We start from the raw sequence: 288,358 nt of genomic DNA, 5'->3' as shown, positions 1-288,358 counted from the left end.
AATAATTCAAAAAGAGTTATAAATAACAATAAAACAAAGGCAATAAAATTGGACCATTAAATAATTTTTATTAATGCAAAAGCAGAGGAGAAGAACAAAGGGAAAAAATAACAGAGAAAAAAAATCAACATAGCAGAATCAACCCTATTGTAAATAACCCAGAACCTAAATATTGCAAAAGCAAAGATTAGCAGATTGGATAGAAAAAGATCTAACTACATACTTCCCATAAGAACTACCTTTTATATATCAAGATATACTAGATTAAAAAGATGAGAAAACATGTACCAGGATAACACCAGAGGCATGCTGAAGTGGTTGTATTAATATCAAAGCAAATTTCAGAGCAAACAATATCACCAGAGACATAAACGATCATTCTACAATGATGAGAAAGTCAATGCACTCAAAGGACAAACCAATCCTAAACATTTATTAACCTTATAACAGTTTCAAACACAAAAACTAATAGAACTGCTAGGAAAAATAGGTAAATGTAAAATTACAGGACATTTCGACTATCCTCTCTCAATAATTGATAGGACAAAATTAAGGATATAGAAGACAAGCAACACTATTAACAAGATTGATATACTTGGCATTAATAGAGTGCTCCACCCAACAACAGCAGAATATGCATCCTTTCAAGTGCCCATGAATCGTTTACCAAGACAGAACTATATTCTGGGTCATAAAAAATGTCTAATAAATTTAGAAGATTTCAAATTATATCAGATATACTTACTGTCTAACCACAAACAGAATAATTAGAAATTATAAAAGTATCTGAAAAACTCGCAAATAACAAACTTCATGGGTCAAAGAGGAAACTAAAAGAGAAATTAGAAATTATTTTGAATTGAGTGAGAATGAAAAATACAGTATCAAAATCTGTGGGATGTTTCTAAGGCAATACTTGGAGGGAAATACATAGTACTAAACGTCAATTAAAACAGAAGATCTCAAATCAATGATCTCAAGTTCCTCAGAAGAGGAAGCACAAGTTAAAACCAAAGTAATTTAAAATTTAAAATAAATAAAATAATAAAAATCAGAGGAGATATCAGTTGAAAATAGAAAAACAATAGAAAAAATCATTACTTTTCAAGTGCTTCTTTAGGAAAACCAATAAAATTAATAAACTTCTAACAAGACTAATGGGAAACAAAAAAGATACCACAGATTGCTAATATCAGGAATGACAGAGCCAATTTTGCTATAGATTCTGTACATATTAAAAGGATAATAGGAGGAAAACAAAACAAAAAAGGATAACAGGGAATATGATAATAACTTTATTCTAGTGGATTTGACATCTTAAATGGATAAATTCCTTGAAAGGCACAACCTACTAAAATTCCCTCAAGGAAAAACAGATAATCCTAGTATTATAATATCAGCCAAGAATTAAATTTTTAGTTAAAATCCTTGACACTAAAATATTCCCCATTCAGATAGCTTCACTGAGGAATTTTAACAAATATTTAAAGGGAAATAATACCAGTTCTATACAAACTCTTCCAGAAAAGAGAATATATATTTCTCAGCATACTGTATAAGGCTAGCATTTCTTTAATACCAAAACCAAAATGAATGTACTTCAAGTAAAGAATAATACAGACAAATATTCTTCATAAAGATTGTGTTGCCCAGGACATGTGGCAGATATACTCTTTGGTTAATATCTATCACAGACATGGCACCAGAATCAGTCAGTATTTTGTCAGACGTGTGTATAGTTGACTAACCTGTATTGAGAAAGTATCCATAATCATTCATTGAAAAAAATCTTTAAGAAATTAATTAATCCAAGTAGATTTCCAAGGTTTTCAGTTTTCATACAAGCATTAAAACATCAACCTCATTCTTGCTGTAACTTGCTTTAAACAGTAAATCTGAACAACATCAGTTCAGTTCAGTTCAGTCGCTCAATCGTGTCCGACTCTCCACGATCCCATGAATCACAGCATGCCAGGCCTCCCTGTCCATCACCAACTCCCTGAGTTCACTCAAACTCATGTCCACAGAGTCGATCCAGCCATCTCATTCTCTGTTGTCCCCTTCTCCTCCCACCCCCAACCTTTCCCAGCATCAGAGTCTTTTCCAGTGAGTCAACTCGTCGCATGAGGTGGCCAAAGTATTGCAGTTTCAGCTTTAGCATCAGTCCTTCCAATGAACACCCAGGATTGATCTCCTTTAGAATGGACTGGTTGGATCTCCTTGCAGTCCAAGGGACTCTTCAAGAGTCTTCTCCAGCACCACAGTTCAAAAGCATCAATTCTTCAGCGATCAGCTTTCTTCACAGTCCAACTCTCACATCCATACATGACCACGGGAAAAACCATAGTCTTGACTAGACGGACCTTTGTTGGCAAAGTAATGTCTCTGCTTTTCAATATGCTATCTAGGTTGGTTATAACCTTCCTTCCAAGGAGTAAGCATCTTTTAATTTCATGGCTGCAATCAGCATCTGCAGTGATTTTGGAGCCCAAAAATGGCACTGTTTCCACTGCTTTTCCATCTATTTCCCATGAAGTGATGGGACCAGATGCCATGATCTTTGTTTTCTGAATGTTAGAAAACTATAAAAGAGATGTTATTCCAATGAAAAACTTTTACAGTTAACATCTAATCATTCCTCATCAAGGTACAACTTCCTCAAATTAGAACTTCTCTGTTCTTTTGAGTTTCATAGTTCCAACAGATGATAGTTTTAGACTGTAGACACAAACAGTTAAGGGCTTTTTTCTAGTTCCTTTCTTCTATCATATATTTACAAACTTAATTTAAAATTAATTCAACTACAAAAATCAAGGAAAGGTAACAGATTTTCATGTCTGATGCTTGCACTTGCTCTGGGTGTGTGTGTGTGTGTGTGTGACAGAGAGAGAGACCATTGGCTCCTGTATGTCAACAGAGAAATAATGCTTAGAGGAAAATTTGATGTGGAAACTGGGTCAGAGGCACAAAATGACATGTTTATAATAAGGCACAAACTGTGAACTATAGTAGAACTTACCTCATCTGCAAGATTTTGTCTTTTTCAGTCTCAGTGTAGTCTACACAGTAAGTCCCCTACGTGTGAACCTTCAAGTTGTAAAATTTCAAAGATGCAAACATGCATTTGTATGTTCAGTCACATAAGTAGTTCATGTGTCTGACGTACATGGCCACGTACATGCATCCTCTACAAGTGGTTGTGCTTTGGTGTACTTTACTGTATTATTGTTGTGCAACATGAGGAGCTTACTAATGAAGACCTGATGGAATTGGAGGCCCAGAGAAAGGATGAAGAGAGACAAGAGGAAGAAGAAACTGAAGAACCAAAGAGCTTCACGATGCAGGAAGTGGAAAAGGGATTTTATTTATTTGAGGAGGCACTGTTAGTTTCTGAGACATGCATGCGTGCGTGCTGTCACTTCAATAGTGTCCAACTCTTTATGACCCTATAGACTATAGCCCACCAGGCTCTTCTGTCCATGGGGATTCTCCAGGCAAGAATACTGGAGTGGGTTGCCATGCCCTCCTCCAGGGCATCATCCCAACCCAGGGATCAAACCTGAGTCTCATGTCTACCTGCAATGGCAGGCAGGCTCTTCACCACTGGTGCCAAGAGGACCCCAATGCAGAACAGTACATGATGGTTGCAGCAGTCATTCAGAATGTAATCCAGTCATCTATGAAGAGAAAGAGTTACTACCCAGATATCACTGAATCACTTTTTCAAGAAGGTAGATGGAATTGAATCCAGCAAGAAACTAAAACCTATGTCATCAACGGTGGGCTTAAGTGAGACTGCAGCTTGCCCTCTATTTCCTACTGTTAATGGTTCAGTGGCAAAGAATCTGCCTGCAGTGCAGGAGAACCGGATTCAATCCCTGGTTTGGGAAGATCCCCTGGAGAAGGAAATGGCAACCCACTCCAGTATTCTTGCCTGGAGAATCCCATGGACAGAGGAGCCTGGCAGGCTACAGTCACGGGGTTGCAAAGAGTTAGATACGACTGACTGGCTAACACACAATGATCCTTCAGTTCTACTATCTCCCACCCACTCCCTCTTCCAGTCAGTAACTCTTACTGCCTTTTCACTCAATGCCAGCCCCTGTATGCCAGGGATTGTACTGCATTACTCTACTGTTCAAGGTACTGCACTGGAAGATTTAAAATGTTTTGTTTATTTTTGTGCTTGTTCGTTTTTTATGTATTATTTGTATGAAAAGTATGATAAACCTATTACAGTACACCACTATATAGCCAGTTGTGTTAGTTGGGTACCTAAGCTATGTTAGACTTACAGGCAAATTGGACATATGAATCTACTTCTGGAATGAAACTGGTTCATATGTAAGGGACTTCCTGTATTCAATATTAAATGTCAAACAAGCCCCCTATGACATTGTGGAAAACTCATCCTACCTTAATAATGGCAGCATCAGTGGCTCAGATAAGTCCAAATGAGCCGAGGGAATGCATGACAGTTGCAGCTGTGAAAGACAGAGAAAAAGAGAATACAAAGATCATTCCTCGAAGTGCAAAGAGCCAATGATGGCTCCCAAACACAACCAGCCCTTTTGGCAGCACTTCTCTATGTCAGATGTGCAAAAAAGTTGCCTGCAGTCTGTTTAAAAGACAACTGAAAGAAAAAATAAGTGAGCCTCTGAGTGAAAGGGGAAAAAAGACATTTAATTAAGTCATGGACGTGTTAGTTACCAGTCATGTCTGACTCTGTGAGCCCATAGACTGTAGCCCACCAGGCTCCTCTATCCATGAGATTCTCCAGGCAAGAATACTGGATTGGGTAGCCGTTCCCTTTTCCAGGGGATCTTCCCAACCTAGGAATCGAACTGGGGTCTCCTGCATTGCAGGCAGATTCTTTACTGTCTGAGCCACAAGACTCAAAGCTCAGTTAAGTCATAGAGCCAAGGAAGAAGAGGTTTCCAATTCCACCTCTAACAGTGATTTCTCTGAAATTTCCTAGTTACAATTGAGACCATCTTATTGTGTTGTGTGTATTAGTCTCTCAGTTGTGTCCAACTCTTTGCAACCCCATGGACTGTAGCCCACCAGACTCCTCAGTCCATGGAGTCCTCCAGGCAAGAATACTGGAATGGGTTGCCATTTCCTTCTCCAGACCATGTTACTAAAAGAGTGTTAAATAACTCCAATATTTTTGTAATCTCTGAAAAGAAATCAAGTCAACATAATTGATACAAGTATTCATATCCACCTGTGCCTATTCTTTGCTTTTTTAAGACATGGTGAGTTTAGGTAGAAACTCCCTGAAATTACCCATGCCACTTTCAGGCACATTTGGTCTCCTAGAAAGGAATCTATATTTTACCTCCATGAGGTATGTCTGTGGGGGTGGAAGAGAGGGCAAGAGGGTGACTTGAAATAATCATTACTAAAATGTTTTATTTGCACATGATAATTTCTCCTTTCATAAATATCAGCAAATATGCTTCTCTCCCCTCTCCCTCTCCCTCTCTCTCAGGATATCAGGCAGATAAGAGTTATCAGTAAAGGTCATCCTCAATTTCTGTACAGAAATGATCTGTCTCCGGTATGTAATAAACATTTATCCATGCCTTTATTAGCTATATTGAAGCTGACAGTTCTGTTAAACCATTTTCTTTCATTTTGCTAGGTCATGACGGTTAATGCTGCTAAAAAATCTCATCACTGCTTTTGATCACTGTATTGTCTTCCCTGTATTATCAGAATTTTGTGAAGGTAAGCACTGGCTGGAATGACCTATTAAAGTTACAGCCCGTTGAGTCTCTGGTTTTTTTTTTTTTTTTCTTCTTCTTCTTTTCATCACAATAAAAAAAGCAAAGGAGTACAAAGAATAAATTTCCCTCAGGAGGTTGTATTTAGTTGGGTAGTTAGCATATTCAGTCAACTCTCAATTATCCATAGCAAAAGGGAACTAAAGTATCAAATATAAATGAAAATCACATATAATCCAAAATCTTCCTTTTAGCTGAATCTTCCCCCAGGGTATTCCTCGGATCTAAAAGGATAACATCACATTTTACTCAGATCTCTTTCTCATCTCCAGGTGTCAGTTCTCAGGAAGTAAACAGATGAAGAAAAAGCAAAAGCTGGAAGAACACACCCATTGAAAAAAACATCTCCAGACAGTTGAGATGCGCAATGGAAAAAACATGATGGAGGGGGCAGTTTGCATCTGTGCCTTTCCATCTTCTATCCCACATAACCTCTTCTCTTATTCAAAGCGATTTTAAATAGCCATAAATACCTGCCTTTGTTAATGGATCAAAGACCTTATAGAACTCCCCAAAGGTCTGTTGTCAGTTTCAAGGAATATAGTTCAGACAAAAATGTAGCTCAAACAAGTTAAAAATTCAAATATGTTTCCTTTCAGTTAAATAAATATTTACTGAATTCTTATTGAATGCTAAGCAGTATGGAAAACTCTAGAAATACAAAAATATGAATGACTCATTTGAGCTCTTATGTAGCTAGAAAGGAAGAAGTCACAAAAATAGATATATGAAATTGAAAGAGTGATATCAGAGCACAGAGAAGAAGCATCTTCCCCAGCTCAGGAGATCATGGAGGAAGATGAATTCCATACTGGATCCTGAAGGGCCAGCACAGTTATCCAGGTGAAGAAGAAAGAGATAGGGGAAGGGCACTGTGGGCAAAGGGAATATTGTGAGCAAAGGCACAGATGTCTGACACAGTTCTGTATATTCATGGAATAGCTGGGATCGCCAAGTTGTCACAGCACAGCAATCATAATCATAGGGGATGAGAAAGCAAAGGAAAAGGCAACTGATAAAACTGGAAAGTGGAGGAAAAGTCCAAATCTTTGGCGGCTATGTAAGAAACTTTAATAGTCCTTCCAAGATAAACCAACAGCCAACATGACCCTAAGTTCCATTATCTATTTGTTCTTTCTTTTAGTCAACAACTAACACCGTTTAGTGTTTACTACGTGCCAGGCACTGTCCTAGGTGCTGGTGATACAGTGGGGAACAAAACCAAGAACTGAACTCATGCTGTGCTCATTCTGATGGGGAAAGAAAGACAAAAGATGACCAAAAACAACAAATTATGTCAGGCAGTGGTAACACGTCAAAGCCTATTTAATCTCTCGTCTCTAAAAAGAAAGGACAGGAATTTGAGCTGAGGAGCGTGGTGAGCTGTTCATAAAGAATGGTCGAGGCAAGGACTCCCTGAGAAGGGGTAGCTGATCAAATACATAAAGGAAATGTATTTGAGGGAACTACTTTTAAAGTAGAGCTGATCACACAAGCAAAGATCCTGCAAGGAGAGCACGTTTGGCAAGCTGAAAGGAAAGTGAAGGGGACAGTTTGGAGAAGAGGAGGTCGGGGGATGGGTACAATGCAGAAAGGTTCAGACTGTGACCACATGTGAAGCTGTTCAAACTTTTATTTTTAAAAAATATTTATTTATTTGGCTGCACTAGGTTTTAGTTGCAGCATGTGAACTCTTAGTTACAGCGTGTGGGATCTAATTCCCTGACCAGGGATCGAACCCCAGGCCCACACCATTGGAAGCGTGAAATCTTAGCCACCTGACCACCAGGGAAGTCCCTGTTCAAACTTTTTGAATCATGATCTAAAATACTACACTTTAAATGGTCACAAATCTATGTGTTTTAAAGACAGATTGAAAGCGAGATTTTTTTTTTAAGTTTCAGGAAACAATATTATATGCAGTACGCTCTGTTCTTGTCAATTTGACTTCATCTTTTAAGAAATTCTGGTTACAATCCATTAAATTTATTTTACAACCTATTAATAGATCATAACCCACGGCAGGGAAAACACTGAAACAAGGTCATATAGACTTTATTTTTTTTTTAATTTTTATTTAATAAATGGTACAAAGCACAATGCCAAAAACATTAACAGTTAAAATTTCACCAAATGAAAAAAATACTATAGAATACACAGTTGCAAAAAGCTACATTAAGTTATTTTACAACTGCCTCAAGCTGCAAAAAGAAAAAAAACCTAATGCCATACCTAAGTTATCTCTCTCTCAAAATAATGCCATTTATATTATAAACCACGAGCTCCCCATCAAAAGACGGGAACTGCTTTTGTTAATTCATATATATATATATATGGCTGTATTACTTTGCTATACACCTGAAACAAACACAACACTGTAAACAAAATATAGTACAATATAAAATAAAAATAAGTTACAGATCTTTGGGGCTTTACACTGAGTTAGAGTTCCTATCAGAGGGATAACAGCACCACTGCTGCTAAGTCACTTCAGTCGTGTCCCCATAGACGGCAGCCCACCGGGTTCTCCCGTCCCTGGGATTCTCCAGGCATAAACACTGGAGTGGGTTGCCATTTCCTTCTCCAATGTGTGAAAGTGAAAAATGAAAGTGAAGTCGCTCAGTCATGTCTGACTCGTAGCGACCCCATGGACTGCAGCCTACCAGGCTCCTCTGTCCATGGGATTTTCTAGGCAAGAGTACTGGAGTGGCTTGCCATTTCCTCATGAAGGAGGCACACGAATGACTGGGTTTCAAGAGTTACAGGAATGAGAGCGGCTCATTTCCCAGAAACTACAGCTCACAGAAAACCAAAAAAGGCATGAGATACAGACCATTCACTTATGAATGTGTAAAACTCAAGAAAGTCCACATGGCTCCTACAACATGTCAAAAGTGCCTCAGAATTCACACAATACCAACTTTCTCATGGTTCTGGTTAAATTATATATACCAGTTTATAACAAATGGCAAAATCTGTAACTCTGTTCAAAGTTTTAAAAGATTACTTAAGAATCATTTCTTATATTTCTATGCCACCTTTATAGTTCTGGTTTCTCATTTCTTAATTAGTAAATTCAGCGTGCAGATTCTATCCCAGGCTAATTTATACACTTCCGGAAGGAACGGCCTCCTCTTACTATGGAGAACAGTGTGGAGATTCCTTAAAAAACTGGAAATAGAACTGCCATACGACCCAGCAATCCCACTCCTGGGCATACACACCGAGGAAACCAGAATTGAAAGAGATACATGTAGCCCAATGTTCATCGCAGCACTGTTTATAATAGCCAGGACATGGAAGCAACCTAGATGTCCATCCACAGACGAATGGATAAGAAGGCTGTGGTACATTTACACAATGGAGTACTACTCAGCGGTTAAAAAGAATACATTTGAATTAGTTCTAATGAGGTGGACGAAACTGGAGCCTATTATACAAAGTGAAGTAAGCCAGAAACAAAAACACCAATACAGTATATTAACACATATGTATGGAATATAGCAAGAGGATAACGATAACCCTGTATACGAGACAACAGCAGAAACTTGGATATGTGGAGCAGTCTTTTGGACTCTGTGGGAGAGGGCGAGGGTGGGATAATTCGGAAGAATGGATTGAAACATGTATATTATCATATGTGAAACGAATCTGATGTGGTTGGGGGCTCCCCACCTCAACACTCTGTGGATCATATAGACTTTAAAAATGTATTCTTTATAAGGTAACCAACTCCTAGCCCAGAAGGCGCTGGTGGCTCAAACAGTAGAGAATCTGCTTGCAATTCAGGAGACCCAGGTTTGATCCTTGGGTTCAGAAGATCCCCTGGAGAAGGGAATAGCAACCCACTCCAGTATTCTTGCCTGAAGAATTCAAGGGACAGAGGAGGCTGGAGGATTACAGTTCATGGGATGGCAAAGAGAAGTGACTTAGCAGAGCACAGCACAGCACAGCACAGTGTGTATTGTTTGTAAAAGAACTGAATTGGAGTTCAGAAAATCTAATCTTTATTCTGTAGAATAATGATAATTGCTAAAATTAACACAGTTCCAGGCTCTGTTCTAAGCATTTTGCATACACAACATTAATTCATTAAATCCTAACAACAGCCCTTTGGGAGAAGTACAATTACTACCCCTAAAACCGGAAACTGAGGCACTTCACTGCAAAACCCTGCATATATTAACTACTTAATCTTTACAACAGCCTTATTTTAAAAATAAGGTAACAGAGGCACAGGGAGGAATAAGTTACTTTCTGTCACAACCAATAATTGGTGGGGCTGGGAATGAGCCCAGAGCAGTCAGCATCAAAGTCCACAGTCCTGGAGACTATGCCATTCTGCCTCCTCTAGCTGCAATACCTGAGCCACTATGAAATACTAAGATGCCAAGTGAGGCTTTAAGGAAAACGTGATCTCAGGACAAAACAGCGGCCCCACTATACATGTTCAGCATCAATCATTAGATGACAATTTTAATATCCTTACCACCAAGGACTTAGCAAAGATAACTTATGGAAATTTTCTCTTATACTTTCCCCAATCAAACTCTCTGCTAGTATTTTTAAATTATCTTGAGCCTGAATTATTTCAGTTATTAATGTCCCTTTGAATCTGCTTTTCTACTTCCCTGAGACCCAAGTTTGGAACACTGTGCCTTTAAAAATTAAAAATGCAAATATCACACGGATAATCTATGTGTCTATTTCACATCTCATTTTTAAAACTGATAATGAAATCTTTTGGTGCCCATAGAGAAAGACACACATCTAGACACATGTATATCTCAGCATTTATACCTCATATTAAACAGGCAGAATTTCCCTTCCGCTCTCCTTCAGCTGTTGTTTGCTTGTCCAGCACTTTACACAAATATGCATATACACATACAAGGAAAGAGTAGGGTTTTACCTTTGATGGTCTGCTCCTTACCCTAAACTATTCTTTGTCATCATGATTACAGATCGTTGGTCAGGACCCATTTCCTAAAGAGTCTGTGTTCTCCATGGGGACTCAGCATAAACATACCAATAATAATAATTCATATTCAAATGCTCTATCAAATCGACTTGGAAATGAAAGTTGGTCGTGATAACTCTTCACCATCCTGAATACAAATGCAAACAACCCAAGTGCACAGATACCACAATGCCCTCTGACCTTCATGTGTGAAGTCACAGGACTCCAAAACAAGAGATGAGGCCTTTGTGGTCGTGGGAATCTTAAACAGACATTTCAGACCACAACCTGGCATTTCTTAATGAGCTCACATTGGTTAAAATTTACTCTGGAGTATGACTAACAGAAAACCACCCCTTTATCAATAGGTAAAGCCTTCAAACCAATCCTAAAGGAAATCAACCCTAAATATTCATTGGGAGGACTGATGCTGAAGCTGAAGCTCCAACATTTTGGCCACCTGATACGGACAGTCAACTCATTGAAAAAGACCCTGATGCTGGGAAGGATTGAAGGCAGGAGAAGGGGGCATCAGAGGATGAGATGGTTAGATAGCATCACTGACTCAATGGACACGAATTTGAGCAAACTCCGGAAGACTGTGGAGAACAGAGGAGCCTGGCATGCTACAGTCCGTGGGGTCTCTGAGAGTCGGACATAACTTAGTGACTGAACAACAACAACAAAGCCTTTAAGTTTCTAAAATAAATTCAGCAGTTGAAAAAAAAAAGTAACCAAAGTATCCACTTTCCCATGGTGATGTGGTATTTTAAGCCAGGCATTTTTCTGTGAGAGCTTCCCACTGTTTGGATCTTAATGAATAAAAACAAAGGACCAAATGCTTAACAGCTCTACTAATATTTCTTGTTCTTTTCAAAAGTAGGTCTTGGAGACAACCCATGATAATCAAAAACCACATGATGGTCAGGTCGTCCTAGTTTAACACTACACTGTTACATCCATAACCTTGGATAAGCCCCATTTCACAGTCTAAATCAGTTCCACAAAGAAGAAAGCATATTAATCTTTTTTTTTTTTCCTTTTCTCTCTCAGAAACACCCTGGAGCTCACCATAACAACTATCCTCCAAATGTTTGTTATAGTACAGTGTTAAAGTATAAAAATATAACAAACCCTTTCATGTGATACAGACTGAGACAAATCCTCCTTATTGTATATTCTGTCCCACACTATGGCAAGATACAGCTGAGTCTATTTTCAAATGATAATGTCTTAAAGACCTCAAGAAGGTTATCCCCAGCACTGATATCAAAACAAAAACAAGAGTAGAAATCACCTGAGTGGTAATCAGTCTCTTCTACTTAGAATCTTTAACATGACAGCTTCAAATCCTACCTGATATTGAGCAGAAATGTGGGGAAAAGTTAAATCCACTGCAAAAAAAAAAAAGTATCCAGTCACAAAGCACAAGACAAACAGAATTGGGTATCAGCATGTGGCAACTCCAATATATCTCGTCATTATCATTTAGTGGATGTGTCTTCCCTATTTTTCAGCGAGAGACACCTAGTCAATAAGAAGAAAAACTATTGATCTACGAACAAGTTTAGTGCAATCTTGAAATAAATTCTGTTCAAACCCAGAAGCCTCCCTCCGTGTAATAGTTAAAATTACTCACTCCCATGCAAAACATAAATCCTACCCTTAGGCTATGATCAGCATGATCTTTTATTTGAAGTCTTACAGGCTGTTCAAGGGACAACCCTGATGGTTTGGCCAAAGAGAAACAACACATCCAGTAGCTCAATGTGGGCCAAGCAAAATGGAGCCTCCCAGTGTGAGGATATTAAATTATGATGGCTGCCACAGGGGGCACAATTGTTAGCGGCCCCCTCCCACTTATGGCCTTGCTCCTCTCTTCCCTGCAGAGAGTGTTCATTGTCATACCTAATATTCAAATGCTTTGATAATGATAAGATTGTCAAGATAATAGCAGGAAACTTTCAGTAGAAACTCAATTTTCCAAAGCCAGCTGTGTTCTCTGGATGGTTCTTCCTTAAGAAGATGCCTTCAAAGAGCAAATCTTTTCCCATGCAAAAATCAGAACAAAGCTTCTATTATATGGAAATACATATTCACAGGGTCTAAGTTTAGGAGTACAAACGTACATCAGCAAGTCAATACTACAAATGATCAAGAGACAGAATGCTACAGCAGAGAGAGAGCCCAAGAAAACAGGCAGGATAAGAAATAGGGCAGCGGAATGGGATGAATCTTTCTTAATCTAACACTCTGTTTGGGGCAGGAGGGTGCTTTCCCCCTATCCGGAAAGTTTTAAGTGGGTGAACGAAGGCGACAAGCTCTTAAATCAAGTAAGGATCCCCCATGTGGACATTATTGATGGCACCTTGTTATAAGAAGCACTTTGGGTTTCTTTAGTTCCTTTCAATTGCACGACATTCCAATCAATAGACCCAGTGAGGTGGGGTGTAATGTGGTTTTTTTGGAAGAACACTGGTATTGTTAACATGTTCAATATCTGTATTTCTTAAGGTTGATTCAGGAGACCTTGCCCTTTTGTCCCAATCAAATAATGGTTTTAAGGAAGCGCTACCCTTTGGCTTTCTTTTCTCAGTCAATGCTATTTGGTCTACAGCCATTTTAAATAAAAAGTTTCAATGGATTGGAAAAAAAAAGCAGCAGCTGGAGACTAAAGCCCTGCAGGTGGCTGCTGATAAATACAGTATTGTAACTTGCTGGCTTGAGCCCTCTCAAAGTGTTTTGAATACAGGTCAAAAGGCTTGACAAATTCAGGAGTCAATTTTAAATTATAATCTACGTGCAAGTAAATCATTACCCATGCCACCCAAAAGGATTTCTCTTTTCTTTGCTGATTACATAGAAACAGACAGAATTTCATTCACCTTGTACACATAGACTTATATCAGTGTATTCATTTATGTCCCAGAAATGCATGGTTATTCCAGTCACTTTATATCTTAAAACAATAGTGGCCAATTCTTTAAGGAGGGATAACCTATATTTTGGAGAAGGCAATGGCAACCCACTCCAGTACTCTTGCCTGGAAAATCCCATGGATGGAGGAGCCTGGTAGTCAGACGTCCATGGGGTCGCTAAGAGTCGGACACGACTGAGCGACTTCACTTTCACTTTTCACTTTCATGCACTGGAGAAGGAAATGGCAACCCACTCCAGTGTTCTTGCCTGGAGAATCCCAGGGATGGCGGAGCCTGGTGGGCTGCCATCTATGGGGTTGCACAGAATCGGACACGACTGAAGCAACTTAGGAGCAGCAGCAACAGCAACCTATATTTTAACTATATATATATGAGAAGCCGACGAATCGATGCTTTTGAACTGTGGTGTTGGAGAAGACTCTTGAGAGTCCCTTATACTGCAAGGAGATCCAACCAGTCCATTCTAAAGGAGATCAATCCTGGATGTTCATTGGAGGGACTGATGCTAAAGCTGAAACTCCAATACTTTGGCCACCTCATGCGACGAGTTGACTCATTGGAAAAGACTCTGATGCTGGGAAAGGTTGGGGGCGGGAGGAGAAGGGGACGACGGAGAATGAGATGGCTGGATGGCATCACCGACTCTGTGGACATGAGTTTGAGTGTACTCCGGGAGTTGGTGATGGACAGGGAGGCCTGGCGTGCTGTGATTCATGGGGTCGCGGAGAGTCGGACACGACTGAGCGACTGAACTGAACTGAACTGAACTGATCCTTTAAGTGCATTTTTTCTCTTTGGGGTATTTTTTAAACCATGAGAAGAAAAGCACTATAGAAAGATACAGAAGTGTTTATTTCCATTTTGACATCATTTGGGACCAACAGGTACTCTACCTGGATTCATCTCATTTGGCCACCTTTACCCTAGGGTTCTTTGTCCTCTAGCACTTATGTTTCTCTTTTTCACAGAATTAGTTAGCATATGTCTTCAGAAGTATTGTCTTTTTATATTTGCCCTCTCTCCATATTTTAGGTTTAGATTTCCCGACACCAAGGATCAGGTCTTTTATTGACTTTTGGCATATCCCAAAGCAAGCCTTTCTCTGTTTAATGTGAATGTCTAATAAAAAATAATAAACAATAAAGAAGAAATAAGATCTAAGAAGGCTATAGAACAACTTTCTAACAGTGGTCTTGTTTTTCAGATATGTTGTCAGAGAAGGAGAGCTATGTTATATAATTTTGAAGTGTTTGATTTTTCCAGTGATGATTATGTGGGTGATCAGTCACTTCAGTCATGTCCAACTACAGTGTGACTCTTTGTGACCCTGCCAGGCTCCTCTGTCCAAGGGATTCTCCAGACAAGAATACTGGAGTGGGTTGCCATTTTCTTCTCTAAGGGATCTTCCCAACCCATGGATCGAACCCGGGTCTCCTGCGTTACAGGCAGATTCTTTACCATCTGAGCCACCAGGGAAGCGATGATTATGTATTCTTTTATAGTAAAATCACAATAAAATAAATAAATAAATAAAATAATCCTTAAAAGAAGGAAGATCTGAAGAGGCACATTAGTCCTCACCTTGACTGACCCAATTCAAATATACTATTAATCAATAGCACAATTGAGGGGCAGAGGTGGAGATGAAAAATTGTTAAAGATCTTGCTGCATGTGGGAAGTTAGGAGTGTGTGTCTTCTAATCTGGACCTTGACTGAACCTATGCAAATGGAGAAAAGAAATGCTATTTTCTAAAAAGGAAGTGGAATACCATCTCACCATCCTCCATCTACTAATAATAGCATTCTTCACTCAACAGCATTTTTTTAAACATCTACTCTATGCCAGGCATTTCTCTGGGCACTGAATACCACAGGTGAATACCACTGTCATCACTGAATCACATTCTAGTTGGGATAAACAGATGCTAAACGAGAAAATTTTAAATAGGTCATAGGGTGATAAGCATCTTTGGAAAAAATAGAGAAGGGTACGTCGGTGGGTGGTTAGGATGGTTGCAGCTTCATAGACAAGGCAGACGGTGACAGAGATGACAGGAGGGAGGTAGGAAGGACTGGAACACATAGGGACCAGTGTGCCCTATGTGTCAATAAGCCTGGACTCTTTTTTAAATAATAAAAGAATTCATTAGGGCCTTTAGGCAGCAAATGATGTGATCTTATATCCACTTTAGGAATCATTCTTCTGCATGAGAGAAATGGTACAAGACTAAACAGGAAGAAATACACATTTGAGAGACAAAACACTTAAAAATGTATTTAAAGTCATGGGACTGCCTGTGACTACTTCAAGAAAAAAGATACACTGAGTGGAAAGGAGGTCTGAGGACAAAATCTGTGAATGTTTAGTCTGGAAGAGGAAGCAGGTGGGATCTGTCTGACGCTCTGGTTCTCAAGTCATTGATCCTAATGCCTCAGGAAGCAGAAGTTTCCATACCTGGACACTGTTTGTGAAGTAGACAATCCCCCACCCTCCTGCCTGAAGCTGAAGAAAGGATGAAATGGGTAATGATTTTCCGATGCTAATATTTGCACTGAAGAGACATCATGGACAGGGAATACATGCTTGAGTTTCTTGACCTAAGAGAGTCTGGTGATTCTTAGGTGAAAGGCTCGATTCGATATTCCATTTGAAGAAGATAGATTTAAAGACCTCTCAAAGAATCTATTAGGAGGCAGGAGTCAGAGTGAGTGAGTGAATGATTGTTGCTAGCTAAATTGTGTCTGACTCTGTTGTGACCCCATGGACTGTAGCCCACCAGCTTTCCTCTGTCCACTGGAATTTCCCAGGCAAGAATACTGGAGTGGGTTGCCATTTCCTTCCCCAAGGGATCTTCATGACTCAGGGATCGAACCCGAATCTCCGGCATTGCAGGTAGATTCTTTATTGATGAGTCACTTGGACACCCAAGAGTAGGAAGAGAAGTATAATTAAGAAGGGAAGAAAAGAGGCCAGATAGAAGAGAAGGAAGAACAGAAAAGAAAACCAGCATTAATTTAAGAAAAGAGTATGGCTTATGGGCAATGTTATTGTCACAAGATGTACAGTAGGTGATTGGGTAGTATGTAGATTCTGAAAAATATTTATGTATTGTGTAATTATCATACAGTTATCTTTTGGCAATTAAACTGCTTACATTTGCACTTTCAGGAGTGAGAGAACATTTCCTAATTTTAAATCTTTCCTATTTTATTCCATAAAAAATAGAAAGTCAGTTTAAAGGAAAAAAATATACTAAACTCTTAATCTCCAGAATCCTCAGATTTCCTATCAATACAATGGTATACAATCTGTATTTCGGGGTTGCTATGATAACTAGCAATAAGGGTACATCTAGTACAATGCCTAGCAGGCTCTCAATAATAATGAAAAAATATTGCTACTATTAATATTTTTAAGTACCTAGCATGTGCTAAGTGTAATAAAGATTATGACATTAGTGGAAACATGGGTTAAAATCTAAAGGCAAAACAAATATGGAGAAACAATTCTATTACAAGATCAGCAGAAAGAAAAGAGTGAGGTGGTCACGAATGACAGTAAATTAAAGCAAAAACTGAAGTTAGAAAATAAAGTTTTTGACCTCCCTGATGTTCCAATGGTGAAGAATCCACCTGGGTTCGATCCTTAATCTGGGAAGATCCCACTTGCTGCAGAGCAAGTCCACGTTCCACAACTACTGAGCCCATGTGCCCTAGAGCCCATGCTCTGCAACAGGAAAAGCCATCGCAATGAGAAGTCCATGCTCCACAACTCGAAAGTAGCCCCTGCTTGCTGCATCTAGAGAAAGCTTGCACAGCAACAAAGACCCAGCACAGCCTCAAATAAATAATTTTTTTAATTAGTGAGAAAGGAATAAAACTGGGAGTCGGGGGCGGTGGCATGATTTTGAGATGGAGCTAAAGAATCCAGGATGAGGCTTGACTCATCAAGTTGCTAAGCAAAGAAGAGAAGCGGAGGCTCTTGATCTGGAGACCATGGTGGGTTCTGGGAGATGTCTGAATCCACTAAAACTGGGTGGTAAAATGTTACATATGCAAATATCAGAGCAAGCACTTTTCTAAATAGATGGTCCATGTCTCCCATCAGAGTTTCAGAGACTGGTGGCCTCAAATTTTTCAGTATTTCTGACTGAGACAGATAATTAGTCAACTGAAACATCTGGAAGATATTTCTCTACATTAATATATGTCCTATTCCAAGTTTGCCAAGCATTGGAATGGTGTTTTACTTAAAAAGCCTTGGGAAAAGGGGTCACAGTGCCATCAGCATTATTTTTCAGGGTGGGTTTGTGTTAAGCTGTGGCCAGACCTGCTATAGGCCCAATGTACAGAGACAAAATTAGTATGTGAAAGCATGTAACTGAAGCATGATAAGATTGTCCTTAGATGACAATGACATTGATCCTCGAATGATGGCATTCTAAGCATAAGAGATGGCAGTGAGCATGCCGTTTTCTGTGTTCCCACCTCCACCAGGTGACCTTGACCACCAAACTCTGGGCATATCTGGGAAGACCATGGGGAGCCATATTCAGACACTCTTCCATCTAATCTCATGGTTTCCTTTGCACTGCTTCTTCCTGGTTCAATAATTAGTGAATTTACCAACAACCTTGGGCCTTCCAGGAGGCACTAGTGATAAAGAATTCACCTGCCAATGCAGGAGACATAAGAGACGCAGGTTCAATCCCTGGGTCAGGAAGATTCCATGATGGAGGGCAAGGCAATCCACTCCAGTATTCTTGCCTGGAGAATCTCATGGAGTCTGGTGAACTACTGTCCATAAGGTCGAAAAGAGTTGACTATTCCTAAACATTTGTAAGTCCGCCTACTGTAGTCCACCAGGCTCCTTTTTCCACGGGATTTTCCAGGCAAGAATACTGGAGTGGGTAGCCATTCCCTTCTCCAGGGGATCTTCCCAACCCAGGGATCGAACCCAAGTCTCCCCCATTGCAGGCAGTTTTTTTTTTTTTTTACCATCTGAGTCATCAGGGAAGCCCCACTATATCTACTACATGTTTTAAAGATGAACAAAAATGGTAAGAATGTGTTTCCCATGGTTGAAAGGATGCCACAATGCAAGTTCTAATAGGAACTTACCAGAGACTGCTCAGTAACAAAGATTTTGAACACCAAAAGAAATGAGAAAATAAAACAAGTAAAAAGTAGCCATAAAATAAATTGATAAATAATTAAACCAAGAATGACTTCAAATGTTAATTTCTTTCAAACACAGGCTCAGTTTCAATATCTAGTGAAAAATAAAGCTTTCTTGGTTAAGGCAAACAACTGTCACCAACACCCCTAAAATCCATATTTGATTAAGGTCAGGATGACTAGCTCTTGAAATTCTGATCTCTTGAAGATGAAGATCTTTATCTCAAGAACTAAGAGAAAGAATCCCAACAGACATTATTAGCATATTTTTAAAGAACAACTTTAGCTTTCTCATCTTGGAACATCAATTTTTCTCTCAATTTGTTCAGTTTACAGCTAAGAACAAAACAGGAGGTCACGTACAGTAATGGGTAAGAAAAGCATAAAGCAATATATTTTGCAGTGACAATTCCAACAGACATTTAGAGTCACACACGGATCAAGTCTTCTTAGAAAGAAAAAAGAAAAAGTGTTAGTCGCTCTGTCATGTCCGACTCTTTGTGACCCCCTGGACTGTAGCCCACCAGGCTCCTCTGTCCATGGAATTCTTCAGGCAAGAATACTGGAGTGGGTTGCCATTCCCTTCCCCACAAGATCTTCCCAACCTAGAGATCAAACTCGGATCTCCTATATTGCAGGCAGATTCTTCACTGTCCAAGCCACCAGAGAGTCTTGGGGGAATACAGAACAGTGACATTTTCTGTGAGCATTTCTTTCCTCCCAGGTGGCGCCTTTAGGAGCCACCAGCACTTGGTAACCGACAGTGCAATCCACATTGGAGGTGCGTCCTGCCCTGAAATGCGTGTCCTTTCTTTCTCTCAAGTTCCTTTTGCACAGAGCTGAAGGGAGGTTCAGAGAGGTGCAGTGCAGGACAGGGAAAGGGAAAAAACCCTTTCTTCACACTCGTGCTGCTATGAATGCAGACCATCTGTGCCCCAGCTGGAGTGCCGGCAATGGTCTGGCACTTGAACCACACCATATTTACAGATCTAAACACAAATGGCTACTGCCTGATTGTTTCATGATTCATTAGTCAGACAAGCTCTCCTCTCCCGCCAGCACAGCTGTTACAGAGTAAACCTTTGTCACTTAATAGGCCTGATTATTACTTTCCATCAAAGGTATTGATCTGTGTCACCTCTACTTAAGGGAATGGGGGAGAAGAAAATGGGGGAATAAAATGTACCAGGAAAACAGCAACACGAAGAAGAAGAAAATGGGGACAAGAGAGGGACGTTAGGTGGGGTCGGGGACAATGGCTTCCTCCCTTGCTCTCACTTGCATGACCTGAATATCTGGACACCGTGTCTTTGGGTGCAATGACGGACTTTCTCAGAAAGAGGAGCCATGCCTCACACGGTGGGCAGCACTGAGCCCCCAGACCACGGCGGTCACAGACCCTGACCATACGGATCTCCTTGCTCCACAAGAGGCACACAGTGAACTGAACCAGAAATCTGTATCAATTAATAAACCAAGCCAGTGTGCAGATCAAATACAGGCTCTGGAGGGAATTTTTATAGCTCCTTTAATTATCTCCTTTTGTTTAACAAATAAAGTGCAGCTATAACCCTGAGCTGTTTGTTCCCTGTGAGGCACAGCATTCGCCCAGGTCAGGGGTGGGGGTGGGCAAATGCCCTGTCTGGCTGCCAGGCAGGCACCTGAGGCAGAGCACTGGCTGGGAAAGCAACGCACCAGCTCAGAACGCTGACCAGGGCTCTGCTTCACTCTTACCTCTTCTGACCACTTTCCTCACTTCTTCCTTTTTTCCAAGAACGCAGAGGAACAAAAAGTGAGAGGACTCCCTGGGAGGGGATAGACAAAGGCTATCAGAAATTACACCAAGTCAGTAAAAAATAAAGGTAGAGTCCCACCAACACTACCACCAAAACTATTATTTGGGAAGCAAGACTTTTAGAAAAGGAGATCAGAGGTCATCTATTTAATCTGATTTGCCTATAAGCAGAGGAAGTCCAGAGAGGTTTAGAAGCTTCCTCCTACTACACAGGGTTTTGTGTGGGACAACTGAGTCTAAAAGAAAAGTCCTCTGCTAACCCGTCCGTTTTAACAGCCAGCCCTCCAAATACCAAAATCTCAACTCAGACGGGGACTGTTTTAACTAATATTGTTCCTCCTAGAGCCTGATAGAAAGTGAAAAGTGAAAGTGTTAGTTGCTAAGTCGCATCCGACTCTGTGACCCCATGGACTGTAGCCCATTGGGCTTCTCTGTCCATGGTATTCTCCAGTCAAGAATACTGGAGTGAGTTGCCATTCTCTTCTCCAGGGGATCTTCACAACCCAGGGATCGAACCCTGGTCTCCAGCATTGCAGGCAGATTCTTTACCATCTGAGCCATCAAGGAAGCCCCTGTTTTAATTGATATTGTACCTCCTGCAGCCTGAAAGAAGATAAGATCATAAAAGAATGAGACCTTTGATCAGAGCTGGTGGAATCACCTTTAGTATAGTCACATTTGTAACTATAGAAGAATAGCATTTTATTTTATACAGTATACATACACGTATGCACTGGGAAGCCTCTAAAACATATAGTATACATACATGTATGCAGAACTATCACACACAAGTAACCCCGTACATGCAACCACTTAACAGCTCAGTCTTCTGAGACTCCAACACTGGCTGATTCCCATCTCCTTATCTCCATAACACTCACTGCAATTGTTACTCAAATCTAGCATATCAAAGAGACATTTATTACTCCTTTTCCCCAGACCTTGCTCTTCAATTGCATGCATTGTCATTCCAGTTCACAAGAGGTCAACAGCCTTGCTAAGCCCCTACTGTTTGTTTTATGGTGCTCACCACAGTTGATGGATTGACAAGACATTGGGACTCTCTACTGAGTGACCATCAATAGAATCAAGAGACAACTCAGTCTGATCAGAATTAAAGGAGATGGTCAGAACCTGATTTGATTAAGTTCCTATCTCCAAAGACATTGCTGATGAGTCTAACATTGAGAACTATCTGAAGGGGTTGTGGCCCTGGGGAGCTGAACAAGCCCATTTCATACTTATTTTATTCTCAGTAGGCCCTTGGCCAAGGGTAGGATGCTAATGGCTTGAGATCACTTCTGACTCAGCCCAGATTTTAATCAGCAAACTGGCAATGAAAGACCCCCTGTCCCATTCCCATGTGTATAGATCTCCAGGTTGTTCAATTGTTCCACTTGACATCCATATCCAGGGCCATCTAGTCATCTCCCTTTCCATTCCCAGTTACCAAATGTCACTGGAAATTTCACTCTTTGAAAGCATGCAGTGTATGTTTTGGTACCCATAAAACATTTTTTAACTGAAATCATAACCCTAATTCTTCCATATAAAACAGAAATCAAGACTTGAACGCAAATGAAATCTTAATGATAACCAACTTTCAGCTTTCCAAACCAGAGTTTCTTTTTGTAATTTACATCCATCAATTGACAGAACCAATATGATTTTATGTGGGCACAGTTTGGCAACTGGGAACTCCAGATAATATACTATACTTGAAATTCATATAAAAAGAAAGCTATCAGAAAGTAGAATCTGATTAAAGAGCATTTGTTCTTAACAGGGTGGTGGGGGAGCTGCTGGGAGTGGGGGAGGGAAGGTACCAGTTTATAGTCATAAAAAAAGAAACTGATTGGCAAGAACTCATGTGAAAATGCCAAAGTATTAAAAATATACTTCAATGTTTTCTCTGTGTATATTCCACTTGATAATTTGATTTTGAATCTCAACATGCATTTCTCCCAACAAATTAACAAAAATGGACCTTACCTAGAAATCTAGGCATGATGACAAATAGCATTTGAAAGTATCTTCTAAAAAACAATCCTGAAGTTTGTTTCCAACATATGACAGATGGTTTGATATGCCTTAACAAATTTCAGTGAGGCAGGAAGAATAGGTATATTACTTTAATTTTATAGGCAGGACAACGATGGGTTAAGAGTCAAGAACAGAGAAATATCACCAAACATTGTTTATAAAGTTCCTACTTGTCTGAAATGCAAAAGAGCTGCTGGTTATTTCCCGAGAAAGACCTATGTAAAAGGTTTCCCCCGTGGCTCAGCAGTAAAGAACCTGCCTGAGATGCAGGAGCTGCAGGAAACATGGGTTCATTCCCTGGGTTGGGAAGATCTCCTGGAGTAGGGCATGGCAACCCACACCAGTATTTTTGCCTGGAGAATCCCATGGACAGAGGAGCCTGGTGGGCTACAGTCCATGGGGTCACAAAGAGACATGACTGAAGCATTAGAAAAGCTTTCCTGTTGGCTCGGATGGTAAAGAATCTGCCTGCAATGCAGGAGACCAGCATTCAATCCCTGGGTGGGGAAGATCCCCTGGAGAAGGAAACAACTACCTACTCCAGTATTCTTGCCTGGAGAATTCCATGGAAGCATTAGAAAAATGACCTGAGTTCAATGTCTTATCAACAGCTTTGTTTTGGGGAAAAGCATACGAGAAAATCCACTCTCCGGCATCCAGTGGTGCTCACACGTTCTGGAGGCAGCCATGCACAGAAAGCCCTGAGTCTGAGTACTTTCTACCAGAATAGAGCAAAACATATATGTGCAGCTAATTAAAAACAATGTGCCTTTAAAAATAGCACAACACTTGTTCTTATAGAGCTACATTATTTAACTAAATATTCATGGAACAGCTGGGACTAAAACCCCTAAAATACATATAGCAGATTGCAATGAAAACTTACGCTTGTATTTAGTTACCTACATATTTTAATATGGTATACGCAACCAAAGCTAACAGTACCCAAGGTTGGATAATTGTGCTTCTCCCTCCTAAAAATGGCAACACCAAAGTATGTTCTAGAAAATGCTTTTTTTGTTAAATATGTTTTCTTTTTTTTTTCTTTATTTTTTCTTTAAGGGTGAATGCTCACAGAAATTTTAAAACTGCATTGTATTTATATCTGTCTTTTCAAAGTTTAAAACTCATCATAGCACATCCTAAAATGTCTCTAGTTAATGTGCTACAAATCTGGGTTGCAAAATAATAGATACATAAATGAATAATAGCCAACACTTACGACTCACTATGTGATGGTCATGTATATATAAACTCCATCATCAGCATACCCTATAAATTAAGTTCTGTTCAGTTCAGTTCAGTTCAGTTCAGTTCAGTCGCTCAGTCGTGTCCGACTCTCCGCGACCCCATGAATCACAGCACGCCAGGCCTCCCTGTCCATCACCAACTCCCGGAGTACACTCAAACTCATGTCCACAGAGTCGGTGATGCCATCCAGCCATCTCATTCTCCGTCGTCCCCTTCTCCTCCCGCCCCCAACCTTTCCCAGCATCAGAGTCTTTTCCAGTGAGTCAACTCGTCGCATGAGGTGGCCAAAGTATTGCAGTTTCAGCTTTAGCATCAGTCCCTCCAATGAACATCCAGGATTGATCTCCTTTAGAATGGACTGGTTGGATCTCCTTGCAGTATAAGGGACTCTCAAGAGTCTTCTCCAACACCACAGTTCAAAAGCATCGATTCTTCGGCGATCAGCTTTCTTCACAGTCCAACTCTCACATCCATACATGACCACGGGAAAAACCATTGCCTTGACTAGACGGACCTTGGTCGGCAAAGTAATGTCTCTGCTTTTTAATATACTATCAAGGTTGGTCATAACTTTCCTTCCAAGGAGCAAGCGTCTTTTAATTTCATGGCTGCAATCAGCATCTGCAGTGATTTTGGAGCCCAAAAAAACAAAGTCTGACACTGTTTCCACTGTTTTTCCATCTATTTCCCATGAAGTGATGGGACCAGATGCCATGATCTTTGTTTTCTGAATGTTGAGCTTCAAGCCAACCTTTTCACTCTCCTCTTTCACTTTCATCAAGAGGCTTTTGAGTTCCTCTTCACTTTCTGCCATAAGGGTAGTGTCATCTGCATATCTGAGGTTATTGATATTTCTCCCGGCAATCTTGATTCCAGCTTGTGCTTCTTCCAGCCCAGCGTTCCTCATGATGTACTCTGCATATAAGTTAAATAAGCAAGGTGACAATATACAACCTTGACGCACTCCTTTTCCTATTTGGAACCAGTCTGTTGTTCCATGACCGGTTCTAACTGTTGCTTCCTGACCTGCATACAGGTTTCTCAAGAGGCAGGTCAGGTGGTCTGGGATTCCCATCTCTTTCAGAATGTTCCACAGTTTATTGTGATCCACACAGTCAAAGGCTTTGGCATAGTCAATGAAGCAGAAATAGATGTTTTTCTGAAACTCTCTTGCTTTCTCCATGATCCAGCGGATGTTGGCAATTTGATCTCTGGTGCCTCTGCCTTTTCTAAAACCTGCTTGAACATCTGGGAGTTCACGGTTTACATACTGCTGAAGCCTGGCTTGGAGAATTTTGAGCATGACTTTACTAGCGTGTGAGATGAGTGCAATTGTGCGGTAGTTTGAGCATTCTTTGGCATTGCCTTTCTTTGGGATTGGAATGAAGACTGACCTCTTCCAGTCCTGTGGCCACTGCTGAGTTTTCCAAATCTGCTGGCATATTGAGTGCAGCACTTTCACAGCATCATCTTTCAAGACTTGAAATAGCTCAACTGGAATTCCATCACCTCCACTAGCTTTGTTCGTAGTGATGCTTTCTAAGGCCCACTTGACTTCACATTCCAAGATGTCTGGCTCTAGGTCAGTGATCACATTATCGTGACTATCTTGGTCGTGAAGATCTTTTTTGTACAGTTCTTCTGTGTATTCCTGCCACCTCTTCTTAATATCTTCTGCTTCTGTTAGGTCCATACCATTTCTGTCCTTTATCGAGCCCATCTTTGCATGAAAAGTTCCCTTGGAATCTCTAATTTTCTTGAAGAGGTCTCTTGTTTTTCCTATTCTGTTGTTTTCCTCTATTTCTTTGCATTGATCGCTGAGGAAGGCTTTCTTATCTCTCCTTGCTATTCTTTGGAACTCTGCATTCAGATGCTTATATCTTTCCTTTTCTCCTTTGCTTTTCGCCTCTCTTCTTTTTACAGCTATTTGTAAGGCCTCCTCAGACAGCCATTTCGCTCTTTTGCATTTCTTTTCCATGGGGATGGTCTGTTAGTAGCCAGATTTTACAGATGAGTAAACTGACTCACAGAGAGGTTAAAAACCCTGCCCCCTCAGACAGCTGAAGTCAGAGCTGGAATTCAAAACCAGGCTGTCTAGCTCCAGAGTTCTTGATCTTAAAATTTACAAACAAAGATAAGTCTACAGAGGAGGGGGAGAAAGTAAGAAAGAAGAAGGGAAGGGGAAGGTAGGAAGGAAAAGAAAGAGAAGGGAAGCAAGCAGCGCAGGAAAAGATGAAAAAGAATAAGAAATCTTTTTTAAAAATTGAGTCAAAAAAGTGGGGAAGGATTAATTTGCCTTTATAATGCAATGGGAAAATCTGAAAAATTCTCTTGAGGAATTACAGGAAGTCTCTTTGACAACTGGAACAGGTTTTTTGGAAGGAAGGAGGGAAGGGGGTGGCTGATGCCAACTGAACCCCGCTATGACCTTGGTGGAGGAGAAATGACTGCAGATTCAGTCCTCCTGCGCCAGCTCTCAGGGCCTCCCTTCCAGGAATGCGTCCATCTGCCCCAGCCTCCCGAACATTGCAAACACTGCTCTTCCCCGCCTGGACTTAAGAAGATGTCAAGGGATAAGACACCCGGAAACTTAAAATACAAGCGTAGTGATGCATGGTCACTTGGCAACAGTGGGGTGTGCTTTGCTTCATGCCAATGAATGGAGCCTGCCTTCTTGCCAGCAGCCCAGACTTTCAGCAAACAGACGACATGGCAGAAGCAGGGGCACAGAAGCAGAAGGGATCTGTCCGGCAGAGGAGAAATCTTCCACACATTCATGGGGAAAAAAATGCAGGAGAAAAGAATAGATTATCACTGACAGTAACAGCAGGATGTTTGCGATAAAAGAACATACTTGTAACTCAGTGATACTGTGGACCATATTAACTGGGAACAGAAATATTATGTAATGATATGTCACTGAGCGAATGCTTGGAGGACTAGTCCACAAAAATAAGCAAGATGCCAGTCTGTATTTTGGACTTAGAGCTGGAAATGAAGGTCACCAAGAACCTTAGCAGAAATACCTTAGAGTTTTGTGATTTGAACAAGATGAGAGTTTGTTCTATTTTATTTTTTTTTTTCCTTTGGTACATTAGCCCTCTTTGGGTGCCTCCCCTGGTGTTTCAAGAATAGAAACAAAGATTTGACAGGCCATGTCAGGAAGGTCCCCTGGAGGAGGGCATGGCAACCCACTCCAGTATTCTTCCCTGGAGAATCCCATGGACAGAGGAGCCAGGAATGCTATGGTCCATAGGGTTGCAGAGTTAGACACAACTGAAGTGACTCAGCATGCATGCATATGGCCCTATTTGGAAATTTGGAACGTTTTACATATATCTTGGGGCTTCCCTGGTGGTTCAGATGGTAAAAAATCTGCCTGCAATGCAGGAAACGTGGGTTCAATCCCTGGATCAGGAAGATTCTCTGGACAAGGGATTGGCTACCCACTTCAATATTCTTGCTTGTAGATTTCATTTGCAAATAGAGCTTGTCAAATAATTTATGACCTTGAGCTTCTAGACAGCCATTATTTTCTAGTAAGTGAATTAGAATGTTGAGCATATTATTAATAATTAACATAGTTACTGTTTAATGAGTGTTTACTGTGTGCCTTTTGCGCATGGACTACATGCTTTATGTAGTTAATCTTCATAACAATCTTGAGGGAACTGCTGCTGCCCCTATTTCACAGAAGACAAAACTGAGACTGACAGTGGTTACAGAACCAGTAAAAAAAAGCAGAGCCAGAATTCGACCCAGGTTTGTGTTTCTCTCAAGCCCTTGCTCATAAAACGTGTTGCCTTAAGAAATGTCACCCGAAATATCAAAATAACTAAACTCCAACCAGCAGACCTGAGGTTTACCTTCAGCATACCGTTGGCTCACTAGAACATGTGACTGCTTGAACCCTCAGCCCTTGAAACACGCAGGAAATGATGACAACGTGACAATAGGAGTAGTGAGAAGTTCAGTTGCTCAGTCGTGTCTGACTCTTTGCTACCCCATGGACTGCAGCACACCAGGCTTCCCTGTCCACCACCAACTCCAGGAGCTTGCTCAAACTCATGTTCATCAAGTCAGTGATGCCATCCAACCATCCCATCCTCTGTCATCTCCTTCTCCTTCTACCTTCAAAATTTTCCAGCATCAGGGTCTTTTCCAATGAGTCAGTTCTTCACATTAGGGGGCCAAAGTATTGGAGTTTCACCTTCAGCATCAGTCCTTTCTTTTTTTTTTTGTAATTAATTTATTTTTTATTGGAGGCAAATTATTTTACAATATTATATTGGTTGGTTTTGCCATACATTGACATGAATTCGCCCCGGGTTTACATAAGTTCCCCCTCCTGAACCCCCCTCCCTCCTCCCTCCTCCCTTTATCCTCCCTCTGGGTCATCCCCGCATGCCAGCCCCGAGCATCCTATAACATGCGTCGACCCTGAACTAGTGATTCATTTCACATATGACAACATACGTGTTTCAATGCCATTCTCCCAAATCATCCCACCCTCACCCTCTCCCACAGAGTCCCAAAGACTGCATCAGTCCTTTCCATGCATATTCAGGACTGATTTTCTTTAGGATTGACTGGTTGTATCCCCTTGCAGTCCAAGGGACTCTCAAGAGTCTTCTCCAACAGTTCAAAAGCATCAACTCTTTAGCCCAGTAGTGAGAAGAGCATTAGACAAATTTGAGAAGAGTTGGGTTTTGCACCTGACTCTTCTTCATGTTCTCAGCTTCCTTGGGCATGTTCTTCAGCTGTCTGAATCCCTACAAAATAACGGGAGAGAGAACTGCCCTGTCAGCCTCACCATTGGCTAAATTAAATTAAAATATGAAGCAGGAATGCACTTTTAAAACCTCTATATATGTAAACCTCAGGTTTATGTAGCCTCAACCACGGGAATGGAGATCAGTGTTTTCCCTTTATCATTACTTGCCCTCGAACAGCAGCCTCAGAGATTAGATGCTGCCATGAGAAACATTCTCCAAATGCTAGAAATGGTGCAGGACGAGCCTAAGCAATATGACCATAAATTGGGTGTAAGCCCAGGCCCGGGGCAAAGACAGAAAAGAATTCAGTGATTCTTCAAGTGTTCTGTGCCACTAACAAAGGACAGAAAGGGATGAATATTTCCCTATTTTCTAAATGACTGTTATTGACATTGGTATGGGACGAATGCAGGAAAATCAAATCCTATCGCCTTCTGACTGCATCATTATACACAATGTGAATATTTCACAAATCTATGAGGTATTTAAAAATAGATAGACCTATCAAAATTCTATTTTTGTTCTAGTTGCAAAATTATTCGGTCTTTCTTCCTGCATGCCTGCAAGCTATGTCACTTCAGTCATGTCTGACCCTTTGCAACCCTATGGACTGTAGCCCACCAGGCTCATCTGTCCAAGGGATTTTCCAGGCAAGATTACTGGAGTGGGTTGCCATTTCCTTCTCCATCTTTCTTCCTAGAAAGATGCAAAGTCAGGACTCTTACTAGATCTTGTGGCTCCATATCCTTTGAAATTGCATTTAAAAGTAGTTCCAAAATCCTCAGATTTCTACCAATGTAGTTAGAATTTTGAAGGATCTAACTTTTTGAATTAGGAACTCATAAAAATCTGATAAAAGCCATGAGTTTGCCCCTTAGATAAAGTATATACATACACACACACATGTGATTACACGGTAAGAAGCTATCCGTAGGCCTCTCAAGATTTATGGAGCCCCAAGGTGAGAACTCCCAGAGCTCACACCTGGTTGTGCAGATTAACACACTGCATAGACTGCACTGCTATGCTCAGCCAAGGGGTAAACTGGGGACCTAACTCCAATCCCCATTCCACTGACTAAGCCATGCCGTACCTGCCTGGAGTGGATGCTGTGGTCTAATTTGTGCAAAGATACCAAGTAGTCACAGCACTGTCCTGGGACCAGCTCACCCCAGCTATTAAGCTGAGTCCTTTGTGTGTTCAGTTGAGTTCAGTCACTCAGTCATGTCCGACTCTTTGAGACCCCATGAATACAGCACGCCAGGCCTCCCTGTCCGTCACCAACTCCCAGAGTTCACTCAAACTCATATCCATCGAGTCGGTGATACCATCCAGCCATCCCATTCTCTGTCGTCCCCTTCTCCTCCTGTCCCCAATCCCTCCCAGCATCAGAGTCTTTTCCAGTGAGTCAACTCGTCGCATGAGGTGGCCAAAGTATTAGAGTTTCAGCTTTAGCATCAGTCCTTCCAATGAACACTCAGGACTGATCTCCTTTAGAATGGACTGGTTGGATCTCCTTGCAGTCCAAGGGACTCTCAAGAGTCTTCTCCAACACCACAGTTCAAAAGCATCAATTCTTCGGCGATCAGCTTTCTTCACAGTCCAACTCTCACATCCATACATGACCATGGGAAAAACCATAGCCTTGACTAGACGGACCTTGTTTGGCATCTCATCCCAACTCCGTGTTCAATGACAGACATGTTGATAGCGTGAAATCAGCCGTAATGTGAATATTTACACCAAGGAAATTAGCAAACTCTACAAGGAAGGGCTGTCCTTAACAAGAGAGCCAGTTGTTAAAGAGTTACTGGCATGTCTCTGAATATGGTCTAATAGAGACCCCAAGAATGTCTATTCTGTATTATGATATATTTGAAGTGAAAAGCAGAAAACACTATTTAGTTGGAATGTAAATAGGTACAGAATTTTGGAGAACAGTATGGAGGTTCCTTAAAAAACTAAAAATAGAGCTACCATATAATCCTGCAGTCTCACTCCTGGACATATACCAGGAGAAAAATGTACAAAAGGATACATGCACCAGTGTTCATTCATTGCAGCACTGTTTACAAAAGCCAAGACACAGAAGCAACCTAAATATACATCAGCAGATGAATGGACAGAGAAGAGGTGGTACACATATACAATGGAATATTACTCAGCCATTAAAAAGAATGAAATAATGCCATTTGCAGCTACATGGATGGACCTAGAGATTGTCATACCGAGTGAAGTCGGACAGAAACAGAAAATAGTATACCACTTACATGCAAAATATTAAAAAATGATGCAAATTAACTTATTTACAGAACAGAAAGAGACTCACAGACTTAGAGAAAGAACTTATGGTTACCACAGGGGAAGGGTGGGGGAGAGGGCTAAATTGAGAGTTTGGGACTGACACGTACACACGACTATACTTAAAATGCATAACCAACAAAGACCTACTGTATAGCACAGGGATCTCTGCTCAATATTATATAACAACCTAAATGGAAAATTTTGAAAAAGAATAGATATATGTACTGGAATGGGTTGCCATGCCCTCCTCCAGGGTATCTTCCCAACCTGGGGATCGAACCCAGGTCTCTTGCATTGTAGGTAGATTCTTTACTGTCTGGGCCACAAAGGAAGCCCCATTAATCAACTATATTCCAACATAAAATGAAAAGTTTTTTAAAAAGCAGAAAACACAATTTAAAACCTATATCCTAATTTCCTTTCAGCCTGTACTGATTGCTTTTAGGATGAGGGCATGTGGGCTCTGCCTTGTTTAGAGCACAGACATAACAGTTCACAGATGCTGGAGAAGCTATTCATCCTGGAAAAATTGATTCCTTTTGGATCCCAGGTGGGTCTAAAGACAGCACCCTGAGCTATAAACCTGTGTTTTAAATGTAGGCAGCACTGAAAGCAGTAACTGCCATAGAACCATTAAGAAAACAAAACTAATGATGGCTGCATATAATTTTTAAGATAGGGATTAAAGGGAAGAACTGATGGGAAAAGTAAATCTAAAGTCTCAATCCTCTTCGCGATGCCAAAGAAGAAAAGCCTTGCCCATAACAGGCATAAATTGCTTTGGACTGCTCTCAGGCTTCTTCTGTAGGCTTTTTGAAGAACTGCTCCTTACAACTGAACTCTGTCTTGAGCTGATTCTCCTAGGAGGGAAAAAAAAGTCAGGTCAAACGATTGATTCCAGTTTTGAATTACAGAGGGCTATTGATTTTTCATTAAGGTTCCTGTACTGCTCTCAAGAGGAGGGAGAGAGAGAGGAAAGTAATTCATTGATCAGAGCGGAGGGCCATGTTCATTTATTGGCTTCCTGCCACGTCCCATTATTCCCGATTCTAAATGTATATTGAAGTCCGTTTATTTTCATCATTGCCTCCTGTCACCAGAAATGTCTCCCAGTAACTATTAGTTTAATCATCCTTCTCTCACAATGGTAATGAGTGATAATATCCAACATGATCCTGTATTCGTGGATGTTACTCTTTGGATAACAGCGTTGTTCCTCCCAAGGCTCTAGTTAAGAGTCTGTCAACACTTTAATAGTCTAAAAAAAAGAACACGAACAGTTTGAAGAGTTTTTTAAATGTTTTGGAATTTTTGAAAAATCCTGCAGCATTTTTACAGTTGTTATTTACATTAAAGAAAAAACAAAAAGGTTTCCTTCTTTCCTGGAAGATTCATAGATTCATGGATTTTAATCTATCAGTAATGATGATAATTTTAGACAGTGCATGAAACCCACTCAAATCAGCTATCATATATCTGCCTAAGTCACTGGAACCCAATCTAGAGAACCATCAGGCACATGCAGAATAAACCAGGCATTCCACTTAGTACCTTCATTCCATTTGCAGAAAGAATCTTCAATCCATCTGTACTGTCTTGACTCACACCTGATCCTCTGCTTTACATATTAGCAAACTGAGGTCCTGCAAGACTGAACCACTCAGATCACCCAACAAAGTGGCACAGTGGGGAATAGGACCCACATTCCCTGGCTTCCGCATCACTATTAGTCTCACGACACCATGCTGCCATTTTAATAATCTATCCCCTCAACTCATGAGATGTTTATAATGCATAAAAATCAGAAGCTAACTTTAATATCAAGTCCTATAAATGTTGTTAATGATATTTTTCTTTTCCTCATCTTGAGATAGGCTATTTCTCATTAAGCGATGCCTCACATCTAGGTAGCACTTAACACACATCTGGTGACCACAGTATATAATTTGAATGCCGATTTGCCCTCTAAGGGTTCCCAATCTCAATCCCTTCAGATCATCTACCAAGGGGCTTATGGACCTTAATGTTTCTCAGTGAGTTTTCCCAACACCCTGTGAGAGGTGGGAGGGATTTTCCCATTTCATAGATGATTTGGTCAAGGCTACAGGGGAAGTAATTTACAGAGCCAAGACTCAGGTCTTATCACTGACAAGGTCTCTTTCCACTACACCATAGCTCCCTCTGGTGCCAAAATTGATGGCGTAAACTACTAAAAGCAACTATGAAAAAACTATTTAAAAGATGTACGCCAGTAAATCGAGCTGGAAAATATCATAACATTCAGAGTAGCAATCAAGAATACAAAATGATGACAAATAACTATGACAAAAAAGTGTGTGAAACTTGTATGACTAAAACTAGACAACTATTGAAAATGTAAAATAAGATCTAACTGAATGAAGAGACACAAAATAGTTTAAATGCATGAGTTATTTTCAGTGGGAAAAACATGATAAAATTATTCTAAAACTCCTCTGGATGAGCAGTCTATTCAAACACAAAGGTTTTTTGAAAAATAAAAACAGTGGAGGGGCATTCCCTCCATTAAATATCAAGATGTAATTTAAAACTTATTTCAAACAAATTGAAAGTGAAAGTCACTCAGTCATGTCCGACACTTTGCATGGACTATACAGTCCATGGAATTCTCCAGGCTAGAATACTGGCATGGGTAGCTTTTCCCTTCTCCAGGGGATCTTCCCAACCCAGGGATCGAACCCAGGTCTGTAGGTGGATTGTTTACCAGCTAAGCCACAAGGGAAGCCCAAGAAAACTGAAGTAAGTAGCCTATTCCTTCTCTAGGGGATCTTCCCAACCCAGAAATCAAACTGGGATCTCCTGCATTGCAGGCGGACTCTTTACCAACTGAGCTATTAGGAAAGCCCAAACAAATTGAGAAACTGTGCAAAAATCAACAGACAGATCAATGGAACTGTTAGTAATTAACTGGCCATGAAACAGATTATAACATATACAGTAAATAAAACATTAAATAATCAGGAAAAATTATTATATATTTGAAAAAATTGAATTTTATATTCATTATACAAAGTACACCAAAATATATTTCAGATTAATTAAACAGTTAAGTGATTTTTAAAATTCTGTAAAGCAGGAATATCCCCAGTGGCTCAGCAGGTAAAACGAATCTACTTGAAATGCAGCAGACACAGGAGACATGGGTTCAATCTCTGGGTCAGGAAGATCCCCTAGAGGAGGAAATGGCAACCCACTCCTGTATTCTTGCTTGAAAAATCCCATGGACAGAGGAGCCTGGCAGGCTACAGTCCAAAGGGTCGCAGGAGTTGGACATGACTGAGTGATCAAGCATGCACAAAGCAGGAATAAAATAAATATTTAACTTATAAAAGTATTTTATCAGTATAAAACCAACAAAAATTACGATGGAAAAATAGATTTCACTACATTAAAATGTAAAATGTCTATTCAAACATCACAAACCACAAAAATTAGAGTTTCAAATCACACACACAAAATAAAAATATTCTACCTCACTAGTACAAAATCACCAGTTATATCATGATAACATTTTTATCTATTAAATTGACAAAACTGTTGTAGATAAGAATAATCAAGATTCTAGTGAGACAGATCCTATCATAGTACTGATAGGAGAGAAAATTGGTAACCTTTCTGAAGAGAAGTATACTGCTATGTTTCTAGAGTCTTTAAAATATTTTGAGAACTTGTAGCCTAGAAACTGTATTTCTAGAAATCTTACCCAAGGAAATGACCAGATAGGTTTCTAAATAAGAATATGTATAAAAAAATCATTGATAATACCCAAAAATAGGAAATAATCTAAACAAAGATAAAAGAAAGTTTTATTTGGGTAGAATCATATAATAAAGTAGCACAGAGACACAAACATCATGTTTTGAAAGATATTTAATACTATAAATAAATGTTCATTCACAAAAAGAGAAAAACCACATGGTTCCAAATGTGTAAAAATTCAAATAGCAATGGGAGTGAGGAAAAAGGAATTAACAGGAGAATGATTTATGACTTAGAGCAAAAGGATAGGAAAGTGAAAGTGTTAGTCAGTCAATCGTGTTCGACTCTTTGTGACCCCATGGACTGTAGCCCACCAGGCTCCTCTGTCCATGGAATTCTCCAAGGAAGAATAGTGGAGTGGGTTGCCACTTCCTTCTCCAGGGGATCTTCCTAAAAGGGTGTGTGGAAATACAGATGATCATGGATCATCTCAGGACACCAGTTCAGATGTTGGGGTGAGTGAGAGACTGTGGCCAAACTAAGCAATACACATAAGGTCAAAAGTTGACCTGGCTCTCTTAGACATAAACACAAGCATCTGCCGTATATGAAATTCTTTTCATCTTATTGAGTTTTCGTCCCTATTACCACTACAGGGGTACAGTAGGTAAAAAAATAATAATTTTAGAAAAACATTCAGAAAATAACTAACCCCCTACAACACACATTGCAGTGTGGCAGGAGGGTTACAAATCTATGAGGAATGGTGTTTACATGTCATTGGCTTTTCCCACCAAGGATCTTCAGAGTATGACGAATAGCTTGCAGAAGAGAGAAACTGAGTGAAATAAGTCAGACAGAGAAAGACAAACACCTTATGTTATCACTTATATGTACAATCCAAAAAATAAAATAAAATAGTGAATGTAGCAACAACAACAAAAGTCCAGGTTCACAGATATAGGGAACAAACCGGTGGTTACCAATGGTGGGAGGGCAAAGGAAAGGGGCAAGATATAGGTGGAGGATTACAAGGTACAAACTACTAAGTACAAAATAAATAAACTACAGGGATATATTGTACAGTACAGGGAATATAGCCAATATTTTGTAGTAACTTTAAATGGAATACAATCTACAAAAATTTTTGAATCACTAATATTGTATACTTGAAACTAGTATAATATTGTAAATCAACTATATCTCAATTTAAAAAAAGACAATGGAGCAGCTTAGAAAATGTTTTTCATACGTCATAAAAAAATAGGAGACAAAATTGTGTCCATTACAATTTTAACTGCATTAAAGTAGATCTGCATAAGAAAAATGATAAAAATATGGAAAAGACAATTGTATTTAATACAATTGTATTTAATATCTGTTATGGTCACTGGCATGTCTCTTCCTCTGTCTTCCAAATATTCTATAATATTACTGTAGGGTAAATTTTTATAATAATATTTTTAACAATAGTTAAAACAACAGTTTTAAAAAGAAAAAAACTTTTTTCATACTCTCCATAAATTTGTTATTTAATTTTTAAAAATTGAAGTGTAGTTGATTTACAATATTGTGTCAATTTCTGCTCTACAGCAAAGTGATTCAGTGAAACATATGTATGTGTGTCTATGTGCATGCTTAGTCATGTTCAACTCTTTGCGACCCTACGGACTGCGACCCACCAGCCTCCTCTGTCCATGGGATTTCCCAGGCAAGAATACTGGAGTGGGTTGCCACTTCGTCCTCCAGGGGATCTTCCTGACTGAGGGATAGCACCCGCATCTCCTGCATTGTAGGCAGATTCTTTAATACTTGAGCCATTGGAGAAAGGCCCATGGGTGTGTGTGTGTGTGTGTCTGTATGAAGTTTGAAGTGAAATTCGCTCAGTTGTGTCTGACTCCTTGCAATCCCATGGACTATAGAATACAGAATGTTTTCTAATATATTAATTGATGTGTTAATAATGCCTGTTTCTTATATTTTACTTATTCATCTGACATTTTACCGCATTTTATGCAGTTTTGAAGTGAAGTGAAAGCTGCTCAGTCGTGTTGGACCCTTTGTGACCCCATGGATAGTCCATGGAATTCTCCAGGCCAGAATACTGGAGTGGGAACCCTTTCCCTCCTCCAGTGGATCTTCCCAACCCACTGATTGAACCCAGGCCTCCTGCAATGCAGGTGGATTCTTTCCCAGATGAGCCACCACGGAAGCCCGTGTGTGTGTGTGTGTGTGTGTGTGTGTGTGTGTGTATGTGTGTGTGTGTGTACACTCCTTTATATTAAAAAGCAGAGACATTACTTTGCCAACAAGGTCTGTCTAGTCAAGGCTATGGTTTTCCAGTAGTCATATATGGATGTGAGATTTGGACTATAAAGAAAGCTGAGCACAGAAAAATTGATGCTTTTGAACTGTGGTGTTGGAGAAGACTTTTGGTAGTCCCTTGGACTGCAAGGAGAGCCAACCAGTCCATTCTAAAGGAAATCAGTCCTGGGTGTTCATTGGAAGGACTGATGTTGAAGCAGAAGCTCCAATACTTTGGCCACCTGATGCAAAGAACTGACTCACTGGAAAAGACCCTGATGATGGGAAAGATTGAAGGCAGGAGGAGAAGGGGACGACAGAGGATGAAATAGTTGGATGGCATCACCGACTCAATGGACATGAGTTTGGGTAAACTCCAGGACTTGGTGATGGACAGGGAGGCCTGGCGTGCTGCAGTCCATGGGGTCACAAAGAGTTGGACACGGCTGAGTGGCTGAACTGAACTGATATTCTTTACCATCATGGTTTATCTCAGGATAATGAATATATTGAATATATTTCCCTGTGTTATACAAAAGAACCTTGTTGTTTATCCATCCATAAATTATTTCATTAACCAAACTTAGTATTTACATTTATAAATACCAAGGACTTAAAAAGTAAGATTTACCAAGGTAATACATTGGATAATCAATGTGCATGAAATTAAAATTGGCTGTAGAGAGTGTGTGTGTGCAGCATCCATGCTCAAATAATTCCTCCAAATTTCTCTAAATTATAAATTCCAACTTACCCCTCTGCATAAATTGTATACTTATGGTGCAGTAATATTATTAATCCTTCCTCCCCTGAAACTCTTATTTGTAGCCTGGATAATGGGATCTTTCTGCATACTATATGATATTTGGTTCCATTAGAATTAAAAAATATTCTATGACAAATTAGGACTTAGATATTTCTATAGTGTTCCCTTTTTAAACTTTCTGCTTAAAAAAGGAATAATAATAGCTTGAATCCTGAGGCAACAAAATTTTGAAATTAATTAGAGAATGAAAATCATACACTTAATGTTTCAATTCCCAATCTGTGCTCATGGCAAATCATTTAACTTCTCTGAGTCTCAGTTCTGCATCTATAATTTTGAGTAATTTGGAGGAGAAATTAACTTGTCAGAGTTGTTGTAAGAACTAGAGATTTTGTAAATCATCATCATTGAAGTAATAGTTTACTATTCAATGTATTTCTGCATATTATCTCATGTAATCCTTAAAAGTTCTGCTGCTGATGCAGTAAATATGTCAGAAAGTCAGTATATCTATGATAAACCTAGACAGTGTATTTAAAAAGTTGAGACATCCCTTTGCCAACAAAGGTCCATATAGTCAAAGCTATACTTTTTCCAGTAGTCATGTATGGATGTGAGAGTTGGACAATAAAGAAGGCTGGGTGCCAAAGAATTGATGCTTTTGAACTGTGGTGTTGGAGAAGACTCTTGACAGTCCCTTGGACAGCAAGGAGATCCAACCAGTCAATCCTAAAGGAAATCAGTCCTGAATATGCATTGGAAGAACTGATGCTGAAGCTGAAACTCCAATACTTTGGCCACATGATGCAAAGAACTGACTCATTTGAAAAGACCCTGATGCTGGGAATGATTGATGGAGGGAGGAGAAGGGGACGACAGAGGATGAGATGGTTGGATGGCATCACTGACTCAATGGACTTGAGTCTGAGCAAGCTCTGGGAGTTGGTGATGGATAGGGAAGCCTGGCGTGCTGCAGTCCATGGGGCCGCAAAGAGTCAAACACGACTTAGTGACTGAACAATAACAAAAACCCTATTCTTTTTTCCATTAAAAAATAAAATAGAAAACCAAGGTAGAAAGATTAAACAACTTAGCCAAGGTCATATGCCAAGCAGAGGATCTGAGATCCAAACCTGACTCCAGAGGCTCAGTGCTAAATTATTATACCAACTTATTTCAAAAGGGCACCCTACATGAAGAAGCTAAAAATAATAATTGTTTTTGTTACATCTTGCATCAACAATGCTGCTTGTCAAAAAGGTCTTTACCCATTCACTGTTCTCACAAGCAATGCCATATTATATTTATTTTCTACTCAGAACTAGAATAACTTACATATGTGTGAATTGGTTAAAAAATAACTCCTGAAATGGTTAAAAGTCTAACAAATATAAATCCAGAAGTGATTGCACCTTACAGTTCAAGGTAAGAAAGAATGGCTGATGTAAATTGTGCCAGTACACCATCAACATAAACCATCAGGGCACTATATATTACTGAGCAACCTCCAGTCTGTACATATATCTTGATACAAGCAATGCTTTTGACACCAATCACTTCCCGAGATAAAATACAGTTTGTAGGGGAGTAATTTCCACACCACATAAAACAGCACCCTCCCACAAAGGAAATATTTATTTTCATACCAAAAAATACACTCACAGTATTGAGTAATATAGTCACCCAACACAAAATAAATGCAGTTCTGTACTTCCCCCCAAGTTGCTATATTTAGTCTCATTTTCCAACCTAAATACTAATTTCTTACCCACAACAGAAAGTGAATATTAAGAATCGATTCTCAAAACTTGAAATAACTGTATATTTTCTCTACGCTCTTTTTCTCCTTGAGATTCATCGGAATTTCTTGGCCAAAATAGACTATGATTCTAAACAATAGATATGAGGCTGCTTGCTGGCAACAAACACATTATTTCAATATGTGGTATCTCTTTCCCACCTCCCTAACAAGCCCTAGATGGATAATAGGTACCTAACGTTTATTACATAATCTAAAAAAGCTTTTCATAATCACTGCATTTAACATACCCTGACTAACATCAAGATTAATGTATTTTCATCTAGCATAACACTCAGCATGTGGCATATTTCAGACTTCTAAGAACTCTGCAAATGATAAAGGCATCCAGCCACTACCAACAGGAAACGTGGTCAGGAAATTATTTTCAAAAATAGAAAATGATTTTTGCATATTTAAAATTTTTAATTCAGTTCCATTAAGGTTAAAAAAATCCATGAGAAATTAGGACTTCTATGTATTCTTATGTTGTTCCCTCTTTCAAGTTTCTCTGAAAAAAAGGAACAATGATAACTCTAATCCTGAGTGAAAAAAAGATCAGGAATTTAGTGAAATGAATCAGATCATGGAAGCCAATCAGACCTAATTTAGTAGTCGATCAAATTTGTCAGTAAGCTTTTTTAAATGTTATTCCATACCATAGGCTGTATTGGTGGAGCTGAGCTCAAACTACAAATTACCACTGGATTTTATCGGAGTGTTCCTCTGATGTACTTTAAAAACAAAAGTGATGGGTCTATTATTCCCATACCACTCTCATCCTAAGAACATGCGCACAGGTAAAGCCAAATCAGATCAACTCTGACCACTGACCATTTGCTATGATTTATAGTAGCAATTGCAACAGCTATGTGTTTGAAGCAAGAAAAGATATATATAATATATATATATATTTTTTTTTACTTTATATTATTGTATTGGTTTTGCCATACATTGACATGAATATCTGCCCCGGGTGTACATGTGTTCCCCATCTTGAACCCCCTCCCACCTCCCTCCCCATCCCATTCCTCTGGTTCATCCCAGTACACCAGCCCCGAGCATCCTGTATCCTGCAGTGAACCTGGACTGGCGATTTGTTTCACATATGATAATATACATGTTAAAATCAGAAGGTATTCTCAGTTTCAATCCCTTTAGATATTATCTAGAAATAAGAATCCATATCAATTCATACAGTTTTGCCAGAAAATAAAAGATCAGCATGAGAACATTATCTCATACCCTACCAGACCAGGAAAGGAAAAGAACAGATTAGAAGAGAGTGGGGTTAAAAACAGTCAGGTCTGACTTTATGACGTTTGAAAAAACTACAAATTTTTTAAAGGTAGGACTCTGGAGCATACCACATGTATAACAAATAATCTAACTAGGCTTTGTCCTTATTCCTAGGAGGGTGACTCTAAATCCTTGGAATTTCCTGAGAAAAAGGAGTGTCTTTGTTATTTGTGCAATCTTTGATTCATACTTGTTGTGTGACTCTTCGCAGCTCCATGGACTGTAAGCTGCCAGGCTTCCTCTGTTCATGTAATTTTCCAGGCAAGAATACTGGAGTGGGTTGCCATTCCTTGCTCCAGGGGATCTTCCTGACCCAGGGATCTAACTCAATGTCTCTTGCTTCCTGCATTGGCTGGCAGATTCTTTACCACTAGCACTTACCTGAGAAGCCCTTGACTCATTTTGAGTTTGTGCTAATTAAATGTTAGGGCTCTTGATATTTGGAGGATGAAGGCTGATTATCTTATTAGAGGACTGAGACTTCAATCTGTGATATCTGCCTGACCTCCTAACCTCTGGGGTCTGGAGATTCAGTTATGTGGGCAATCATTCAATCAGCCATGCTTACATAATGAAACCTCAATGAAAACTGTCAGCACCAAATCTTGAGGCACCTAGCTGGTTGGTAAATGCGTTGATGCGGCAGGAGTTTGATGTGCCCTGGACCCATGGGGAGATAGCATGGAAACTCTGCATTCAGGACCCTCCCAGAGTCAGCCCTGTCTGTCTCTACATTTGGTGATTCCTGATGTACATCCTTGATAATAATCTTAATCATAAGTATAGCTCTTTCCTGAGTTCTTGAAGTTGTTCTAGCAAATTATTGAATCTGAGGGAGAGTTGTGAGAATGCCTTAGATTTGTAGCCAGTTGTTCAGACGTGCAGGTGGCCTGGGACCCCTAAATTTACAGCTGGCACCTGAAGGGAGGGCAGTCTTACAGGGGACCATGCCCTTAAACCTATGGTATCTGATGCTAACTCTGTGTGGTTAGCATCATGACCTAGATGGGAGGGATGGTGGGTGGGTGGGAGAAAGGTCCAAGAAGGAAGGGATGTGTGTATACATATAGCTGATTCACTTCATGGTACAACAGACTAACACAACGTTGTAAAGCAATTATACTCCAGTAAAAAGCAGTAATAAACAATTTTTAAAAAACTGTATTGCAGTATATCACTGATTGTCCCCAGCCGGTATCAAAATGCCTACATGTCTTTTGCTTTAAACTGGTTAAGGAAAAATCAAGGACAGCACACCATCATGGTTATACAACTGGAGCATGACAGAAGGGAGAATAAAACCCAACTCTCCAAGCCTATTCTTCTACCCATAAAGATAGAACGTCTTGCCACACATCATGCAATCACTCATGTTGCTATCACCCTGCTTTTAATGCCCCCAAAAATACACTGGCAATGTTCTGTTACAACCCTGAAAGATATCAAGTTTGATACTTGCCTCCAAAGAAGATTGCTAACACTGTCCCTGAAGAAGTCTGAGAGTAAATAATACAGCTCCCATCTTCACATTTCAGTAAAATACTGATGGGGATGTCTGTTTGCTAGATAAAACATATCTATCTTTTTCATTACCTGGGATTTTTTGGACATATCCACTTGACCTCAGATTCATAGAAATTTTCTGCCTCTTGATTTCATTTTCTCACACTAGCAATATAAAACAGACTGAAACTTTATATTTGTATCACAAATGAATTCTAAATATAAGTCGAATTTATAATCTATAGCCCCTTAGAATGTAATAGCTTTGCAAAGAGAGACACAATATAAACAATACAGGCAGAATGAATTACATCATAATGACATTTCTTCTGTATTCTTTGGATTTACCTCTTGAAACTTTTTTTCCTTTTCTTTTGAAAAGTTAAGTATATTAAAAGCTAAGCTTATAGTTTAATAGTTATGAGTGTTACACTGGATCATAATATAAAGTTATCCACTCTATACAAAAATATAGTCAATACTAAACTCTTCTTCCTATTAGAAACTACTCATTTATTTTTCACATGTGATTCCTTTAAGGTAAAAATTTTCTGAATTTTGCATTCTTTGTTATTTATAAAATAATTTCTTTCTAAAAGAAAATCCATGTTTAAATTGTTCTTTATTTGGTAAGAAAAAAAATAGAATTACAAAAAAAATCTCAGAAATGAACAAAAGGAATTAAATGATTTACTCTAAATCATGCTAATAAAGAGGCTAGTTAAGTGCCAGAATCTGAGTGTTTTTCCAAGATTTGGGGCTATCTCTATTACATTACTTCTGCTTCCGTCATTGGTATTGTAATCAGTGATTTCAAGGACTATTTAGAAGGAAGCAATTATAGAATACAATCATTAAAAGTAGTGCAAAGAAATAGAGGAAAACAAAAAATGGAAAAGACCAGAGATCTCTTCAAGAAAATTAGAGATACCAAGGAAATATTTCATGCAAAGATGGGCTCAAAAAAGGACAGAAATGGTATGGACTTTCAGAAGCAGAAGATATTAAGAAGAGGTGGCAAGAATACCCAGAAGAACTGTACAAAAAACATCTTCACGAACCAGATAATCACGATGGTGTGATCACTCACTTAGAGCCAGACATCCTGGAATGTGAAGTCAAGTGATGCTTAGGAAGCATCACTACGAACAAAGCTAGTGGAGGTGATGGGATTCCAGTTGAGCTATTTCAAATCCTAAAAGATGATGCCGTGAAAGTGCTGCATTCAATATGCCAGCAAATTTGGAAAACTCAGCAGTGGCTAATAGGACTGGAAAAGCTGAAGTTTTCATTCCAATCCCAAAGAAAGGCAATGCCAAACAATGCTCAAACTACTGCATAATTGCACTAATCTCACAGGCTAGTAAAGTCATGCTCAAAATTCTCCAAGCCAGGCTTCAACAGTACATGAACCATGAACTTCCAGATGTTCAAACTGGTTTTAGAAAAGGCAAAGGAACCAGAGATCAAATTGCCAACATCCGCTGGATCATGGAAAAAGCAAGAGAGTTCCAGAAAAACATCTATTTCTTCTTCATTGACTATGCCAAAGCCTTTGACTGTGTGGATCACAATAAACTGGAAAATTCTTCAAGAGTGAGGAATACCAGACCACCTGACCCTCCTCTTGAGAAATCTGTATGAAGGTCAGGAAGCAACAGTTAGAACTGGACATGAAACAACAGACTGGTTCCAAATAGGAAAAGGAGTACATCAAGGCTGTATATTGTCCTCCTGCTTATTTAACTTATATGCAGAGTACATCATGAGAAATACTGGACTGGAGGAAGCACAAGCTGGAATCAAGATTTCCGGGAGAAATATCAATAACCTCAGATATGCAGATGACACCACCCTTATGGCAGAAAGTGAAAAAGAACTAAAGAGCCTCTGGATGAAAGTAAAAGAGGGGAGTGAAAAAGTTGGCTTAATGCTCAACATTCAGGAAACTAAGATCATGCATCTGGTCCATCACTTCATGGGAAATAGATGGGGAAACAGTGGAAATAGTGGCTGACTTTATCTTGGGGGGGCTCCAAAATCACTGCAGATGGTGACTGCAGCCATGAAATTAAAAGATGCTTACTCCTTGGAAGAAAAGTTATGACCAACCTAGACAGCATATTAAAAAGCAGAGACATTACTTTACCAACAAAGGTCCATCTAGTCAAGGCTATGGTTTTTCCATAGTCACATATGGATGTGAGAGTTGGACTATAAAGAAAGTTGAGCGCCCAAGAATAGATGCTTTTGAACTGTGGAGTTGGAGAAGACTCTTGAGAATCCCTTGGACTGAAAGGAGATGCAACCAGTCCATCCCAAAGACGATCAGTCCTGAGTGTTCATTGGAAGGACTGATATTGAAGCTGAAAGTCCAATACTGATGCAAAGAGCTGACTCATTTGAAGACCCTGATGCTGGGAAAGATTGAAGGCAGGAGAAGGGGACGACAGAGGATGAGATGGTTGGATGGCATCACCGACTCAATGGACATGAGTTTGGGTAAACTCCAGGAGTTGGTGATGGAGAGGGAAGCCTTGAATGTATGGGATCACAAAGCATCGGACACAACTGAGCGACTGAACTGAACTGAACTGAAAGTAATGAAATTTTGCCTTACACAACATTCCATTTTGACCATTTTCAAATAAGTATAACTGAAAGGCAAATCCTGTCAAGTCTTTATATGACATAGAAAAAAATGTGGCAAGATATCCACCAAGTTATCGATGATGAAAAGTCATATTGGAGAATGGAAAACAACTTGAATGTTTTACCTTGCATATTTTTGTAATACCTATGTCTTACTTTTGTAATATGCCAACTTTGAAATTCAAACATCAGACTTCTGAGATTTTTGCTCTTTTTAAACTTTTAAATTTTCTTGATAATTGCCCAAACCAGGTTGATTTACTTTCACACAATGAAAAAGGATAATTAACAAAACACTCCTCTCTGCAGTCATGGTGTGCTAAATGCTAGGGCAATATTTGTGGCTGTGGATCAAAAAATGTCAAAATAAACCTAATGACATTTTTAAAGTTTCAGGAATAGGTATCTCAAGGGCCAGAGGTACTGGCATATTCCATTCTGTAACTAAGAAGCACAGAGGACATATCACTTAAATCTATAAAATCACAAAAGGTATAAATAAGTAGGTGACCACTGATTCAGTCCCATACCCTGAAAAACCAGGACTGAATCTCACCAAAGGCAAAAGGAAGACACGTTTATTATAAATAAGATACATTTCAACATAGCTAGTAGCACTGTAACCTGTATTGTTGAGAATATGTTTGGCAGAACATATGAGAATTCAATCTAAACACAAAAAACAGTTCAGATCAACTTACGTCATAAATATCCAAAAAAGAGGGGATATATGGATATATGTATACATTTAGCTGATTCACTTTGCTATATAGCAGAAACTAACATGAACATGGTAAAGCAACCACAAATGTGTGTTAGTTGCTCAGTATCCAATTATTTGGGACCCCATGGACTGTAACTAGCCAGGCTCCTCTGTCCATGGAATTCTCCAGGCAAGAATACTGAAGTGGATAGCCATTCCCTTCTCCAGGGGATCTTCCAACCCAGGGATCAAACCCAGGTCTCTTGCATTGTGGGTGGATTCTTTTCTGTCTGAGCCCCTGGGAAGCCCAACTAGACTCCAGTAAAAGTTTTAAAAAATAAAATAAAATTTGTAATATGATGTAAGAGAAGTTAAATACAAAATAAATGGATTGTGAAAGTTTAAAACAATCTTATTGAGGATCTAAGAACCTTGAAAAATCATTTTAAAAAGCCAAAACAGGATTGTCGTATACATATACAATGCACACATTTGACAAATTAACATATTTAGCAGAAAAGCATACAGTGTAGACTAGGCTGGCCACAAGAGAAGCAAATGATTTAATGGGATGGGGAGGGAAGTGGGAGAGGGGTTCAGGACAGGGGAGACACATGTACACCTATGGATGATTCATGTCGTTGTACGGCAAAAATCACCACAATATTGTAATTAGCCTCCAATTAAAATAAATAAATTAATTTTTTTTAAGTACATAGGGCTTTATAGGTATTGAGGTCAGGTCAAGAGACAAAAGGCTATGGTTTGTGATGAACAGCCTTAAATCCTGTCGGCACATCTCTGAGACTCTATACAATTAATCTTGAAAACTAAATTGGGGCCTGTCATGCATGTGAGATCTGAGCCCAGAGTGCCCTCTTCCCACCCCTGAGATTGAATTTGGTCTACATTTACTCCAGTGAGATTCTATCAGTATCCTTGACAGAGAACACCACATTAGAGTAACCATGGATCATAATATTTCCGTGTCTACACTCTTAGGTAGACGGTGTTAATACACTCTTTAAGCAACAAACCTTGTTGGGGAACTCAGTGAAGTATTACAAATTCTATCTCTATTTCATAAGCCTACTTTCTCATTTAGTAGAAAGAGCTACTTTCTAGCTCTAGAAATGGACTCATTTTAATATTCAAATATCCAGGGACAGGCATTTTTGTACCATGTCTGATACCATGGTATCAGGATCCAATCATTTCAGCCACCATGTACACTGGCAAGCACAGGTGAAACAGATCCAATAGACTGTCTAATGTAGATGAATGACTGTGTATCTGAATAAATAGAAGAGAGAAAGAACAAGAAGAGGTAGAGGGAAATAGATGGCAGAGGATAGAGGCAGCAAGCAGTGAACAGTGCATTTGGGTGCACCAGAGAATCAAACTGGGGATAATTCACCCCTGAACCCATTAGTCTTCTGGAGCACAAGGCTCAAAAAACCCATAGTGGACATGAGCAGTGTGATTTGGTAGAAAACATGATTGATTTAATGTCAGAAGATTTGGTTCTAACTAGCAGTGTGACCTAAGATGAGTCACTTAACCTTGACCTGAGCTTCATTTTTAAAATAAAAGCATTAGATTAGATTATCTTTATACTTCCTTCAAGATCTAATATACTGAGATTCCATCTCTCTTTTTGCTGTGTAGCAATTGTAATCAAATCAATGGACAGAAAAGAATCTCAGCAGATTATCAAATTAATGAGGATACAATGAAACCTGAGATTTAAAAGTTCCTCAAAAAGTATTACATGTTTTATGAGAGATAGGTATTATTATCTCCATTATTGATACAAAGTATCTGATGTAAGAATTCTAAAATAAAAAGCAGTCTAAAGTTTTCAAATATTTAATAGAGAGGCCATGTATTTCTATTTAAGCAAGCGTCAAATTTGATACGTCCTTATACTTTATTATCTTTTTCAAATGTCTACTCAGAGTTATTTTGAAGCTCCATAATTGAGTAGTAACTCCTTTATGTTCCTGTTTACCATTTCAATTTGATTGGAAGCATCTCCAGAGTAGGAATCATGTCATTCATCCATGTATGCATGCTGCATGCTAAGTCACTTCAGTCGTATCCGACTCTTTGTGACCCTGTGGACTGTAGCCCATGAGGCTCCTCTGTCAATGGGGATTCTCCAGAATACTGGAGAATACTCCAGAACACTGGAGCGGGTTGCCATGCCCTTCTCCAGGGACTCTTGCTGACCCAGGGATCGAATCTGTATCTCTTACATCTCCTGTACTGGCAAGCGGGTGCTTCACTACTAGTGCCACCTGTATACAAAGCCAATTTCATGGGAGAAAATATGGACCAATATTCCTTGGAAACTGTAAAAAGTTATACAGACTCCATAGCCTGGTAAACTATAAAGGGCTCTGTATACTGCCTTGTAAACTAAAGAACAGAAAGAGAAGGAGTACATGCTCAATGGACGTTAGTTAAATTCAACTTAACTGAACCAAAGGATTTGGGTTCAAACCTATGCAGAACAAGAGTATTATAGATGTAACAGTGAGTCCACGATGAACCCCTCTCAGGTTTACTGCCAAGAGTTTGCTAAACAAATTTTAAACCAAAAAACAAAAGGAAGAATTTAACCCCATTTCTACAGTTGGGATCCAAGGAATATTAACTTGCCAAAGATGTCTGGAGTAGATAATAATCTGGTATCCCTGATCCTAATAAGAAGTGTAAAGAGAACTCAAGAAAAAAAAATTGTTAATGAAATATTTTTGAAGTAAGAGAAAAACTGCATTGCACAATAGATGGCTAAGCATCAGTCATTCTCCAGTTTATCAACTGCTTCATCTGTGTCTCTGAAAATGTCTTGAAATAAAACAACCAGAATATAGTTCATTTATGAGCTCCACATTCTGTATTCTCACATTTTGCCATTATATCAGGACTGCTGCTGCTGCTGCTGCTAAGTCACTTCAGTCGTGTCCGACTCTGTGTGACCCCATAGGCGGAAGCCCACCAGGCTCCCCCATCCCTGGGATTCTCCAGGCAAGAACACTGGAGTGGGTTGCCATTTCCTTCTCCAATGTGTGAAAGTGAAAAGTGAAAGTGAAGTCGCTCAGTCGTGTCCGACCCTTAGCGACCCCACGGACTGCAGCCCACCAGGCTCCTCCATCCATGGGATTTTCTAGGCAAGAGTACTGGAGTGGTTTGCCATTGCCATATCAGGACTACAATGATATAAATCTGAATCATTTGGCTTACCATCAATGTAAAATTTTAAAGGAAAAAAAAACTGCAACAGAAGGGAGAGTTTGAAGAAGTAAAATAAAACTTTTTTTCTTATTTACACAGACTTGGTCTCCAATCCACTCTTTACAACAATCTCTGATTATAATATTTGGCTAAATTTATGTGAGGTTTTTTTATATTATCAGTCTCCTCCCACAATATTTTAAACACTACAAACTTGAATTCCCTCCTACAATATTCTTGCAAATTCTTCTAAGTCCTTTAATTGACAACAGTCCTTTTTTTCCCCTTCCTATCATTTTTAATTCATAGTCTTGTTATTAATGTTCAAATTACAACATCCTCTAAAAAGAAAAGAAAAAAAGTACATGACCCTAAAATATCACTATAAACTATTCAGCAATAAAATTCAACACATTGAACACTTTCACTAGTAACTGTAATATTTTCCTATTTGCTTTATTGGGTATACTTGGGTGTTCAAAGCACTTTGCTAACAAAATATCTGTTACAGTTAGACACAGTAAGTTAGCCTGTAATTAGGAGGTATAGGACCTCACCAGGCTTAATTGGGAATGCCTGCCTTTGATCTGTTTCTTAGATGAGAGACAGCAACCTGCATTAGGGAAGAAGTTCAAAATGTCAACTGGTAGAATGCACACAATACCTGTGTGATGGCAATCAATTCATCATCAACCCCTTCATCATGATGACTTTGTCAACTGTTCATTAGTTTCTCTTGCACAAACACTGCAGACAGATATCGAGTCATAATAAATGCCAGTTATTACAGAATAGGAGGGACAATGTAAATAAGACTTCCAAATCAAAAAAGGAATGTAAAAAATAGAAAATTTTTAATTTTTTAATCTTTTCCTTTTGATAAAGCCTTTTAGATTCTACCATCCCAAAATCTCATTTCAAAAACCTATAACAAAATTGCTTCAGTAATTTATTATCACTAATACTATCCTGCTGATGAACCTTGTATTAATACTGTTAATCTTTATCTTCTTCTTTACTGTCACAACTACATCCACCACCATGATCGTCATTATCATCAATATCATCATCTTTACAGGATGCTCCACTGAAACAAAATCTAAATAAATGGAAATGGTACTTCTAAAACAAATAGATTTAGAGAGATTATATCTTTCAAAATTATGATATTTACATACTGGTTTGCAGGAGGGGGGACCTGCTTTTCATAGAAAAATCACCCCCAATAGATTTAGTATAGGGTTTAATTTTTAAAACTTTTAAAATATAACTTTTTAGGAAACATTTACTATTGAAACCTACAATACTAAAATTCCCAATTTAGTCCAATTATCTACAGGTTTACTTAGCTCTGACCTAGGTCCTATCTACCACCTCATCACTTCATCATAGCAATCTTGCCTACTTGATCAAGGAAAGACAGACAAGCTCTGGAAATTTAATGAGAGCTGTCTTGTAAAGTGAGTCTGAAGGACTAAGGGCTGTTGCTATTGGGTGTGTGTGTGCACACATACACATGCCTACAAGTGTTGACTGACAAACATCTACTGCTTATTTTCAAGCTTACAAAGTATTCTCAACTATGCTTACAGAGAAGAGAAAAAACATGGACTATTTGAATACACAATTTACTTCTAAATTTCATTTTAACCGTGGAATGTGACCTTTGTCGTCTGCTATTAATTCCTGCTAACTAGCAAAGCCAAATGTTACTCCTTATTCAGCAGTGACTACTCAGAAACAAAAGCAACACACCCTAAATGCCGGAGCAGGAGTGACAAGAAGCCCAAGGAGCATGGATATCCAAAATTTCTAAATAACCTAGTGGTGACCACATATTAGTAGGCTCTCTGGAACACAGTTCTGTTGAATTCTCAGCCTTCAATTAGGGGCTTTAGAAAAAGAGTGTGCATTTCCTCAAAAAGAAGGAGAACAGAAGTCCCTTATTTCCTAAAACTAACAGAAAAAGTCTTTACCTCCATCATGATGGTGTGCTTTCATACGGTTTGAAATCATGACAGTCACCATTTGCACTAACTTTTCTGCCAAATTCTCAAAACACAATACATTCTATGTCCCTCCTTCCAGTGATGAGGCCTAAAACAGGTATTTCCAAAGTCATTCTGACACACCTATCCCATCCATGCTCTGCACTGCTGGCCACACACACCACAGAGCCTAAAACAAAATCTGCATCTCTATGCACTCAGCCCAGCTGAACAAGCACTTCCTAAATGTAGTGGTTAAAAGCAGGGGTTTTAGATCAGAGAGACTCGGGTTCCAAGTGTGACATGACCTTCTATTATAGTGTGAGCTTGGAAAATTTACTTAACCTCACTTTTCTCATTTACAATATGTGAATAATAAATAATCATTGTAAGATTAGATGGAATGATGTCCATAAAGTGCTTACCCTTTAGCTCCTTGATTTCTAGCACAGAGTAATCCTATTCTCTATAAAAGCCTTTGCACCAGTTGGTTTGTTGTTGGTTTTTTTTTAATTTATTGTATATTTATGCTTAATTACACTTTTTCTTCTTTCACTGCTGCTGCTGCTGCTAAGTCACTTCAGTCGTGTCTGACTCTGTGTGACCCCGTAGGCAGAAGCCCACCAGGCTCCCCCGTCTCTGGGATTCTCCAGGCAAGAACACTGGAGTGGGTTGCCATTTCCTTCTCCAGTGTGTGAAAGTGAAAAGTGAAAGTGAAGTCGCTCAGTCGTGTCCGACCCTTAGCGACCCCACAGACTGCAGCCTACCAGGCTCCTCCATCCATGGGATTTTCTAGGCAATAGTACTGGAGTGGCTTGCCATTTCACTAGTCTGCTTTTTTTTTTCTTTTCTTCTTTTCCTTATTTTTTTCACTTACTCCCAAATCTTGCTTTCCCAGGTGAAAGTGGGAGGAATACGGCAACAATGAGGAAGGTTGGTGGAAATGTTCAAAACTTGAAGAAACAGCCAATTAATTTTCCATTCCTCTTCTCTCCATCCACCACACACACACACACTCTCTCTCTCATGCACACTGGAATCTTCAATTCATTCAAATAAGTGACCAGCATAAGGCTGTTTTAGCTACAACACTGGCCTAGATACCAAAGCAACCAAATCTGAGTCACAAATTTTGTATGTACACCTGCCAGCAGCCTTAAACCTTTGGCTCTACTACCTTTCACCTTTAGCAACAAAACCTCAAAATAAGAAAACCAAGTGGGAAAAATCACCTTTCAGCTACCAAGTGAGGCTAAACCATGTTGTGGTTATACAGGGTATTAAAAGCCAAACATAAATATTCAAGAAATTAAATCTCTGGACCTTTATAGATTTCATTTCAGGGCACAGTAATACACAGAAAGACAACAATATTTTTAATGTAGTTTCTTAGAATGAGAGAGAACAACCAGAGAAAACAATCTGCTAGTCAGAAAAACAGCAGCATCTGATTCTAAAATAATTTCTACTTCGATATATAAAATATATGAATAAATGCAAATATATCTTCTGAAATATTAGCACAAGATAAGATAAACATTTGTAAGACAAATATTGCTAGTGAGAATTATCATCATGGAAATATTCTGTCCAATAACAAGGAAATAATCTAATTCCTAAAATTAGTATATTTTTTAATTTAATTGAACTATTGAATTGTACATTTTAAAAACACCAACTCTAAAAATTGTTTAGTCTGCAAAGCAATGAAAGTATAGAATCAGAGTTATCTAATTTCCCTCAAAAGTAAAAATGAAAGTGACCTGATCACTTTAATCTGCTTATACCAAAGATTTTGCACAAAAGAAATTTTCTTTGATTTCAGATCACTGAAATAGGGATCATGGGAGTAATTGTTTAAATTATCTCTTTGCTTAGCTTGCCATGAGCATACCTAGTATATTAAAATAACCTGACTCAGAAAACTTTATCCCCTGTGGTTCCCGGAAGTATTAGACTATTAGTAGTTGTTTTTCTGATAGAAGCATACAAAAGTATCTATAACAAAAACCATAACAAAATAATTATTTATAAATTTCATTTTGCATTTCTGTCCATGAGGGTCTTTTACTGAGGATGATAATAATATTGTACTGTGTGGATAAATTAAAGACTTTAACACTTAGGCTGCCCTCCTTATCCCCTTACTTGTTTAGTGATAAGACTTGGGATCTATTTTGGCTTTATCTGAGATATTGAGCAAGTTTCTTTATCCCTCTGTTTCTCTCAGCTGTACAGTTGATAGAATACCTTCTCAACATATATCACAAAGTTGGGAATCTCACAACTCACTCTGAAAAATGTCTACCAGCTAAAGGGGCAGGAGAGCTTTAATAGTCTTGCATGTTCAACAAGAATATATCCTGGAGGCATTTGCCTAGCAAGAACCAACATAAAATCACTGTGCTTGAATTTCTATAGATCAAGGAGTACATTTTCTTTCCTATAGGAATACTTCAAAAGCCTTCGCTGTACCATGGTATTTTTCTTTAATTCATTCCACATTTTGGTAAAGAGAAAAGCAACATCAGATTATCTCACAGAAGACATTTGTGTATGGCTCATGCTTCTTTTTTCAACTTCTTATATATAGACCTTTTTTCTGCAATGAAATAACAAACTCTGTCTTATATATACCATACATTTTAGTCCCTCATGTAGTTCCTGACATAAGAAGTGCTCGAAAAAATTTTATTCACCTGTCAAATATTTATTGAGCACCTATCGCATGGAATACCTTGAGCTTTGCTCAGGAATACAGTGGCCTAAGACAGTCCGTAGGTTTTGCTCCGATGGACTTTACAGTCTATAAGGGGCATGAGCCTCAGTTGTGTCCAACTTGTGCACCACTCTTGTGACCCCATGGATTGCAGCCCATCAGGCTGCTGTGTCCATAGGATTCTCTAGGCAGGAAAACTGGTTGACATTTCCTCCTCCAGGGGAATAGTCTCCACATAGGGACTGAATCCGTGTCTCCTACAAGGGGAGACAAAGCATGTATTTTTTTAACCTTCATTCATCATTGAGCACTCATTGTAGGTCAAGAACAAATAAATATCCAAAAATCTTTATATTTACAATTGTGATCACTCCTCTGAATACGAGAGGCACCAGGAGCTCCTCGATGAGATGCGTTTAGTTATCTCAGCAGGTGTTTATGAATTCAGTCAAGAAGTAGTTATTGAGCTCTTATAAGAGTGAGAGCTTTCCCAGAAATCTCAGATCCTACATCCCCTGAGTCTGTCCAGTATCTCCCTTCCACTATCCATGCACTCATGTTTCTTCATCCTCCATGTCTCCATGACTGTTGCCTCCATGACCCATTTGTCTGCAATGAAACTGTTTCCAGAACTATGAAAACAAAATTCACATATCCGAGTCATGGAACAAAACCTTGCTTTTAAAAAAATGCTATGGGATTTTTGGTTAATTATGAAGTATGCGTGACTTAGAAATTGATTTAGTGGCTGATATATATGGCTATTAAAAGCCCTTCCGAAGTCTGTTATCAAAAGAAAGTGAAAGTGTTAGCCGCTCAGTCGTGTCTGACTATAACCCATGGACTGTAGCCCACCAGGCTCCTCTGTTCATGGGATTTACCAGGCAAGAATACTGAAGTGGGTAGCTATTCCCTTCTCCAGGGGATCTTCTCAAACCAGGGATCAAACCCAGGTCTCCTGAAGTGCAGGCAGATTCTTTACCATCTGAGCCACAAGGGAAGCCCTCTATTATCAAAGGGGGCAGCAAAAGAAATAACATCGTCTCCGGTTTCCAATGTAAGAGACTGCTTGGGAACCTGATCCACCCAGCTTTCAGATACATCTAGTTCAATGAGGGAGAGGGTGGGCTGAGGGAAGATCCCTACAGATATAAAATATGATTCTAAAGTGAGCTAAACTGCTTCTAATAAGGACCTTCTATTAATAATCCTTCTGGATTTGATGGATCACATCAGTGGGACAAATAAAAAAGATGTTCTTGTGAATTGAGGGTGGGAGTTCTTCCTTCCCAAGAATCAAAAAAGGAGGGACCTAGTCCCACTTTACCTCCCTCTCTGGCTTATTTACTCGTGTTGGAAAGGAGCCTCCAGGGCGTCCAAAACAATTAAAGCGGAGTCTGCTCTCTCAGGAGGGGAGGTCTGCGTGTGAGAGCCGGCGGGCACGGCGAAGCCCTTCCGCCAGCCAAGTGCTGGGACGAGGGCTAAGCTGTGACATTACGTGCTAGAGGACAAAATTCACAAACGCAAAGCGGGGAAAAATTTGAATCCTGGCCTCCTTCTTCTTCCTAGTGCAGCCTTTCCTAGTGCAGCCTTGAATCTCTATCTCAAACACCCCCCAACAAATCAAACAAGAAAAGGCAAGCAATAAGCTAAACCCACCACCCAGCAGGCACAGGAAGATGGGCTGGAAGGGTAAGTCGTTTCTTTGAGCTCATCTCACATGCAGCCAGCTGAATATAAATTTCCCTCTATCTCATCAAGCTCTCACTGTTTGGCCTCCTCTGACTGATATTGGCTCATCATACTTAATCTAGGGTGAAATTTCCTCGTCTGAGCTAAATTACTCGCAGCCATCAAGGGAAGCGATATTTATTTTTCGTGGGGCTAATGACCTGTCCCCCAGACCCACCCACTGATGGTTATTTACTGGGGCCCAGATGCTTGAGCTCAAAATGAGTGCTAATGTCAGCAGGTGCCATCCCTCATTCAGCTCAGTGATTGAATTGGAGCGATCCCATTGACATTGACTCTGTGACTTTTAAGGCCATTACCCTCAGCCAGAGATGAACCTCTCATCATGGCTATGACAGTGACAGCTGATTAGCGACAAATTACAAGCAGGAAGGTGCAGAGGCTTTAGTGGGCAGGGCAGGACCAGTGGTAAGGGTGAGAAGTGTGGGGAGAAAGAATAGTAGGGAAAGAGAGATGGAGGGGGAGAGCAGGGAGGAGGCAGAGGGAAAACCTCATACACTCCTCTCCAGTATGTTGTTTAATCAATTCTTAACTATGGCCCCTGAGCATACTCATGTTTTGTATCTATCTGAGTATTATATCTAAACACACAGAAATTCACATGTGTTTAAACAGACACTTATGACTCAGCGCACAAACCTTGAACAGGCAAGAATGCTTACCTAGGAAATTTAGGTTGTAAAAGAGAATATAATATTTTAAGAAAAAATAATACATAGACTATCCAGGCACGAAGAATCTTTCACTAAACAAAGCAAATAACTATTTTCTCTCTTATCGTTCTGTGTATTTGAGATTGCACTGACAAAAAAAAAAAAGTTTCCTTTGGAATTTGTTTGTTTTAAAAATGTTTTTATCATCTGTAGCCAGATGGTCTTAGCAGAGCCTTATGTGGATTACTGCTTGAAGAATATGAATATAAAGTTCTCAATATTATCTTAAATCAAAGCTAGTTCTAAAAAGCCACTCAGTTCCTCTGACTGTTTATTTGGTAGACTTTAAATCAAAGCTTTGGGGGGGATTTTTAACTTAATTGTAAGAATTAAAAGTTAATTCCTGAACATCCTTTAAATTGAAGTAGTTTTTGCTTTGTTTTCTGTTAGGGGGCACGTGGATTGGCTTGGCGTATTTTGTAGTTAATCACATGATTCCAAAGTTTTGCTGTAGCTCAGATGGTAAAGAATCCACCTGCAACGTGGGAGACCTGGCTTCGATCCCTGGGTCGAGAAGATCCCTGGAGAAGGGAATGGCAACCCACTCCAGTATTCTTGCCTGGAGAATTTCATGGACAGAGGAGCCTAGTGGGCTATAGTCCATGGGGTTGCAAAGAGTCAGACACGACTGAGCGAATAACACACACACACAAACAATTCCAAACTTCAATATCCAGGAAGGGAAAGTTTGATAGAGAATCCTAGTTAACTCAAGACTTTTAAAGTCAAAACCTGAAGACTTAACACAACAGTTGTCATTTATATCTCAATTTAAAAAATAATAATAAAACATCAACAGAAATGCTGACACTGATGGTTGAGGCCTTGATACTTTTTAGTTAAGTAGCAGTTTGGGCAAACACCTTGCATTCTGGACACTACATGTAACAACACACTGAGAATGGGGCTCCAACAGCCACACAAGCGTTCCTGCAGCCTCCACAGCCTCACCGAAGTTAACCCACCAGTAAGAGGGGCTTCCCTGGTGGCTCAGAGGTTAAAGCGTCTGCCTCCAATGCAGGAGACCCGGGTTCAATCCCTGGGTCGGGAAGATTCCCCTGGAGAAGGAAATGGTAACCCACTCCAGTATTCTTGCCTGGAGAATCCCATGGACGGAGAAGCCTGGTAGGCTACAGTCCACGGGGTCGCAAAGAGTCGGACACGACTGAGTGACTGAAAGGAGCGGAAGAGGGGCAAGACCCAGCACCCACCCATTCACCCCCTGGTGCAATGCAAGGCACTGTGAACAAAACCAAGGGAAAAACTGTAGCATGCTCCTACCTTTTTTTCTTTTTTTTAATCAAAGTATAGTTTGATTACAATGTTGTGTTACTTATTACTATACAGCAAATTGACTCAGTTATATATATATATATATATATTCTTTTTCATATTCCTTTCCATTCTGGTCCTTCTGCCTCTTGATCTTTATAATTAATCTCTCCTCTTTCAACCTGCTTCCTTCCACAACTCCTGTTCTCATTGATTTCACATACGTTCCCTTGGAAGTATTGAGTTGGCCAGAAAGTTTGTTTGTGTTTTTTCCTATAACATCTTACAAAAAAACTTTTTGGCCAATCTAAGACCTTCCACCTGGCTGGGAACTACTCCCAACATATTTGGGAGCAAACAAGATAAAATATGCTTTTTGTCAAAATTATAACAAAGTATAACACCTCTTACAAAATATCCTATGCCAGGCTGAAGTTGACTAAAATACCTGCAGAAATGTGAAGAGGGCGTGTAGCCGGCCCCCACCAGCTGGCAGGTGCTAGTTTTACATGTCTCTTCCCAGCTCTGTGGTGAGGGAGGTCAGACTGAAATCCTGAAATCAACCAACATAGGAATATTGATAGCACAGAAATCAGCAATGCTATAAACCAAGATTTGTGTGTGTGTTTTGTTGCTGTTGTTGCTGGGTTGTTTTTTATTTTAATCCCACCCCTCTAGGTCATCATAGAGCACTGAACTGAGCTTCCTGTGCTATACTACAGGTTCCCACTAGCTATTTGTTTTACACATAACAGTGTATATGTGTGTATGCTAAGTCGCTTCAGTCAAGTCCAACTCTTTGTGACCCTATGGACTGTAACCCACCAGGCTCCTCTGTCCAGGTGATTCTCCATGCAACAATACTGGGGTGTATTTCCTCCTCCAGGAGATCTTCCTGACCCAGGGATCGAACCCACATCTCTTATGTCTCCTGCACTGGCAGGCAGGTTCTTTATCACTCAGGCCACCTGGGAAGCCCGGTAGTGTATACATGCCAACCTTAATCTGCCAATTCATCTCACCCTCCCCTTTGCCAATAAATCTGTTCTCTACATTTGCATCTCTATTCCCACCCTGGAACTACGCTTATCTGTAGCATTTTTCTAGATTCCACATATGTGCATTAATATATGATATTTTTTTATCTTTTTTTCTTTTCCCAGAAAGTTGGTTGTTTAACTTTTACCAGCATACACCACTGCATGTTGTCTGTTGTTCAGAAACACACTTGAATGCTGGGTAAGGCCAGCCTCTGGGATGTCCAAGAGGGTAGACAGGAAGAAATATGGCCCTGCCACATACTTTTCTATCTTCTTGCTGATAAATCTGCATTGTGAGTTTCTGCAACAGATATACTTTTGAAGACTGATTGCTAAAGAGCAAGAAGCATACTTCCTGCCAAGTGCTCTTACGTCAGCACCCATGGTAGAGCCAATAAATACTTAATCATCATTGTCTTATGATAAAACATAAAGTTTATTCACAGCAGCTTTTAGTTTATCTTTTGACTGAAAGGGGCCCTTCTTACTGGAATTCACATGTGCTTGCTCAGTCACTCAGTCATGTCTGACTCTTTGCGACTCCATGGACTGTAGCCCACCAGCTCCTCTGTCCGTGGGATTCTCCAGACCAGCTTACTAGCCATTCCCTTCTCCCGGGGATCTTACCAACTCAGGGCTCAAACCTGGGTCTCCTGCATTGCAGGCAGATTCTTTTCCATCTGAACCACCAGGGAAGTCCTTTTATTGGAATAGGCATGTTCAAAGTAGTCAAATGATAAACAAGACCTCAGTCATCCATAGGCAATGAAAGAAACTGACCGACAGACTGATCTTTTTGAAGCTGCATAAATCAATGAGTTTAGAGATCTTCTGTTCATAATAAAGCACAGAAAACTTTGAAGCTTTATTCAAACAGTGACTATCACTTTTCATTACTAAAGGCACTAAAAATTATCTTACCCCTCCAGAAACCTACTAGCTCTCCATCTTATCCACTCCTGTGGCCTCAGCTGCATAATCTGGATGGCACAACCCTTTCGCCAGCCAGGTCCACCTTTCAGACTCCACATCCACCTGCTTATTGCACAGGTCCATTCGCTAATCTCACAGGCACCTCAGGCTCAGCACGGCCCAGGCGGTACCTACAGTCATCAAAGGCCTCTGCAGCCCGATTCTCCTCCCATGCTCTCTGTCACTGGCAACACCCAGGCACCACCCTAGAAATCATCCTTAATGCCTTCTTAGCCCTCACCCTCAACTCCTGCACCAATGAACAATGGAATCCTATAGATCTTACCTTCCAAATCTTCCTGTAGTCCATCCAGTGCTGTAGCCTTGCAGCTATTAGTACTATGTCAGTTCAAAGCACTTTGTCACACCTCACCTTGGCTTTTCCACAGCCTGTACCCTGGTTTTGCCGGTGTCTGAACTTATATTTCTCCACTTTGTTCTCAGAGCAGCCACAGCAATCTCTCTAAAATAAACTCTTCACCAGATCTCTCTCCTGCTCAAAATCCTTCAGTGGCTTCCAGAACCCCTGACATGAGCTTCTTGCTGTCCTTCTCTCAGGGTCACTTCCCAGTATCCACCACTCCACACTCTATGAACATCCTCGGGTAAGGACAGTGTCCTGTGCTTTCTCTTACCCGTTGGGTTCTCATGCATGTTGCCTCCAATACTCTTACTCCTCTCCCCAAACTTAGCTGACTCCTACTCATCCTGCAAATCCAAGACTGGACAACACTACCTCAAGACAGGAAGCTCTCCTTGACCTCTCAAGGACAGCTTGTTGGGTGGCCCTCCCTCCTTGGTGTCCCAGCGGGGCCCTACAATTCCAGCCCTTCCCACAACAACCTCTAATCTCCCTAATTAGCTCACTGCTATATAAAGTCTGTTCACTAGTGTATTGTCTACTCCCTGCAAGTGCTGTGCACTGATGAAGACTTGATAGATTTTCATTGCTTGCCCAGATGAGCAAAATGGATTAAAATTCACAGTGAATTCTAGTCCTAGTACCTAAATTGTCAAGACTGGGTAGGGAGAGGGCTATGACTTCAAGACAAAGTGGACCTCATATCTCAAGAGTCTTTGGGCCTCCCCAGCTTCCCAAATCTTCTCCTCTTCATGTGCCCCTGGTGACTTTGATTTCACACTTTCCAAAGCTTTGTCCTCATATTTATCAATACCATGTGAAGCAGGTTTCTCTATGGGATCCACCAACACAGTGTCTAATCTGCTTATACCTTGATGTGGGTGTTTGGTGTCCTCTGTGTTCTCCCAGAATCTGACTCTGTGCTCAGATAGCTCAGCCTCACCTAGATGACTTTTCTGTGTGTGTTGTCAGCAACTCGTGATCATCTGGGCACTTCTCTCCAAAAGGCAAAAAGGCATCCCTGAGTAGTAAAGCAAAAACTGAAAGGCTATTTCAGAGGAATAATTCTTTTCTGACCACAGGATCACATAGCTGTTTTGAGCACTGAATATATAAGATTTACTGTCTAAGTCCCCTCCTTCAATGTCTGTGAATCTTATTCTTCTGGTGGGAACAGAGAAAGACACTAAGTTCTAAAGAACTAAAATTGCATCTGATATTTATAACCAAGGTAACTGGGACCACAGAGCCAAGGATATGAACAAAGTAAAATACAAGCCAAGGTATTAAAATGTGATAAGGAGAATTCAGAGGATCCCCAAAATAGAATGGGATCAGAGGCATCTATCTAAGTCAGGATATGCAACCAGAGAAAAATAAAAGCCAAAGAAAGTGTTAGGAAGTCAGAAGGAAGGTGAAGGCAGTTTAAAGTCCATACCCTAGAGTGGCCTTGTGTATAAATCACCAGGGAACACTGAGGGTGTGAGTTGAACCAACATAAGGAGACAGAAGCAGCATTCAGACATATGAGAAACTGTGTGGCATTAATGATCACCCATAGCAGCATGACCCTGAGTAAGCTACCCAACCTCTCTAAACCTCAGCTTCCTAACCTGAAAAAAAATAAACAGTTGGGATCAATCATCATGTATACATAATACATTTGTTGTAAGAACTGAAGTAACATACAAAAAGTGATTAGGCCATTGTTTGGCACATGTTAAGTGTTTAATGAATAACACTGATTATCATTATTAAAATTGTTATTATTCAGTTTGAAATTAATTCAGAAAGTAGCCCAGATCACAACCATATATTTTTTCCGTGTACTAACAGTATTATTTGGGCCTCCCTGGTGGCTCAGACAGTAAAGAATCTGCCTGCAATGTGGTTGGGAAGATCCCCTGGAGAAGAGCATGGCAACACACTCCACTACTCTTGCCTGGAGAATCCCCATGGACAGAGGAGCCTGGGGTCACAAAGAATCAGACATGTCTGAGCGACTAAGCACAGCACAACAGTATTATTTAAAATTTATCCCAAGAATATAAAATTAACACACAGAAATCCCTTACATTCCTATACACTAACAATGAGAAAACAGAAAGAGAAATTAAGGAAACAATTTCATTCACCATTGCAATGAAAAGAATAAAATACTTAGGAATAAATCTACCTAAAAAACAAAAGACCTATATATAGAAAACTATAAAACACTGATGAAAGAAGTCAAAGATGACACAAATAGATTGAGAAATATACCATGTCCATGGATCGGAAGAATCAATATAGTGAAAATGAGTATACTACCCAAAGCAATCTAGAGATTCAATGCAATCCCTATCAAGCTACCAACAGTACTTTTCAGAGAACTAGAACAAATAATTTCATAATTTGTATGGAAATACATAAAAACCTCAAATAGCCAAAACAATCTTGAGAAAGAAGAATGGAACTGGAGGAATCAACCTGCCTGACTTCAGACTATACTACAAAGCTACAGTCATCAAGACAGTATGGTACTGGCACAAAAACAGAAATATAGATCAATGGAACAAAATAGAAAGCCCAGAGATAAATCCACGCACCTATGGACATCTAATATTTGATAAAGCAGGCAAGAATATACAATGGAGAAAAAACAATCTCTTTAACAAGTGGTGCTAGGAAAACTGGTCAGCCACTTGTAAAAGAATGAAACTAGAACACTTTCTAACACCATACCCAAAAATGAACTCAAAATGAATTAAAGATCTAAACGTAAGACCAGAAACTATAAAACTTCTAGAGGAAAACATAGGTGAAACACTCTCCTACATAAATCACAGCAGGATCCTCTATGACCCACCTCCCAGAGTAATGGAAATAAAAGCAAAAATAAACAAATGGGACCTAATTAAACTTAAAAGATTTTGCACAATGAAGGAAACTATAAGCAAGGTGAAAGATAAAGCCTTCAGAATGGGAGAAAATAATAGCAAACGAAGCAACTTCAGTTCAGTTCACTCGCTCAGTCATGTCCGACTCTTTGTGACCCCATGGACTGCAGCATGCCAGGCCTCCGTGTTCATCACCAACTCCCAGAGTCCACCCAAACCCATGTCCATCGAGTTGGTGATGCCATCCAACCGTCTCATCCTCTGTCATCCCCTTCTCCTCCTGCCCTCAATCTTTTCCAGCATCAGGGTCTTTTCAAATGAGTCAGCTCTTCGCATCAGGTGGCCAAAGTATTGGAGTTTCAACTTCAGCATCAGTCCTTCCAATGAATATTCAGGACTGATTTCCTTTAGGATGGACCGGTTGGATCTCCTTGCAGTTCAAGGGACTCTCAAGAGTCTTCTCCAATACCACAGTTCAAAAGCATCAATACTTTGGCACTCAGCTTTCTTAGTCCAACTCTCACACCCATACATGACCACTGGAAAAACCACAGCCTTGGCTAGACGGACATTTGTTGGCAAAGTAATGTCTCTGCTTTTTAATATGCTCTCTAGGTTGGTCATAACTTTCCTTCCAAGGAGTAAGCATCTTTTAATTTCATGGCTGCAATCAGCATCTGCAGTGATTTTGGAGCTCAGAAAAATAAAGTGAGCCATTGTTTCCCCATCTATTTGCCATGAAGTGATGGGACCAGATGCCATGATCTTAGTTTTCTGAATGTTGAACTTTAAGCCAACTTTTTCACTCTCCTCTTTCACCTTCATTGAGAGACTCTTTAGTTCTTTACTTTCTGTCATAAAGGTGGTGTCATCTGCATATCTGACATTATTGATATTTCTCCCGGCAATCTTGATTCCAGCCTGTGCTTCCTCCAGCCCAGCATTTCTCATGATCCTTGGATCAGGAAGATCCCCTGGAGAAGGAAATGGCAACCCACTCCAGGATTCTTGCGGATTCTTGCCTGGAAAAATCCCATGGATGGAGGAGCTTAGTAGGCTATAGTCCATGGGGTTGCAAAGAGTCAGACATGACAGAGTGACTTCATTTTCACTTTACAAATAGTATACACTATGGGTTTTGATTATTTTTTGATTACGAAGCAACTGACAAAGAATTAATCTCAAAAATATACAAACAGCTCCTATAGCTAAATTCCAGAAAAATAAATGACCCAATCAAAAAATGGGCCAAAGAACTAAACAGACATTTCTCCAAAGAAGACATATAAATGGCTAACAAACACATGAAAAGATGCTCAACATCACTAATTATCAGAAAAAGGCAAATCAAAACCACAGTGAGGTACCATCTCACACCAGTCAGAATGGTTGCTATCAAAAAGTGTACAAACAATAAATTCTGGAGAGGATGTGGAGAAAAAGGAACTCTCTTACACTGTTGGTGGGAATGAAAACTAGTAGAGCCACTATGGAGAACAATGTGGAGATTCCTTAAAACACTGGAAATAGAACTGCCATATGACCCAGCAATCCCACTCCTGGGCATACATACCAAGAAAACCAGAATTTAAAGAGACACATGTACCCCAGTGTTCATCACAGCACTGTTTACAATAGCCAGGACATGGAAGCAACTTAGATGTCCATCTGCAGACAAACGGATAAGAAAGCTGTGGTACATATACACGATGGAATATTACTCAGCCATTAAAAAGAATGCATTTGAATCAGTCCTAATAAGGTGGATGAAACTGGAGCCTATTATGCAGAGTGAAGTAAGTCAAAAAGAAAAACACCAATACAGTATACTAACGCATATATATGGAATTTAGAAAGATGGTAACGATGACACCATAAGCAAGATAGCAAAAGAGACATAGATGTAAATAACAGTCTTTTGGACTCTGTGGGAGAAGGCGAGGGTGGGATGATTTGAGAGGGTAGTGTTGAAACATGTATGTTATCATATGTGAAAAGGATCACTGGTCCAGGTTTGATGCATGAGACAGGGTGCTCAGGGCTGGTGCACTGGGATGACCCTGGGGGATGGGATGGGGAGGCAGGTGGGTGGGGGGCTCTGAATGGGAACACCTGTATGTCCATAACTGATTCATGTCAATGTATGGCAAAAACCACTACAATATTGTAAAGTAATTAGCCTCCAATTAAATAAAGTAATTTTTTTAAAAAATAAAATAAAAATTTATCCCAAGAATTCCTAGGTCTGTTGACCTATCTTTGGGAGGTCAATAATAAAACCATCCTGTTCCCCTTCTGAGTTTGTAACTAATGGAAAAATAGATGTATAATTCAGACAGATGGATATCAAAACATTTACTGTAAAACATTTACTAGTAAAATTGGGACAGAGAACACAAGTGAGATTTTCAGCCACAAAGCTGGATGGTGTGCCCCTGAATCAGACTCATACCCCTGGGTATGGGCAGCTGGACCAGCACAGTGTAAAGCTGCACTGCCAAGTGGTGTGAGCCGAGTGGACTGCACCCTCTGTGCAGACCTGGAAGGGTCTGGGCCATGCTCTTTGCTTCTCTTCCCAAGTCACCTCTCAAGCCAGGCTCTCCCCCTTCTCCAGAGTAGAGAGGAGTCAGTAGGGATCCACAGATCCTGAGCAAGCTTCTGCCTGGAGACAGGAGTTGGGGCTAAGAGTTCCTACTTAGCACGGCCTCAGCTGCTGCACCTGGAAATGCTTGGTTCAGATCCTACTTCAGAATATGCATTTCCACCAAAACCATGGAACTACAGTATTCATTAGCCTAACTTTCCTTTCTTGAAAGACAGCACTATTATACTACTGAATAGTATAATTTGTTGTGAGAGATGCTAAAGGACTGCAGATTTTTCACGGCAGTCCTTGCAATCCTCATCTCTGGCAGTCACTCCTCCCCACCCTCTAGTACACGGGCTGAGCCCCTAACTGTGCCACTCCAGCCCTCTCGATAAAATCCAAATTGCTCAGTAATCACTGCTCATCCACAGAATAAATTCTATCTCCTCTGAGAACTGTCCTGAACCAAGCATTTCAGAAACTGGCTGAACTGCTAGTCCCCTCCCGCTGAAGCCCTACAAAACATTCCACATCTTTCTCCAAGTTACAATGCCCCATCAGAGTCTCTTCAAGCCGACATCCTCAATAAAGACCCAGGCCAATGATGCTCTAGTTTATTTTCCTCCACATTGGCATTTTCTATTGGATCATCCTACCAAATCCATAGGCTTAAACTGGCTCATGTTCAATATCGTTACAGTGCATTTCAAATGCAATATATGAATGTATCAAACCTTAGAGAAGTATAAAATTCTAGGGCTGAGAAAAAGGGACTGTTGGCTTCACAAATAAACCAAGTTACCTTAAATGGCCCTCGTGGTCTGACACTGACAACTGCCTATTTAAACGTGGCCTTCTCAGCAAACTCAAACAGTTCAATGTATTAACTTCAATGTGATTTTTAAGCTTGATATGGCAAAATGATGTATATTAGAGACCCCATGCAAGAAAAACTCAAGGATGATAATTTTTTTTAAAAATTACTTCTCCAGCATAACAAAATCACCATGCTCCATTGCCTACAGTACTTACTGCTTCAAACAAGTCAAAAGATCACTTACTGTCAATCTACTTTGTGCAGGAAAAAAATCAAACGGTAGAAAATGCCAATAGCAATGTCTTCTGTGGTGCTTCAGATGGTGGTGCAGTAAAACTGTCCCTAAGTGAGTCCAGACTGCTGCAAGTCAAAGCAGTAGTGTTGTCAGAGAATGAGGAAAGGGAATGAGCTGTGACCCCATGAGGGGCCCATTCACCATAGAGTGTTTGTGAGACCGAGTATCCGGACAAGATAATGTTCTCCTCGCCATTTTGACTGGTCAATTTGGATGACATATTTTGGGCATCTCTGCTGATTCCATGACTGCAACTTGTACACCGTCCACAAATCCCCATCTGCAGCTACAGATGGTCCACAATTTTTTTCCAGTGTTTATAACAGCTCTTGGATGTGGGGGTTGGGAGAATGAAGGTTTTGCAGCCAAGCTGCCCCAGTCAGGTGAGCGCTCAGTCCTACTGAACTACGGTGCATCCAAAAAACAAATTCACAGGGCTATACTTACTCAGTGCTGGCAAACCATGTCCCAGGAATTCTGCTGTGGATATACACAAATGCTACCTTGTAGGAAGTCATCTTGGGAGCAGTGCACATCATTGAACTTTAAAAATTGTTGATTGAAAGGATGCTTTCCTTTCAGAATAATGTACACTTCCCATTATGACCTGGACACTATAAAGCTGGGCCCTCCAATACAATAGCCATCAGCCAAGTTTGATTAAGTAACTAACATTAAATATACTAACAATTCAGTTCCTCCACAACACTAGATACATAAAGTACTCAATTGCCACATGTAATTCATGGCTGCCATACTGGACCACTCAGAAACAGAATCCTTCTATTATCACAGAACTTTCTACTGGATAGCGCTATCTCTGAGAAAAATGGCTTTATCAACAGTGAATACTTTTGCTAAAATTTTTATTGAGTCTTAACACCTCTGAAGTTGCCCAATGCTTTTATTCCTGTCCCATAAACATCCGACAAGACATTTTTACAGAAGGATCAATGGCTTCTGTTTTTTTAAGGGAGGTACCAGAATGACTGTCCTAAAATATCTTGCAAACCTCTGGTGACTGTCTCCACACAATTAAAATTAACTGAACACTAGACTTTTAGACTCTTGATAGTTTTGTAGAATTTGAGATGACATGTAGACTTGGAACAATAGTATTGCTCCAGTAATTGTCTCTACTTTGCCCAGTTCACATTTACAAACAACTGACTGAGAAGGGCTTCCTGTTCTATGTTACTTAATGAACAGAATGGCTAGTAGAATGCTGCTGCTGCTGCTGCTAAGTCACTTCAGTCATGTCTGACTCTGTGTGACCCCATAAACGGAAGCCCACCAGGCTCCCCCGTCCCTGGGATTCTCCAGGCAAGAACACTGGAGTGGGTTGCCATTTCCTTCTCCAATGTGTGAAAGTGAAAAGTGAAAGTGAAGTCGCTCAGTCGTGTCCGACCCTTAGCGACCCCACGGACTGCAGCTTACCAGGCTCCTCCATCCATGGGATTTTCTAGGCAAGAGTACTGGAGTGGCTTGCCATTGCCTTCTCCGAGTAGAATGCTAAGCATCCCCTATTCTAATCCTTACAACATGGGTTTATTTCTTTTATCTTGCCCACATCCCAATTTTATTCATGAGAAAATAAACATTGAGAGAAGTTAGCTTATTAATTTATTAAAATAATTCAGCAGAGCCAAGCCAGGAGCCAGTTCTGTCTGACAACACTGCCTCTAACAACTACAGAAGACTGTCCTTTGCAGAGTTAGATGCTTTATGAAAGCTCATGAGAGCACATCCAAACAATGCATCAGTGAGCACACCTGTATTGTGATTTCTTATATTTCCATGGAGTTTATGATGCAAGAGAGAAACATGCTCTGGAAGCTACACCAATCATTGGCTCTCAAACCTGATACTTCTAACTCTACCCAGAATCAAGTGCAAGTGAGGAAGACTTCCCATAAATGCAGAGAAATCCTTAATTGTTCACCTGGCACAGCAAAAAATAATAGTTTACATTCATAAACACAAAAATGTTTGGCAAACAATGTTTACAGCTTTATTTTTGGTTGGTGGGTGGTTTCCCCTGCTCTCATTTAGAAAACAACTATCACTGATATTGAAAAATTATATATACTAAGGACTAACATGTTATGCTAAGAGATGATTGGAAGAAAAGTTTGCTATTTCTCCATCAAATATTTAGTCATGCAGTTTTTCACAAGAAAACTGACTCACATTGTTGGTGTCATTAACAAAACTTCCTTTCTGCCAAATGTTGTACTTTTTATTTTGTGCCAGTTGACTGCTGTCTTCCATAACTAAGGCAGCTGCATTTCAGCAGAGAAAGAGGTACAAAGAGACGAAAAAGTCTACTGGGATTTCTTCACATGAAAGGAGTTGTGTGTGTGTGTGTGTGTGCACACATAGAAAAGGGGTGTAAATCAACCTTCTCTTGCAAAGATAAAGGAATTATATCTTAAGAAAGAGTATAGAGAAGCTAATGGAAACTCTTACAGAGAAAATCTCAGAATAGTGTCTCTACTTCTAGTGTTTAGGTTTGTTATCTTTAGGTGAAAATGAGACTTTTATTATTGCTCATGTCATTATTAAATCTGTTCTAAACACTACTACATAGGACAGCCCTGTACAACTATGAGTGTTGAACATAGGACAACATGAAGGGGAACTAGTCACATGAAAGAGATCATATATCTGTGTATTTATTTAAATAACAAAGTAATGTATCCTTTAAAAAAAGTCAGGATATTATGATAATTTTCCATCAAATGGCAGTAAAGTTTTTGAACAAAGGGTGCTGTTTTTAATATATTCAAAGTTGCTTTAGGAGTTAGTTAGTGATTATTTTTTAATAATTATACATAAAGACCTTTTTTAGGATAGAAAAATATACTTGTCAACATTGTGACTGAGCCTTTTATCCCAAGAAGGTACTTTTTGTTTGTTTGTTTGTTTGTTTTTAATTTATTTTAATTGGAGGCTAATTACTTTACATTATTGTATTGGTTTTGCCATATATTGACATGAATCTACTTTTTAACTTTTAATTAAAATATAACATATTCAAGGACATGACTATTTGAGTCAAGCTATAAAACCTGTAAACGATAGAAGTGTTTGTTTATTCCTTTATTTGTCCATCCAACAGGTATTTGTTAAATATCTGTTATCAGCCTGGCAACATGCTAGGTGATGGTCATTTAACAATAATTAGAATTCAAGGTGGTCTTAAATTGATAAACTTAAAACAATACTAAGAAAAATACCAACAAGACTTTTTATGGAACTAAACAAGTTTATATAAAAGTTCACATTTTAAAAATAAGCATGTAAAAATAATCACAAACATATTGGAAAAAAAGCTATCTGGGGAGAAGACTTGAGATATTACACATACTGTAAATAAAAGAGAAGATCCTAGTACATGAAAAGTTAGACAAGAAGAACAGAATAAAAACTGCAGAAACAGACTCAAATGCACATGGATATTTACTGTATAATACAGGTAACATCTCAAATCATGAGCACAGATATAGTTTTTAATAAATTGCTTTGGTTAAACAGCATATCTGTTTGTAAAAAGATAAAATAAGAATATCCAACATCATATACAAAAGTAAATTATAATAAATCAGAGATCTAATATTGAAAAATTTAAACTATACATACACAGAAGAAAGTAAATGGGAGAAAGCTTTCTAACTATGGCTTAAAATCAAGATTCACTAAAAGCAAATACTGATAAAATTTATTTCCACATGCATTTAAGAAAATATCATAAGCAATATCAAAAACCAAATAAAAATCAGAGGAAAATATTTATAATACATAAAATGGGAAAAGAGCTAATGTCCCTAATAAATAGAGAACTCTTAAAATCAAGGGAAAGAAAGACCCAGAAACCTGATAGAAAGAAATAGACAAAATAAGTAGGTAAGCAATCATTTGAAAATTATTGAAAGGTGGCTCATAAACATATGAAAGTATGTTCAATCTCACATATAAAAAAAGAAAAATTAAAACTACACTGAATATTTCTCAAAAGAGAAAAAATTCAAAAGTTTGACAACATATTCTTTTGGTTAGAGTAAGGGGAAATGGAATTCTAACACATTACTGCCGAGAATGCAGAATGTTGCTTTATTAGAAGGTAAGTTTAACAATATCAAAAAAAGCTACATATGCACTTAACCTTTAACATGGTAATCATACTTCCAGAAACTTGCCCAGAATACACACTTCTAGCACTACAAAAATACATATATAAAAAGTTATGGCCTTACTTGTAATTGTGCAATGTGAAAATATCCTAATTACTCTTATATAGGAAATTATTAGACTATGATAAATTCACACCATGTAAAAAGGAATAAGAAGGGTCTCTGTGAACCGATAGAAAGAGATCTGTTGTCTATCATGTTAAGTGGGGAAAAGATGGTATAGAATATAAAAATGTATAAGTTATATAAAATGTGCTGACTTCAGTGAAAAAACATGGAGAACTATACATATATGTACACTTTGCTTTTCAAAAAGAAACAAAAGGAAGGAAAACCAAAAATTACAAGTGTATGCTGGGACCAAGGAAGGGGGTAAGCAAGATAAAGGAGATGAAGAGGGAATAGCAATTTTCTAAATATATTTTTTTGTAAAGGCTGGGTTTTTTGAACCATATTAGTGTTGGAATAAATCTACCTAAGTAGGCAAAAGACCTGTACTCAGAAAACTATAAGACACCAATGAAAGAAATAAAAAAAATGACAGAAACAGATGAAAAGATATACCATGTTCTTGGGTTAGAAAAATTAATATTGTGAAAATGACTATACCACGCAAAGCAATCTACAGATTTAGTGCAACCCCTATCAAATCACCAATGGCACTTTTCATAGAATTAGAACAAAAATTTTGCAATTTGTATTGAAACACAAAAGACCTTGAATAGCAAAAGCAATCTTGAGAAAGAAAAACAGCTGGAGGAACCAGGCTCCCTGACTTCAAGCTGTACTACGAAGCTACAGTCATCAAGACAGTATGGTACTGGCATAAAAACAGAAATGTAAATCATTGGAACAAGATCGGAAGCCCAGAGATAAACCCACACACCTATGGTCACATAATCTATGACAAAGGAGGCAAGAATATACAATGGAAAAGATGGCCTCTTCAATAAGCAATACTGGGAAAACTGGACAACTACTTGCATTAAAGGTCTAAATGTAAGACCAGACACTATAAAACTCTTAGAGGAAAACATAGGAAGAACACTCTGACATAAATCACAGCAAGATCCTTTTGACTCACCTTCTAGAGTAATGAAAAGAAAAAGAAATAAATAGAACCTAATTAAACTTAAAAGCTTATGTACAGTAAGGAAACAATACACAAAACAAAAACATAACCCTCAGAATGGGAGAAAATATTTGGAAATGAAACAATCGACAAGGGATTAACCTCCAAAATATACAAACAGCTCACAGCAGCTCAATATCAAGAAAACCAAGCAACCCAATCAAAAAATGGGCAGAAGACCTACATAGACGTTTGTGCAAAGAAGACATACAGATGGCAAACGGACTCATGAAAAGATGCTCAACATCATTCATTATTAGAGAAATGCAAATCAAAACTACAATAAAGTATCAACTCACACAGATCAGAATCGCCATCATCAAAAAATCTGCAAACAATAAATGCTGGAGAAGTGTGGAGAAAAGGGAACCCTCTTGCACTATTGGAAATGTAAATTACTGAAGCCACTATGAAGAATGGTATGGAAGTTCCTTAAAAAACTAAAAAGAGAACTACGTTATGACCTAGCAATCCCGCTACTGGGCATATATCCTAAGAAAACTACAATTCAAAAAGACCATGGCACCCCAACAATCATTACAGCACTATTTACTATTTACAATAGTCAGGCATAGAAGCAAACTAAATGTCAACTGAAAGATAATTGGACAAAGAATACATAGTACTTATAATCAGTGGAATATCAGCCATAAAAAGGAACAAAGTAGAGTCATTTGTAGAGACATAGATGGACCCAGAGAGTTGTAGAGTGAAATTAGTCAGAAGGGGAAAATAAACATCATCTACTGAAACATGTATGTGGAATCTAGAAAAATGGTGATGAACCTCTTTGAAGGGCAGGAATAGAGATACAGATGTAGAGAACAGACCTGTAGCATGGGGGGAGGAGGGATGGGATGAATTGGGAGATCAGGGTTGACATACATACACTACTACGTGTGAAATAGCTAGCTAGTGGGAACATGCAGTATAACAAAGGGAGTGCTCTGTGGTGACCTAGAGGGATGGGATGGTACAAGGAAGGAGGTCCAGGAGGGAGGGGATATATGTACACATACAGCTGATTCACTTCATTTTACAGCAGAAACCAACACAGCATTGTAAAGTAATTACAATCCAAAGAAAATGATGCTATGCAAAGGTTATAACAGAAAACTGAATAAATACATGTTGATAAATCGAATAGCTAGAAGAATTGGGTGAATTTATAGAAACATACAGGGTCTTCCCTGGTGGCTCAGAGGCTAAAGCATCTGCCTGCAATGCCAGAGACCCGGGTTCGATCCCTGGGTTGGGAAGATCCCCTAGAGAGGGAAATGGCAACCCACTCCAGTATTCTTGCCTGGAGAATCCCATGGAGAGAAGAGCCTGGTAGGCTACAGTCCACGGGGTCGCAAAGAGTCAGACACGACTGAGCTATACAGCCTACCAAGACTAAAGAAATAGAATAAACAGAAAATCATGAAGAAATAGAAAATTTGAACAGATCAATAACAAGTAAGGGGACTGAATCAGTAATCAAGAATCTCTTAACAAACACATACATTGGACCAGATGGATTCACTGGTGATTTCTATCAAACATTAAAGAATTAATGCTAATTTTTTCTCAAATTCTCAAAATTAAGGAGGAGGGTATACTACAAAACTCTTTTTATAAAGCCAGTATTACCCTGTTACCAAAGCCACAAGAACACCACAAGAAAAAAATTATACACCAATAACTCTAATGGAAACAGATGCAAAACTCTCAACAAAACAATAGCACACTAAATTCAACAAGACACTAAAAGGAATATACTCCATGACCAAGTGGAATTCATCCCTTGGATGCATGGATGGTTCAACATATGCAAATCAATGAATTGTGACACATGACATTAACAAGATGAAGGATAAAAATTATATAATCATCTCAAGAGATACTGAAAGGCATAAATGAAAGACTTAACATGAAACCTGGAACAATAAAGCTCCTAGGAGAAAACATAGGAAAAAGCTTCTTGACATTGGTCTCTCAGCAATGATTTTTTGGATATATCAGCAAAAGGACAGGCAACAAAAATAAAAGTTAAACAGTGAGATCACATCACACTAAAAAATTTTTGCACAGCAAAGGAAACAATCAACATAATGGGAAAAAATATCTGCAAATATCTAACAAAGGGTTAATATTTGAAATATATAAGGAATGCATGCAACACAATAGTAAATAAATAACCTGATTAAAAATGGACAAAGGACATGAATAGACACGGCTCCAAAGACATACAGATGGCAAACAGGCATATGGAAAGGTACTCAATATCACTAATCATCAGGGAAACACAAATCAAAACTATAATGAGATGTTACCTCCCATCTGTTAGGATGGCTATTATGAAAAAGAAAACAAGAATAGTGAGGATATGGAGAAAAAGAAATCCTGGGAAACCACTGGAAGGAAAGTAAATTTGTATAGCCATTTTGGGAAATAGTATGGAAGCTACTAAAAAAATGAAATATAGAATTACCATATGAGCCAATAATCTCACTTCTGTGCATTTAGCAAAAGAAACAAAAACACTAACTCAGAAAAGATATATCCACCCCCACATCCACTGCAGCATTATTTATAGTAGCCAAGACATAGAAGAAACAGCTTAAGTGTCCATCTATGGATAAAAGAAAATGTGATAGATATATACTATTTAGCCATGAACAAGAAGGAACAAAGAAGCAATTTGATTATATACTCAGTGTAAAGACGAACTACAAAGAAAATCTGAATTCCATTTAGCAAATTTGCTGTCGGTGATGGTAAAGAAGTATTCTGAAACTACTTTAAGTGTGTGATATAATTTAACAAGTGTGTAAACAGAGTGTGTGTCAGTCACCCAGTCATATCCAACTTTTGCAACCCCATGGACTCTAGCCCTCCAGGCTCCTCTGTCCATGGGATTTCCCAGGAAAGAATACTCGAGTGGGTAGCCATTTCCTCCTCCAGGGGATCTTCCTGACCCAGGGATTAAACCTGGGTCTCCTGCATTGCAGGAGGATTCTTTGCCATCTGAACTGGAGCCAAGGCCCTCACGGTCAGAAAAAAAGAGCTACAAATAAGGAATTTGTGTGCTTAGTCACTCAGTCGTGTCTGACTCTTTGCAATGCTATGGACTGTAACCAGTCATGCTTCTCTGTCCATGGGATTCTCCAGGCAAGAATACTGGAGTGGCTTGCCATTTTCTCCTCCAGGGGATCTTCCCAACCCAGGGATTGAACCCATGTCTCCTGTGTCGCCTGCACTGCAGGTGGATTCTTCACCCACTGAGCCATCGGGGAAGCCCCCACAAATAAGGAATGGGGGAAAGTAATGAATAACCTTGAAGTGATTTGGACTGGAATTAGAAGTATCCATATGAGGAGGAAAGAAAGGAAGAAAGAGGATCATAAGGAGAGACAGAAAAAGAGATAAATAGATTTCATAGCTTATTCTGCACGTACACACACACACGTTTAAAAATAAGTGACACTGCAATAGCCATAAGTATAGCAAGTACCTAGATCTTGGTTTACAAATACCTTCCTCTACTAACAAGAACCAGAGATCCTTGGAATATAGCATTCCAAGAATGCCTTTTTTGTTCCACAAAGTAAAGAAGCTCTCAAAAACCATAGAAACATGAAAAAGAAAAGAACTTAGGAATCAGCTTAAAGGGGCTCCCATCAGCCAAATCTGGGACAATTTGAGCATTAAAATGAATAGTGATAGCAGTTGATTATAACGAATTTAAAATTTTGTAAGATCATACTGCTAATGACATAGGATGATAGAAGGAAAATTCTTCTATGTATTAAAATGCCAGTTGATAACTATTAAAAGACTGATTTAGTTATAAAATATTATTTTACAAACATCATGGAAATGACTGATACACGTAAGAGCCACAAATAGATGCTAAAGTGAAAGCTTAAAGGGGAATAGACTATCTACAATGTCTTACATTATCTCCCCACAGATAAATTATTAACTAAAAAAGGGAAAACCATAACTATACAGTTAATTAATGAACATCACATTAACTGACCAATTAAATTAATATCAGCAATAATGAAAGAAACCGACACTGTGCATCCCAATGTGATACAGTGGGGGACACAACAACAGATACACTTTCGATAAAAATGCATAACTTAGACATGAGAAAACAGTCAGACAAATCTTAACTTGAGGAATATCCTTCAAAACAACTGGACTTCCGTCTTCAAAATAAATGCCCATGTTGTGATAAAGACTGAACCCTGAATCTATGCTAGATTAAACAGAGCTGAAGGGACCTGATATCTGAATGCCATGAGAGATTTTGAACAAGGTCCTGGATTTGAAAAATTAAGGCTATTATTTAATTAGCTGGCAAAACATGTATATGCTAGATAACAACATTGTTTCAACATTAAATGTACTGAATTTGGTCATTAAGCTGCAATACTTTGGCCACCTCATGCGACGAGTTGACTCACTGGAAAAGACTCTGATGCTGGGAAAGGTTGGGGGCTGGAGGAGACGGGGACGACGGAGAATGAGGTGGCTGGATGGCATCACCGACTCGATGGACATGAGTTTGAGTGAACTCCGGGAGTTGGTGATGGACAGGGAGGCCTGGCGTGCTGTGATTCATGGGGTCGCGGAAAGTCGGACACGACTGAGCAACTGAACTGAACTGAACTGTATTTTTCTAAAAGAATTTTCTTATTCCTCAGAAGAAGAGGTTGACATTTTAAGAAGTACAGAGGAATGATAACTGCAATGTATTTTCAAACTGATCAGCAGAAACAATACAAGCAGTAATAAAAATACACATGTGCACTTGTGCATATGTGTACATGTGTCTCTGTGTGTGTGTGTGTAGACAGGGAGAGTAATAGGCAAATGGTAACAATTGGTAAAGCTGGGGAAAAGTTCCACAGGAGTTCGCTGTATTATACTTACCTTTTTCAGCTTTACTGATGTATAATTGACCAAAAAAATGCATATATTTGAGGTACACGATATGATGATTTAATAGGCTTCCCTGGTGGCTCAACAGTAAAGAATCTGCCTGTAATGCAGGAGATGCGGGTTCGATTCCTGGGTCAGGAAGATCCCCTGGAGAAGGAAATGGCAGCTCACTCCAGTATTCTTGCCTGGGAAATCCCATGGACAGAGGAGACTGGTTACAGAGGGCTGCAGTCCATGGGGTCATAAGACTCCAACATGACTTAGCGGCTAAACCACCATACATTATGAAATGATTACCACAATCAAGCTAACACACACGTCCATCACCTCAGACAGTTACTTTATTTTTTGGTGTGTACAGCTTCAAATTTACTGTACATTTGAATTTTTCAAAATAAGCAATTACTTTCTAAAAGAAAGCAATCACTTTCTCAGAATGATAGAAAGATGTTAAATAATTACACATGAGGAATGAGAAAGACTATGGGAAGAAAGAAGATGAAGCAAGACAGTTTGTTTTATTTTAATCCACTCCCCCCTCCCATGAAAACAGACACAGAAAATAGAATAGCAAAACCAAAGGCCTATAGACAACATCTACAACAAAACTACGGGATAAGGTATCCTCAGGAACTCCATAAGATGAATAGGTGTGGATAAACCGCCATCACTGTAATATCAGCTCCAGGATCCCTGTGGAATCAAAAACAGTCTAAGGAGAAGCAGAGGGAAGGCAATAGGGATTCTCAGAGCTTCAGATGACAAGACTCTCAGGCTTTCCCAACAGTAAATGCAGTGGGGAAAAATAAGAACAGCAACTGAGATTGGAAGCGCGTCCTAGAGAATCCAACTCAAGGGTGAATGCAAACAGACAGCAGTAAGTTCTGGTGGTGCTAAAACAGTCTTGGCCCAACAAACTATCAAAATTAGTATACCGAATCTCACTTTCAGGACAGAAACCCCACATCAAGGAAAACTGCTTGGAGTAGAATCTAACTGAGCAGGACACAGATCATAAGGGCAAAAAATTAAGAAGGACAAGATAAAAGTGTGACAGACGAGCAGAAGAAGAACTCAGGGAGTATGGAGAGATCACAGTAAGAAAAAACAGAAAGAATGCTCAGAGCAGTGAAGTTAGAACAGATATCAAGTACATAATAATGTCTTGAAATTGTAAGAATATACCATAAAAAAACAGCAGTAAAGAGTCATGCTCAAATTTCTTTTATGGAAAGTTATTCTATGGAAAAAATAATAATAAATAATCAAAGAAAGCATGCCAGAAATGTATGTTGACAAAATAGATAAAAATATAACATAATAGAGTAATAGAGTAAAAGGACAGACATATGCTTGAAAAACAAATAAGAATCAGGAAACCACACAAATGAAATGACTGAAGGAAAGGAACATTTGAAAAGAGGGGTAGCGGAATTTGGGGAAAAATTAGAAATAAAAGGGAAAAACTGAATTTTTAGATTTTAGAACATTAGACACAAAGACTACATTTTAAAGGATGCAAGAGTGGGGGCTTCCCTCGTGGCTCAGTGGTAAAGAATCTGCCTGCCGATGCAGGAGACATGGGTTCAATCCTTGGTCTGGGAAGATCCCACATGCCTCAGGGCAACTAAGCCCATGTGCCACAACTGCTGAAAGCGCGTGCGACAACCACTGAAGCCCGTGTACCTAGAGTCTAGGCTCTGCAACAAGAGAAGCCACTGCAATGAGAAACCTGCATGTGGGAACGAAGAGTAGCCTCAGCTCACCGCAACTAGAGAAAGCCCACACAAAGCAAGGAAGGCCCAGCACCCAAAGACACAAAAATAAACAAATATCATATGGATAAATATACTTGTCGTAAAAGTATGATGAACTGCATCGAAATAATAACCTCAGTTTCAGAACTATAGCGACCTTTGGGATTCAGAGGAGAATGCAATGGAGGAGGGATACTTGGGGATCTGTAATATTTTATTTCTTAAACTGGATGATGAGTACAAATGTATTCTATAAATTATCATTTTGATATAAATTAAATATTTTGCCATTCATTTTAATTTAAGAGGGGGAGGCTAGACTGAGTGATTCCAAATCCAGAGGTTACATCTAATGAACAGGCGACAGGAAGTCACTTTCTACCACGATGTAGGAAGATTCTGGGAGACAGCAGTGAGCAGAGTTCCTCAGACAAACCTCAAATGGTGAGGTTCTTCCCTAGGGCTTGAGAAGTGAAAAAGAAGAGAAAACTCAAGACAGTTCATGGCCTCTGTCCTTTTACTTGTGGCCCTGAACTCTCCTTTACAGTCAGAAGGACATTCTGAGGAAAACTCAGCCAAGGGGACACTGGATAAGCCTCACATGCCAAGATCCAGCAGGGCTATGTCTCATGTCATTTAAAAGTTGCCTCAAGGGAACACTAACAAACAGGAAACTTCTCTGCTCCCTCCAGTCTGGCAAACCTCAGGCTTTAGACTGTGCCCTTTTTATTTGGGGTGACAAATATGTTGAGCATGCAGCGCATGACTTTTCTACTCTGCCAAGCACATAATATTAGTTTATTTTATATTTAACCAGTTGGTAGTGACTTCTGTTCTCAGCATGGCTGACTAAAATTAAGAGTTCATGCAGAGCGTGTCTCTCTCACCCAAGCTAGCCTCTAGCATTCCTGCTGTGAATTCCCATCTATAGAGAAATTTGCCTGGGCCTTTGCTTTCTCTGTATTAGAGTTGTATGTATGTGTGTGCTCAGTCGTGCCCGACTACATGCAACCCCATGGACTATAGCCCACCAGGCTTCTCTGTCCATGGGATTCTTCAGGCAAGAATACTGGAGTGGGTTGCCATTTCCTTCTCCAGAGGATCTTCCCAACCCAGAGACCCCACCTGGGAAGCCCACAGAGAAGTATATGTAGTTTTAACACATAGTTCTTTTGCTATGAAAAACTTAATAGTGTTAGACTTTTCCCATCTTTGTAGTTAGAAGGTTGGACTTGAATTAGATGTTGTAAAAGGTTGCATCCAGCATGAAAATTACATTTATTAATTTCTGAACTCTGCAGTTTATAGTTGTCAAAACATTTTAGAATGCATTCTCTCATTAAATCCTGACAACATGCCTGACTAGGCAGAGAACACTTATTATCTCCATGGTCCTCATGAGAAAACATACTACAACCCACTCTGCAATGTAGACTGAATTACAGCATAGAAGAGCCTGGAGCCCACCATTTCCAGGTCCCAGACCCAGACCTTTCCACCATATAGAAATTTATGTATTAAATTTTGGGTCTACACAGAGACATAACAATCAAGGAAATGTAGCTTTATCTGTATTCAGTGCTTGCAATTGACTTAGATATTAAGATTAGATGGTCAATAGTCAGGGCTGCTGAGAGACTGTTCTGGGTGGGGGGGTAGTGTGTGTTTTAAGGGGTGTGGCAGACTCTGTACCCGGAGGAAGAGGCTGAAACCAGATACATGAAGCCAGATGTGGATTGATACTCAACATCATCAAATCAAGCCTATAATTTGCACCACCTGCCCTGATACCCTAACTGCACCTTCCTCCCATACAAACACCTGCAGACAAGGTTCTCTGTTCATCCTCCAAGCACAGTCCCAAGCCATCCTGTACAGAGGGAGGAATGAGTGAAGAGCCAAAGCTTGGGGGATGCAGGGAATAAGTAAGGAGCATTTGAAAATATCTGGTGCTCTGTGTAAGAAATACAGTGAATACTTGCTAGTCAGTACAGTTGCAATTAAAGTTTGTTTTCTAACTGTGTCCTTAACAGCTGATGAATGCGTGAGTGCTAAGTCACTTAAGTAGTATCCGACTCTTTGCAACCCCAGTGGACCATAGCCCTTCGGGCTCCTCTGTCCATGGGATTCTCCAGGCAAGAATACTGGAGTGGGTTGCCATGCCCTCCTTCAGGGGATCTTCCCAACCCAGGGATCCAATTTGCATCTCTTATGTCTCCTGCATTGGCAGGCAGGTTCTTTACCACTAGTGCCACCTGGGAAGCCCATAGAGATGTATATGTAGATATAATACATTTGCCAACAAGTGTCTGTTGACAGTGAAAAAGTAAGTTGAAATTTTATGACGTCTTTTTAGACTGTTTTTGAGATTAAAATAAACTTTTGTTATCATGAGAAGTGGATGGTTTGTTACCTATGTTTGATTTTAAAATTTAAATAAGTAATGGGCAGTTCAGTCACTCAGTTGTGTCCAACTCTTTAAGACCCATAGACTGCAGCACGCCAGGCTTCCCTGTCCATCACCAGCTCCCGGAGCTTGTTCAAACCCATGTTCATCAAGTCAGTGATGCCATCGAACCATCGCATCCTCTGTTGTCCCCTTCTCCTCCTGCCCTCAATCTTTCCCAGCATCAGGGTCTTTTCCAATGAGTCAGTTCTTCTCATCAGGTGGCCAAAGTATTGGAGCTTCAGCTTCAGCATTAGTCCTTCAAAGGAATATTCAGGGCTGATTTCCTTTAGGATTGACTGGTTGGATTTCCTTGCAGTACAATGGACTCTCAAGAGTCTTCTCCAACACCACAGTTCAAAAGCATCAATTCTTCGGCAATCAGCTTTCTTTATAGTCCAACTCTCACATTCATACATGACTACTGGAAAAACCATAGCCTTGACTAGACAGACCTTTGTTGGCAGAGTAATGTCTCTGCTTTTCAATATGCTGTCTAGGTTTGTCAAAGCTTTTCTACCAAGGAGCAAGTGTCTTTTAATTAAATGTCTGTAGTCACCATCTGCAGTGATTTTTGGAGCCCCAAAAAATAAACCCTGCCACTGTTTCTATTTCCCCATCTATTTGCCATGAAGTGATGGGACCAGATGCCATGATCTCAGTATTCTGAATGTTGAGCTTCAAGCCAACTTTTTCACTCTCCTCTTTCACTTTCATCAAAAGGCTCTTTAGTTCTTCTTCACTTTCTACCAAAAGAGTGGTGTCATCTGCATATCTGAGGTTATTGATATTTCTCCCGGCAATCTTGATTCCAGCTTGTGCTTCATCCAGCCTGGCATTTCACATGATGTACCCTACATATAAGTTAAATAAGCAGGGTGACAGTATACAGCCTTGACGTGTTCCTTTTCCAATTTGGAACCAGTCTGTTGTTCCATGTCCAGTTCTAACTGTTGCTTCCTGACCTGCATACAGATTTCTCAGGAGGCAGGTAAGGTGGTTTGGTATTCCCAACTCTTTCAGAATTTTCCACAGTTTCTTGTGATCCACACAGTCAAAGGCTTTGGCATAGTCAATAAAGCAGAAATAGATGTTTTCTGGAACTCTCTTGCTTTTTCAATAATCCAGTGGATGTTGGCAATTTGATCTCTGGTTCCTCTGCCTTTTCTGAATCCAGCTTGAACATCTGCAAGTTCACAGTTCATGTACTGTTGAAGCCTGGCTTGGAGAATTTTGAACATTACTTTGCTCAACTGTGAGATGAGTGCAATTGTGCAGTAGTTTGAATATTCTTTGACCTTGCCCTTCTTTGGGATTGGAATGAATACTGACCTTTTCCAATCCTGTGGCCACTGCTGAGTTTTCCAAATTTCCTGGCATATTGAGTGCAGCACTTTCATAGCATCATCTTTTAGGATTTGAAATAGCTCAATTGGCATTCCATCACCTCCACTAGCTTTGTTCAGAGAGATGCTTCCTAAGACCCACTTGACTTCACATTCCAGGATGTCTGGCTCTAGGTGAGTGATCACACCATCATGGTTATCTGGGTAATGCAGATCTTTTTTGTATGGTTCTTCTGCATATTCTTGTCACCTCTTCTTAATATCGTCTGCTTCTTTTAGGTACATACCATTTCTGTCCTGTGTTGTGCCATCTTTGCATGAAATGTTCCCTTGGTATCTCTAATTTTCTTGAAGAGATCTCTGGTCTTTCCCATTCCATTTTTTTCTCTATTTCTTTGCATTGATCACTGAGGAAGGCTTTCTTATCTCTCCTTGCTATTCTTTGGAATTCTGCATTAAAATGGGTATGTTTTTCCTTTTCTCCTTTGCCTTTAGCTTCTCTTCTTTTCTCAGAAATTTGTAAGGGGACTGGAATGCAAAATTAAGAAGTCAAGTGATATCTGGAGTAACAGGCAAATTTGGCCTTGGAGTACAAAATGAAACAGGGCAAGGGCTAATAGAGTTTTGCCAAGAGAATGCACTGGTCATAGCAAACACCCTCTTCCAACAACACAAGAGAAGACTCTACACATGGACATCACCAGATAGTCAACACCGAAATCAGATTGTTTATATTCTTTGCAGCCAAAGATGGAGAAGCTCTATACAGTCAGCAAAAAGAAGACTGGGAGCTGACTGTGGCTCAGATCATGAACTCCTTATTGTCAAATGCAGACTTAAATTGAAGAAAGTAGGGAAAACCACTGGACCATTCAGGTATGGCCTAAATCAAATACCTCACAATTATACAGTGGAAGTGACAAATAGATTCAAGATCTGATAGAGTGCCTAAACTATGGATGGAGGTTCGTGACATTTTATAGGAGGCAGTGATCAAGACCATCCCCAAGAAAAAGAAATGCAAAAAGGCAAAATGGTTGTCTGAGGAGGGCTTACAAATAACTGAGAAAAGAAGAGAAGCTAAAAGCAAAATAAGTAATGTGAATTCACCTCTATATTCTCTATTATACCAAACTGCTGTCTATCTCATAGTATAATTGGATATTGGCAAACCATCTGACCAAAAACCTCATGATACATTTGTGGTTACAGTGGAGATGTATACAGAGAGTTAGTGCAGCTAAGACCACCATCCACTGGTTGAGTAGTGGTGACACTTGATGAAGGGATGGTACCTTAAAGGCAAGTTTGTGTGTGTTCTGTTGCTCCATTATGTCTGACTCTTTGCGAGCCCATGGACTGTAGCCTGCAAGTCTCCTTTGTCTGTGGAATTTTCCAGGCAAGAATACTTGAGTGGATTGCCATTTCCTTCTCCAGAGGATCTTCCCAAACCAGCAATTGAACCTGACTCTCTTGTATCTCCTGCATTGGCAGGCAGATTCTTTACCACTACACCACCTGGGAAGTCCAAAAGGCAGGTTGACCCCTAGTGACTGGATTAAGCCATGCCCCCACCCTGCCACCCTACATTGTAAAATATTCAGCCTTTGGCACTTCAAATTAGCACATTGATGGTGTATTGATTATGTTGGTCTAACAATCACATGAAAATAGGATGATTTTTACCATAGATGAGAAAACCAGAATCTAAAGTGTTCTATATCACCTGAAATGATGGCTCTCATGCAACAAAATTTTGTTTTATTAGGGATAAATGAAAACTCATTTATCCATCAAACATGCCTTTCCTAGATACTTTGCACCACACCCCCAGTGCCTGTGTTGAGGGAAATCCTGATCTTCACTGCTGACATTTTCTTCCCAGCGGAGGCATATTCATCCATGTAACATCTCTGATCTCCCTCATCTCCTGCCAGGTGGCTAAGTTACTTTTCAGTCTGATGAGTTTGGAAGGAGTCTATTATGTTTCCTGCATTGGCAGGCAGGTTCTTTACCACTAGCGCCACCTGTGTAGGGAATACAATGAGTGGTTGCAAGTCAGTACAGGTGCAATTAGTTTGTTTTGTGTCCTTAAAAGTTGATGAGTGAAACCCGAAATGAACGACTGAGGGTTCAGGGCATCTTCCAAGTGAAAGGAAATATTTAAAGAGTATCATGACTGTGACAATGTCACTAGTTCTGCAAAGGATAGTACCTGCAGGCCTTTTTTCTTAACCAGTCCTCTAACTAAGATAAAGTTTATTAGAAAGTAAACTTATTGGACTTTAATAATGGTAAAAATAAATAAAATATCAGGTTAGAGGTATATGGAAAGCAATACATGTCATCCATACCAAAAAAAAAAAAAGTTGCACATTTTTGCAAAGACTTCTATCTAAAATGGGAATTCACATTACAATTTTTTAAATGCTTTCAAATACACTTCTCCCAGTGATCTCATGAAATAGCAGGCATTTGAGGGAACTTTTTAACTGAACTACAAATATAACCAGGAAAGTACCCAGATCATTGGGCCATCATGCAGCCTGAGGAATTTTCCCAAAGGAAACAAAACTGTAAATTATGCCCCAGTCAAGTAAGAGACCACTAGCAGCACCCCAGACGCTCCACAACAACTCAAGTGTCTCCCGACACTTCCATACCCAGTGACTCCTGTCCTGACTTCTCACAGAACAGCTGCATTTTGTCTTAAAATTGAGGAAACTGGGATTTAGAAAACTGCAATGCTTTTTCCACAGCTACACAATTCTTTAGAAACCCAGACCTGTGGTTCTCAGCTAGTGCTCTGTTTTTCATCCCGTACTGCTAGATTTTCCTTCAATTTCCTCAAAGAGAGGTCGTTTTTGTACCTTTTTTTGCTCATCTGCACTTAAAACCGAAAGGCAGCTGCAGTGATTAACATCAATACGGATGTCAAAATATGATTTGTTATAATATTCTCAGCAGCAAACATTACTCCTGGTTGCTGCCTTTCTGGTGGTGGTGTAGTCGCTTTAGTCATGTCTGACTCTTTGTGACTCCAAGGACAGTAGCCCGCCAGGCTCTCTGTCCATGGGATTTTCCAGGCAAGAATACTGAGGTGCGTTGCCATTTCCTTCTTCAGGGGATCTTCCCCACCCAGGGATTGAACCTGGGTTTCCTGCACTTCAGGCGAATTCTTTACCAACTGAGCCTTTCTATTCTGTGTTATAAATGGACTCATACTGAAAAAATAAAATATCTTACTAATTTTCAGCCCTACGTCACACAGCTAAATAATTACATTCATGTCATCTTCAGAATGCCACATGTTGCCAATATATTCTTCTTTTTCAAATTCTGGTGAAATAGCTATGAAAATGTTCAAAATTTGATTGCAGTGATAGTTGCAGAACTCTGAAAATAATCACTGAATCGTACAATTGAACTGGGTAAACTATATAGTATGTGAATTATATATCAATAAAGCCAAAAATCCTGGTGAAATAACTCTAATATTTTCTAAAGAGGAAAGACTTCATAGCAAGTACAAGAGAAACATAAAAACAGCATAATCATGATACCTACCAGATAATAATAGTCTCTATAGAGAAATAATGCATTTCTTTAGAAAAGTTAATGCAGGGATTCCCTGGTGGCTCAGTGGTAAAGAATCCTCCTGCCAATGCGGGAGACACGGGTTCAATCCCTGGTCTGGGAGGATCCCACATGTCATGGAGCAACTAAGCCTGTGAACCACAACTGTTGACCCTGTGCTCTGATAAGCTGGGCTTCCCTAGTAGCTCAGCTGGCAAAGAATCTGCCTGCAATGCAGGAGACTCCGGCTTGATTTCTCGATCGGAAAGATCCCCTGGAGAAGGGATAGGCTACCCACTCCAGTATTCTTGGGCTTCCCTTGTGGCTCAGCTGGTAAAGAATCCACCTGCAATGCGGGAGACCTGGGTTTGATCCCTGGGTTGGGAAGATCCCCTGGAGGAGGGAAAGGCTACCCACTCCAGTATTCTGGCCTGGAGAATTAGATGGACTGTATAATCCATGGGGTCACAAAGAGTCAGACATGACAGAGTGACTTTCCCTTTCTGATGAGCTGACATTTAAATTAGTTGATCTCTCTCTCTCTGATTTGCCCTCAGTGTGACGAAAAAGAATTTGTTATGACATGATGGTTTTTCAAAGTTATCACCTTACAACTTCCAAGTACAATAGACAGACTAAGTTTGGTCCAAAAATCACTTTAAAGAACCAAAATATTTTGTTTAGAAACAATTTATTTTGTGTAGAGCAATTCTGATACCTCAGAATTCAGTCAACAGATCAGAATTCATCTAAGCCATAGTTTTTTAAAAAGAGAAATGATGTCTGTTCTGCTAACACATTTCACACAACCGCAGATAACAAGCCTACAATAGCTGAAGACTATTAAGATTATGCAGAAAAAACTCTCATCCCTAAAAGAGTGGGGAAGCAAAAGGCTTCACTTCCTTTTTAATGTCAGCATCAGAAACCAACTGGAAAATAGAAAAAGTCAAAACAACTTCTGAATGAGGTAATATAGAAACACCATTCTTACTATTGCACTGAATTATTCAAAAATATAATGAAATTCCAGAAAACATCAGATGCTGCAGGTACATGAAGATAATTTTGTTTTTATAACCAATTTCAGGCAGATAAATACTAGAATCCTTTCCAATTTCTCCCCTATGAAACTGAAGTGTCACCAAGATTTACAGCCCCTCAAGTTCCCTTTTCAGAGGAACATTCATTTACATAAACAGATAATCCTAGATAAAAATTTCCATTAGACAAAGGTGAAATGGATCAATTTTCTCTGCCAAGACAAATCTTAAATCTTGAACAGATAGGGTCATTATTACACCAGCCCCATTTCAGAAATAATGTATTTTTAAAAAATCAGCCGATAGCAGCCATTTCCAGCTTTCCAATTATCTTTAAGAAAAGCTTATTCTGTGGACAATAAAGCACATTACTGCACAATATGATACAGTCCATAAAGATCACAATGTTTTATGAAAGGTTAAAGAAAGCTCAGCACATTTAGGGGAATGTCATAACCCACAAAGTCTTTCAAGACTCAGCTACAGCCGTGGGCAGGCTGTGCAAATATTGTGATAGGCAATGCAGTATTCCTTTTTCAGGATCAAAACAGTGAAAAAGAAAGCATATGCCAGGATGATTCTATTGTGAAACCTGGGATTCCTACAGATAAGATGAGAGAAGCAATCAAATCACAAGAAATACCTCTCCTCATTTTTGAAGCAACCAGATTGTCATAGGAGAGTTATTACCTGACAACAAGGCAACTCCATTTTCTTGGTACCCAGTGCCTGCTTTCTTGTTTTCTCTTCAGGCAACTTTTTCATGCTGCTTCATGAATATTAATTAAAAAAAATAACTATAGCTCTTAAGAAAAAGACTCTGATTTTTTTCCCATTCTTTATAAAATGTCTCAGCAGTTTTAAATGACTGAGGAAGGAAGGGATGTGTGCAGTGATATTCACTGTTTTAATTAAGTTGTTTTTGCAGTTTAGTCACTAACACATGTCTGACTCTTTGCAATTCCACAGACTGAAGCTTACCATGGGATTTCCCAGGCAAGAATACTGGAATGGGTTGATTTCCTTCTCCAGGGGATCTTCCTGACCCAGATATTGAGCCCATGTCTCCTGTTTGGTAGGCAGATTTTTTGTTTGTTTGTTTAACCACTGAGCCACCTGAGAAGCCCAATTATAATTAAGTAAATGTAGTCAAAAATTCCTGGATGCCTGATTGAAGATGGTTTTGGTATACGAGCATGGAGATTTGGAGACAAATCCATATTTTCTTCTGTACTAACCAACAACCACATGAAAAAGTTTCAGAGGTTAACATTCTCTTACCAAATTAAGAGAGGAAGACCTCAGTCTACAGAGAGAACTGACCACCTATTATGGGCAAGGCTACAAAAGGGAAAGGGCATAAAGGCGATTCAGTCTCAGTCCCTTGAGAAATTTACACATATCATGGAGGGTAGGAGTAGACCACTTAAAGGAATGCTGTCTTTAGCTTCAAATTAGAATGTAGAAAAGAAGATGGAAAACAATCCAGTCAGACTCACTCCATATACAAGCACCCTAAAAATAAAGTGAACCTGCAAATACCCAAAATTAGAGTTTAAGGCAAATAAACATTTTCAAGAATCTTGAGATAGTCACTGATACTTATTCCACATTATCCAGGGATGGAAAATATAGCTGCATTTTTTATTTTTATTTTTTATTAATTTTTATTGGAGTACAGTTGCTTTACAATGTTGTGTTAGTTTCTTGCTGTAGAGAAAAGTGCATCATTTGATTTCCTCCCCATTTAGGTCATCACAGAGCGGTGAGCAGAGTTCACTGAGCTATACAATATGTTCTCATTAGTTTTCTATTTTGTACATAGCAGTGTATATATGTCAGTCCTGATCTCCCAATTTATCTCACCCTTCCTTCCTCCTTTGGTAACCATAAGTTTGTTCTCTACTACTGTGAGTCTTATTTCTGCTTTTCAAATAAGTTAATCTATACTATTTATCTAAATTCCACATATATGCAGTATTATATACATTTTTTTCTCTTTCTGACTTACTTCACTCTGTATGACAGACTCTAGGTCCAGCCATGTCTCTGCAAATGGCACTGTTTCACTATTTCATTCCTTTTTATGGCTGAGTAATATTCCATTGTATTATATATATTATAGATATATATCACACCCTTATCCATTCATCTGTTGATGGACATGTGGGTTGCTTCCACGTCTTGGCTACTGTGGTACAATGAACTTCTGGGTGCCTGTGCTGTGTGTGCTAAGTCATGTCTGACTCGGTGCAACCCTGTGGCCTGTAGCCTGCCAGATTCCTCTTTCCATAGGATTTTCCAGGCAAGAATACTGGAGTGGGTTGCCATGCCCTTCTCCAGAGGATATTCCCAACCCAGGAATCAAACCCAGGTCTCCTGCATTGCAGGCAGATTCTTTACTGTTTGAACCACTAGAAAAGCACGGTTTTCCTTTGATACATACCTAGAAGTAGGACTGCTGGGTCATACAGTAACTCTAATTTTAGTTTTTTAAGGAACATCCACATTGTTCTCCACAGTGGCCTCACTAATTTACATTCACAACAACAGTGCAGGAGGGGTCCCTTTTCTCCACACCCTCTCCAGCATTTATTATTTATAGAATTTTTGATGATGGCCATTCTGACCAGTGTGAGATGATACCTCACTGTAGTTTTGATTTGCATTTTAATACTTAGTCATGTTGAGCATCTTTTCATGTGTTTGTTGACCATCTGTTGGTCTTCCTTGGAGAAATGTCTTCTGCCCATTTTTTGATTGGGTTGTTTGTTTGATATTGAGTTGCATGAGCTATTTGTATATTTTGGAGATTAACCCCTTGCCAGTTGCTTCATTTGCAAATATTTTCTCCCATTCTGAGTGCTCTCTTTTGTTTTGCTTATGGTTTCCTTTGCTGTGCAAAAGTTTTTAAGTTTAATTAGGTCCCATTTGCTTATTTTTGTTTCTATTTTCATTACTCTTATTTTGTGTATGGGGTTACGAAGTGTTCTAATTTCATTTTTTTACACATACCTGTCCAGTTTCCCTAGCATCACTTATTGAAGAAATTATCTTTTCTCTATTGGATATTCTTGCCTCTTCTGTTATAGATTAGGTGGCCATAGATGTGTGGGTTTATTTCTGGACTTGCTATCTCGCTCCATTGATCTATATTTCTGTTTTTGTGTCAGTACCACACTGTTTTAATTACTGCGCTTTGTGGTATAGTGTGAAGTCAAGGAGCCTGATTCCTCCAGCTCCGTTCTTCTTCTTTCTTAAGGTTGTTTTCACTATTCAGGGTCTTTGTGTTTTCATACAAAGTGTACATTTTTTGTTCTTATTCTGTGAAAAGTGCCCTTGGTAATTTTATAGGGATTGCACTGAATCTATAGACTATAGTAGTATAGTCATTTTCATGATGTTGATTCTTCCAATCCAAGAACATGGTATATCTCTCCATCTCTTTGTGTCACCTTTGATTTCTTTCATTGGTGTCTTATAGTTTTCTGAGTACAAGTCTTTTGCCTCCTTAGTAGGTTTATTACTAGGTGTTTTATTCTTTTTGTTGTGATGACAAATGAAACTGTATCCTTAATATCTCTTAGTGTATAGGAATGCAGGAGATTTCTGTGTATTAATTTTGTATCCTGAAAATTAACCAAATTCGTTGATGAGCTCCAGTGGTTTTCTGATAGCATTTTTAGGATTTTCTATGTATAGTATCATGTCATCTGCAAACAAGAACAGTTTTACTGTTTCTTCTGTGATTGCCGTGGCTAGGATTGCCAAAACTATGTTGAATATAAGTGGTGAGAATGGGAATACTTGTCTTGTTCCTGATCTCAGAGAAAATGCTTTTAGCTTTTCACCATTGAGTAGCATCATTTAAAAACACTGAAAAAAATTATCATGGGAAGATCCACTGAAGTCTAAGTTATCATTTTTAAAACTTGGTTGTTAAATAAAATTCAGTTCCTTTATAACAAGTATAGTCTTTAACATTATATAACTAAAACTAGATTAAGTTTAGGAAATAAATTACCCTTGATATCATAATCCAAGTAGATATTCATGCTATATTTGAGTATTTCATTTAGAGGAAATAGCAGAGCCAAATATGTTCAGTTTGTTATTGTAATAACAAATCACTTAGATGTGTCTTAGTCCATTTTGGCTGCTATAACAAAATACCACAGACTAGACAGCTTGTAAACAACCGAAATTTATTTCTCACAATTCTAGAGGCTGGAAGTCCAAGATCAGGGTACCAACATGGTCAGGTGAGGGTCTTCTTTCAGGTCACATACTTCTCACTATGTCATCATATAGGAAAGGGGTAAGGAAGCTCTCTTGGGCTTCCTTCATAAGGGCATTAATGTAATTTACGAGGACTCTGCTCTCATGACCTAATTACTTACCAAAGACTTCACCTCCTAATACCATCATGCTGGACATGAGGATTTGAACATTTGAATTTGTCAGGAACACAAATATTCATACTACGGTAAGATGCGAGAAGAAAATGGTAGGTATAGAAAAAATCACTCTGCTCTGTATTTCCAAAAAGCCAGAGTTTCTATGTGATGGGCCAAAGTAGCAAGGGAGATAGACAGAATGAAACCACTTGGTTGTCATTTGGATGATAGAGATTTACAAGTTTTAAAACAAAGAAAAAAAAAAAAAAGATGAGATTGGATTGTGTGTTTCCAGGATTGAGCCAGTAATACTGACCAAAGACAAATCACTTCTCTTGATTGAACATTCTCATGCAGCACTAGAGAGAAGAAACCAAAACACCAGCATTTCCCCTCCTCACAGCTGTCCATCCAAAACTTCCTGCAAGTGATATTCTTCCTTCCCGCCTGCCTTCCTTTCTTCACTTGCCCAGAAGAGGGACCACCAGGGGAAAGTTCAGGAGAACTGCTGAATGTCTGTGAGCAAAATTCTTAGCAGGAATAGAAAATATAAGTCTTCAGTGAGAAGGGAAAAATAACTTTTCACTTAAATTGGCACCAGACATTTTGTCTGAGGGAAAAAAAAAAAATAACACCTTGAAAAGTACTTGGAATAGGAGATGAGTCCCCAGGGGGCCAAGCTGTGCTCTGAAAGACAAGGAAAGAAATGTGTTTGTTTCAGTGATGGTGGGACACCAGGCTAGAAGGGAAGCAGGTAGAGCCAGAGAAATGGGAGAAGGCTGTCAGGTGCACAAAGTGACTTAGTCTTCCAAATTCTTAGTAAAACCCACAAGAGTGTTAGTAGCTCAGTTGCGTCCGACTTTTGCAACCCCGTGGACTATAGCCTGCCAGGCTCCTCTATCCACGGAATTCTCCAGGCAAGAATACTGGAATGGGTAGCCATTCCCTTCTCCATGGAATCTTCCCGACCCAGGAACTGAACCCGGGTCTCCTGCACTGCAGGCAGATTCTTTACCACCTAAACCACCAAAGAAGTCCACAAAACCCACAAAAACTTCACCAAATATTTAATGTGAGCAGATTCCATATAGAAACCTGTAAAAGAACAAAATAGTAACTTGCAAACATTGAAGGCAAAGATTGGAACAGACCATACACCCGTGAGCCAATGAAATTAGCAGATACCTTCAGGAAGCCTAAACTCTAAAGGGCTGTGGGTTTGGAGGTAGAAGGCAAGCCCACCTTGCTCTCAAGGTTGAAGAGGTCCCAAGGATCAGTATGGAATAAGTTTTGTAAGCTGCCTTTTGGTTTGCAAGGGATCTTTAGAGGATAAGTCAATATGGGAAAAATGAATAAGGAACTTGTGGTATAACTTTTACAACCTCACTTTTCTAAGTGTAGGTGCACCTTAAATGTCATTTTAACTTTTTATGCGCATGTAAATAGCTATTTTTTCAGTTGCTGGAATATTAGTCATAACATCTAATGATGTGGAGATTGTTGCCTTATAAAACTCACAGCTGGGTGGCTACATGGCTCAAGGCAAAAGCCTATTTTAAAATCCATTGCTTTAGGAGGAGAATGTTTATTAAAACATTATATCTATTAAAAATATATGATGCATCATTGGTCATTCTCTGTGTTGCAATGCCAACCAGTTTTTCCAGCAAGGCATTTTGAGTTGATACCTGGAAACCTGGCAAGGTCCACAGCCTCATAATTTACCAGTCCATCAAAAAATAAATAAATTCCAATAACCAGAAAGTAAATCACCAAAGGTGCCTGCAGCCCATAAACTCATGTTTACACAGGCTCCACGGGGGTAGCTCTTGCTGTCAGTCAACTATTTCTAAGCTTGTCGGGAAGTAAATGTTCACAAAGGAATAAATGTTTGATCTCTTTGTAACAGAAGTTGAATGAATTAATAATAAAGATATAGGAGATGGGGTTGATATTTGTAAAATACAGAAGTGAGATGAGAAAAAGACAAAAAGCTAACAACCAAAGTGACAAGGGCTAAAAAAAATTTTAGAAATGCTGGAAACTTTGTGTAATTAAGCTAGTTCTACCTTCAACAGTTCTCACAATGTTACTTTAGTTATAGAAGAAAATGGATTTTTCATCAACTTGACAGCAACAAACTATGAATAACTTGCATAAAATTAATTTCCAGAGAAACCCCTGACTTCCACCAGTCCAACCCAGCTGCCTGCTTGTACTTAAAAGGAGGTCTTATGCATGGATTTTCTAATACCTAAAATAAATATTTCATGAAGATGTATCTGGTCTGGACTTAGTAAGAGTTCCATAAACATGTCACACTGAATCCAGGTCCTTTAATTGCACTGATTTTCTTTCTGCTATCCAACTTTGTACAATTATTTTTGCTTAATGCTATTTCCCTCAGGATAGACAAAGGAAGGCAAAGATGAAAATGTTCAAAGAAGGTAAATGTGACATGGCACATGGATACTTTTTTTTTCACCAAGTTTGAAATTTGAGATTTAACGTCAGGTTTATCTTTGGCTTTCAACTATCTCAGTTCTCTATTTTTCACCCTCATAGAGATGCAGAAGCAATGAAAAGGGTTACTACTGAAAAGTGAAACTGCTTACAAGGAAGTAAGTAACTTTCATTAAGCCAATGGCATAGAAACTATGGGATTCCCAGGTGGCACTAGTGGTAAAGAACCTGCCCGCCAATGCAGGAGACATAAGAGACAAGGGTTCAATCCCTGGGTCAGGAAGATCTCCTGGAGGAGGGCTCGGCAACCCACTCCAGTATTCTTGCCTGGAGAATCCCCACGGGCAGAGGAACCTGGTGGGCTACAGTCCATAGGGTCACAAAGAGTCAGAAAGAGTCACATATGACTGAAGCAACTGAGCACACATGCACATAGAAACTTATAAACCATTTTTCCAGAATCCAACTGAGCGCTCGATTTGGTGCTGATCTCAGTCCTCTGCTTTTGCTGTCTCCACATTCACTCACTGGTAAAGGACAGCTCTGGTGCACTACCCAGCTCCTTGCTTCAGGTCTGAAGCACCCATTTCCCCTGCTCCCTGGATGTGCTGGCTGTGGGTACTGCCCTCAGAAAAAGGGAGCTGCATCATCCCAAATCAAGCAAACTTCCCTGGGACAGCCACATACCCAGCAACTGGTCAGTATGGGAGTACCAAGGCCCAGTCCCCTCATTCCTAGTGGTTCAGATGGTAAAGAATCTGCCTGAAATGTGGGAGACCCAGGTTCAGTCCTGGACTGGGAAGACCCCCTGGAGGAGGGCAGGGCCACCCACTCCAGTATTCTTGCCTGGAGAATCCCATGGATAGAGGATCCTGGTGGCTACAGTCCATGGGGTCACAAAGAGTCAGACACGACTGAGCGACTAACACAACACCCCCACACCTCAATTTAGGACCGGCATCACCGACTCTGTGGACATGAGTTTGAGTGAACTCTGGGAGTTGGTGATGGACAGGGAGGCCTGGCGTGCTGTGATTCATGGGGTCGCAGAGAGTCGGACGCAACTGAGAGACTGAACTGAACTGAACTGAACTGAAAGGATCTGTCAAGCTTCAGAGTTTCCTGTGGCATCAGCTGAGGGCTCGTTGAAACTGTATCACAGTTCAACTCTCTTTCTGCCCAATCCTGCTTCTCAAATAAGTGTTGTTCCTATAAGACTCTTACAAAATTTGCTGCACACAAATCTCTGCCTCAGAGTTGACTCCCTAGAATCTGATATACCTGGACTGAAACCTAAAGGGGAAAAGCCTCATTGAGAAATACCCAATGGCTACCTTTTTGTTCCTGACCACTCCCTACTGTTCCATCTTAGAGGCACCCTTTCGCTAATAGCCACCTACCTTTACCAAGGGTGAGAAACCATATTGAACTTTATAGAAAAGTTAGGTTGGGGGAAGGAGATAAGGAATAATTCAGTAGAAAAGTAAATGTCTCAATATCACCTTATTTAATACTCAACAGCCTTTCTGGAGCAAGCTTGATCATACTCCTGACACAGGAAGAGGAAATAGAGCTGAAATTGAATAACTCATGAAGATTCCCAATAGGAGACAGATTCATTCCAACCAATTTTCATCTCACTGAATCAGTAACTCCCTTGAGTGAAGCTTTCTGCTTTATCTAAGACCCCATAGTGAATGGAAATTTCAAAGCTTTCATACATCAAAGTGCTGGAAGGTCCAGGTCACCTCCTCTCATCAAGACTTTTCTCCAACTACTGACTGAACTCAGGTTTCCTGCTTTGCAGGCAGATTCTTTACTGTAGGAGCCACCAGGTAAGCCCACTAAGCTGTAGTGAATAAAATTATTCTCCCATCCTTAGAGTTATTCATCCAGACTTATTTGGGAGGAAGAATAAGTGACTTAACCTGTAGAGTTTTCATTTTAGTAGTCGTGGTAGATTAGTTTCTTATTACTCTTTTACCAAATTATAAACATAGTGGCTTGAAACAATAGAAACTTATTATCTTGCCATTCCATAGAAGACTTTATTCATTCAGAAGTTCATTCTGTAGACTTCATTCTGATTGGTCTTACAGGCTAAAATCAAGGTGCTGGCAGGGCTGTATTCATTCTGGAGTTTCTAGCAGAGAGTCCATTTCCTTATGTGTCCAGCTTCTAGAGGCTGTCTATATTCCTTGGCTTGTGGACCCACCCTCCATCTTCAATGAGAGTGTAGCATCTTCAAACCCTCATCTCTCTCTGCTTGTATCATTACATTATTATTTCCTTCCTCTGACTCTTCTGGTTCCTTCTTAAAATGACATTTATGGTTACATTAGGATCAATAGATAATCCAAGATAATCTTCCATCTCAAAATTCTTAACTTACTCACACACAAAATCCCTCTTGTCATGTAAATTTGACATATTCACAGGTTCCAGGCATTAAAAAAAAAAAAAATGGACATCTTGGGGGAAAAAGGGCATTATGTGGCTGATCATACATGGCTCTTCATTTTTCCAAGGAAATGAAAAAGCATGATCTAAATCCTCCAGGAGAACTTGTTTTAAAGTTTAAGTCACAGTTTCACCTCATAAATACCAGTTCAGTCTCCTCCCCAGTGCTACAGCTGCATAATCAAACATCACTGTGCTAATGGAAATTCATCCATTCAGCTGCCTGGATTCTGTGAACTCAGCTGGGAGCCTATAAATTTAGTCAAGCTGTTTTTGTGGAAATTTCTCCCAGCTTTACAGGAGTGGAAAGCTAGGATCACAACCTTCTCCTGAACAGGCAAAAACTGGAACAACTTTGTGACTAAAATTATACTCAAACATATACTCAAACATTTGCAGGCATAACTCAAGAATTGAAATGAGGGATTATAGAATTTGATAACTTGTAGGAAAATCACTGCAGATGCTGATTGCAGCCATGAAATTCAAAGACACTTACTCCTTGGAAGGAAAAGTTATGACCAACCTTGATAGTATGTTAAAAAGCAGAGACATTACTTTGCCAACAAAGGTCCGTCTAGTCAAGGCTATGGTTTTTCCCGTGGTCATGTATGGATGTGAGAGTTGGACTGTGAAGAAAGCTGATCGCCGAAGAATTGATGCTTTTGAACTGTGGTGCTGGAGAAGACTCTTGAGAGTCCCTTGGACCTCAAGGAGATCCAACCAGTCCATTCTAAAGGAGATCAATCCTGGTGCTCATTGGAAAGACTGATGCTAAAACTGAAACTGCAATACTTTGGCCACCTCATGCGACGAGTTGACTCACTGGAAAAGACTCTGATGCTGGGAAAGGTTGGGGGCGGGAGGAGAAGGGGACGACAGAGAATGAGATGGCTGAATGGCATCACCGACTCTGTGGACATGAGTTTGAGTGAACTCTGGGAGTTGGTGATGGACAGGGAGGCCTGGCGTGCTGTGATTCATGGGGTCGTGGAGAGTCGGACACGACTGAGTGACTGAACGGAACTGAACTGAACTGAGGACTCCTAAGGGGTCTATTTAACAAATTCTTTCATTTTACCAATAAGAAAACTAAGGAGTAGAAAGATTAAGTCAAGCTCAGCAGTCTCTGAGTGTCAAACCTAAGATACGGCCTCTATACCTTCTGCTCCACTGCCAGAAGGAGATGAAGGGAGGGAGGCAGGAAAAAAGGCAGGCAGGCCAGAAGGAAGGAAGGAGGGGAGAAAGGGAGGGTAAAATGGATAGATGAAGGCAAGTTGGGATTTTAAATGATTTTGGTATCCACCCTGTATCAAACCTCAAACAAGTCACTTTTCTGCATATTATCTACATCATCCTTATAAACATCCTAAGTGACAGAGGTATTGCCTTCATTTCTCATCAGTCAAGAAAACAAAGTTCAAAGCAATCTGGTATGTCCACTCAAGTTCAGACACCATCAGCTCTTCATCAAGAAGGACAAAGGGAGAGACAAATCACAGTCACGTATAAACCAAAATCCTGATTAAAGCAGAGCTCTTCAGAATCTATTACCAAATGGATTTATCTAAACATATTTCCTTGTAACTATTTCTAATATTTAGGAATGCACTTACCACTCCACAGATGTCCAAAAATGTAAAAATAATTTTAGTGCAACTCATTAGGAACACTAAGCACCACATGTATCACTTGATGAGAGATCACTAAAAACTTGCTGAAAATCTAATTTCTAGTTGCTTCCTAGTTAATCTCTTTTTTCTACATATTAGGCCAGAATCAAGTTGGGCAGAGAAGGAGTCTCAGGGCTTCAGTCTCATCTTCCTTCCCTTTCTTACATTCCTCTATCCTGTCTTCATAGTACTTGAATCCACAGCCATCCAAACTCCCTTTGTCTCTGCTAAACTACAGTTTCCTCTTTAAGGACCCATTGGCTAAAGGCTAGGGTCCGGAACTAATCTGATTGTCTAACTATGGGGAGAGGGGTAGGAGGTGATGGTTACCTAACAGCTGCAAGCAATGAAAGCCTTCAGATACGAATTTTCAGTACACTTTCTATTAATAATAATATAAAAAAAGAGAGACCACAATCCCAAACAATTAAGAAACGACCATGACTATGCAGTTGACTATTAAAAGATGCTTGTTCCTTGGAAGAAAATTTATGACCAACCAAAACAGCATATTGAAAAGCAGAGACAGATTCATGTCAATGTATGGCAAAACCAATACAATAATGTAAAGTAAATTAGCCTCCAATTAAAATAAATAAATTTTTTAAAAAATAAAACAAACAAAAAAATAAAAAGTAGAGACATGACTTCTCCAACAAAGGTCCATCTAGTCAAAGCTATGGTTTTTCCAATAGTCATGTATGGATGCAAGAGTTGGACTATAAAGAAAACTGAGCACCAAAGAACTGATGCTTTTGAACTATGGTGCTGGAGAAGACTCTTGAGAGTCCCTTGGACTGCAAGGAGATCAAACCAGTCAATTCTAAAGGAAATCAGTCCTGAATATTCATTGGAAGGACTGATGCTGAAGCTGAAACTCCAGTACTTTGGCTATCTGATGCAAAGAATTAACTCATTTGAAAAGACCCTGATGCTGGGAAAGATTGAAGGTGGGAGGAGAAGGGGACAACAGAGGATGAGATGGTTGGGTGACATCACCAACTCAATGAACATGAGTTTGAGTAAGCCCCGGAAGTTGGTGATGGACAGGGAAGCCTGGTGTGCTGCAGTCCATGGGAGGTCACAAAGAGTCAGACACGACTGAGCGACTGAACTGAACTGAACTGAATGAAGCTGAGATGTGGACTTCATTTTCCAGGATTCCCAAGCCTTTTCTTCTTTACCTTTCACTGCCTAAAAAGCAGGAAGCAGAAGAGGTATATGCTCAACACCTGGCTTCAAGGCACATAGAAACCCACCATCATTTTGCATCATGCAACAAAACAGAATCTGAAAGTTGTACACAAAGTGAATTTCATTTTAAAAAATCACAAGTTGCCACTGAGTTTGAAGATGCTTACAGAGATGCTTCTCAACAAGCCCTATAAATGAGCTTCTCCCTTGGCCTGGAATGCTTCTTCAGCTTCTCTGCCAGCCAGCTACCCTTCACACATGCACACACACACATACACACCTACCCTTGGCACTGTCTTTTTAGCTCTCCTCATCACTTCATCTGGAGAAGGCAATGGCAAGCCACTCCAGTACTCTTGCCTAGAAAATCCTATGGACAGAGGAGCCGGGTGGGCTACAGTCCATGGGGTCGCTAGGAGTCGGACACGACTGAGTGACTTCACTTTCACCTTTCACTTTCACGCATTGGAGAAGGAAATGGCAACCCACTCCAGTGTTTTTGCTTGGAGAATCCCAGGGACGGGGGAGCCTGGTGGGCTGCTGTCTATGGGGTCGCACAGAGTCGGACATGACTGAAGCAACTTAGCAGCAGCAGCATCACTTCATCATGCAAGGCTTCCAAGACCCTCCATATTGAGTTCAAAACCCATTTGATCCTTTCATTGTCTCCACAGCTCTTCTCACAGATGCTACTTGAGCCAGCATTTGTTAGTAGAATAAAACAGTGTTTGGGCAGTAGGTTCTGGAGCCAGTCTTTCCTGAATTAAAACAACAACTCTGTCATTTATTAGCTGTGTGATCTTGAGCAAGTTTCTTAACCTCTGGTGCCTCAGTTTCCTCATCTGCAAATTGGAAATCAGAGTATCTACCTCCTAGGATTATTGGGTGGAATATGTGAAATAAAGCAAATGAAAAAATGTTCACCAATGAGGTCCAAGTGAAGACCTTGGGAGGAATGAGAAACTTGATTAAGAAGGCTGTTGGGGAAGTCATGTCAGAGACTTAATTTGCTTGTGACTTTCCAGACTGTTATCCAGGCATGCCCTTGCATGAGGAGACTAAGTATCAGTTTAAGTCCCCCATAGGTTGCTTGGTCAAACAAAATGAATGCCAAGGCAGCAATACAGTGGAGTAGCTTAACTAAACTCTGGACAGAGATTTCTCCATTATCTTAAAGGGCTGGTGAAGAGGGTTCTCCAAACATATGTTGTGTTCACACCCACACACACACATATCATGATCTCTGTTCCCCACCTCACATTATCACCACACTTTTAGATAGTAAGTACACACTGTTTCCGTCCTTTTCATGGGGCTCTGGTACAAATCCAAGGACTCGACCTGTTGCTCTATTCCTCGATGTGACTCTTAACCCTGGTAAGACAGCATCTTGCATCAAGCTAGGCATCACTACCATCTTTTCAATGCAGAATATGAACCGGCAGCCTCAGCTTTTCTTCTATGTTGAGGCCTACCTATGAGCATAGGAGCTTTCTATTCATATTTTTTAAGAAACACACAAACATAGATCTTTTACCCACCTTCTAACTCAAAGGTTATCAAACATGAATACATCTGCAAATCTACAGAGTTCTACCAACTCCTGTTTAAGAGCCATATCCCAAACTTTAAACTAGTGAAAAAACTTCAACTGGTTTTCAAAATTAGAGCTAATTAAGATTTATAAATTCAAATTCAATTTTCTCTTTCAAATCTCTTTCATTTCACTAACTATCCATTTAGTGCCTCTTACATGGGCTTCCCTGGTGGCTCAGATGATAAAGAATCTGCCTGCAATGTGGGAGACCTAGGCTCAATCCCTGGGTTGGAAAAATCCCCTGGAGAAGAGAATGGCTACTCACTCTAGTATTCTTGCCTGGAAAATTGTCTTGGACAGAGGAACCTGGCAGGGTACCTACAGTTCATGGGGTCGCAGAGTTGGACACAACTGAGCAACTAACACAAACGCACACACATTCTGGTTAGTTTGCTCGGCACTGAGAATGCAATGGTAATTAAATATAGACCTGGTCTTGGTTCATGTGGAGTTAAAGGTTTACTTTGTGAAGTGGGCATGTCCAGAGAATCGTTTATCCAAGGCTGCAGACAGTAACATGTAGAACTCTGTCTGAAAACCCATTCTTCTGACTTGAATACAATGCTTGCTTTAAAAAAAATTTTTTTTAATTAATCAAGATGATTGAAATTTAGAAATCATGGAGACAACAGTTCAAACTTAAGACTAAGGGAAAAGCCAAATAATATACAAAGTCATAGCTTTTTTTAACCTATCATGAGAACTGAAAACATACAGTTAAATTAATTAAAACTAAGCAAGTATGACCCCATTTTGGGGGGTCATAAAATGCTTTCCTCTGTGGAGAAGTAGGAGGAGGCAGAACACTTCATAGAGGGGAAAAGTAGAAACTAGTTTAAAATAATAAAAACTATTAAAAAATAAAGTCAAACTTGGTTCTTTGAAAAGATTAATTCAATAGATATATGCTTATCAAGTCTTATCAAGTTAAAAGGAGAAAATATATATTATTACCACTGGGAACTAAAGAAGGACTATCAGGATAGATGCTCCAGATTTTAAAAGAATGATACTGGAATATTATAAAAAACACTTATGTCAATAAAGTTCATATCTTTAGTGAAATGGATCCATTTCTTCAAAAACATGAACTTCAAAATTTACACTGGAAGAAACTGAATACCTAAACAGGCCTATATCTATTAAAGACATTAAGTATGTACTCAAAATCTTTCCACAAAAAAAACTCTAAGCAAAGTTTCCCTGATAGGTGAATTCTACTAAATATTCAAGGAAGAAAAAAATACAAATACAAAAACTCAGAAAATAGATGTTAACATTCCCAACTCTTTTTGTGAAGAGTTGAGAAGTCAGCCTAATTCTGGACCAAAAACCTGACAAAGATATTATAAGTGAAGAAAACCAAAGGATTAGATCCTTCATAAACTTAAAAAAACAAACAACAAAAAAAAAAAAACCTGAAATCTGCATCAAAAAAAAAAAAATGGTCAAGTAGGGTGTATCTAAGAAAATCAAACTTGGTTTTTTATTTAAAAAATAAATATGCATACATCCGCTATTGGCCATTATAGATTAACAAGTGTTAGCTACTCAGTCATATCCAACTCTTTGTGACTCCATGGACTGTAGCCTGCCAGGCTCCTCTGTCCATGGCATTTTTCAGGCAAGAATGCTGGAGTGGGTTGCCATGCCCTCCTTCAGGGGATCCTCCCAACCCAGGGATTGAACCCATGCCTCCTGCATCTCCTGCATTACAGGCAGATTCTTTACCACTGAGCCACCAGGGAAGACCCAAGACAGTAATAAGGACTAGATTTATTCTCCTGCTTGCAACAAACTATAGACAAAATATACTAAATATATGAAACAATGCTTTGAAAGACACTCGACATCAGGTAATAAAGAACAGGGACTCCTACAGGGGGAAAAGAGGCATGCTCTAGGATTGGGTTATGTCTTAAGACTCAGAGTTTTTAGGAAGAGAGACCCCCAGCAGAGACTAAGAGACTCACTGAGTAGGAAGATAGTGCTGAGGATTCAAGACTCCCAAGGCAGCAAGAGTTTGCTGCAGAACACCAGAGAGGAGAGAGTTGCACAAAGAGAAAACCTAAGAGATCTACCATGAGTTATTCTTGTGTATTTATCAAAGTACTTACCAGCACAGACACATAGGGAAACTACCCAAGTTCCGGGAATAAAACCACCCTGGTAAGAATGCCTGGTACCTACACAGGACTGTAAATTCAAATGCCTATTCCCACCAACCAGACTGGAAAACTTTAAGATTCATGGGGCTTTGATTAGAGTATACAGAAGGTCTTACCTAAGCAGTGGAAAACAATCCTTGAATGGACACTGTTCAAGCTCACACCTAACAAGTCAAGACCCAAAGGATCAAACAGTTTCCAAGTAATTTAATGACAACCCAGAACAACACCCAGGTATATTTTAAAATATCCATCATGCAACAGGATAAAACTCATACAAAATAAAAAAATTTCCAGGCACATAAAAAAGTAGGAAATTATAACCCATAATGAGGAAATAGCTGAATCTTAATAAAAAATAACATAGATCATAGAATTAACAGACAAGGTCATTACAAGAGTTATTTAAAATGCATTCTATAAGTAGAAAAAGTTAAGCAGAGACATGGAAAATATAGAAAAGAACCAAATCAAACTTTTAGAGATGAAAAATATAACATGTAGAATAAAAAATACTTCGGAATGGACTAATTGAAGAGTAAACATAACAGGGAATAGTAAGATTAGTAAACCTGAAGGTATAGATACTATCCAAAATAGAAATAGAGAGAAAAGAGAATTTTAAAAGACACAAATAGAGCAATAGTGAGCTGTGAGACACCTTAATGCAGTCTAGTACATTGAAAATTGGTGTTCACAAAAGAGAGGAGAAAGGCATGGGACAGAAAGATAGTTTGAAGAACTTATGGCAAAAATTTTCCAAGTTTGATAAAAACTATAATCTTATAGCTCCAAGCAGCTCAAGAAACATAAACAAACTCAGGCATAAGTCCATGAAAAACTACACCAAGGCACATCAGAATCTCATTGGTCAAATCAGGTTTTATAGAGAATATTACAAAAAATAAAAGAGTAAATGCACACACATACAAACACACACACATTACAAAGAGTGATACAAAAATAAAGCTGATGACAGATTTTCTGTGAGAAACAGTGCAAGCAAGAAGACAATGAAGCAACATCTTCAAAGTATGAAAGAAAACTGTCAATCTAAATTCTGTATCCAGTGAGCATATCTTCCAAAAACAAAGGTGAAATAGACTTTTTCAGACACAGGAAAGAATTCATTACCAACAAACTGAAAATTTGGTGATGAAAAAATTCACCACCAACAAACTCACACCATAAGAAATGTTAAAGAAAGTCCTTCAGGAAGAGGAAAAATGACACAATATGGAAGTATGGCTCTATTTATACATAAGGGAATGAAAAGCACAAGAAAAGTAACTACTCAATTGAACATATTAGATATTTTTCTTATTTAAATCTTCTTAAAAGATAATTGTTAAAGATAATAGAATGTAATGTGCAGTTTACAGGATACATGAAAATAAAATATATGATAACAATAGCATAAAGGTTGGGGAAAATAAGAAATATACTATTTTCAAATTCTTATACTCTACATAAAATGGTCTAATAACACTTAAAGGCAGACTTTTATAAGTCAAAGATGTGTACTATAAACCCTAAAGCAAAACTAAAATTGCAAAACAAAGAGTTATAGCCTTAAGCCCAAACAAAAGGAGGTAAAATAGGATTATGAAAAAGTGTTCAATTAATTCAAAAGAAGGCAGAAAAAGAGAAGAACAAAGAACAGGTGGGACAAATAGAAAACAAATATCAAGATAATAGGGTTAAATCTAACCATATCAACAAAGTTACTGAAAAATGGTCTGGACAAAGCTTGTCAAACTGAATTAAAAAAAAAAGAAAAGAAAAAGCAAGACCAAATTAAAACATTGCCAACAAGAAACAACTTATTAAATATGAAGACTTGAATAAGCTAAAAGAATGTAACAAGATAAAATTACTAATAAAAATAAAAGCTGTGTGAATACATTGATATCAGACAAAATAGGATTTAGAGGGAAGAAAATTATCAGAAATAAACTGTTATTTTGCAATGATAAGCATGTCCAATCAGCAAAAGGACATAATAATCCTATTATTTATAGATCTAATAACAGAGGCCAAAATACATAAAGCAAAATTGATGAAACTACAAGGGGAATTAGACAAATACACACTTATAGACTGAGATTTAAATACTCTACTCCCAATAACAGAAAGGGAAATTATATTGAAGATTAGGGTAAGTAATAGAGGAATAGAGGAAATTTGATCATGGATGAATTTCAAAATATACTGTCTGAAAGAAGCCAGACCAAAAAAAAGAGTACAAACTATATAATTTTATTAAAGCAGAACCTGGGAAAAACTTAAAGTAATTAATATGTATATTAGAAATCAATAATCTAATCAATAATCTGAGTTCCTACCTTAAGAACCAACAACCAAAAAAAAAAGTTAAAATAAAATTACTTAAATAGAATAAGAAATACTAAATATCAAGAAGTGACATTATCAGTGATGCTATGCATATTAAAATAATACTCAAGGGAAAGTCTAAACAACTTTATGCCAATAAAGTTGTCAAGTTAGATGAAATAAACAAAAAATTTTGTAAGATATGAACGACAAAATCTCACTCAAGAAGAAGCAGATAACATGGCAGCCCTATATCCATTAAAAAAATTAGATTTGTAGTTAGAAACCTTCTGTCTAAAGAAACTTCAGTTCCAGGTGGTTTCGTTGGGGAATTTTACCAAGTATTTAAGACAGAAGAATGCCAATCCTAAATAATCTCATCCAGAAAATTGCAAAAGAGGTAATACTTCGCAATTTATACTATGAGATCAGCATTACCCTGATATCAAAATAAAAAACATGACAAGAAAATTGCAGACCAATATTTCTCATGAAAAGAGAAGTAAAAAATATAAGAAAACTTTAGAAACTGAATCCAATAATATTAAAAAAGATTATATACCATGACAAACTTATATTTATCCCAGGAATGTAACATTGCTTTAACGTGAGAAATCTATCCATGCTATTCAGTCTATAAACAAATGAAATAAGATCTTTGTCAAATAGGCACATAAAGCATTTAACAAAACTCATCAACCATTCGTGATAAAATCATGCAGCAAAGTAGGAATTGAAGGGAATTTTCTCAACCTTATATGATGCACCTATGAAAAACTGAAGAGCTAACATCATACTTGAAGATAAAAGTCTGGAACAAGACAAGAATATTCACTCTCATCTCTTCTATTCAACTCAGTAATGAGATTCTAACTAGTGAAATAAAGTAAGAAAAAGAAATAAAAGGCATACAAACCAGAATAAATAGCACATAAAACTGTCTCTACTCACAGAAAACATGATCATCTATGTAAAATCTGATGAAACGTAGAGTAAAAGCTACTAATAAGTGTTTATGAAAGTTTTAGGATTTAAGATCAGCATATAAGAACCAATTGAATTCCTATACACCAGCAACAAGTAATCAGAAACTGAATGTTTAAAATGTCATTTATGATAGCATCAAAAATACAAAATACTTAGGAATAAGTCACACAAAAATGTAGAAATCCCGAACACTGAAACCCTGAAAACATTACTGAACGGAATTAAAGAGAAACAAAATAAATAGAGATAACACATACGTTGATCAGAAAGTATCAAGACAGCGTGTTACTGACTTAAACTGAACATGAACAAACAGAGCAGACAGTTCAGAAATATACCTACAACATATATGGTCAACTGATTATCAACAAAGGTGGCACGTAAATTTACTGAGGAAAGAAATTCTTTTTGCAAATTATACTGGAATGATTAGATACCCATGTGAGAAATAAAAAGGTAAACCTCACCTCCTCCCTCACTCCATGCACAAAAATTGACATGAGATGTAACACAGATCCTCACACAGATTCTACAACTATAAAGCTTCTAGAAGAAAGCCTGCTGCTGCTAAGTCACTTCAGTCGTGTCCGACTCTGTGTGACCCCATAGACGGAAGCCCACCAGGCTCCCCCTTCCCTGGGACTCTGCAGGCAAGAACACTGGAGTGGGTTGCCATTTCCTTCTCCAATGTGTGAAAGTGAAAAGTGAACGTGAAGTCGCTCAGTCGTGTCCGACCCTTAGCGACCCCACGGACTGCAGCCCACCAGGCTCCTCCATCCATTGGATTTTCTAAGCAAGAGTATTGGAGTGGCTTGCCATTGCCTTTTCCAAAAAAGAAAGCCTAGGACGATATTTTCATAATCTTAGACTTGGTAAAGATTTCATAGAACAAATAAAACTGCTAAAGGCATAAAAAGAACGTCTTGTTCTTTTAAAGTAAGAAACATTATGTTAAAAGTCCCTTTACTGCCATCTACAATACTGTCTCCCCACTCTATTCTTCAATACAATACGCTCTTTATAATTAATTGCTGCTGGCAGTGGCATCAATATTGTGTGATGGTGGTGGCTGCAGCACTGGTGTCAGGGAAGAAAGGAGTACTCGTAGAGGATACAGAGGAGGAGGACAAAGAGAGAACAGGCGTTCAGCTATTCCTCTACAAAGGACTATGAATAATTCCAGCTTTTTATTATTGCAAATAATTCCAGTTTCTTATTATTGCAAACATGCTATAATAAACAGCCTTCTACATGCTTCCATGTATATCTTTACAAAAGTGGAATTTAAGGATCACAAAAATTGATCTCAAAGAGCTTATACCTAATTAAAGTCTATGAGTACAGAAGGTATTTGTTGTTGGGGGGGGTGGAGATGGAGCTTCTGTAATACCACTACAATTGATTCCATTCTTAAAGTATAATAAAAGCTTAGCTGTGGTTTTGAAAAGTGAAAGTATTAGTCGCTCAGTTGTGTCCAACTCTTTGTGACCCCATGGACTGTAACTCACCAGGCTCCTCTGTCCATGAAATGGTGCAGGTAAAGATGCTGGAGTAGATTGCCATTCCCTTCTCCATCAGAGCTAACCAACCAAGGGATTGACCCTGGGTCTCCTGCATTGCAGGCAGATACTAAACCATCTGAGACTGTGGTTTTGAAAATGTCCACAATTTAGTGAGGGAGAGACAAAGATACAAATGATCACATATGACAGAGTAAAAATTATAGTATAGGCATGTGAAGTAGGAGTAAAAAGTAGGAAACTGTCTAAGAAAGCCAGGGAAGTTTCTCTTTCTCACATACCCACACACACACAGACACACACAAAGGTATCTGAACTGAATCCTAAAGAACAAGCGAAATACTGAGAAACAGAGAGAAAAAAATAGTCTTGGAAGAGGAAGAGGGCAGAACATGTCATGAAAAGGGTGCCTACAACTCTGTCTTCAAATGCCACCTGGATACAGGTTCCCCAGAAACTTCAGGAAAATCACAAATGTTAACAGGGGTAGAAATATCCTTCAACCAATTTGCATTTTACATATGATGTGTCTGAAGCTCATGCCCAAACTGATTTTCTCCAAATCATAAGTAAAATTGTTAGTGAAAAACTCAAGGGCAGAATTCAGGTTCACTTATCTTTAGCTCACTATTTTTCCACTACAATGAGCATCCTCCATGAAGCAACAAAGAGTGCTTACAAAAAAAAAGTACTCCTTCTGTAATAAATATCCTTTTATTCCACATTCATCAGGTTCAAAAACTACTACTTTCAAACAACATACCATCGATTAATACATATATGTGAAATCTAGAAAAACGGTACAAACTAATCTATTTGCAGGGCAGGAATAGAGATGCAATGTGGAGAATAGGCCAACAGACACGGTTCAGGGAGAGGGTTGCCATGAACTGGGAGACTGGTATTGATGTACACGCACTGCCATGTGTATAAGAGATAGCTAGTGGGAACCTTCCCTGGGCTTCCCTGGTGGCTCAGACAGTAAAGAATCTGAGTACAATGCAGGAGACGCAGGTTCAATCCCTGGGCTGGGAAGATCCCTTGAAGAAGAGAATGGCAACCCACTTCAATATTCTTACTTAGAGAATTCCACTCCAGTATTCTTGCCAGGAAAATCCCATGGACAGAGGAGCCTGGCAGGCTACAGACCAGGGAGTTGCAAAGAGTCAGACATGACTGAGCGACTAAACGACAACAGTGGGAACCTGCTGTGTAGCACAGGGAGCTCAACTCAGTTGCTCTGGGGTGACCTAGAAGGGTGGGATGGGGCAGGGGAGGAAGGTCCAAGAAGGAGGGATCTATGAACACATATAGCTGATGCAATTCATTGTACAGCAGAAACTAACACAACATTATAAAGCAATTATACCTCAAATTTTTAAGAAGCCCTATAAAATACTGAAAGATTTTCTGATTCAGAACATGTTTTATTACTAACCATGACTCAGTTTATTTATTTTTTTATTATTGCTATTTTTACTGGAGGCTAATTATTTTACAATATTATATTGGTTGGTTTTGCCATACATTGACATGAATCTGCCCCGGGTGTACATGAGTTCCCCTTCCTGAACCCCCCTCCCACCTCCCTCCTCCCCTTATCCTCCCTCTGGGTCATCCCCGCACACCAGCCCCGAGCATCATGACTGTTTAATTTTCAAAATTGACAATCCATGAATACTAGTAGAATAATTTTAGATTTACCAAATTATTATTCAGTGAAAATTTAATAAATTATTTATAAAATCAATAAATTACTGGGTTGGCCAAAAAATTTGATCAAACTTTTCAGGAAAAAAGAAATGGGATTTTCCATAACATCTTACCGAAAAACCCAAACGAACTTTTTGGCCAGCCCAATAGATACTAAATGTCCACTATATGCAATACTGTGTTGGGTGCTCTGGAGCACATGGATGTTGCAATTTGGCACCTACTACCTACCCTGCAGTTTATTTGTGCTGCTGCTGCTGCTGCTAAGTCACTTCACTCGTGTCCGACTCTGTGTGACCCCATAGACGGAAGCCCACCAGGCTCCCCAGTCCCTGGGATTCTCCAGGCAAGAACACTGGAGTGGGTTGCCATTTCCTTCTCCAATGTGTGAAAGTGAAAAGTGAAAGTGAAGTCGCTCAGTCGTGTCTGACCCTTAGCGACCCCACGGACTGCAGCCTACCAGGCTCCTCCATCCATGGGATTTTCTAAGCAAGAGTACTGGAGTGGCTTGCCATTGCCTTCTCCTTATTTGTGCTACTTAGTGCTTTAACTCATATGACATTCGAAATATCTGGGCTTGATGCTGGCTCCACTTACTTGCTATGTGATCTTGGCCAAATAACCAAACCTCTTTAAGCTTTGATTTCCTCCTCTATGAAATGAAGTAACAATGTTACCCAGTTTATGAGTTGTCATGAGTATTAAGAGAAATAAATTCAAACCAGTCATCATATTGCTTGATACACAGTAAGTGGTCATCAATATGTATTGGCTGAGATCATCATCATCACCATTTTTATCATTTTAATCTTGCCTTGGTGATCAAGGTCTATGTCTTAGCATGGGTCTCTAGAAGACAGATCTTGGATCAAGATTAAGTGCTTTCTTTGGGATGTAAAACATTAAAACCAAGGCAGTGAAAGCCATACAGGGCTCCTTCAGATGAGCTACATGGCTGTGTGGTTGGAATTGTCCATGGGAAAGAGGAAGAAGAGGGCAGGGATGTTTACTTTCTCCTTCCCATCTTCAGTTTCCCATGGATCAAAGTTTGTTTCGTGGGAATTAGCACATCACACTTCTGGACTGTGTCACCCAGCTCTTTAGGTGGCCACTTAAAATGGGAAATGCCACACTCAGGACAGTGGAATTCCATTCAAGTCTAAAGTGATGAGAGGAGTCAGAAACTCTGAGTTGTAGCCAGAAACCCACAGACTGTGACAGCAGTTTCTATCTGAGACTGTACATAAAATCTATCAGATAATCTCTGGTTCTCCCATACCAACAGGATAAAATTAGATACCTCTAATAAAAGTGCATTAGTTAGGCTTTACTGAAATAATGCTGCATAACAAATAATCACTGAAGTTTAAAACAAACAAAAAAATTATTTCTTCCACAAGTATGCAGGCTGGGAGTGAATTAAGTTCAATTAAGCTCAGCCTGGCCAACGTTCAGGCTGGTTCCTTGCATCTCTGATTCTTGGATCCAAGCAAAAGGGCTGTGGCTACCTATGACCTGTTCTTCTCATGGCAGATTGCAGGTGCTTAAGAGAGGCAGAATAAAGCTTGTCATGCCTCTTAAAGCCCTGGCTCAAAGCTGGCACACTGTAGGTTCTATGATAAACAGAGACGATAACTCACAAAACCAAGCTTATAATCCACATTGTCCTTCTAAAAATGCCTAGCAGTGCCCCTAATCAAATCAATCCCTATAATTGATATATCTTATTTCTTCAGGATAATCTGTGTTTATTAATACCAGCAGTTTCATGGGTATTTATGTTAACAAATTTGGTTTCCATAATCACATTCTGAATCCTTTGAAGTATCGCTTCATCATCTTCTTGGTACTGAAATTTGACTATTGAACACAACTTGAATTTTGCTTCATTAGCCACACCATTTGTTCTTATTAACACCCCCAGAGATAAAGGGCATCTAGAGAAATGCAGAACTCCAAGTACTATGCATTCATTAGTTGGAATTCAAAGTTCCTAAGCAATAGGGTTCTTGATACCAAGAATAGCCTAGCTGTTCCCTAGCCTTCTTCCAAGCCCCATGTGTTTGCTTAGTTAACACACTCAACTTTTTTTTTTTCTTTTTACTACTGCCAGCATTGCAAAGTCAAAATAGCTGTGGAGGAACAAGCTGTTCTGCCTCATGTCTCATCAACATTCCTTGCTTAGTGTATCAAAACACAGAGAGCACACAGCGCAAAGGCAACAACTCCAAAAAGTTCCCTACTGGGGATTTGCTTCCTGTGAAACTATCCACAGCTGCCTACTCAGAACAGAAGAAGAAAGGTGGGTCTCCCAGTTAAATCCAAATGAACTCACAGCAAGCAAGTATGGATTAGTCTCACTGTCTCACTTGAAAAACAAAAATCATTATATAGGCCCGCATGAACTAACAGCAAGTTAAAACGTGCACAAAGTTTTCTTTCCGAAGAATCAATTTAAAATTATTCAGTTCAGTTCAGTTCAGTCACTCAGTCATGTACAACTCTTTGCAACCCGATGGACTGAAATACACCAGGCTTCCCTGTCCATCACCAACTCCCAGAGCTTGCTCAAACTCACGCCCATTGAGTTGGTGATGCCATCCAACCGTCTCATCCCCTGTCGTCCCATTCTCCTCATGCCTTCAGTCTTTCCCAGCATCAGAGCCTTTTCCAGTGAGTCAGTTCTTCACATCAAGTGACCAAAGGATTGGAGCTTCAGCTCCAGCATCAGTCCTCCCAATGAACACCCAGGACTGACTTCCTTTAGGATGGACTGGTTGGATCTCCTTGCAGTCCAAGGGACTCTCAAAAGGCTTCTCCAACACCACAGTTCAAAAGCATCAGTTCTTCAGCACTCAGCTTTCTTTATGGTCCAACTCTCACATCCATACGTGACTACTGGAAAAACCATAGCCTTGACTAGATGGACCTTTGTTGATAAAGTAACGTCTCTGCTTTTTAACATGCTGTCAAGGTTAGTCATAGCTTTTCTTCAAGAAGCAAGTGTCTTTTAATTTCAGGGCTGCAGTCACCATCTGCAGTGATTTTGGAGCCCAAGAAAATAAACTATGTCACTGTTTCCATTGTTTCCCCACCTACTTGCCAAGAAGCAATGTTAAGGGAAGTTATATGTGAAAGTTCATTTTTTTAAAAAAGTCACTGAACGAACATTCTAACCCAAATCACCTTATAAACCTCAAAAGGATGTTTATTTCAAATAGCAGTCATATTGCAAGCCATCCCATGCCAAGTACATAAGTCCATTTAAAGAAAGCTAGGAAGAAAGATTGATAAGATGATCACTGCCATTTTCATTCAGGCTACAGTTAAGCTAATTAACTTTGCATTTAAGACAGAAAAAAAATCAATGAGAGAAAGACTAATCTATTTTTCCATATTTGAACATATGCAGGCATGCATGCTCAGTCTTATCCAACTCTATGCGACCCCATGAACTGTAGCCCATGAGGCTTCTCTGTCTATGGAATTTTCCAGTGGGTTGCTGGAAAATACTGGAGTGGGTTGCTATTTCCTACTCCAGGGGATCTTCTTCACCCAGGGATGGAAGCCACATCTCCTGCATCTCCTGCATTAATTAGCAGGCAGATTCTTTACCACTGCGCCACCTGGAAAGCACATTTGAACATATATAAAATTAAATACTCAACTTATAGTCTTTCTCTTATACATGATCTTATAATTCAATGAACCTCTATCCCAACAAAATAGTTTCTATTAATATGTATAGTTAAACATGAAATTCTCATTTAACATGACAATGGTTCAGAGTTAGAATTAGGATAACACTTGAACTAATACTTCATAATTACTAATATTATAATTTACAGAGGAGTCACAATGAAAATAGCCAGAGAGAACATTTGTGAGATGGTAGTGATTTTTTTAGAATACCGGCAAGAAGCTGTTGCCTTCCCAATAAAAGCCAAGGTGATCTAAACCACCAGTCCCCTTTACCTCTGCTTCTACCTTCCTACATCATAAAGAAGAAAACTTTCCCTGGCATTCTTTCCAAATGGCTATAGTAGACAATTGTGCTAGACATATGGGCGATAGCCACATTCCCTACATCAGTCATGCATCAAGGCCAGAAAATGAGAGAGTTATAAGAAGAACTGTATGGTAGGAGAGATAATACACTAAGCCTAAAACTTGTGCAACTGCAGACAGAGAAAATAATAATTCTCTGACCACAGAGGTCATGTTTAACACAAGAAAACATCAACTCAAAGTAGACTATGAGGATTATTATTTAGTACAGTACTCACAAGAGAAAATGGTATGGAGCCAAGTGACAAAATTAAAGAGATTATGAATAAGATAGACCTAATTGTGTCCATGGAGAAGGCAATGGCAACCCACTCCAGTAGTCTTGCCTGGAGAACCTCAGGGACAGAGGAGCCTGGTGGGCTGCCATCTATGGGGTCGCACAGAGTCGGACACAACTGAAGCAACTTAGCAGCAGCAATTGTGTCCAAGTTGGTTTTAGAAAAGGCAGAGGCACCAGAGATCAAATTGCCAACATCCGATGGATCATCAAAAAAGCAAGAGAGTTCCAGAAAAACATCTACTTCTGCTTTATTGACTATGCCAAAGCCTTTGACTGTGTGGATCACAACAAACTTTGGAATATTCTGAAAGAGATGTGAATACCAGACCACCAGACTTGCCTCTTGAGAAACCTGTATGTGGGTCAGGAAGCAACAGTTAGAATTGGACATGGAACAACAGACTGGTTCCAAATAGGAAAAGGACTACATCAAGGCTGTATATTGTCACCCTGCTTATTTAACTTATATGCAGAGTACATCATGAGGAACGCTGGGCTGGAAGAAGCTCAAGCTGGAATCAAGATTACTGGGAGAAATATCAATAACCTCAGATATGCAGATGACACCACCCTTATGGCAGAAAGTGAAGAAGAACTAAAGAGCCTCTTGATGAAAGTGAAAGAGGAGAGGGAAAAAGTTGGCTTAAAGTTCAACATTCAGAAAACTAAGATCATGGCATCTGGTCCCATCACTTCATGGCAGATAGATGGGGAAACAGTAGAAACAGTGGCTGACTTTATTTTTCTGAGCTCCAAAATCACTGCAGATGGCGATTGCAGCCATGAAATTAAAAGACGCTTACTCCTTGGAAGGAAAGTTATGACCAATCTAGACAACTGAAGCTTTTGAACTGTGGTTTTGGAGAAGACTCTTAAGAGTTCCTTGGACTGCAAGGAGATCCAACCAGTCCATTCTAAAGGAGATCAGTCCTGGGTGTTCATTGGAAGGACTGATGCTGAAGCTGAAACTCCAACACTTTGGCCACCTCAAGCAAAGAGTTGACCCATTGGAAAAGACTCTGATGATGGGAGGGATTGGGGGCAGGAGGAGAAGGGGACGACAGAGAATGAGATGGCTGGATGGCATCACCGACTCGATGGACATGAGTTTGAGTAAACTCCGGGAGTTGGTGATGGACAGGGAGGCCTGGTGTGCTGTGATTCATGGGGTCGCAAAGAGTCGGACACGACTGAGCGACTGAACTGAACTGACTGATGCACTTGATTAAGTCAGGAGACTTATGAGATGCAGGTTTGATCCCTGGGTCAGGAAGATCCCCTGGAGGAGGGCATGGCAACACACTCTAGTATTCCTTTCTGGAGAATCCCATGGACAGAGGAGCCTGAAGGGCTACCGTCCATAGGGTTGCAAAGGGTTGGACACAAGTGAAGCAACTTAACACACAAGTCATCTGAACACCTTTAGACAATCAAAACAGATCGGGGTCCAAAGTAGATATTTTTTTTCCTCCTAATTCGGTGGTTTGGCTATCTAACAAATTCAGAAGATACAATAAATGTTATGTATTTATATATTTTATATTTTAATGTAAATAATTTACTTACATGAAAGAGGATTTGGGAGGGACTGGGGACTGTTCTGTGCATTTAGCAGCATCCTGGCCTCTACCCGCCAGATGATAGTATCAACCCTGAGACTTCCCAGTTGTGACAACCAAAAATGTGTCCAGACATTTTTAAATGACCCCTGGGAAGAAAATTACCTCCAGCTGAGAGTCACTAATTGAGCCTGTTAGAGGGGTTAAAAAGAAGCAGGACATGGACAAAAGATCTCAGAGAAAGCTGTAAGAATGAACAAGAATTGAAGTAGGCTAGAAAAATAATCCTCAATAACAAAAACTTGAATTAGTAATAAACTCTGAGCCATTCTGTGGGCCAAGTTCTGGAGAGGTAGTAAAATTTACAAATAGCTTTGTGGGGTTCAAAGACAAAGGGGATTTGCAATCTATTGTCCTAGTAAAGTCCTAGAAGATGTTAACATCTCAGAGAGGAAACAGGGGCACAGTATACCTTCATAAACCACAGCATTGCCTGGTGACAACAGCATGATTCCTGGTCACTCGAGAGTGGGCTGGAAATAGCGGCGAAAGTGGCAGACTAGAAGGGACCTCTAGATGGAACCAAAGTCTCTGCAGCAACCAGAGACTAGCAGTGATGGGGACCAGGCCAACTGGGAGATGGCTCAGGGACACCAGTGTGGCTTGGTGATGGCAAGGATCTGAGGGTGCTCACTTTGACACCACATCTTGTTGCTATTTAAAGCAACTCCAGATAAAGAGAAGGAGTTTCCCACATTTTATGAGGTTATTTATTTATTTTGCTATTCCAACTTTAAAAAGAGGCTGAATATTAGTTTCCCATGGCTGCCATAACAAGTTGCCACAAACTGAGTAACTTAAAACAACAGAAACATTTTCTCACAGTTCTGAAAGCTAAACGTCTGAAATTAAGATGTCAGCAGGACTGAAGTCTCCAGGGAAGACTCTTTCTTTGCCTCTTCCAGCATCTGATGGTGGCCAGCAAGCCTTGTCCTTCTTTGACTTGTAGTGCATCTCTCCAGCCTCTCCCCCTCCCCCCACATTCACGTTACTTCTCTGTGTTCACATCTTCTACTCTACTTATTAGAGCTTCCCTAGTCTTTAAGGAAATCAGTACTGAATATTCATTGAAAGGACTGATGCTGAAGCTGAAACTCCAATACTTTGGCCATCTGATGGGAAGAGCCCACTCATTAGAAAATACCCTGAGCTGGGAAAGATTGAAGGCAAAAAGAGAAAGAGGTGGCAGAGAATAAAATGGTTAGGTAGAAGCACCAACTCAGTGGATATGAATTTGAGCAAACTCCAGGATAGTGAAGGACAGAGGAGCCTGTGGTACTGCAGTCCATGGGGTCACAAAGAGTGGAACACAACTTAGCAACCAAAAAAAAACAACAACAACTAATCCAGTATGACATCATCTTAAGTCGATTATGTCTGCAAAAACCCTCTATGAAGACAGAGGGTTCAACTCAGTTACAGGTTATAATAGTAGTTAAGCAAGCTTTAGAAAAATGAAATTTTATCTTTTGTCTGACTGAGTTTGTGGCTTACAGTTTGTACCAATCACAATCAATAAAGAAAAAAGTAATGGCTAAAAACTGTATATTCCAGATCTTGACGAATAAACTATGTCTCTACTATGGCTCTGAGGAAAATTTAGAATCTTCTTCCAGCATAAAAGACAGCTGTATCTGAACATGTGCTAAAACCATCCACTAATAAAGGAAAATCACTGACACATATACTTGACTCTTAAAACCTTTTTCGAAAAATTAACTTGAGTTAAAATATAAAGAAGAAAGTATGAAGAACTTTCCCTCACTTGCTAGCAGAAACTTTTCTGCCTCAATGTGCTTTTCTTCTCCTGCAAAACTGATTGGTAATATCATGGTAACAGCACTAAAAGAGGACATTCCCATCTAATATGCGATTTAGAGCAAGGCCAAAAAAAAAAGAGAGAAGAGCAAGACACAGAAAATTGCCCTATTAACAAAAACTACACATTCAAATAATTCATAGGTGGACTCAAAAATATGCCCACATTTACAGAAAATCGTATTTCCTTCTATTCAACCCACATCATTAAAAAAAACCTTGCACTATTGAGAATGTCAGCAATGCACCAAGCTGAATTTGATGTGAAAATTCTAATGGAAAAAACACAAGATTTATTACAGTATCCAACCTGTCTTTTTGTCTATTTTTAAAAATTTTTGTTGCGGTAAAAGTCACATAATATAAAACATACTATTTTAACCATATTTAACTGTGTAATTCAGTGGCACTAAGTACATTCACATGATAGAACAACTCTCAACGACATGCATCTCCTGAATTTTTCATTTTCCTAAACTGAAACTCTGTCCCCACCCATTATGCACTAACTTCCCATTCCCCCTCCCCACCGCCCATCCCCCAGCCCCTGGCATTTACTAATGTACTTTCTGACATACACACTATTATGTGTAAAGTGAATGACCATGAGAACGTACTATATAGCACATGGAAAAAAAAAAAGAAGGTACAATCTGTGTATAGAACATATATATATTAAGTTAACCTGAAAAAAAGTGAAAAGTGTTAGTTGTTCAATCATGTCCAACTCTTTGAGACCCTATGAACTTTAGCTGACCAGGAATCTCTGTTTCTGGAATTTTCCAGGCAAGCATACTGGAATGTTGCCATTTCCTCTTCCAGGGAACCTTCCTGACCCAGGGATGGAACTTGGATATACAGGGATCAAACGTGGATCTCCTGCATTGCAGGCAGACAAATACTGTTTGATTCCACTAATTCAAGGTACCTAGAAGAGTCAAATCCTTTTTCTCTATTTATTCTGTTTGCACAGAGGAAGAGGACACAAAGAAGACAAGGCTGAAGAAGAAAACTGTCTTTCCCCCGCCAACAGGCAGACAGGCAGTGCTGAACAGAACCACCTGACCAAGCCACGTGGCTGCAGGGTGCAGAGATCCTGGTCCCCTCCCAGCTCTGCCTTCGGCTGGCACATGGCTAACACCTCCACCACCAAAGACACGGTACATCTGTATGTACATGAGCCCAAACTACACAGAGAAGATATGCTTCACACACAAAAGTTTTTGAGTTCCTACTAGGTACTAGGCTCTGTTTATATAGCTTTAAAAGTGAATATCCAGGATGACAGCAACAGGGACGGGGGAGCCTGGTGGGCTTCCATCTATGGGGTCACACAGAGTCGGACACGACTGAAGTGACTTAGCAGCAGCAGCAGGAAAGAGTCAGCCACAGGAGAGATGGTATGAAGATTGAGCCGGGGACACTGTTGCTTGGCATTGACCCTGAGTCCCCTCACCGTTACCTTAAAGAGTTGGGGGTGAGAAGACTAATGTTGTGGGGGTCAATATTTCAGTTGAATATGAGCCACACAAACCTTTTTTAATTAAACTATTTATTTGTATTGTCATAAATAGTTGGCTGTTAAATTCAAACCTTTCATCTTTTAAAAAATTTTGTTGATTTATTTTTGGCCACACCACACCACACCGCATGTGGGATTAGTTCCCCAACCAGGGATCAAATCTCTGCCGCCTATACTAGAAACACTGAGTCTTAACCACTGAACTACTAGAGAAGTCCCCCACACAAACCTTTTAAGGACTTTTCTTCTCCCCCTACTTCTTCGTCCCTGATCATGTCACTATTGTTCTAACCACATGATTTTCTCACCAAAGGGCAAAGAAATATAAAGAAATCTAAACACAGATGATTGTGGAGATCATGTCATTTGATAAACCCTAGACAGGATTCTGATATTTAAGAGTAATGAATCCTGGGGAACACAGTTACATAAACTTTCTCAATCATATTCACCATTTATTTCATGGTAATCCATCAGTCTGGTAGATTGTTGTAAAATGTGGCAAGCTGAATCAGTTTTTAATTCATCCAGTCATAACATCTAGATCAATTAACAGCGTCTAGTTGTTTGATCACCCCCAATGTGTTCTTAGCACCCAAAGTATTTACTAAATGGTAACTTAAGATAACCATCTACTCAAAAAGAGAAACACTTACATGATTTATTAATGTATCCATCAATCCAGCAAGCCAGCCAGCCAACAATACTTATTCACCACCCATTATATGCCAGATACTGTGCTAAGCAATTAGGGATTTCAATAAGAAACTAAATGATCCAAGTCCATGAGAAATTCATAATATTGTACACTGGTCTCAAATACTTTTTGTCATACACCACAATCAGGAAAGGGCTTCCCTGGTAGCTCAGTGGTAAAGAATCTGCCTGCAATGCAGGATATGCAGGTTCGAGCCCTGAGCCAGGAAGATTTCCTGGAGAAGAGAATGGCAACCCACTCCAGTATTCTTGCCTGGAAAATTCCATGGACAGAGTAGCCTGCCAGGCCCAGTCCATCGTGTCACGAAGAGTCAGACTCGACTGAGCATGCACGGAACACAACCATCAGGAAAAAAGTTTTGAGCACATATACCCAGTACCAAAAACGTATATTTCCTAATTTATAAATTATGAACAAGCATTGGAAAGACTGATGTTGAAGCTGAAACTCCAATACTTTGGCCACCTGATGCCAAGAGGTGACTCATTGGAAAAGACTCTGATGCTGGGAAAGATTGAGGGCAGGAGGAGAAGGGGACAACAGAGGATGAGATGGTTGGATGGCATCACTGACTCAATGGACATGGGTTTGGGTGAACTCTGGGAGCTGGTAATGGACAGGGAGGCCTGGTGTGCTGCGGTTCATGGGGTTGCAAAGAGTCAGACACGGCTGAGCGACTGAACTAAAATGAACTGAATGCTGTAGTAATAAAGTATGTGTGTGTATATAATACATACTACTATATTCACAGAATGTATATCTATATGTAGCTAGAGAGATAAATTATATAAAAAATAAATATATAATCAGAGTTAAAAGGAATGAAATGAAAAATAAATAGTTCTAAACCGAGTAAAAGAGAATTCAGAGGAAAGAACCAGACCCTTGAGTTAGTAACAGCAGGGGCTATCACTGCTCTTTCACAAAGGTAGTCCTGACATGAGCTCTTCTAAGCACTCAATGGCCCCAGTGTGGCTCTATCCACGTTGGTCCCAGCCATTGCTCATGCCAGTCTGCCCTGTTCCATCATGATGACTGAAGCCTACCAGATGCCCAGGTGTGGGAGGGTAATGTCAGCCAGTCCTACATAAATGATTTAGAATAAAATTGGGGGGACAGAGAAAAATAGTTTTGCTTTGGAAAATCCAAAGCTACTTTAGTTTTAACTTTGTGCGGAAATCTAAAAGAGATTTGAGGTTACTAACTAAAAGCTTAAGTAGGAAAAAAAAAAAACAATTTTACCCACGAGCTCTTTTTTGTAGTCATTAATAACACAACAATGAAAAGCCAAATTCTGCCACATTATTGGCAATCATCCTTATATCACTAAAAAGAATGATCTTATCATTGACAGATGCTAAGACTCAGTGGTTTGAATCACACCATGTGTTACAAATTAAAAGGGCTAAAATCACAATAATGCTAATCTAGAAAAGAACAGGAGAAAAACAATTGTTAGAGGATACAGGACCAGCATTTAAAAGTTACCACCAAAAAGCTGTCCATAAACATATTAGTCCAATATGCATCAAGCAAGTCTTGGTCTAGTGTGCACAAACCTTTCAATGGAAAAAAGTATCCATAATATGTTTCTATTTCTTTTAAATATATATATATATATACGTTTATACATAAGAAAAAGTATAAGAATATATTGTCGTTGTTATTTAGTTGTTAAGTTATGTCTGACTCTTCAAGACCTCATGGACTGTAGCCCACCAGGCTCCTCTGTCCATGGGATTTCCCAGGCAAGAATACTGGAGTGGGCTGCCATTCCCTTCTCCAGGGATCTTCCCAACATAGGGATTGAACCCACATCTCCTGCTTGATAGGCAGATTCTTTACCACTGAGTCACCTGGGAAGCCCATATAAGAATAAATACTGAACTGTTATCATTACTTGTACATGGAAGCAAGTTGGGAAAATGGAAACTTTTACCCTCTTAAATATCCATGTCTCTAAGTTTGAATTTTATAAGGATAATTTTACTATGCTTATAATCTGGAAAAAATACGTAATTATTTTCAACAAACAAAACCTATTCAGAGAAATCATATCATGGTGTAATAATAAACATACTGAACTAGAAATCAGTAGCGTGTGCTTAGTCACTCAGTCATGTCCAATTCTTTGTGACTCCATGGACTGTACCTCTCCAGGATCCTCTGTCCATGGGATTCTCAAGGCAAGAATACTAAGAATATTAGAATAGGGTGTCATTCCCTTCTCTAGGGGATCTTCCCAGCCCAGGGGTTGAACCTGCACCTCCTGTATTGGCAAGGGGGTTCTTTACCATCTGAGCCAACAGGAAAGCTTTGGGTTCAAAATATCAATGCTGTCACTCAGCAGCCATGAAATGATGGTCATTAATACTGGTGCTGGTGCTAGTAGTGAATGCTGTTAGAGCAAGAAAATTAAATCAATTGACTCCAAAGAACCCCTTACATTTGCCTGAGTCACTTCTTTTGTAATTCAGCCTCTTTCATATATATTATATTCCAGCACTGCCCTCTACCCACTTATATGCTACATTACAGCCTGCTCAAAAAGATGGGCTTTTTTTCCACCTGTGACAGAGTAATGCACGTATTAAAGATATCATATAATGGACTTTCATCCTTACGAGACCTCATAGATTTTTCACTAGAGGGTAGGCAAGCAAAACTGCTTGGTAGAAGATGAAACAAAGTGAAAGTGTTAGTTGCTCAGTTGTGTCCAACTCTTTTCGACCCCATGGTCTGTAGCCCACCAGGCTCCTCTATTCAGGGAATCCTCCAGGCAAAAATACTGGAGTGGGTGGTCATTCCCTTTTCCAGGGGATCTTCACAACTCAGGGATCAAACCCTGGTCACCTGCACTGCAGGTGGATTTTTTACCATCTGAGCTGTGAAAGATGACATGTATGTATTGAATGGTCAACTCTGGAAAGTGAGAACTATCTTCATATCCCTCACTGGGAGGCTCCCCAGCCAGTGACTCAGGAGAGTACTCCATCTCTCTGTTCTGCTGCAGAATGGCTCCTCCAAAGACCTGAGAAACCCTGGGTTCTAGTCTTGAATCCATTTCTACCCTGTGCAGCACCCAGGAAACTCCTTTAACTCTGTCTGGGAGAATATTTCAGGTGCATATGTAAAAGTGAGGGTAACTTTTCTGTACCACATGAGTTCATGGAAAGGGATTCCTAGGGAGCTTCTTGAATTTTATTTCAGCAAACATTTAGCAAGTGCTTTTATGTGCTAGATATCATGTCAAGAACTGGACATGAGTGAGACATGGCCCCTCCCCTTAGTGTTCCCTATCATAGTATCTCAAATTGATACATGGAAACAGACATGAAAGACATGCATTTCCATTCATAGACTCATTTCTTCACATTAAAGATGAAGCATCCCTGGGCCTTATCCTCAAGGAGTTACTTATTATTAATATTTGGTTTACACTGATTTATAGAGATAGAAGTGAGAGTGGGATTTTTGAAGACTCATTTTGTGAGTCAGCATATAGGAAGCACCTACAATGTCCAAGTCACTAGGCTCGACGCCAGGAATACAAAAAAGATAAAAATTACTTCCAAGAAGCTGACAGGAAACAAATTAGAAAGCAAGGCAATAAGTGCTGGACTTTGTGACTGATCAACCACTTTCCTGGTGGACTTGAATTTGTCCCTGAAGAAGGACACAGGATCAGATCTTAAGATCATTTCTTACTCGGTAAAGAACAGAAGAGAAGGGTAGCCAAGAATACCACCTGACAAATGGGGCAGAAGAGGAAAAAGGTTAAGAAAAGGTCCTGACTGTGCCATGCTTCACCTAGCATAAACATGCTGGAATTTAGGTTTCCCTGACATTAGGAGTGGGGGCTTTGTTCAACCACTGAATTCTGGGAGATTCTCAGATCATCTTTAGTGGATAAAGTCTCTGGGAATAAATTTCAGTTGAGAACAAGGAATGGGTGAAAGCTCTGAAGATACCCACATGAACAGGGACAGCAGTGGGCACCTAGGACCACATCAAACTTGTAATCTGGGCTCAAGGAACTGATGGCTCCTGGGAGCACCGCTTCTGTGTGCGTGTGCTCAGTCACTCAGTCTGACTCTTTTCAGCCCCGCGGACTGTAGCTCACCAGGCTCCGTTGCCCATGGAATTTTCCAGGCAAGAATGCTGGAGTGGAGTCCCATTCCCTTCTCCGGGGGATCTTCCTGACCCAGGGATTGAACCTGTATCTCTTGCATCCCCTGCATTGGCAGACGGGTTCTTTACCACTGGAGCCATCTGTAAGCCCTGCACTGCCTGTGAGTGCTTCTCAAACTTCAGTGCGGGAAAAAAATCAATATAATGTCTTGTACATCCTCCAGAGAATCTGGTTCTATGGGTTCTGGAGAGAGGTAAGTCAAAGACTTTGCTTTTTCTTTTTTTCCCTTAACTAACATCTCCTAGATTCAGATGCACACGATCAACAGACCACCCTCTAAGAAGTACTGCCATCAGAGCTGATCTAATGGAAGAGGTAAAATTTCCACAGCTCTGAGATATGAAAGTCTAAATGTTTCAAAAGTGTACAAGAAAATCAGACACTGTCTCTGTGTATGACACACTGACTCACCAGAGCTGCAGGGGTAAAAATATTTTGCACATTTGCCCAGAAGCAACAAGAAAGTGATGGAAGCCTAGAAGAGTGTTTTTGTAAATACCATGGGAGAGTCATTTTAAAATTGCTGTTTATGGGCATGCTGCTAATTCTGCTTTACTCTTCCATCCTGTCCTGGCATGTCTCTAAAGGGCTATACTCTGAGCATGGGGCTTCCCAGGTGGCCCTAGAGGTAAAGAACCCCCCTGCCAATGTAGGTAGATGCCAGAGACAAGGGTTCAACCCCTGGGTTGAGAAGATCCCCTGGAGCAGGGCATGGAAACCCACTCCCAGTATTCTTGCCTGGAACAACCCATGGACCAAGGAGCCTGGTGGGTCCAGAGTGTTGCAGAGTTGGATATGACTGAAGCGACTTAGCACACACACATAAATCTAAGCACAACGGGTAAAGAATCCTGCCAATGCACGAGATGTGAGTTTTATCCCTGGGTCAGGAAGATTCCCTGGTGGAGGGCATGACAACCTACTCCAGTATTCTTGCCTGGGAAATCCCATGGACAGAGAAGCCTGGTGGGCTACAGTCCATGGGATTGCAAAGAGTCAGACACGACTTGAGTGACCAAGCATGCATGCACTCTGAGCATCTGCCACAGCACATGCTGGAAGGACAAGCTGAGGCCCAGGTGGGGGTGAGTAAGGCTGATGAACTGTGCCGCCAAGCTCAGTCACACTAGCCCTTCCAAGAAAAGGCAAAAAAGTCATAAATGAGGTGGAGAGGACAGTTCAAAATGAGGCATAAGCAGAGGCCAGAAGCTTTTCATTGATCTTCTGAGCTGAAGCTTGCCTTTCAAAAAAAGTCTTTGTTTCAGTTTTCCTAAAGAAAATAGTACAACAAATTATCTTCTTTTAAGCTAAAGATAAGGTCAAACTGCAAAGCCATTCAAAAAGTATGTGAACTTAATCATCAAGGTTTCTTTTTTTTTTTAATGTCGTTAATTTAACTTTCTAAGGGCTTCCCTGGTGGCTGAAATGGTAAAGAATCTGCCTGCAATGCAGGAGACCTGGGTTCAAGCCCTGGGTCAGGAAGATTCCCTGGAGGAGGAAATGGCAATTCACTCCAGTATTCTGGCCTAGAAAATTCCATGGACAGAGGAACCTCGTGGATTACAGTCCACGGGGTCACAAAGAGTCAGACACGACTGAGCAACTAACTTTCTTAACTTTTAATTTTACCTTACTAACTGTCAGGCTGATTCATACTTAGGAAATCAGCTCAGATATAGGTAATAAATAAATCTTTTTTTTTTTTTAACCTTAGAGTACCAACTTTAAAAACCACTGTTTACTCAGCCCTATCTCAGAACAAGGCTCAAGTCAAGGACTCAGTGGGTAACATTCTGCAGGGAAAGACTGACACCTTCAGGAGTATGGTATCACTGCATGGCAGAATCCCCAGGAATTCTCAAAAATCTGCCAGTTCCGCAATGCTGAGGTTTCATACTCAGCGTGCTGCCCGGCATACAACAGATTCTCAACAAACGATGGCTGTCATTTGCGAGATGGTCATGTTAGTCATAAACGCATTTTTGCACTTCTTTAAATTAAAAAACGAAAATTTAAAAAGCTCAAAAGTGAAAAGAGTCATAGGTTAGTCAAATTATTCTGATCATTCTTGTTTTTTCATAGGAAACCCTTCGAGACAGACAAGAATCTTGTCTTGTTTCCAAAGATATTACAGAAAGAATTCCATAACCTCGCCCATCCACACTGTGGCTCGATAACCTCCAGCAGGGTCAGGCTCAGGCAAACTTTGGTTAGGTATATAAATTTAATTTAAGAAGTTCCAGTTCTCTTTTCAGAATAGACACACCTCCCAATTTTAGAACAGGCTTCCCAGGTGGCTCAGTGGTAAAGAATCCGCCTGCCAATGCAGGAGATGCAGGAGATGTGGGTTCAGTCCCTGAATGGGAAGATCTCCGGGAGAAGTACATGGCAACCCCTCCAGTATTCTTGCCTGGGAAATCCCATGGATAGAGGAGCCTGGTGGGTTATGTCCATGGGGTCACAATGATTCAGACACAATTTAGCGACTAAGCAGAATTTTAGAATATCTATTCAATAAACATTTGTTGGGCTGGCAACCCACTCCAGTGTCCTTGCCTGGAGAATCTCAGGGACAGGGGAGCCTGGTGGGCTTCCGTTTATGGGGTCACACAGAGTCGGACACGACTGAAGTGACTTAGCAGCAGCAGCAGCAGCAGCAGGGCACCTACTATGTTCCAGGCTTCTCAGTTACCACTAGGTAAATAAAGGAGATCAATCCTGGGTGTTCATTGGAAGGACTGATGCTAAAGCTGAAACTGCAATACTGTGGCCACCTCATGCGATGAGTTGACTCACTGGAAAAGACTCTGATGCTGGGAGGGATTGGGGGTGGGAGGAGACGGGGACGACAGAGAATGAGATGGCTGGATGGCATCACCGACTCTGTGGACATGAGTTTGAGTGAACTCCTGGAGTTGGTGATGGACAGGGAGGCCTGGCGTGCTGTGATTCATGGGGTCGCAAAGAGTTGGACACGACTGAGAGACTGAACTGAACTGAACTGAAAGCACCCACTTGCTAATACAAGAGACTTAAAAGATTTGGGTTTGATCCCTGGGTTGGGAAGATCCCCTGGAGAGGAAATGGCAGCCCACTCCAGTGTTCCGGCCTGCAAAATCCCATGGACAGAGAAGCCGGGCAGGTTACAGTCCATGGGAACAAGTCGGACAGGACTAATGCCACTCAGCACATGCTATGTTCCAGGCACTCTGGTGTTCAGCCTGTGGTATTTAGCATGGTGTACAATGGGAACTAGACATATTTCCTGTTCTTGAAAAGTTTCCAGTCTGCTGATCCCGCAAGACCCCAGGGGGCTCCTGCTTCCTTTTCCCTGTCTCCCACCTCTTTTTTTTTAGCTCCTCGTTTGTTTTTCCTTATAAGTACTTGATGCCAACTTCCCATAATCTTCCTCACTTTCAACAAAACTAAACTTCCTGTACTTCATTTTCACAGGGCTCCAATCTAGGTAGAAACTAGCTGACCTGGTAAACTACTCCAGGTCAAAGGCTAGTGAAGCCTATCACCGAGGTGATTTGAACACACATTTTAATCGGGTCTTCCTGAAGAAGACTAAAATCATCCAGACCTTTGTGTTGGGCTCATGGAGACAAGTGATGCAGTCCTGTCTCACCCATGTGCTAACTAGTTGCCAGAGGACAGAGTCAAACCTTGATGTTTTTGGTTTAATGCCACTATTTAAATCTATTTCCTTATTAGCCTCAATAGAGTTGAAACACCCAATCACTTTTTATCGTAGAGTAGCTCCTTTCTGTTCCTGGTCAATGTCTCTTCTCATTCTTCTTTATGACATACAGAAGCCCCTCAGAGTAATGCAAAGCTGCCACTGAAAAATACAACTGAGGTCAACTTGCATTTTTCATCAATTATACTTATTTTCCTAAATTCTGCAGAGCAAGTAGTCAGGTGGAATGGCTACCACTATTGAATGTATCAATTCCCATCAGATACAAAATGATCAGAAAGCTACTATTGCTGCTTGTTATACATGGTGATCACTGCAAGCAGTTCTTGATCTGTGCCCTTGGCCATTTGCCAAGTGGGTGTTTGTTTACAATTTTGGCTCTGTCAGTGGTGATCTTGTTTCTGATAGCATGTAATTATTCAAAATAAAAATACATCAGTCCAAATTAAGAAACACAACTCCTTCACTTAGTTGAACTGAATTGTAGTGGATATATATTCATTAACAAGAAAAAGAAGTCGAGAAATATGAAAATAGGGTTTCTGTCCCAAGAAGTTAACTTTTTCAATGGTACATAATTGTTTTTCTTCATACTAATATCCACCTTTGATATTAAGAAGGCCCTTTAGCAGATTATACCAGCTACCCTTCAATATTTCCTTGGATTTGATTTTTTAACTTATTCTCATATCTCCTGGACAATATGAACAAAGTGGATAAACAAAACCTTAGGAATTTATTCCTCAGGAAATTAAAAGTGCCATAAAAGAGTTTGGGATTAGCAGATGCAAACTATTATATATAGAATGGATTAAAAAGGTCCTACTATAGCACACGCTAGTAAAGTCATGCTCAAAATTCTGCAAGCCAGGCTTCAGCAATATGTGAACCGTGAACTCCCAGATGTTCAAGCAGGTTTTAGAAAAGGCAGAGGCACCAGAGATCAAATTGCCAACATCCCTGGATCATGGAGAAAGCAAGAGAGTTCCAGAAAACCATCTATTTCTGCTTCATTGACTATGCCAAAGCCTTTGACTGTGTTGATCACATTAAACTGTGGAACATTCTGAAAGAGATGGGAATACCAGACCACCTGACCTGCCTCTTGAGAAACCTGTATGCAGGTCAGGAAGCAACAGTCAGAACTGGACATGGAACAACAGACTGGTTCCAAATAGGAAAAGGAGTACGTCAAGGCTGTATATTGTCACCCTGCTTATTTAACTTATATGCAGAGTACATCATGAGGAACGCTGGGCTGGAAGAAGCGCAAGCTGGAATCAAGATTGCCGGGAGAAATATCAATAACCTCAGATATGCAGATGACACTACCCTTATGGCAGAAAGTGAAGAGGAACTAAAGAGCCTCTTGATGAAAGTGAAAGAGGAGAGTGAAAAGGTTGGCTTGAAGCTCAACATTCAGAAAACAAAGATCATGGCATCTGGTCCCATCACTTCATGGGAAATAGATGGAAAAACAGTGGAAACAGTGTCAGACTTTATTTTTTTGGACTCCAAAATCACTGCGGATGCTGACTGCAGCCATGAAATTAAAAGATGCTTACTCCTTGAAAGGAAAGTTATGACCAACCTAGATAGTATATTAAAAAGCAGAGACATTACTTTGCCAACAAAGGTCCGTCTAGTTAAGGCTATGGTTTTTCCCGTGGTCATGTATGGATGTGAGAGTTAGACTGTGAAGAAAGCTGATCGCCAAAGAATTGATGCTTTTGAACTGTGGTGCTGGAGAAGACTCTTGAGAGTCCCTTGGACTGCAGGGAGATCCAACCAGTCCATTCTAAAGGAGATCAATCCTGGGTGTTCATTGGAAGGACTGATGCAGAAGCTGAAACTCCAACACTTTTGCCACCTCATGCGACAAGTTGACTCACTGGAAAAGACTCTGATGCTGGGAAAGGTTGGGGGCGGGAGGAGAAGGGGACGACTGAGAATGAGATGGCTGGATGGCATCACCGACTCTGTGGACATGAGTTTGAGTGAACTCCGGGAGTTGGTGATGGACAGGGAGGCCTGGTGTGCTGTGATTCATGGGGTCGCGGAGAGTCGGACACGACTGAGTGACTGAACTGAACTGAACGCACAGGGAACTATATTCAATATCCTGTAAAAACCCATAATGGAAAAGATATGAAAAAGAATGTATATGTGTGAAACACTTTGCTGTATAGCAGAAATTATCACAATATTACAAATCAACTACACATCAACAAAATAAATTTTTTAAGATAAATCCAAAATTTTTAAAATACCATAGGAAAAAGGAGCTGAACAGTATTGAAGCTTTTCACATAGTTCACTATGTCCATGTTATTTCATGTTTCTCTGGAGAGCCCTGTCAAATCGGGTAGATTGCTTAGAATTATCCTCACCTAACAAATGAGGAAAATAAAAGCCAGGAGAGACTCTGAAACTTGTCAGTAAGTGACATTGTTCATATTCAGCCTCATGTCCATCTGGGTCGAGATCACAAGTACCTTCCATGACATCCAAAAAACATTATTCTAAGTGCAGGGTATGAATTTCAAATGAAAAGACAGACTTGGTATGAACTGAGAATGCTATCAAGGAGGTAGCACCTTTATGGTGTCCACTGGAACACAATAAAAAATAGAAAAAAATTTAAAGGGCTTTGTGGTTACACATTTAATGTACATTAGTGATTAACAAACTGTGTTGATCATTTGTAGGGGCTTTTAAATGTAATTTTCAAAGAACAGCCATTTAGAGATTAAACATTATAGTGCAGTGTGTACACATCATTGGTGAAAAATTTAACCTCATCATCGCTATAAACAGTTTAGGATAAAAACCCTGACTCTGAGAGTAATGAAGAAGCTTACACATTTAAGCTTTATTGATTTCTGCTCTGCAGTATGTTTCAGTGTATTTAGAATATCGCTCTTGTGGCTAATATGATTGATTGTGCAATTAGTTAAAAACGGATTTATTTGATCCTAATCTTCACTCTAAAGACTTTGAACAATGCTATTAGATCATTCCTTTATCCATTAAGAATTTTTCTAAAACAGTTTGGGGTTCCATATAAGCATGCAATTGCCATATGACCATGTCAAACTCCACATTGGGGAGCATTCACACCCAGTAAACAAAAAAATATGTTTACCTGAAAATCTGTATACTATTGTTCCTACAGCTCTATTTGCAATAGCCCCAAACTGGAAAAAACTCAGATGTCCTTCAGCTGGTGGCTGGTTAAACAAATGGTGTTGGAGTACTGTTGCTGCTGCTGCTAAGTTGCTTCAGTCGTGTCTGACTCTATGCTACCCCATAGATGGCAGCCCATCAGGCTCCCCCATCCCTGGGATTCTCCAGGCAAGAACACTGGAGTGGGTTGCCATTTCATTCTCCAATGCATGAAAGTGAAAAGTGAAAGTGAAGTCGCTCAGTCATGTCCAATTCTTTGAGACCCCATGGACTGCAGCCTACCACGCTCCTCCACCCGTGGGATTTTCCTGGCAAGTGTACTGGAGTGGGGTGCCATTGCCTTCTCTGATGGAGCACTACTCAACAGTAAAAAGAAACAAATTATTGCTGTATAAAACAATCTGAATGAATTGCCAGGGAATTATCCAGAGTTGAAAAAGGAAACTCTAAAAGGTTGCACACTGTGGAAAATTCTGAAAGAGATGGGAATCCCAGACCACCTGACCTGCCTCTTGAGAAACCTGTATGCAGATCAGGAAGCAACAGTCAGAACTGGACATGGAACAACAGACTGGTTCCAAATAGGAAAAGGAGTACGTCAAGGCTGTATATTGTCACCTTGCTTATTTAACTTATATGCAGAGTACATCATGAGGAACGCTGGGCTGGAAGAAGCACAAGCTGGAATCAAGATTGCTGGGAGAAATATCAATAACCTCAGATATGCAGATGACACTACCCTCATGGCAGAAAGTGAAGAGGGACTAAAAAGCCTCTTGATGAAAGTGAAAGAGGAGAGTGAAAAGGTTGGCTTGAAGCTCAACATTCAGAAAACAAAGATCATGGCATCTGGTCCCATCACTTCATGGGAAATAGATGGAAAAACAGTGGAAACAGTGTCAGACTTTATTTTTTTGGGCTCCAAAATCACTGCGGATGCTGATTGCAGCCATGAAATTAAAAGACGCTTACTCCTTGGAAGGAAAGTTATGACCAACCTTGATAGTATATTAAAAAGCAGAGACATTACTTTGCCAACAAAGGTCCGTCTAGTCAAGGCTGTGGTTTTTCCCGTGGTCATATATGGATGTGAGAGTTGGACTGTGAAGAAAGCTGATCGCTGAAGAATTGATGCTTTTGAACTGTGGTGCTGGAGAAGACTCTTGAGAGTCCCTTGGACTGCAAGGAGATCCAACCAGTCCATTCTAAAGGAGATCAATCCTGGGTGTTCATTGGAAGGACTGATGCTAAAGCTGAAACTCCAATACTTTGGCCACCTCATGCAACGAGTTGACTCACTGGAAAAGACTCTGATGCTGGGAAAGGTTGGGGGTGGGAGGAGAAGGGGACGACAGAGAATGAGATGGCTGGATGGCATCACCGACTCGATGGACATGAGTTTGAGTGAACTCCGGGAGTTGGTGATGGACAGGGAGGCCTGGCGTGCTGTGATTCATGGGGTTGCGGAGAGTCGGACACGACTGAGCGACTGAACTGAACTGAACTGAAAAAGGTTGCACAATGTATGATTCCATTTATATAATATACTTAAAATGACACAATTACAGAACTGGAGAACAGATTCATGTTGCCAGAGGTTAAGCAGAGGGTGAGAATAAGAGTGAAGTAGGTATGGCATTAAAAGACAAGAGGAGGACCCCTGTGGCAATGAAAACATTCCGTACCTGGACGACTTTGATACTATAAACCAGTGTTATCACTGAGGGAAATGATACTATTACTCCTTACAACTGCATGGGAGTATTCAACGATCTTCAGAAAAAGTTTATTGAAAAAAAAGATACTGAACACCCAAGGCACTGGAACTACAGAAAGAATAAAGATTCCTCAAAGGACATTAAATACCTATAAGAAAGAAGGTAATTCCACTGTCATGTAGTAAATTCAGTTCTCTATTTTGCATATATGTCAAGGAGACACAGAGGAAAAGCACTGAACCTATATGTGGAGTAGGGTAAATGGAAAGATTTCCAGAGACGGTGATGCTATAGCAGAGGCTTGGAAAGTTACTAGGAGGTATTCTGGCAAAGAAAAGGGAGACACTAGTGAAGGGCATTCCAGCCAGAGCGAGCAGCAAGTGCCAAGGCAAGGAGATTGGAAACAACGTGATGCCTTTAGGAAACTATGAGGTTCGGTATGTCCTGTATCTGGTGGGTCAAGTTGCCGGGAGAGACAAGGTTCATGTCAGTCCTAAAGCACGGTCCAGGTCTTGAGATATATTAAGAGGCTTGAAGTAAATCCTGTACGGTAGAGCTAGAGATTATAGGTCTGTCTGTTTATAGCAATAAATAAGATGTAGCTTTTAAAGGCCATGGAGGTGGAGACTGAATTGTGAGCTGATGGTGGGGACCAGAGGGAGCCAGTGATACATGATAAAGATTTAAACTACAGCACTGACAGGACTTCCCTGGTGGTCCAGTAGTTAAGAATCCGTCTTCTAAAGCAGGGGATGTGGGTTTGATTCCTGCTTGGGGAACTAGGATCCCACACGCTGCAGGGGCAACCTGGCCCACCCGCCACAACTAAAGAAGCACACACGCCACAACTAGAGAGCCTGTGCGGCACACCTGCTGAGCCCACGCGCTCTAGAGCCCGTGGGCCACAAGAGAAGCTCGTGGGCTGCAACTGGAGAAGCGCCCGCACGCCACAACGAAGACCCAGCACAGACAACAAAAACGATAAATAAAATTTAAAAAAAAAACCCACAGGGCTTCCCTGATAGCTGAGGTGGTAAAGAATCCACCTGCAATGCAGGAGACCCCAGTTTGATTCCTCGGTCAGGAAGATCCCCTGGAGAAGGGAAAGGCTACCCACTCCAGGATTCTGTCCTGGAGAATTCCATGGGCTGTATAGTCCATGGGGTCGCAAAGAGTCAGACACAACTGAGCGACTTTCACTTCACTTCACAGCGGTGACAACAGGAATGCAGAAAAAGGGTAGATCTGAGACTCTAAACAGAGACATAATCCGACAGTATATGGTAACCAAGTGTGATAAGGAAAGACTCTAAGGTATGACTGAAGATGAGTAGGATTAGAGTGTTGCTTCCCAGCCCAGGAAATCCCTAATTCATAATCATGAAAGTGTTGAAAAGTGAAAGTGTTAGTTGCTCAGTCATGTCTGACTCTGTGCAACCCCACAGACTGTAGCCCACTAGGCTCTTCTGTCCATGGAATTTTCCAGGCAAGAATACTGAGTTGGTTGCCATGCACTTCTCCAGGGGATCTTCCCGACCTGGCTGCAGTGTGTATCATGAGACACATCCAAGTGGAAATACGTAATAAGAAACTGGATCCGTTCCGTTCCATTCAGTCGCTCAGTCGTGTCCGACTCTCCGCGACCCCATGAATCACAGCACGCCAGGCCTCCCTGTCCACCACCAACTCCCGGAGTTCACTCAAACTCATGTCCATCGAGGCGGTGATGCCATCCAGCCATCTCATTCTCTGTCGTCCCCTTCTCCTCCCGCCCCCAATCCCTCCCAGCATCAGAGTCTTTTCCAGTGAGTCAACTCGTCGCATGAGGTGGCCAAAGTATTGGAGCTTCAGCTTTAGCATCAGTCCTTCCAGTGAACACCCAGGACTGATCTCCTTTAGAATGGACTGGTTGGATCTCCTCGCAGTCCAAGGGACTCTCAAGAGTCTTCTCCAACACCACAGTTCAAAAGCATCAATTCTTCAGCGATCAGCTTTCTTCATAGTCCAACTCTCATATCCATACATGACCATGGGAAAAACCATAGCCTTGAGAAGAAACTGGATATTTCGGTATATAACTTAGGATGAAAATTGGGACCTGGCATTGTAATAGCATGGGAGAAGGAAATGGCAAGCCATTCCAGTATTCTTGCCTGGAGAATCCTGTGGACAGAGGAGCCTGGAGGGCTGCTGTCCATAGGGTCGCACAGAGTCAGACACGATTGAAGTGACTTAGCATGCATGCATGCATTGTAATAGCATATATGTGGTATTAATAGCATATATGTTGAAATTAAACCAAGACAGTTACAGTCTAACTACAGTATGTAAAGGGACAAGAAAAAATATTAAGAGCAGAACCGTTAAGAACATGGATATAGGAATTTCCTTGAAGGTCCACTGGTTAAGACTCCACATTGCCAGTGCAGGGGACATGGGTTTGATCCCTGATCAGGGAACTAAGATACCATATGATAGTGTGGCAAAAAAAGGAAAAAAAAAGGATATTTATGCGATAGACAAATGAAGTGACTACAAAAGGGACTAAGATAGTATGTTAAGAAAAATAAAACTGGGAGAGCATTGTTACTGAAACTGAAGAAGGAAAGAAAAGGAAAGCAGTGACCAATTAAGTGCTACAGATAAGTCAGTAAAATAGCACTAAAAAGAACCTATTGACAGAGACTTGGAAAAGATGGTGATGATGGTAGCATCACAGCTTTTGAACCCAGTCCAATCCAGGTTGATCTCCTGTTGAAATCTAAAATTTAATTGCATGTGCAAAGGCCATTCTTTCAAATAAGGTCATATTCACAGGTTCCAGTAGGATAAAAAATTTATATGCTGCCTGATAATAAAATTATTTTCTGTTAAGTGAATTCCACGTTTCATTTTTAAGTGAACCTATTCACTTACAAAAAAGTAATGTCTCTGCTTTTTAATAGACTGTCTAGGTTTGTACGAATATACAAGAAGGAAGGAGGAAAGGAAAAGAAAGGAAAAACATCTCACTCATCCACAATGCTTCATGGAGTCCCCATGTCTCCCCATTCCAGATCACAGAAAGTTATCCTATAAAATAAGGCACAACCTGAGTTTCCCCAAACTTAAATGCCCATGTGATACAATTCCCCATCCTGTCCCTTCAAGGGCACTGAGATTTCTGCTAGATGCAGCTATGGATGTCCCTACCAGGCATTATTCCTCCATCTGGCATGCCACTGAAGCCTTCTATCAAGCATCATAACTAAAGAGCCAGAGTCCTCAAAGAACTAAAAATCCATTGCGACATGAGGGGAACTGTGCCCTCTCCCCTCCCCGTTGTCACTGTCAGAGGTGCTCCCAGTGCGGTGCCACTCCTGTTTCCACTGCCTTACAAACCTGAGTGAAAGAATTCTTCCCTTTTTTTTTTTTTTAATTCATAGACTTCTTTTTCTCTCTAGGATTCAGACATAGATTGTTGTATACTTATCTTTTCATATTTGTCCATTCATTTCAAAAGTGGGGGTTAAGTATTTAGTGTTAAAGAAGGCTTAATTTAAAAATCAAACCACATAAATATTTAATTAGAGAGAACTGACATGAGTTATAAACTATTGAAGTCAGTCCAGAAATCATTTTGCAGCAGGTCTCATGACAATCAAAGTAGCTTCCATTCTTAGTTTTTGACTCCAGTGGTCCCACCATCACCATGATACAGTCCTCTGCTTCTGATGATCTTTGGGCATCTTCCTACTTCTGTTTCAAATACTGGGCTGGAAGCACTCTTCCCACATCTCCAGGCCAAATTCCCAAGAAACAAACTGATTGAAGAAAGCTAATTACCATGACACTTGCATGGACATTTGTGTTACGACATCTCATGGGCCACTGATCCACCTTTGGGTCATCTGTGACCACATGGTCATCTCATGTGGCACCCGCATGAATACATTCAGAAGAGCCTCCCAGAAGAGGGGCAAGAGGAGAGATGGTTGGATGGCATTACTGATTCAACAGACATGAGTTTGAGCAAACTCCATGATACGGTGAAGGATAGGGAAGCCTTGTGCGCTCCAGTTCATGGGTGTGCAAAGAGTCAGATGCAACTTAGCAACTGAATAGCAACAATACACTGAAAACTTCAGCAGAGCTAAGGTGCTGGCCACAGAGTAAGTTTTTAAATATTAGTTTTAGCTTCGTGGCTTAAAGAAGATTCTCAACGTTTCCTTTTACATGATGTTTAAGTCCATTTAGGATTTATCTAAATTTTTCTGGTTTTACCTATTAATATATCTTCCCTTGAACCCTAATAATAGATAAAGTTTGTTGGGGCTAACAATGTTTGGCAGTTTTCTAAGAGTGTTTTATGGATTCAATGATTTAACCCTCACAACACAAAGTTCTGTTATTTTCCCTATTTTACTAGTAAGAAAACTGAGACACAAAGAGGTTAAATACTTGTACAAGGACACATAGCTAGTAAATGGTTGAATTCAAACTCAGGTAGTTTAGAAAGGCTTCAAAGCCTAGAAGTTATAAGTAAACCATAATGCCTTTCAAACATCAACTAACATTACTTGCACAATAACAACACACAAATAATTGGCATCATGAGTGACTGTTACCATACTGTAGCAAAACACAGGCTAAGGATTCTACATCAGTTCAGTTCAGTTCAGTCGCTCAGTCGTGTCCGACACTTTGAGACCCCATGAATCACAGCACGCCAGGCCTCCCTGTCCATCACCAACTCCCGGAGTTCACTCAAACTCACCGCCATGGAGTCAGTGATGCCATCCAGTCATCTCATTCTCTGTCGTCCCCATCTCCTCCCACCCCCAATCCCTCCCAGCATCAGAGTCTTTTCCAGTGAGTCAACTCGTCGCATGAGGTGGCCAAAGTATTGGAGTTTCAGCTTTAGCATCAGTCCTTCCAATGAACACCCAGGACTGATCTCCTTTAGAATGGACTGGTTGGATCTCCTTGCAGTCCAAGGGACTCTCAAGAGTCTTCTCCAACACCACAGTTCAAAAGCATCAATTCTTCGGCGATCAGCTTTCTTCACAGTCCAACTCTCACATCCATACATGACCACGGGAAAAACCATTGCCTTGACTAGACGGACCTTTGTTGGCAAAGTAATGTCTCTGCTTTTTAATATGCTAACTAGGTTGGTCATAACTTTCCTTCCAAGGAGTAAGCATCTTTTAATTTCCTGGCTACAATCAGCATCTGCAGTGATTTTGGAGCCCAAAAAAATAAAGTCTGACGCTGTTTCCCCATCTATATCCCATGAAGTGATGGGACCAGATGCCATGATCTTCATTTTCTGAGTTGTTGAGCTTCAAGCCAACCTTTTCACTCTCCTCTTTCACTTTCATCAAGAGGCTTTTTAGTCCCTCTTCACTTTCTGCCATAAGGGTGGTGTCACCTGCATATCTGAGGTTATTGATATTTCTCCCGGAAATCTTGATTCCAGCTTGCACTTCTTCCAGCCCAGCATTCCTCATGATGTACTCTGCATATAAATTAAATAAGCAGGGTGACAATATACAACCTTGACGTACTCCTTTTCCTATTTGGAACCAGTCTGTTGTTCCATGACCAGTTCTAACTGTTGCTTCCTGACCTGCATACAGGTTTCTCAAAGGCAGGTCAGGTGGTCTGGGATTCCCATCTCTTTCAGAATTGTCCACAGTTGATTGTGATCCACATAGTCAAAGGCTTTGGCATAGTCAATGAAGCAGAAATAGATGTTTTTCTGGAACTCTCTTGCTTTCTCCATGATCCAGCGGATGTTGGCAATTTGATCTCTGGTGCCTCTGCCTTTTCTAAAACCTGCTTGAACATCTGGAAGTTCACGGTTCACATACTGCTGAAGCCTGGCTTGGAGAATTTTGAGCATGACTTTACTAGCGTGTGAGATGAGTGCAATTGTGCGGTCATTTGAGCATTCTTTGGCATTGCCTTTCTTTGGGATTGGAATGAAGACTGACCTTTTCAGTCCTGTGGCCACTGCTGAGTTTTCCATATTTGCTGGCATATTGAGTGCAGCACTTTCACAGCATCATTTTTCAGGATTTGAAATAGCTCAATTGGAATTCCATCACCTTCACTAGCTTTGTTCATAGTGATGCTATCTAAGGCCCACTTGACTTCACATTCCAAGATGTCTGGCTCCAGGTGAGTGATCACGCCATCGTGATTATCTTGGTCGTGAAAATCATTTTTGTACAGTTCTTCTGTGTATTCTTGGCACCTCTTCTTAATATCTTCTGCTTCTGTTAGGTCCGTACCATTTCTGTCCTTTATCGAGCCCATCTTTGCATGAAATGTTCCTTTGATATCTCTAATTTTCTTGAAAAGATCTCGTTTTTCCTATTCTGTTGTTTTCTTCTATTTCTTTGCATTGATCGCTGAGGAAGGCTTTCTTATCTCTCCTTGCTATTCTTTGGAACTCTGCATTCAGATGCTTATATCTTTCCTTTTCTCCTTTGCTTTTCGCTTCTCTTTTCACAGCTATTTGTAAGGCCTCCTCAGACAGCCATTTTGCTTTTTTGCATTTCTTTTCCATGGGGATGGTCTTGGTCCCTGTACAATGTCACGAACTTCCGTCCAGAGTTCATCAGGCACTCTATCGATCAGATCCAGTCCCTTAAATCTATTTCTCACTTCCACTGTATAATCATAAGGGATTTGATTTACGTCATATCTGAAAGGATTCTACATACATGGATGCAAAACTGATGTTCTCCCCAGTTGCCATTATGACTAAACATTTGCATTATAATTCGAAGTCCGTGACGAAGATACATTTGCTCTGAGCATTGTGTAAGCTATATACCAAGTTTTGATATATTCCACCTTTTATCATTCATTTCATTAGATTTTCTCATTTCCATTGCAATTGCTTCATCTATCCACTAAATATTTAGAAGCGTTTGTTTCAATTCCAGACATTTGGGGATCTTCCGTTTTCTTGTTAATTTCTAGTTTAACTCTATCGTGGTCAGAGAAAATACTCAGTGGTTTTGTTGCTTTGAATGTGTTAGGGCTTTCTTTACGGCTCAGTGTATGCTCGATTTTGGTAATTTTCTATATACATCATATTTCTCTATTTACAACTACTTCAAAAGACTGACCTTAGCCGAGAAAACCTCGAAGGTCCCTTCGGACACCAAGTGTGTGAGATTCCAAGAAAAAAGGAACCGGTGAGAATTACTTCTAGTTCTTATTTTTCTTTCAGTTAGTCTTTTCTCCTTGATTTTCAGAATGAAACACATATTGCTTCTAATTAAACACAGAATAAGAAAAATCCCGCTGTACTTGCTATACAGTTTCGCACTCTGGTCCTCGATAAGTAGACGCGGTCCACCGCCCACACGCGCTCAGGTAACGGAGCCCCTGCGAGACCCGCCTCCCCCGCACACAGGCGCGCCCGCGCGGACCCCGGCCCCGCCCCCTTCCTCCCTAACCACGCCCCTTCCTCCCTAACCACGCCCCAACACTCCCCAACCACGCCCCGCAGCGGCGTGCTGACGTCAGGGAGGGCTGCGACGCCGCCCGGTCCGCCGGGCGCTGACGGCGGTGGACGCTCAGTTCGCGGAGCCGGGCCTGGGCAGCGGCGGGGCCGTAGGACCTCGCGCGGCGTCCGCGGGCTCCGGGGCGGGGGCGGCGGCGGCGGCGGCGGCGAAGCCCCCTCCCCGGGGAGGCGGGGCCTGGGTGAGCTCCCGGTTAGGGAGCGGCAGCGACCGGGAAGGATGCATCAGAAGCTGCTGAAAAGCGCACATTATATCGAGCTGGGCAGCTACCAGTACTGGCCCGTCCTGGTGCCCCGCGGCATCCGCCTCTACACCTACGAGCAGATCCCCGTGTCCCTCAAGGACAACCCGTACATCACCGACGGCTACCGGGCCTACCTGCCTTCCAGGCTGTGTATCAAAAGGTACAGACTGGCCGCCTCCGCTGGGTGCGCCAGGGGCGAGCGCCGGCGGCTCCTCCTCCTCTGCACCCTTTTTGTCTGGTCAGCCTGCTGCTTTCCCCGCTGTTCTCCGCGCCCCTTGTTCCCTAGCTGCTCCATCCTTTTCGTCCTTTTCTGCCACCTCTCCTCTCTTCGTGATCTTTCTTTCTCCCCCTCCGGGGTACTGGATCCATGGACTAATGACGGTAACAATGATCATAGTCACTAACTCCAGTGGGGCTTTGCTGTTTACAAAGGGTTCACATCCTTCATTCCATTCGGTGTTTATTGGGAGTACATGTTGTAATCGACCCCACTGGCAATGGCCAGGACATACTTGTTCCTATGTATACCTAAGCTTTGTTTAATTTTAAGGCAGCCCTATGGAAATTCAGATATTTGGGGCCAGATAAATGCCGGTATAATAGGAAACAAGTTCACATTGGCATATAATTTTTTTTAAACTCCTGATTCATGCATTTAGTAGATAGTATGGAGCCCCTGCCAGTCTCCCTACCAGGTCCTACAGAGGAACGCAGGTATGTCCCTTGTTCTCGTGAATCTACTGACGTCTAGCCTGGGTGACACACATTAAAGAGCTAATTACACTATTACGTAATAACGATTGTGAAAAACGCTGTGTGGGAAAAGCATTATGGCAAAGGGGGCCTATAACGGGGTGCCGCCCTCCATTAGAGCACTATAGAAACATCTTTTAAAAAGGAATGTCTTCATCGTCTACATTCTTAAAATTGAGTTCTTTGAAAGCCTGGGTTTAAAAATAAAACAAAAGTGAAAAATTAGTGTTCTAGTTCTTAGACTAGATTTCTGTTAAAACTCACTTGCCTGCATGCTCAGTCTTTAAGTCATATACAACTCTTTTGCGACCTTATGGACTGTAGCCCACCAGCCTCCTCTTCCATGGAACTCTCCAGGCAAGAATACTGGCGTGGGTTGCCGTTTCCTTCTCCAGGAGATCTTCCTGACCCAGGGATCAAACCTCCATCTCCTGCATTGGCAGGCAGATTCTTTACCACTGAGCCACCTGGGAAGCCCTAAAACTCACTATATGTACTTAATTACAGGACCCCACTTTAAGAGAACTGAGATACTGATGTTGGTTAGCTCTAGATCAGTATAGTGACAAACCCTACTGCTGGAATGTGAGCTATTGAATTGCTCAAGCAGTAACCACGTGTTTGAGTCTTGATTTTTTTGGCACCGTCTTTCCTCTGTTCCTTTACCCTGCCTGCCTTTAAAGTACTTCTCTAACTCAGAGTCACAAGGTGACATCGCTGTCCATCTCTGCTTGGCTTCAATGAATGGCCCATGGCATTTGACAGTTTGAATCCTGAGTGCCATTTCCTTCCCATCACCTTCTTTGCATAAGTTATTACACAGGAAATCAGAGCTAGCCCCTGCTGTGGATGTGAAGTTCCACATGGATAGAGCGGGTAAAGAATTATCTTAAATAATAGCTTTAAACCCACCTCTGCTTTCCGATGTTAGGGTCCAAATCTCATAGATCAAGGAGTGAAAATATAGTGCTTTAGATCTCAGGCCATTGAGTGAAAAAGACAGGAGTATGCAGATCTGCCACGTCACAGCTGTGGGACCTTGAACAAAAGTTAACCTCTCTCTGCCTTATTCTCCCCGTTTGTAAGAATGAGGGTAATTACAGTATCTGCTTCAGAAAGTAGTAAGGACTAAATGAGTCCTTGTGTATGTAAATGCTACACCCAGCCTGGCACATAATAGACACTCAGTAAATGGTGACTTGTTAACACCATGACCTTTGAATTTGAAGCCAGATAGTTGCTGATGAAGAAATTGATTGTTGATTTTTCAGCTGGTCAGAGTATGTGTCTAACTTCTCATTGATTAAGAGTAGATCCCCTCCTAGGGATATTCTTCTAAGGGCCCTTCCTACCAGCTTGGTGTTTTCCAGGTTCAGCTTTTGCCCTCTCTTCTTTTAGCTACCTAGAGGGCCAGCTGTGTGTCTGTATCTTTATAGATACCAATATCTATATCTTAGCTATAAGGAGAGGTTTAGTATGTCACAGCTGTTCTGCCAGTACTCTGTCAGTTGGAAGGAACGTGCCATGATTGTGCCTCTCTGCTCACTTAACCAGGTTACACTGGGTTTCACCACAAGAAAAGTTCTGTGGTAACGGATGTGTATTGGCTGTCAAACAGTCCTGGGCTTAGATACGTTTCCTCACATTCCTCCATCTCTTCTCCCCCTCCCCAATATAAGTAGTGTTTATGCTTGGAGCTTGTACAGGATAAAACCTGACATTAGTGATATGAGATCTGCTCTATGCTTGATGATCGTTTGATTGTGTGAGACTCCACTATTTTATGGCATGAGAAAATGGGAACCATGGTGACTGCTGCAAACTCTGTGTTAGAGTTATACATTTGCGTGCATGCTCCCTCGTGTCTGACTCTTTGTAACCCCATGGAATATAGCCTGCCAGCCTCCTCTGTCCTTGGGATTTCCCAGGCAAGAATACTAGAGTGGGTTGCCATTTCCTCCTCCAGGGGATCATCCTGACCTAGGGATGGAACCCAAGTCTCTTGCATTGGCAGGTGGGTTCTTTACCAATGAGCCACCTGGGAAGCCCTATTTAAACTCAAAACCAGTTAGGGTATATTGAAAGAGGGCAACTAGTACTGATTTTTAAAGGTAACCTTCTGTAATTCCAACAAAGGATAAACTCAGGCCACCTGGATACTAGTTCGGTTTCAAAAAAGCCTCACTAAGTTGTTGCAGCATACCTGTCTTAAAGGACATCTCTGGTGGATCCATTTGTATTTATCCTGCTTCTCTCAAGTCCATTTAACTTTGCACTTGCATGTTATATATACTGAAGTGAAAGTGTTCGTTGCTCAGTTGTGTCTGACTCTTTGTGACCCCATGGACTGTAGCCTGCCAGGTTTCTCTGTCCATGGGGATTCTCCAGGCAAGAATCCTGGAGTGGGTAGCCATTCCCTTCTCCAGGGCATCTTCCCAACCCAGGGATCGAACCTGGGTCTCTCGCATTGCAGGCAGGTTCTTTACCATCTGTGCCACCAGGGAAACCCAATGTATACTAAAAAGGTATTTTGAAGTGTGCCTAAGCTTAGCAGGTTTTCAGTTATCTATTACTGAATGTCGGACTATGTTAGCTAGCACCCAGTCTTAATCTGCACATTTATTTCTGTAGACACATAGCATCTAATCTGAGCAGGACCCTGTGCTGAGAACAGTGGTATCATAAAGATGAATGGTGCCCGTTGTCAGGGAGTTGATACGCTAGAGAATGAGATGGAATTTATACATAAATAACTGAAATGGTAAATATAATAAGAGATGAGAAGGAAAAAAAAAAAACATCTGTAAGATCCCAGGATTGATGGAGTTGTGGAAAAACTTAAATGGTACGTCAAATTTAGAAAGGCCAAGATGGAGTTAAGGGCTTAAAAGTAGCAAGTATTAGATAACGTCCACCACCAACCAAATTGTCCCTACCCTTGTAAATGCCTCTAGTGAGCCAGCAGATCTGAATCTGAGCTGCGTGTTTGGTTTTTTTTTTTTCCAGTTTGTTCATTTTATCTAATGAGACGGTAAACATCTGGAGTCATTTGCTAGGTTTCTTCCTCTTCTTCACGCTGGGAATATATGACATGACATCTGTGTTACCTTCGGCAAGTGCATCCAGAGAAGATTTTGTAATTTGTTCTATTTGTCTCTTCTGCTTCCAGGTAAGTCTCATTTCACAGGCACTATTATTGATAAAGAGAACTTCAGTCAGACAGGCCTGGGCAGGTGACCTTACTCCATACCCACCACTGGCTTCAAAGAGCCCCAAAGTAGCATATAAGCTAGGTTATTCGATATCCTAATATAAGCACCCGAAGTATGTTTCTCTGAGCGTGTATTTGAAATCCATGAAGTTTTAAAGATTGAGAAAATTTCTTTCTTTTTTCTTCCTTTCTCTAGACATCTGTGCTATAAGATTATAAGAAGTCTCTGATTGTATTCTATTTGCCAACTGAAGTAGAACCCTATTGTGTGCTTAAAACTTGTTTGGGAACATTTCTCACCTTTTATATGTCTATGACTTTTGTACTTGTTTCCCTGTTGTCTTAATTCTGTTGCCTCCTTTTGCTGGTATTAATCTCTTCTCTCACTTTAATGTTCATTTCCTTTGGGCCTATTGCACTTTCTTGATTTCAGATACTTTCAGTTTCTTCTCTGTGCCATTTCCTCCACTGACCTAACTTGTGTTAGTCCCTCAGCACTTTCACTTTTCTTCGGGAATCTGTAAAAGGGCCTTTAAAAGTTAGGTTTAATAATTTTTCAAACAGGAGTTTCTAAAGAAGAAAGCTAATATGAACCAAAATTCAGTTGATATTTTTTAAATTAAAAAAAAAAAAAAAGCAAAGTACAGATAAACATAAAAATGGAAAGAAAAAAGTGTCATCCTTCCTCCCCCAGACATAGGCCAGCACTTCCAGCAGTTCGTCCTGAAAGGGGAATCCATAAGTCAACCACACAGCTGTTGCTTTCGTTGTACATTAATCAGTTTCAGGCCTTCATCATCCGACTCAAAACTTTGGACTTAAATGATTAAGAAACACAATGGAAACATCCCCCTCTCCCTTTTCTTCTAATTCTAGCTTCTAGAATAAGATTTTTAATTTCTTTGATGGAAAGAATACTCTGTATTTTTGTGTTATTATTAGAAAATTATTTTTTCTTTAAGCATTTTTTTACAGTATACTCATTCTCAGGTTTAATTTTTGTCCCGAGCGGAGCCTAAATATCTCTTACAAACCTATCTCCATTTTTTAAATGGAAATGAATTCATTTGCCCATACTTACCTGTCTCAGACGGTAAAGAATCCGCCTGCCATGCAGGAGACCCGACTTTGACCCCTGGGTCAGAGAGATCCCCTGGAGAAAGGAATGGCAACCCACTTCAGTATTCTTGCCTGGAGAATTCCGTGGACAGAGGAGCCTGGTGGGCTACAGTCCGTGGGGTCTCAGAGTCAGACACGACTGAGCACCTAACACACACGCACACTGCAGACTAAGATGCTCCTAAAATCAATAATCAGAAAATGGTTTATGCTCTGCTGCTAGTTATATGGATACCATCTCCTTTGAGGATCCCACAAGCTTTCCTCTGACCCTCGGCCTGCCTTTTATCCTCCCAGCCACAGCTGATGTTAGTTCAGGGAATATATGTTTATTTTCATAGTGGTTTAAGAAAGCACTGCATTGCAAAACTGAGAAGATGAAATAATTAAAACACCTGCCAATGAAGAAATGCCTAAAGTGTTAGAGTCACTTGCTCAAGGCTGTTCAGTAGGACAGTAAAGTCCTGTTCTCCTGACTGCTAGTGCAGTGATCTTTCTGTTACACACAGCACAGCTTGCTGAAGTCACATGAGCACACCTGCCCTACTTACAAATACCATTTTTGTTGTTTTTATGATATTATAACTTGTTTTCCCAGATTCTTCGGGTCAGCAGGCAGCATGGTAAATCATCAGTGTATGTATCAATACTGATATACATTTAATTTTTTAAAGCTATATAACATTTTTTTCTATTTCTTGCACTTTTTAAATGCTCATGCTTTGCTACCAACAAGATTAATGGAGTGCATTCTGAATAGTAGAGTGTAATTTCAGGGGCTTTGCACTTTCCCAGAAATCTTTCTATCTTAGAGAAAAATAGAATTTGAGAATGCCTTTCCCTAGATTGAGTTTCTTAACATTCAGTTCCAGAAATATTTTTTTCATATCTCCTGTCTATATCCAGGCACTAAGCCAGGTATCAGGAATCTAGTGCAGAACAAAACCAGCCTGTCATCAAGATCACGTCACAGAAGGGAGAGTGAGGCAGAGCACTGAAGCCTAAAAAATGTGTGGACAGGCCCAGAAGCAAGGGACAGCTTAGCACTTTCTGGACTTGTGGATGGTGTTGTTTGTCTACCTGGATGGAGTGCGATATTCCACAGAAGGAAACTTCCCAGAAAACAGACAGACTCAATATGTCAGATAATTTTTCAGCCAGTTTTTTTTAAGCAACTCTAACAACACGTCCGTTTCAAAACAGAACACACTTAGTCTAGGTTCGGTTCAGTTCAGTCGCTCAGTCGTGACCGACTCTCCACGACCCCATGAATCACAGCACGCTAGGCCTCCCTGTCCATCACCAACTCCCAGAGTTCACTTAAACTCATGTCCATCAAGTCGGTGATGCCATCCAGCCATCTCATTCTCTGTCGTCCCCGTCTCCTCCCGCCCCCAACCTTTCCCAGCATCAGACTCTTTTCCAGTGAGTCAACTCGTCGCATGAGGTGGCCAAAGTATTGGAGTTTCAGCTTTAGCATCAGTCCTTCCAATGAACACCCAGGATTGATCTCCTTCAGAAAGGACTGGTTGGATCTCCTTGCAGTCCAAGGGACTCTCAAGAGTCTTCTCCAACACCACAGTTCAAAAGCATCAATTCTTTGGCAATCAGCTTTCTTCACAGTCCAACTCTCACATCCATACATGACCACGGGAAAAACCACAGCCTTGACTAGACGGACCTTTGTTGGCAAAGTAATGTCTCTGCTTTTTAATATACTATCTAGGTTGGTCATATATTTTGTTAATCCTTTCCACTTGATACTGTTAGTTTTCTCTTTCCAGTTTTACTTTCCTTTTCACAATGAAATTAGCTTTCTTGTTGTTTCTGTTTATTACTATAAGATACGCTCATGTAGAAATTCAAGCAAACAAGTGGTATTTGGAAGAAAGTATTATAAAAAGTCATTTGAAATTCCACTTCCACGTTGGATATTTGGGTTAAAATCCCTCCAGATGTTTGTGGATGCACACCTGCCACCCACTTGCCTGCTGCCTTTCTGTCTACCTCCTGAGCTGCATCGACTCTGCTTATTCTTTATGTCACTCAGCACTGTGGCAATGAGATCTTTTCCAGTCAGTGAGAAGGTTCCCCTTCATGTTCTCTGGATTTACCCTTTTATCTCAAGGATAATAGAAAACATAACTTCTTAAAGTTATGTTTAATTGGGTCAGTGTACTCTGACGTGCAGTTTAGTAGCCAAAGCCACAGAGCATTAAGGATTTTAGATAGCAGAAGAAGAAATGAGACTCTGGCTAGGAACCTTGTTTTGAACGTCGAGATTGAGGCTGTGGGGACTGTTTGTTTATTGTTTGTTTTTAGTCGCTAAGTTGTGTCCAGCTGTTTGGAACCCATGGACTGTAGTCTGCCAGGTTCCTCTGTCCATGGGATTTTCCAGGCAAGAATACTGAAGTGGGCTGCCATTCCTTCTCCAGGGGATCTTCCCAACCCAGGGATCGAACCCACATCTCTTACATCTCCTGCATTGGCAAGCAAGTTCTTTACCACTAGCACCACCTGGGAACCCCATAGAATGGCTGCTGCTGCTAAGTCACGTCAGTCGTGTCCAACTCTGTGTGACCCCATAGATGACAGCCCACCAGGCTCCCATCCCTGGGATTCTCCAAGCAAGAATACTGGAGTGCGTTGCCATTTTCTTCTCCAGTGCATGAAAGGGAAAAGTGAAAGTGTAGTTGCTCAGTCGTGTCCGACTCTTTACGACCCCATGGACTGCAGCCTACCGGTCTCCTCCGCCCATGGGATTTCCCAGGCAAGAGTACTGGAGTGGGGTGCCATTGCCTTCTCTGATAGAATGGCTAGATGACCATTTATCTGGCCCGTTTTCCCCATCCCCACTGTCCTTGCCTTAGTGTAGGCTCTAGTCATTGTTTCCTAAGGCTCGTGTTGTAACCTCTCGTGTCAGCCTTTCTATAAAGGTGCATTTAAAATCTTCAGTAGTATCACAGGGTCCATAATATTGACATTAAGACTCCTTGATGTGTAGGACTTGTCCTCATCATATCATGAAGAAGACCACATGGCATTCATTGCTCCGGGTGCTGTGTTTAATATGCCGCTTTTGCTGTGGACCCACCAGTAACCCCGTGCACACCTTTGTTTCTGCCCTCGATGAGCGCCGGAGCAGCTGAAGGCGCAGCCCAGCTGGCAGCCCTCCTGTGAAATACATGACTTTCTTCCTCCTGCAGCTCCCACCCTCACGTACAAACATGCACCCACAGACCCAGTTCCCTCCCTCCTCTGGTTCCTCACTGTGCTCTGCACTGTTCCTGCAGGACTTCCAACATCACCATTTGTTCACTTGTCCAAAAAAATTCTCTTTGATAGTAGAGGCTTCATCTTTGTATCCCCAGTGCATGACACACAGCTGGTATTTAATGACTAGAGGGAGTTCAGCTACAGAAACCTTATCAATCTTCAGAGCAGCTGATTGAATCAGATAAGCTTTGCTCTCAATTTGGCAACATATAGTCAGCATAAGTCATAATTATTTTTCCTTGAATGCACCAAAGCCATGTTTAACTTTAACTTAAAAGTAAACTGTATACAATGAAGTCTCATATAGGCATAAAAGATCTTAAGTGTAAAACACATAGCAGAAAATATGCTTTGAAAATAGCAGAGCAAACTATATGATTTTATCTAATTAATTTAAAATGTGTGTATATATAGACTTCTATGTCATAGGTGTTTGATATGTTCATTGAAAATATCTGGACACATATTATCAGTGGCTATCACTGGAGAATAGATTGACTGGGTGGGGCTTCTTTTTTTACATCCAAATTCCATTTTTTTTCCATCTTTCTAAGGACATGTCTTCTGTAGTAAGTAGTTTTTAAAAGGAAACTTATTCATGGATCAAAATAAGACGCAATAGATTTCCTTCTGTTGTACTACTCATTTAAATTGTTTTTCTTATAAAATAGCTATCATTATAGATTTCTTTCTTTATGATTTTTGTCCCCATTTTACCCATGAGGAAACTGAGGCTTAAGAAAATGACCTATAGTCAGGCACGAAGCCAGAGTCCGTGTCTAGTTCTGTTTGGCTGAAGAACCTGGACTTCACCTGACCATTTCCCTGAACGTCATGCGTGAGTTGCTTTTATCATTTTGTTTGTTTCACTTTGATAAGATTTGTTTTATTTTCCCTAGGTCTGTATGCTTTGCTCCGTGGGCTATCATCTCTTTTCCTGCCATCGATCAGAAAAAACCTGTCGAAGATGGATGGCATTAGATTATGCAGGAATTTCTATTGGAATACTGGGCTGCTATGTCTCTGGCGTATTTTATGCATTTTATTGTAATAATGTAAGTAACTTAAAAACATTTTACATATTCCCTTTCAGGTATAGGTCTTTTATCTTTCCATGATTCCCTTGAACTTCTGAGTAGACACATAATTAACTTATCGAAGAAACAGTAAAGTCTAATGGAGGCATAAACTCATTTTTCAAAAGGGCCCCATGATCTCTAACATCTGTTATCAGCTCCTACTCCTTTTACTGATTTTCCATGGAAAACATGTATATGCTGTCTTCTGAAACTTAAACGTTAAATTTTACTATTTCCCCACTAAAACCGTGTAGCTACCTGATTCCTCAGATGCACATTGCACATCTTTTATTTTTGTGTTGCTAGAGTGGAAGATCAAGTTAGTGCTGGTTAAAATTATGAAGCTAGGTGCTTCTTTCCATTTTCCCTTCTGATCCTTTATTCCTCCCTCATGGAAAAAGAAAAAGAAAAGTATATCTGTGAATGTGTTGACCCATATTCCTATATAAGAAATATGTTTTCCTTTCATTAGTCTTAGAGTCAGCCCTAGAGACAGACCAGATGGGTGGTGAGTGTTTTTAACAAACATGTATCTACTCTGAATTCTAACATATCTTGTAGCTCAAATGGTAAAGAATCTGCCTGCAATGCAGGAGAGCCGGGTTCAGTCCCTGGGTTGGGAAGATCCTCTGGAGAAGGGAATGGCAATCCACTCCAGTATCCTTGCCTGGAGGATCCCATGGACAGAGGAACCTGATGGACTACAGTCTGTGGGGTCGCGAAGAGTCTAACACGACTGAGCAAGTAGCACTCCTACTACTCCTCTGAATTCTTAATCAATGCTGTTTTCTGAGCCTCAAGTTACAAAAGTCAGTTTTTGCCTTGGGTAAGCTGGGAGGCCTGGCGTGCTGTGATTCATGGGGTCGCGGAGAGTCGGACACGACTGAGCGACTGAACTGAACTGAAGCACCATTTGAAACACTGTGATCAAATGATGCGGCAGCTGATCTGAATATATTGGCCAACTCCCACCTCACCTCATGTCTCAGTCAAGAAGGCAAACTGAACCTTCCGTGGGCTCAGTCCATCTCAAGACCTCCCATTCAGAAAGTCCCCATCGACCCGCCTCTCTTTTTCTCCTGCCCCCCACCACAGCATTTTCTCTTTTCCTTTTATCCTTTTAGTTCCTTCCCTTTCAGAGCCAAACTGAGCCACTCTCCCAGGAACAGCGGACCTGCTAGGCACAGGACGAGAGTCTGTCCTGTCTGAGCCCTCTCCATGGAATGAGGGTCCAGACCATATCCCCAGCCTTCACTCCCTGGGAGGGTGGGCCGCAGCACAGGAGACCTCTGACTGTTGGGAATTCTTAAGTAGGATCTTTGTCACTCCACAATAATAGAGAAGAATGGCAACACTGCTAGAGTGTAAAACTAGCAAAGTGAAAAATCAGAATTTGGTTTGAATGTAAGAACATTATTAGTGATAGCCACTTATCATAAGCCATTTGTTCTTCAGGCCTGATTACATTGGAATGGAAGCATAAAATTAAATATATATGCCATTTCAGTTCAGTTCAGTCGCTCAGTCGTGTCCGACTCTCTGCGACCCCATGAATCACAGCACGCCAGGCCTCCCTGTCCATCACCAACTCCCGGAGTTCACTCAAACTCATGTCCATCGAGTTGGTGATGCCATCCAGCCATCTCATTCTCTGTCGTCCCCGTCTCCTCCCACCCCCAATCCCTCCTAGCATCAGACTCTTTCAGTGAGTCAACTCTTTGCATGAGGTGGCCAAAGTATTGGAGTTTCAGCTTTAGCATCAGTCCTTCCAATGAACACCCAGGACTGATCTCCTTTAGAATGGACTGGTTGGATCTCCTTGCAGTCCAAGGGACTCTCAAGACTCTTCTCCAGCACCACAGTTCAAAAGCTTCAATTCTTCAGCGATCAGCTTTCTTCACAGTCCAACTGTCACATCCATACATGACCACTGGAAAAACCATAGCCTTGACTATATGGACCTTTGTTGGCAAAGTAATGTCTCTGCTTTTTAATATACTATTTAGGTTGGTCATAACTTTCCTTCCAAGGAGTAAGCGTCTTTTAATTTCATGGCTGCAATCAGCATCCGCAGTGATTTTGGAGCCCAAAAAAATAAAGTCTGACACTGTTTTCACTGTTTTTCCATCTATTTCCCATGAAGTGATGGGACCAGATGCCATGATCTTTTGTTTTCTGAATGTTGAGCTTCAAGTCAACCTTTTTACTCTCCTCTTTCACTTTCATCAAGAGGCTTTTGAGTTCCTCTTCACTTTCTGCCATAATGGTGGTGTCATCTGCATATCTGAGATTATTGATGTTTCTCCCAGTAATCTTGATTCCAGCCTGTGCTTCTTCCAGCCCAGCGTTCCTCGTGATGTACTCTGCATATAAGTTAAATAAGCAGGGTGACAATATACAGCCTTAACGTACTCCTTTTCCTATTTGGAACCAGTCTGTTGTAAATATGCCATCTACCCTGTTGTAAATTGATTTGATTTTAGTAGTAAACTGCCCATATCTGCTCACCTTTCACAACTTACTTGTTTTACATGAAAATGTTGACTTCTTTAAAAATAGGCGTTTGAGTATGTAATACTAGAAATTTTTGCTTATCTTATTCTGTATTTTCCTAAAACCGATTTTTTGTTTGCCTGTTCCCAAGCATATCTGATAATCAAAGAGACTAGTGGGAAAACTGTAAATCTTTTTTCAGAAGAACCAGAACTCCAAAGTAGATTAAAGAGGAAAAAACCAAAAATCTATTAGAGCTAATACAGTCCATAATCATTTAAAGGAAAAATTGTTTTCTCACCTCTGATATCTCACCATTTAACCAAATATTCAGTTGCTCTAATGGCGCTTTACCTTTTAAGGAACACAGGCTGCTTTGAGAATGAGATTGAAAACTGTGGACTCTCTATCCCAGATAATATGCATTTGGGTGCAGACTGATCAGTCATTTTGATGTGTGAGTTTCAGGAAGTTGTAGTGGTCCCAGAGAAGTCCTTGGAGCCCAGGTTAAGAATTCTGTTCTAACTGAGTTGTTAGGACAACTAACAACTTTTGAGCCTCAGTACTAGCTTTTCAGCCTCTCGTTTAGATACCTAAATATTCTGTAAGTCCTTCACACTTGATATATTTTGAAATGAATGATATTTCATGTTTCACCATTTTCTACCCCCAGTACAGACACACCCTCTTGCTGGGTCGCCTTGTTCATTTACTCCACTAGTAGAAGCCATTTGCGTGGCCTTTTCTACAACAAACAGTTGACCCATCCTCTGCTGCCCTATCCCATAGACAGTCAACCATTAAAGGTTTATTTCAAAAATGTCTCCTGAATCTGGTGCTCACATCTATCTTCCTTGTTCAGCAACAGTCCAAGCTATTTTCTCCTTGAATCAAATATTTAATACCCTGCTAGCTAGCTTCCTGTCACCTCTTTTTTTCTTTCTTTCCTTACACTAATGTCAGAGTTACTCTAATAAGTTAGCTTGAAAATCAACCAAACCATCTTTTTCTCCAAGAGCTCTGCTATTCCCTCAGCGCCAGCTTGGAAAAGTTACAAATACATAGCCCAACAGTGTGTCTGCCTTTCAAGTTCCCTTCACAAAGCTTCCTTGCTCCATTGTGCATCTTCTTCCTTGAGAGCTCCCTCCTCTTGCAAAATCTTACATATTCCTCAGGACCCAGATTAGTTGTCATTTCCTCTATGATGCATTTTTTAACTCTTCCAGGTAGCAATTGCTCCCTCTTCTGTGGTCCTACAACATTCTGTTCATAACTCAACCACAGTCCTTATCCTTTGATCATTATCATCTCTTTATACGTCTGCCGCCTCATAGCCTGTGAGCTCACCCACTGAGCCATGTCTTTGTTTCCACAGGACTTCAGTTGCCCCTGGCATATAATAGGTACTTGGGGAATGCTTTTGTGTGAATAAATGTGCTCTTTCCCACCTCACTTTGGGGTCTGGTTTGTCATCCTAAGAGACCTCACAATTGTATGCAACGTGCGTTGTCTTAAGGAAGGAATGTAATTGTGTTTGGAAGTGAAAATACCAAAATAAATACAGTTTGGAATGCGTCCCGTAGTAACCAAAATCGAAAAGTGCTCATTTCCTTCCCTTATTGTCAGTGACAATTAAAATGCGATGTCCTTTCCTTCTAGTATTGGCGTCAAGTGTACTTGATCACCGTGCTTGCTATGATCCTGGCCGTGTTCTTTGCTCAGATCCATCCCAATTACCTCACGCAGCAGTGGCAGAGGCTCCGTTCTATCATCTTCTGTTCTGTTTCCGGGTATGGAGTCATCCCTACTCTCCACTGGGTGTGGCTCAATGGAGGAATCCGTGCTCCTATTGTTCAGGTAGGCTGAGTGTGGTCAGTATGTTCCCATTCTTTTTGTCCTTCTAATTTCATTCCTTCGGGTAAAGGAGTGTACTCCAGCCAAGCGGGTAGGTCTTTGTCATTTGAGGGCACATTTATAATTGCATCATGATGCAGTAATTTTTCACATCTATATGTTAATAACGGAGAAGGCAATGGCAAGCCACTCCAGTACTCTTGCCTAGAAAATCCCATGGATGGAGGAGCCTGGTAGGCTGCAGTCCGTGGGGTCGCTAAGGGTCGCACACGACTGAGCGACTTCACTTTCACTTTTCACTTTCACACATTGGAGAAGGAAATGGCAACCCACTCCAGTGTTCTTGCCTGGAGAATCCCAGGGACGGGGGAGCCTGGTGGGCTTCCGTCTATGGGGTCACACAGAGTCGGACACGACTGAAGTGACTTAGCAGCGGCATATGTTAATAAATAAAACATACACTCTGCGGCATAGATTCTAACTACTATTTTCTTCTGAGATGTAGTTCTGTAAGATGATACATTCTTAACTCTGTTTCTGTTCCCCTTGGGATGTAAATATCCAAGTCCTCCCTGTAGAGGGGGACTCCTAAGTTTCCAGCTTTGGCAACTAGGGCAAGGTCAGTGCCAGGAGGACCAGCTGATTTGCTTGTTTGTGGAAGGGAGGGAGTTGGGAAGGATTTATTCTTGGACCTCTTGAGTCTGCAGTACCTGCGGGATGTTAAAGTGGAGATCGGGTGTGGATTTAGCTCAGAAACTGAGACTAGTAATAGAGATTTGAAAATCTCTTGGCAGCTAGAGCCATGGGACTATATTCTCCCCGGCAAGGAAAATACACTGAGAAATAAAAGACCTTTAGTTGTTATGGGGAGAGCTGGAGTACATTAGGCAGAACCTCAGTGAGAACTCCTCAGCATTCTTGAGAAGGGAGTTAGAAGTAAGACCTAAATTCTTAGAGATTTGTATATAAATGCCCTAAGTATGTGTTAGGGTGTAAATGAGAATTTTTAACGTAACTTAATTATTCTGAGAAATCTAGAAGAAATTGCATACACTTGTTGCAATGGGACCTTTGGAATATGGAGATTTAAATGCAGGTTTTATTCAGAAGAATTATATTTTTTAGAAGAGGAGAGGCTAATGGTAGGCTTACATACTATTGCTAACAGCATGGTGGAAATCATCTGCATATAAAACTGAAAAGAAAGGAAGTCTGGGGTAGTGAATTGAGTGATATGATTTGGCTGTGTTGCCAACTTGAGAATGAGGGTGATACTTTATAAGACTAAAAAATTGGGATAAAGGTGTGATAGTGGTGATGAGTAACTTCAGTGATCCTGGTATCTGTGAAAACATCATTTTTGTGACAGTTTTGATGCCCAGAAAATAGAATGGGGAAGTGCCAGTCTCTTAATAGATTCAATCCTAACCAGAAGTGAATAATTGCTGACACAGAAGTGAATGTTTTGGGATGAGGGAAATGCATCTTTTTAAGTGTATCATCTGGAGAAGGCAGTGGCAACCCACTCCAGTCCTCTTACCTGGATAATCCCGTGGACGGAAGAGCATGGTGAGCTACAGTCCATGGGGTCACAAAAAGGCAGACACGACTGAGCAACTTCACTTTCATTTTCAGGCTTTTCATAAGCTTATCTTGTTATTAAAGAAAGAGAACCAGACCTATTAAGCCAGTAAATTATTAAGAAATTCACAGAAAAATAAGTGTGGGAGAGGGTGGGGGGACACTTTCCTGTGTTCAGTAGCCTTAAAATACAAATATGACTTAGGAAGACTGGTCCTCTAAGATGGAAATCTAATATGAACAGAGATCATCCCAGTACAGAAACAAAGGGAGACTTCCAGAGAAATTCTCCAGTAAGGTCTGGTTTTAAAAAGATGTAGAGAGAGGCACTTGACCAAAGATGAAAAGTTCCAAACAGCTAATCCTGGAGGTATGGTGGAGCTTTGTTGTAGAATGTTTGTAGAATCTGAGATTGATTGTCTGAGAATATAGGATTTAGGGGAGAGGGGCTCCATGATGATTCTCAAATATGTGCAGATGGAAGAAAAGTCATTTGTTTTTATTTCTTAAATGGCTTCTTAATTGGTTTATAGCCAGAATTAGGAGCAAGGTGTATAGATTAGAGCTGGCTGATTTTCTTAGGGCAAGGAAAAGCTTTCCAAGAGAGCTTTGCACAGTATTGTTCAAGAGAATCATTTATCTGGGATGGTGGAACAGATATCACTGTTGGGCTGAGCCTCTTGGGTCTTTTCCAGCCACAGATCCTGTTTAGTCTCTGCTTACTCAGCTGGTAACTCCATTCCTGCATGTATTCCACCCAGGCACCCATGTTGTAGATGGGAGTTGACTGCCCTTTGCACTTTCACCCTGTTGAAGCTTTAGCTGCCCTAGTGCCCTGACCCTTAGGGCAGACTCTGTTCCACTCCTATGAAACGCTTCCTGAAGTATTGAGAGCTAGGTTTCTATTACTGGAGACTGTCTATAAGATTTAATAGACTTAAATCCCACCTATGAATTCTAATTCTCTGTGTTTAATTATATTAATTAGATTTATAATATCAGTAAGTTGGAAGTTCAGTCACAGTAAGGAGATCTGTGAAAAACTATGTTTTGCTTTTCAGGACTTTGCACCCCGTGTAGTTGTGATGTATGTGATTGCTCTTCTTGCTTTCCTGTTCTACATTTCCAAAGTTCCCGAAAGGTATTTTCCAGGTAGGTATGTGTTTTTATAATGGTTTTATGACTTTAGTCTAAATAAATGGTGGAGGTATATACGTCAGAGAATCAAAACAGACTTTTTTCCAATATTATTGATTATAGAATGGCTTTTCTCAAATGTTATCTAAAGCTTGAACTCTGATGGCTTTCACAAACTTTTTCTTTCATTGTCACAATAGAAGTTGAGTCCAGTAGATAGGGTTACCACCATTTCACTTCACCATTTCATTTCACCATTTCAATAGTGAGTTCTCAACCACTGCTTTTTTGTGGAACATTTTGTTCCACAAAAGTTGCTTATGCTTAAAAATTAATTTATATGTACGAGATCCATAAAACAAAGTAGAAGCAAAGGAAAATATTAGGATAATGAAAATAAGCCAGGTTTAGGATAACTTCAGTCCGTGGGGTCGCTAAGGGTCGGACACGACTGAGTGACTTCACTTTCACTTTTCACTTTCACACATTGGAGAAGGAAATGGCAACCCACTCCAGTGTTCTTGCCTGGAGAATCCCAGGGACGGGGGAGCCTGGTGGGCTTCCGTCTGTGGGGTCACACAGAGTCGGACACGACTGAAGTGACTTAGCAGCAGCAGGATTACTTCACAAGTATCTGTGGTAAGTTTCTATAAAATATATAAGGCCCATCAGTCTGGCTTTCAGCTTCCTGCCACCCAGTGGTGAGAGGAAATTAAGGATCTTCCTGTCCCTCAGATTTACACAAGCCAGGAACTTAAGGACAGATTTCCATGCTTCAGTTTAGGTAACAAAGCCTTCTGGTAGAAAAGAACTAAGAGGACACTGGGTAAAGAGAATAATGTTCTCCAAAGCATGTATTTGCTTGTTTCAGAGCTTCAGCTCTAGAGCCAGATGACTTAGGTTCAATTCCCCCGTCAGCCCCTCATCAGCTGTATGCACTGAAGTCACACAGGATTTCTCAGGCCAGTTTCCTCCTCTGAAACATGAAGATAATGCTTTTCTCTCCTGGGTATTAGATGAGAACGTGCCTGTGAAACATTCAGCTCAGTTCCTCACAAGTAGTGAGTAAATCTTAGCAGCCGTTGTTAAGTGCCCCCAGCCCCAGTTCATAAATGGAATACGTGACTTAAGAGGGACGGGCGGTGCCAGCCCGGGTGAGCTTTGGCGCCAGCCAGGAACAACAGGAGACAGAGAGTAGTTGTTTTCCAGTGGGGGCTGCACGTAGGGAGCTGCTTAAGTTCAGATTGAGGATTGTCCTCCCTCTCTCGGGTTCAGAACCGCGTCCACAGTGAACTGAAGATCGTCTGCCATTTGTCACATGTGTTGGCGAAGAAAAAAGGATGAGAAACCTTGAACTAAAGAATGAATAGACCACAGAACCTCAGGCTTTCCTCTGTGCACTGACCTTTGACTGCTGGGTCTTAAATAAGGATGGAATACAGAGAACTTGTGTATCAACATTTGGATTTGGGAGCATAACTTGGACATGTCCCTGAATTGAAGACCCACCCATGTTCTAGGCAGGGTCAGAATTCTCCTCAGAAAACAGTTCTGGTGAAATACATTTTCATATCATTTTATTAATAATTATTTTATTATGAATTTCTTCTTTTTCATACATACAGGTAAAAAATTAACTAATGAAAGTTTTCTACACTTGTGATCATAGCCGTCATGTTTTTACACCCTAAAATACTCAGATCAAAAGTTCTCAGTTGTGTAATACAGGACACCTATATAAAAGGTCAAATGTTATGTAACTTTTCTCAAGATGAGCTTGACATAAAACGGGCCCCATGTAGCTGAGTGTGTGGTACATTTGTGCAGAGGAGATAACAGAGTCCATGAAAAATGAAAACTCTCTACAGATAAAAGTGATAGATAGTGTCAGGTGTTTATGAGTGCATGGCTTGGAAACCTTGTCTGGCCAGTCCTCACTGACAACCTGGCTCTATAGAGAAGCACATTGTGGTGGTGGGGAGATGGGTAAATACTGTCAAATCAAAAACCTTTCCAAACCTAAGAACTTACTTTCAGCTCATGTCAGTTTTGGGTTTTTTGTTATGTAAACATTACAGTGGCATTTGTTGGGTTCAACGATCCCCAAGTTCTCTATGGACAGAATTCAGAGAATCTGTGCTATTTGCATTACAACTGATTAGGTTTATGATCCTCAGTATTTTATGCTTTAAAAATGAGTCTGAACTTCACCTGGCTGTCAAACGATTCCATGGCACCAAAAAAAAAGTCTTAAGAACAGAAAGGATTCTGTTGACTTACACTTAAAAATCTACATATTATACTGATTATTGTTTTTGGTAGAAAAGACAGAAGATTAGAGAATATTTACATTATGTGACCATAGATGCACCAGGAATTACATTTCAATTTTTATAGTTCTGTATTTTGTTATTTTTTAGTATGCTTCTTACCTGTTATTTAATCTCCTTGGAATTTATACTGTAACCAGAGAGAAATGAATTCTCCTAAGTTGTCATTCTCTTTTCCAGGGGATCTTCCCAACCCAGGGGTCGAACCCAGGTCTTTTGCACTGCACACAGATTCTTTACTGTCTGAGCCACCAAGGAAGCACGTATATGAACTAACCAGCCTTAGTTAATTAACCTATTTTTTGTTGTTGTTGATCAGTCACTCAGTCATGTCCTACTCTTTACGACCCCATGGAGTGCAGCACACCAGGTTTCCCTGGTCTTCACCATCTCATGGAGCTTACTCAAACTCATGTCCACTGAGCAGTGATGCCACCCAACCATCTCATCCTCTGTCGTCCCCTTCTCCTCCTGCCTTCAATCTTTGCCAGCATCAGGGACTTTTCCAAGCAGTTGACTTCGCATCAGGTGGCCAAAGTATTAGAGCTTCAGCATCACTTATTACATTTTTCTATTTGTTCCATTTGTCTAATAGTACAAGATGCAGGTCTGATCTGTCTCCTTACACACCTGCTTAAAATTAAAAATGCTTCAAACAGACTTATACCCAAACACAGCTGTGTCTCTGCTTCATGCCTAATTAACTCCATGATTTGTAGCACTAATTTCCATTGCTTCTCTCATGTGATGTCTTTTCCTCACCAGATATATATGTTGAGACATGGGAGACAAAAGGTCACATTCCTGAAATTAACTACATCTAGATTTTGAAAAGACATTTGGAATAGTATTTCTGAAATTCACCAGTACTCTTCATGAATGCAACCTTAAAGTCAGACTCAATATGAATTAATCTTTCTTTTAGAAAACATTTGGGTCTGAATTAATCTGTTTCTGAGACTGCCAAAATCTTTTTGCTGCTCAGTCATATTTCCAAGGCCAGAGATGGAAGTATATTTTTATTTAACGTCAAAATCAGTTCAGTCGTTCGGTTGTGTCTGACTCTCTGCGACCCCATGGACTGCAGCATGCCAGGCTTCCCTGTCCATCACCAACTCCTACAGCTTGCTCAAACTCATGTCCATCGAGTCAGTAATGCCATCCAGCCATCTCATCCTCTGTCGTCCCCTTTTCCTCCTGCCTTCAATCTTTCCCAGCAACAGGGTCTTTTCCAAAGAGTCAGTTCTTCGCATCAGGCGGCCAAAGCTTTGGAGTTTCAGCTTCAGCATCAGTCCTTCCAATGCATATTCACGACTGATTCCTTTAGGATTGACTGGTTTGATCTCCTTGCTGTCCAAGGAACTCTAGACTAATCAGTACTCTTTTCTCTACCTTCCCTTGCAGGACAACTAAACTACCTCGGATCAAGCCACCAAATATGGCACATCCTTGCAGTAGTAATGTTATATTGGTGGCATCAGTCAACGGTGTATGTCATGCAGTATAGACACAGCAAACCCTGTCCTGACTATGTTTCACATTTGTGAATTCAGGTATGACTGCCTGGGTGTATTCAGTTGTTAAGCAATATATAATGGGGAGCTCTAGACCCCACCATTTCTAAGATTCCCATTCATTTTTCCTTTTCCCTCTGATTGGGTAATATCATGAGTAATACTTTATAAATATGGAAAAATACACTTGGGGATCAGTAATAGTAACTGCTTTGTGGGCCCTTAAGACTACTAACTTGCTGCTTGAACAGAAAGTGAAAATTTTAGCTGGCATTCCCTAAGAATCATCTGAATAACCGGAACGTGAAGCCAGTACTCCTTTTCCTGAGCACCAGCTTAACTTCCTTAGGAAGGGCTCACCTCTGTTATAAAGTCGAGTTCTCCTGTATGGGTCTTTAAATAGAAGACAGACTAAATGATCAAGTTTAAGTGCCTAATCAAGGCAGCGTTTGTGATGACTTGTGCTCAAAGCAAGCTGATCGTGATTCTGAGTAATCCCTAGCCTTTCTATGGCTGGTTTGTGAGAAACCAGCACTTCAGATCTTATTTCCTGTAGGTTCTCTTCTTAGGAGCGCTGGACTTTTTAGTTTGCTAGAACAAAACTTTAAACCTCTTCTTCAAGTTGAGAGAGGTGTTGAGAAAGGGAAAAGAACTTACATTGTCATTTCCCATCTGATAAAAATCATACTAAGAACCAATTACATGACAGGTGACAAATTTTGTGGTCTAATTACCAAGTTATTGGCCATTTAAGCTTTTCAGTTTCCAGTATTATGATTTAATCCCATATAGAAGAGTTGAGCTCTTGCCCATAGATGGCAGATTTGGGGCTCCAGAATTCCTACAACAGCAGACTTTTCACCTCTCTGAGTTTGCGGTCTTAATTTCTTGATTGATGGGGATTCCCAGGTATATGGTGCTACTTTCAAGGCCACAGAATCCAGATGGCCCAGTTCTTGACGCTGAAATGAACCTTAAGCCTTAGAACAAAGTCATGCAGATGCCCCGTTTGATGACATGATTAATTCACCTGCGTTCTGGCCTTTCTCTCTGTATGCGTCTGTTAGTATTGCACTGAGAACTCACAGTATTGATATACACTAGCTAACATTTGAGTCTGATACTTCATTATATATATTCAAAAATAGATCTCGCTGCCCAATACCACAGCCTAGCATCCTTGTTTTCTGGTCTTCTCATATGCATAAGTTAAATCCCTTAAAGCAGTCATTCATAAAAACATGTTGTTTTTTGGAATATAAAATATTATCCAAGTTTCTGAATGGGTTGACATGAGCTGCTTTAATTACTGGTGTATATTCAAAACATTGGACTTTCTAAGTATCAGGAGGTATTGATTGATAGTGAAGTTTATTCCCAAAATGCCACTTAAACATTCAGTATTTAGAATGTCACTGTAATGTGCCCTAGTTTATGCATCTGTGAAATTTTGTATTTCTTTTCAGTGTAGTGTTTCTGGAATATGAATTCCCCATGCTAGTATCTCAGCAAGGCAAATTCTCCCCCTTAGTAGACTAAGGGCACACCACATTATACCCATTATTCTGATGGAACACCGCTTTGAAAATGGTTATTTTAAAAGAACTGGCCAAAAGAAAATGGCCAGAATTTGATCCGTATGCTTAGCGAAAGAAGATTTTGGTCAAATGATAATAGGATATATTTTCTCTAAAGTATCCCTATTGACTTACATGATACTATTGCTTTTAAATAGATACTTTGTCATTTTTGCCAAACAGAATACACTGAGTAGTTATAATTAATTTAAAAATGAAGGAAAAGTCTATTTTAGGTCTGGCACCATTTTTAATTATAAAATCTCAAAATAAAAACATTAAAGTTTCATTTTTTTCCAGTTTTTAGAAAAAGTCCTTTTCTGTTATAGTGTGTGAGTTATTTAATCCTTAACATCTGAATTAATTGATAAAAGTGACCAATTTTAAGACTTCTTGAGCTTAAAAAGTATACAGGTCTGACTGAAAGGAGAACTAAATAATACCATTGTAAACATTTCATCATCTTTTTATGAAAATATTAAATATTGTGAGAGTTCTTTTTTATCTTTACTATGATGCACTTATTATAAAGTAGGGAATGAACGATGTGGATTGCTGTCAACTATAAGCACTTCTGTATATTGACCACCTACTGTGTGCATATCACTACTGGCAAAATTTTTAAGACATTGTTAACATTAAAGAATAAATATTTAAAAATTGCCTATGAATCTGAGCCTTGTAATAATGTATATTTTTTTGTAGATTTATTAAAATAAGATTTTAAAAGTACACTATTCATCTACAATACTAAAGTACTAAAAAAGACTGCCTTTAATTTTACCAGTGTGTAAACTATGAAAGCTCTTTACCTATAGACTTTACATTTTAAAATTATTCATGGCTGTTTTAAGTTGTCTGTAGTGACTTGTAAGGTTGTAGTTAACTCATTTAAGGGAATTACCTTTCTACATAAAACCGCTTTCAAATAGCAAGATAGTGCTTGTCTTTGTTGCTACACTAAGAGCAGTTCAGTGAGCTGCATGGCAAAATGTGTATTATGTAAATAAACTGGGTTTACTAAATATGTAAGTGCTGTTTGTCTTCCTTTATAATACATAACAGCTCCACAATCATGTTTTAGAATCAGGAATGAAGCTTCAGGGAGTGTGTGTCACATCTTATGGCATCCCACCTGGACAGAGTAACCGATTTGAAGATTGGCATTGACTGGCATAAAGCTGTACAGCTCTCCACTCGGCAGGTACCGACCTAGAGATATCCTTTGCTTGCCCTGCATTAAGTGTCAAGGGGCATAGCCTGCACGTCTAGATTCCTGGTGAGCCGAGTAGATCTGTATTCACTTGTAATGATCATCCTGGGCAGTTTCACCCCTGCCAGAATATGTGCAGTGAAGAGTCAGCTCAGCTCTTTGGGGAGGGGCAGAAGTGTCTTTTATCTATGTGCATTATCACAATAACTGTTTATACTGAAGAGGTACAGATGCAGTTGGGTACCAACATCCCCTGAAATTCTTTACCATACTTGCTGAGCAGGAGAGTGAGAGAATGATCCCAAACTTGAAACTACATTTGAGAAAACATTTTCAGGAAGGAGAAGCAGTAACATTGTGGGCGGGGGTCTCTTGTGAAGTGAAACTTCCATCCTTAGAGGGCAGGCATGATAGCCACTAAAGTCTAGTTATACTCTGCAAATCCGGGATCAAAAACACTGCAGAGCACACAGGTAATTTCAGCAGTGTCAACAATCTGAAGGAAAAGTGAACTGTCTTTTTAAATGTGCAACAAAGAAAACTTCAAAAGCTCATGCTTTCAGCAGGAAAATATTAACTTCATCTTACATACAATGCTGGAGTTGGACTTTCTTAAAACAAAATTAGCTTGCGCAAAGTAAACAGCTCTAACTGAAGCATATATTCTTCTCTAAAGTTAAAACTATAACCAAATTTGCACAGTGGCACAGTCCACACTATGCATTTTATGTAACTTATATGTGATATTTTGCTCCTTTGTACCACTAATTTATTAAAAAGAAACAGGGCCCTTATTTTTCCATATAACCTTAGATAAATGTTACAGTTTCGGCAGGGGAGGGGAGGGGGGGAGCGGGAGGAAGAGTGCATTTCTAACAAGTTGAATCTTTCCACAAGCCACCAATCTGAAACAGTTTATGGACTAATACATAATATTGTGATCTCAACACCAAACTTAGTCCATCAATCCAATAAATAGGTTTTCTGTTTAACATGCCGAAGCCTCTCATCTGTAATCAAGTTATTTTATTTAACTAAATACTTATTAACAGTGAAAAATGGTATCAGTTTTTAAAGAGTGTAAAAAATAAATTTTATATAACGCAAAAACTATGCTAAATATTCAAAAGTTACTTGGGAGTCTTATGTTTTTACCTTATCTTCATCACTGTAAGTATCAGTAATTGTAATCCCTGAACAAATTGTATAATCATTTTGGTTGTACAGATGCTAGGTCAAATGTTGTACAAACAAACACAAAATGTATTTTCTTACTTAAATCCAAAACTGGGAGCTCCTTAGATCAGAAATCTAATCTTACTCAATTTTCTCTTCCATTAGCTCATGCATAATAGATGCTTAAATGTCTGTGGTGTGAATGAAAGAACTGACTAGAAGTTGGCATCCAAAACTTTTAATAAGATGACAAATAATGAAAAACTCAAAGTCACTGATTATAAAGAATATGCAATCCATTTGGGATTTATTGCATTTAAAGAAAGCAGATTATTAAAACAGTAGGTATGATAAATACAGTAAGAAAATAACTTTAAATTTCAAACAAAACAAAGTGAATGAGGGATAGGATTCAGTCAATAAGAATAAGCAATGTAAAGGCAATATAGTAGTAAAATCAGTTAGTGCTTAATTAGATACAGGAAGAAAAAAAAAAAAGCAACTGATTCTATTTCATAACAGTTTCCCAGCTGTATCTGAGGATCGAAGTTAACTTTAGAAAGTATGGTCTTAACAATTAGAAATATAATAAAGATGAAAATCAGGTTTATTAAAAGTTAAAGTTATTTGCTTAGTGGTACATAAAAGGCTTCAGAAAATTCAAGTTTAACAAAAAATGGAAGTGTAATCAAAGAAAGTGCACTTAAAGCTGTTTGCCAGCAATTAAAAAGTAGCCTATTATTATTACTATACTGCTTACTATTAGATGACTTTTCAATCACAAAAAGAGCATAGTCATAAAAACAATTCTCTTTCAAAAGTAGCACAATAAGTTTTTAAATAAAAATAACCCCAAATGATGGCCCTTTGCATTTTCATCTGTCTACCTTATTCTTTTAGTGGCTTCTGTAAACCCTCACTAGGAGTGAATGTTCTTTTAGCAATGATTGTGGTTGCAATTCCATTCAAAATGTAAAAATTCACATTAACTCCACACTAGAGAGATGTGACATGTGCATGCAAGCGTGGGTTTATATATTTACCCTAATGTATAAACCCCACTGTGAATAAAAGTTTTCATATAAACTATTGTTATGTTATTCTCACAGTAGATCTGTCAGTTCATTCTCACAGTAGATCTGTCAGCTCAACATTGGACCTAAAATGATAAATGATAAGTAATTCTGCTTAAAAAAAAAAAAAAATGTTTACTGCACAGTCTACATATATTAAAACAAATGTACCCAAACTCCTCAGAACCAGTGATACGAACACATGTGTACCTTCTCGCGATATGAAGTACCACAGCCTAAAATAAGCCAAGCAGAGAGTAGGAAAGGGCTCTGCCTGAACACCAGAGTAGAGGGGGCACCACCTTAGGGTTTCCTGCCAGCAAGATGAGGACAGCAGTGTCCCTGTCACAGGAGAAACGGGAGGATCCAAAGCTGCTTCTGTCTACGATTCCAAATAATGGCATAAGTGGGCCTAAGTACACACACACACACAGAGACCCACATACAGACACACACACACGGCGGAGGTCACATCAGTGGAAGAAGCACACTTTCCTGACGGATACTTCTGAATAAATATTCTAGTCAGTTTCACCCAGCCCACACCTTTCCTCCTCCACCTGAAACATATATACCAAGCAACTTTTGTGTCCTAGCAGAATGTCTTAATTCCTCAGTGCCATAGAAGCTGGTCTTTTCAACACTTAACATTTTGCTGAAGTGGTGACATTAAAATAATTAAGCAAATGGTCCGCTTTTTAAAAGATAATTCAAAACCAAGAAGCATGATTAAAGCTGTTAGGACAGAAATAACTTTGGCCTCAGACTTTTGCTAGCTTTGTAATAGTTCACTTCCCTTTGTGATGTTCAAGTATTACAGGTTTAGAGTTATGACGACTTTACATGCTAAAGAAGCACAGAGGACAGTTGATTAATAGAGACATGATTTCTTTTCAGCGTTCCTTCCTTATACAAGAACTGGACCATCCCATAATAGAGCCAAACCGAGTGCTGTGTGCCAAGTATGCATTAAGCTCTTTCACACGTCTTGGGAGCTTTATTCTCATTAATTCTCATAAGGGAATTAGCCGGGCATCAGCTGTGTAGAGTGACCTACAGTCTAACAGTAGTGGGAAAACATGATGGGAAATAGAAAGCAACCCTAATCCTATACTCCTTGGAAAAATTCCTCCACTTGAACACAAAGGAATCTCCCCATTTCTATCCCATTGGGTCCCCTATAAGTACTGAATGTTTCCTCTTGACTGTAATCTCAAGAGGAAAGTCATTGTGATATAACAAACATATGACTGTCAATATTTTAAACAATGTCAAAGTGTTTCCTTAGAATTTATCCAGCTTTATAAGCCAAAGTGTCTGTCAGTGTCGAAATCATTTAAAATTATTCAGTGTATTTTGAAAACAAGTGTAAGCAAGGCCTTGGTATCTGACAGACTCTAGGTATTTCATATTTACATCCCAAGGGGACCACACTAATTCATCAGTACCCCTTCTAAATTATGAAACTCATGAGGTCTAGCGGAGACAAAGGCTAATAAGGACTCAAATAGTCAAAGAAGCATCTTGTGTATACATCAACCAACAGATTTTCATTAACATTGTTTGATACAAACCTACTGTAGTTCATGAATTGACTATGTGTAATCATCAACTCTTCACTTTTAAAAGAAAGTATTACTTGAATCTACTTTGTAAAGTTTTAAAGAACATCTACTTGACCATTTGCATTAGCAGTATTAATCAACCTGAGAATCAGAAAGAAAAAAAAAAGGTGCAAACACAACATTTGCCTTTGGCACAAGGACAAGTAAAACTGGCGCGGTTGGGCTCTAACATTTACGCAGTAATGCCTGTCATGATTGATGTCTCTGCTACACAGCATTCACATACTGCTTCCCTGTTTGTCCACACATCTGAATCTGATTTCAAACATAGAAGAGAGAAGCAGGAAAACATAGAGGGTTTAGTTACAGATACTTTGTTTCTTTCCAAGTTTAGAACTATGAAAACAGGCAAATAGCTCATCCCAGTTGGGGCACTATAATTGAGATTCTAATAAGATTACTGATAAAATAGATTTTAATTGGGCTCAAAGCATTAATTTAAAATACAGCAATCAAGGAGAGTGCCAGCTGATAGGAGTTTCTACCCTTTTCTGTAAATAGCTTTAATGGTTCTAGAAACTTCTAAATGTTCACTTTCAAAGCAAGGACAGTTAACTGTAACTTAAAATGGAGACATAGGAGAAACAGACTGTATTCACATTAATGATTTCTACCTTATTAAACAATTTCTATAAAATCTCAAGTTTCTAATTAGGATTTGTGATGTAAAAATCAAAAGGCAATTTGGTAGCTGGGTTCTTTTCACTAAAGACACAATCAGCTAACTAGCAGAGTTAAGATGCTAGCCCCTCATCACCTTGACACCTTACAGCCACTCTCAGATCTCGGGTATTAGTGCAGAGGTACTTGAGGCAGGATGTGCAAGGCCTGCCCGTAAGGCTTTGTGGGATTCGCTCTTCTGTTCTCTTTATTAAAACTACTCCACCCTTCAGACCTAACTCCAAAACTGCTGCTTACCAGACGACTTGGGGAATAGTTGGTGAAGGTGGTTATTTAATAAAAAGCACATTATTAAATGCAACATGATTTTACATTGTAAACGTCTCAGAAACTCAGGGTTTCAGCTACATATTTTTCCCTAGAATAATATTTCTCTATGACTCTTGGCCTCACTCCCAGTTTTTCCAATAATCTGTTTTACTAGAGACATGATAAAAGTTTTGAGCTAGAAGCCATTCAAAGTCAGAACATAAAGTGTTCCTGAAGCACGGAGTGTTTTTTCCTCTCCTCTATATCATTCCTTTTTTCTCCGTTTTTCCACCCATCAGCTAGCGCCCTCTAGTTTTTGTTCCAGGCTTCTGTGTAACAGTCCATATTAATGGCACTTGTTTTTTTTAATGCAACAGTTTTAGGCACAACAGTCGTGACTTCTGGCTCCTCTTTGTAGAGAAAGGTGTAAGGACAAAAATCTCCGCACTCTCCGGATAACTTTTTCTTTCTTTATGAGAAATGGATATTTTTTTTAACCACGTGGAAATTAATTTTTTTTTTTTTAAATCCACAAATGCAATTTGTATATATACAAGTAACCTTAGTTTTAAATGCTAGATTCTGGAATGAGCCTGGGATGTGCGCACAAAAGTGACATTCTGTTATAAAAATAACGCCACAGCTCCCGGTCCCTTTTCAGGGCCACACGCCTTCCCTCGATTTCTGTGCCGTCAGGTGGGTAGCTGAAACCCCAGGTTAGAGCCTGCCACCTTCGCTTCCTCTGCGCCTGCGTGGAAGAGACGTGGCGTCACTACCCTGTGCAGATACTTCCTTTTTCTATTTGGTTTATTTAAAAATCGCCTATTCTGATTGACCTGTAAGAATGAATGCTATAAAGAGCTATACAAATAAATTTTCTTTCAAATTCATAAAACTATTCATACTTTTTTTTTTTTCTTTGAAACAGGAGTTAATACCAAGAGTCCGTCAGAAGTCCTCTACTGTTTAGAAGGAAACGGAGCAGCACCGAAGGGGTCTAATTCCACGGGCTGGGGCTGTTGGGGCTGATGGGAGGTGATGCTCTGCACCACGAGTTCTGTGAAGGGCACGGCACCAAAATCATCCATTTTCAACGCCTCTGCCCCGTGGAAGGAGCCATGCAGTGAATTCGGCCGGGGCCTCCCAGGCAGGACCGGGTTGTGGTCTGTGCTCAGGCCCTGGTGCGGGGAGTGCCACGGCAGGTCCGGAGGGTGGAAGGGCTTGGCCCCGAAGGGGTCCAACAGACCCTCGTCGGCTTGAAGGACGTGCCCGCGGTCCTTCCCATCGGTCAGGGCCACGCTGATGTTCTCCTTGGAGTCCGAGATGGTCAGGAACTCGTTGCTGCTCTGCGAGTCCCGGCGGCCCACCCTCCTGTGCCGGCGGGCCCGCTCGGGGGTGCGGAAGGCTGGCTTGGCCGGCTTCTTGGCGCCGGTCGGGGTGCCGTGGTGCCGCTTCCCGTTGCTCTTGGCCGCGTCCTGCTTGGTGCGCCTCTGGCGGGAGGACAGTTTCTGTAGGCTGCGCTGCTTGACTTTCTGCTGCGGACTCCCAGTTATCTCCTCGAAGGGCACCAGCCCGAAAAGGTCCTCGCCGCTGTCGCTTTTACTGGCAGACGGAGGGAAAGGCTGGAACGGCGTGGAGCCAAAGACATCCACGCTGGGGGGGCCAGCCGGGGCGGGGTGCGCATCGCGCGCCATCACCTTCTTGCTGAAGGGCGCCTTGGTGAAGACATCGAATTCCTCCGGCTCGAGCCCCACGGCGGGAAGCCGGCTCTGCGGAGAGAGGTCCTTCTGCTCCCCCTGTCGGGGCTGCTGAGCCCGCGTAGCGAAGAAGGGGACAGCGCCAAAGACATCAAACTCGGGTCTGAGAGTCCCTGCTCCCACGTCCGAGGGCGCCCGGGCGGGCGTGAGGAGCGCTGCGCTCGGACCCTGGACCGCTCCTCGCGCCCGGGCGGGCGTGAGGAGCGCTGCGCTCGGACCCTGGACCGCTCCACCGCCGGCGGCGTCCCTGTAGCCGGGGCTCGCGTCGCTGTACTTTGTTTTGGCCTGCTCGTAGTCCGAATCAGAGCTGTGCTTCTCCTCCTCTTCCTCATCTTCAGAATCCATGAGCAGAGGCCTGTGCCCCAGGTTTTCCGGTTCAGTGTCGTCATCATTAAAATCTCCTTGTTCTCCCTGGAGAACTTCCTCATCCTCTTGCTCTTCCTCCTCGCTGCTCTTCGGAGAAGGGGGATCGGACTCAAAATCACTCTCAGATTCGTCGTTCCCCTTTTGCACTTGAGCACGTACTAATGAATTCTCTGAGGTTTTCTTTCCAGTCCGGTGGTCTTTAGAGACTGGACTTCCTTTTGTATTCTTGATAGGGTTTGCAGTGCCGTTTTCTTGATTCATGGAGGGATGTTCAATTTTCTTTTCAGGAGAACCTGCCAATTCAAACAAAAATTGTATCATCTCAATGCATCTCAAAAACCATTTGCAGTAAACATCATGTACTAATACAAAGCCTTACAGATTGCTCATATCAGTTCCCTTACAGGAAGACTTATTGGTAGTTCTTTGTCATTAGGCTTGGGGGGATGCACTTGGCCCCTAGTTGATGGTTAGGTCCTTCAAGTACAGATCGACAGACTTGTCTCTACCCTACACACCACCTACCCACCACAGGTGGTCACTGACAGCTGTCTTAATTATAGTACCCAGAATAGGACTCTGAATATGGTACACAAGCAAATTTTCTTCTCCCAGTTTCAAAATAAGATTATCCAGCCAATTGCCCTGCTCAGATCCCCATTCACCCCAACCTTATGCTTCTATTTCAACTCTGTTATAAAGTTTTCCTATGGAGATCAATAAGCATGAATAGCTTATCTGCTTAGATGTGTTTCACTGTACTATTTAAAATTGGCATTCTTGGATTTTTTTTTGTGAACAAGTATCTTATGGGCTGGGTGAACATGAGTGCATCCCCATAGTCTGATCCAAGCTGAGGACCAGTTACTGAACTGAGACGGTGTCAAGGACATCTGCCTTCCCAAGAGGACACATCTTCCTTTAACTGTCATACCTGTACTAGTAAACCCTGTATTAAAAGCACTCTACCTTAATGAAAATCTTAACTGTCAGTATGTTTACTGTATGGTAGGTGACAAAAGTGCATCAAACACAGTGTTCTCCAATTTCACTGCATGATACATAGTAAAGATATAGAGTATGTTAGTTTATATGAAAATATATGGCCCTCCCAATACACTGGTGTACTGAACTGATTTTCCAGAGGTAGGAAGCAATTTGAATTGATCCAATCACATATCCATTCATCCCTTCCCCTCTAAGATCAGATATTTTCAAAACAATTAGCTAGGCTTGGAAGTATAGTCTTTAGTCATGAAAACTAAATACCTTATGATGGATGGGCTTTAACTTTCCCATGATTAAATGGTGGTCCCCATGGCACAGGACACCTCTGAGTTATTTCCTTCTCTTTGAAAGTCAGCACTGTTGTCTTCCTACCTCTTTGACTATTCCCTCCTGTTCAAATTTGTTAGCAACTTCCCTTTCACAAACATCTCGTTAAACACAGATGCTCCCCAGGGTCCTAACCTTGACTGCCTTTCTACCTCTGTGTGTCCTGCCCTGGGTCCTAACTACTTATATGTTAATCAACGTTTATACCGTACTGGATCTCTAACAGTTACCATGCATACTCACCTACCCTAGTCACCTAATACTCTTATCATGAATATATATATATACACTACCATTACTTTAAACTCAGTAATTTCAAAAGAGATCATCTTTTCTCTTAAAATGTGCTCCTTACCAGTTCCCTCTAAGGTAATGAATAATATCTCCATCTACCAACTTCCCCTTCCCACCAGTGTCTTTAAAACCTCAGGGATCTGGTCCCTCTTCTCCCTCCACCAGCTGTGTACCCCACCCTCTCCTTATCTTCACCTAGCAACTCCTCAGGCTCTCAACTTGCCTGCCTGCTTCCAGTCCCATATGCCTCAAAACAGATCCTCTACACTGTCACCAGAATGAGCCTGCCGAAGTACTCATCACGTGGCTACTGCTGAAAACCCTTCAGTGTCTCTCTAAAGTCTCCACCCGCAGCCCAACACAGAGGTCCTTCTCTACCTGGCTCTGTCCTCTGACACCGTGAACCTCAAACCCTGATGTCTCCCATGGGTATTCCTCATTATAGCCACACCAAAACCCTCCCTGCTCAAATTCAGGAACTGAATAGATGTGGACAAGGGTTTTGGGGCTCTCTTGCTATCTAAACTGTTAAGGTTTACTCTCAAAAACCAAGGAAACTAATAGATCTGGGGATCAAGCAGCACTGTGCTGTTTTAGCCTCTCACACGTAATACTGGCCCTCAGCATGAACGCCCTTCTAGCACTCCACTCCCACCTGACTTGCCCAGGGTGCCTGGTTGTATTCTAAAACCTAGCCCATGTCAGAGCCCTTTGGAGGCACCCCTCGAAAAACACCCATATTTGGTCCTCCTGATGAACCTCGTACAAGCCTTAAATGCAGCATCTACTTTAGACACAGGCCTATTTATCATTTGCCTCATAGATCATTCCCTAGTGCTGTGCTGAATCAATCAATATATGTTAAGCAAAACAAGTAACTAAGCTCACAGCTATACACATACATATCTAATACATTCAGAATACAATCAAGAAAGCTACATAGAAAAAGAAACTTCATGTTCAGAGTTCTTAGCTTCGAATCCAGTCACATTTTTTTTTATTCAACAAAAACATTCTATAGGGTAGTTGGTTATTTAGTCGCTAAATCATGCCCCACTCTCTGCGACCCCACAGACCATAGACTGCCAGGCTCCTCTCTGTCCATGGGATTTCCCAGGCAAGAATACTGGAGTGGGCTGCCATTTCCTTCTCCAGGGGATTTTCCTGACCCAGGGATCAAACCCATGTCTCCTGCATTGGCAGGGGGATTCTTGACCATGGAGCCACCAGGGAAGCTCGTTACTATATGATATATACTGAGCATAACACTGGTGAATAAAATAAACATGGTCCCTGCCTTCAAGAGTTTCAGAGAGTATAAAGAAACCTAAACTGTGACTAGCACTCTGAAATAACAGAGCAGAGGTGTTAAGTCATGGGGCAGGGGGCAAGGGTGCATGAAGCTCGTCTGGATAGTTGCCCAAGGCCTCCCTAAGGAGATGACAGTTAAGACAGTTATGTGAGGAGAAGCCAGCCACACAAAGAGCAGGCAGAGAGGTGCTCCAAGTGACAGCTACAGCATGTGTGAAGACAAGTCAACAAAGAGGGTGGCTGGCATGTCTGAAGGACTGAAAATAGACCAGGGTGCTCAGGGCACAGTGAACAAGGGCGATACTGCTCAAGATAAGGAGGGAAAGAAAGGGGAAAGGACCAGATTGTGAAGGTCCCTCTAAAGCCATGATAAGAAATCTCGGTTTTGTTCTAAATTCAGTGTGTAGTAGGGAACTCTCATGAATTATTTAAAGTGCAATGATCAGATTTAGATCTCAAAAAGATTAAGTGACTACCATATAGAAAAAAGCCTGAAGGGGATGGCTGCAAAAGTACCAATCAGGAAGAGGAAACTGTCATTCAAGTTAGAAGTTGGGTTTCCCTGGTAGCTCAGATGGTAAAGATTCTGCCTGCAGTGCAGGAGACCCAGGTTCAATCCCTTGATCAGGAAGATCCCCTGGAGAAGGAGATGGCAACACACTCCAGTATTCTTGCCTGGGGAATTCCATGGACAGAGGAGCCTGGCAGGCTACAGTCCATGATGTCACAAAGAGTCAGATGCAACTAAGCAACTAACACCAAGTTAGAAGTTATGGTGGCAGGGAAAACAGAAGTGGCAGAATTAGAGATTGGAGAGGAAAACTCTGGATGGATGGTAATGCCTTAATACAGAAGAAAAGAGTCAAGAGTCAAGAATACACTGGGAAGTAGAGATTATCAAGAATTTGGTCTGGACACAAAACTTGAAGTATCTATGAGATATCTGAGTGTGAGCAAAGTATGTGGCTTGAGCACCGTGGTTAGTTTCTGGCTGGAGAAAACAGACTTGGGAGTCATCACTATACAGAGAGGGGCACAGGTCTGAAGGAGACCGCTGAAGAAGAGAGTACAGGAGGAGAAGGGGTCCGCCACTCGGGTATAAAACATCCAGAGGTCAACAGAGGAACCTGCAGTGCAAACAGGAGAGGGCCAGAGCGGAGGACCACAGCCAGGTGAGTGCCATGTCGCCTAAGCTGAGAGAAGAGAGTGTTCCCAGGGGAGGGAACTGACAACAATAGGGCTGGGTGATGCAAAGAGGTCCTTCTGAGGATGGAAAAGGCCACTGGCTTTAGTCAGCTCACGCAGGTTGTTGACAACCTTGAAGTGGGGAGTGGGGAGGAAACCTAGTGGCGCTGAGCAGTGAGGGGGAGAGATTCAGAGATTTCCATCAGTTTATACTTAAACACAAATATAATCTTATGTATTATTCATCTGCCAGTTCCCTGAAACCAGCCAAGAGCTATATGCTGTATCTTTACATATTCATAATAAGCTTATCTTAAATCCTAACAGATTAAAATCAAGTCAAACGCGGATTCTCACTTGACGTCTCCATATAGCAGACTTCTGATATGAAAAAGAAAGCTTGCTTTTAGATTAGCCAGAGCATTTATTTTCATGAATTTTTATCTCAAAGCAAAAATGCAATGGCAAAGACTTGCAACGATCCCTCACTATCTTTAGTGGGATAGTCCCTCTAAGAGACACGCTAACATATTACTCCTCAGGCGACTTGCCCACCACAGAGAGCCACAACACACACCCCTCATTCCTGCTCATGGACACCTCTAGGAACAGTCCAGTATCTTCCCTAAAGTGTCTTCTGCAGAATGCTATTCCCATAAGAAGAACCTAACCTATGGTCTCAGGAAACTGATGTACATTTATAATGTAACCCCCCACCACCACCACTCATCTGGAAAATGCTCATCAAACTAAAGGTGCGGACATGTCATACACAAAAGAATGTGCCTTAATGAAACCTAGTTTCCCCAATTTCCTTCACTATGAACACTTTTATTTACACGTTAACACCTATTAAGCTTTATATACAATTATGCACAAAGCACCCAGGGGAAATGCTGCTCTGTTAATTCCCCTCGAAAATTTTCCATTTCTAGGGCACAGAGTTCTGTTCCTAGAAGTCTTCTGTAACATTTAACACGGGACAGAGGTCCTCCAACTGACCTTCTTTTGGTATTCTTACATTAATTCTAGTCTTCTAAATTGTCTCCTTTACCCAAACTGTCAACAATGCTTTCCAAAACACACTTGTCACTTTCTACTTCCTACTCTGCCTTTTGTCAGCTTCTCAAAGTTGTATTAATACAGACTGTGTATTTCTTTGTTGTAAAGCACTATGCAGATCTACTTTTTAAATTGTCAGTATGGATATAAATTTGTGGGGATTTCCACTTATTTTAAAGCATCTTTTCAGGTTTCAATATAGTCCATTAGTAATTCTGATAGAGGTGTAATAAAACATTGTATGTATAACATTTAACTGTAAACTTATAGAATGAACCTCTAGGTTGTTTCTAGTTTTGTTTGGATTTTAAATAGAACTACGATCATGCACTTTTTCTGGGGGGGGAGCCTGTTTTTACTAATAATTTCAGTTTATTGATTTACTGTTATTCCTTTCTTATGCATAATTAATACACAGCTAATAGTTAACCTGGTTAACAGGTTAACTGTTAACTACTAAGACCACAGCTAAATCCTCTATTCTGTTCCCTCATATATGAGGGAATACATATTAGCATATTACAAGAGAATAATACATAATAACAGGTTCTATTTATAGGACTACTGTAAAGAAAGGACTTAAAATAGTGCCTGACACAAAAGCACTTGATAAAGTGTTTAACTGTCATCTCTAGGACAAAGCCAAACTCAATAATCTCACACATCATACTCCAACTTCCCACCTACGTTTCTGGACTCAATGGTGGAAGACAGACTTAAATGACAGGGAAGAGTAGGGAGAGGATACAAGAGGGTGCAATTCTATGGATAATTCACGAGTGACTCGGGTCCAAACAAATAACCAGGCAAACAAGTGTATAGTCACACACCACAAGGGTGCATTTTGGATCCTGGAAACTTTCTTTCTGGATTTTAAATAGCTACAGTTAACAGCACCATATAGGAAACTGAAAGGAACACTTTCAGAAAGAACATGAAGAGACGCTTTATGGTTTCAGATTACATTTCTGAAAAGTATGGGCAACTGGGGAAATTTCTGGTTGGTGTAGACAGACTGGTTTTATTTCTTTTATTGTCACCCCTTCACAAAACTAAAACAAGCAATCAAAAATACTTTCCAAATTCCTTCTTTCTCCCCTATGATCATAACCCACCCTGACCCTGCTGAAATGTTTCTCTGCTTCTTCATCCTTCCATTCCTTCATAACCTAGTGTGGAGACAAGAGCAGCAACAGGCTCTCTGCCAGCATCCTAAGAGCAAGGCAAACACTAAGCACCATGAAGCCCAAAGTTAAACACAAGTGGAAATTGTGTGAAACACAAGTGATCACTGCTCAGTACCTCCCCTTGCTAGGGAAAAGGTAAATTCCAAAGCTGTTTCAAGCATTCCAGGTAAGGTTTCACTCTCTGTAACACAACCATCTACTTAATTGTCCTCTCTTTGATGCAAAACGATAAAAAAAAAAAAAAAAAACTGAGAAAGAAATGGAAATTAAAGGAGGGAGGGATAAGTGAGAGATTGGGATCGACATATACACACTACTATATATAAAATAACTAATAAAGTCTTACAGTATAGCACAGGGAACTCTACTCAATACTCTGTAATGGTCTTTATGGGAAAAGAATATAAAAAACAGGAGATGTATGTACACGTATAACTGATTCACTTTGCTGTGCAGCAGAAAGTAACACAACATTGTAACTCAAATACACTCCAATAAATTTTTTTAAAAAATCATTTCAATATATTCTAAGAGTTTGACTCCTGTTCCACAGGCACAAAAGACTCAAAATAAGAATTACCAAGTTATAAAATTGGTTACCAACTGTACAATTTATAGTACTTTAAAATGTAACTTCACAGCTGAGTGCCATCAATTTTTTCAACCTACTTCTTTGCCTAAACATATTCCTGTAATTAAAAAAATTCAGATATTCCTACTGCTTGCTCTTGGTGCCAGATTGCTTTTTCCAAGTTGTTAGAGCAAATATTATACTTTGATTTGCTATAAAATTTAAATCAGGATTATTTCACTGCTTAATTTCCCAAAAGGATAGCCAAAATATGTTGCTTTATAATTCAATATATCCCAAATCCTAATAATCCCTTTATGTACTGAGATTTGTATTATTAATGTAAAAATGGCTGGTTTTCAGGTAGGTAGAAGGGGAGCTACAGTATTTTCAATAACCACTAGGAACATGTACTTAAAGCATAAACAAACGTCTACAATGTGTTCAGTATCACACCTCAGTTGCATTCTTCTCCATTAACTGATATCCGTAATACACCGTAAAATGTCATATACTGACTAATTTTTATTTTGGGCGCTGAGTAGCACAGCCTTCTTTCCTTAAACTAAATATAGTAGATTTGCTAGCTTCCAGTCAAGGTACTTTTTTCTCCTCTTTGTGCCTTGGAAGTACGAACTGCAAAACTTTCAGCTTTGTGAGTAATCCTCATCTTTTGAGGTTGGGTTTGATTACTGGAAACATCCAAAATCTAATTGGAGCCAAATCCTGAGAAGAGGGTGAGTGACTGAGACAGACAATGCAGATACAGGTAAAGTATGAAGAACAGGAATGACTTTATGAAGTCTAAATTCTCATGTGGCATATGAACTTGTCTCCTCGGGGAAATTCCATGTATTGGGGGGGGGAGGGAATGGAAGTCACCGAAGTGTCAACGAAACCCGTACCTATTGACACACATAAATTCTCACTGTTTTATGGTTTAATATGTACCTCTGTATAAAATGTCAAAACAGTAATTCAAAGCTAACAAAACGGTGCTTCAATTATTTAGTACTATGCATAAAATAACAAGTATTTACTAAATAAGTTAAATACCAAATTAACCATTTGGTAACTGCCCATATCAAAATATAGAGCATACTTCCCTCCCTTCATCAAAGTGTCCTTTGATGACTCGTGTTCTCATGTGGAGTCAGGTCTGACTTAGTGTTTCAGTTTCCTCATCTGTAAAGTACGAACAGCAGTAGTGTCCACCTCAGAGAACTGCAGCGGAGATTAAAGCAAGAGTACAGGTAAAGTGCTTGCAACCGTGCTGGCACACTGCAGGTGCCCAGTAAAGGGCTGTCTCACTGTGCTGCCTTACACCATCGTTTCATGATTATGGGGTACCTACGACACACTGCTAAAGGTCCTGAGAAATGAATCAAAGATAGTAACTAATGAAGTGCCGAGGGGTTTTCATACATTATCTCTTAACTCGCCACCATTTAAGCTCCCACAATAACATTAGGGTGAAATTGTTCTGGAAGCGAGCTTTGCCACAATTTTTCCCCTTCAGTCTTATGAACCACATCTTCAAAAATGTTCCCCTTGCTTTCTGTGTCAGGTCACTGCCATGACTTCCTACCATTTTGAAGATATGCCATGTTACCAACCAACGTTCATTCTCTGGCTTCCTCGTTTCTTGTTTCTTTCTTTTCGTGATCTTAATCCTGTTTCATAGTTTCAACTATATGTTAAAAGCAAAAAACAAGAAGAGGTTTTCAAAGACAAGTCCAACCTCTTTTAACCCAAAATTAATTTGAAATTAGAGAAAAGCTGAATGACTTGTCCAAGTTTAAGGCCCAGTTATTTCTCTGCTGATGACACTAGTTTAAAACTCTCTTCTGTAAATTCTATAAACTACCAGGAGAATATCATCACCAGCAAATATTCAGTACAGCTTAGAACCGACCCCTTACAAAACATAACCACAGGCTTGCCTTGTATTTCTTTTGTAACCCCCTTTACAAACCTATGCCTGAATATTTTTTTTAAAAGAAACAAAAAACTAATAGAATGAGAATGGTTTGCTTCTATTTCAGCAAACAGTGTTTGTTGAACACTATGATAAGTATCTTAATCATATAGGGTTTCCCTGGTAGCTCAGTTGGTAAAGAATCTACCTGCAATGCAGGAGACCCGGGTTTGATTCGTGGGTCAGGAAGATCCCCTGGAGAAGGGACAGGCTACCCACTCCAGTATTTTTGGGCTTCCCTGGTGGTTCAGATGCCAAAGAATCTGCCTGCAATGTGGAAGACCTGGGTTTGATTCCTGGGTTAGGAAGATCCCCTGGAGAAGAGAACAGTTACCCACTCCAGTATTCTGGCCTGGAGAATTCCATGGACTATATTGTCCGTGAGGTCACAAGGAGTCGGTCACAACTGAGAGACTTTCACTCACCATAGGGTTAAGTTCTAGAAATACTATAAGGCTTTATCAACAAATGAAAGCACATACAACTTAACAAAATCCACAGAAGACCATCCAAAAAAGTCTCAATTTCCTCACATACGGAATGAGGAGAAAAAGGCAATAATGGAACTTACCTGACAGAGCTGAACATTTACAAAATCCATCCTATCTAGTGAGAACTCATTAAATATTAGGGTGTGTGATAGGAAGTTTATATTAGATTACCAAAGTACACTTTGATAGTGAATTCATTTAAAAAGGTATTATACAGCATACAAAGATATGAAATCCTGACTTCAAGGAACTTATCATTCATTGAAACAGTTGTGCAAGTGTGTTAGTTGCTCAGTTCAGTCAGACTCTTTGCAACCCCATGGACCATAGCCCACCAGGCTCTTCTGTCCTTGGAACTTTCTAGGCAAGAATACTGGAGTAGGTTACCATTCCCTTCTCCAGGGGATCTTCCTAACCAAGGCATTGAACCCAGGTCTCCCGCACTGCAAGCAGATTCTTTACCATCTAAGCCAACAGTTGAGAAAAACACATACTAATCTGATTCTAGTGATCTGGAAAATGAACAAGGTAAAAACTATTGGGAGATTCTGAAAAACAAGCTTGCCTAACCAAATGAATTTAAGAACATGAATCCACCAAATGAATGTAAGAACATGAATTTATCTATTCCAAGCTCGAATTTTCATAAAAAGATATTTCTAGGTATTAAAATTTCAAAGACATCATAGTCTTTCAGTGTCCAAAAGAGGATTCCAAACTCAAAGTTAAAATGTCTCAATTTTCATAGACTTTCATACACTTATTAGTATTTTTAAAACAAATACTTTGTATAAAGAATGAAATCCTAGTTAATGCCACACTATATATACATACATATATATATATATATATATTTTTTTTTTTTTAAATTTCTTGACTGAGCCACATGACATGTGGGATCTTGGGTCCTCAACCAGGGATCAAACCCACACCCCTTGCATTGGAAGTGTGAAGTTTTAACCCACTGGACTGCTAGGATAGTCCCAATGCCACACTATTTTAAATATTGCAAATGTATTCCTAAATCACATAAATGAATCTTTATATAAACTGTGTCTTTAGTTTTATATATAAACTTTATGAATAATTTTAAAAACTTAAAATGTTTAGAATATGTCCAAAACAGTGTGAGGAGAGGGGAATATTTGCATCTTACCATTCACGTTACCACTCTTTTAATCAGGTTCCATCTTCGAGAGGATAGTTCTTTTACTTATAAAGCAGGTGGTACATTTTTAATCATATAAGAAGCTTCCAGTTTCAAGAAAATTTTGATGTTCTTTTCCTTGCTATCGGATTATAGAGGATGAATGGCTTGAAACTGCTATTGTAATTACATGCCTTCTGTTGTCTCATCATTTAGGGTATAAGGGAGGGGCTGTAAGACTTGGAATTGGAAGCATACTGCCTGCCATCATTTCTCAGCAGATCCAAGGATTACTGGATTAGAAGGTTTTAACAAAAGCTGTACAATTTCTCAGAACACGAGCCAAGCAACAAGGCCTGAGTATAAGAAGAGAATCATACTAGAGGTGGGTAATATTTGCCAGCCAGATTAAAAATGCCATAGAACTGACATTTCTATTATGTTACTCCTCTTACTGTAGGTTTTTATTTAGAACAAGACACTCGACACTTGGGAAATCAAGATGGTGGAGAATTAGGACATGGAGTTCACTCCTTTCCACAATATATCAAAAACCCACCTACAAGTGGAACAATTCACACAGAACAGAATATATACTGAACACCGGGTTAAAAAAAAAAAGTCATGGAACAGTTTCATTTTGCTATTTTTACAGAACAGAGTTTAGCATCAGACAGAGCTGGATTATAAACTGACCAACTTTAGGCAAGTCACTTGTCCCCGCTTCAGAACCTCAGTTTCCATTGTGTATATACAGTAGGATTCAACAATAGTAATCACTGCTGACACTCTAGAAGAGAAAAATTCTTGATCTTCAAAAATCAGTAGAATCTACAAGTTCTAATTAGAACCTGAAGGTAGGGAGCATTCCAAGGAAGTGCTCACAATAAAAGACTGTGCTTGATTTCTTAAAAGTTGCTCATACTTATTCATTATAGAATAACTTCATAACTCATATTCATATGTGGAGAAATTAAGAGCATCAGCTATGAAATTAAAAAACGCTTGCTCCTTGGAAAAAAAGCTATGACAAACCTAGAGAACATACTAAAAAGCAGAGACATTACTTTGCCAATAAAGGTCCGTCTAGTCAAAGCTATGGTTTTTCCAATGTTCATGTATGGATGTGAGAGTTGGACCATAAAGAAGGCTAAGTGCTAAAGAATTGATGGTTTTGAACTGTGCTGTTGAAGCAGACTCTTGAGAGTCCCTTGGACTTCAAGGAGATAAAATCAGTCAATCCTAAAGGAAATCAATCCTGTATATCCATTGGAAGGACTGATGCTAAAGCTCCAATACTTTGACCACCTGATGCAAAGATCTGACTCATTAGAAAAGACCCTGATGCTGGGAAAAGATTGAAGGTAGGAGAAGGGGATGACAGAGGATGAGATGGTTGGATGGCATCACCAACCAGATGGACATGAGTTTGAGCAAGCTCCAGGAGCTGGTGATGGATAGGAAAGCCTGGCGTGCTGCAGTCCATGGGGTCGCAAAGTCAGATATGAATGAGTAACTGAACAACAACAACAATTTCAAGGAAAAAATTAAAAAAAAAAAAATCACTAGACTCGAAAGGTATAAACGATACACCTCATCATGGTTTATATAATGATCCAGCATTTGGACTGACAATCTGTAATAATTTATGTTTCAATAAGTATTTGCTATATACAATGTGACCTTTCCCATCCTTAAATTCAATTTAACTTCATATTAGATAACAAGATCCAAGAGATAGGTTAAGGTTAGGGAGAGTAAGGGAAGTTCACCAAATCTAATTAAAAATGAAATGCAACACAAGAAATGTACAATTTCATTGACAGAATTGTTCAATCTCTGTATGTTTCAGAAGTTGAGGGTGTTTATTAAAATTAGATAGTCCAGGCTGTAACTCACAGAGTCACACATCCCATGTTAGTATACAAACTAACAACGATGTCTCAGGGAGAAGGAAAGCTGGGTGCATTTCAAGACCAGGAATAAATACCATGCTTTTAACAGATAAGTACATGTGTATACTGTACTGAATACTGGTAGTGAATGCTTTAATAAAAATAGAAATGGCACTGTTAAAACTGTCCTTGGTGGGGGAACAGCTTCATACACTGGGTCTACACTTTATGAAAAGATTTCATTCAGTAGTTAATCAGCTTATTATTACTGGAACTCCTGTACTACTACTAGCTGGATAGCAGCTACAAAACTTACTGAACACTAAGATTTTGGAATTCAGTAGTAAGTTGTAAAAATATTATTTAATAACACTACCAATAACAGCCACAACAGCAACCAACACTGAGGACCTTTGTGTTTTCTATAAACATGCTCTCATTTAATCCTTTCAATAATCTCATCAAGTATCTAATATCATCCCCAATTTAAGATAAAGAAACCCTCCAGGAAACAGTCTTAGTTACTGTGTTGTGTTCTGGATAACCAAATCTGAAAGGCCATAACACTGCCTCAGTGCATTATCAGAAATCCTGAATACCTATATCTTATTTTGGTTTTATATTCAAGTTTTTTCTTTTTTTATTGCTCTCTCTCCTTTGAATTTTTCTAAATTGTAGTGATGAAGTCACATATGTAACTTGCCTGAGTGAGAAATAAAACAGAACCAAAGAACATGGTAGACAATTACCTTGAATATATTAAACAAAATCTTTACCTTCTGGTAAAGTGTGATTTCTTCTACTGCACTTCCTTTCTCTAAGATTAAACTCAGTTTTTCCACTATAATATAACCATACACACAAATCCATTTATGCCAAAGTGGGATCCTATTCCATCCTTGTATTTTCAACAGTGTTAACTAGGCAATTACTTTGAAAATATTATTACAAGTATTCTTAAATGGTGAATAATAACAATATTTAAGTTCTGGATTGAAATCAAAGAAGGAATAAGAAGAAAAGAATAGGTAATTTGTTACAAGTTGTGACAAACAGAAAATCACTAATACTTTTAAAATGCAGCTACAAGAGAGCATGTATAAACTAGGAAAACAGGATTTTTAAGCAAAAACTAAGTATAAAAATGTCTTTAAAAGTATTTCAAGTATATAAAAGGGGGAGATATTTTCATGCATGAAAATAGTATCCAATGATAAAGGTAGAAAGAAACAGTTAATATTCTACTACACAAATCAGCATTTTTAGGTGTCAGCAAAAAGCACAAATTAAATAACCCAATGGAAATAACATTAGGAAAACTAGGATAGCTAGAGGCTAAAATAATTTTCTGTTCTATTTTCTGTAACTAACATCTGATTTCTACTTCGATTTTATGATAAGGGTTTTTGCCTTTGTTAACTACTGTAGTTCTTGTGTGTTTTTTTTAATGATAGTGATGATGTTACATATGTAACTTGCCTGAGTGAGAAATGAAAGGAACAGAGCCAAAAGGATCCTCTGGAGGATGGTTATATGGAGCAGAAAGTGGCTCTACATTCTTATCTGAGGATGCTCTTTCCTCGAGCCTGTCTGCAAAAAATAAGATGAACAAAACAAAAAATAAAATAAAAACAAAATGATCTTTAAATTTTAAGAAAAGTGGCACACAGTACAAATAAAAGTGAAAATTAAACAAAGCAATAGCCTTCTTGAAAAATATTCAAGAGATTCAAAGTTCATTTGTTTAAGTATTAGGAGGTAGTCCTGAGTTTAAATACATTATCTGTTTCTACAAAGCCAAGTCTAACAATATAATCACAGTGCTAGATTTCACTAAATATAATTAACCTAACATAACTTAGGTTGACTTATTTAAACAACAGTTATCTTTAACTTGTAACATATTATATCTGAAGTTAAACCCCAATTATTAAACAGAGACATATTTGGCAAGCTTTCTCTAAAAATACACACAGAAAAAATACAAATAGCCATTTATTCATAAAAAAGGTAAATCATATTTTTCAATAACAATAAAATGTAATTCACTGTATGTTAATTTATTTTGTGTTACTGTTCATTTGTCGTATTACTTGGTTAAACCATCCTCATACATACAAATATACAGACATTTCTCTACTAAATTAAAAGCCTTAACAGAATTCATTTTTTCCATTCAATAAATAGTTGAGCATCTAGTATGTGCCAGGCACTGTTCTAGAGCATGGGCGTACAACAGAAAACAAAAAGAAGACTCCTGCCCTCATGGAGGTTACATGCTGGCATGGAAGAATGACTAATAAGAAAGAAACATGAGGAATACAGACTTAAAAGCAAAGCTAGAGAGAAATATGTAGGGCAAGATAAAAGGAAATAAGGGAGCAGGCACAGGTTGCAGTAATAAATAGAGTGAAATGGAGTGATGCTAACAGGTGCCTGGTGAGAAAAGATTTCCAGGAGGTGGAAGTGGATTCCTGGGGAAGAACACACCAGGCAGAGAAAGTGCCAGAGCAGAGGCTCAAAGGTAGGAGCAGGTCTGGTATGTGTGAAGATTTAGTGTATCCTGATTCCCTAGTAGTGATTATTTTTCCCTGCCCGTAAACTCTGCACAACGCAGGCACTTTATCAGTAGACAACTTCTGGATTTCTGTAAAATGTCTCTATCCTCTGATTCTTGATAATCAGACCCATTCTACCCTTACAGACATTTTAAGCATTCCCAGGACTACTCATGTTTGAGGAATTCTGGGGGTAAACTGGTTCTTCCCAGGCTAAGTGGCTCAGCAGTAAAGAATCTGCCTGCCAATGCAGGAGATGCAGGAGACATGGATTCGATCCCTGGGTCGGGAAGATCCCCTGGAGAAGCAAAGAGCAATCCACTCCAGTATTCTTGCCTGGAAAATTCCATGGACAGAGGAGCCTGGTGGGCTACAGTCCACTGAGTTAGCAGTCAGCCAGGACTAATCGCCCACTCACAAGCGCACACACATGCACACACACATGCACACACAGGTAAACTATGCTGATATCATGTGAGTTCTAAGGGGTAGCAGGATGGGGACGGAAAATCCAGATAGAATTAGACCTCTCTAAAAAGACTTGTAACTGCAGAGTGAGGTAAAAAAAAAACTCAAGTTAAAGCAGCAATCTCTTAGGACAGTGCTTCTCAAATTTAATGTGCATTCTAAACACTTGGGGAGTTGTTAAAATGCAGATCGGACTGGATGGTTCTGCAATGGATCTTGAGATTCTCAATTCAACAGGTTCCCAGATGCCAGGACACTGCTGGTCCAGGGAGTGCAGGTTTGAGACGGCAAGGCCCTGGAGTCTATGGTATCTTGAAAATACTTCATTATTGCTATGGACAACTGATCCTTGAAACACCTTTATGATACAATTATCAGTTTTATGGCTAAAACTAACTCTATTAATATCCACATGAAACTTCAGGTTGTTTAAATTTTTACTTAAAATTTTGAATGAAACACTAATATTTTAAGGCAACAAACCTGACAACTGATTTATGTACAAATAAAACTTTCAAAACTCAAGAGGTTATTTTCAAATCCAATATAGAAATGGAGAGCAATGAAAATTCAATTTAAATGTTCTTTTTCAAAATATTCATTGTATCCTTAATTCAGGAAATCAGTAACAAATGCTGTTTGTACTATGAAAAAATACAAAAGATATTTTTTTATATATGGGGTCCCCATAATTAAAAATGTGAAGATACTGTTCTGTACAAAGTTCATGTATCCAATTATTTCAAAACAGGAAGCAGAATAAACTATCAAGTGAATCATGTTCTCATTGTTCCACAAAATAGGATAAATTTTTCCAAGAAGGACTTTTTTTTAAATCATTTAGATTTCTAAAGTTCACATGATAATCCGAATCCCAGGGCACAAAATAAAAAATATGCATATTAATTCTTTTAATTACCAACTACATATAAATAAAAATGAATGAAATGGTATGCAGAGTTACTTTTCAAATACAGTCACCCCTAAAATGTATTTAAGCTCCATTTTCAAAGAACTTTTCTTTTTCTGAATTGTTTTCATTAGAGTAAAACTTAAGCTTGATTTGTAACTTACCTCTTCCTGCCTTCCCAAAATATTTGTGCTGAATGAAGACAGTATTTTTCAAGAATTTTAATACATACAGATGGCAAAAATAGACAATTTTAAAATTTTAGAATCAAATTATATTCCATAATATCATCAGAAAATGAATATACTCTAAAAAGTTAATTCAACAGCTTATATGAATGGATAATGGCTTGAAAAGCCAAAAGGTTAAAGAATAACGTTTAAAAGTAGTCATCATCTGATTCTTTGACACCATTCTAATATGCCTGAAAAGTTCTGTTATTATGCCCTAAAAGAACAGCAATAGGTCTGAATCAGGTTAAAATGGTGAGAATTAATGTTTTGCCACAAACTAACTTTATATACTGACGTTAATATCTATTTCATACTGTGGCTTCAGAGAAAAAAAATGCACACTCAGTAAAATATGCAAAGGAGCCACAGACTTTAGTTTCTTCGACTCTTCCTTTTAGTTATTTTGATGCAGTTTTAAACAGAAATAAACAATAAATCCATAAACAAGAAAATATATCAAGTATTACTTTTAATTAATGTGTAGAGATACACGACTATTCAGAGGCAAGTTAAATTTTCCCGAAGTAAACACCCGTATTCTAATTAGTGCTTAATGTATTAAAGATTACGACAATTAGATTTCTAAAGTTAACATATGAATCTGAATGCTTTGATACAAAAGACCATGAAAAATACAAGTTTAAATTTAAAAAAAATATTGAGACTAGCTTTATTAATAATGCCTAATTTCAATATAATATTTTGGTCTTAGATAGAAACAGGTTAAAAATTCCAAACCATAAATATTGTTATACTGAAAGCAAAAACAAGAAGAATTTGACTCATATTTTATATGTTAACTCCCTTGGCCAGCTGGATTCCACTATTTTCTTAAAAATGATTAAAAAACGGGTTTTTTAATTACTAATATCTTAGAATTTTAATATCTCAAAATTTTAGGATTACTGCCTGCAAAATACACACAAATAGAGTATTTCCTAAACAGTAAATCTTTTTTAAAAAATAAATAAATAAATAAACACATACTATTTTAAAAATAAAACTTCAAATGGCAATGTTTTATTCTGAACAATCATCATATGGGCAATGCCAGTATTTTTAAGGTCCAAACATAAAAGTACTCAGTTTCTCACTGGAAAGCTTTCATAAGCCAAATATAAAAAATCTTTAAAAAGACTTTGAAAAATTATTGATAAATATCTGTGCTGATAAAAAAGATAAATTTGGCATTTCAAATTCATTGGTAATTTATTTCTTCAATTTGGAAAATGTTGACAGAGACAGAGGAACCAACCAGTAATGACCAATAATCAATTTTCACTACACCATTAGTGTATTGAAACTCAAGGTTCTAGAAGAGATCCATCTGTGTAATTTAAATCTTATCAAGTAGATCAAATATTAGATACCTTATTGTTTGTGAGTGAAAGGAATGCTAACGATGACTCAGCTTTACAATTAAGTCAAATCTGGGAGGAAATCTTTCTAAACTATATTCTATACATAACTGATTTCTTCATAAACTATTAAAGACATTTCACTTTTTTTGAACCCCATTACTGTGACTATCAATTATTAGAGCTTCCCTGGTGGCTCAGTTGGTAAAGAATCTGTGTGCAATGCAGAAGACCTGGGTTAGATCCCTGGGCTGGGAAGATCCCCTGGAGAAGGGAATGGCAACCCACTCCAATATTCTTGCCTGAAGTATTCAATCTCTTTCCATGCTGTCATAAATTACTTCTGCTGTTAACATGTTTGTCCACAAAACTCCTTCCATTTGTTTTTTTTAATTGCCAGCTGAGAAACCTGACAGTTTAGATATAATTTTAAAATGCTTTTTATAGAAAAATAACCTCAGAAATAAGACCCCAAAGACTTACACAGAAGGTAAGAAAAGTGGAAGTGGCATTTATGGAGTGCCAAGACTCTTGAAAGACATTATTGAACCTCTTCACAACCCTATGAGATAAGCATCATTATAACCAGTTTATAAATGAGCAAGTGAACAGCAGTTAAGTGACTTTACAGAGTTAAACCTAGTTAAATGGCATGGCCAGGTATAAGAATTCATGCTTTCTGCTGCTATGTGCTAATTTAAGTAAATATCCTTGTGACAATGAGTTCAATAGCTCAGGGACCATCTAGGCAGTTTTCCAAATGGCTGAGTTGTTTCCAAGTCTGACCTTTAGATAAAGTTCCTCCTGCACTTTCATCTGGAACCTAGTATCTTTTCATAACTAATACTGCAGCGAACTCTGACTCTCTTTGGCATACACATGTGTGTACAAATACATACACAAATTACACATGTGAGCAGACCTTAAAGTTTGAAAGCAAATAGCTGGTTCACAGTTTTACAAGCTAAATCCAATTTTTATGAAGTATACATGAATATCTGTATGCCATTCCTGCCTATGCAAAGTAACTAACACTTGGTGTCATCATAAATTCTAGGGAGCTTAGAATAACATTTTTATAAGGTACAGAATAATGTGAATACTTGACCCATTCCATAAACTGATTTATTTTTTAAAACAGTGTGGAGAGGAGTTTTCACCCAAAGAGTAGAAAATACTGATTTAGCAAACCTTAATTACTATCCTGGTTAGAATACACTAAAATGAATATTTAATCTTTTGCTTTAAAAATAATCCTATAAATCACAATGATTGGTTACCCCCTCTATCTCCCTACCATCTCCCTAAAGGAAAGAGATACTTTTCTTTTTTAAAAACCTTGCTTTTTGGCCAACTCAACATAAATTGTAGGAAAAATGCCAAACAAAAAATGTTGTGGTTTAAAAATAATTTTTTAATGAAAAAAATGTAAGATTGGTTTTACCAAAGTTAACAAACCTTTATTAAAGGCTCAGAACTCATTTTCATATCTGTATTTAATCAATTTAATTTTTTATAATCATATAACCAATAAGTAAAATACAAATTTAAATTCCAAACAACTATTCTTACATGAATTCAGGGCAATTATAAACTTTAACATAAAATATATATCAATTTGAAACAAAGTACTTCACCTAATAAATGTTCTCATAAGGCCAGTTACCTAAAACAAAACAGAAACTGGGAACTGTAACTAATGACCTTTTCACATGCAAAATGGGAAAAACACCTGGCACATGCACTCATGCGCACACACACCCAAGACTCAGAAAACTGATAATTATCTTAAGATTTCAGGAGTGAGGTTTTGCTACTGTTTCGCAAGCTCTTCAAACATTCCACACATCTCTTTTCCAAAAAATAATTTCTAAAATATGTATGGTGAGGTCTGACATATGTACTAGGTAGTTTAATAAAAGGCAATGACTGCAAGTAAAAACATTGAGATATCTGATTTAAGATGGAAAAGAATTTATTTCACTTTTGCCATACCAGGATAACAAAGCAGCCCTTTTATGTCACCACTCATTCAAAGGGCATTACAAAACATTAACATAATGTAGTAGCCCATGTTTTCTTTCAGGCACTTTCAAAGGGCATCTCAGACCCACAATATCTTCTAATGAGTGTGCAAGAAAACAGAGCTGCAAAATGATTAGTAAGGCAAGATACTGATGTCTCCCTTTTTATTTGAACATTAACTTTCCATTTTTTGGAGGTTTCTGAATTAACATTCAAAGATACTGCAAGTATTTAAGTGTTAGGAATTAACATATTATCAGTAATCTTAGGTTTAATAGCTGCTATCAAGCAATTTATTTCTAATGCACACAAGATAGTATGATAGCCTATGTAAAAGAAGATGGCCTGAATTTTGCCCTCAAATGCGCAAAAAGAATTTTCTCTTTACCATCCCAAAACAGTCTTTGGCCTTGCTGAATAATTATAGAGCTGTTATTTTACTGTGAAGCAAAATAAGCCTTCAAGTGTCCCTTACTTGATCTGAGAAGGTCAAATTCTCTGTCCAACAGTTCCTCTTCTGTTAACTTGGAGAAATTATCCTCTCCAAAAGGATTCCACCCTGACATATCAGGTGGGTTACTGATGTTCTTCTGATTTGTCATATTTGCAACTGCCTCTTTACCAGCAATTGACCTAGAGTAAAAATTAAAAGAGGAAAAAAAATTATAACTGAAAAATTTTAAGTGTCCTAGTTCATACTTTATAAATACTTGATAAAGCAGATCATTTTATTATGATGGAGGTGGTAGATAAGACATGCATTGGGAGAGGGACCACATGGGATTTGAATCACCTCCATAAAGGTCACTAGCTGTTCACCCTTGGGCAAGTTCCTTGACCACTGTAGGTCTCAACTTCCTCATCTGTGAAACAGAAGAAGCAGTATCTACCTCATAGGGTTACTGAGAAGATTAAATGATTTAATACATGTAAAGAGAACATAAATAAATATATATACATGAATATCTATATTCTAATTCTATCTAATAAGTCTTCAATAAATATTAACTATTATTATCATAGTGAATAAATCTTAAAGTGAAAATCAGTTGCCGTAACAAATAGTACCACTCTAAAATCACTGCTGAATAAAGTGATTTTATGTTCTGGTTGTGCTGAGACACCACAATAGCTTTCCTTTTGACAATAATTTTCCTTTTCCTTTTCTTAGCCTTAAATGCTGCTGGATGTTGCTAAGCCGTATTTGCAGACACCAGTTAGCAGAATTAACTGATGAAAAGGGAAAGCAGGACAGAGACGCACAGAGACAGAAGAGAGGACGAGTAAGAGAAAAGGGGGAACTCAACAAAAAGATGGGCTCTAAATTCAGGAGCCACTTAAATTGATGAAATGACTCCACTCCATGAACACCCACTCCCACAATGATTTCCTTTGTATTCAGTGGAAAAATACTTGCCTATTGGTACAATAAGAGGAGTCCATCATGGAGCCAACCTGAGCTGGAAGTGATGAAGAGTAGGACACTAAGGCTGGGGAGAACTCTTGAGGGGAGGCGAGATACTCTGGTGATGCCTGTGGTTGAGACTGCTGATGCTGAGCAAGCATCTGCTGCTGCAAGAAAGCCTGCTGATACTGCTGCATCTGAAACAAAACATGCCATCACACAAAACACGCTCAAGGGCACTAAGCACCATCAGCAGTGCACCTATTCACTTCACTCCTTCCTTTTCACACTGGCAACAAATCAGAAACCGGAAAAACCTTTATCTGAAGAAGCAGCTTCTACAGAACACTACAACAAGGTGAAATAAATCTATTTAAGATGAAGTTTAACTGGACTTACTGTAGTGATCATTTTGCAACATAGACACACAACAAATTATTACATTATCTACCTGAAACTAACATAATCTTATGTCAATTATACCTCGAAACTGTAAAGTTAGGCTCACCTAGCAGGATTCAAAAATTCTCCTTTAAATAGTTTAAGAAAAAAACAATACAGTAGTTTAAAGTCACTTGGTATGGTGGTTGCTAAAAGAAAAGGTCGAACTATTCCCTGAAGCAAATGCAATTTTCCTTTGGGCTTCCTTCCTTTCTTACTCTTTTTTATTCATTAGACATTTGTCAAATGAAAGAAACATATGACAAGATATCCTGGGTAAACAGTCATCTCCTTATACTATGAGATAAGAGAAAAATACTATTAGTCAATTATGATCTGCCAAATCCAGCTTAAACCCAAAGCAAAACTGCTTGAGCACACATAACTGGCTTTGATAAAATACATGTTCATTAATTAACTTGAGTTAATTCTGAATTATTAAATTCTAGAAAATACTATTCACCCTGTGAATTCCAACACTGGAGTGTATACTCTAACAGCAACCTCTAAAAGTTATGAAACACTTACCACTGCAGGATATTGTGATGCAGAAGGCTGTGGCTGATATACCGAATGCATTAACAACTGCTGCTGAAGCATCTGTTGCTGCTGCACTGCATGCTGATACTGCAATTTGAAAGACAGATTCAATATTACTCATGCCCTTTTTGTTCTGGAGCCTTTTATTCTGAAGTACTGATCCTACCATAACAATGACTTGGGTACTCAAGAGTCAAACACTAATGTGAAATACCTATAATCAGTAAGTGACTGTAACTTACATCTGCTTATTGGAACTGGTTTCAAAATTATCAATGCAACATAATAGATTCAACTAAAGCAATTTCCAGCACAGTTTAAGCATGTCTGGAAGAAACCTAAAACCATTTACTAGTTGATGAAGACCCCTGAAGTGATTTGTGTGCACGAATTATAACAGTAAATTCCCACTCTCCTCTGTCTCCCCTTCAATTGTATCTTCTGGCCATCCAAAGGCACCCCTATTTAACTCTTCTTCACTCTGGGTCTATCAGTCAAGAGCAGAGCACGAGTACACCCATAAGAAGTGTCATGCATATAACTGGCTCAAAAATAGTTCAGAAAATAATGGAAGGATGATAACAGTCATTAAATTTAAAATAGTGACACTAGAAATCTGCAGGTTCTGATGAGGCAAAGGACAGAATAGAACTTAAGGTCATTTTTTTCTATGTCCCTTCCAAATGCCGACCCTCATACACCTACACACATACATAACACACACATACCCCAACACAGGCAAAAAAAGAAAAACATAAAAATTTTTTTAAGAACAAGAACCCAAGACAACGCTACCTCTGAAAGCCTAGTATCACCTTTTCAACAACATTATTAGTCTATATATATATGAACTCAAAATGTAACTCAAAAGATACTACTCATCATAAATTGCAGTACTTATTTGTGGTGCCAAATGACTGGGTGAACATTCTTTGCTTCATAAAGCCACAATGAAGCCTATTTCCACAGAGCATTAAGTATCGCACAGAATGCAAATAAAATGCATTTTCTTTAATAAGCAGGAAACTAAGCAAACTATTTACTTCAGTCCACATTCAATGTATCCATGATACAGCTGTTATTTACAACTGGTGTGAATTTCACAGCTACAGAAGCTATACATACAAAAGATACAGATACTTCTGTATCTCAAGTAACAGAATCACCTGCTGCATATAAGCATCCTGAAGAAGCTGCTGCTGCTGGTGAGGATGACGATGCTGCAGATGAAGCTGCTGCAGTCTCCAGTCTCCCTGCTGTAGCTGCTGAAGGACTCGATGCTGCTGTGGAGGCTGCTGAGTGGGCCCCTGACCCAGTAAAGTCTCAGGGCCATTTCCAGGTTTCAGTGCTCCTAAAAGAGGTTTTCAAAAACTTACATTAACATAATCATGATTTCAAGGGGGTAGGATGGATAGGAAAATTGGAACTGACATATATACACTGCTGCTGCTGCTAAGTCACTTCAGTCGTGTCCGACTCTGTGTGACCCCATAGACGGCAGCCCATCATGCTCCCCCGTCCCTGGGATTCTCCAGGCAAGAACACTGGAGTGGGTTGCCATTTCCTTCTCCAATATGCGAAAGTGAAAAGGGAAAGTGAAGTAGCTCAGTCATGTCTGACTCGTAGCGACCCCATGGACTGCAGCCCACCAGGCTCCTCCGTCCATGGGATTTTCGAAGCAAGAGTACTGGAGTGGCTTGCCATTGCCTTCTCCGCATATATACACTATTATGTATAAAACAGATAACTAATGAGAACCTACTGTATAGCACAGGGAACTCTACTCAATGTTCTGTGGTGACCTGAATGAGAAGGAAGTCTAAAAAAGGGGTGATATGTGTATAGGTAGAGCTGATTCACTTTGTTGCACAGCAGAAACACAACACTGCAAAGCAAATATACTCCATTTCATGGAGTAAAAATTAAAAATACTCATGATTTCAATAAAACAGTTGGATTTCAAAACACTCATTTCAGTAGTCATTAACCAAGACATTTATATCCTTATTTTACAGAAACTTCCATATGAATGTAGTCTAAATGGATTATTTACTATAGCAAAATACTCATGAAAGTTAATTTTGTCAGTTACAACTCATGAACAAGTCACTATCTCAGAAACACATCATTTTCCACTTTCTCTCTCTCCATGGACACACCAGCCAGGCCAGTCTGAAATGTTCCACATTTCTCAACTGTATGATGCTCCATCCTGAGTCTGCATGTTTGCTGACAGGATTCTCTAACCAAAATGCCAGTTTCCATGCATTGCAACTGTTGTCATCTTTAAAATTTATCTCAAATCTCTCCTCCTTATTCTCTCATCTAAATCTTCTACTTGGTTTTATAACATTTATCTCAGCACTGCACACATTAACTGTTTACATGGCTATTTCCTAACTAGTACCCCTGAGAGATGGGGTGAAGACTTCTTTATTATTATTTATTTTAGCACCCCAAAGAACTTTTTATATAACAGATGTTCAATAAATGCTACTGTAGAAAATCTACTAACACTGGCTCCTAAATAGGCATTTATTTATAAGCTTTATAAACTGTACCACAGGAAAACCCTACAAATAAACTTCGGAAATAACCAAAATAGGATGAAATACACAACTTAAAAAGAGGAAATATAATATACGATAATTTCTATATTCTCTTCCAACAAGTTACTGTAAATTCAAATGTGACTATTTAATCCTAAGGGGGAAAAGGAGGGAGCGCGCAAGGAGAAAGAGAAGAACTCTTTCTCATCAATGTTAATGTCTTCAAACCTCCACAGGCCTTAAATATAACATCTCTAAAGATAGTTTTATGACTATTTCTAACTCTTCCAATTATAAGAAAATGCATGTTTAATTATTTTTGAAAATGTTTATAAAATACAAGGAATCTGTATGCACGTTTGGCCACTTGATACAAAGAGCCGACTCATTAGAAAAGACCCTGATGCTGGGAAAGACTGAAGGTAGGAGAAGGGGACGACAGAGGACAAGACAGTTGAATGGAATAACCGACTCAATGAGCATGAGTTTGAGCAAACTCTGGGAGATAGTAAAGGACAGGGAAGCCTGGTGTGCTGCAGTCCATGGGATCACAAAGAGTCGGACATGACTGAGCAACAAATCTTACAATTATAAGAAAATGTATATTCCTTTTAAATTATTCTTGAAAGAGTTTATAAAAATACAAGGAAGCTCTATGCACCATGCATACAGATTTATGCATAGCTCTCCAAAGTTTATTGTTGTTGCTACTGAATCTCTAAGTCATGTCCTACTCTTCTGTGACCCCATGGACTGTAGTTGGCCAGGATCCTCTGTCCATGGGATTTCCCAGGCAAGAATATTGGAGTGGGTTGCCATTTCCTTCTCCAGGGGATCTTCCCAATCCTGGAATCAAACCCATGTCTCCTGTATTGGCAGGCAGATTCTTTACCACTGAGCCACCTGGGAGGCCACCCCAAAGCATATTAAGTTTAAGAAAAATCAAGCTGTAGAGAACTGTATCTAGTATGAATACATTTGTGTTTAACCCAACATGAATTATTTATATCTGTGTTTATACACGCAAAAACATAAAAAGGACTGGGAGGAGGTACACCAACTGTTGCTAGTCTACTCTAGGAAGAAAAAGAATGGAAATATCTACAGTTTTCTGAATATTACTGCTTTGTATGAGTATTTTTTAAAATTTTATTCATGTGTTACTTTTATGCAAGATTTAATGGGAAAAGAAATCTTAAGAGATGTATACATACGGGGGGGGGGAAGGGGAGGTTGTTTTTTCCCCAACTTAATTAAACTGAAAGCATGTAAGAAGAAGAAGTGCTGCCCCTGACAAGGAGAGGCAGGCCTGACACCCCTGCATGGAGGATTCTCCTGATAGATGTTAACAGTTTTACAGAACACCAGCATCAGACAAGGTCATCCTGTGACAGTGATGGATCACGACAAGCCCACTCCATAATCATGTCTCAACACTGGCAAAATCAGGAACACTGTCCAAACCACAAAAATAACCAAACTTCTCTCAATCCTGACCAATATGACTGAATGCTGCTTCATTTCCAAATGAGGTTTTTCCATCTCTCCTTCTATATAATGATATTATACCCCTACCTCCCTCAAATTACTGAAAACAAGCCCAAACCCTTTCATAAGTCTTTTCAGACACTTTCTTAGTGAGATACTCCCACAGATTTCCAGGGTATCTGAGTAATAAAATTTATTCAAATATAAGTGTGTTCCTAGTGGTCTCTGGCTGAAGGGCTGAAATACATGATAGGTAAGAATAATAGCATCCCCAAACCCAGAAAGGTATAAAAAGGGAAATTAACCTTGAATGCTTACTATGAAGCAGAATTTTCCAAGATACAATATACTTTGTTATTTACTCTTTAAAACAGAATAGTTGTTTTCCCATTTTACAGAAGAAAACAGTGAGGCTAAGAAATGGTAAAACAGGAATTAGACATAAAGACTTCATACTTTCCTCTTTTCCCTTTTCCATAGAATATTCCTCCGTCGGGTATGCCTGATCACCACAGGCATATGTTACATCAGATAATATACTGTCTTCTTGAGCATATATTTTACTTAATAGTAGTAATAGTAGTTAAGAGTGAACATTTCTGAAGGGCATATTATGTGGCAGGCATTACAGTAAGCAGTCATTTAATCTTCACAACAATCCTATATTTTCATAATACATATGGGGCTTCCCTGGTGGCTTAGAGGGTAAAGTATCTGCTTGCAATGCAGGAGACCCAGGTTCGATCTCTGGGTTGGGAAGATCCCCTGGAGAAGGAAATGGCAACCCACTTCAGTACTCTTGCCTGAAAAATCCCACGGACGGAGGAGACTGGTAGGCTACAGTCCATGGGGTCGCAAAGGATCGGACACGACTGAGCAACCTCACTTCACCTATTACTAAAAAACAGAAGATATAGGACTGAAATTCAGGTTCATGAGACTCAACATATGGGTTTTTAACCACTGCGTGTGAGTGCTCAGTCATTTAGTCATGCTCGACTCTGCAACCCCATGGACTGTAGCCTTTCAGGCTCCTCTGTCCATGGAATTTTCCAGGCAAGGATACCACAGTGGGTTCCATCTCCTACTCCAACAGATCTTCCCAACCCAGAGACTGAATCCACATCTGCATCGGCAAGCAGATTCTTTACCACGGCACCACCTGGGAAGCTCATTAAGAGTATTCTAACTTAAAACATACTAGTTGAAAACAATTTTACACAAATGCTTTGTAAGGCTAGAGTTTCAAACTCCTCCTTTCCAATACAATACAGAATTTTCTATACTCTTTAACTTTAGTATCAACTTTGAACCCTACTAGTTGATGACGACTCTATGGATGAGCAAGTTGTGAGGTTTTTGTACCATACTTGATGCTTTTGAACTGTGGTGTTGGAGAAGACTCTTGAGAGTCCCTTATACTGCAAGGAGATCCAACCAGTCCATTCTAAAGGAGATCAATCCTGGATGTTCATTGGAGGGACTGATGCTAAAGCTGAAACTGCAATACTTTGGCCACCTCATGCGACGAGTTGACTCACTGGAAAAGACTCTGATGCCGGGAAAGGTTGGGGGCGGGAGGAGAAGGGGACGACGGAGAATGAGATGGCTGGATGGCATCACCGACTCTGTGGACATGAGTTTGAGTGAACTCCGGGAGTTGGTGATGGACAGGGAGGCCTGGCGTGCTGTGATTCATGGGGTCGCGGAGAGTCGGACACGACTGAGCGACTGAACTGAACTGAACTGAACTTACCTTTGCTAAGAACATTAGGAAAATAATTAGCTGAGTTTATTACACATTAGTAGCCTTATGTTTCTTAAAGTACTGTGTAATATACCTGCTTCACAATAAGTCTGCCAATAATTTACACTGCTAGGTAACCAAGACATAAAAAGTTTATGTAAATCAACTATAAAGGGGACGAGGGTGGCAGGGCTGTATTACCTTTTGGTCTGTGATTACCGAATTCACCAGGAGCAGGGACTTTAACAGGTGTTGCTGAACTTTGAATGGTCAGAACACTGGGAGTGGCAGTAGTAGAATTGGCCTTTGGTCTTTGCCTTGGTGCAATTGAGGTTTCTGTTGGTCCAATGGTGTCTGTTATTCTACAACAGAAGAAGACATGTCATTCCAAATACTGGCATTATTTCTAATTTACTATTTGTTCTATGAAGCATCTATTTCAGCAGATGCATATTTATTATTATTGATGATCTTGGCTTCTTCCTAAGTCTCATTATCAAGTATTAAATGTTAATAAAGATAAGGAAGTAAATGAAATAAAATGAACCAATTTCCTCAAACCAGATTGCTTCCACCACTCATAGTCTGCCACTGAAGCTGGTAGAAAGAGTACAGAATTGCTCTTAAGGAGATAAAATAAACACACAGAAGCCTTCTCAGTAAGGTTTTAGACAAAATTGAGGGCCAACTTTCTAAACCAGTCAGAAAAATAAAAATAAACAACAAATAACACTCTTCCTTAGCTTAGACTCTCGGCCTAAGAAAGAAAAGAATACGTCCTAGGACACATAAAACAAAAGAAACCAAAACTTTTAACAGGTGGAGCTACCGGTTCACCTTCAACTTCTTGAATCTTTATCTTTGCTTGACTTAAAACACTGAATGAAAATTATAGAACAGTTTTCACACTAGGACCTAGTTTAGGTCACAGATGTGAGTGATCAAATGTAAATCAAAAGACACTAAGTATAATCTGAGAAGACACTTCTCTTTCAAACAAAGCCACAAAAAATGTTTAACTTACATAGTTATCAACTCTGCTTTTTATAAATTCAATTCAAAAACTCATACATTTTAATAGGTCTAAGTTCACTTTTCAAAAGGACTGCAATAGTGCTCGCTTCGGCAGCACATATACAAAAGGACTGCAATAAAATCTCTTTAACAAGTTGTCAAATGATCTGACACTTAGAATTTCTCCATATGTATGATTCATCAAGCAGACATCTGCGGCATGTAGAGAAAGTCGTGTCTACCATAACAGATCTATAGATTTGTCTACTGCACAGATGTATAGTTCTCGCCTCTATCTGTAGACACCACAAGAGGGAGCCCTGTCAACAACTATCTTCTCAGAAAGAAAGGAAGTGAAATTGAATAGACTTTGGAAAATCATAGAAATACACTGCATATGTGCAGTTTTCTGAAAATAATATTTATGTTTTAGATGGAATGCAGATGATACAATGAAAACTGAACTAAATTTAAGGCAATAAAAGATCATAGGTACATATGACTAATTATCTCATTTAATCTAAACAAGTATTTATTGAGTTCAAACTATGGATGTGGCACTAAAACCCATGCTATATTCTCTAAACTCAAGCAATCTGGGGGAAATACTATATACAGACAGTAAAACGTCCGCCTACAATGCGGGAGACCTGGGTTCGATCCCTGGGTCGGGAAGATCCCCTGGAGAAGGAAATGGCAACCCACTCCAGTACTCTTGCCTGGAAAATCCCATGGATGGAGGAACCTGGTAGGCTACAGTCCATGGGGTCGCAAAGAGTTGGACACGACTGAATGACATCACTACAACTTTGCTACTAACCATTCTTTATTCAGTGGGTAGTATAGGCAAAGCCTCATCCTGCCTTGTTCTTATTTAATTATAAATCACTCCATAGAGGATTCACAACACACACAAGCACAACAAACCTCTAAAAATCACATCGAAAAGCTGTGCAGACTTCTCTGGTGGCTCAATTGTTTTGTCTAGCATTGCCTAATTTATTTCCCTAATGTACCAATATCTATTATACAATTACTGTTACTGATACCCTGCAAACATGACAGTACCCAGTCTTCAAAGAATTTATAGTCTACCTAGGAAGATATGGCACATGTTCATGACAATAAAACACAGGAAAAATAATTAGCACTAACACAAGTAATGTCAAGAGTTTGACAGAGGCGTTATTCTACCTTTAACCTAACATGGCTAGAGAAGGCTCAGGTGAGAACTGGAGGTACAAAAATAAATACAACTTCATCAGACAGTAAAAGATATTAAGCAGCCTCTGAAAAATGGAAAGAAAATGCCGGGATGAATTAGGCAAAGTGAAAATACAAATTTAACTGAAATGAAAAACTGAGTAATTACTGGTATCAACACTGCTCTACAACCTCATTCGCACTGCTGTAGCCGACACAGAGCTGATTTTTTTGTTTTGCTTTCTTTTCTTTCCTGCTAACCTGAACAATCTTCCTAAAATATAAACTCTCTCTTCTCTTAAAATCCTTCAGTGTTTCCATCTGCCAGGACAATGATTCTCAACCCTGCCATCTTGAAGATAAAAATCACCTAAATTTCACATGTTTAACAGTCCCAAGAGCAGATGCAAATTTTGGGGGGTGGAAGGGAACTTTAAAGAAGTAAAACAAAAAGTTCACAGATTGAAGGTAGGGCAGACAGATAATATTCATAAAAGTTTTAAAACATGTAAATAATGATACTGGCTATTTAAAGATTCCCCTTCCCCCCATTTGAAATATGCCTTTCACATAGGAAAAAAAAGACTAATTTTTTTATCATTTATAATTTTTCAAGTTCTTTACTGGTACTAGCAATAAAAAGTAAATTTATATTATTGACCAGTAAGGATCAATGAACCCTATTATTTAATATACATAATATAGTTTAACATACTATGAATAGCACTGTGAATTTTTGTTAACTATTTCATTTGTTTATAAGTATATAGCTATAGCTTGTGTCATGGTGAAAAGACATTCAAAACATTATTTTTCAACTGACTCACGCTTTTTAAAAAATTTATACTTACTTAAAAATTTAATCACTGACTAAATAATTATTTTAAAAGACAACAACAAAACTAGCTGACAAGTCTGACAATAATTCATAATGACCATTCAACTATAACAGCAGCTGTTAACTCCAGCTATATCATGAGTAAGACAGTCAGTCATGCTGGATCCCTTGCAAGTTAGATGTAACTTTACTCCTTTGTCTCTTACTCAAGAGTATTTTAAATTCAAATGAATGAAGATAATAGTTTTAGAGTGATGCTATATTTTTTTTAAATTAAGTAATTCCCAATTGATATTTGAACAATTTACAAATAGCAGATTATTTCTAACACATCTCACAACCAAGTTCCAAATAGCAAACTGACTACAAGGTTGAAAATTCACCTGCCTAAAAGCCAAAATCCAAATTTCTCAGCATGACACAGAATAAAGTTGCTCATGACTGACATTCACCTACCTCCTCAGCTTCATTTCCCAACCTCCTGTAGATGTGCCCTTCTTATGCTCCAGTCTCACAGTTTCACAGAGGCTGTTCTCACCTGAAAGATCTGCCTGTCATAGCTCCCTACCCATCACTCCAAGTGACTAGACTATTCATCCTTCAAGAAAGAGTGCAGCAACTCCCACCCCCAGAGAAAGGATTCCCCCGTGCTCCTGTCCTTGGTGCCCAGTCTTTCCCTTCCTCCGTTCTCACAGCTGCCTGATCACCTGCAAGTTGTTAACTGTTCGCTGGTGTATCTTCAATTGAATATGAACTCCTTAGAAATACACTGCTTCTTTTTCTTTGTGTTCTCCATATCTATATCCTGCATATAACAAGTGTGTGACAAATGGCTTTATGTATTTCATGTCAAAATACTTTGCATAAGTGAAATACAGAAAACAGCTGTGATCAAGAAATCTCCCCAAATATAAAACTATACCTGTCTGATAATCTAAAATGCAGTCCTGTCTATTCACTTTTAAACTCAAAAAAAAACGCATGAAGAGAAAAAGTTATCATTAATTCAACCATTACTCAAATTTAAGCCTTAATCTACATAATCTGGATCAAACACTAATGTAGTGAATACTAGAAAACTATTTAAAACACTGTAATATTCCACGGGTCTCAAAGAGTCAGACACAACTGAGAGACTGAACAACAACAAATATTCCTCTATTGGTCTTAAAAATGTTGCCACTGTAACTATTCATTGTAAATTACATACAGTTCTTCTTTCCGTAAATCAATAAAAGGTCATTACAAATAAAACATAATATTTCATAAATTAGTTGTCATGTGATGAAATAACAATAAGACCCACCTATAAGATGACCCAATGTAACATCACCAGTTACACAATCACTTCATCAAGGTGCAGAGGGAGCAGTTCAAGTGCAACTACTGTCAAACCCTATCATCTCATACAAAAAAGCTTATTTTGAACTTGCCGTCTCGACATCATACTACATGCAGTAAGAAATACAGTATTTTTTGTGGGTGAAGATGTTATTTAATCAATGACATCTGATAGGATTGAAAATGAGTACTATCCCCTCCCTCTTTTTTTTAATAAATGGCTTTTCAAATTTCAGCATAGCTTTGCCTACCTGGCTTTTATTTGGCTTTTCCTAGAAGCTGCTTCACTAGCAGTCATCGGTTCAGGAAGAGTTGAAGGAATAGGAGAATTCTTGGAAGAAAAAAATAAAACTTTTCATTTTAGTTTTCATTTCAATTGCAGAAAGTTTTATTGAAACACTATAGTCTTAAGAGCACTGTCTGTGAGAAAGTATTTCTTCACCTCTTCACCTTGTACAAGTTGTTGACACATATTTGCCAATCTAATCCGCAAATATCACTATGTGTTACACACAAGTGTCACTTTCTTATTTGTGTTCCAGAGAAACCCTTGGAAAATAAACAGAACAATATTATATTAGATAATATATATATGTATTATACCCACTTTACAAATGGGCAAATCTGGGGTATAAAGGATCACACAATGACTATTTTACACACTGGAAAAAGAAGCAAACACCAAGTACATGAATAAAGTGTTGTTTTACAGACTGAAGGTAATTTTCATGACATTGCTTGTCAAGTCCAGGAAACAACAGCAGAGGCTTCACTCATTTGCTTCTGCTCTCTAGTGTAAACTCTCTAGTGTTAAGTTTACAATAATGACTCAAAAAATGTCACAGTAACTATTCAATAAATGTTTGCAGAGTGAAAAGCTAAAAATCCAGGCAAATGTCAAATAAAATTCATTACCAGAATGTGAGCAATGACTTTCAGCTTCAACCAAGAATATATTACACTGACAAATGGCACCCCACTCCAGTACTCTTGCCTGGAAAATCCCATGGATGGAGGAGCCTGGTAGGCTGCAGTCCGTGGGGTCGCTAAGGGTCGGACATGACTGAGCAACTTCACTTTCACTTTTCACTTTCACACACTGGAGAAGGAAATGGCAACCCACTCCAATGTTCCTGCCTGGAGAATCCCAGGGACAGGGGAGCCTGGTGGGCTGCCGTCTATGGGGTCGCACAGAGTCGGACACAACTGAAGTGACTTAGCAGCAACAAGAGCTTCAAAAAACGAAAGGGAAAGGCACCAAATTCCTTCTTTTTTCTTACTGAAGTGGATTAAGTTATACAAAAAGGAAACCCATAAGAAAAAGTCAGGCCACTCAAGTTGAAAACAGCTTAAAAATCAGTGTTTGATTCTACACCTTTATTAAAGTTAGCAGACTTGAAACATACTGTTAATCCAATATAGTTAAGTACAGGGTGCAGACAACAGATAAAATTCAGAGCCTTTTAATCGTATCAACTATCATACATCTTCCCTGAACTACACATTGGGTTTTACAGTTATTATTTCTAATCTTCATAATTACCATCCTTGTTTTATAGAAAAAGTAACAAACATTAAACTTCCCAAAATATACAAAACCAGTCACTGAAAAAGACAACCGAGCCCAGCTCAGTTCAGTCCTTCAGTCGCGTCTGACTTGGTGATCCAATGAACTGCAGCACGCCAGGCCTCCCTGTCCATCACCAGCTCCTGGAACTTGCTCAAACTCATGTCCATAGAGTCGGTGATGCCATCCAACCATCTCGTCCTCTGCTGTCCCCTTCTCCTCCTGCCTTCAATCTTGCCTAGCATCAGGGTCTTTTCCAATGAGTCAGTTCTTCACATCAGGTGGTCACAGCATGGAGCTTCAGCATCTGTTCTTCCAATGAGTAGTTAGAACTGATTTCCTTTAGGATGGACTGGTTTGATCATGCAGTCCAAGGGACTCTCAAGTCTTCTCCAACACCACAGTTCAAAAGCATCAATTCTTCTGCACTTGGTTTTCTTTATGGTCCAACTCTCAAAACCATACATGACTACTGGAAAAACCATAGCTTTGACTAGACAGACCTTTGTTGGCAAAGTAATGTCTCTGCTTTTTAATATGCTGTCTAGCTTGGTCATAGCTTTTCTTCCAAGGAGTAAGCATCTTTTAATTTCATGGCTGCAGTCACCATTTGCAGTGATTTTGGAGCCCATGAAAATAGTCTCTCACTGTTTCCATTGTTTCCCCAACTGTTTGCCATGAAGTGATACGACCGGATCCCATGATCTTAGTCTTCTGAATGTTGAGTTTTAAGCCAGCTTTTTCTCTCTCCTCTTTCACTTTCATCAAGAGGCTCTTTTAGTTCCTCTTTGCTTTCTGCCAAAAGGGTGGTGTCATCTGAATATTTGAGGTTACTGGTATTTCTCCTGGCAGTCTTGAATCCAGCGTGTGCTTCATCCAGCTAGCATTTCACACGATGTACCCTGCACAGAAGTTAAATAAGCAGGGTGACAATATACAGCCTCGATGTACTCCTTTTTCAATTTGGAACCAGTCAGTTGTTCCTTGTCCAGTTCTAACTGTTACTTCTTGACCTGCATACAGATTTCTCAGGAGGCAGGTAAGGTGATCTGGTATTCCCATCTCTTTGAGAATTTTTCCACAGTTTGCTGTGATCCACACAGTCAAAGGCTTTGGTGAAGTCAATAGAGCCAAAGTAGATGTTTTTCTGGAACTCTCTCTCTTTCTCCATGATCCAGCGTATGTTGGCAATTTGATCTCTGGTGCCTCTGCCTTTTCTAAAACCTGCTTGAACATCTGGAAGTTCACGGTTCACGTACTATTGAAGCCTGGCTTGGAGAACTTTGAGCATTACTTCGCTAGCATGTGAGCTGAGTGCAATTGTGTGGAAGTCTGAACATTCTTTGGCATCGCCTTCCTTTGGGATTGGGATGAAGACTGACCTTTTCCAGTCCTGTGGCACTGAACCTACTTCTCTCCATTTATAATGCCTATGCTCTGTACACCAAGGGCAACCAAACTTTCTCAGTTTACAGAATACTGAGTACCTCAGCCATTTCTCATGACACCTCTGGCCCCACCATGCTCCCCAAAAATCTAACAGTCCTGCTTTTTCAATAGTTAACTTAATAATAGTCTGCTATTTCAGAGATGTCACTGTGATCCCCTCAATGATGTAAAGTGTCTTGCAGTGCCATCAAGTCCACCATAGATCCCCAGAGCACCCCAGCACATATACTTTGTATCTGCAGCTTTTCATCAAAAATATTAATTACAAATATACCATTAGATCACTTGTCATGAAACAAGTGACTTTGAAAGTATATATACCCACACTTGATGAAATGGATTTTAAATTCATATATACTTATGATACTTATAATACAAAAACTACTTACACTGATGTTTGAGACTGGACAATCCTTTTTGGCAAATTTAAATGCAAAATATGACACTTGAAATATATCAGGTCTCCGCTCTGGATCTGGTTCAAGCATGAACCCTGCAAGAATAAATCAAAATGTTAAGAAGTTTCATTGAACACAGAAGCAATTAGAGGCACATTAAAAAGATATCTACTTCCATTCTACGATTAGTGATGCTTCCAGTAAACTTTGGGAATGTTTATAGAAAATACGAAACTTATTTTATACATTATCCCAAGCTAACAATAAATGAGTCCTAGGACAGGTCGGTACTGAAAGCATGAATTACAAATATGAATATTCTTCTGAGACTCCGGCACAAAACAAAATGTGAGTTTAGTCAGCACTGGGGAATTATTCAAGAAAATTTCTGGACTATAGTAGGGGTCCTTATTTTCACTATTATCTAAAATAATCTTTATGCATCTACTAATATTTTTAGATATCTATTAATTTTTAAGGGCTTCTGAATTATGAAGAGAAGACTAAACTGTATGCATTACAATCTATTTAACAAAGTAGTACAGGGAAGTAGAACAGGATTGGCACTATAGTATTCTTAAAACACGTTTTCTTCCCACACTGATGACAGCAATATTCATCATAGTTCTGTATTTCAATATGCTATCCACAACACATTTAGAAATCCAAGCAAAGTTTTATGGTTCTATTATGAACAGTTTTCACACCAATCCTACAGCACTGCTTGAAAGGCCTGACCTTTTTTCTAACCAAATTGGCCACTACATTTCTTGAACTACTTGTTAAATTACAGTTTCACAAGAAGGCCGACATTTATAATCCATCCTATACATGAAAAAACCATATTTTGTTATGGCATTCTTCATGTTCTAACTCTGCTTCATTGATTAAATTCTTATCATGTTCAAGTCATTTTTAAACCTATTTGCGATGTAAAATTTACAGCATTAATTTGACAATATTCTGAAATTTGCTAACAAAATTATGTTCAGAGATAAAAGTATATAAATAACTACCTTAATATTACAAATCAAAATTAAATCCTCCTTTAAATCATAAGTAACATTACAAATCAAAATTAAATCCTCCTTTCAATCATAAGTAATATTTGAACAAATAATGTGTAATACATCTCCGACAGCATGATAAGTTAACTTGGTTAAAAATATGGTTGTATGGCAAGTGACGCTAAGCACAAACAATTTATTTGGCAGATTTTGAACTCAGTTTTATTATATTCTGCATGTCACCTGGTTTTGTACACTTTAAAAGGCTAATATATACCACTTAAAAATTGATATTTTATTATTTTATCATCTGTTAGGATGAAATAACTCAAAACATTTAATTCTATTATTTATTAGTTGATGTTCAACCTCATTCCAGAAAAGATCTGAAAAATCTACAAGGTTTATTTTATCCTCCAAAATCATATTTTATCTTGATAGAAACAGGCATTGTTTTAGAAGCAACAACAGCACATGATATGGGAACACATTTATTCTTATCGATGTTAATTTGTAAAAATGAAACAAATCACAAGAAACTTTTAAAATTTATAAACTTAAAACTTTCCTATCCTAACAATTCAGTTTATTTGGCCTTTAAAATCATATTTCAATAGTAGCTAATTATAAATATTTTCCTATAGAGGACTTGAAGTGCATTAAAAACTATAATTCTTTTTTAATATATGAGAAAATTAAGACTAATGAAAAAGTAATGGCTGAAAGGAAAAAAAAAAGAGGGATAATGCTGTCAGTAAAGAAATTACATATGTTTGGTCCTATAAATGCAGGGCCAAAACTGGAAAAATTTAGCTCTCTAGCTGTCAACACAGATAGGGCAACATGATCCATTATATGAATGGCAATATTCTTAAAAAAAAAAAAAAAAAAAACAGGTGCTAAGAAAAAGCACCATTCTTAATATTGAAAGCAAAGAACAAATTCTCCTTTGAGTCTTTCTAAAGATGGTTCACACTGAGTGAACGATATCCCTAAGAAACTACAATGAGTGACACACAGTCAGGTCTTACACCCGCCTTCGTGCAGAGCAGTGACATAACAACAAAATGCAGTTCAGGAGAAGAAATTCTACAAGAGTAGAGAACAGTGAGGGTAGAAAAATACACTTCCCTGGCATGGCATAATCTTGGCAAAGGTTTTTTGAGTATCTAAAGAGGACTGGCAATCCTTTAGGCAACCCTATATTTTTTTCTTTTACAGTAGATGAGAAGCATTGAAGAGAAACAAATAAATTTGAGCTTTTATGTTTTCTAACCAATATCTGTATAGGTAACTCTCTCTCTCAAGTTAAGCATAGCACATCTCCTTATGATTAAGTAACCAGACTGTCAGTGAATTGACATCATCTTACAAGCAAACAAAAGGACCTCTAACTCCCTTAGCTCATGTTTTCATGTTGGAATACATTTTCTGGAGGCTGTTTAGTTTGTCTGTTGTTGTTGTTGCTTACTCGCCAAGTTGTGTCCAACTCTTCTGCAATCCCATGGACTACAGCCCACCTATAGACAGAATGTGGCCCACTGGAGAAGGGAATGGCAAACCACTTCAGTATACTTGCCTTGAGAACCCCATGAACAATATCAAAAGGCAAAATGATAGGATACCGAATGAGGAATTCCCCAGGTCAGTAGGTGCCCAGTATGCTACTGGAGATCAGTGGAGAAGTAACTCCAGAACGAATGAAGGGATGGAGCCAAAGTGAAACAAATAACCAATTGTGGATGTGACTGGTGATAGAAGCAAGGTCCGATGCTGTAAAGAGCAATATTGCATAGGAACCTGGAATGTTAGGTCCATGAATCAAGGCAAACTGGAAGTGGTCAAACGGGAGATGGCAAGAGTGAACATAGACATTCTAGGAATCAGGAACTAAAATGGACTGGAATGGGTGAATTTAACTCGGATGACCATTATATCTACTACTGTGGGCAGGAATCCCTTAGAAGAAATGGAGTAGCCATCATGGTCAACAAAAGAGTCCGAAATGCAGTACTTGGATGCAATCTTAAAAACAACAGAATGATGTCTGTTCGTTTCCAAGGCAAACCATTCAATATTACAGTAATTCAGGCCTATGCCCCAACCAGTAACGCTGAAAAAGCTGAAGTTGAATGGTTCTATGAAGACCTACAAGACCTTTTAGAACTAACACCCAAAAAAGATGTCCTTTTCATTATAAGGGACTGGAATGCAAAAGTAGGAAGACAAGAAACCCTGGAGGAACAGGCAAATTTGGCCTTGGAGCACGGAATGAAGCAGGGCAAAGGCTAATAGAGTTTTGCCATGAGAACGCACTGGTCATAGCAAACACCCTCTTCCAACAACACAAGAGAAGACTCTACACATGGACATCACCAGATGGTCAACACCGAAATCAGATTGATTATATTCTTTGCAGCCAAAGATGGAGAAGCTCTATACAGTTAGCAAAAACAAGACCAGGAGCTGACTGTGGCTCAGATCATAAACTCCTTATTGCCAAATTCAGACTGAAATTGAAGAAAGTAGGGAAAGCCACTAGACCATTCAGATATGACCTCAATCAAATCCCTTATGATTATACAGTGGAAGTAAGAAATAGATTTAAGGGTCTAGATCTGATAGATAGAGTGCCTGATGAACTCTGGACGGAAGTTCGTGACATTGTACAGGGACCAAGACCATCCCCATGGAAAAGAAATGCAAAAAAGCAAAATGGCTGTCTGAGGAGGCCTTACAAATAGCTGTGAAAAGACGAGAAGCGAAAAGCAAAGGAGAAAAGGAAAGATATAAGCATCTGAATGCAGAGTTCCAAAGAATAGCAAGGAGAGATAAGAAAGCTTTCCTCAGCCATCAATGCAAAGAAATAGAGGAAAACAACAGAATAGGAAAAACAAGAGATCTTTTCAAGAAAATTAGAGATATCAAGGGAACATTTCATGCAAAGATGGGCTCGATAAAGGACAGAAATGGTATGGACCTAACAGAAGCAGAAGATATTAAGAGGTGGCAAGAATACACAGAAGAACTGTACAAAAAAGAGCTTCACAACAAAGATAATCACGATGGCATGATCACTCACCTGGAGCCAGACATCTTGGAATGTGAAGTCAAGTGGGCCTTAGAAAGCATCACTACGAACAAAGCTAGTGAAGGTGATGGAATTCCAATTGAGCTATTTCAAATCCTGAAAAATGATGCTGTGAAAGTGCTGCACTCAATATGCCAGCAGATTTGGAAAACTCAGCAGTGGCCACAGGACTGGAAAAGGTCAGTCTTCATTCCAATCCCAAAGAAAGGCAATGCCAAAGAATGCTCAAACTACTGCACAATTCTACTCATCTCACATGCTAGTAAAGTCATGCCCAAAATTCTCCAAACCAGGCTTCAGCAGTATGTGAACCGTGAACTTCCAGATGTTCAAGCAGGTTTTAGAAAAGGCAGAGGCACCAGAGATCAAATTGCCAACATCCGCTAGATCATGGAGAAAGCAAGAGAGTTCCAGAAAAACACCTATTTCTGCTTCATTGACTATGCCAAAGCCTTTGATGGATCACAATAAACTGTGGAACATTCTGAAAGAGATGGGAATACCAGACCACCTGACCAGCCTCTTGAGAAACTTGTATGCAGGTCAGGAAGCAACAGTCAGAACTGGACATGGAACAACAGACTGGTTCCAAATAGGAAAAGGAGTACGTCAAGGTTGTATATTGTCACCCTGCTTATTTAACTTATGTGAAGAGTACATCATGAGGAATGCTGGGCTGGAAGAAGCACAAGCTGGAATCAAGATTGTCGGGAGAAATATCAATAACCTCAGATATGCAGATGACACCACCCTTATGGCAGAAAGTGAAGAGGAACTCAAAAGCCTCTTGATGAAAGTGAAAGAGGAGAGTGAAAAGGTTGGCTTGAAGCTCAACATTCAGAAAAACAAAGATCATGGCATCTGGTCCCATCACTTCATGGGAAATAGATGGGGAAACAGTGGAAACAGTGTCAGACTTTATTTTTGGGGGCTCCAAAATCACTGCAGATGCTGATTGCAGCCATGAAATTAAAAGATGGTTACTCCTTGGAAGGAAAGTTATGACCAACCTTGATAGCATATTAAAAAGCAGAGACATTACTTTGCCAACCAAGGTCCGTCTGGTCAAGGCTATGGTTTTTTCCGTGGTCATGTATGGATGTGAGAGTTGGACTGTGAAGAAAGCTGATTGCTGAAGAATTGAACTGTGGTGCTGGAGAAGACTCTTGAGAGTTCCTTGGACTGCAAGGAGATCCAACCAGTCCATTCTAAAGGAGATCAGTCCTGGGTGTTCATTGGAAGGACTGATGCTAAAGCTGAAACTCCAATACTTTGGCCACCTCATGCATCGAGTTGACTCACTGGAAAAGAGTCTGATGCTAGATTGGGGGTGGGAGGAGACGGGGACGACAGAGAATGAGATGGCTGGATGGCATCACCGACTTGATGGACATGAGTTTGAGTGAACTCCGGGAGTTGGTGATGGACAGGGAGGCCTGGCGTGCTGTGATTCAAGGGGTCACAAAGAGTCGGACACGACTGAGCGACTGAACTGAAACTGAACTGATAGTCCATGGGACTGTCCAGGCAAAAATGCTGGAGTAGGTTGCCACTTCCTTCTCCAGGGGATCTTCCTGACCCAGGGATTGAACCCAGGTCACCTGTTTGGCCGGTGGATTCTTTACTCTCTGAGCCACTACGGAAGCCGTCCCTGGTAACAAAAAGGTTGGGACTGCTGGATTAATGAATACACACGTCTAGTTGATCTAAAAGTGAATCAAGTTACTAAGTTTTTTAAAAAAGACAAAGAAGCTAGAATACACCCCTGTTTACCCAACTTAAAATGGTCATGTGAGTCACCACAAGACCACTCCCACTAACTTTGCTTCTACTGCAAATATAAAACCCACTTTTAAAAAGTATACATGTATGTGTGTGTTAGTCGCTCAGTCATGTCCAACTCTCCGTGACACCACAGACTGTTTAGTTTGTCTGTTGTTGTTGTTGCTGTTTACTCGTTCCTCTGTCCACGGGATTTCCTGGGCAAGAATACTGGAGTGGGTTGCCATTTTCTCCTCCAAGGGATCTTCCTGACCCTGGGATAGAACTTGCATCTCCTGTGTCTTCTCGCATTGACAGGCAGATTCTTTATCACTAAGCCACCTGGGAAGCCCAACAGGTGTTGGTAGACTGTGGAAAAAAGGAAACCCTTGTGCAATGCTGGTGGGAACGTAAATTGGTACAGCCACTATGAAAAACAGTATGAAGGTATGTCAAAAATTTGAAAAAAGAACTATCATATAATCCATCAATCCTACTTCTGAGTATGTATCTGAAAGAAACAAAAACACTAACTCAAGTTCACTGCAGCATTGTTCACTGCAGCATTATTTACAACAGCCAAGACAAGAAAGCAACTTTAGTGTCCATCAATGGATGAATGGATATAGAAAATGTGAAGTGTGTGTGTGTATGTATATATACCAATGGAATATTATTCAGTCATTAAAAAAGAGAGAAAGAAATCTTGCCATTTGCAACATGAATAAACATGCTGCTGCTGCTGCTAAGTCACTTCAGTCGTGTCCGACTCTGTGTGACCCCATAGACGGCAGCCCACCAGGCTCCCCCGTCCCTGGGATTCTCCAGGCAAGAACACTGGAGTGGGTTGCCATTTCCTTCTCCAATGTGTCAAAGTGAAAAGTGAAAGTGAAGTCGCTCAGTCGTGTCCGACCCTTAGCGACCCCACGGACTGCAGCCTACCAGGCTCCTCCATCCATGGGATATTCTAGGCAATAAACATGAGGGTAGCATAATATGCTAAGCAAAATAAGTCAGTGCTGTGCTGTGCTTAGTCACTCAGTCGTGTCTGACTCTTTGCAACCCCATGGACAGTAGCCCACCAGGCTGCTCTGTCCATGGGATTCTCCAGGCAAGAATACTGGAGTGGGTTGCCATGCCCTCCTCCAGGGGAATCTTCCCAACCCAGGGATTGAACCCAGGTCTCCCACACTGTAGGCGGATTCTCTAACAACTGAGCCACCAGGGAAGTGGGTAGTCTATCCCTTACCCAGAGGATTTTCCTGACCCAGGAATCGAACCAGGGTCTCCTGCATTGCGGGCAGATTCTTTACCAGCTGAGCTACCTGGAAAGCCCAAGTCAGACAGAGAAGTTCATTATGTGAGTAACATAATGATTTTAGGTATATATGTATTATGAAATGGGTCACCACAGTAGATAATAGTAAATATCTATCACCTCACAGAATTAAAATTGTTTTCCCTTGGGATGAGAACTCTAAGATCTACTGTCTTCAGTTCAGTTCAGTTCAGTCGCTCAGTCGTCTCCGACTCTTTGCGACCCCATGAATCACAGCACCCCAGGCCTCCCTGTCCATCACCAACTCCCGGAGTTCACTCAAACTCATGTCCATCGAGTTGGTGATGCCATCCAGCCATCTCATTCTCTGTCGTCCCCGTCTCCTCCCACCCCCAATTCTTCCTAGCATCAGACTCTTTTCCAGTGAGTCAACTCGACACATAAGGTGGCCAAAGTATTGGAGTTTCAGCTTTAGCATCAGTCCTAGCAGCCTTGAAATATACAGTACACAGTACAGTATTTTTAACTATAGTCACATGCTGTATATTACATCCTCAGGACTTACTTTATAACTCAAAGTTTATACCTTTTGACCACCTTCATCTCTTTTGCCCATCTCCCACCTTTGGCAATCAGCAGACACTGCAAGATCCTCAATAAAATCTCAGTCCAATTGTGATAAAAACATTATACTTAACAACAAAACCATGCCACTGATATGGTGATTTATAACAAGGGCTTCAAAGAAAGGTTAAATTTCAATTGGCTAGAACACTCAACAGCCAAAGGAAATTCCTCAGTCTATTTTTTGAGCATTCCAATTAATCAGAGTTCTTTCATGCTTCTGATGCCCTAAATTTTGCAATGAAGGAAGAAAGAAACTGGTTAAGACAGAGCAGCTGATGGGTCTGATGTTTATTCATATATACTCAAAAGGTATACTTGCTCTTCAAAAAAAACATTCTGCAAAATGGCAAGCTAAAAATAACAAGGCTAATGGGGAAAAGAGAGTTGGGACAAACCACTGAAAACCTATACAGCTCAGTCACCGGAAGACTGACAAAAACATTAATTGGTATCTGAAAAGGTAACTTGGACTGCCCAGGCAGGTAGCTTATTTGGCTGAAAGCTGTCAGAAGGACAGAAAAATATATCAAAACAAGACTAAGAGGTTCTCCACCAATAAAGATAAAAGTGCAGTTCTGAGCCAGCAAGGATGCTATTCAGGAGGCCATCCATTAGCAGAGAGTCACACAAAAGCTGAGAGGTAGACCTCTCTGGGAAGGAAACCCCAGGTACAAGCACTCATGTTTAATATTCTCCAATTAGAGCTGAAAGTTCACGCTGGCAGTGAAGCAGCCAAGCTTAGGGCTATTTCCTTTGTCCTATAAGGTATAACACCACCTCCCCCACGCCATTACTCTGGTTCCCCTCACCTAGGAAAAACACTCTATGTGAAGCAGTATAATTTTTGTGTTCAGCTGACATAATCCTCTAATTTTCAACATGTATGGGCAAATCCACATTAAAGAAATGTGGATTTCTTTAAGGAAACAAAGAAGATTATGCTTTAAATAAGTTTGCCAAGTGAAGCAATATATATCCTTTTACGCTCCATTTTGATTGTTTTTCTTTTGGAGTGTTTGCTCTTTTTTTTTTAGTTACATGAGCCTCATAAATTACAAAACTTAAGTCAGTCACCAAATGTGTAACAAATCTTTTGCAGAAATTATACCAAGTGCATATTCAAGAAATTAAGTTACAGTATCTGTCAAAAAGGAAGAAAAAACTCTTTAAAAGAGACTATAAGAAAAACTGAGGCATTCTTTTGGAATGAACAGTCCACAGGATTACTCCTTCTGATTATTACACTTTAGGTTGCTTTCTGATTTTATAATCAACAAGGAATAAACAGTAAAAAACATGGCAAATAAACCACAATTTTAAATTGGAAATAGTCTGATCTAAAGAAGAAACAGATCAGGTTATTTTGATTTCAAAAGTACAAAGACTGAATAATGAAATGTTATCCTGGAAAGTTTTTCCAGAAATTCCAGTTTCTTTAATTACATAATCTCTGTGTTCTATAAAAGCTTATCTAGAGCTTAAAAACATCCATATGCTAATCAGTAATTAGTCTACTTTCACTCCTATAAAAGTCTTACAAACACCTTTTTTTAAAGATTTTTTTTTATGTAGATAAATTTTAAAGTCTTTATTGAATTTGTTACAATATTGCTTCTGTTTTATGTTTTTATGTTTTGGTTTTATGGCCATGAGGTATGTGGAATCCTAGCTCCCCAACCAGAGGTCAAACCAGCACCCTCTGCATTGGAAGGCAAAGTCTCAACCACTGGACCACCAAGGAAGTCCCTGAACATCCTTTTAAATGTATTTCTTGACTATAGTAGTTTCACAAAATTATAATAACATGAAATTAAAAGACTAGTTGAACGGAAATAGCAGGCCCTACGTATAGTACCTTACAATTCTTTTCATAAATTGTCCAAGTACTTACTTATTAAGCAATGTATGTTATGGGAGTAACGAGAGTTGTCTGGGATGGTAAAGCTGCCGTCACAGATGGCAACCTGGCTCTCACCAAAAGGAAGAGTGAAGAAACAAAGTTTATACAGTAAACATCCCAGGGCCTAGAAAACAAAGAAGCATGAATATCATCAGAACTCAAGTATCAACTTAATCACAAGAGCAAAAAAAAAAAACAAGCCGCAAATGAATAACTATTTTATTTAAAAAACAAAAGCCTAATGTTTCTATATTGGCTCAATCTTTTCACAAATTACAACTTAAATTAATGCATGTGGCTAGATGGCTGAACTCATGCTCTCATAGAACACTAGATCAAGAATGACAGAACTAAAATTAGAAGTGATTGCTTCCCTTTGGGAGAAAAATTACATTTTTATTTCTTTCACAAAGAAAATACATATTTAGTACACAACTAGCATGTAACAACCAACAAAGCAAGCACAAAATTCCTTGTAGCAGAATATTTTAAAAATTCACTATAAAACCCATTTTAAAATTCCAGGTTTCAAACAGGAGTTAGCCAGCATAGTTAAATTTATCAGACACCCATCAACACTGATTATTCACTGAACACATGTCATTATTTCACAGTATAAAAATTAGTTCTCTACTTCTAAACATAATCCTACAATTTTCATTCTACGTTATACTAGTCATATTTGTACCCGAGTAATCTATATAAAATTCAGAAAGAAAAGGCTCTGTCTGTTTTGCTTGTATGGATTCATAGACATCACAGTGCCAATAAATCTACTTTCTGATAATGAATGCAAAACACTCTAAGACACAAATTGTTTCTGAAAACACTCTAAGACACAAATTGTGTACTGAAAAAGTAGTATAGGAAATGTTTAGCTAAACTGCCAACAGCTCAAATCTGAGACGTGGTAATAAAATATGATCTTCTGCTCAAGAAATCATTATGCTGTCACAAGAAGTGTTGCCTACAAAGCGTTATGAGTGTAAGGGACAATTCTAACTCTAAATTGATTACATAAAATTATCCAGTAGTCACTATACAGTTACATCAGCAATAATTGAAATCTGGCCTATGTAAACATTAGCAACATCAGCTTTCTTTTGTTAGCTTTTTCTTCACACAGCAACCTGGCAAGCCAGTTAACAAATACACTAGTTTTAAAACTGCTACAAAGATCACAAAATACAGAATTACCTGAGTTCAACAGTATTAATTTACAAAAGATTATTTTCAATATTACAACAGCCCTTTAATGAAAAAAGTTTAAAGACTCTAGAAATTTCAATATATTAGTTCAAAAACTTTACTAGATTACTTACTATGTGACTAACAAAACTACAAAGATTCTGAATGGAAGTAATGAGTTCAATGTGGCTTTAAAAAATTTACAATGGATTTCTAAGGAAAATATTTTCAGCTTCTATACTGCAAATTGAGCATATGGCTTCCTTAACAGCATTAAAAAAATGACTATTAATGGTGTAATATCTGCATTAAATTACACCATTCTTCTGCCCAGATGACAGTGAGGCAAAGGAGATCTGCCTTTTAGCCAGTTTTATCTTGTCAACCTTCAGTAATGTGTCTTTTGTTAGAGTATATGTTGTGGGAGTTCCCAGGTAACAATTTTAGATAGCAATGCCAGTGTACTTCAAAAACATTAATCTAAAATACTCTGCTTCACACAGTGTAAACACAAGGAAGTGTCCTAATTTTTTTCACACCAAAGGCATTTCCCTCTTTTTCCATTTGATACAATGAGAACTGTTCAGGAAACAGGAGGGAATGAATGACCTCATTTTGAGGGTTGAGCATCACCATCTTCCATTTTCCCCAAAAAAAGCTAACATGAAGCATCTCTCACTGAATTTCCTATTGGTCAATAAAATCAGCATCCTAGTTCTCAGGATAAAAATAACCTACAATAGAAATTTCAAAGTAAAAAATAAATTTCTCCAAAATACATATACTAAATGAATACTTTAAACTCAATATCATAACTCTCTAAATACTGTTCTGAAATAAGATCAAAATATAGCTCTTAACTGATATAAACTGATTTTTTTTCCCAGATATTCTCAAATTCACACCGAAAATGTTGTAGGCATTTCATCTGAGCTATGACAAGCATAAAAATGGTATCATGGAAATTAAAACTCTATCTCTGTCAAGCATATACATTCTGTTTTCTGATAATTTTTCTGGCTTCTTTTTTATCTTTGAGTAACTATTTGTCATCCCACAGCTATATCCAGTTACCCATTATAGAAATGCTACTCCATATAACTAACCTGTAAATGGAGTAAATTTTAAACTTGTTGCTGTTTAGTTGCTAAATTATGTCCAACTCTTTTGCGACCCCATGGATTGCAGCCCTCCAGGGTCCTTTGTCTATGGGATTTCCCAGGCAAGAATATGGGAGTGGGTTGCCATTTCCTTCTCCAGTGGAGCTTCCCTGACCCAGGGATCAAATTCATGTCTCCTGCATTAGCAGACGTACTCTTTACCACTGAGCCACCCATCACTGACAATTTAGCCATCCTGGCACAAATTCTAAGGCTGGGGAAAAACAAACGACAAAGAAAGACTCCCTCCTCTTTGTTAAGACATTGGGTAACAAACATGTTCTTAAAAGACTTTTTTTTAATCAACCCTTGATGATTTCAAAACAGTAGTCAAGGTATAAGTCTGTTATTTCCTTGGCTGTTGAAATACTCTTTTAGGTAATGTGGGTTTCAACACCAGTCACAAAATTAGGCCAGGAAAAGACTTCCACAATCACCTCCTCTAATTAATACCTCCATTTTATAAATTAAGATTCAATTGAGTTTGTTTTCTACATTATACTACAAGCCATTTAATGAATCAAATGTCAATGCTGAGAAAAGCCAACTGAATTTGAGTCATACAAGCTGGGGATCTGTAAGCAGGAGAAAATTAACTAAATCAAACCTATTTGTGGTTTCATTAAATTACATATATGGTTAAAAATTCAACTACCATAAGATTTAAGAACCACTGATGAAAAAGTGTATAATATGTAGACAGAGGGAAAAATATCGTAGATACTCTTTTTTTATTACCTTGCAAGAATATTTCCCAATCTCTAAAAATTCTGGTCAGGAGAGGAGCACCAAAAAGATACTCATTTGGTTTCACCTGTTCTGCTTGACTGCTTTCTAAATATTATACTTTAAAATGAAACCAAATGACTTTTCTTGTAAACTCTAGAAATACTTCTGAATGTTTTTCCTCAATTCCTAATATGGCCACTGGTGGCAGATATGGCTGAATGCTTGTTAAATTTAAATGAATTCACATTTAAAATAGTTTCCTGCTAGTTTAAATATAGACAAAACACATTTTACTTATGAAATAACCTCTAACATAAAGTTCAACTCTATAGAAACATGTTGTGTGTGTTAGTTACTCAGTCGTGTCCAATTCTTTGAGACCCCCTGGACTGTAGCCCCCCAGGGTTCTCCATCCATGGAATTCTCCAGGCAAGAACACTGGAGTGGGTTGCCATTTCCTTCTCCAGGGGATCTTCCTGACCCAGGGATCAAACCTGTGTCTTCTGCACTGCAGGCAGATTCTTTACCATCTGAGCCACCAGGGAAGTCATAGAAACATGTTATACCTCAATAATTCAATCTAGATATAGATGCTAAAGAACCTCAATATACAGAGGTTAGTCAATGGTATGTTTATAATTTTTAAAAAATTTTACTCATGTTAGTTTCCACTAAAAAGATCCTAAAATACTTGAGAAGATTATAAGCATAACCAGTTAAGAGTTATGGCCAGCTTTTTCAAAACTGCACTCAAATCAAAAAAATTTTAACAATCATATAATCTAAATTCTAAAAAATACTGTAGTAAAAAGTTACATTATGTGGAAACTGTTTACTTGCTTTTTTATACCTAAGTTTTCCATCTCCAGATCAAGAAGATATGTGCTAATATTTTTCTTCTGCTATTAATAAGCTTTACTGTCCACCACTCTCTTCTACTTATTAGGAAATAACCTTATGGAGGACAGGGGGAAGATAATCAACTGAACTCAGATTTTGTTAATTTGGTTAGTGAAAATGTCAGCCTTTCTTGGCCTTACCCAGATATCAGCCTTGGTGGTGATAGGCTTCCCTCCATAAAGGTTGATCATTTCAGGGGCTCTGTATGACAGAGTTGTATACCTGGCAGTAAATAAGTAAAATGGAGTGGAGATATAAAAAAAAAGACATACTACATTGTTTCTACATAAAATACTACAAAAACTTTTAGGTTCAATAACATTATAGAGAAATAATAATATTTTAAAAGCTCATTAAAAGCCCATCAAGGATTAAACATTACAAAGCATTATACACGTTTTTATTCAACAAGTGCATCTTTAATAATAAACACAATTTTTAATAGAAAAAATTAAATAAAGACAATGTACTGGAAACATGGTTTTCCTTGAATTTCTTAAATGAAATAATACAATTTAACTAAAAATATCCTTATCAAAATATTTTAGTCTACTAATTTAAAAGTAAAACTTCCATCCTCTCAAAAAATTAATTTATATGTTTATTAAGGAGTTTGTTTTTATGAATCCTAACATAATTCCTTACACATGGTAGTAAATCTCAAGGTTTGTTTTTATAATTATTCTTTTAAAAGTAATCTAGTTGTCATAATTATTATTAATTACATTAAGTACACTTCCAAAACAGCATAAGTAGTTTGGAATTAAAAGATACGGTGAATAAATATTTATAAGTATAAAAAACTCCAAATCCACTATGAACAGAATAAAGTATTGCTCAATTTCATGGGAGAAATTATTAGAAATCAAAGGAATTCCTATATTATGGCATAATTTAAGATTCACTTTAAGTGTTTTTATGGTTTATTTTACATGAAGTATTTTAAAACTCAATATTCTACCATCTTATTTTTTTCAAATCACCCTGTGATAACATTCTGAATGATACTACTACAGAGGAGTGATCTAAGAAACCAAAATATAAACTACATAAGGACAGGCCTTTCTTTTTGTTCACTGCTATACTGTAGCGTCAACAACAGTGTCCAATATGTTGTATGCCCTGTTAACTGAATAAACAATTAGACCATTAATTCCTGTGAGCCCCTAAATACAAGAACCCATGAGCTTATTACGTTCATCACTAGTGTACAATTCTGCTAAACTTTAGCTATACTTCAGATCTTAACAGCAAAAAATTAAACTTTCAGCAAGCCAAAGATGCTTGAGTAGAATTCTGTAACAGTCATTATATATCACAACGAAGTAACTTTTAAAATTATATGTATATACATATACCCACAAGAAGCCAATTCAATAATTCATTATTCTGGTGTTCTTCGGGATGTTTATAAGTTTACTAAGGAGTCTGTTTTTATAGAGTCTTAACATAACCATCACAGGCTGTTCCTGAGTAGAAATACACAAGTCTAGAAAACCACAGTTTTATACAAATGGACCAGAGTAGATCAGCTCTATTTGAGCCTATTTCAAAATACATGTCACAGTTCAAACAAAAGCTCATAGGTAGCCTTAAACAACTGAGAATCTGTGAGGAAGTGAAGAAAAGTAACTTAGAAAAAGGGAGCTACTTAGAAATTCCTATTCTGACAGATCTTTCTGCATTCTGCATCATTTTATTAAGATGATCAAAGATTTACAAACAGTACTATTTTCTAAAACTAGAAAACAGAAAAGTCAGGGAAAAGTCCTTACAATACTCTAGCAACCATGGAAAACACAAGGTTAAGAAAACATAAGGCAGATATGATTTATATTTCTACCAAAGAGTTCTCCAAAACAGTATTATAAAATAATAAGTTTTCCAGTTTTCAATGCAATAATATCAACTTAATAGTAAATACGAGGTCAAAGTTTAAATATTATTAACAAGCACAAATCCTCACTCAGTATCAATAAACACAAAGATGTTTAATTGGACTCAATAATAACTTCAGACTCCCTTTAATGATTCCACTAATTACTACAGCTTACTTAACAAACTTGTTAAATTTGATTAATTTGTTTACAATGTAGATGAAAATTTTTCTTCCATGGTAAAATGTATTTCCTATTGAACTAGATGAGACGTAAACTAATCAATTATATCACACAGAAATATCTTAAAGAGATCTATTAATGGAATACCTAAAGTTTAAGCTAGCAGAGCTGGTCACAGACTCAAGTTCACTAAAATTCTCATGAGACAAAACAAAATTAACACTTACTTTTTAATTTCTTCTTCTACTGTATTAACTCCATCTTTTTGAGGATTAAGAAATTTATTTGTGGCACTGCCAAAGTCACAAAGTACATAGTTTCCACCATCATTCAACAAAATATTTTCTACCTTCAGAAAAGAAAATCAATAATTAGTAGTACTTTCAAAGTGAAAAATGTCTTTTTACAACACTGTTTTGACACAATAAACACCAAAGGACTTGTTTTATACACATACACACACCCCCTACACACACATACACACAAGTATATATAGAGAGAATGTACCTCAAACTGTGAGAAAGGACAAATGATTCAGAACAAAAATACATGTCACTTTATCTACTGCTTCTCTCACTAAGAACAGAGGAGTGCTTCTCCCATCCCAGGATGAGTTTTGCAAGTGTCAAGTAACCCTTTTTGTTACACTAACCCTTTTTGTTGTAACATGTTGAGTCACTAAGTTGTGTCCGACTATCTGTGACCCTATGGACTGTAGCCCGCCAGGCTCTGCTGTTCATGGGATTTCCCAGGCAAGACTACTGGAGTGGTTGCCATTTCCTTCTCCCAGGGATATTCCCAACTCAGGAATCAAACCCGTGTCTCCTGCATTAGCAGCTAGATTCTTTACCATTGAGCCGCCTGGGAAGCCCTCAAGTAACTCTATGTCCTCTCTGTAACCGCTTCTATAAAAGAGAACAGCTAGTAGCGGTGAGTCTACACCCTACCTCCATTTTCCTCCTTTAATGACACTTCAGTGTTTCTACAGAAAAAAACATAAACCATTCCAATTCTACCTCTGATTAACTCCTAATTCCATTTTTATCTAAAACATTACACTGAAAAACACAGATCTAACTTTGTGTCTTAAGAGATTGGAGTCATAATAACTTAAAGTTATGTGCACAGTTTCTAAAACAGGAGAGTGTGGGTTCACAGCTCAACTGTGCTACTTATTATCGCATGTACCCTGGACAATTTGCTTAACCACTCTGTGCTTCAGCTTCCTTACTTATAAACTGGGAGAAATAACATCTGTTACATGAGATTGTTGTAAAAACTGTAAAAGTTGAATGTATTAAAACATGTAAAAAGCTTAGAACACAACTGAAATAGAGTAAGCATTCAATAAATGACACTATTATTAACTTTTTTTACAGTATTTTTATTTTTATGATATAGCCTTGAATGAGTAATTAAATTTCTCTTCATGCTACCAAAATACTCACATTAGTTTCTTATAATTTTTCTTCTATATTTCATTTTAGTTTATTTTAAACATACTTGTACAAAATAAAGATTTATATAAGAAATCTACTTTAAAAAATCTACTTAAGCAGGTATGAACAAATTTCCACATGTAAAAAGAACTAACTCTATTCAATATGGTCTATATAAAAGTATGCAATTCAATGTCTTTGCTTTAAAACCAAGGAAGACTTGACTGAAAACATCAACTTTACATTTAAAAAGTTAATGAGCTAAAATAGCACAAAAACATGTGACCAAATTATTAGGGAAAATGTAAAAAAGCTGCATATCCAGAAGAACTGAAATGAAAGATACTACACTGATTATCCAAATTAAGAGACAGATGTGGAGTCAAACACTGTGATCTTACCTCAACTTGTATTCTTTAGCATAAGTTTCCCTAAAAGATGCTTTCATGGTTAACAACCTATATTCTGAGTAACATCTACTCTCTTGTATCTTAAGAGCATTTTATTGTCACTTTTCAAAGTTGTATGTGCTGAGTGCTCAATCATTTCAGTCATGTCTGACTTTCTGCAACCCTATGGACTGTAGCCTGCCAGGGTCCTCTGTCAATGGGGATTCTCCAGGCAAGAATACTGGAGTGGATTGCCATTCCCTTCTTCGGGGGGATCTTCCCGACCCAGGGATCAAACCCGCCTCTCTTATGTCTCCTGCATTGGCAGGCAGGTTCTTTACCACTAGCGCCACCTGGGAAGCCCAATAGTAAGTCAGAATTGGGATTCATTCATTCAGTAAATATTTACTGAGACTCTGCTATGTGCCAGACACTGTACTAAATGCTTGGATACATCATAACAAAAGAGAGAACTTCCTGCTCACAGAGAGCTTACCTTCCAATGGAAGAGGACAGAAAATAAAACAATAGTCTTAATACATAAGCAAATTACATAGTATCTGAGAAACTGACAAATGATAATAAACAGCAGAACAAGTAGAAAATGGAAAGGCTATGTTGTAATTATAAATAAGGTGGTACTTGCACAGGACTCTGAGAAAGTGAATCTGAGTGAACTTGAAGTGGGGGAAAGGTTTACCTTGGAATATCTGGGCACAGAACATTTCAGAAAGAGGAATTTTTATAATCTTAGTGTTTGCAAGTATCAAAGAAGACACCTATGTTTCTAAAGAATGTAGTGATAGCTCAAGCAATATAATTCCAGGAATGTTCAATCCCCTTTGGGCACTTTTTCCAGTGTAATAGGTGGGTACCACATATAAAAGGTCAGATTCCATGAATAAGAAAGACAAAGTGACCTTAAAGTGACAATCACCACTAAATTATAAGAAATGATCTAAAACTGTAGTAAATTATAAATAAATAAGTAAAGAGACCCATTTATAGTGAGCTCCAATATCTCTGGAAAATTCCTTGATGCTTAACATGAATTATAGGAAACAGGAGGAGTGTTGGAAGGACAGTGTGGAGAGACATCCAACCTGCGTCAGTAACATTCATATTCTTGTTCATATGAAACCTTTTAAAGACGCCTGCTCAGTACAACAGAAGCAAGTAGAGAGCACAAAATCCATCTCTACAACCATGCTACAAACTGTCAGGGTCCTGGAAAGCACAGTTTCAATTCTATAGTCAGTCTTTACATAGCCTCAGGAAACGCAGCAGAGAATGGAGAGACCAATCTCAGTCCTGGTAACAAGAACTGCTTTACATGAAGACGGTCCAAGGACATTTCAACTCCAAAGTTTAAAAGGTAGTAATCCATAAGGAGTCTAAAGTTCATACCTTGAGATCCCGGTGAATTATCGGAGTCTTACACTGATGCAACCTTGCAACAGCCTCACAGGTATCACAAAATATCTGCAACACTTCTGCTTCTGTAAAGCCAGTCTGTAGCTTCTTATTCATCTGATTCACGACCTGCCCAGCTAACCAAAAAGAGTAATTTTGACGACATTTTTAATAAATGAAGACTACCACAGACAAAGAAATTAAGAAATGACTTTATGGTCTCAGGTAATAGGAAACTGGCTTTTTCATATTTTTCCTGTAAGGATGCTTATTATACACCATATTGTGTTGATTCAATGACATACATACTTTTTTTTCACATTTTACATCTTTGAAATGAGAACAACTGATGTTCTCATTTCGAATAACTGATGTTCTGCTAATACCATTGGCCATATTTTAACATTTTAACAATTCCAAAATCAAGATGTACCCTGTAACTGATGGCATCATAAATTTGAAGCAACAGTTATTCAACTATGCTAATTTTGGGGGTAAACATTAGTGAACAAAGTCTATTATCACAAAGTTTATACCTAAAGGTAGAGATAAATTACTAAACAATCACACACATAAGTATTTACCAAAGTTGCATACAACAAGGACAGTATGAGAAAAACCCAAATTTAAACTGGTAAAGGATGGGAAGAAGAGACTGGCAGAGGCCTGTCTAAGGAAGTGTTGATTTATGTTTAAACTGAAGGTTAACTAGAAATTAACCTGGCAGAGATTTGGGAGAACACCCTAGTGACAGCAAGTGACATGTAAAAAGGCCTGTAGTTTGGGAAAGAGTTTGATGATTTTGAATAAAAGAGAACCAATGTGAGTATGGTCCAGAAAGCATCAAGAAGAGAGTAAAATAAAACGATACTGACAAGAGAGAGAGAAATTTTAGATTTTATCTTGAGAAACTTCCTGATCTGATTTTGAAAAGATCTCCTTGACTCCTCAGTCAGGGGATGGAGGAATCACGAGAGAAAAATAAGGGACTAATGTTCTGAACCAGGTTAAGAGATAACTTACCAGGGCAGAGTAACTTACCAAAGTCAAACAGCCACACCAACAAGCCCTGAGAGAGCTAATAAGGAAGTACTGAGTTGACTACAATAACCGACAGCATAATGGTGACAATTCTTAAACTAAGACAAAGTTTACTATCACACTCTCAGAATACAAACACATCGTTCATTCAGAAAACACTCTAACCTAAATAAAGTTTGGAAATTTTAAAAGGCAAGCTTGTGTTTAAGTTTGAAACTTTCCTTTAACAAGTTCGAATAAATGAATGTCTGTTATTTTGTAATGTGTAAGAAGGTGCAGAGAACAACACCTGGTTCCAAATTGGGAAAAGAGTACATCAAGGTTGTATATTGTCACCCTGCTTATTTAACTTATATGCAGAGTACATCATGTGAAATGTTGGGCTGGATGAAGCACAAGCTGCAATCAAGATTACCGGGAGAAATATCAACAACCTCAGATATGCAGATGACACGACCCTTATGGCAGGAAGCAAAGGAGAACCAAAGAGCCTCTTGATGAAAGTGAAAGAGGAGTGAAAAAGTTGGCTTAAAACTCAACATTCAAAAAACTAAGATCATGGCATCCGATCCTATCACTTCACGGCAAATAGATGGGAAAACAATGGAAACGGTGACAGACTTTATTTGGGGGGGCTCCAAAATCACTGCAGATGGTTGACTGCAGCCATGAAATTAAAAGACACTTGCTTCTTGGAAGAAAAGCAATGACCAACCTAGACAGCATATTAAAAAGCAGAGACATTACTTTGCCAACAAAGGTCCCTCTAGTCAAAACTATGGTTTTTCCAGTAATCATGTATGGATGTGAGAGTTGGACTATAAAGAAAGCCGAGTGCCAAAGAATTGATTGATGCTTTCGAGCTGTGTGTTAGAGAAGACTCTTCAGAGTCCCTTGGATAGCAAGATCAAATCCCAAAGGAAATCAGTCCTGAATGTTCATTGGAAGGACTGATGCTGAAGCTGAAACTCCAATACTATGGCCACCTGGTGCAAAGAACTGACTCATTGGAAAAGACCCTGATGCTGGGAAATTGAAGGCAGGAGGAGAAGGGGACGATACAGGATGAGATGGTTGGATAGCATCACCGACTCAATGGACACGAGTCTGAGCAAGCTCTGGGAGTCGGTGATGGACAGGGAAGCCTGGTGTGCTGAAGTCCATGGGGTCACAAAGAGTTGGACATGACTGAGTGACTGAACTGAAGAAGGTGCATACACACTTGTTCCTTCTATTATTACTGTTTAAACAGTATTCTCATATGTTTTCTGAAATAGCTAGTTTCTCCTTAGAACTTTAAAGCAGAGGAAAAAAACATTAATTTTGCCCATGAATCCTCAATTTTCAGAAAACTCAGGTCTATCTAGTTATAATTTGTTCAAAGTATCTCATATAAGACTGAGGCACCTGACTAGGCAGCAATTTTCTCCATACTTTGTCAGATGTCCTGACTCATTTTATGCAAAAATTAAACAGTAAAAGAAGTGGTATGTTGGTGTTTATTCATATTATTCAAGCTTTCTGATGGCTCAGATAGGAAAAAAACCTGCCTGCAATTCAGGAGACCTGGGTTTGATCCCTAAGTCGGGAAGATCCCCTGGAGAAGAGAACGGCTTACAGACTCCAGTATTCTTGCCTGGAAGAATTCTAAGAACAGAGGAGCCTGGCTGGCTATAGTCTATGGGGTCACAGAGTCAGACATGACCAAGCAACTCATACACACACACACACAATCTTGAGAGTCCCTTGGACTTCAAGGAAATCAAACCAGTCAATCCTAAAGGAAATCAATCCTGAATATTCATTGGAAGGATTGATGCTGAAGCTCCAATACTTTGGCCACCTGATATGAAGAGTCAACTCACTGGAAAAGACCCTGATGCTGGGAAAGACTGAGGGCAAGAGGAGAAGAGGGCGGCAGAGGATGAGATGGTTAGACAGCATCACCGATTCAATGGACATGAATGTGAGCAAACTCCAGGAGATAGTAAAGGGCAGGGAAACCAGGCATGCTGCAGTTCTTGGGGTCACAAGGAGTCAGACACAACTTAGCGACTGAACAACATTCACGTTATTCAACTATCATTTCACAGCTAAAGAAATCATAACCTTGAATTCATTCTACCTCTTGCAAATTTTCAATGTTTTAATTAGTAGAATAAATTTTAAACAGTTAGTGTTTTTTCCCTTTAGAGATCTTTGGGTTAGAAACCTTGAATCACAAAATCTAAGTTCCCAGAAAAAGCTAAAAGCTCTATCTGAGCCATACTTCAAATGTAAATTATTCAAAACCAAAGTCTTCTAAATAGACAGCATATTAAAAAGCAGAGACGTTACTTTGCCCACAAATGTCGAACAGTCAAGGCTATGGTTTCTCTAGTAGTCATGTACAGATATGAGAGCTGGACAATAAAAAAGGCTGAGCCCAAAGAATCAATGCCTTTGAACTGTGGTGCTGGAAAAGACTCTTTAGAGTCCCTTGGACAGCAAGGGGATCAAACCAGTCAATCCTAAAGGAAATCAGCCCTGAATATTCATTGGAAGGACTGATGCAGAAGCTGACACTCCTACACTTTGGCCACCTGATGCGAAGAGCTGACTTGTTGGAAATGACCCTGATGCTGGGAAAGATTGAAGGCACGAGGAGAAGGGAATGACAGAGGATGAAATGGTTGGATGGTATCACCAACCCAACAGACATGAGTTTGAGCAAACTCTATAAGACAGTGAAGGATAGGGAAGCCTGGTGTGCTTCAGTCCATGGGACTGCAAAATGTCAGACACAACTGAGCGACAACAAGACAATAAAGTAAAATTATTTTAATGAAAAATTTTAAAATCATATCCAAAAAGCAACAATTGCTGAAGACTGAAGGTCTTTTAAAGTAAGATGTGGGTAACTTCCAAACCTTTACATATTTTTCAAACAGATATCATCCCCTAAAAAAAAATTTTATACTCTGCCCAATTTCATGATTAAAATTTAAAAAGTCACCATTTTTCTAGCCTCAACAATCTTCATAGCTCTGAAATTGCACTCATTACCATTTAATTTAAAATGCCATACAGTGCAACCTACCATCTTATTTAATTTCATCTGCCACAGAGTGTACCACTGGCCCCCAAATACTCACTTCCTTAAAAACTGAAGCTCGTTTGACTCCCCTTTTAAAATGTCTTCTGAATGACAATTTTAATTAAACTCATACAGGGTTATGATTATGCTCAATTCAATTATTTTTAAAAAGTTATCAATAGTCAAGGGCTATTAGTCAACTCTAATTGAGCTAAGAATTAGCACCTTAAATGTGAGAATTCAGGAAAGTAAGGAAAATCAGTATTGTCTCCTTCAAGGGATCATAATGTTTTATAGTAGAGAAGATAAAAATAAGGAAGAATAATCACAAAAAATATCTAATTGTTTTTATTATATATGTCAATAAGTTACAAACATATCACAATAGATATTATAATACTGATTCACTTCATTTTCCTCTGTCCTTCCCTTCTCACAAGACTGGAGTAAAATAAGACTAAATCTTTTCAATTACCATCACCATCCTCCTCCTCCTCCAAACTTTAGGAACTGACCAGAGCTCCTGGTATGATAGTTAACAATCATAACTGTCTTAGAGAATCTAAATATAAAACAGGTCTCCCCAGAACCCAAATTGCCAGTTACAGTCTGGAGGGGGGGGCAGGTGTGGGGGGGGGGAAGAAGGCAAGTTTGCAGGAAATTGACTAGTTGATCCCTTCACACATGTTAAAGTTTAAAAAAAAAAAAGTCAAGACTTTGATTATAATTCTTAAGCATACTCTGCTGGAGAAGGCAATGGCAAGCCACTCCAGTACTCTTGCCTAGAAAGTCCCATGGATGGAGGAGCCTGCTAGGCTGCAGTCCATGGGGTCGCTAGGGGTCGGACACGACTGAGCGACTTTACTTTCACTTTTCACTTTGACACATTGGAGAAGGAAATGGCAACCCACTCCAGTGTTCTTGCCTGGAGAATCCCAGGGACGGGGGAGCCTGGTGGGCTTCCGTCTATGGGGTCACACAGAGTCGGACACGACTGAAGTGACGCAGCAGCAGCAGCAGCAGCAGCAAGCATACTCTGCAAGTAAGTATTTCTTTGAAAATACCACATTAAATCCAAATAAAAAGTAGTTTTCTATCTTCTGATGTTTACAAAAGACCACATAAATTTATAAAAATTATAGATCAAAATGTATCCTTTAAATTTATTACATTCAATATGCTCAAGGATAACATAGTAGCATTCTGGAAAAATCCTATAATACTAATATGGACACAGCATGTTCTTCTTGGTTAGACTATAAAAGAAATGTACAGGGATCAGTAAATGTGATTGCTTAGATTTCCTATTTTAAACCCAAAGGCATTTTTCTAATTGTCTATTTACATGTGCTCATATCACCAATGCAACAATATTATAAGTTATTTTTCAACAGCATTCCTTAATTAGACAAATAATTAAAGCTGAGGTACAATGAGTGTCCAGAATTAGATAACAGCTGCCCAGGGAGAAACCAAGACACCTAATAACCCATTTTATGAGCAAATTCTTTTGGCATAAAACAAATGCAAAGAAATACTTACCTCGACAATATTCCATTAAGATAAGCACTTCCCATACATTATCACTAACTGAATTTACAGCACAGTCCAAATAACCCACGATATTTTTGTGACCAGATAGCTCTTTCTGCAAAAAATAAACAAAATTTTAAAAACTGGAAAACACGTATTTTAAACATCTATTGTTGATGATTTGAAGTTTAAACTGATTATATTTAAAGAATTTCAAAAAGTAAGACTTAAGTATGGAATCTGACAATGTTTAAAAAAATTTCTACGGTTTCAATGGAAAGTCTAGTTACACATGACTGTCATTTTCTAATAGAAAGTTAATGAATACTCATTTTTAAATTCAATGGAGAAGAGGGGGTGGCACGCGCGCCATTTCTAGTCGTTTTCGAAGCGCCTTGTGCTGGCTCTCACAGCCCCGGCCACCGGCCCCAGCTCTGCCCTGCATAATAAAATGGCTAATTGGGTGAATGGTAATGCGGTACAGTTAAAAGAAGAAGAAGAACCAATGGATACTTCCAGTGTAAATCACACAGAACACTACAAGACACTAATAGAGGCAGGCCTCCCTCAGAAGGTGGCAGAAAGACTTGATGAAATATTTCAGACCGGATTGGTAGCTTATGTCGATCTTGATGAAAGAGCAATTGATGCTCTCAGGGAATTTAATGAAGAAGGAGCTCTGTCTGTACTACAGCAGTTCAAGGAAAGAGACTTATCACATGTTCAGAACAAAAGTGCATTTTTATGTGGAGTTACGAAGACCTACAGGCAAAGGGAGAAAACAGGGGAGCAAGGTGCAAGAGTCCACGAAGGGACCTGATGAAGAAAAAGCAAGGCCTTGCTTGAAAGGACCGGTTATACCTTGGATGTAACCACAGGACAGAGGAAGTATGGTGGTCCTCCCCCAGACAGTGTGTACTCTGGCGTGCAACCTGGAATTGGAACAGAAGTCTTTGTAGGTAAAATACCAAGGGATTTATACGAGGATGAATTGGTGCCCCTTTTTGAAAAGTCTGGTCCCATTTGGGATCTGCGTCTTATGATGGATCCACTGTCTGGTCAGAACAGAGGGTATGCATTTATTACCTTCTGTGGAAAGGAAGCTGCACAGGAAGCTGTTAAACTGTGTGACAGCTATGAAATTCGCCCTGGTAAACACCTGAGAGTGTGCATCTCTGTGGCAAACAACAGGCTTTTTGTTGGATCAATGCCAAAGAATAAGACTAAAGAAAACATTCTGGAAGAATTGAGTAAAGTCACAGAGGGTTTGGTGGACGTTATTCTCGATCATCAACCCGATGACAAAAAGAAGAATCGGGGGTTCTGCTTCCTTGAGTATGAGGATCACAAGTCAGCAGCACAAGCCAGACACTGGCTGATGAGTGGAAAAGTAAAAGCATGGGGAAATGTAGTTACAGTTGAATGGGCTGACCCTGTGGAAGAACCAGATCCAGAAGTCATGGCTAAGGTGAAAGTTCTATTTGTGAGAAACTTGGCTACTACAGTGACAGAAGAAATATTGGAAAAGTCATTTTCTGAATTTGGAAAACTTGAAAGAGTGAAGAAGTTGAAAGATTATGCATTTGTTCATTTTGAAGACAGAGCAGCAGATGTTAAGGCCGTGGATGAAATGAATGGCAAAGAAATAGAAGGGGAAGAAATTGAAATAGTCTTAGCCAAGCCACCAGACAAGGAAAGAGCGCCAAATTGCTAGACAGGCCTCCAGGAGTACTGCGTATGAAGATTATTACTATCACCCTCTTCCTCGTATGCCGCCTCCAATTAGAGGTCGGGGTCGTGGTGGGGGGAGAGGTGGATATGGCTACCCTCCAGATTACTATGGCTATGAAGATTACTATGATGATTACTATGGTTACGATTATCACGACTATCTATGAAGATCTATCACGATCTATCTATGAAGATACTATGAAGATCCCTACTACGGCTATGATGATGGCTATGCAGTAAGAGGAAGAGGAGGAGGAAGGGGAGGGCGAGGTGCTCCACCAGAACCACGGGGGCGGGGAGCGCCGCCTCCACGAGGTAGAGCTGGCTACTCACAGAGGGGGGCACCTTTGGGACCACCGCGAGGCTCTAGGGGTGGCAGAGGGGGGCCTGCACAGCAGCAGAGAGGCCGTGGTTCCCGTGGATCTCGGGGCAGCCATGGGGGCAATGTAGGAGGCAAGAGAAAGGCAGACGGGTACAACCAGCCTGACTCCAAGCGCTGTCAGACCAACAACCAACAGAACTGGGGTTTCCAACCCATCGCTCAACAGCCACTTCAGCAAGGTGGTGACTATTCTGGTAACTATGGTTACAATAATGATAACCAGGAATTTTATCAGGATACTTATGGGCAACAGTGGAAATAGACAAGTGAGGGCTTGAAAATGATATTGACAAGGTACGATTGGCTCTAGATCTACATCCTTCAAAAAAAATTGGCTTATCTGTTTCATCTTTAAGTAGCAATTTGCTGCCATTTGTATTTGGCTGAAGAAATCACTACTGTGTATATACTCAAGTCTTTTTATTTTTTCCTCTTTTCATAAATGCTCTTGGACATTATTGGGCTTGCAGAGTTCCCTTATTCTGGGAGTGACAATGCTTTTATCGTTTCAGCCTTCATTTTAGCTTCAAAACAAGCTGAGCACACTGTTAAAATCATGATTTTGCAGAACCTTTGGTTTTGGACAGTTTCATTTTTTGGATTTGGGATAGCTTACATAGAGGTATAGAGTATGCTGTAAATAAAAATACAAGCTAGTGCTTTGTCTTAGTAGTCTGAAGAAATTAAAAGCAAACAAATTTAAGTTTTCTTGTATTGAAAATAACCTATGATTGTATGTTTTGCATTCCTAGAAGTAGATCAATTGCGTTTTTAAATTGTTATAACTTCACACCTTTTTGAAACCTGCCCTACAAAATTTGTTTGGCTTAAACGTCAAAGCCGTGACAATTTATTCTTTGATGTGACTGTATTTCCAATTTCTTGTTCATGTAAGATTTCAATAAAACTCAAAAATCTATTCAAAACAAAAAAAAATAATAATAATAAATTCAATGGAGAAGACATCACTTTTGTTCATTCACAACAATACTCTTCAAACATGAATACACAAGATAGCATTTTGGGACCCAAGAATAAAATACCAGATTTTATATGGTATTTTAAATTCATATTTTATTTTAAAATAGAATTATTAGTTCATAAACTAACAACTATACTCTCATTTGTCTGTTTTTTCTGCAACAGACTGCAATTTATATCCACCTAGTTAAAAGAATTTATTAACGTATGTACTTTCAACTAAATAACCTAAAAAATAAACAAGTAGCTAAATAGGACTCCTACAAAGAAACTATAGATTACATATAGTACTACCATAATGAGTACAAGGAAATAAGAAGAAATGGGAAATCTGACACTTTGCTCCTAGTATAAAACAATCATCAATATATAAGGTTAAAAGCAATAATGATCTAAATTCATTTTGTCTTTAAATTTAAAAACTCTTATCAAGAATACTGTTTAAAATAAGTTACATCCACTATCATTTAAAAAAAATCTAGCTTTAACTATGCAATATAATTTGAGATGTTACCTAATAGCAGTTGAACATGTGAATAATTCACAAATAAACATAAATAATGAAGGATTAGTCATCAAAAAACAGTTGGAAGACAACTGCTCATCTCACCAACTATCTTCTTTCAAAGCATAAGATCTGAGTGTTAACTGAGATTGATGATGACTACATTTTACATATCTCAAACTTAAACCAATTCTATTGAAGGAACTATTACAATATAACAGTAACGTATCTGGGCTCAAGCTAGAAAACAGTCTAAGGTTTCGTTTCTCAGAGTAAATCTTTCCCCACTTTGACTAACAGCCTTACCTGAAAAAAAAGCAAGTCTCAAAGTCTAACCAATTCTAGTCTAGCTGAGGGATATGGACAATAAAAGCAGAATTCAGGTAAGTCAATGTATAAATGCTCCTCTCTTAAAACAAAAAGGATCAGACCACGTGTGTGTTGACAGAGATGTTGATCCAAAATAAGAAAATCTCCCTCTTAGCAGTTGGGGCGGAGAAGGCAATGGCAAGCCACTCCAGTACTCTTGCCTGGAAAATCCCATGGATGGAGGAGCCTGGTAGGCTGCAGTCTGTGGGGTCGCTAAGGGTCAGACACGGCTGAGCAACTTCACTTTCACTTTTCACTTTCACACATTGGAGAAGGAAATGGCAACCCACTCCAGTGTTCTTGCCTGGAGAATCCCAGGGATGGGGGAGCCTGGTGGGCTTCCATCTATGGGGTCACACAGAGTCGGACACGACTGAAGTGACTTAGCAGCAGCAGCAGCAGCAGCAGTTGGGGAGGACTGACAAAAACAAGCATTTACAAGGAAGTGAAAAAACTAGAACCCTCCTACATTGCTAGTATGAATATAAAATGGTTCAACTGTTGTAGACAAGTTTAATGGTTCCTTAAAAAGTTAAACATGGAATTATCGTATGACCTAGCAATTCCACTCTTAGATATATAGCAAATGAACTGATAATAAATACTCAAAAAACAAATACATATATATAGCAACACTCACAATAGCCAAAAAGTAGAAACAGTCCAAATGACCATTACAATGGTTTTTTAAAAGTCCATCAATAGATGAATAAACAAATTTTGACATACATGCATAGCATATACTATGGGATACTATTCAGCCATAAAAAGGAATCAAGTGCCGATAAGTGCTACAATGTGGACGAATCTTAAAAATATACTAAGTGAAAAGTCGCCAGACACAAAAGGCCACACACTGAGTGATTCCACGGATATAAAATACCCAGAAGACACAAATCCAGAGAGACAGAACATAGACTAGGTGGCTGCCAGGCCCTGAACAAGGGTGGGATGGGGAGTGCGTGCTCATGGGCAGGCGTCTCCTTCTGGAGGGAAGAACTGCTTTAGAATAATAGGGGCAGTCTGTACACAGCATTGTGAGCGCATTCAATACCACTGAAATGTTCACTTTAAAATGTGAATTATAAAATGTATATTGTGTGAATTTTGACACAATAAAACGAAAACATTAAATACATATAGATATTAGCACGTGATAAAGAATGGATGAGGAGGAGGAAGAGGAGGCGAACAGGAGACAGAAGGAGGCAAAGGAGCAGGGAACAAGAATAAGAAACTACCCGGAGCATTGACAAAAGCGACTCTATAGACAAAAAGGAAACTTTCATTCTGTAGTTTTCTTGAACTGGTTAGTCTAGTTAACTGAATTACTGAAAATTTCTTTAATGGCCTCAGTTCAGTTCAGTTCAGTCGCTCAGTCGTGTCCGACTCCTCGCAACCTCATGAATCACAGCACGCCAGGCCTCCCTGTCCAAAACCAACTCCCAGAGTTCACTCAAACTCATGTCCATCGACTCGGTGATGCCATCCAGCCATCTCATTCTCTGTCATCCCCTTCTCCTCCCGCCCCCAATCCCTCCCAGCATCAGGGTCTTTTCCAGTGAGTCAACTCATTGCATGAGGTGGCCAAAGTACTGGAGTTTCAGCTTTAGCATCAGTCCTTCCAATGAACACCCAGGACTGATCTCCTCTAGAATGGACTGGTTGGATCTCCTTGCAGTCCAAGGGACTCTCAAGAGTCTTCTCCAGCACCAACCTAGTAAAGTATTTTTCACTTTTCCTAATATTTAAGAAGAAATTTTTTCCTTACTGAAGCATACCTTACCATACACTAGAGTACACACCTACACAAAAAAATCAATTCTACAGCATGATTTTTAAAACGAAAAGCAAAACTAACTTTTGCCTGTGAATACAAGCACATCTGGTCCCATCACTTCATGGGAAATAGATGGGGAACAGTGGAAACAGTGTCAGACTTTATTTTGGGGGGCTCCAAAATCACTGCGGATGCTGATTGCAGCCATGAAATTAAAAGACGCTTACTCCTTGGAAGGAAAGTTATGACCAACCTAGACAGCATATTAAAAAGCAGAGACATTACTTTGCCAACAAAGGTCAAGGCTATGATTTTTCCAGTGGTCATGTATAGATGTGAGAGTTGGACTGTGAAGAAAGCTGAGCGCTGAAGAATTGATGCTTTTGAACTGTGGTGCTGGAGAAGACTCTTGAGAGTCCCTTGGACTGCAAGGAGATCCAACCAGTCAATTCTAAAGGAGATCAGTCCCGGGTGTTCACTGGAAGGACTGATGCTAAAGCTGAAACTCCAATACTTTGGCCACCTCATGCGACAAGTTGACTCACTGGAAAAGACTGATGCTGGCAGGGATTGGGGGCAGGAGGAGAAGGGGACGACAGAGAATGAGATGGCTGGATGGCATCACCGACTCGATGGATGTGAGTCTGAGTGTACTCCAGGAATTGGTGATGGACAGGGAAGCCTGATGTGCTGTGATTCATGGGGTCGCAAAGAGTCAGACGCAACTGAAATGAACTGAACAAGCACATACTTTTATTAAATACCCATGGGGATGGTAAGCACCAAATTCAGGATAAGGGCTTCTTTCTGGATGAGGATAACAGTATAAAGATGACATTGGAGAAGAATACACAGAAGGCTTCAACTGTGTCTGTACGTTTTTAATTCTTAAGTTGAGTAGGGGGTGAAGTGGTATTCACTAGTCCTCTCAATTTTTCTATTCTCAGAATATTCCACAATTAAAATGTATTCTAAATAGAAAAAAAGAAAGCAGAGAAGCCTCCCTGTTGAACTACTATAAGCAAGGGAGGAGAGGTAGGAGTTGGCTGTATTTGGCCCTAAGTGTGGCTTTAGAGAGTACACTTCAAAGGTTTTCAAGATGTGCCTAAGCCAATAAGCAGCTTGCCTAAAAGCTGGTTAATGCTATGGTGCAAAATGGAAAGAAAATACAAGTTTTTCAAGTGAATTACTCTCACTTACCATAATAGTAATTTCCCTTTTACAAATGTTGAGGTCTGTCGTGTTATTGACATACATTCGCTTCAATGCATAACGGTGTCCACCATGAGTCCGCACCAGGAAAACAGTGGAGAAGCCACCTACGAGAACAAGTACCAATTAAATATAAAGAATCTGAAACTATCGCTAAAATTATGTAACATCACTGAGGAGCTTAATCTCAGAGGGAAATAAAGTGACTGCACACAACACAAAAAATAAGGACAGTAAGCGACTAATATATTAAATTACAGCCAAAACACTGGCTTCCTATACCAATCACAAACTAGCACATATAGGATAATATGCTTCTCAGGTTACATGCCCCTCTTTTAAAGGTTAAAATATTAAAATAGTATCTGAATGGGAATATTTCTTATATGGGATATGGAAAATATTACAACATAACTATATCACTACATCTGGCATATACTATTGATCGTCTCCCCGTCAGCCTCCACCTCTCCATGATAACAAAACACTGATATGATCGGATACAAAACACCAACAGGCTCAGATGGGTGGGTCCCTCATCCACTTCTAGGGTGTGAACTGACATTGTATTAAGGCAATAACGAGAACCTCATTTCCTCTTGTCAGCAACTGATTTAGGACTGACTATGCTTTTATGACTATGCCAAGGCCTTTGACTGTGTGGATCACAATAAACTGTGGAAAATTCTGAAAGAGATGGGAATCCCAGACCACCTGACCTGCCTCTTGAGAAACCTGTATGCAGGTCTGGAAGCAACAGTTAGAACTGGACATGGAACAACAGACTGGTTCCAAATAGGAAAAGGAGTACGTCAAGGTTGTATATTGTCACCCTGCTTATTTAATTTATATGCAGAGTACATCATGAGGAACGCTGGGCTGGAAGAAACACAAGCTGGAATCAAGATTGCCGGGAGAAATATCAATAACCTCAGATATGCAGATGACACCACCCTTATGGCAGAAAGTGAAGAGGAACTCAAAGGCCTCTTGATGAAAGTGAAAGAGGAGAGTGAAAAGGTTGGCTTGAAGCTCAACATTCAGAAAACTAAGATCGTGGCATCTGGTCCCATCACTTCATGGCAAATAGATGGGAAACAGTGGCTGACTTTATTTTTCTGGGCTCCAAAATCACTGCAGATGCTGACTGCAGCCATGAAATTAAAAGACGCTTACTCCTTGGGAGGAAAGTTATGACCAACCTAGACAGCATATTAAACAGCAGAGACATTACTTTGTCAACAAATGTCCGTCTAGTCAAGGCTGTGGTTTTTCCAGTAGTCATGGACAGATGCGAGAGTTGGACTATAAAGAGGGCTGAGCGCAGAAGAATTGATGCTTTTGAACCGTGGTGTTGGAGAAGACTCTTGAAAGTCCCTTGGACTGCAAGGAGATCCAACCAGTCCATCCTAAGGGAAATCGGTCCTGGGTGTTCATTGGAAGGACTGATGTTAAAGCTGAAACTCCAATATTTTGGCCACCTGATGTGAAGAGCTGACTCATTGGAAAAGACCCTGATGTTAGGAAAGACTGAAGGCAGGAGGAGAAGGGGACGACAGAGGATGAGATGATTAGATGGCATCACCAACTCAATGGACATGAGTTTGGGTAAACTCCGGGAGTTGGTGATGGACAGGGAGGCCTGGCGTGCTGTGCGGTTCATGGGGTCACAAAGAGTCAGACACAACTGAGCAACTGAACTGAACTGAAATCTAACATACACTAATTTATTTGACATAACCTGATTACAAGCATAAAAATCACTACTAAGAAGTCAATTCATCAGACATAATTTGCTAATTATGTCTCTCAGCTCCTAATCAGTATTTTCTTTCCAAAGAACTGAAAATCCAACTTCGAAAAAGTGACATAAAATTAGATACCATTATCTGTTTCCTGTAACTGAGATCCTCAACTCATTTTCTTGCCCAACACATTGGTGGACTCTACTCATTCCCCAAGTGACAGAGATTGTCAATGAAAATGGGAGAATGGCATCAAAGCTGAGAAATACAATATTATGAAACTGATTCAGCAAGGATCATCATTGTATGACAGAATCCATGAAAGGTTTATGAAAAATAGGATATTCACATGGTGTCAAAGCATCAAAAGGAAAAGCATTTCTTTTCACAGAAGAAATCTGCGGGTCACTAATATTGGCATTAATATTGACATTACATGCTTCCTGATGTGACAGAAAATGAATTAAACAGCATCACCTGTGAAATATCTGTAACTAATAAATCTTAAAGGCCTAAATTCTACTTTACAGATAACAGGAGCTAAAAGAATATGGAAAATAACACAAAGTGACACTAAGACAAAGTCTGGGGTCCTACGCTGGTTAGTTGTCTTGTACAGTATTCCATATGTGGAGTACAAAAATGGAGTAGAATCACATTACAATCAAACATAATACATAGTTCTTGATTAATTACTAATTTTAGAAGAAACTATAAAACATGATTCTTGCTGGTCAACTATTTGAAAGTTGTTGTTGCTATTATCGTTTAGTCGCTGCTGCTGCTAAGTCACTTCAGTCGTGTCCGACTCTGTGTGACCCCATAGACGGCAGCCCACCAGGCTCCCCCGTCCCTGGGATTCTCCAGGCAAGAACACTGGAGTGGGTTGCCATTTCCCTCTCCAATGCATGAAAGTGAAAAGTGAAAGTGAAGTCGCTCAGTCGTGTCCAACCCTTAGTGACCCCAAGGACTGCAGCCCACCAGGCTCCTCAGTCCATGGGATTTTCCAGGCAAGAGTACTGGAGTGGCTTGCCATTGTCTTCTCCGCGTTTAGTCGCTAAGTTGTGTCTAATTCATTTGCTACCCCATGGACTGTCAGACTGTAGCCTGTCAGACTCCTCTGTCCATGGGATCTTCTAGGCAAGAATACTGGAGTGGGTTGCCATTCCCTTCTCCAGGGAATCTTCCTGACCCAAGGACTGAATTCATGTCTCCTGCACTGGCAGGCAGGTTCTTTACCACTGAGCGACCAGGGAAGCGCATTTGAAAGTAAGGTCATTTTCTTCATTAGTAGGTAATGGGCACACCCAAGTCTTTCTGTGAAGGCGGCCTCTTTACTTGTTCTGGAGCTTCACCCTAAGGGGCAATCTTCAGGTCTGATTCTCATTGGGTGGCCTACAAAGGAACACAGGCTTTGGATGACATCTTGGCATTCTCCCTCTGCCCTGCTCCAGCTCACTGGTACCACCCAGAGAAGAGCTTATACCCTCATCTGGAGTCCCAGTTTCTGGCGCTGCTACTCAGGGGAGACCTTCAGCTCACCTGGTCCTGGTGGCCAGCAGAGCCAATACTTTTAGTCTTATAAGCCTGTACATATCTGCATACTTTTAAAAGCTGGTGTCTGAGGATTTGACTTCCAGGAAGCCTACAGCCAGGTGCTGAGATTCTGCCCTTTGGGACAATGACAAGTCATAGCACATCCACAACTACTGGGAGGTATTAAAAATGTACAGGCTACCTGGACAAAGATAGATGTTTAAAAGACAACCAAAAGCTGAGGCAGCATTGAATCACAAAGTTCACGTCTTACACAGGGCCATTCCTTCCAAACTGACAGGCTGTTCATGTACGGTATAGAAACCAACCCAGAGAGACAAGCAAAATGAAGAAACAGAGGAATATGTTTCAAATAAAAGAACAAGATAAAACCTCAGGAAAACAAAAACCCTTAATTAAAGAGAGATAAGTAACTTATCTGATAAAGGGCAATAATCATAAAGATGTTCACCAAATTAAATAGATGAACTGTGAGAACTTCATCAGAGATTTAAAAAATATAAGAAAATACCAAAGAGAAGTCACAGACCTGAAGAATACAATAACTGAACTGAAAAATACACTAGAGGGATTCAACAGCAGACTGGATGAAGTAGAACAAAGAATTCAGTCAACTCTAAGACAAGGCAGTGGAACTCAACCAATCACAGCAGCAAAAAGAAAAAAGAATAGAAAACAGTGGAGATAGTTTATGGGGTATATGGGACAACATCAAACGAACTAAAATTCACAAAATAGGGCTCCCAGAAGGAAAAGAGAGATAGAAAGGAGCAGAAATCTTATTTGAAGAGATAATAGCTGAATTTTCCTTAACCTAAGGGAAAAAACAGACATGCAGATTCAGAAAGCCCAGAGTTCCAAATAAAAGTAACCCAAAGATACCCACATCAAGACACATTATAATTAATATGTCAAAAGTTAAAGACAAGGAGAGAACATTAAAAGCTTCAAGAGAAAAACAACCTGTTGTTGTACAAGAGAACCTCCAGTAAGACTATAAGCAGATTTTACAGGAGAAACTTTGCAAGTCAAAGGGAGCGGCATGATATATTCAAAGTGCTGAAAGAAAAAAACTTCTAACCAATAATACCCTACCTGGCAAAGTTATCACTTGGAAGTGAGAGAGACAGAGAGTTTTCCAGATAAGCAAAAGCTAAACACGCTTATTACCACTAAACGGATCTTAGAAGAAATTTGCTAAACGGACTTCTTTCAGCTGAAAAGAAAGGGTACTAATTAGTAACAAGAACACATAAATGAACAAGTCTCACTGGAAATATAAATACATAGTAAAGGTAAAGATTTAATCATTTATAAACTAGTATGATGTTTAAAAGAAAAAAGTAAGAAAAATAACTATGATTATAACAGTTAAGTGATACATAAGATAAACAGATGTTACAATGTGGCATCAATAATATAACGTGAACGGGAGGGAGCAATAATGTTGAGCTTCACAATGGGATTAAACTTCAGTGTTTTAAACTTAAAACAGACTACTGCAGACACAAGCTGTCATATGTTAAGACGTGGTAACCGCAAAGCAAAGAGCGTACATAGGCATACCTCGGAGATACTGCACGTTCAGTTCCAGACCACTGTAACAAAGCATACTTCTATAAAACTAGTCATACAAACTTTCTGGATTCCTATTATACAAAAAGCTATGCTTACTACAGTTTATTAATAGTACAGCAGCATCATGTTTTTTAAAAATGTGCACACTAATTAAAAAATAACTTCACTGCAAAAATATACTACCTACCATCTCAGCCTTCAGGAAGTCTTACTAATAACAGCAAATATCACTGATCACAAATCACCAAGGAAAATATAATAATGATGAAAAAGATTAAAATATTGAAAGAATTACCAAAATGTGACACAAAGACACAAAGTGAGCAAAAGCTGTTAGAAAAAATGGTCTTGATGGACTTGCTCAATGCAAAGCTGCTACCAACCTTCCATTTGTTTAAAAAAAAAAAAAGCAGAATCTAGGAAGTGCAATAAAATAAAGCACAATAAAACAAGGTATGCCTGTAGTAAATACAGACAGAAAATATAAAGGGAAATATAAGCACACCATTAAAGAAAATCATCAAACCATAAAACCATCAAAAAAGAAAACAAGAGAAGACAGGCACAAAAAACATGGAAAAAAAAATAGTGAAATGGCAGTAAGCACCTACTTAACTGAAATGTAAATGAACTAAATTCCCTAACCAAAGACACACAGTGGCTGAATAAAATTTTTAAAAGACCAACCTAAATGCTCTCTACTAAAGGCTCACATTAGATGTACAGACACCCAGAATCAAAGTGAAGGGGTTAAAAATATATTCCATGCAAATGGAAACCAAAAGAAAGCTGGAGTAGCTACACTTACATTAGACAAAACAAACTTGAAAACAAAGACTGTAGTAAGAGACAATGAAGGGTGCTACATGATAAAGGGGTCAATCCAACAAGAAGATATAACATTTGTAAATATTTCTGCACCCAAAATAGGAAAGCCTAAATATATAAAGCAAATATTAACAGACTTAAAAGGAGAAATAGTAACAAAATAATATTAGATGACTCATAGCTCAGTTGATAAAGAACCTACCTGCAAGGCAGGAGACCCCGGTTCAATTCCAGGGTTGGGAAGATCCCCTGGAAAAGGCAAAGGCTACCCACTCCAGTATTCTGGCCTGGAGAATTCCATGGACAGTATAGTCCATGGGGTCGCAAAGAACCAGACACAACTGAGGGACTTTCACATCACTTCAAAAGTGAAAGATAAGTTAAAAGCTCTTCCACGAAGATCTGGAGTTAAGACAGGATGTCCACTCTCACCACTCCTATTCAACATAAAACTGTCACTACTCACAGATGATATGATATTATATATAAAAAAAAAAACCCTAATAAAGACTTCACTTAAAAAAGTGTTAGAATAAATGAATTCAGTAAAGTTGCAGGATACAAAACCAATACACAAAAATATGCTGCATTTCTATGCACTAATAATGAATTACCAGAAGAGAAATTAAGGGAACAATCCCATTCACAACTGCATAAAAAAGAATAAAATACCTAGAAAAAATTTTATCCAAGAAAGTGTAGTATCTGTATCTTGAAAACAACAAGACATTAACGAAAGTAACTGAAGATGGAAGATACTTCATACTCATGGACTGGAAGAATTAATAGAGTTTAAAGGTCCATACTATTCAAAGCAATCTACAGATTCAATGCAATCTCTATCAATTACAGTGGCATTTTTCTCAAAAATGGGACCAAAAATTCTAAAATCTGTATGGAACCTAAAAGTTTCCCATGGAGCCAAAGCAATCTCAAGAAAGAAGAACAAAGCTGGAAGCATCAGACTCCTTAACTCCAAACTATATTACCAAGGCATGGTAATTAAAACAGTATGTTATTGGCATAAAGACAAATTAAGCAACAGAACAGAATAGGGAGCCCAGATTAATTAATTAAACCCAGACATGCATGGTCAATTAATTTATGACAAAAGAAACAAGAATATACAATGGGAAAAAGTCTCTTCAATAAATGGTGTTGGGAAAATTGAACAGTCACATGCAAAAGAATGAAACTGGACCACTATCTTATACCGTATACAATAACTAACTCAAAATGGATTAGAGACTTGAACATAAGACCTGAAACCATAAAATTCCTAGAAGAAAACACAGGCAATAACCTCCTTGACATAGGTTTTGACAATGATTTTTTGAACCTGACATCAAAAACAAAGGCAACAAAAGCAAAACTAAACAAGTGGGGCTATATCAAACTAAAAAGTTCTCACAGCAAGGGAAACTATCAACAAAATGAAAAGGCAACATACTGAATAGGAGAAAATATTTGCAAATCATGTGATAGAAGCTGATATCCAAAATACATAAAGAATTTGTACAAATCAGTATTTTTAAAAATCTGATTTTAAAATGGGCAGAAGATTTGAATAAACATTTTTCTAATGAAGACACACAAACAGTCAACAGGTACATGAAAAGATGCTTCATATTATTAATCACAAGGGAAATGCAAATCAAAACCATAAGATATCACCTCACACTTGTTATGACATCTATTATCAAAAAGACCAGAAATAGCAAATGCTGGAAAGAATGCAGATAAAAGGGAACCCTTGTGCACTGTTGGTATGAATAAAAATTGGGGGCAGTCACTATGGAAAACAGTATGGAGGTCCCTCAAATGATTAAAAACAGAACTACAGTATAACCCAGCAATTCCACTTCTGGGTATTTATTGCCAGTAAACAAAAACAGTAATTTGAAAAGATATAGATGGACACAACTTAGCAACTAAACCACCACACCACATGTATTCCCATGTCCACTGTAGTATTATTCACAATAGCCAAGATATGGGAACAGCTTGGCCACTGATGGATGAATAGATTTAAATTCTGTGCCACACACACAAACACAGAGAGGAATAGTACTCATCCATGAAAAAGAAGGAAATCTTGCCATCTGTAACAACACCGAGGAACCTCAAGGGCATTATGCTGAGTGAAATTAGTCAGATGGAGAAAGTCAAATACCATGTGATCTCTCTTACATGTAGAATCTAAAAATATTTTTTTAATAAATATAAAAAAACTAAGCTCACAGAATAAATTAGTAGTTGCCAGAGGTGAAGGGTGGGGGATTGGAAGAACTGGGTGAACCACTTTGTTGTTGTTTTAGTTTAAAAAAACTGAATTTTTTTTAATGAGGGGGGTAGGGTTATCCTAGATTTTAAATAAGATTATAATCAAATACATAATCCTCGATTAAACTCTATTTTGAAAGAAACCATAAAATGTGCTTTTGGCTAGCAGTGAATTACCTGAAAGTGAGTTAGGATTCATGTCATTTTATTCTTAGTATTAATATTTCATGAGAATTTAAACACATATACATTATTAAAATGCATACATTATCCTATATAATACCTTTGTTCCACCTAAGAAAATGAACAATAATTCTTCTAATGAATAGTCAAACTCAAAATTACCCATGTTTTTTAAAAAATGTATAAAGAATGGAAAGGTAAAATGTTATCAGCAGTTGAATCTAGATGATTTTCATATGGTTATTCACGGTACTACTCCTTCAAACTTTCTGTACATTTCAAAATCTTTCATAATAAACTTGGAAGAAAAAGAAAGAAGAGACTCAGGATGTTTTTCTCCAAGTAATTCCTCTCTCCCTTGCCATCCAACAACCCCACCACCACCACTGAGAATTATTATTTTACAAGAATAACAATGCTGCTGCTGATTAGCCAGACTCACAACTTCCCCAAAGGCACCATAAGTCTCTTGCCACAGAAAATGTTTACGGTATCTTAGATACCTAGGTTCCAATATCCTGACACACACACAAGCACTTCACATTTATGAAAGACTGGGCTTTAGTAGTGTTTACTTCTATCAAGTTTGTTTCCCGGGGGAATGAAGAGAGATGAGAGGAATGGATAAAATTACACTTGGTCTTTTTCTGTATTGTGTGTATCATCAGACATCATGCTAGTCAACAAGATAGAAAAAATACTAAGCTGTCAGCAACTTCTGGTTTCAACCAATGCCAAAGAAAACAATGTCATTTGAAAACCATCTTCAAGTTAAGTGGAACAGGCACTTATTTGGCTGCAGGATTTGAGCCAATGACCACTGGCCTGTGATACATCAGACTTTCGTTACTCTAGGTTAAAGCAAGGACTCCCGAAGTTTTATTTTTAAAAGTGAAAATATCTCTAAAAAGAATTACTAACTTAAATTCACGCTAAAGTTATCGCATCCATCTGTGCTATCTGGTACAAGGTAAAGAAAGAATAAGTCAGTTGCATTTGACTGGCTGGAGAAAAAAGGAGGCGGGAGTTGGAAAGAGCAAGAGCAAGAGCACTACATTCACACAGTCCTAACCACACAGAAAGCACTGCTAAGTACACCATCTTATTTGGTTCTCGTAATGTTATGAAGCAATTTATGTCCATTCTGCAGATGAGGAATAAACTAAACACTGAGAAAGAAGGTAAGCCCCTAGTCCAATTACACAACACTGATAAGATGAAGCCAGAGGGGTTTCTTCTCATAAATCTCACACTGTGATGTTTTTATATCCACACCAGTCTTACTCCAGAAGAAAAGTCTACGTAGGATCTGGGATTAACATTACAATTTAGGAGGAACAAGAAAAACGGGGTTACTGAGAGGAAACAATGTCCTCCCCGCCAATACCCAGAGTTTTCCTCTTGATATACCTTACTTAATAAGCAGTATTTCTCACATAGAAGAGGCTTGTGAGTCAAAACCAGGTTTGCTTTGGACTGCACAGTACCTCAGAAGGTTGGTATATTTCAGATGACAATCTTAATTTTTCTGTTTTTCTTGAAAAACGTGGAAGTGAGGAGACAGAGGATTTTTACTCCTATATGACGTCAGTCAGCGGCCACTCCTTTATACAGGGCATGTGCTCTGCAGCTCATCACAGTGCCCTCTCTTCTTGAAGTTTCGATGAGGTACTGGCCCACCTTGCTCTTTTACATTAAGTGCCTGGCTTGTGTAGGCATCTGAGTTTGCAACCCCTGCAACACTGAACTTTTAAAAATTTACCCATCACAGTTAATTATACCTATTATACTTATTTAGTGCCTCTCCCTTCAACTGGGTCATCAGTTCTATAAGGAAGAAACAACATACACCTCACTTATCCCAGTATCATCAATGCCTACTACCTTGCCTGGCACTCAAATATTTACTGATTGAATGACTTAACATTAATAAACTGGTTCTGCTGGAAATAGTTTAACTGACAAATTACAATTACTACATTGATCTGTGAATAAAAAGCAATTAACCACTGATTCAACATTTTCCCTTGGTGTTGACTGGACTTTTAATATACACTACAAATTTAGAAAACAGAATTTCACTTCTTTACCATGTAAATCATTCATTCATTGGACAATATGTATTGATTGCTCACAAGGTGCCAAGCACTGTTTTACATGCTAGAAACAAAACTATAAGTAATTCAGAGAAACCCTTGTACCCTTTGTGAGCTTATGTCCTAGAGAGGTTGAAACAAGATATACAAGTAAAATATATGCCATATAAAAGATGATGAGACATTCTTCAGTTCAGTTCAGTCGCTCAGTCATGTCTGACTCCCTGCGACCCCATGAATCACAGCACGCCAGGCCTCCCTGTCCATCACCAACTCCCGGAGTTCACTCAAACTCATGTCCATCGAGTCGGTGATGCCATCCAGCCATCTCATTCTCGAGAAAAAATTAAAATGGAGATGGATGGGAGACTGTAAAACTGTGTTGGGCGGAGGGAGGGATGAGGTTGAAATGCTTACTCTAGATGCTACATGCCTAGAGAAGGCCTGGCATGACTTGGAATAAAGATGGGAAGTGAGGAATGAGCCACAGAGATAACAGGGCAAGTCCATTGCAGGGAGATAAAAGAAGGTACGCGAAAGCCCTAAGGAAGAAGCCTACTGATAAAACCTGCCTTTGCTATTTGAAAAATAGCAAAGGGACCAGAAAGCCTAGGGCAGAATGAACAAAGGGCAGTGTAACAGAAAAAGAGCTCAGAGGGTTAAAAGAGCCAGATCACACAGGTTCGTGGCATCCGGTCCCATCACTTCCTGTCAAATAGATGCGGAAAAGTGGAAAAAGTGACAGATTTTCTTTTCTTGGACTCCAAAATCACTGTGGATGGTGACTGCAGTTATGAAATTCAAAGACGCCTGTGCCTTGGAAGAAAAGCTATGACAAATCTAGGTAGCATATTAAAAAGCAGAGACCTCACTTTGCTGACAAGGTCCATATAGTGAAAGCAGTAGTTTTCTAGCAGTCATGTACAAATCTGAGAGCTGGACAATCCAGAAGGTTGAGCACCGAAAAAATTCATGCTTTCAAACAGCGGTGTTGGAGAAGACTCTTGAGAGTACCTAGCACAGCAAGGGGATCAAACTAATCAATCCTAAAGGAAATCAACCCTGAATATTCCTTGGAAGGACTGATGCTGAAGCTCCAACACTTCAGCCACCTGTTGCAAAGAGCCAACTCACTGGAAAAGACCTTGATGCTGGGAAAGACTGAAGGCAAGAGAAGTGTGAGACAGAGGATGAGATGGTTGGATGGCATCACTAAATCAGCGGACATGATTCTGAGCAAACTCCGGGAGATAGTGAAGGAGAGGGAAGCCTGTTGTGCTGCAGTTCATGGGGTCGCAAAGAGTCGAACACGACTCAGAAACCGAACAAAACAACAACAAAGGGACCAGAAATTCTGCAGCAGAATGAACAAAGGCAAGTGTAACAAAAATGAGGTCAAAGGGTTAAAAGGGAGCCAGGAGAAGGCAATGGCAAGCCACTCCAGTACTATTGCCTAGAAAATCCCATGGATGGAGGAGCCTGGTGGGCTGCAGTCCGTGGGGTCGCTAAGGGTCGGACACGACTGAGCGACTTCACTTTCACTTTTCACTTTCACACATTGGAGAAGGAAATGGCAACCCACTCCAGTGTTCTTGCCTGGAGAATCCCAGGGACGGGGGAGCCTGGTGGGCTTCCGTCTATGGGGTCGCACAGAGTCGGACACAACTGAAGTGACTTAGCAGCAGCAGCAGCAGATCACACAGGCTCTTGGGTATGGATGAGGGTAAAGACTTTGCCTTTTGCTCTAAAATGGGAAGCCACTGTGCAGGAGTGACATAACTGGATTCGTATTTCAGTACGACCACTCCAGCCATCTTGTGGAAAACAGAGTGAAGACAGGCAACCTTGGAGGTAAGGAAGCCAGTTGGTAGGCTACTACACTAATTCTGTTGAAAGATAACAGTGGTTTTGAGCAGGGCAGTGGAACTAGTGAGAAATGAAAACAAACAAACAAAAAATCTAGATATAATTTTAAGATAGAGCTGACAGGATTTCTTGACAACCCTGGATGTGAGAAAAATAGGAGCTAAAAATGACTTCAAGGTTTTTGGACTGAGAAGTTGGAAGGATGAAGTCACCGCTGAGATGGAGAAGACTGTGCTGGAAAACAATTTAACACGCATCTCTCACATTTCTGCCTATTTGCAGGCAGAGGCACTGACTGTCTGTGCTCTGGATGATCTTTTCAAGACTGCCTACGTAATGAACAGCCTTAGAAGACAAGAGCCCCTGTATCCCATTTGGAGCAAAGGGAAGGTTTATTTACTGCCCAGCATAATAATGATAACACCTGGCCCCCAACTCTCCTGGAGCAAATATAATAACCATTATAAAAACATCTGGTTTCCTAAACTCGGTGTTCCTCTCCTATAAAACTGAGGTGGCCAAAAAGTTCGCTTGGGTTTTGAACCTTTGCCAATACAATCCCACTGTATGCACAGGCATCACCTGGCCCTTTCACGTTGCCCTCTGGGAACTGAGGCTCTAGAAAGTGGAGCAAACCCTGGTATTCTGGATACAGCTAATGCAGTAACAAAATCCTTTCTCTCATGTTGTCTGCCAGAATCTATGAAACTATAGCAGGCTAACTCAACTTGATGTTTACTCACTAAGTCATGTCCAACTTTTTGCAACCCCATAGACTGTAGCCTACCAGGCTCTGTCCACGAAATTTCCCAGGCAAGATTACTGGATTGGGTTGCCATTTTCTTCTCCAGGGGATCTTCCCAACCCAGGGATTGAACCTGCATCTCCTGCATTGGGAGGTGAGTTCTTTACCACTGAGCCACCAGGGAAGTTCCAACTTACAAGTAAGGTAAATCTCAAAATCTTTAACAGTTCTTAACAGACAACAGGGAAGGTTTGGGGTAGAGTAAGTTCTCAGTCTGGGACACGTTAAGTTAGAGAATGCCTGTTGGACATTCAGTTGGGATGCGGAACTGGCAATTAGATTTCCAAGTATAAACTCCAGAGAAGCGATCAAAGGGAAAGAGATATATTAACAGCTATCCTTATTTATACCTTAGTTTTTAATCAATCTATCATTAGCTATAGACAAGAGGATAGCTGTGTTCCTGCATCCTAAAAAAAATTCCCACACACAAAAAAAGTAAAGCCTCATTAAACTTGTCATCAAGGATGCTCTAAAATCAATAATCTTTTATATGCTCTTGGTGGATGTGGAAATTAGTAAAATATTTCCACCATAACCATACTTTAAGATTATACATCATATATTAAGAGCCTTAAAAATATTCATATTCTTCTTCTTATGATTTTATTCATAGAATTCTACCATAAAAAATTTATTAGTGAAGAAGCAGAAACCTGTATTTCAAGCAACATGTAAATAAATATGCAAATAATGTCATATAGGATGACAGTTTGTGGAAGCATTAAAGATGCTTGTAATAACACTAATATAATTTTAAACATACAATAGACTAGGCCCTCCATATCAACAGTTTCCACATTTGCAGATTCAACCAACCACAGATTGAAAACATCCTGCCCCCCCAAAAAATCTATAAAGTTCCAAAAGGCAACTTAAAAGTTGAATTTGGCACATGCTGACGACTATTCCCACAGCATTTACATTCTATTAGGTATTATGAGTAATCTAGAGATGATTTGAAGACTACAAGATGTACGTAAGTTACATTCAAATGCTATCCCATTTCATATAAGGGACTTGAGCATCCTCAGATTTTGGTGACCCCAAGTGGTCCTGGAACCAATCTCCTGTGGGTACCAAAGGATTACTATATACAAAGCAAGCTCAACTGACTTCAGGTACAGCTGCTTTCAGGACAGAGTCTCTTGCCTTTCAAATAATAAAATTCCTTTTTTTAGTACACTAAGTTGAGATGTATTCAACTGCAAACTTCTGTTTGTAGTTAAGAGGCTTCCCTGGTGGCTCAGAGGGTAAAGCGTCTGCCTGCAATACAGGAGACCTGGGTTCGATCCCTGGGTCAGGAAGATCCCCTGGAGAAGGAAATGGCAACCCACTCCAGTATTCTTGCCTGGAGAATCCCATAGACAGAGGAGCCTGGTGGGCTACAGTCCACTGGGTTGCAAAGAGTCGGACATGACTGAGCGACTTCACTTTCACTTTCAAGAGAGTCCTACATAGGCATCAAGTACATGAGCAGTAGGATCAAGCTTTAGAAGCTAGCCCTTATTTGGAAGGTTATTTCTATAGAATGCAAATATCATGCATTTCTCATTAACTAAAAACCATATAAAATGTTTCCAAAGCAGAAGCTTACAAACAAAAATCAATAATTTAGCATTGTGATACTCCTGCGTTTGAGGTGTTAGGTAACAATAAAATAAAAGTGGGTTAATACCATATGATGTGAATCAAAGTCACTTAGTGTGTCCAACTGTTTGTGACCCCACACAGTCCATGGAATTCTCCAGGCCAGAATACTGGAGTGGGTAGCCTTTCCCTTCTCCAGGGGATATTCTCAACCCAGGGATCAAACACAGGTCTCCCGCATTGCAGATGGATTCTTTCCCAGCTGAGCCACAACAGAAGCCCACCATATAGAGAGTTCCCTGTAATACTTAATACCACTTTAGGATCCAGCTTATACTAAACAAAAGAAATTATACGTTGCAGATATAGACATTATATACCCAGACTCAAAATATGAATATTGTCACCAAAGTTACTGACACTGATTTTTTCCACAACATTGCTAACAATTTAACACAGTTCTCTAACACAGTTTGAAAAAGACTTCAGAGACGCATCATAAAGTTTTTTTTATAACTACAATATGGGAAATTTCCCACTTTTTGAGATGGAACAGAATTTCAAAAATAGTTACAACCTGCCCCCAACCATGTCAACTAAATTAGATAAAAGTTTTTGATAGGTTTCAATGTTTTGAGATGGAAGAAAAAACAGTATGTGGAAGCCAGTACATGAAAGGTCAAAAAATTAATTATAAAATGGTCCTAAACAAACACATGAAAAAATGCTCAACATCCCTCATAATCAGAGAAATGCAAATCAAAACCACAATGAGATACCACTTCACACCAGTCAGAATGGCTGCTATCCAAAAGTCTACATGCAATAAATGCTGGAGAGGATGTGGAGAGAAGGGAACCCTCTTACACTGTTGGTGGGAATGCAAACTAGTACAGCCACTATGGAGAACAGTGTGGAGATTCCTCAAAAAACTGGAAATAGAACTGCCATATGATCCAGCAATCGCACTCCTGGGCATACACACCGAGGAAACCAAAATTGAAAGAGACACATGTACTCCAATGTTCATTGCAGCATTGTTTTATAATAGCCAGAACATGGAAGCAACCTAGATGTCCATCTGCAGACGAATGGATAAGAAAGCTTTGGTACATATACACAATGGAGTATTATTCAGCCATTAAAAAGAATGCATTTGAATCAGTTCTAATGAGGTGGATGAAACTGGAGCCTATTATACAGAGTGAAGTAAGCCAGAAAGAAAAACACCACTACAGTATACTAACGCATATATATGGAATTTAGAAAGATGCAAATGATAACCCTGTATACGAGACAGCAAAAGAGACACAGATATATAGAACAGTCTTTGGGACTCTATGGGAGAGGGTGAGGGTGGGATGATTTGGGAGAATGGCATTGAAACACGTATGTTGTCATATGTGGAACGAATCACTAGTTCAGGGTCGATGCATGTTACAGGATGCTCGGGGCTGGCATGCGGGGATGACCCAGAGGGAGGATAAAGGGAGGAGAGAGATGGGAGGGGGGTTCAGGAGGGGGAACTCATGTACACCCGAGGCAGATTCATGTCAATGTATGGCAAAACCAACCAATATAATATTGTAAAATAATTTGCCTCCAATAAAAAATAAATAAATTTTAAAAAAAATAAAATAAAATGGTCCTAAAATTTTTAATGACTTCTGAAACATGTTAAAAGAAAATTACTTATCAATGGACAAAAAAGTGATTACATCATAAAAATACTCATTTATTTGTAATTTTCATCAAAAAGATCAAACTCATTACTTATACATACATATACACTAATTGCTAAACTATTCTTATGAAGTTCAGAAAGAAGCTCCTATTATGTTTAAAATTAACTAGCCTTATATTTGTCATCTCTTAATCTTATTTCACGGAGAAGGCAATGGCAAGCCACTCCAGTACTCTTGCCTGGAAAATCCCATGGATGGAGGAGCCTGGTGGGCTGCAGTCCATGGGGTTGCTAGGGGTCGGACACGACTGAGCGACTTCACTTTCACTTTTCACTTTCACACATTGGAGAAGGAAATGGAAACCCACTCCAGTGTTCTTGCCTGGAGAATCCCAGGGACAGGGGAGCCTGATGGGCTGCCGTCTATGGGGTCACACAGAGTCGGACACGACTGAAGTGACTTAGCAGCAGCAGCAGCAATCCTATTTCACATGTACATATGAAATTCTAATTAGACTTGTTTTTACCTGCAAATATCTAGCAATGCATAACATTATATAATCCTATATAGTATTAATAGTTAAGTGCATAATGATTATATACTGCACAAATAGCAGAAGTGGGTTTTAGAAACATACTTAGTTAAGTATTTACTCTCTTACCATTCTAGGCTTGTATCATTTGTAAAATTATGTTAACAGTTACAGATAATCTCCAGGGATTCTTCAACTCTCAGGAACTAGAGATAAAAAGTAGTCTCAAGTACCCCACAAGCTTGTAAGAAATACAGATAAATAAACTATTGTAACAAGTGGGGTAAAAACACTATGTTCAAAGCATATGGAAACCAATAAAGTTGTAGTGTATGGAGAAAACAGAAGTGTCAAGGCATCCCTCACTCATGGACTAGAAGAATGAACTCTTAAAACAGTAATATTCCCCAAGTACTACCAAAATTCCTATTAAAAAAGAAAAAACAAACTCCCAATATCCCTATCAAGTCCCCCCCTCTTTTTTTTTTTCAGAACTAGACAAGTTGATCTTAAAATTTATATAGAAACTCAAGGGACTTAAAAACAGTCTCGAAAAGAAAAAAGTTGAAGGACTCACTCACACTTTCCAAACGCAAAACTACTGGACTTCCCTGGTGGTACAGCTGTTGGGAATTTGCCTGCCAATGCAAGGGACACAGATTCAAGCCCTGTTACAGGAAGATTCCACATGTGGTTGGGCAACTAACCCCATGTGCCATAACTACTGAGCCTGCCCTTCTAGAGCCTGTGAGACACACTACTGAAGCCCTCACACCTAGAGTCGTGCTCTGCAAACAAGAGAAGCCACCATAATGAGAAACCTGCACACTGCAAGGAAGAGTACCGCTGCTCACGGCAACTAGAGAAAGCCCACACAACAAGGAAGACCTAGCACAGCCAAAAAAAAAAGTTTTAAATAATAAAAAAAATTAAAAACTATCTACCAAGCTACAACAATCAAAACAGTGTGGTACTGGTAGAAGGATGGACATATATATCAATGGAACAGAATTGAGAGCTCAAAAATAAGCCCATACATTTATGGTCAATTGATACCCAGTAAAAATGACAACAGAATGAGAAAAGTCTTTTCGATACATGGTGCTAGGGCAACTGAATATTCACATGTAAATGAATGAAGTTGGACTTCCACCTCACCTCACATAAAAGTTAACTCAAAATGGATGAAAGACCTAAACATAAGAGCAAAAATTATAAAACACAGAAGAAGAAATTCCCTGGCAGTCCAGTGACTAAGACTCCACCTTCTAACTCAGGGGGTATGGTATGATCCCCAGCTGGAGAACATGCTGCACAGTGTGGTCAAAAAATAACTAAATAATAAATAAAAATGACTTAATTTAAAAAAAAACTCAATAAAAGAAGAAAATATAGTGTATGTCATCATGACCTTGGACTAGGCAATGGTGTTAACATGACACCAAAGTACAATCAACCAAAGAGGGAAAAAAATTGGAAATTTATCAAATTTTAAATGTTTATGCTTCAAAGTACACTATTAAAGTGAAAAAGACAACTGTGCTGTTAATAAAATATTCAATTTGAAACTCTCAAAAAATGTGAAAGATAATCCAAAGAAAGGGAGAGATACTTACAAATCCTTCACCTGATAAAAATCTAGTATCTAGAATCTATGAAGAACTCTTACCATTAAACAATAAAAGACTAATAATTCAATTAAAGAGCAAAAGATTTTAACAGCAATTTCCCCAAGTGAAAGTCACTCAGTCATGTCTGACTCTTTGCAACCCCACGGACTATACAGTCCATGGAATTCTCCAGGCCAGAATACAGGAGTGGGTAGCTATTCCCTTCTCCAGGGGATCTTCCCAACCCAGGGATCGAACCCAGGTCTCCCGCATTGCAGATGGATTCTTTACCAGCTGAGGCATCAGGGAAGCCCAAAAGAAGATATATAAATGACGAATAAGCACAGGAAAAGTTGCCCAGGACAATCAGTAATTAAAGAAATACAAATCAAAACCATAATGAGATACCTCTTCACACCCTCTAGGATGGCTTTAATCAAAGAGACAATGCACTGGTGAAAACACAGAAAAACTGGAAACCGTCATAAATTTCAAGAGAATTCAGTCACTCTGGAAAACTCTGGCAGTTCCCCAAGAAGTTAAACATAGTTATCATACAATCCAGTAACTCTATTCCTAAAAATATACCCTGAAGAACTGAAAACATACATTCACACAAAAACTTGTATACAAATGTTCATAACAGCATTACTGATGATAGCCAAGAAGTGGAAACAACACATATGTCCATCAACTGATATACAAATAAAATGTAATATTACCCAAAGAATGTGATATGATTCAGCGGTAAAAATAAATGACATAGGATATGTGCTAAGACATGAATGAAATTTGAAAATATGCTAAGTGAAAGAAGTCTACATATAAAGGCTACATATGACCCCATTTACATGAAATGCCTGGAACAGGCAAATCCATAAAGAAAAGAAACAGACTGCTCACTCCAAGGGTTTGGAACCAGGAAGGAAAAATGGGAAGTGACTGACAATGAGTACAGGGCTTCTCTGGGGTTGATGAAAACAGTCTAGAATTAGACAGTTGTGGTGGTCCAAATACCCTAAATACACAGACAGTCCCTGACTTACTATGTTTAAACTTATGACTTTATTCATGATGGTGAATAGGAAACATATTTCAAATTTCAAACTTTGTTATTTTCCTGAGGTAGGGTTATATATATACACACAGGACATTCTTGTGTGATGCAGGACAACAGCAGTGAGTCACAGCCCCCAGTCAGCCCAACGATCACAGCAGTGAAAAACTGAAACACAGACACTCAATAAGTCACACGAGACCTTCAAGACTTTATTACAAAACACATTTCATGTTAGGTGATTCTGCCCACCTGTACGTGGGCAAATGTAAGTATCTGAGTACATTCAACGTCAGGCAGGCTAAGTTATGACGTTTGATAGGTTAGGTGTATTAAAACGCTTTCAACTTGTACTTTCAACATACAACAGGTTTACTGGGACACAGCCCTGTTGTAAGCTGAGAAAGATCTATATACTAAAATATACTAAACTTCATTAAATCATACATTTTAAATTCAATTCAATTATATGTAAATTATATTCCAATAAAGCTTTTATTTTAAAAAACAGAGTATATTCAAAGAATTACAACTAGCTCCTTACAGCTGAAACACAGGTCCCGAAACATGAAGTTACGGGTGAGGCACGGTAAAGAGTCAGAAATAATCCTCATCATGAAAGATTACTGCTAAGATCATTCTGCTAAGATGCCTGAACTCTGCCCTGCAGAAAATAAGGAAACCACAGAAGGATTTTAGGCAAAGGTTTATATTCATCAGATTTCCATCAGAAAGGAATTCTCTAGTAATTATATTCCTATACAGGAGCAACTAAAAGAAAAAATAAAAAGATATTATTTATGATAACAATAATATCACCAACAAAAGCACCACGGAATAAATCAACGAGAAAATGTGTGAGAGATGTATGAGGTAAATCATAAAACATTAATACAAGACAAAGAAAACTAAGTGCAGCTTTCTATATCTGTATACTTATGAAAAAGAAGGCTCTATGTTACAAAGCTTTCAATTTCTCACAGATTTGATAAATTCAATATCATTTAAATAAAACCTTAATAGCTTTTCATGGAATTGGATGTCCTGATTCTAAGACTCACATGGAAGTACAAAGAACTAAGACTAGCTAACAATTTTGTTTTAAAGAAATAAGATAAAGGAATGGGGTTAGTCACTTTCCCAATTATCAAAATTATAAACTCTGATGAGATTATATGGTAATGGCATAGAAACAAAGAACCACTGAATAACAAACTCAGAAACAAATCTACTTATATATGAAAGCTATCTAAAAAATGTATAAATGGCATCAGAAACACTGCATATATATCACTGGGAAAAGGATAAATCAATCAGAGCACTATCCCATAACACATCAAATAGAAATTTGATGACAAAGATAAAAATATTAAAAAATAAAACATTAAGTTTTAAAAGAAAATGTAAATAAAGGTACGCATCATTGAATTTCTTAAATTAGCGATTTTTAAAACTAAAAAGATGAAAACTAATAAATTTTACCATATTAAAATTTAAATGACAATTTCTGCTTCTAGCAACATGTTAGGCAGACTACAGAGTCAAGGCAGATCACCTTTCCTCATTACCAGTCCATTTCAGTCGCTCAGTCATGTCCGACTCTTCACAATCCCATGGACTGCAGCACGCCAGGCCTCCCTGTCCCTCACGAACTCCTGAAGTTTACTCAAACTCATATCCACTGAGCCAGTGATGCCATCCAACCATCTCATCCTGTCAACCCCTTCAATCTTTCCCAGCATCAGGGTCTTTTCCAATGAGTCAGTTCTTCCCATCGGGTGGTCAAAGTACTGGAGTTTCAGCTTCAGCATCAGTTTGTCCAATGAATATTCAGGACTGATCTCCCTTAGAATGGACTGGTTGGATCTCCTTGCAGTCCAAGGGACTCTCAAGAGTCTTCTCCAACACCACTGTTCAAAAGCATCAATTCTTTGGCACTCAGCTTTCTTTATAGTCCAACTCTCACATCCATACATGTCCACTGGAAAAACCACAGCCTTGACTAGGTGTTCCTTTGTTGGCAAAGTAATGTCTCTGCTTTTTAATATGCTGTCTAGGTTGGTCATAACTTTTCTTCCAAGGAGCAAGCGTCTTTTAATTTCATGGTTGCAGTCACCATCTGCAGCAATTTTGGAGTCCCAAAAAATAAAGTCAGCCACTGTTTCCACTGTTTCCCCATCTATTTGCCATGAAGTGATGGGACCGGATGCCATGATATTAGTTTTCTGAATGTTGAGTTTTAAGCCAACTTTTTCACTCTCTTTTACTTTCATCAAGAGGCTCTTTAGTTATTCCTCGCTTTCTGCCATAAGGGTGGTGTCATCTGCATGTCTGAGGTTATTGATATTTCTCCCGGCAATCTCAATTCCAGCTTGTGCTTCCTCCAGCCCAGCGTTTCTCATGATGTACTCTGCATATAAGTTAAATAAGCAGGGTGACAATATACAGCTTTGACATACTCCTTTCCGTATTTGGAACCAGTTTGTTGTTCCATGTCCAGTTCTAACTGTTGCTTCCTGACCTGCTTACAAATTTCTTAAGAGGCAAGTCAGGTAGCCTGATATTCCCATCTCTTTAAGAATTTTCCACAGTTTGCTGTGATCCTAGTTTCCTAGTATAGTACAGCTTATAGTATGTTTAGTATAGTATATAGTATGTTTCCTAGTATAGTAGTCCTTAAAATGCTGGAACATAATCATGGAGACAGATTAAGAGAATTCCTTGAAGCAAAAAGAAACAAGAAAAATGCATGAATCCATAAGCTTCACTGGACAAAGGCCAACACTGAAATAAGGCAGAAGGCCACAATGGGACCACCACATAAAGCCTGGATCCATCCACAAAGCACCCTCAATGTAAAATAGAAACCAATGCATCCCACAGATGATGCTAAAGAGATACATGCACTGGCCTTAGCCTCAGCTCTGAATAAAGTGGGAGAGTCGCCTGAAACTTTTCAAGAAAAAAAAATTCTAAACCAACAATTTATTAATAGCTCAGATGGGTACACCCAGATTTCTGGTAGAAAGAAACTCACATTCTCTAGAGGAAGGCACTCAAACCTCAAAAAACTCTAGCCGGTGAGATTCTACAGACTGTGAGCACAGAACAAACAAACATTTTTAAAAGAAGGAAGGAAGTCACTGAGCATTCAAGAAACCAGCCACCATGAACAAAAGTCAGAAGGAACAATCAAACTACACAATGAGACCAGAAAAGACTAAAAAATACTGGAATTACCAAACACGGAATATTAAATAACAATGTTCCACAGATTTAAAGAAACAAAACAGGAAAATAAAAGTATAAAAAGGAATTAAGAGGTTGTCAAAACTGACATGGCCAAAAGAACTGACAAGGCAATTTTATAATACAAACTGAATTTCTAATATGAAAAATACAGTAACTGAAAAGCGGAAACCACAGATGAAGTACACATGAAGGAGCAGAATCGGGAAGAGAAGCTGAATGCACAGAATGATGGCACTACCAAAATGCAGGACAAAGGGTCAAAGATGGGAAATGAGAAAGACAAGTTATGAGACTTGGAGGACATGGTGGAAAGATTCAACATAAATCCATCACCTAAGAGAACTGAGAAAAGGCATTATTAGCAAGGATATCGTTGAGAATTGTCCACAACTCATGAAAACCACCCATCAGCAGATTCAGAAAACTCAAGGGCTCTACAATAACAGAAAACCAAATTTACACCATCACAGTAAAAGAACACAGCAACAAACAAAATATCAAAGCCACCAGTAAGAAAATGCAGATTACCCAAAAAAGTGATCAGAGTGACTACCAACCTCTCAAAAATAAAAGGAAGAAGGCAGAGAAACGATATCTAAATGCTGAAAGAAACAAACTATCTGCCTATAATTCCATATCAAGTAAGAGTCTTTTTAGAATGAAGACAAAACAAAAAATTTTTCAAGCTAACAAAATGACCTTGATTAAAAGAACTTAAACGGAAGAATGTTTCAGAGTAAAAGCAGCTGAGTCTGGATGGAAAGCCTACCATACAAGAAAGAAAAGAAGGGAAAAAAAAAAAAAGATAACTGTTAAACACTGACTGACAGGCAAGTTTGGCCTTGGAGTACAAAATGAAGCAGGGCAAAGGTTAACAGAGTTTTGTCAAGAAAACACAATGGTCACAACAAATACCCTTTTCCAACAACGCAAGAGAGGACTCTACACATGGACATGACCATATGATCAATACTGAAATCAGATTGATTATATTCTTTGCAGCCAAAGGTAGAGCAGCTCTATACAGTCAGCAAAAACAAAACTTGGGAGCTGACTGTGGCTCAAATCATGAACTCCTTATTGCAAAACTCAGGCTTAAATTTGAAGAAGTACGGAAAACCACTAAGCGATTGAGGTATGACGCAAATCAAGTCCCTTATGATTATACAGAGGAGGCGATGAATAGATTCAAGGGATTAGATCTGGTAGACAGAGTACCTGAAGAACTATGGACAAAGGTTCATGACGCAGTACAGGAGGCAGTGACTAAAATCATCCCAAAGAAAAAGAAACGCAAGAAGGCAAAGTAGCTGTCTGAGAAGGCTTCACAAATAGCTGAGGGAAAAAGAGAAGTTAAACTCAAGGGAGAAAGGGAAAGAAAGACCCCGCTCAGTGCAGAGTTCAAGAAAATAGCAAGGAGAGGTAAGAAGTGAACAAAGCAAAGAAACAGGGGAAAACAATAGAATGGGAAAGACTAGAAATCTCATCAAGAAAACTGGAGAGATCACGGGATCATTCATCCAAGGGTGGGCACGATAAAGGACAGAAATGGTAAGGACCTAACAGAAGCAGAAGAGATTAAGAGGTGGCAAGAACTATACAAAAAAGGTCTTAATGACCTGGATAACTACAACGGTAGGGTCACTAACCTAGAGCAGGACATCCTGGAGTTTGAAGTCAAGTTAACTGCAGGAGGCACTTCTATGAACACAGTCAGTGGAGGTGACAGAATTTCAGCTGAGCTAGTTCAAATCCTAAAAGATGCTGCTGCTAAAGTGCTGCCCTCAATATGTCAGCAAATCTGGAAAACTCAGCAGTGGCCACAAGACTGGAAAAGGTCCTTTTCATTCCAATCACAAAGAAGGGCAATGAGAAAGAATGTTCAAACTACCAGACAATTGAGCTCATTTCACATGCTAGCAAGGTTATGCTCAACATCCTTAAGCAAGGCTTCAGCAGTACCTGAACTGAGAACTTCCAGATATATAAGATGGGTTTCAAAGAGGCAGAGGAACCAGAGATCAAATAATCAATATTTGCTGCATCATGGAGAAAGCAAGGGAATTCCAGAGAAACATCTACTCCTGCTTCACTGACTAGACTTTAGTGTAGCTATTGATTGTGTGGATCACAAGTTGTGGAAAATTCTTCAAGAGACGGGAATACCAGACCACCTTACCTGCCTCCTAAGAAACCTGTATGTGGGTCAAGAAGCAACAGTAAGAGATGTGAAACAACTAACTGGTTCAAAATTCGGAAAGCAGTATAACAAGCTTGTATACTGTCATCTTGCTTTTTTCACTTCTATGCAGAGTATATCATGTGCAATACGGGGCAGGATGAATCACAAGTTGGAATCAAGATTGCCGGAAGAAACATCAACAATCTCAGATATGCAGATAATATCACTCTAATGGCAGAAAGTGAAGAGGAATTAAAGAGCCTCTTGATGAGGATGAAAGAGAGGAGTGAAAAGGCTGGCTTAAAACTCATCATTAAAAAAAACAAAGATCATGGCATCGGTCCCAACACTTCACAGCAAACAGAAGGGGGAAAAGCAGAAACAGTGACAGATTATATTTTCTTGGGCTCCAAGATCACTGTGAACAATGCCTGCAGCCATGAAATTCAAAGTCATTTGTTCCTTGGAAGGAAGGCTATGACCAACCTGAAGAGTGTATTAAAAAGCAGAAACATTACTTTGTTGACAAAGGTCTGTATATTCAAAGCTATAGTTTTTCCAGTAATCATGTATGGATGTGAGAGTTGGACAATAAACAAGGCTGAGTGCAGAAGAATTGATGCTTTCGAACTGCAGTGCTAGAGAAGACTCTTGAGAGTCCCTTGGACTGCAAGGAGATCAAACTAGTCAATCCTAAAGGAAATCAACCTTGAACATTCATTGGAAGAACTGATACTGAAGCTCCAATACCAAGGCCACCTAATGCAAAGAGTTGACTCACTGGAAAAGACCCTGACGCTGAGAAAGATTGAAAGCAAAAGGAGAAGGGGGCAGCAGAGAATGAGATGGTTGGATGGCATCAGAGACTCAATGAACATGAATTTGACCAAACTCCAAGAGATAGTTGAGGACAGAGGACCCTGGCATGCTGCAGTCCATGGTGTCACAAAAAGTCAAACATAACTTACCAACTGAACAACAATACAAAACACTAAGTATAATTCCAATTTATAATGAAAACAGACAATAGTTGCAAAATCCTGGACAATGACATCATAAATCAGGAAGAGAGAATGGTGATGCTATGTAGGAGTTAGAGCATTCTACAGTTCTCATAATATTCGTGCATTAAAGAAATATTAACTATAGTCTTCTATTGTTGTGCCCAGTTCCTCAGTCATGTCTGACTCTTTGTAGCCCCATGGGCTGCAGTCCGCCAGGCTCCTCTGTCCATTGTATGTTCCAAGCAAGAATTTTGGAGTGGGTTGCCATTTCCTACTCCAAGGGATCTTCTTGACCCAGGATTCAAATCGACATCTCTTGCGTCTCCTTCATTGGCAGGCAGATTATTTACCACTGTGCCACCTGGGAAGTAGTCTTCTATTAAACAACTACTAAAAAAATAAAGGGAAAAATATATATAGCTTCCAATTAATGGGAGGTGGGAGAATAAGATAAAGAGAACGTTAATCAGCCCAAAAAGATTTTAAAAAAAAGAATTTTTATAAAAGATAATAATTAACCAGCACTGTTTGACGAGTGAAGGGAAGTCAAGGGCAGAAGAAGAGACAAATCGGAAAGGAATTTCAGTATGGAGTCAAATTAGAAAGGAATTTCAGTATGAAGAAAAAAGTCTCAAACAGATACAGGAAGAGGATTAACACAAGGTTACTGGGACATTCACACATACACTCTCATACCCCCAGAGAGCTACTTTAACAGTCCAGGCAAAATAAAGATCTTTACAGAAAGGAGATGACAAACTCATCTCTTGTTTCTCACCTGGGTGACTGTGAGTGGGCTTCCCTTCCAATGGAGTCAGAGAAGTTGTTGATTTTGTGAGAAGTTCAGGTTTTTTAGATCATGTCTACAACAGAGGCAAGGAGGAGTATACTACAGAGACAGCGATCTGGGGAATTTGTGAATAAACCCATCACACAGATACTGAGGGGGAGTAAAGGACAGGTAAAACACGAACACCAGGCAAATGAAAGTGAGCTCTATGGAATGTTTTAACTCTATCTTAAAATACTTTGGACAACTGCCGTTAGGAAAAAAAATACTAAAAGAAAACTCTTCTTTAAAAAACTTTTGAAATACTGTGTGTGTTAATTGCTCAATCGTGTCCAACTCTTTGCGACCCCATGGACTATAGCCTGCCAGGCTACTCAGTCCATGGAATTCTCCAGGCAAGAATACTGCAGTGGGTAGCCATTCCCTTCTCCAGGAGATCTTCCCAACCGAGGATTGAACCCAGGCCTCCTGCATTGCTGGCTGATTCTTTACCTTGAAAGGTTTACACAGTCTTTAAAACATACTCATCCTCCGAAAACTTGTTTGTAATTTCAGTATCAGATATTTATTGTAGATAAGCAAGGCAATTCAATCTAAATTCCATTAGCAAGTGAGTTCTTCCCCATTTTTTATTTTCAATATTTACAATATAAATTATATTTTTATTAAATGAAAATAGCTTTATTCCCAAGTTTGAAGACAGCTGCAGTTCAAGCCATTCCAATTTAAGGCATTAACATGAAATGATGAGAGAAGGCAAAACTCATTTTTTTCAACACATAGAAATTAAGCTAACTAAACACTACACAACTTCTATCCATAACTACATTCCACTATCTGGTTCATTAAAGCAGAATTAAAATCGTACATAACAGCTATGGTTAGCAAATAAAAACCACAAAAAATGGTTATGACGGTGCATGAGACAGTTGGGAAGCATGGTAATTCTACATGGTTCAAAACAAGTAAGAGAAGCATCTTCTTTAAAGTCACAGAAGATAGAGTGTACTGACCAGGATATGCTAACTTCTCCTGGAATTATTCCTTACCACTACACTGGCCCTAACGTGTTGATGCTTATGCACGCACTTTGTCTAGCAAGTTCAAAGTGTGCCAAGTAAACACAGCACCTTCTGTAATTACTTCAGAAGAGGAGGAGGGAACTGCTGAGAAAAATCACCCCATGGAGCCAAAGTATCAGCAGAGGGCCAGTATCTATTACTTCAAGGCCTGATAGCAAAACCTTGGCTCAGAAAACAGATACATATTTAAGCATTCTGTGTAAGCTCAAGAAAAGCACACTCTACAAGTTTCAAGTTGGTTTATCTTGATGTTACTAAACACAAACAAGACTCAAACTGAAAGACTAGCCGGTGTAATTCCTCCTTTTTAAGGTGTAATTCCTCCTTTTTAAAGACAGCTCAAATTTATTTCCTGATTAATTAGGCCTGTCAGGTCGAGTGGAGCGTATTTTTCTCACGGGCCTCTAACACTCCCTGGGCTTAATATTCCATTGACTGAATCCGTATTTATCCTACTAATAGAAAACCATCCAGTATTATTATCCAACTCAGTGCTTCCCAACCACCTGGCCAGCGCCCTGGGGAAATGATGTGAATGACAAAGTCTGCTTTCTGTCTGACTTGACCAGCAGGGACCTCCAACCACAACAGGGCCACTTCAAGGGCTGCGGGGAACCATCTGGGCACACCTACAACCCATCTGTGCATACTGTTAATGACCATAGCACATCGGTAAGGAAGAATTTGGTCAAACTCTTCTGATACTCAGCGATAAGGTTAAACACAGCCTTACATTTTATGCACTTTTAATAGAAAAGCCAATCTTACTGAGAGAAACTATACACAAAACTCTTTAAATACAGACACACACACACACAAATACTGGCATCAGCAGCAGAATCTCCTCCCCAAAATCAAGTAAGTGTATATAGGTTAGAAAAATGAATTCTCTATATTCTTTGACTTATATTTTCATGTTTTAGTACCTATAGCCACTACTATCTAAGCTTGAATACATTTTTAAATTATAAAAATCAAGGAATATACCACAGGGGTAATTTGCATAATACATATATTCTCTCTGAAATCTGCACAATTTGTATATAGGCAAATTTTCCTGAGGAAAGTATCTATATAACTTCTCAAAGAAATGTGCTATCCAAAAAGAGTTTGTTTTGTTTTACTACTTCTACTGGAATATACAACAACTATAACTTTTCCAAATTCTAGCACACTTTACGTGGTTGTAGGGGTGTGTGTGTGTATATCTCTTCTTCCTTACACTGTCTATGAACTGGTTTCTAAGGGCACCTGACCTTGGTTAGCCTCACATACCTTCTCTTTAAAAATGGACATAGTTCTGTTGCCATGTCTACTTAAGAACTGGTGAATACATTAAATTTGGCAATGCAGAAGAAAGTTCTCTAGATAATTAGAAGTCTATCAAAATATGTCCATATGCCATAACTTTATAATGTTTATCATTGGCATTTTTATCTGTTACAATGGTCTATAAAAAGATATTTAAAATTTCATTCAGAACAAGTACTATTAAAAAATTAAAACAAGTTTTGTCTTAAAAGCACCAATACCAAGACTTTAGTTTTCTCATACAGCTTGTGGATCTTTAAGACATGTAGGTTTATATTCAGTTCAGTTCAGTTCAGTCGCTCAGTCGTGTCCGACTCTCCGCGACCCCATGAATCACAGCACGCCAGGCCTCCCTGTCCATCACCAACTCCCGGGGTTCACTCAAACTCATTTCCACAGAGTCGGTGATGCCATCCAGCCACCTCATTCTCCGTCGTCCCCTTCTCCTCCCGCCCCCAACCTCTCCCAGCATCAGAGTCTTTTCCAGGGAGTCAACTCGTCGTATGAGGTAGCCAAAGTATTGCAGTTTCAGCTTTAGCATCAGTCCCTCCAATGAACACCCAGGATTGATCTCCTTCAGAACGGACTGGTTGGATCTCCTTGCAGTATAAGGGACTCTCAAGAGTCTTCTCCAACACCATAGTTCAAAAGCATCGATTCTTCAGCGATCAGCTTTCTTCACAGTCCAACTCTCACATCCATACATGACCATGGGAAAAACCATAGCCTTGACTAGACGGACCTTGGTTGGCAAAGTAATGTCTCTGCTTTTTAATATGCTATCAAGGTTGGTCATAACTTTCCTTCCAAGGAGTAAGCGTCTTTTAATTTCATGGCTGCAATCAGCATCTGCAGTGATTTTGGAGCCCAAAAAAATAAAGTCTGACACTGTTTCCACTGTTTTTCCATCTATTTCCCATGAAGTGATGGGACCAGATGCCATGATCTTAGTTTTCTGAATGTTGAGCTTCAAGCCAACCTTTTCACTCTCCTCTTTCACTTTCATCAAGAGGCTTTTGAGTTCCTCTTCACTTTCTGCCATAAGGGTAGTGTCATCTGCATATCTGAGGTTATTGATATTTCTCCCAGCAATCTTGATTCCAGCTTGTGCTTCTTCCAGCCCAGCGTTCCTCATGATGTACTCTGCATATAAGTTAAATAAGCAAGGTGACAATATACAACCTTGACGTACACCTTTTCCTATTTGGAACCAGTCTGTTGTTCCATGTACAGTTCTAACTGTTGCTTCCTGACCTGCATACAGGTTTCTCAGGAGGCAGGTCAGGTGGTCTGGGATCCCCATCTCTTTCAGAATGTTCCACAGTTTATTGTGATCGACACAGTCAAAGGCTTTGGCATAGTCAATGAAGCAGAAATAGATGTTTTTCTGAAACTCTCTTGCTTTCTTCATGATCCAGCGGATGTTGGCAATTTGATCTCTGGTGCCTCTGCCTTTTCTAAAGCCTGCTTGAACATCTGGGAGTTCACGGTTTACATACTGCTAAAGCCTGGCTTGGAGAATTTTGAGCATGACTTTACTAGCGTGTGAGATGAGTGCAATTGTGTGGTAGTTTGAGCATTCTTTGGCATTGCCTTTCTTTGGGATTGGAATGAAGACTGACCTCTTCCAGTCCTGTGGCCACTGCTGAGTTTTCCAAATCTGCTGGCATATTGAGTGCAGCACTTTCACAGCATCATCTTTCAGGATTTGAAATAGCTCAACTGGAATTCCATCACCTCCACTAGCTTTGTTTGTAGTGATGCTTTCTAAGGCCCACTTGACTTCACACTCCAAGATGTCTGGCTTTAGGTCAGTGATCACATTATCGTGACTATCTTGGTCGTGAAGATCTTTTTTGTACAGTTCTTCTGTGTATTCTTGCCACCTCTTCTTAATATCTTCTGCTTCTGTTAGGTCCATACCATTTCTGTCCTTTATCGAGCCCATCTTTGCATGAAATGTTTCCTTGTAATCTCTAATTTTCTTGAAGAGGTCTCTTGTTTTTCCTATTCTGTTGTTTTCCTCTATTTCTTTGCATTGATCACTGAGGAAGTCTTTATATTAGAATATACTTTATCTGAAAGAGCATAATAATGGGTACTTCTGGTTAACAATGACTAAAGTGAAACTCTTGGGTAAGAGATTTCAGATACCCACTGGAACTTTCTAAAAATATTCCTACCTGAAGTAATCTGTTCAGAGACTACTGTTAGAAAGTCACACCTTTGAAAGTATATGATCACAGCTTTTCTAAGAACAAATTCTTTGCAAAGTGAAATAATTTATAGAAATGCAATAGTAAGAAACCTAAAGAAAGAAGTAAAACCAGTTATTTCCTTCCACGGTGAGGTTCTATATATACTAAGAATAGTTCTAAAAAATTTCCCCATAAACTGTAAATTACTTAATGCACTGTCCCCCTTGACCGTAAAGGACCTACGTAATAAAGATCAGCCTTTCAAACAGTCTAGGCAAGTTTCCCACAGGCACCCAACAAGGACTATGTCCCCTTTTCCTTTGTCTCCTTCAAACAAAATCTAACAAGGTTTCTAGTAATTCTCACACATATGACTTCAATAAAATAGAGATGCTACGCTCTTGGAAAGGAATGCTCAATACTATCAATATGCTCAACCCCAAGTTAACAGGTAGTTTTGACTAATGTCAATCAAAATCCCAACACAACAGAATTATATGGAGTGCTTATTAAACTTGATGTTTTCCCAAAAGATCTCTAAACCTAAGATTAAATCTCTAGAATTTATGTCCAGAAATCTGTTCAATAGCACCCCAGATAAAATTTAAGAACCCCTGCATTACTCCTACTGTCTCCTAATGATCAATCTGAAGGCCATTAATAAAACATATTCATCATGAACCGCTTTGATCACTTCAGAGGGTATTTTTTTCTACCTCTCCTCAGAGACTTGCTAAAGGAGAACGTGACCTGTGGAAACAGCAGCACCAGCATCACTTAACAGCGCACTGATAATGTAGAACCCCAGGCCCTAACCCAGATGCTCTGAGTCAGAAGCTACTTTTTAACAAACCCCCAAGTGATTCATATACTTATTAAGAGTCTGAGAAGCAGTATATTAGAGAATAAGACTCCCCAAAATTACTTTTAAAAAATTAATACACTTAATGTGAACCAGGCTTCCCTGGTGGCTCAGCTGGTAAAGAATCCGCCTGCCAATGCGGGAAATGCAAGAAATGATGGTTCACTGGTTCAGTCCCTAGGTTAGGAAGATCCCCTGAAGAAGGAAATGGCAACCCACTCCCATATTCTTGTCTGGAAAATTCTGTGGACAGAGGAGCCTGGGGGGCTACAGTCCATGAGGTCGCAAAAAGTCAGACACAACTGAATGTGCACACACACACTCTAAAGTGAACCAGCTATTCAAGTCCAAAGGAATATTCCTTTCGAACTTCCCTGCTCTGTCACCAGTCCCTTGGACACCTCATCACAACCCCTGTTCAGAAGACTGTAATGAAGTAAAGATAAAAGACTATTTTAATAGTCCTTTCAAATACCTATGGATAGTCTTCTCTGCTATTGTAGCAAAACAGAACAATTACTCATTTCTTAAAGGTCACTGTAACATGGTATCTCAAATCACATCACTGAATTTTTTGCACTCTTACATTAAAATCCAATGGTCAATCTTATATTAGTAACATCATGTATTAGGAAAATACCAGTTCACCGAGTTTAAGAAATCATGTTACCTTTTTTAAAAATTATATTTGTAAACATTATCACCTATCTCCACAGAAAAGGCTTTAATTGGTAGAGAGCTCTCAAGTTCACAGCGGCAGATACAATTTTTCCAAAATTCTAATTTTCTTTTGAAAAATCAAATTTAATAACGCTTGTTTTCCTTGAAGTGACAGTCTCACTTCATTTTTTGAGAAAATGTGCGCCAAACATCCAGATCTAAATGAATAACCATAGTCTGTCAATCACTTTCAAATAAAAATAGTGTTCCACTAAAAAAGCAGCAGGTTCAGCACATAACTGAATCACCTAAGTGCTTTTCCTCAATTATACCACCATATACTTCACCATGCAGCAAGTGCTGTTATGTATACTTCCCATTTCTTCACATATTAAAAAGATGTGAACTTATGAATGGCCAATAAGAACCACATGAAGAGATGTTCAACACCACTTATCTTTGGGAAAAGGCAAATCAAAACCACAATGATACACTATTTCACACCCATCTTGGATGGTCATTACAAAATTAAAAAAAAAAAACAGAAAATAACAAGTGTTGATGAGGACATGAGAACTTAAAATGATATAGCTGGCCACTATGGAAAACAGGATAATTCCTCAAAAAATTAAACATAGAATCTTTCATACATAATGCAGCAATTCTGTTTCTGGGTCCATACCAAAAAGAAATGAAAGCATGGGCTTGAGTAGATATTTATACACTTATATTCATAGCAGCATTACTCACAATAGTCAGAAGGTGGAAATGACCAAACTGTGTCCACTGATGGTGACTAAACAAAATGTGACATTCCATTCATGGATTACTCAGACTTAAATTCTGATACATGCTACAACATGGATGAACCTCGAAAATGTTGTGGTAAGTGAAACAAACCAATGAAAAAAGGGCAATTATCGTATGATTCCAGTTATATGAGGTACTTAGAACAGTCAAATTCATAGGGTCAGTAAGTAGAATAGTGGTTACCGGACTGGGGAAAAGGAAGAAAGTGGAGTTGGTGCTTAATGGATACGGACTTTCAATTTGGGAAGATGAAGTAGTTCTGGAAATAGATAGTGGTGATGATGGCCTAACAATGTGAATGCCACTGAACTATAAACTTCAGTTCAGTTCAGTTCAGTCGCTCAGTCGTGTCCGACTCTCCGCGACCCCATGAATCACACCACGCCGGGCCTCCCTGTCCATCACCAACTCCCGGAGTTCACTCAAACTCATGTCCACAGAGTCGGTGATGCCATCCAGCCATCTCATTCTCCGTCATCAGAGTTCACTCAAACTCATGTCCACAGAGTCGGTGATGCCATCCAGCCATCTCATTTCCTAGCATCAGAGTCTTTTCCAGTGAGTCAACTCGTCGCATGAGGTGGCCAAACTTAAAAATAGTTAAAACGGCAAATTTAATGTATATTTTACCAGAATCAGGAAAAAAAAAGACACACGTACTTTTGAGATTGAGAAAAGACTTTTTACAGCTGCATCAAAGACATTAAGAGAATGTGGCTTTAAAAAAAGAAAACAAAACTGAGCACATGTGACAGAGAAGAACACAATGACTTCTAATACATTTTGGTGCCAAATGTGTAGATTCATGGTAAAGGAGTTTTAACTAGCATTGCTTTCAAACTGTCAATGGAAATGCCAATAAAGTGTAAAAGGCAATTATGTCTTACAAGTATTATGAAAATAATTCTGACCTGACAGACCCCATCAAAAGGTTTTGAGGAATCATCCCCCTGGAGCCTACAAACAACACTTTGAGAACCATTACTGAAGCCGGTTCTTTCAGAAGTCAGGGATAGAAGGAAAGACACACAAAAGACCATGAAAAACCTTTATTTTTGTTTTGTCTTTCAAAATGAGAGAAACAGGCTGATATGTTGAATAGACAGAATAAGTAATAAGGCACAAGTAGAAACGGGGTGGGGGGGAGAGTCTAAAGTTGGAAGTAAAGGAGAGACCCATATTTAGAGGTAGATGGGGGATGGGCAAGGTTGTATTTTGGCTTTAAAAAGGCTCTAAGTGCAGGGAATGTAATGTACAGCATGTGACAATGCATGTATATCTGAAAGTTGCCAAGAGAATAGATCTTAAAAGGTCTCATCAGAGGGAAAAAAGTTTGTAACTATGTGTGGCAATGGATAGAGTTATGTGGTGATCATTTCACAATGTATACACATGTGGACTCATGTTGTATATCTGAAACTAATATAATGTTATATGTCAACTCTATCTCAATTTTAAAAAGAACTCTCTACTTAAAAAAGTACAAACACTAAATAAATGTTTCTTGATAATGATGGTGACAGTCCTGTCATTAGTTTCATAAAAAATGTTAAGAAATTTTCTTTTAATATTTTTAAATCATAGATCAAGGACCATTCCATTCTAACTTTACACTTGCATGTGTATAAAAATATGCCACATATATCACAGAAGTAATGTCATGTCGTTTTTAAGAAAATTTGTATGATGTCACATGACCTTATTTCCTGCAAAGACTCAGAAGTGTAGTATTTTCAGGTTTAAAATGTATACATGCTACGATCGAAAGATAAAAATTTGAAAGACCCTGTGTCTTTTCATTTTGAATAAATGTAGCACAAACTGGTTAAATGAAATGCAAAAGGGGATCTGATATTACAGCATATTAGACTCTAAGCTTCAAAGTTCCCATAACCTTGAACTAGGAACAGAAGGAAGTAGGGAGTAAGAATTCATGTTTCTCTTCTTTTCGCTTTCTTTCCTCCCTACCAGGAGGTCCCAGATATTGCTAAGCTAGATTCACATGAAGACGCTAAAGTAATGTTATTTTATCTTACTTTACAGTTCACAAACACATTATTTCACTCAGGGGTGAATCTTTCTAAACTGAGATAAGACTAATTTGGGGGAAGGTGTAATTTTAAACCTTTTAATGTTAATTCTGACACCTTAAACAACTGCAACACATGGTTTCATGGCCTCAGCAAAGAACAAAGTAAAAAAACTTTAACTCAAAAATGTTTGGGAATACCTCCTTCCACCTCAGACTCCTCAGGTACCCATTAATACTCCAGCTGCCTCCAGAATATTAAAAGTCCTCTGATCCCTTAAGTCTGCTCAAAGTCCCACTCCAACCAAAGGCTAAAATTTAAACGTGTACAAGAGCCAATTAAAGAGCCCACATGTAGTGGAAAGAGTGCTAAGTTAAAGTCCTGAGACCTGAATTCTGCCCTCCACAACCAACACTAACAGTGTGACTTTTTGGGCTCATCCCTTACTCTATTTTCTCATAGGTAATAAGAGAACTAAAATTGGATAATTGCTGCAATTACAGGAGATTTAATGAGGTTCTAGCATTTTAAAAGACAGACTGTTAGTCCAGCACCACCAACTCCAATTAATAGACCACTGGGGATATTCTCTGAAGGAAGCTGAGAAGGCCTTTGCCTTCATGCAGATTCTTGTCCACCACCCACCACTCCATCCCTCTATTTAGTCTTCCAAAAAAGCAAAACTCAACAGAACTGACCTCAGAATATCCATAAAGGCCCACCATAACCTTTTAAAATACATGTAACCTTTATTAAGACAGCTACTATTTTAAAGTGAGGACAAATTTGAACCTTAACTCTGTAAACAGGAGTTTCTCATGCTAGAAATTTATGGGCCATCAAAATAGTTACATCCAACTCTGAATAAAATGGATTCATACAGCACCTTGCAAACTCACTTCTAACATGATACTGCAGGCAAAATGCCATACACAAACACATGCTTTCTTTCAATCTATGGATTTGCAACATTTCTCAAGTCCCCACTTCAGTGAGCTGAAAAACAAAGCTGGAACAGCTAGTTCACTGGATTTTAAATACATACGTGTAACTATCAATTTGAATTGAGATCCTTAGAATTTTATAAATAATATTTTATTAAAAGATAAAAAATGAACAAAGATTTAACAATCTGGTTAACTATTCACCAGGATTTGAACTAGGCTAGTTGGAAAACAAAATCCTCTTTTTCAGGTCTACATTTCTGCATTACAGCACTAGTTAACTGTCTTACAAACTTCTGTCACTGCTCACAAAACAGACCATTAAAAGCCTAAGCGCAGATGAACACATACTCACCCTACTTCTGGAAAAATAACTCAAAATCCATGTCCTACTGATCATGAGTCAGTGGCATCTTTTTTGTTGCTGTTACACAAAGAACAGACAGACCATTAATATTCAGAAGGAGAGATTCTGTTATGCAGGAAAGAGAATGAAAAAGTGGGTCATGGTCAGTGATGCATAATCCTACTCCCTAGAAAAATAGTCCTGACAACATTCATTAAGCAAAATAGTTTACTGTATTATAAGTACTAATATCTTAATGATTCCAGAATGAATATCAAAATTTAGACTAACCACTGACCACCTCATTCAAAAGACAACAGTTAAGTATGTAAAAATCTCCATCAGCTCGAACAATGGCCCAGCCACACACACACACACACACAAAAATCTAAGGAAAACAAGTAAATATAGCAATTAGGCAAGGAAAGGAGTGTGTCAGAAACCTCTCTTCCAGAAAAGCAAGGAAGAAATACAAGAATGCTAAGGGTGGTAATCATGAGTTACTAAGAAAACTGCACAAAGACTTAGTTTCTACCCTCTGATCTGTTAATGCTAAGGCTTACAAATTTCCCAATCAACAAAAATTCAATGCTTCTCTGCTAGAAAATGAGCACCTCCAATATCACAGACTAATTAGAGAGGTCCTCCAAAGAAATGATCGTATGTTCCTTCAAGCAGAGCATTAAGGAGACTCCCCTCTTGCTAATCTCTCCTTCTCTTAGATTCCAGCTGTCACATTAAACCTTGATACTTTCAGTCACTGAAGAGAAAGCCTTAGCCATCTGATCATGTCCAACACTGATACTTCCTTAAGATTCGTTACTAAGAGCACATACATTGGGCCTCTTCAGCTCGCTCACAGTGTCCCACAGTCGTGGCTTTCTTAAAGACGACATGGGTCAGGGGAATTTAGAGTATTTCTGAGAGTCATACCTAATAAGAGCAACGCAGTACCCACAAAACAAAGGTGCACTATTTGTGTAATCATAACAGATGTAAAACAGGCTAGAAATTCAAAAATAAATCTGGTTGTGTTTTTTTCATCTATCTAGACAATATTGTACCTACATCATTATAAATGCATCTACTTATTTAAATTTCTATAAAGGGACATAACTTGAAAAATAGGGCCAATCTGTTCCTAAATATCAACTGAACAACAGGCAATGTCAAGTCTAGTTTGCCATCCAACTGTTTAACAGTAAATTTTTACAGGCCTTCGGACTGTTTTTAGTTCAAAACCTCAGTCTCTTACATGGATCACAAGTACAGCACTGCACGAGATAAATGATGACTATAAGCCAAATTTTAAAGGAGTTTTTAATCTTGCAGTAGAGGAAACTTTTTATCAGGCATTTTCTTGGAATAGAACAAAGCCATGTAAAGTAAGTGCAACATGAGAAACAGTTGCTACACAAGGCATCAAAGGAAGACATAACTGTACTCATTTGGTAGCACACAGGGTTTCATGGAAAAATAAAGACTGCAATTAATTAACTGTATTTTAAATGAGTGCTACAAGATCCAATTTCAACAGACCTGGAGAGGCAGGTATCTGCATTCAGGCAAATATAACAACATAAACTGAAAACCAGGAATGATAAAGCACGAAAGACGTGTAGGAGACAGAAGCACGTGTGCAACAGTGACATACACCCAGGGATGGAGCAAGAGATGAAGGCTGGAAAGGGGCTTGGAGTCACGTTACAGAGGACCCTGAATCCCAGAATACTGAGTCTGCACTTCACTTGCTTAAGCGAATAAGAGGGTGACAAAATCAGAAGTCCACTTCCAGAAGAACAAATTAGAAGGAATACAAGAGTTGCTTTGATGAGTAAAGAGCCTAAAAGGGGAGGAACAGTACACATGAGAATGTATTTCTTTTAAGAAGTATCAGGGACCCAAACTAGAGCTGACAGCAATGGGAACAAAAAGTAAAGAGTTCTTCACACACACCACAGTTAAACTTTCCAGCCATAAACTTGCTCAGAGAAAATATTACTATAACCCCTCCTCATATATTCTTTGTAAGCAAAAATTTGTAAAACGAGTTTCTTTACTTCCAGATACCCTTCAAAAAACATATATAAAATCACTTGGTGATAACAAATCATTAAAATGACAAAAGCAGCAACTAAGGTGCCACGGCCCTTGAAATTGAACTGGGCTCTGAAATGCCATGCTATTTCACCTGAACATCGGTCCTCTACCTTGAGGCTAACACACAAGGTAACTTCTTATAAAAGACTCTTTCCCAATGCTTAAGAAATAGCTTTATACCATGTAATAAGAAATAAATCGCTACCCTACACTGAAGTTTGCCAAAAAACACAGATGTATGATAACCACGCACATCCTTTCATTAAAGTCTCAATCCTAAAACTGCTCATCATTAGCCCTCCTTTCCCATGCTCCACTCTCATCAGCAGTAAGATTCAGTTATACAGGCAGAATCAGTGAAAGTCAAAACAGAAAAAGATGTTAGATTTATTTTGACCCACTTCATTTTTTTCCTTGAAGAAACTAAGGTCAAAATGTCACAATGTGAATTAGTGGCATTAACTGGGATTACCAGATGGTCTAACTCCCAAGTTTCACCTTTTTTTTAATGGTTGCCTCCAAGAAGGCACCATTTCAAAATTTAATTAAATTTAAAACAGGAAAACTAGTAACAACAAATATTTCACATTTTAAAACAATATCCATTGCAAAGTGCCTCTCCAAAGATTACATCCCAAACTATGCCCTCAAGGTTACCGGAATTCTAGGACAAACCCAAAATTCCATAAACAAAGTCCCTCTATGAAAAGGACTGACAACCACTTTCTAAGTCTTGAAACTTAGCAGAAATGTGCTGACTGATCTCAACTGTAAAGATGATACATACAAACTGAGAATCTCCAAATTAACTAAGCACCCAACTATTTAAAACAGCTCAGTCATTAACCACTCAACGTCCCAACAGAGTCCCCTAAAAATAGTGGCTTGTGGGTACATAAATGGTTCACCAGATGGATGCAGGATAAAAATCAAGGAATGAGCAGCCTCAAGCCCTTGCAGATGAAACCTCGTGCAGCTTTGAAACTGCCATTCAGACTCTTAATTTCAGAATTCCAGATCAAGGCTTTAATCATTTGATAGCTACCAAATGTGTTCGAATAAATGTGTATGTTCTACTTTGAGTTCCGACAACAAAAGAAAAAAAATAAGGAGAGAAGGGGTGAAAGAGAACCCCAGATAATACACAAGATCAGTAAAGAACACCAAAGAAGATCAGGAATCAACGTAAGGACAGACATCAATTCTACCTTCTAATATGTTCCTTAATACTTCTAACACCAATTTTCTCGTTTTCCCTCTTTCGAACTCCATAATGGAAAGATACTAACAAATATTAATTTATTCCCATTATTTTTAAAATAACCGAAGACAACCTTTCCAATTTGCTCAGCATGCAAATGTCCATACTAACCCCACAAAGTTGACTACAACTAAAATCACAGAAATGTGACATATCAGTGCAATTTAGCACCTTTACTGGAGATAAATGGGCTTCCCAGGTGGCTCAACGGTAAAAAATTTCACCAGCCAATGCAGGAGACGTGGGTTTGGTTCCTGGATTGGGAGGCTCCCCAAAGAAGAAAATGTAACCCACTCCACTATTCTTGCCTAGGAATCCCATGGACAGAGGAGCCTTTTGGGCTGCAGTTCATGGCGTCTCAAAAGACATGACAGCAACTGAGCTCACACACATTGGAGGTAAATGTACAATTTTCACTACATATTTTTGAAGTATTGGAATTTAGCATTAGTATCTTGTCCTTGAATAAACTGCCACATTTAAAGAAAATATATCAGCGATCAAAATTACATCCTAGAAGCTGTCCATACAATGATAACATAACCCAAAACAGAAGCATGTGTTAACAGGATTCTATGTAATACCCTTTGCTGCAAATTACTTTCACATTATTGTGAAACCACATGCTGCTATCAAGGTCAAAATTCTATATAGCTAACAGGAACCTACAAATTGTATGTGGCTGAATGCCATACAATAATTATCTGATCAAAATGATTTGGAATTTTTACAAACATGTGACACTTACTTCAGGATAAATGTACCACCTAACCTAAAAGCAAGTTACTACAATGTCAGAATCAAATTTCACTGAAAGCTTACAACTAAATCTGAACCAGAAACTAATCCATATTTATTGAGAGATTTGGCATGCACTGTTAGGTACTGTCACAAATTATCTTGTCAATATCACACATTACCTATTGATTTTCATACTAGGTATTAGCTATGTGCTACAGAAAAGGAAACAATGTTTCCTGACAGTTTAATTTCAACAACTGAAAACTACTGCACAGAACTGAAAGATACAGAGATAAATAAGACCCTGTCCTCAAAATACTCTCCATCCAAAAAAAAAGACTGTCAAAATCAACTGCAGAAGATAAGACAATTTCACAATGGCACGTAGAAACGCTTTTTTTTTTTTTTAACTCGGCCACTTTTGCTAAATAAAGAAAAATATAATGTCAGCAGAGAAAGGTGACTTAAGGGGGCATCCATGTTATTCTTTCTTTGCTGTTTCAAGGAAGCTAAATGAATTGCCACTTTGCAGATTTGTCTTCACTAAAAGTAGAAAATTCAGGGTCCCCAGGCCTAAGCAGAAGACCTCTGAGGGGACAAGAACTAAAGAGTCCTCCACTGGTACTTAATTTTCACATTAGGTCTTAAATCCTGCTGAAGAATTCTGGTTTCCCAAAAAAGTCAGAAATCATTTCCTTTGAAAAGTATTTGAATGCCTATGGTGAGGCAATTTTCGTGACACAAAAAGCAATTAATGGAGTGTCCTTCTGCCTCCAGAATTTCACTATCTGCTAGGGGCGTTGAGACAGAAACAATAATTAATCACCTGTTTCCAAGTGCTTACATAATTGTATCTCAAGACAAAAGATTAAATGTGATAAGAGAAGAAAAAGCAAACAGCTACAAATGTCCACAGGAAGAAGGGAGTGATCAGAGCCAGCAGTTAGGAAGCTAGGGTTAGAGAGGCAGAGTGAAAGGCAAACAGGAGATTCAATCCCGGAACCAGGAGGCGAGACGCACACTGTGGCTGGAGCAAACAGCATTACCAGAAAATAATCACAGCTAAGTTTCACAAGGTAGGTGAATGACTGAGCACACACAATCATGAACTTGTTGTTTAGTCGCTAAGTTGTGTCTAACTCTTTTGCAACACCATGGACCGTAGCCTGCCAGGCTCCTCTGTCCATGGGATTTCCCAGGCAAGAATACTGGAGTGGGTTGCCATTTACTCCTCCAGGGGATCTTCCCAACCCAGGGATTGAACTCTTGTCTCCTGCACTGGCAGGAGGATTTTTTACCACTGAGCCACCAGGGAAGCCCATTATAATCACGAATGCCTGGCCAAAAAAAGGTAACCAAGTAAGATGACTTCTCAGCAACACAACTGTTCCTCCCTCCCTTCACTCATCAGTTTTAAGGCATCAGATTCTCCTGTATTCCTCTGATTCTCTGGCAGCTCCCTTTTAGTCTTCTCAGTCTCTGCCTACTCTTAAATCACTGGTTCTCAAGGTATGCTTCCTGGACCAGCAGTATCTGCACTGATGAGCAAGTTGGTAGAAATGAAAATTACGGGCTCTGCCCAGCCATACAAAATCAAACTCTGCATGTCAGGTTCAGCAATCTGTGGTTTACCAAGCTCTCCAAATAAATGATTCTAATAAACTCTAATGTCTGAAACCAGTGCTCCACAGGAGTCCTTCATGAGAGCCTTGCCCTTCTCATTCTACACGCTCTCCTACACCCATCCTCTCCCAGGGCTTAAAATAACAGTCAAAGAAATGCTCACTAATCACAAGTACCTGTCTCTAAGCCCAAACACCTTTGCTGCGTACCAGACCATATACTCAGCCTCCTACTTGACAAGTATTTCCTCCCCGATTCTCAACTAAACATGTCCGGAATTACTGGATATTCTTCCAACCTCCACTCCCAACCCCCAAATTCTGTTCCTTCACTTCTCTTCCCATCTCAATAAGAGCACCGCCATCCAAGAGGTGCATAAGCAAGTCATTCTTCACACTTCCTCCAGCACCCATCTCCATGTAATCCACACCCGGTCCTCCCATTCAAGCATTAGTAACACTAGGCTCCATCCCCACTGCCACCCTCTTAACTAATCATCTAATTTGTATACCTCTCAAACAGTGGAGAAGGAAATGGCAACCCACTCCAGTGTTCTTGCCTGGAGAATCCCAGGGACGGGGGAGCCTGGTGGGCTTCCGTCTATGGGTCACACAGAGTCGGACATGACTGAAGTGACTTAGCAGCAGCAGCAGCAAAGTCACCACAGAGCAAACACCATGATCTTTCGAAAACAAATCAGAGCATGTCATGGCCCAAATTTAAATCCTTCACTAGCTTCCCACTGCATTTTCAGATAAAATCTAAATGCCCAACATGCCATACAAAGATCTAGATCCTAGTCACCGCTCCAAAACCATCCTGGTTCTTCTTTCACATGATTCATTCACTACGGTCGACGGCTCTGGACTTGCTTCAGTTTCTGGAACTCTTCCCTACAGAGGAGTTTCTCTCTTCATGACATACTCCACACCACCCCCACCTTCACACCTCTGCCTTTACTTAACCCTCCTCATACTTCAGATTTGTGCTAAAACATCAAAAAAAAGGGAGGGACCTCCTAATCCACCAATATAACCTGAATCAGTTATTCCCTCATAAAACCCTATGCTTTCTTGTCACAACAATTATCTAAACTGCTAACTACATTAACCTGACTGACTTTATCATCTAGACTTTAAGTTTCATAAGGCCAAAGAAATATCTGTTTTGTTCTACTAGTACAGAGCTTGGCATTCATAAATAGCTAGGGAATAGGAACAGTTGTTGATATCTTTATTAAACCCTCTTCTCTTATGTCTTAGGAACTTTAACTTACATGTTAATGCGTAGCCACAGATAATTCCTGCATGAAACATCATGCTTAAATACATCATTTTTCTTACTGATTTATATTGCAAAATCAGAAGTACTTGACTACCTTTCTGTAAAATTAACAATGAGAATTAACTGGCACCTAGGCTAAATTCACCCTACTCCAAGCAGTTGAATCTGAAAGAGTTACCGAGCTACTTTTACAATGATCTGTAGTAAATTCCTGGCCTCCAATTTCTGACAGTGCCAACAACACCCCCACCACCATGCCCATGTCAGAAAGTCCTATGCACCCAATCATATTCAAAATATCATTCCTATCCAGCCCCATAACCTCATGATTAGATTATGTCAACAAATTATGGATGGTGTCCTGCCCTCTACGCTGCTCTCCATTTAAGTCCACTTTTTACCAAAGACATTTAAGGGGAAAAGTCCCCTAATGGAGAACCCACTCTTCCCATTATCAATTCAACATTAAATTCTTCTGACTAGACTGAAGTCATGTTATCCAAAAGTGGTCCTATGTTTTAGTAAAAACTTGGAAGGTGACATTGAATTATATGTGCTTGACAACTTGACACTGTTTCAAGCTAAAATTTACATATAGCTCTAGCTCATTTCTACAGCCTGGGCTTCCCTGGTGGCTCAGAGGTTAAAGCGTCTGCCTCCAATGCGGGAGACCTGGGTTCGATCCCTGGGTAGGGAAGATCCCCTGGAGAAGGAAACGGTAACCCACTCCAATATTCTTGCCTGGAGAATCCCATGGATGGAGAAGCCTGGTAGGCTACAGTCCACGGGGTCGCATAGAGTCAGACACGACTGAGCGACGGAACGGAACCTAAAATTGAACCTGCATTCCTGACACTAAACAAAACTGTTTTTTGAGGAAAACCATGAAAATGCCTGTCATATCAGTTGTTTCAACTTTTAGCGAGAACTAAAAAGGTGCAAGTTCTAAGAATTTTTCAACACATATATTCTTGCTTATTTAACTTATATGCAGAGTACACCATGAGAAACACTGGGCTGGAGGAAGCACAGGCTGGAATCAAGATTGCTGGAAGAAATATCAATAACCTCAGATATGCAGATGACACCACCCTTACGGCAGAAAGTGAAGAACTAAAGAACCTCTTGATGAAAGTGAAAGAGGAGAGTGAAAAAGTTGGCTTAAAGCTCAACATTCAGAAAACAAAGATCATGGCATCCGGTCCCATCACTTCACAGCAAATAGTTGTGGAAACAGTGGCTGACTGTATTTTTCTGGGCTCCAAAACCACTGCGGATGGTGACTGCAGCCATGAAATTAAAAGACTCTTACTCCTTAGAAGGAAAGTTATGACCAACCTAGACAGCATATTAAAAAGCAGAGACATTACTTTGCCAACAAAGGTCCGTCTAGTCAAGGCTATGGTTTTTCCCGTGGTCATGTATGGATGTAAGAGTTGGACTGTGAAGAAAGCTGAGCACCAAAGAATTGATGCTATTGAACTGTGGTGTTGGAGAAGACTCTTGAGAGTCCCTTGAACTGCAAGGAGATCCAACCAGTCCATTCTAAAGGAAATCAGTCCTGGATGTTCATTGGAAGGACTGATGTTGAAGCTGAAACTCCAATACTTTGGCCACCTGATGTGAACAGATGACTCATTGGAAAAGACCCTGATGCTGGGAAAGATTGAGGGCAGAAGAAAAGGACAAGGGAGGATGAGATGGTTGGATGGCATCACTGACTCAATGGACATGGGTTTGAGTGAACTCCGGGAGTTGGTGATGGACAGGGAGGCCTGGCCTGCTGCGGTTCATGGGGTCGCAGAGTTGGACACAACTGAGCGATGGAACTGATATTCTTAACTAGAAAGAGATCTGAAGTGTATAACATTTCAGAAAGGAAACTACACCAACACACAACATAAGTATACCCCTAAGAATCTAGGTTTTTAAAATTATATATATTATATAAAACATATATAAGCATGTGTATGTTCATACACGGCTGATCTTCATTATTTGAGTCCGTACTTGTAAACTTGCTTACTTGTCAAAATTTATTTGTATCTCTGAAATCAATACAATATCCCAAAATCAAAACAATGGCACTTTCATAGTCATTTGCAGACTGCGCAGTAGAGAAAATTTTGAGTATGCCAGCTGGCATCAACAAGGTATTACTCTGCCTTCTTTCAGCTCTCATACTGTAAGCAACAGCCCTTTTCAAGGTCTATACAGTGTCATGTTTTTCTCATTTTTGTGTTTTTTACTGACGATTCTGTTGTTAAAAACAGCACGCAAGCATAGTGCCAAAATGTTGTCCACCTAGCATTCCTTACAGCAAGAAGGCTATATGATGTCCCTTACAGAGAAAATCTGTTTGTTCACTAAGCTTCATTTAGGCACGAGCTACAGTACTGTTGGCGGTGAATTCAATGTTAATGAGTGAACAATATATATACTAAACAAGGTGTCTTTAAACAGAAACACACATAAAACAAAGTTTATATTGACTGGCAAAAATGTGAACAGAGACTCGTGGTACCCTAACACTGTATTTCCCCTAGGCACAATGATTCCATATTTGCTAAATCACTGTTGACAACAACTTTATAGAACATAAGTTCTATGAATAACGAAAATCAAATATGTACATGGGGAGGGAGACAGGTAGCACTCCCACCAGGCTGACTGAAGACTCAAAGACACTGCAGAAGTCATTCTGAGCAATAGCATGGCAAAACATTCAGGACACAGCATCCAGAGTCCTGGCTCCATTTAAATAACACAGACACAAAACAAAAATGTAAAACCTACTAAGCTTTGTGTCTACCTTTTTCCCACTCAATGGTAAACCTCTCCCCAATTCAGGTGCTCTAAACTCTAAAGCCTTTTCATAAGCACTTACCATAATCTTACAACTGAGCAAATATATCTGTAAAGTAAAGGAATGATCATTCTTGAATGTAAACCACATTTGTGCTTAAATATCTACACTGTGGCATATCTGGAAAGAAGAGAGGATAAGAAGCATATGAAACGACAATATATCGTCAGAATCAAAGAGTAAACCGAATATAGATAATTTCAATTGTGTATGTGCTGGAAAGAGAAGAAATACACAAGGGAACAAGACCAAGGACTCAGCCTTCCCTCCACAGAAGGCCAAAAGTCTAGGCCCAGGAGCTGGACTGGTGGGGGCATGGGTGGGGAGTAGTGCCATCTTTCAAAAGAGTTTGTTTGATGGCTTGCTTCCTCCTAACACTTGACTGACTGCAGATTTTTCTAAGAGAAATGACAAATTATGGCAAAAGGCAGTGGAACACTAACAGTGACATTAGTGACTGAAAAAATTTTTCTTTTAAATTTTATTTTGTGTGTGGTTGAGCACTCCCCTTTTGAAATTTATTTGCATTTTCCAAAATTACTTTTTGTTGAAAATAGCTTGCTCAGAAGTAACCATAGGACATGCATGGAGCAGTGGCAAAAACTACAAATCCAAAGTCTAGTTTCATGAAATGTTGATGATTTCCTTCTATTAAATAAAAGACTCATCTGGGATTTAGTGAAATGAAGTGAGTGTAATATTACTCAAGTCACACTTGAATTAGTTACCACAGTTCAAACGACAGAAGTACAGCATATGAGTTAACAGCCACGTCTTCTGAAAACCTACAGCTCAAGCTACAACTCAAACATTTGAAATTCCTGTAAAATAATGCGATAGGAACTTTCACAGCATAGTAAATCTGTCAACACCCATTACCATACACTCATTATTTGACAAGCTAAGGATCCTCCTCCCACCTCTTTAAGACTCAGCCAGGCTCGTTACTAGGGGCTTGCCAAACAATGCATCCATCCCTGAACCATTCAAATCTTCTTTCTCTTTAGAGTACTTTATAGACAATAACCTTCCATTTTTCCTCTTGTACTCGTTTGCTATTGTTTACTGCATTTCAAAAAGCACAAGCGGAATCTCAGTCTACTGTCTCCAAACCACATCAACAACTAGCTCTCAGAGAACCAAAACTACTGTCTTTGATTTCTTCTCCCCTCATCTTGGAACTTAAAAGGGCCATTTACCAAGAAATTTGGAGAAGGAAATGGCAACCCACTCCAGTATTCCTGCCTGGAGAATCTCATGGACAGAGGAGCCTGGTGGGCTACTGTTCATGGGGTCACAAAGAGTCGGACACAACTGAGGGACTAAGCACACCAACAAATTACTTCCTGAGAAGTATTTAAGTATTTTTTTAGTAATATCATTCTGCGATTAAAAACTCAAAAGCCAGTGAAACATGCGACAAAAGTTATCTCCTACAAGCCAATTATACACGATACACAAAACTGAAGTGTAGGATCTTTTTTCTTTTTTTTAACAGAGTAAACTTTTTTGTAAGCAGTCTTGCAACTGTTGACATAACCCGGTAAAGATAATGAGGGTTCCCAAACAAAACTTCTCAAGTGGAAGTTAACCGTTCCTACCGCCTTTTAAAGTACTATCAAAGAGACGTCCTGCAAGGATATGACTGGTCTCATAGAGAAAATTCTAAATAACAAAGCGGACTTCAAGTTTACCTGCTCCCCCAATGGCAACCCACTGACTGAAATCTGGGGCAAAGCATCACCTCCAGCACGCGCACACACAGAAATAAGTTGTTTTCAACTGATGACTGAGCAGGAGCAAACCCAGGCGGAACACCCGGGGCTGCGGGGTCCTGAGCTCTGCGGCGCGGGTGGAGAGGCTAGTGCAGGACAGCCGCCTGAGCCACAGAGGGGAGAAAGGAGACCCAATCCTGCTCGATCTGAACCCCTAATGAGTCACTGGTTCAATCATGACACCGCAGCCCTCGCTAAGACGTTTCCTATTTATCTCAGCCTCAATAGGGAGTGAAAATGACAAACTCGTACTGAAAGAACTGTGCACGGGTCAGAGCTGCCGGCGGCAAGAGAAGCCGACTTAGGCGCGAGCCCCCGCCGGCCTGGCCGAGGAAGCAGGAGAGGGAAGAAGAGTGAGCCGCGAGGGCGCGGAAAGAAGCGGGAGAGAACGGGAGAAGCTACCGCCACACCCCAGCCCTCCCTCACCTGCCTGCCCGAGCCTCCCCGGGCGCCCGTACCTTCGGCCAGCGACTCCTCCAGGGTGACCTGGTAGCGGCCGACCGCGAACACCCGGACCCCCACGGACGAGCTCCCGGCCCCGGCCCCGCCGGCCCCGCCACCCGCCGCTCCGCCGCCGCCGCCGCCGCCCTCCGACTTGGGCATTCGAGAGAACTTCTTCATGGTCCCGCCGGCGCGCTGCAGGGCGCGGGACGCGCCTGAGGGCGAGCGAGAGGGCGAGTGCCCGGCCCGGCGCGCGCGGCCGGGGCGTCCGCGAGGGGTCACCGCCCCGCGCCTGTGCGAGCGTCCGCGCGCGCTGCGGCCCGCCGAGCCTCACATTCCGCGCGCCGCGAGCGCACTGCCCCGGCCCCGCCGCCCGCCCCGCGGCGCCGCTGCAGCTGCCGGGCTCCCGCAGAGGGCGGCGAGGAGGGCGGGGACGGGGCGGGGCGCGAGGGGGCGGGCCCGAGTGCGGGAGCGACGCGGCCGCCGCCGCGCCGGGCGCCCGGAGCGCGAACCCGGAGGAGGGCGCCAGGGAGGGAGAGGGCCAGGGGGCGGGGCGGCCGGGCCCTCCGGGGAGTGGGCCGCGCCGCTCAGGCCGCACACCCGCTGGACCGCCCCGCCGCCGCCCCGGCCGAGCCCGCGCCGCCCGCCGCTCGCGGCCGTTGGCGGCGCGGCGCCCGTGCCAACCGCCCACTGAGGCGAGGCGCCCCGCGCAGGCGCGCGGCCCGCGCCGCCGGAAGTGACGGTTCCGGCGCTTGTCACGTGGGGGGACGGGGGAGGCGAGGGTGGGGGTTGGGGACGAGGGCGAGGTCCGGAGTCGCGGATCGGGGGTCCCGGCTGGGGGGGCTCAGGCCGGCTTCCTGAGGTCCCGGCTTCGAGCCGGGAGATGGTCAGGGGACCGGTTTTGGCTCTGGCTGTGCGGCGAGGTCTGGCATCGCCGCTCCAGGTTGGTATGTCACTCGGGGGCTTAAAACTGCCGCCAACATCTTCACCCCTGCGAAGGGAATTTTCTCCCTGCTTTTCGAAGTCGTATTTCCAGAAATTCTCCCCTGAGAACCTTCTTCCGCTCGCCCACCCCCCGCGCGTGGGAGGTGGGAGCAGCACAGAACTAGAGCGGATTTCACTACCCTAACTTCTGAAGCCGTGGTGTCGCGCTCTGTGTAACAGCCGCCTGTGCTGGGAGCGTTCTGCGGTTTACAAATGACGTACGAGTACCTGGAGAATCTCGTGTGTGCTCTGCAGTAACCCTGCGAAGTATTCAGAACAGGTATTCAGTCCGTTTCAAGACCTTTCATCACCTTTGGGCAAAAGAGTTTAACGGACTTGCCCAAGGTCACATGGCGGGCTTGTGACAGAGCTGCGACTGCAAGGGCCATCCTTCGATACTTAGTTGCATACTTCAGGCCATTCGGGAAAAGTAGGTTAGGCTCAGATCGTTGAAAAACGACAGATTTAGGACCGTTTGCAAGCAAAACCAGTCATTGGCCCCCCGCCCCTTAACAAAGAGATTCGCCCATTAAAAAAAAAAAAAGACCCGTTGCATCCATTTCATAAACTGCGGGAATCTCAGTGCTTGCGGCGTGAGGCAGGCAAAGTAAACGTTGGTGTAAGACGTTCGGAATGGTAAGGGATGGGAAATCACAGAGCTCATTCTCAAATCCAGCCTGCTTCCCATCCATCCCAACCCCCGCCACTACCACCCTGTATGAATACAGGCCCACTGTGGCCAAATGTTCCATTTGTAAAGGAGACGTCTAGAATTTTTTTCCCCTAATAGGGCACTTCCCAAGTTTTTTAAATGTAGGCAAAATAAATTGTGCA

The 288,358-nt window shown here is 39.5% G+C and overlaps 2 protein-coding genes and 1 pseudogene across 7 annotated transcripts; 2 read left to right on the top strand and 1 right to left on the bottom strand.

The window, feature by feature from the left end:
- The first annotated feature begins 139,730 nt into the window (after window positions 1–139,730).
- PAQR3 (progestin and adipoQ receptor family member 3) lies at window positions 139,731–168,982 on the top strand. Of its 5 annotated transcripts, none has more exons than XR_008687114.2 (8): window positions 139,731–140,118; window positions 143,718–143,880; window positions 149,217–149,372; window positions 153,549–153,746; window positions 156,386–156,476; window positions 160,196–160,344; window positions 162,967–163,086; window positions 168,828–168,978. XR_008687114.2 is itself a non-coding variant. In XM_055435126.2 (7 exons), exons 1-6 carry the CDS (start codon window positions 139,934–139,936, stop codon window positions 160,336–160,338), a joined length of 936 nt encoding a protein of 311 aa, XP_055291101.1. In that variant the 5' UTR covers window positions 139,731–139,933; the 3' UTR covers window positions 160,339–160,344; window positions 168,828–168,971. The 5 variants fall into 5 exon arrangements, 2 of the variants coding, with proteins under 2 accessions (XP_055291101.1, XP_055291102.1); XR_008687115.2 differs by having other exon boundaries at window positions 162,967–163,161; window positions 168,828–168,960; XM_055435126.2 differs by lacking the exon at window positions 162,967–163,086 and having other exon boundaries at window positions 168,828–168,971.
- On the bottom strand, window positions 164,550–286,856 carry BMP2K (BMP2 inducible kinase). Of its 2 annotated transcripts, XM_088836415.1 has the most exons (16): window positions 286,558–286,856; window positions 237,552–237,670; window positions 230,613–230,718; window positions 224,948–225,090; window positions 221,940–222,061; window positions 219,793–219,874; window positions 215,667–215,799; window positions 206,002–206,105; window positions 202,848–202,927; window positions 198,402–198,562; window positions 193,583–193,767; window positions 192,405–192,503; window positions 191,448–191,632; window positions 190,506–190,663; window positions 183,958–184,068; window positions 164,550–170,315 (listed from the first exon to the last, which is right to left on the bottom strand). In XM_088836415.1, exons 1-16 carry the CDS (start codon window positions 286,718–286,720, stop codon window positions 168,859–168,861), a joined length of 3,408 nt encoding a protein of 1,135 aa, XP_088692541.1. In that variant the 5' UTR covers window positions 286,721–286,856; the 3' UTR covers window positions 164,550–168,858. The 2 variants fall into 2 exon arrangements, with proteins under 2 accessions (XP_088692541.1, XP_088692542.1); XM_088836416.1 differs by lacking the exon at window positions 183,958–184,068.
- LOC129562128 (heterogeneous nuclear ribonucleoprotein R pseudogene) lies at window positions 231,042–232,978 on the top strand (annotated as a pseudogene).
- Window positions 286,857–288,358: the final 1,502 nt, after the last annotated feature.

This window comes from Moschus berezovskii, chromosome 5 (assembly GCF_049115385.1).
Source record: "Moschus berezovskii isolate FMDL1 chromosome 5, NW_MosBer_1.0, whole genome shotgun sequence".
Taxonomy (NCBI): Eukaryota; Metazoa; Chordata; class Mammalia; order Artiodactyla; family Moschidae; genus Moschus; species Moschus berezovskii.
The sequence above is the reverse complement of the archived record's forward strand: the minus strand, read 5'-3'. Positions and strand labels throughout refer to the sequence as shown.

What these genes read in the sequence shown, in the direction of transcription:
- PAQR3 (XM_055435126.2), top strand. Translation starts at nt 139,934, where the DNA reads ATGCATCAGAAGCTGCTGAAAAGCGCACATTATATCGAGCTGGGCAGC. An exon ending in TTTGTCTCTTCTGCTTCCAG is followed by an intron (nt 143,881 to 149,216) that starts GTAAGTCTCATT and finishes TATTTTCCCTAG; the next exon opens with GTCTGTATGCTTTGCTCCGT. An exon ending in TCCGTGCTCCTATTGTTCAG is followed by an intron (nt 153,747 to 156,385) that starts GTAGGCTGAGTG and finishes TTTGCTTTTCAG; the next exon opens with GACTTTGCACCCCGTGTAGT.
- BMP2K (XM_088836415.1), bottom strand. Translation starts at nt 286,720, where the DNA reads ATGAAGAAGTTCTCTCGAATGCCCAAGTCGGAGGGCGGCGGCGGCGGC. An exon ending in CCACCAAGGCTGATATCTGG is followed by an intron (nt 215,800 to 219,792) that starts GTAAGGCCAAGA and finishes TTTGTTTTCTAG; the next exon opens with GCCCTGGGATGTTTACTGTA. An exon ending in TCCTTTCATTTCTCACTCAG is followed by an intron (nt 170,316 to 183,957) that starts GCAAGTTACATA and finishes TTGAATTGGCAG; the next exon opens with GTTCTCCTGAAAAGAAAATT.